This window comes from Falco punctatus, assembly GCF_963210335.1.
Source record: "Falco punctatus genome assembly, chromosome: 1".
In the NCBI taxonomy this organism is placed as follows: Eukaryota; Metazoa; Chordata; class Aves; order Falconiformes; family Falconidae; genus Falco; species Falco punctatus.
The window spans coordinates 57,093,140-57,312,716 of NC_137580.1; the positions used below are offsets into that span (position 1 = coordinate 57,093,140).

A 219,577-nucleotide genomic window follows, 5' to 3' on the forward strand; every position below is an offset into this window, starting at 1 on the left:
ATTTTTACCTATATAAATAGTCAAGTGACGCTCTAAGTTCAATTTCAAATTGCTTTTCTGCCACTGGCAACGGGGGCAGTGATAAGAACACACCCCTGCACCCTGAAACTACTTTGTATCTATGTTCTGCATATGCATCTGCTCACTAAGTGAAGTTTTCAATTGGTTTGATTTTTGAGGAAATAAGAGTGCGTGCATGTGTGTGTGCCTCTGTGTGTGAACAACCAGAAAACAAACCCCAGTCTATAAGGAGGCCCATTTTATTGTTTGTGATACAGTTGACTTGAAGGACAGTTCACATTTCCTTTTTCTGAACAAAGTTCTGACATGAGGCCCCAGAATACTCAAATCTAAGTGATCTGAAGTTCCCCGTTAGCTGTTGTAATTAAAACTGACATTAAGCACAGAAATTGTGTAATACAATATAAAGACTAGCATAAGAATACTAATCTTCAATAAACCACTAAATTGATTTTACAGGAAACATTCAATAAAGTATTTATACTAAGCTATTTTTAATATTATGAAATGGAGACAAGGAAAAGCAACACAACATATTAATAGAAGAGATGTTAACGGATCTCAGTCAGACGAACTATATCAGCACTTCAGCATAGACTAAAATCTACTATTACTTTCAGTGTCTGAAATTAGTTTTGTGATATAATAACACAAAAGGTGACATCTCTTCCCTCCTCTCCATTTTTCTTGACAAACAGTATACCTATATAATCTATGCATATTGAGTTTTGTTACACACAGACTAACATTCTAGGAATAATAGCTACCTAAAACCCAGCTGCTGAGGTATATTAAATATTGAGTTGTTTCAGTCGTTGTAGACCATAAGCCATGCAACCATCACAACAGCAACTCCGAACATTGGCAGCATAATGAGGTTCTTGTATTTTTGCCATGATGATTGTTCAACTTCTACTTCATCCTTTCTTTTTTTATTCTTTCTTCGCCCTTTTAATCTGTTTTCAAAAGCTTCCAGTTCAGCCTAGATGAAGAAAACCAGACGCATTTGACATTTATGTCAGAATTAAAAACCAAGAAAACTTGCAGATTTTAAATAACATTCCCCAAACCCATTTTATAAAAATAACTGGCAGCCAGCGGAAGTTATGCATCTCTTGCAGATGAGGTGGTAGCACTATATCCCATGGTTACAAAGCACTGCTTCCAACTATTAAACCATTGTTTAGTTTCCTATAAAAAACATTGCCAGTAACACAACCAACATTAGATTTTTAACTCAGCCTGAATACGTTAAGCCAAAATGAGATTTTTATTTCCATTATGTTAAAAATACATTATTTTTCCTATTAAAGAAAAGCACTTGTATTTAAACTATTACAATAATGTATATAAGAGCATACACTGAAATCTTCAAAGACCTCTTCCCCCGTAATAAGGATGTGCTCTCTGCTAAAAATAAACAAAACCATAATCTATCGTCTTTCCCCCAATTCTTTATATTTTGCACACTCAGCTAAATTTTAGATTAATAGCTATAATCGTAGATATGCACAAAAAATTTCCATTTGTTAAGTGTTGTAACTTAATACTTAGTCACTCATACATAGACCACAGTAGGTATATAGCATCCTTCAAAAGGAAGCACACGCCCTTAATCCCAAATATGAAGAAAAGCGACTGGAAAAATAAGAATGCCAAGCTCCCATCCAGAACACCAGTTTCAGGGCGATGCCTGGAATGAACAGCAGGATCCTCTGATCCCTGTTCCTCATCCCCCTCCACATCCTTTTAAAAGGTTATCAAGGTACAGACAAAACTTATTTTAGGGTACAAAGCTGAAATAAAACTAATTCGGCAGCTTGGAACAAAGAGTGTGAGACTGGGATGAGGTTCCAACAAGAGGCCATCTAATTGACTGGAAAATCAGAAAAGATGCTTTAAAGAAGACTTGAGATAGACTAAAACCAAAGTCCAACGATTATCTGGATTTTTGGGTAGAGATGTCAGCTACCAGAGACAGCATGGGACAAGGAGCTAGGGAGCAGAAAGACTAGGTGAAATGAAAGAGAGTGGAGAGATGGGAGCAGCAGAGCACAGCAAGCTGGGACTGCCTCTGCAACAGGCACAAGATTGAGCTGAAGCAGCGAAAATGTGGAGAGCGAACAGAGATGAAGCCTGGCCATGAGAGGAAATAAATCTACATGACTACTACTGCAGTGCTGCCAGGAAGAGAGGGACTAAGACAATAAGGTAGGTGCATTAAAGAAACAATAATAAGACTGTTTTGGGAAATGGGCAGAGTAGTCCAGTAAATATAATTTTCCTTTGGAACTGAAAATTGCCTGATGTCTGGTTTTCCTCCACTGACAGCAAACATTTGTCAGTTTCACAAAGTGGATCTCACTTCCCTTCTTGTGCCACATACCACTGTTCACGGGAGAAAGGGACCCGTTTTGATGTCTATTCCTTTGTACTTAATAAAGGCAGAAATTGTTGGCACTTCTCTGACAATATGGGAGAAACGTTCAGATAAAGTTCCACAGCCAGCTATTTGAAACAAGATTACTTTCAACTACCTAATCCTCCTTTAGAAAAGCAAAGTATTTTAATGAAACGTTTTTTCAAAATCCAGAATCTGGAGGCAAGTACAGAGTTCCCTTCAAGGTTTTATAGATAACATGGCAGTATTTCCTTTTACACAGACACTAAAGAAAATTTAGGGTTATTATATACTTGTGATCTCTAAGTTTTGAAAGCAGAGTGCTTCATGAATTGCAGTAATCTGAATTAAAATACAGGGCTCCAACAATTATGTAACAGGTACTGAATTGCTTTCCTAGTGATCTTTATAAAACCCCAGCTAAAAATAAATACATCATAAAAAAACCAAAACACAGAATGAAAAAAGGTTCGTGGGCACAGAATGAGAAAGAAGCCATCACTATCCTTGAAAAGCTACCTACGGATTTTATGTAACTGTCATCATTCCCAAAGTGTCACCTCAATGATTTCTGAACAATAAAGTATGGTTGTGCCCAGTTTTCAAACTACCTTAATTTTTCAAGCTAAACAAGCTCAAGCTTTCCAATTAGAGTAAGAACTTATTTGTGTATACACAAATTAAAAGTAAACCAAAATGCATTTATTTAAACTGCATACTCAAAATAATTTGATGCCAGATGATGATGAGTTAACTGTTTCTCAGGTACTGAATTTTGCTCCTTCATGTGTTATTCTCTATACTTTCCCTGCAGCAAAAGTAGCAGCAGCTCCATGGGAAAATGTAGCTAAATGAACACAAGTAGCAGGGGCTATATAGACACAAAGTGTGTATCCTGAAATTGCAGGTCTTGTATTTTACAGGGGAGTGGCAGGCACGCTTGACTTTTGTAACTTCTAAAGAGCTGTTAAAAAAAAAAATTCTAAGAAAAAAAAGGAAATGAAATCTTTCATACAACTCTCAAACTACAACTCAAATTTGAGACCTCAATGTTCAGTATTTAAACTCTTGATTATTACCAATTCGCTCAAAAATGTAACCAAATCTTTTACACCAGAGTGGGACAGAAAGAGAGCTTGGTCTGAATCGTTAAATAATCAAAGCACTGATCTTTTTTCCACCTCTGGCAATTGGGAAAACCCTGGGCTCACAGGGTGCCTCTGAGTTAGAAGCAGAGAGGAAGTTTGGCTGCTAGGACCATGACAAGAAGCCTAACCAAGCCATTTCCTTTCCACTAAGAAACAAATAATCCCATCTGCAAATGATATTAGCAGAAGCTGCTACCAGATATAGCAAATACCAAAATACAAATGCACAGACTTGCCAGAGAACTAATTTGTATATTCATATTTAATGAAGTATTAATCAAAACAGGTCTCATGAAGCTGAACAGATGAACTGTCTATATAAAAAGCACTAATGATATCAGGAAGGCGGTCCAAGATGCAAACTTTTGTCAGAAGGGAGTATACTCAACAAATATATACTCTTAATGTGACCTGACACCCTACGATAGTGATGTCCTCCAAACTGCATCACCAGATGGCAGATTATGAGATCAAACCAGAAGGGAATCAATTTTAGATAAAAGGCTGCAGTAGCTGAGGTTAGTGCTTGCGTGCAAAATCTAAAGCCTGTTTATTAGTTACTGTTGTCCTACTGTTTGCTACTGTGCTATGTAAGTGCCCACTCTTAATTAACCTTTTGGTAGGCTTGGTTATGTATAGATGAAGTTTTCTATCCCTGAACAGAAGCTGCATCCATCACAAAACACGTACACAGAAGCAGTTGCCATATATTGCACCAGGGTACTGGCTGGACTGTGAGACTTCAGCGAATGTAGAAGTAGAAAGCAACGGTGGCATGACTGCAGAGAGAAATCACTGCTGAAGTATCAAGCTAAAATTAATGTCGCACACTGTGCTGGTGGAGTGAATCCGCTAGAGTTTCAGAACAACCTCATTACCAAGACTTTACAAACGGGACTATTAAGTTAAGTGATTTTGAGGCAGCAACCATTAGTAACTGGGATGCCTTCTGGAATGCATGAACACACTACTGGTGCAATACAAACACCAGCAACTTTGAATTTCTAGTGCTAGAATTGTAAGCGTGTTCTTTACAGGTGTAAATATCCATTAGTGCACTTCAATACTTAGCTTGTAGTTATCAGTTACAGATTACCTCCACCTAACAAAATGGTTCAGACATCTCTATGCAAGCAACACTTCCTGACCTATGTCCCAGAACTAGCATTTCCAAGGTCAACTTAGAGAACAATAATTAGATGAGCCGTCTATGAGTTGTACGAGGGAATATGTGATCAGTACTGTACACAGCTGAGGCACGAACGTAACAATACACAATGAAGATGTTCACAAAACAGTGCCTGGTCCCCTGCACACCAGGTACATAACTGCATGCTTCTCCTGCACAATGAGCTGACAGCACTCCCCTTTGAAAAACAAAAGCAGGCCTTGCTAGGGCATTGATTCACAGATGTAGTGCTTTACAAAAAGTCTCTAGGCAATTAATCAAAGCATGCATAACAGAAGTTGTGACCCATAGAGAAATTGTCTATCCTATTGAGACTGGGAAAATGGTAAAAGAGGATTGGGTCTGTGGAGTAAGCCTCCCATGTCTCCCAAGCAGAGCCAGTGCTCTTCAGATAAAAACAGCGTGACATGCAGGTGAAGACACAAGCACAACCCAATACATAACTGTTGTGATAATGGAGTAAAAGGAGAGTTGGAAAGCACATGATAGACTCAGAATATGATTTGGCGTCCAACGCTCAGGCACAGGCATATACGTACTTGAACTGGTTGGAAGGAGTGCATTAAGGCTGTAGCCCCCAGATGAAAAACCTGCCCTAGCCATTACCACCAACCAAGCTTACAGTTATTGCCTGAAATACGATTAGTATTAGTGTCTCCAGGCAGCTGGCACAGAAGCTTCTTGGATTACAATGCCGAAAACATACGCTCACCAACAAGAGCAATTACAGGAAATACATGTTCTTCCAAGCTTGGCCCAATATTTAAATCTCTAAGGAGGCCATTCAGCAATTATGTGGGGTTTACACATTACAAAGTGTTCAATTAAAATAAGAGTACTCAGCATTTAAAAAATAAGCTACACTAATCTTACATTACTATGATTGTGTATAAACTGATTAATTATTGTTTTGCATAAAATTATGAAAATTGTTTAGGAAAATGTGGGCTTTTAACCATCGTAAATCATTCACAGCATACATCTTAGAGCAAGGTAACAGCAGACAGGAATGACTGTGCATTAGTTCCATGTAAATTAAATGATCTACTAACAAGAACAAGGTGGGGAGGAAGCAGGTGAGGAAGAAAGGCTGATACCTGTTGTCTTCGTTTCTCTTCTTCAATAGCAGCTTTGGCTTCTGCCTCTTTTATCTGTACAGACATACAAAGTGATAAGTAACTGTTGTGAACAGCAGCTAAACCTGTTTTCTTATAGAGTCATAATTACTCCTATAGAACAGTTCTCAGCAAAAGTGAACAAAGCCTCCATCAAGTGAGCTCTTAATTTTATTGAGATGACAAAATATCCTCAGAAATAGCTGCAATGGAATGTATAATGAATGCTACAAGGTTATAAATTGAACTTCTGACTTCAACTTGACAAGCTCAACCAGCAAATATAAAACCTAAAAAGAATAGTTTGTTCACAAACCACCAGGAAAATTCCTAAAGACAGTTATTCTAAGTTTCCGACAACTTTATCCTCAAACTCAGTACACTTTACACATAAAGGTAATGCCTGTATGTAATTTACACACGTTTCATTCTGAGCACTTTAAATATTCCCTGACTACTACAGCAAAAGGAAACCTCTACATTTGTACAGAATACAGCATACATTGGATAATGCATAACCAAACTGCTTTAAAGCTCTTGCTGTAATGCAAACAAAATGTAATTAAAAAAGCTCCACCATCAGAAAGTCATATGAAAAGAAGTCACACAAGTTACAATTAATAATTCTATATAAATGTTTTGTAGTGTTCAAGAAAGCAAATTAAATGCTAGAAATTATCAAGAAAAGAATGGCAGAGAAAGGAATGCCAGTATGTGAACACATGACACTTGAATCTTTGCTCCTACATTCAGTTTTGGTCCTGCAGTAACAAGAGAATGTAAAGCCTGAACATGTACAAAAGACAACAGGATGGAGTGGCTTCCATCTAAAGAGATGCATTATTAGGATTCATTAGGTGACTACCAGGGCACAAAATCCTAAAGACTGTGAAGATATCAAATAGGGACAAAACATCAATAATTTTTTCATAATATAAAAACAAAGGCAAAAATGAAATTACCAGGAGGCTGGTTAATAACAGCAGGAATACTGTGTGGGAGCATTTGGCTAAATCTAGAAATTCAGTACTACAGGACATTTATAGATGCCAAAAGTTTATGTTGACTGAAAAACAATTAGGCATGCTAACAGGAGATAAATCCAAAGACCATTAAACACCAAGACACTAGCTCAATCTCTAAAATTCCCATAGCCAGAGATCACTACGTTAATAGCAGTAACAGGAAGAGCAGAGCACACTGGGGAAGTATGTGTGTCTGCTTTCTTGTATACATCTCTTGGACCATTAGCATTGCAGCCACTGAATCATCAGACCTTAGAAAAGTTCAATGTAAAAATCTCTAACTTTAAATGAAAAACAGTCTTGGTAGTACTAACTGGATGATTTGCATACTAACAGTGACAATCACTGAACATGGTTTGCGCAGGTGGAACATGTTCCAAACAATTTGCTGTTCAAGAGCTTTTGATGACTAAGGATAAAGCACAGTAGCCCACGCTAGTAGCTCAAACAGTAGCTCAAACAGGGTGCACCGAGGACAGGGTGAGTAGAACAGTCCTATTTGCAGGTTTTCATATCAATTTTTAAAATTGCTAAACCATGTATCAGATAAAAGCATTACTGAGAATTTCATTAATTAATTAATTCTCAATGACACAATGGCAGAGTCTCTCTTTAGAAAAGTGTGTAAGACCTTTTCAGCCACGCACATCTGATATTGGAAGTCTGGTGTGGAAAAACACACACAACCAGCCTCCTGGTATTTCACTGCCATCTAACGGCTGAACTTCAGTTCTGAAAGAAAAAGTGACCCACAAATGTGGAAAAAAGCAGAAGAGATTCTTTTTACACTGGTGTAGTCATATTTGTATAAGATACATACATATAATATACATAGGTAGAGGGAAGCTTAACCATCACAGTATGGGAAAAATTTCTAGAACTATTTCTTTAATAACATGTACAGTAAAAGATTCATTCAGTTCCTCAGAAGTGCATACTCATCAGGTGCTCAACATCAAGAGTTTTATTAAGAGTTAACACACTGTTTTTGGAAATTGATGGTTTTGCAACTGTGCAAACTAAATTGTCCTTGTAAATGTCTGCAGTTTTTAATAGGCTTCTTCCAGTCTTGACACATTAAACAGTAATTGAAATTACTGTCAATGGCTAAAAGAAGACAGATTTCAATTAGATATTAGGAATAAATTCTTTACTGTGAGGGTGGTGAGACACTGGAACCGGTTGCCCAGAGCAGCTGTGGATGCCCCATCCCTGGCAGTGTTCAAGGCCAGGCTGGATGGGGCTTTGAGCAGCCTGGCCTAGTGGAAAGTGTCCCTGCCCATGGCAGGGGGGTTGGAACTACATGCTCTTTAAGGTCCCTTCCGACCCAAACCATTCTGCAATTCTCTAATAAAGTGCATATAATAGGAGATCATTCTAGTATGTCATTGACAAGTCAACACAGGATACAAAAAGGTGCCTGATAAGAATTTAAACAGAACTTTGTAACTTCATATAAAAAACCCCAAACAAATCCATGCTCTTCTGTGAGGAAGAAGGTACACATAGCTAGGTTATGCCATACAGTACATCTGTGGCATTGCTTATAGTAGAAACTTGTAGTCATTTACTCGTTACGTTAGGCCACTCCTTCCCGTGGATTACAAAGTCAGTGGTGAGAAACAGGAACTAGTATCTGCTGACACCGCACTGCTCCACACTGAGACATGCTGTTGTGTCCCAGTTCATGCAGTCTCTCGCCAATTCACCTTGCTTTACTGCACTCCATGCGCTATGAACTTATCTTCACACTCTTACTGGAACTGTTTGTTACAGTTGGGATTTTCTAAAGGCATATCCCAAGAGTCTTAGCATTTGACCACCTGCTTGCAAAGTTGCAGGATTTGGTCTATGTGGTACTTGAGAGCTTGCCAACCAATCCTGAAAAACTGAGCAGAAGCTGACAGTCGGCTTTACCTACTGATTTTTTGGTTTGTACATTTACCACATCTAATACTTAACTAAAAAAACCTAAGCAAGTTATACACCAATTCTTTTTGTTTATGTTTTAGTAAAAGGCTTATAAGAGTGCGGTTGATATTCTGTCTCGGGGGGACAGCATGCAGCAATTTCTTTACTTCATAAAACAGCAGAACTAGAGAGAATTCACATTTAGAGCAGGCTAAAAAGTATACTGTAACTGCTGCAAACTCTCCATTCTTCTGGTACAGGCAACTGTATGTGTATCTAACAGTGTGACAGAATTACACTCCTTGTGCTGGACAGGTTGAGCATTCAATGGCTACCAGACTTTCACTGGAAAAGCAGATGTAAATGCCCCGTGAAGTGACCTTGCCCAAATCCTACAGCACTAATCATCAGCATCACTGATCACTTGTTTTCAGTGGAAGAAGAAAGAAACAGTTCTAACAAAAAAAAGAGAGTAACAGAATATTGTTTTAACATAGCATTTCACCACGTTAATTAATACTGTCTACAAACACTGTAATTCTCCCCACTAAGCCAAATGCAAGTCTGAAAAAGTAGCTGCTATTAAACAGTACACCTGTTTATGTTGTTGCATTTTTCCCTGGTATTGCCTTGAAAAATAATTCCGTGTTCATTTTTTCCTACTTTTCTTGAAGCACTGAGAAGAAATTATAGCTACAACGGATACATTACCTCTGATGCTTTCCGTTTCATTTCCTTGCATAACGCATCACATTCCAGTGAAACTTGGCCATCTTGTATCTTGCTGCACTGTATTTCCTGTTAAGTATAATTTGAGTCTTTTATAATCCCTTCCCTATATTAGTTATGTCTATTTCTTTATAAAAGTAATTATAAAAGATTCTTATTTAGTAAAACATTGGTTACCCAGAAAGCAAAGCTAACAATTAAATGTTATTTGAACCTGTAATTACGTATTAACTTGTCCTTTTCTCTTTTTCTTCTTTCTGATAAGCTAAGCTGAAAGCAAGAATAAACCAAGTAGCCCAGTTGAAATTCCCCTCTCTTCTCTTTTTTCACTTTCTGCCTAAGAAAAAGTAAGATAACCTTCGAGCTACCATTCAGAGTCTCAGTAATTTCATGTACATTCTCTTAAGTGGCTGAGATGACAGGGCAAGGTCTGGTCATGGGGGGGAAAAAATTCTCACACTTCTTCCCCTCCTCCCCTTAATATTGAAGAGAAATAAATAAATACAAAAATGTGGTTATTTGTAAGCAGACTTCAGTTTGAAGCACTTGTTTTGTACATGTCATCCTTTCTCCTGCTGAACACCCCACCTGCAAGACATTTCTTGGAGAAGCTGAGAACTCTGGGGAACTGCAGCCTGATTGGAAGGCTCAGAAGTTAACTGGGTCCAGAAAAATACTTTACGCACCTTTAATTAAGCCAAATAATGATTTTTTTCATTAAGTCATTATTACTTGCCAAGCCTTAACATCAATTGCTGTTCTTCCTCTCATAATACTTCGGTTGTAACAAGCTTCTTATGTTACTTTGTCCTTTATCTTTGTTAGAAGGTAAGGATGCTGATGCCTGTACTTGCTTTTAGGTTTGCAGAGAACTGTAATCAATTATTCCAGTTAGGGATTCACAACATCTGTGCTTGTTCCAACTTATGCAATTATAAACTTTCCCAATATCATCAGAAAAACTGATTTTTCTTCTCAAATCACCCCAGCTCATCTGATTATTCTCCCAATGGAGCTACAAAAATTGGAAGTGTGCTGGAAGATAAAGCTATTGGTAAGTCAAGCAGCTAACATATTTTAGAACTAACAGGATTTTATATTCTCCAGTGGGTCTTCTGATACTGCAGCCCAGATCTTCAACTGATGTGAACTGTTATAGCTCTGCTAGAGTAACTGGACCTATTCTAATCCACAACAGAGATAATCCGTCCATAGAAGCCTAGGAACGCGCAAAGAACAAAATTGTAACTTAGAAATTTACCTTTTTCAGTCTTTTACAGAGACATCGGAGTTTAACCTTCTGGCTGCAGTTCAGAGGACAGCTACCTGAATGGCAAATCTCTTTACACCGGTGACCACAGGGCAACTATAAAGAACAAAACACATAAACAAAACTCCTACATGAATGAAAGATTGTAAAATTACAAAGAATATATGAACTGGTTTTATTTCAGACATAGCAGCCTAACAGAAAACTCATTTCAGCCTACCAATTTTTCCACTTTTTGAAATAGTTGATTATTTTTTTTGCAAAGATTTGCTTGTTATTTACCATATTTAGTTTCCTGCAGAATGATTTATCTTTTATTGACATAGCTTGATTAAGAACCAATTTCTCCTTTTAAATATTTCAAGAACAGTCATCCACACAGTAATTAATACAGCAATTACCCTAGCTATCTGTATGTTGCGGGAATATAAGTAAATAAGGTAAAAAAAACCTGAAAGATCAGAGTCAGCCAAAAAAAAAAAAAAAAAGGCAAAAATCAGAAGCAAAAATATCACAAAAGAAAATTTTGCAAGAATCTCCTGAACTATGCAAAAGTCAAATAAAGGTCACCACTATTCTTATAACCTCCAAAACAATTTCACAAAAACCTAAATGTCTGCATTTGGCAGATTATCCCATTTCTGCCATCTGAGAAAGAAAGACTTGAATTGAGATACTAATTTAAATACGCTGACTGATAGGAATGTATCTGTGCTCCCAGCATTATATTAGATAAAAAAATTACAAGAAACCAACATTTTTTCGCTTACTGCTAAGAACTTGGCTGAAAATATCCTTTACTCATACACATGCCCATAAGATATCTCCACAATAACAATTTTTTTTTCAATTACATAACCCAAACAATATACACAAATACATACCCAAAGGTGGAATCTCAACTACGACATCTAATCAATTTATTTATAGAGGTAGCTTTAAATTCCCAAACTATTTAAAGTAGCACTGGATAGTGTTCTTTATTAAAAGCCAAATTTCACTCTTTGCTCTCATCAAGGGATTAACACAGCCTGGAAAATGCTCTAAGATATACAATTTTAAGATACGTTAAAAATTTAAAATCTATACATACTACATCACCCACAAGAGTGAGAATATTATATAAGATAATTATAAAGCTCAGGTGTATACAATTCTTGTTGATTAGCAGATTGGGATTCTCAGAAGTCCATTGGAACTGGCTCAATGTCTGTGAGCTAGTATCATGAAACATGGTCACCATTTCAGCACATTTGACACTAGAAGGACTAGAAGAAACCTCTAGAGTCACGACGTTTAGTCCTGAAGTCCAGTCCACCTAAAGGCAGGCACCTCCTATGATTCCTCTAGGATGGGACAACGCCTTACCACAAAAATAGTCCCCCATTCTACCATTTCACTAAGGAGATTGTTGCAGAAGCTCATTGCAAAGTGCATGAGCTTTTCTTTTTACATTCCATCCATTTGTCCTAGCCAGTCTAACCCCCTTAGTTCTTATCCTCATATTGAAATATTTCTCTACTGTCCTTTCATAAAAGGCTGTTTATTCCCATAGTATACCCTTCATCGAATTTCAACCAGCTTAAATCAATGACTCTTGATTACAGTACTCAGAACTGCATGCAATGCTCCAAATGACATCTCAGCAGGAAGGACTTCATACAATGCCTTAATTGCACTTTATTCTTAATAGAATATCTTCCCCAATACATCTTCAGTTCTTATTTGCATTTCTCTCCAGCTAATCATGTGTGACAATAAGAATTCCTGCTGTTTCCTGGGAGCTTATTATTAGCCATGACATGCATGCTCTTACTTTTTTTTTTGTATCTAATAACATGCCTCAAATACACGTGTTCTGCAGATGCACTTCCTCAATTGTTATGTGCTGACAACACTCCACACATCTTCATCAGAAAATTCCAATGTTTTTTAGTGCCAAGGTCACTAGTGAAAACAATGCAAGGTCAGGAGTCAATCCAGTCCTTGGGAAAACCTCCTTGTTAACATCTCTTGCTCCAACTTTTCATTTAGTTTTGTTGTCAGTTTGGTTTTTTTTTTTTTTTTTTTTTTTTTTTTTTTTTTTTTTTTGGGGGGGGTGTCAGGTAGCTTTTTAAAAAACAATAAAATACAAGCAGTTGTTTCCTTTAGCCTGCTTTTATCCTTGTATTGACACTCTTCTGTATCTGAAATAGATATTCACTAAGTGCCATTGACTCCTTTGTTCTGCCAAAGCCTTATACAGCAGATCTAATCTATTCACTTTATCGGGGGGGGGGGGGGGGGGGGGGGGAGAGCAATATAGGTTTGTTCAGACACAACTGATCATCAGTAAATCTCACATTTTGCCTCATTTTGAAAAGGTGAGGGGAGAAACTTGTCTTTAAGCCTTGTATGCTGAGATCAGACTACCAGCCAGAACACAAGAGTTCTAATGGCTGAGTCTGCTCACTAGCGGCCATAATCTTTGCAAAACCAATTTGCTACTGCACAACCTCTATGCAGTAAGAGGGCTTTTCTCCTGGCTCTCTGCCCAAAAGCATCACACACAATAATGCAATTTAGTCTCATCAGCAAATTATCTCATGCTGGCCAGAAGAATCCACTGCTAGAACTACTACTTCCAGCTTAGTCTTCCATACTAATTGGGCACATTTACATTAAGTGTCAAAGCCCAGTCTTGTAACTGACATATCAGAGCTGCAAATTCAAGACAGGAGCCCTCATCTCAACCTCCAGGTGCTACTGCAATAAAATTCTTACATTACTTATCATTAGAGCAAAATTTGCAAAGCACAGAATCAGGTTTAATCCAATACTGAAACCCAAAACTACACATTTAGTTCTCTGCATAGAGCTACACAGTTCACATCCTCAGGGATGCGGACAAGAATGAAGCTGGCAGTGTAACTTTCTTTTTACTCCTTCCAGTGCAAAAACAACATAAAAAAAATAAATCAAGAAAAGCAGTGAAATGGAAAACAACATTTCCCCATCATCTCAGAAAGCAAAAGCAATCCTACTGCTGTTTTGCTGGATAAATAATGCAGCGGGAAAGGATTATTATTTCTTTTTGCTTGTTTTTAAGTGTCCATGCTGAGCCACTTGGCGCTAAAACAGAAAGCATGTGCCCCTTTAGATCTTTTTTACCATACAAGATCTCTTGTCAAAAGCTCATGGACTAAAGCCTGTTCATTTTGGGCTTTATGTTTGGCATGGCAAGGCCTTTAAAAGAAAGGGATTTAACCCACAGCTCTGAAAACAAAATAAAATCCTACAAGTATTTTCCCCTAGGCAATGTATCTAAATCTTCACATGATATCTGATGATGATAAAACCCATCAACGTTCATGGAGGCTTAACTGGTCTCCACTGGAAGTTAAGAAATACAACCTGTTAATACACACCTGATAATAAAGAAAACAGCACTTTTGAGCAGCCACTCCAAAAGCTAAGTACAAAAGATAAGTTTATCATTTCCAAACAAAGGGGCAAACACTTCAGTTTAAAGGATGGCCCGGCTTCCAGAGATCTCATTAAAACCTCCACTGCTTAAGTCAGACATTGAGAAAAATCCTCTCACTATGGACCAAAGACGTACATTTGCTTTTAAAATTAAATTTTTGCAACCCACATACATTTTCAAGGTGTGTTTACAGAATTAAATTTTATTTCCAGAATGCTTAATTAATTTCATTTATTAAAAAAATATACACATACTCTTACAATTTATGACATTGTCTTTACTGCACTATGTTAAAATAGGTTTGTCACAACGGAGTCCCATATTTCACAGCAAGAGAGTAGCAGAGTGCACAGTAAAAGTACAAAGCATGGTTATTTTGTCAAATAATACTAATTACACAGAATAAAGTATTAAACCCAGATCCACAAATATGATATGAATACATATGCGGTGAAAACTGATAGACTGTTAAAATGTCTATGTAAGTAAGAATTGTCCCAAAACATCTGCAAACGCGATCATAAGAATTTAATCACCCCTGATTAAAAAAAAGTTAAATTTCCTTCAACAGGATATTTTGTTATTGCTACCCAACAAGAGAGAGCTTTTTAATTGAAGCATCTAATCTAACAGCTGTGTCAATAGCAAAGACTTTGCTTCTCCCTAAAGCAGAAAGGAAATTTGAGCTGTATTAAATAATACCAGAAGTAATTTTTGTAGTTTTATACTGCCATAGCAAAACCAAAGGCATGAAACCTTTCAAGACTTTCCAGTTCGTGTTGATTTTTTCAAGGCACCAGACAATGTAATTGATTTTCATATTCCCCAGATGTACCATGCTACCTGTAATTCAAATACAGTAGCATACTGTCTACCACAATTTCCATTAACCAAAAAGCAAAACATCTCAAAATACTGTATTCTATTGAACCTAAGCTGCACTATGCTAGGCTTGGTGGAGGAACAGTGCACACTGATTTTTAGCCAAAAGCATCTTTACTGAGTTCTGCTAATGACCCAAGGTCAGCTTCTGACATAAAATAAGAAAATTCTCGTAAAACACTAATTTGAAATTTACTTGACGTTGCCAGGACTACACACAAAACACTTCCAATTTAGTTTTGGGCAGACATATTTGATTTGTAAACTTTAAATGTTCTAAATTCGGCAGTCTTATCCACCTTCTCTTTTGGCCAAGTTTTTTTGAAGTTATTGTCATGAGGACACCTCAATGGGTTTGATCTGTATTTGCTGAGGAGGGGTGGGGGTAGTGGCAGTGGCAGGGTGATGTCTGTTAAGGCAGCTCCTTCAAATTGTGTTTATCAGCGATTCCTTTAAAAGAGAACTATCAGTACAATTTGTATTGTGATACAGCTAGCCAATTTTCGCAAAGTTGCAGACAAATATTGTAGTCTTATGGAACAGAAAAAAATATCCCTAGCATTGCTCAATATTTAGAGAAACATGAACAATTTTTTTTAGAAAACAAAACAACAAAACCCAAACCCCATACAGTACATACGATGTTACCAGAACAGGATCTGAGGAAGGGAAGATGAACTGTAACACAAAAACAGGCACTACCTGAACCAGGACTGTACTAACAGCTGTATGTTTCATGAAAGCCAGTAAGAGCTAGAGCTAGAATCACCGGAATGGAAAACCATGCTATTCTTACATCATCGCCCACACTAAAAAGATTCTCTGGATAGCAGAAGCTGTATAAAAACTTATTTTTCAAGGCAGCTATAGGAACAAAAATTTTAGAGTTAAATAGAAGCTTTATACAACTAAAGTGGACTCCATCATCCTCAGCTTGCTTTCACATCCCACTGAATTAAGTTTAAAAACCCATCATCTGTGAAACAGGACAATTTTGAACTGCAAACTGGAATTCAGGACCACTACTAGCTAGATTTTAAATCCCAGACTGAGTCTTGGGAATCTGTCCAGAAAAATCACAACAGTTAATCAAAGATTAGATGAAGGGAAGGGAAGAGAGAAATCTTTGAAGAGAATCTGAAGTACAGGAACACATAGTTCATGTTAAAAGATTATAAGCACTCTTGAAAATAAAGAGGAGGAAGTCTTGTAGCAAATACAACCAAAGTAACACAGAGGGAAATGAAAGGACAAAATTAAGAGGTAAATGGACAATGAAATAATATCCAAAAGTGTTCCCCCGCCAGGAAGAGTGCTTTCAGACATCCAGATGAGAAAATTGTGAAAGGCACATTCATTTACAGAAAAAAAGATATCAGAAAGGCATCTACAAGGGCAAAAACCAGAAGATACAATTAGGCACAGCACAGAGCACAACTTTCCTGTTGGGGTTAACATAGTCTTGTCTGAAAAACAGAGGAACAGAGACTGTTGGGAAACAAGCAGGAATCCTATGAATTTTTGCATTTACTCAAAATAAAAATAAGTTTTGTAACAATGTCAAGGATTCAATTTTGATACTTCTGACACTGGAAAAATGAAACAAAAGAAAAATTCTGAACCTATGTCAATTAGGTTGAGGCAGAATTCAGAACTACAAGAGACGAGGTAAGACAACAGGAATCTAGAGGACATCGTAGGTAAACCAGCCTAAGTGAACAGAGTGGAATCAGGGAAGGAGAATTGATTGAATCAAATTATTTACGAGTGCCAGCTAAATACTAGGTAAGACAAAAACTCAACTACACAGGGAAAGGCCAAACCAGAACAACTACATAGTAAGTGATTATGAGATAAAATACTTTCTTCAGTACAAGTACTTATTGCAGGGAAGGAGAATTTCTCAGAAATTCTGGCAAGTTTAGCAGTGGAAACACTTTCCAAAATATTACTGACTGTTCCTGTTTTTCCACTTCATAGATTTTCTAACCCTACAGTGTAGTGAAGAAAGGACTGTTACTCTCACAGCAGCTAATGACAACTAAAGAACAAATATACAATAATAAGTAATGCATGGATTTCCAAAAGTACACAAGCAGCACCTAACAGCAGCACTGGGAGGGACCAAGGAAGAAGTCACTCTGCCCACCCCTCATGCCAGTTGTGGATAATACTGCTACAAGACAAATCCTGAAATGTGTCTAAACATCTCTGAGGAAAATTTGCATCTTTTCTTATGAAAAAAGCTCCAACCGGTTCTTCCCCTGCTCCACATGCTTCACTACTCAGAAGTGGTATTTAACGTGAATCTTCCTTACTGATGCCTACATACAATGGCTCATAGTCTAAGCATCATGCAGTGATATTATTATTCTCTTCTTTACAGCAACGCTTTACATATACCCAGATACAGTAGAAAGATTAACTTGCTTGTCTTCTATTTCACACTATTTAACATGTATTTTATTAACACAGCAGGGCATTATTAACTCATCTCACTTAAGTATAACATACTTCCCCACCCCAAATTGTTGCACAGACAGGGATTACTAGACCTGCACTTAGATGAGAACAATCACAACCACAATTCTCAGTATTTTTCCTAATCAAACAGTATCCCATTATTTTGGAGATATAAATTCAAGACCAGATTTTAACCACGTTAGAGGACATACTCTTCCACATTCAACCCCATCTGCATGCTTAAACATTTAAGCCATTAATGCCTTGAAGACAAATCTCTGATCCTTCAATATAACCTCCTAATTTGACAGCAAGACATTAATAACTGTCCTCAGAGTACAGTTCACTAGCACTTCGCATCTGTCATTTAGCATATTCAAGTAGACTAAGCTGTAGCTTGCTTGGCCTATGATACTGTATCAAAAACCTTGCAAAGAAGTAAAACCTGCAAAACTCCACACATCCATCCAATCAAGTATTTCTTTGTTAATATGGCTTACCTCTTTTGGACACTGATTTTTGCAGGAAATAAGAAGCTCCTTTTCTTTTACATCAGCACATGTCAGTTTTCTGTAAAAGAAAAGATGTATTTGTGATAAATTCCAAATTAAAACCAGCAAAAGTCAATAGAAGTAGGGTATATTTTAAATATATCTCACTGTAAAGAAAAGTGGGCTCATTGGTCCACATCCTGTGGGACTAATATACATGACACTTATGGATAACACAAATTTAGACAATTTGAGGTGCTTTAAAGAAAATGTGCAAAGAACACACATGGGTGTAATTAATTTAATGTTTTCAGAGCAATATGCAAAGGATAATGCTTAAATCCACAAGTCCCACCTTACATTTAGTAAAGCCTAGCTCGCCCTCTATTCACACACACACAGATGACTATACAGAAGTATAAATGGTTACTAAGAAGTTTTCCAATTCAAACAGCTAGAGTTTGAATGACATTAATTGTAAAGACCTTTTACACTAACGACATTAATTCTGATTCTTGTTATAAAAAGCTTCTTTACATACTGCAGAAGAAGCACATATAGATCAAACATTATGTAGATTACTGTATTTGCATAATTTAAAATATTAACGTATTATAAATCCAGTTCTGCTCATGAGATTCCATGCATTTATGATTTTAGCAGTAATATCGAACAAAACCAATGAAAAAACTTAACCAGAAAACCTCCATTATATTAAAAATTATAACCTTCAAGAGACACTTTATAACTTGCCATAAGAATAGCTCCCATCCCGACATTTCAAATGGTTTCCAGTTAGTAACATTCAAATGAAAAGTTGGGTTCAGGTCTGACACTTACAAGCATTCAATATACAGTATTGATAGTTTGCAGTGACACTTTATTTTAAGCATCTGGAGACATGATGGGCAATCCCCAGGATGACAGGGCAAAACACATCGGTGAGGGCAGCCAGAGGGACGGGGCTTGGTACACTCCTCTTCACACTGCAAACATTCTGGACCTGCCTAACAAAATAAAAACAAAATATTAAAGAAAGTGCCAAACAATTGTTTGTTAGATACCATTAACAAGCTTTTATAGAGAAGAAAGAGTTGTGGTGGTTTTGCTAAGGAAGTCCAGCTGTTCAGTAAGATATCCCTCAAGCAAAAATAATTATATATGCTTTTAAAAGAAAAGCAGAAATGCCAGTCTTTGTCAGTCAAAGAGACAGAGTTCTTTTTGCTTCCTGGGCATAAAAGGACCTTTTAATATTAGTGTTTTGGAAAACTGCCATTAAGCCAGTTAATTCTCTATGGAAAACTGTTAGAAAAAGAAGTGATTTCATATTCAGAACTAATTTTTCCTACCCACCATGTTATCATAAAACTTTAGTCATGGCATACTACTCTGTAATACAGGGACAAGGAGGTTTGTTTGCTTCTTTTTAAGAAGCAAACTTTAAGTCATTCCATTTCCATACATGTACAATATTTTGTATAAACTTCCAAAAAGTATTAGCTTAGGTATATGCTGGGAGCTGCTAAGGCATTGCTTCTGCTCCACATACTACACAAAGTCTACAACAACTGTAGTGTCATTCTCATTGCAGGTGACACAACTGACATCAGTACAACATGATGGACATCAGCACAGTAAATTAAACTCCATTTCTACTCATATTCTTACCATAACTCATCCAGAATCCCAGTCTGCAAATACGCACAGACAGATTGACATGGTTTATCAACTAAACCTACACAGCACAGTATTTTAAGGCTTGCTATCACATTCAAATGCTCAGTTTCACAGAAGTCAGTCAGAGTAAAGCCAATTATCCAATAACGAAGCTACACAATGCCTTCCCAAAAGAACTAATTCCATCCCAGCATTTCACCTTATGCTACTCAAAATAAGGACATAAGAATTTCAGGGTTTAATACAGTTTCCCCTGATATTCTTCCAATCCCCTTTTCTTCTGCTTCTACAATTGAACAATTTTTGCTGAAGTTTGAAAAGGAACCTTTGTACAATGATTGTTTATAAAACCTAACCTCAAGAATTCACATCTAAAAGACAAGAGCAACTGAAAGCATTTAGAAAACTGTGATATAAAATTTAACAGCAGGTAAAAGCAAACAGCTGACCTTTCTACAACATTTTCTAGCACAACATGCAGAATAAACTTAAATTCCAGACAGAAAATCGCTACTCAGACAAAATCAAGAAATTTAATCAGGACTTTTCTGACTACACCTGCAATTTTGTCTATCAAAACAACAGAACAAAAGCTCTAAAGGTCAAAGCCAACTTGAGTTCATAAAAATTCAAACAAAATTGGAAAATGAAATTTACCCATACTTCACATGTACATAGACTCCTGTTTTCTGAAAATGTGTTGCCTCATTCAAAATGGAGCTAGGAATAATCCTTACACACTCACATTTTAATTGGTTTAACTGAAGCAGTAGGCAGACAGCCTCTGATAGTCATAAATGGAGATGTCAAAACTGTCACTGTTGGTATTTACTGATGTCACTATTACTGCAGGTTATACTGTTCCACAAGTTGCTCTAAGAGCTCATACTCGTCAGACAACAGTTTCACAAACACCAATAGAACAATATAGTAACTGCAATATAGACAGTTCTTAGATGACAACACCACTTCTAGGACTGGAATCCACAGGGATACGATCCTATTTAAGTTAAAATGTAACATTTATGTTTTGTACCCAACTGAATGCTGGCTCAGTTTTCTAAATGCCCAGAGAGACCATATTGCAATTTTTTCTAAAGTAATGCTTTCAAAGCTTAAAATGCTGTTTTCCTCCAAATCATGACTTTCAAACCACAAGCTACATGCTTTTGACTGCTCAAAACTAGAACAAATTTCAGCTTTGTACTTACTCGTATTTTTGTTTCATATTATCTTCAGCAACTAAAACCTCCAGCTTCTTAACCACATAAATTGAGTTTCTAGTTGACACTGATAAACAGGAATGTATCAACTCAGTGCTTTAAGAAGTCTTCACCTATTCTGAAACATTTCCAGTGCGCTCTCCGACAGATTTCTTACCCTCCTCAACACATTTACAGCTCTCCTCTGGAAAGTTTCCCCAGTAGATTGCAAGTGCATTTGTAGACAGGGATTATCAGCAGTTCACTTGATCTCGACAGTTACAAAGACTGACTTTAACGACTTGTCAAGAAATAAGGTTTTGATGAAAAAGTAACGTATGTCATCCTAAACCAAAAAGGTATAGCATTTGCAAAATACATATTATCATCTCAGTTTTTTAGTCTAAAGAAGTATAGATTAGCTACATGTCACAGCATCAATGGGAACAGAACACGTGCAAGTCTCCCACTGGAACCTGGAATAGATCCTGTGCCTTTCTGTTGCCAATTCTTTATTTTCCAGTTAAAATCGAAGACAATGTATAAAATACACAAATACAAAAGCTAGGAAATAAACCTACCTTCTTTCCATCTGCACTACTGTTCAATTTAGTAACGTGATGACATTCTTTCATACAGGTGTGATTTTGACAATCAAGAAGCCGCCCACAAAACCTTTTACATGAGTAGGGATTTGCAGAGTGACAGGGTAATGGAGTAACCTAGAAGTTAAAAATTAATAAATACAAATATGCAGATAATGTATATATACACACATTGCACATGTGTACCGTGATATCTTATCTATCTATATACACCCACTATACATATATACACACACAAAGAGGAACTGCATCATTACAGAGAATGTTTGGTTCTCGAGTATCTTTGTTAAAAGAAGAAAAGCAGTGCAATGTCTATTTGACTTTTTTGTTTAATAGACTTTAGGTTCCCATCCCAATATAACCACACATTTGTTTCGCACTGATTATACCAGGTAAAAAAGCCCACTTTTTTAATTAAACAACCTAACTTATGCAAAAGGTGGGGTTTTTTTAAACAGACTATTACATTCTCAAATACTTTAGTGTGATTTATTCCTTCTTTCTGAATTACATTCGTGCCTTGCATTAAAGGTTTCTAAACTGCTTTACAGTTACTGCAGAAGACTGTTATAGTTTGATTTCACAGGCTTAACTGTGTTACGGTCACCATAAACCCAAAACATTTTACAGTTCTGTAGACAGAAAACAACCTGCCAGTCAGAAATTCTATAAACCAAATACTGACTATATCAAATATAACTCCCAGGATTGGGAAGGGGAAGAAAAAATGGCTCTATTGACAGGACTAAGATTTTAATGTCTTATGATATATTTGTGCTTTCTAATTTGAGGTTAACATTCCAGTTAACAGAGCTTTGTAGTACTATTCAGAGCACCTATTTAGAAGCCTTTAATCTTCATTGGTACTGAAACAGTATAAACTTCTAACTTGGTTAACTAGGTTACTTTCCTAAAGTTGAATAGTACAAATCTCTCAACATCACAAGTATTAGAGGAAACTCACTGTTCCCATCTTCCAACCATTATATAATTATTCACATGAAAAAGAATCAGTTTTGTGATGCTGTCAAAAAAATTGTGGTTTTTTTTTTAATTTCATGATCACTTCACAGATGAAACCAGAAACTATTTGTGATGTTATTACACAAGAGGCTAATATGACATAACTGACTTTGACTAGAGTAAGGGTGTGATTATGTGTTACAGCTTAAGTTGACTGAACAGCTTTGCACTATGCCTTTTCCTTTTCTCCCAACTCTACAGTCCTAACCGTACACTCCTACCACTTAATTTGAACAAGTCTCACCACACATCTGTCTTTAGAGCAAGACAACTCAACTAATCAAAATGGACAAAAAGGAATTAGTAGAAAAAAAGTTCCTTGTCTTTTGCTAGGTTTGCAAGTGTATTGACTATAAAACCAGGTGAGCGCTGGAACTGAAACGAGGGAAGAGGGGGCAGTCCCTCACAGGGCAGTGAGGGACGTTCTCCCTTCAGCACTGTCCATGTTGATTTCCCTCAATCTTAAAGCAAAAATATACAATGTAGCATTTGAATCCACTGACCTATAGAAATGCTTTCTGGGCTTCACCTCAAAAAAAATCTGTACTCCACATCAAGTCATTACAAAATCCAATTCATTCACAAGACTTCTGAACTCCTCATCCTGACCCACCGAGACTCTGTGAACCAAAGCAGTCTGCATGGCCGGCTGAATATCAGGCATGGAATACACAGGAGAAAACCCTGAAGCCATCATGTCCAACTACTCTTACATCCCTATGTTAGAGCTGACGCTCATTACGCTGGCTAAAGCACTAATACAACCATCGTAAGTAGTCTGAATGCCTGGCTCATACCACACCCTGCAAACACACTACAACTCAGCCTCTGATGGCTTATGCTTCTGGTGACCAAAGGAACAAAAGCCAGCAATAGGCCTACAAAAATGAGGGTCTGAAGAATAGTTCTATACCCAGTGAACACACCACCAGTTACCGAAGGTTTTATCATTCTTAATATCCTACCCCTTCTCATCCTCCTCCTTCCTCACAGTCGCAACTTCCTTTCAGTAGCAATGTAAGTAGTAAAGGAATGCTGGAAGATAGAAGAATGAAAAAAACAGGTGTACCAAGCATTACAATCTACCTCTGCCCACTCCTCTACCTTTCCTTGCTCCCCCACTGCCACTTAATTTTTTATGACTACCGGTTCTTCGGTGGCTCAGGCAGTGACAAGCAGATCAGGGCAGTAACAGCATGTTAGCGCTATGGCTGCACAGTTCAATAATGCTGATGAGACTTCTTTTAACCAGGAGTTAGTCTTCCGTCATATAGGGACACAAGCTCTAGCTCCAGCTAAAGTGAATTAACAGAAGCACATAGGCAGAAGTGGAGCATCCATTGCAGTAGCATCCCTCAAGCACACTGGATGAGATGCAATGTTGAATAAAGCAAAGGGCACTGAAGGAAGCACACAAGCCAGCAAGACAACAGTGGCAGTTTTCAGATGGCTGACTGCGGAGAGCATCCCAGCCCTCTGGCTGCATCCAGCATAGCTCCAGTTTGCCCCTCTCACTGACTTACTAGAGTCCAATAAAATTGTCTTCTGGAATCAATTGATATCATAGCCAAAATAAAAGAATTTCAATTAATTTAAACCTACATTACATTTTCAAATTTTGTTTCCATTTCTTGACAAGTCAGTATGCTTGGATTTATTACTAATATCCATAAAGACAAAGCAGAGAAAAGGGTTACTTTCTATAGTTGGAACGCATTTCTGAAATGGCTAAATGGAGGTCTCTACTCTTGCTACAAATATGAATATCAAAGCCACCACAAACCCCAGGAAGTTGACGAGCTGAAGAATAAAGAATGCAGATGAGAACCAGAAGTATTTTATGAAAGCTGATTGGAAAAAAGAAAACAAGGAGGCATCATTTTCAGACCACAGGTCTTCTACAGGATAAGGAAAGGAAGGCAAGGCAAAAAGGACAAGACAACTTTCAGAAGCTTTCCAGCACGTCTCCTAAATGCATAAAAGCAACTAACAGATAAATCAATTGGGATATGAAAATAGAAAGCAAGTACAATAGGGCAGCAAAATTTTGGAAACATTTATAAGATATTCAGCCATAAAAGATGAATCCCATTAAGTTTTACATAAGTTTTAACCTAGAGACAGAGTAATAGCCTCCCTCCTATAAATGAACCACAGCTTAAAAAAAACCCTAGAATAATGAAACATAACTTTAAATTCCTACCAGGAAAAAAAAAAAGAAAAGCAGCATTCTATCTGCCCGAGAACAGCATGACTGAAATTACAGGATATTCAAAATACTCATCAAGGAAACAAAACCAGAATGTTTCCCTTCCCCTAAAACTTTTAATGAAATGAAGCAACTACAAGAGAAATAAATGCAGCAGATTAATTAATACCATATCCAGTTAGGATTTCTTTCTTCTCATTGATCTTGTATGGGCTTTAATGTTTTCCCACAAACACAGATTTTGAATACAAATATTAGCTCTTATAATTTGATTTAAAAGAGCATATGTATGCTACTGCTATGAAATGCCAATGCTTATAGCAGTTCAAAGGAAAAGTAAAACATCAAGTTTTCATTTTGGGGTGGCAGCAGCTGTTGATGATAGGTGATTTTTCTTACTTACAACTTGAAACAAAATTGACAGCTACTTTTAAGCACCTACAAATCAAAGAAGTTATTAAAAAGGCAGCTGCACACTGTAGCTAAAATAAATCTTATTTTAAACATCATGTTGAATCATACTTCCATTGAACACAGACTTTATATAATTATACCACCTGAAAAGTAGTTTTAAGTCTGTTGGTTCAAGTGATTGATTGCGTGTTCAAAATACCCAAAGACATGTAAGAGCTCGAATTAAATCAATCCCTTAAAACTACTTTTTAAACTAAATGCCAAAGTGAAATTAAAAAAGAAAGCAAGACACACAAAACCCAACAAACCAACCAACTCCAATACCTACACAAATGAAAATTACTGTCCAAGCAAAAATGTAAAGACAGTACAATTATTTATCATATAACTTCTAAACTGTTTGCTTTCATTCACTCTTCTCATTGTCTGCAGGCATCCCAGTAAAATATAAGACAACTTTATAACTCATTTAATTCCTAGTTTGTTTCTTTTATACCTCCTCCATTATAGTTCTGCTATACCTTCTATACCTCCTCCATAACAGTCCAACGTAAGTAGTAATATAGTACAGCGATGAGCCCCCTCTTCACAGCAAAACTTTGCTTGAGAAAATTGCTACTTTCATCACTTGTGAAAAGTTCGTATTTCCTAGTGAAAATCCCCTCACGGGCTGGAACCTACTACAGGAGGGAAGTGTTCGTAAACACGTACAAATGTTTTCTCTTGTTAACAAAAGTAGTTTGAGGTGAGAAAGAACCAATATGGCTATAAAACACTGAATAGACATGACATTTTTTTCTTCTTTTTAGAGATATCAGGAATAACAAAAAAATGTACAATGCATATAAATACACTGTAAACACCCTCTCTCACACACACATTTAACAAATCATTCTTTTCCTTGACTGCTATCAAAAATCTCGAAGATTAGGGCACTTCATTCCACTCCAGAAACCACTAAACTTCAGCAGGAAGGAAGCACTGCACTCTGCTGGCTGAGAGAAGGAACGTTTAATCTAGAATATCATATAACATCAATAAATCTTAATAATTAAATTTAGGTATAGACTCCATGGGATTGTGCCCTATTTTCTACACTAACCCATAAAGAAAACATGGCCCAAAACCATTGACTGATTCTGCTAAGACTAGTGTGCAAAGGAGAATGTTTTTTTTTTCCCAATTATTCTGAAATTAGTAGCTATAAATATGTAGTAATTGGAACCATTTTCTCTAATAAGAGCAGCCATCCTGTCCTCTGTTATGGGGAGGGATATATACTTCACAACCATGTACATCTGAACAGTACCAAACCCAGTAACATCATCTAGAGCAAGTTATATATTTTGGTCAATTGACCACAGCTTATATTTTGTTTATACATAAATTCATGGAAGCTGTACTGCAGATACATAAATGTGAACAACATTTTTAGATGTTGCCACCACATAATCAAGCTACCATTACAACACATACCAAAAGATTATTAAAGAAGGTCAAAGAATAAAAAAAGAGGGGATGCGTCTTTAAATATTTAAAGTGTTTTCTAGAATTTTTTACTTGCTTAAAATGAAACTAGGTTTGTTATAGTATTGTTAGCTGCATTTTGATAGTGAACTTGTGTCACTTACTAGTAGACAAAGCTGTAATAGCAACAGTGGTTTTTTAAATAGTAGTTTAGCAATCATCTCTTAAAAATCAAGAAAAATGAATTGATCTTAAATTTCATAACTTTTAGAAATTACTGTGAACAATGATAGTTATTTAGCTTCAAGTGTCAATTAGATTTTCTTCTCATGACAGCCAAAACTGACAATGACTTCATCCAAAACTGGAGAAGGCTACACATCAAAAAGACAAGATAACAACTAACATTGAAGAAGTTTCTACTATATTGTCTAATTCCATCCATGCACGCTTAGATCCATGTCACGTAAGAACTTTCCTGCAGGACTCTATACTCCTTATCCTTTTAAAAAAGACACAGCAGTTTCCAGAACTGAGAAAAGTTATGTGACGGAGTGAATAATAACTGTAGAATGACAGGGAAAAAAATCCCAGAACTATATAATGAAAAAAGACCACCCACTCCAAAAAAATTTAAACACTATTTAAACAACTTCAAGAATACACAAATAGCTTCATACATCTTGAGTTTAAATTTCTGTCCAAGAATTCTAAAAAGTCAAGTAGTTTTATATATTCTCCAAAAAGGAACTAAAATACTTTCTTATATGTAAGCCCTTATAAAATACTTCATTGATTTTAAAATATAAACCCCCCATATAACATTTTTCTTTAATATTTTTATTTAGACTGACAAAGTGAGATATCCTTTATATTTCACTTTAAAAGGCAGTTTCCGTGACTCACCTCATGCTGCCCAAGACACTCCCTGTTAAAGAGAGAAAAATCAGAGATTCAGAAAACATGTATTTCTTTAATACAGGACTTAAATCAGTGACTGCCTTTTACACAAAAATAATACATTCTATTTTTAAAAAGTGCAAACTAAGAGAAAATCATATATCTATGCAGATCAATACTTTCTTTATCAACAGTTGTTTGGATTGCTGTATTTTATGACTGCAGTTCCAACGTGTTTCATGTGCAGATTACTTACAGTTGATTATGCAATTAATAATTTTTGTTTTTAAAAATTACCTGAAATGCTTTCAGATATCTTCTCCTTTGGCTCTACTAATATATCACTTCATATTTTTCAGTTATTTCAGAAAACTATCTAGTCTAACATTTACAATTCAGTCCCTTGCCTACCATTCCTAGGAAATAAAAAATGCACCCTGCTAAGAATTTTGAAGGTATTAATTGGTGACTCATTCAAACACTGATCTCCTAAAAATTAAATCAATCTTTATTTTTAAAAGTATGGTTTTATTTTCACCTCTGATTTCACACCTGTCATCTCCTTCCAAAGTATTATTTTGATTTCTCTACTGAAACCGTATAAAGGAGAGTAATGAAAACTAATACTCTAGCTAAAATACCTGTAAACCAGTTCCTAAGAATTTCTAGAAAAGTATTTAAGAAAAAAAAAAGCATCTCTGATAACTTCCCTAACACAGAGCAACCACCAATAGCTAAAGATGGTCTTTAGGACAGCAAGATATTAAAAAGAGCAATCAGTCTTTCACCTGGTATAATACAGAGCAGATAGAGCACAGGAGCCTGCTCTTTGCTCTACACAGCTCAATTCTCTTGTATCCAAGACAAACTTCCAGCTAATTTGGCTTCTAGGATCTCTGCATTCCATTGTAGCATGCTTCTGTACCACTGCAAGGGGAAACTGCTCAACCAGCCCAACTGTAGCTACTAAATCGGTGGATAAGAGACTCCCCATAGCAACCCTGCATTCACGTTGAGATGTAATGGTGTCAGACTAACTACTAGATGCATGAAAAACTAGCAGGACCACTGGGCTCAAAGGGTAGTGGCTAGTTGTTTGTATCCTACTTGGACACCAGGTACAGGTGGAATTCTTCAGCCTGGGACCTATCTTGTTTAATTATTTTTTTTCCCCAATAACTTGGAAGTGACAAAATGCACCAATTTTGCAGATAATGCTCAAGGATGATACAGTTAATACATCTGAGGGCAAGGGGTGCCATTCAGAAGGATCTAGACAGACTGGACGGATGGGCTGAGAGGAAATTCGTGAAATGCAGAGACAAAGAAAAGTCCTGCATCTGGGACTGACTAAACCTCCACAACGCTACAGCCTGGAGACACACTAACAGTCTGTCAGAATTAAGGGGAAGTTACCAAGAAGTTGAAGCCAGGCTCCTTACCGAGGCTCTTAGCAGGAATGCAAGAGAGAACAATGACACTCTTAAACAAGAAAGACCCCCCACAGTGGAGGAAAAAATTTCAACACCAACACCATCCCCCATCCGCTCCCCCCCCCCCAAAAAAAAAAAAAAAAAGAGCAGTAAGAGTGTAAGTGTAATCGAGCACTGAAAGAGGTTGTCCAGAGAGGCTGCAGAATCAACATACTAGGGGGTTTTCAAGGTCCAGCTGGACAAAGCTCACGGGTCCATACTGGGACCAGCACTATTTAACATCTTTGTTGGTAACATGCATAGCGGGGTTGAGTGCACCCTCAGCAAGTTTGCCAATGACACCAAGCTGAGTGGTGCAGTTAACACTGGAGGGAATGGATGCCATCCGGAAGGACCTTGACAGGTTTGAGAGATGGGCCTGTGGAAACCTCATGAAGTTCAACAAGACCAAGTGGAAGGTCCTGCACATGGGCCAGGGCAATCCCAAGCACAAATACAGGCTGGGCAGAGAATGAACTGAGAGCAGCGCTGAGGAGAAAGCCTTGGGGGTGCTGGTGGATGAAAAGCTCAACGTGGCCTGGCAACAGGTGCTTGCAACCCATAAAGCCAACCATATCCCAGGCTGCATCAAAAGAAGTGTGACTAGGAGGAGGTCAAGGGAAGTGATTCTCCCTCTTTGCTGCACTCTGGTGAGAACCAACCTGGAGTACTTTGTTCAGTTCTAGGGCACCCACCATAACGACACGGACCTGCTACAGACCAGAGGAGAGCCATGAAAATGACCAGACAGCTGGAGCACCTCTCCTATGAAGACAGGCTGAGTCAGTTGGGGTTGTTCAGCCTGGAGAAGAGAAGGCTCCAGGGAGACCTTACAGGCTTTTTGATATTTAAAGAGGGCTTATAAGAAAGATCCGGACAGACTTTAGTAGGGCCTGTAGTGATAGGACAAGGGGCAATGACTTTAAACTAAGAGGACAGATTTGCATTAGATATTAGGAAGAAATTCTTTACTATGCAGGTGGTGAGACACTGGAACAGGTTGCCCAGAGCAGCTGTGGATGCCCCATCCCTGGCAGTGTTCAAGGCCAGGCTGGATGGGGCTTTGAGCAGCCTGGTCTAGTGGAAGGTGTCCTTGCCCATGGCAGGGGGGTTGGAACTACATGATCTTTAAGGTCCCTTCTGACCCAAACCATTCTACAATTCTATGAAATTGATCCAAAAATCAGTGTTGATCTGCTTTTAGCAGGAGGCTGGACTAGATGACCCCACCCCAAGGTACCTTCTAGCCTCAATGTTTCTGTGAAATTAATAGAGTAAATTTTTCAGAATCTCCCTTTTAACTCTACAGAAACAGACACTGAATACATTCCATTCCAAATCTCTCACCGTGCATGTTCTGAGATACCAAATTATTAGAAAAAGTGTCAAAAAGTATTGCAAAACCTTAGTGGTGAAGGATGGAATCCCCAGTAACATCCATCCATCCAGAACAGGATTATTTACACCACTCTCCATTATTGTATTTGTTCAAAAGTCTCTGCTCTAGCAATGATTCTAAAAGCCCTGCTAATGATCTAAGAAGGTATCATATATTTGCTTTGTAGCAAGACATTACTTTATACCTATGATTTTGTTTATTATTATTATTTTGTTGATTCAGGAAATTTCTCTCATTGCTTTCAGTAAAAAAAAAAAAGTAAAAAAGTTACAGTTGCAATGATCAATCAAGAACGTTAGGATATTCCAGAATTAATGGGATGTGATGCTAGTAGAACCACAATTGCTCCAAGAACTATGAAGTGTAACAATGCTTCCTCTAGTTAAAAATTAAATATTAATATTAAAATAAAATAGCATTAATATTGAATATTAAATTAACAACTTTTCCATATGGTTTCCTTCTCACTTTGCACACTTACATCCTCTGGGGAGGAGTCTTCAGACTAAAACAGGTGATTTTTAGGTTGGAATTCAGAGGAACTAGGAGATGTGCCTTACATAATGCATGATGTTACACAATGACCTCTGCTGAATATCTATATGAGACAGTTTCTACAGGCATCTACCCAAATACTGAAAACAGACTGTTCATAACTACACATTTTTCACCTTTTGGGAGTCCGACTTTGAACTTTGAGCCCAAGTATCAGAAATACTGAGCAGTCACAGTTTTGAACAAAAAGTACAACCTATCATAGCTTGACAAATTAAATTCTAAACATATCTATGTAGGCAGTTAAACAGGTATTTTTGACCATCTTCCTCCGTCTACTTCTCACTTCATAAAATGAGGACACAATATTCCCTTGTTAAGGAGAGATGTTTAAAAAACACATAGGCAGTAATGCCTGTGAAGTATGCAGCGTTTAAAATGGTAAGACACTACAACACAAAAACAGACCAAACCCCCCAGTATTTCCTTTTTCAGATAAATGTTTCATTCCGAGTCCTTATTCCACAATGTAAACAGAAGTTCTAGCAAATTGAAGAAGAATGGTGAAAAACGTTCACTACCATATCTTCCCTTATTATCCTCAGCATTATCACAGAAAGAGTTGATATGGCTCTACTCAGAGCAGAACCTTCTGGACAAGTTAAAAATAGAAAGGAGACAAGCAGATGGGATAAAGTGCATCCACCTGCCATTCATTAGCACACAATAACTGAACAACTGAGAAACAAAACAGCAATTCATTATGCAGAAAATTATGATCCCATAAACCAAACAAGATAGAAACTGGGTGGAAAAGCTGTATGTCACTGAAGACTATCAGATTACAGTGGCTGTCTGCAATTTTCATGTTTTTTCTCTTAAGGCAGCACTGCACACAACATTTATTAGAAACAACCAATGTTTACTAACGCTATCAGTCCTTTCATACAGTGAGCACACACTACAGAAATGCCTATTACACAAGCACCACTGCTCCTAGTTTCGCAAGAAAAGTGTTCACACAGGCTCTCTTCATCTGAAGAGGAAAATATGGTTATTTTCATGTCCACGTCTACAACAATACAAAAAGAAAAAATTTCTTTTCATGCCAAAATTTTCTTTTATAAGTTTCATTTTTTAATACTTACACTGGTATAGGAACCTCACAGGGAGGGCATGGTAGTGCTGTTTGAATAAAAGCTGGCTCAAGTGGCTGTTCCCAGGGTCCTGCAGACTGGTGCTGAGAGCAAAAGACAACATGGGCTGAATACAGAACACAAATGGAACCATCTGCTTGACAATAAACAAACATATCACCTAAACCTATCTCCACTCTAACAAATCCACTTTCTAGTAACTAACGTTTTACTAATGGAAATCTCAACACCTCCTACACACAAAAAAAATTACAGTTTCATGCTTAGCCTGGTTAGGGGTAAGAAAATTCAATTACTAAACAAGTTCAATTATCATCAAGCAGTGCATGCATCTGTCATGTTTCAAGATGCCAAACAATTTCTCACTTCTAACTTGTGCAAATTTTAATGGTTTAGTAAATATCAGTTACAATTTTTTTTGCTATGTTTAAGGTAATTGCTTACATCTGAAATTAAACATTTGTAATACAACTAACAAAAATCTTACAATTTCTTGAGTAAGTATAACGGCTGAAAACTGCACATTTAATTATATATACTACAAAATTAATTAGATTGCAACAAAAACTAGAACTACTTAGGTTTTGGTTATGCAGTACATACACCTCTGTGCTTGATTATTTATTTACTCTGAACCCCAAGAGCCTCCAAAATAAAATCAAGGTCAAAAACCTGTTGCTCATTCTTCAAAACACAACACACCATTTTCCACTATTTACTTACTAAGCCAGCTTGCTTCACAAGTGCTTCATCGTGGCAGGAAACAGGGCACAAATGACCACATGTTAATGTTTTCTGGCAGGACTGACGACACGGAGGACACCGACCAAAGTGGCAATAGTGTTTCTCCTGGGTAGAGTGGTGACAGGTAGGTGGTCGACTGAAGTAAAATTCAAGAATGAATCAATATGACAGCAAGAAATACAATGTTATAGTCACTGAACAATTATGCTCAATACACAAAGAATGGAGATGAACAAGTGTTTTTTTTGTTGTTTTTTTTTAGAATGAGTTTACTTCTCACTTTCAGCAGTGGTTAATATTACAGTAAAATTATACAGGAGTTCTAAATTAAATTAAAATCAAAGTTGGGTCGCATACTCCAACAGCTATTTCAATCCTAATTCTACTCTGCGCTAAGTAATCTTACTACACCCCAGTAGAAAATATTCTTTCTCCTTTTGCTAGTCAAGTTTTCTAGGTCAACTGCCTCATGGACATATTTTAAAATGTACCAGAGATGACTTGAAGAAATGAGTGGGACTGCAGAATTAGAAATGCTTAGTGGGATAGAACCTTCCCCTTGACAGCAGCAAGTTGCTCATGAAACCACAGCACTAGAGGTGTCTGACAGGAAGATTATTGCTAACTGCCATCTGTATAGTCAAGAATATAGAAGACTGACAAGTAATATCTGTTATCATATTAAAGGAATAATTTTTGCCTTTTAAGGTTGTATTTTACTACTTTCTTTAAGGACACTTATAACTCCACTGAAGAACTGGAAACACACACACCTTCTATACTGACCTGCACAGCTGTTTGCACTTCGGAGGTTTGATAGTGCGTTCTCTGCCACAGGGCACTTTAATGACAGTTTTTCCACAATTGCATTTCACATCTACAGTCTCTGGACATGGATTACAACTACCTAAAAATACATATAATAGCAACATGATAATGTGAATAAGCTACTAATTATAAAAAATGGTAACAAATATAACTGAATATGCACATGGCATAATTGTCCTATTTTGTTTGATCTAAATAACATATGGCTGTTATTTTTTTATTTCTGCTTAGTTTCAAATCCCTCCTGAGTAAGAGAATTTCACCATTCTTAAGGAATAGTAATAACAATCTTGATTATTCTACAGTTGTTAAATGGTATCAAGTTAGAAACAATCCCTCTCATTTTCAAAAGAAGTCAGCATTATTAAAGCCCAGACATTTAGATCACACAACACTTAAATACTTGCTACTTATATTTCAGTCTTACGTACATATGAAGAACATGTCATCTTTCATCTATATTCAAAAGATAAAAAGACACATTGAAAAACTGGTATGATAGTTTTCCAGATTTTGTACAATATTGAAGAAATATTCAGCCTATGTACAATGCTTTTTCCAAGAGATCCTCAAGCTACTTATGCTACTAACCTGATATATTTCAAAAAGATTTGTAAAATATCTGTGTTTTAATTTATGAAGATACAGTGTGGGAGAGCTATAAAGTGCCAACTGCTAAGTTTTATCATTGAGTAATTAAGAGTGAGAATATAAATTTTCTGAAAAGAGCAAATTTAGACATGGGATTCTGACTTACTAATGTTGCATTGTGAAACTTTCAAGAAAGCAGTACTTCAAAGGTATTATCAACAGAAAAACTTTTTAAACAATTCTGATTTGTTAGCAGGATCTGAGAAGAAACACTTCAAGAAGCAGATCTCTCAATGACAAAAGGCTGCTGAAGTAAAAAGGATAGAAGTATACAATCTTTATATGAAAAATTAAATTTCAATGTGTAATCAGCACACACAAACAACTACTTTTACAAAACAAACTAAAGGTCTAAAGCTATGCTGCCCAACATATTGTTCTCAAATCAAGTGTTATAATGTACTACAGCAGGAAACAAAACACTTCTGATCCCTGGCAGCACGCATGCTTGAGAAAAAAAGATATATAAAAATCAAACCACAGACAGAATAGATTAAGTCACCTTTTTTCAAGGACCCCTGCTAAAGGCCAAGTGCTTATTATCAGCAACATCTAATAATTCTGAGATCAGGTACCTTTTTTAAAGGACCTGATCTGGCAAGCTATTTTCTAGGAAGCATACTATTTCCCCTAAAATCGGTGGTCACTGAGATCTGACAGCTCATTGCAAAATTGACCTGACCTGGTATTACACAAATAAAGACAAAATAATTAATCCTAACTTTCAGCAGCTGTTAAAATATTGGTGTAAAGGAAAAACACAGTAATATAAATATTTTGAAATAAAAATCATTGCGTTTATCAAGAATATTTTCAAACATTCTGATGAGATATTACAAATTGTACTAGATTGTAATTTGTTAAAGCACACAGTTATTTTCTTTTCTAAATTTATCATCTGATACCACAGTTATTAGCTTCACTAGATGCAACTTTTGGCAAGAGCTAGCACTTAAATATTGACAATTGTACTGTTTCAATAAATTACACACTTTAAAGTGTATATATTCGATATTTACATTTTCAAAGTTCATTCTTGTTTTCTTATAGGCACCGCTTTATTGTTTTTATACTGCTGTTAGTTATCAGAAATCACTGGCAATTTTAGCCAGGAGCCAATATTAGCTCCTTCATTTTCTAACCAAAATTTTATGCTACGATTTAGTTATCAACCAGACTGCTGCAGACAAACTATGTTACCAGTTTTCCTCTGACAGTACAAAAAAAAAATATTTATGTATTTCCAGGATTTGTCAGATGTGAGGATGGAAGAATAAAGGAAGAGAAAGAAGAGAAGTGGCACAGTTAACAGAGAAAACCCAAACCACTAGTTTGTGGTGACAGATTTAATAGGTAAACTGGGACAACCACCACATTTACCTGTCCTATCTTCTTAGGAATCACTGCCTCAAAAGCAAGATCGGCTGAACAAGTTGTGAATTATTTCCTGAGCTGTTGCGATTTAAAGTCCGGAACACTAAGGGAAATTACATAGGCTACTCAGTTGCTGTTTCAGCAGGGCAGCAGCTTCTGCGGGGAAAATTGCTGAGAGAAAGCCACTTTTTCAGTCATTCCAGTTAAATCCCCTACCAAGTGTATGTCAAAGCAAATGGCCAGGATAAAAGCTGCCAGGTAATTTTGGTTAAAAAGATGCTGAAAACAGCCAAAGTCACAGGATGCAGAAGTAAACTTTTTTTTTAGCCTTCATATATTCAGTAACAAGTTCTTATATTCTCTTTTACCGGTATCTTTACTGTAAAAAATACACATTATCAACTTGTTCGGGTTTTGTTTTTTATTTTAAGACCACTTGTATCACATGTTGTATTCCAGGATTTTTTAAAAAATCCAGACTCAATCAGTACAGTCATTTCTACATGTAGCTGGACTTTGTTATGGATATTCAATGAACAGAATTACTTGGGAAAAAAAGTCAAGGCATAGATTTTGAATTAAGCAGCTGGAAAGGAGACAGAGCATTTTCAGAGGAACACTGCTAAGCAAAATTACCAGGTAAAAACTCAGGTTTCATTATGCAAGTCCTTAAGCTCTAACCACCACTAAAAATCCTTCAAACACACTGCCCCCACAAAAAGCCCACATGCAACAAGGGAGAGAATCCATTAAGCACTACAGAGTCATACAAGCATGAAGTTTGGCAAAAACAAACAATATTACATCACTACAGGGATCCTTCACCAATTCTTACCTCTATGGCAGCCTGAAGGACATTTGTGATTTCTGCAGCCTAGAGTCCGCCCACAGACTTGATCACAAGGTGGACAGTTTCCAGAACAGCACTATTAAAAAAAAAAAACCTCTATAGCTGAAAACTTAAGACATTCCTGGTATAAATTTGCCCTCTCCCACTACCTCTTTTTTTCATGCAATTTAGCAAAATTTCCTCAAATTCATGCCAAATATAGAAAGGAGGCCATCTGTAAAGTTGTTTTAAAAACTTCACATTATAAAACAACAAGAAAGTACACATTTGAAAACACCACTTCAACACACCAAAAAGGCAGAGGGCTTCCGAGGAACATTTTAAAGGTTCAAATTCTTATAATATTTTAGTCCAAAGTAATTTCAGAAGATTACACATAGGATAGCTAACAGTTTGCCCCATTACTCTGCGATTTCCTCCACTTTTATACTGTATCATCCCTGGCACAAGAATGTTGCTACCTTTTTTTATATTTTTTAAACACCTTTTACCTTTGTAGTAAAGGTCAGATAACTTTAGAATCAGTTATCTGCTTTCTGTTCTTATATAAAGTAGTAATGTGGAAGAAGCAGAACACATCACAACACTACCACATTGGTGGATGCCAGGTCACAAGGGAACCCCATCCTTTCTCTTAAGTTGAGAGGTACCCTCCTTCCAAACTGCATAAGGAAGGATGACAATCAGAAAGAGAAACCTGGAATTTTTTAGCATAAATTAAAAACGTCAAGATTGCATTTACTTGTTTTGTCACCTGTTCACACAAATTAAATTCACTGCAGTAATAACAATAATACTCAAAAATACCTAAGAATAAAACTGCATTTTTTTCATGTCTCTGTGGTAAGAAGTCCAACTTTCATATGTCTTAATTCACATATGGCAGGCAACTTTCAGGCCTTCTTGAATCACTAAACTGAAAAGACAGGCCTGAGCTATCAGTCATTCCTTTGACTTCAAATGAGAACCGAAAGAAAATTCAAATTCTCAATTGTCAGACCATTGCTGCTCGCAGTGATGCATATCAGAAGGTGGCTGGAGTGTTGCACTGTCAAAAATAAGGGTATGTCCCTTACAAAGTTATGAGAGATTCCCAGCTCTTCCTACAAAGTAGAGAAAGAAATCAATTTAACTACTTCAGAATGCATAAAGCATCAGTAACTACCCAAGTATCTGAAAGCAAAACTGCCTTCTGGAACTGGAAAGTTGTCAAAATCCTCTCCCAGTTTTTAAGGCCACTGAGTTTTTCTTGGCGACATGCTGTTCAGAGAATTCTGGTACCTTGCAAACTAATTTGCATGACACTGAAGAAAACCCCTTGTTCCATACAATAACATGAGGTTGAACAACTCATTGATGTGATATATATAACATTTTTTTGAATTTAGATATCTGAACAATACATTTGAGGAGAATCATCTCTGGACGCTTACCTTTCTCCTACATTGGTGCTTTTGGCAATCACGAATTTTAGTACACTTTGTTTCACATAGATATGGCTTATGACATGGCATGCGTTTAGTGTGCTTTCCACAGCGACACTGTTTTTCAACTTCCTGGGCAGCAAGATAGGGAAAAAACCAAGGTATTTTTAATACAAGAAAAAAATAAAAGAAAATGTTCTGCTACTAGCTGTAAAGAAAAATTCATGGCAGAGTAGCATTACAATGCTCTATCACAACAGGAACGTATCACATGCTCTGAGCAGTAACTACTTGGGGATCTTGTGTCAGTGTTGCAAACACTGCTCTACACGGCATCTCACTGTAACCTTGGTCTCACCAAGAGGGGAGCCACTTCCAGAGAACCACTCAAGTGTGTAGTGCAAGATGTCAAGCATAAACACAAAACAAATTCATACAAAAAAAGTACATTCCTTGCATAGTAAACTAGATTTACCCATTGTGTATATAGATAACTCAAGAAGTAGGTGAGCAGGTTCATCTGATCTTCATCCCAGCTGTCATGTGCTACCTACTTTCACCACAGACTTTGTAGCCAAAGCTGGTTCAGGAAGAGACAATTCGAGAGCAGACAGCAGCCGCTTTATAGGCCAGACCACAGAAGCACAATAGATATTTAGAGCAGAGCAAAACAGTATTTTCTTACTAACAAGGAAATAATGTTATGTTACAGCATCTTCCATTTCACTAATGAATAAACAGCTAGAAGAGCTGGGGAAAAACTTAAGTATCTTTTAGGGTATAATTAATTAAAAAAAAATAACCCAAAACAGTAAAACCCTCATCAATGTCTCAATTCAGAAAAATAATGCTCAACTATTAATTCAGAATTTTGCTGAGGTGGGAGAGGAGTAGAGGAAAAAACACCGCTTCGTTTTTAATAAACAGAAAGTAACAGATTTTGTGATAGGTATGACTTCATTTTCCTTAGGAGACTTGCACTGTTCCAGGCATACAGTGTTTAAAACCCTAACAAAATGTGAACCTGCTACAGTAATACTAACCTGCCTACATATTTCACAGGGACCTCGGTGACAGCGCTGTGAACATTTATGGATGCCACATTCCAGAACTTTGTCACAACTATCACCACAGGTGGGCACATCTTCTGTACAAGGCAACGTGAACTCTAGATGAAGAGAGAGTACAAGCAAACATTTAAGAAAAAAGCCAAAATATTTAGAAAAGAAAAGCACCATGTATTACAAGTTCAAGTGCCGATTCTCTCTTGTTCTTTTTAAAAGCTTCTCTAGAATTACTCAATTATTCACGTCACCAATTAACCCCCTGGTACTAATTAAATGTTTGAAACAATTAAGCCATAAAGTTAGTATAAGCTGTCACAGTTCACTGCTTGTAAGAACTTTTCCTGGACTCCGCCCTGCAGAATTAACCTAAACTACTGACCGTCAAAGACTGGATGACTTTTTTTTTTTCTTCCCACGTTATCATATTTAACAACAACAACAAAAAAAGTCAGCTTACTGGATTTTTCACACGGACAAGACCTTTTCCCAGAACGAGGACAGTCTCCACAGGGACCAGCATGACAAACTTTTTCACATGTGTGATTACCACAAGGCAAACACTTCCCACACACCTGGAAAACTCAGAGAAACCAAGTGAATGCAATGTGACAGAACTACATACCAAGACAAAGCAACCCAAGGGGAACAACTAGGAGAGAGAGACATCTGGATGGCATTTAACTTTTTCTGAATTTGTTAACAAATCTTATATTCGCTGGGTTCACCAAATAAAACTGATCACTCCTGCAGTAATCTGGAAGGATTGGAAGACCACTGTATACTGAGGAGTTAGTGGTTCATGTAACAGTAACATGAGTAGTTTCAGGCTTGTGATGTGCTGCAAATACAGCTCAGCCTTCAGGCCTGTGTTGTGCTGCAGATGTCCCTTGGTCACAGGATAAATTTACGGTTGCAGAAGAAATTGCAGGCAGCAGCCTCTTATGACCAGTGATTACAACACCTGCATGTCCTTGCCTTTATCTAAAAGTGCAGTAATAAGTTCTCACTTCAACATACTTTCTGTTTGACAGTAAAATGATGAACAGTTTCTTTCCTGCCACAACATCCTACAATAGCTTCAATGACCGAAATGGGGTAACCATTTCTACAGGTGGGGTCTGCACTGCATGCTGCACATAGATCAGAGGCTCATTCAGTACTGCACAGCTTAGGGTTCCTAGCATCTAAAAGGACACGCTATTATTTATATTATACTCCCTTTCTCTATAGTGTTAGTTGAAATAAATCACATTTTAATTGACACTTTACAAAGACTGGGTGCCTTTCTTACTGGGATTGTAATGATCAAGTATGTCCTGGTGCAACTCCCCCTACCACTGAATTTTTGTAACTATTTTTACTTCTTACAGTCTGTCAATCCATAGCCTTGGTCCTAAGAATGAGCTGCAAATATATTTCAAAGAATGAATCATAAAGCCTTCATTCTGTCACAGTCACTAGAAGTAAATAAGCATGAAACTATCTATTAAGCTGTGTTTTCATGGTTATTTTTGAAGACAGCAGCTGAAACTGCAACAAGTACAAGAAAACAGGTCAAATTCACTGCTAGCTTAATGCTAGCACAATTCCAGAACAGTGACATTTTAACTGTCAGAAATGAACTAGGCCACCAAGTAGATCCATTCTCAAACACTGCTGCTTACATTTTTGATTGCACTTTCAAAACCTATAAAATACCTGATCACACTGCCACTGAGGACTTGCACAAAGTCTTTCTGCTGTCTGTCTTCCACAGATGCACCGTTGTTTACTGACTCGTGGACAAGGCTGACAATCTCCTGAATGTAATTGCAAAGTGACATTGAGAGTAGGAATTGCAAAAAGAACGATATATGTTAACAATAACAATGAAAACAACTACTTCTTCTCTGAATTTCAGAAGGCAGGTCTACCTGCATGACAGGAATTCTCACAAGTGTGTTGTCCACACAGCAATGTTCGTCCACATGGCAGGCGACATGACCACTCCTTGGCACTGCACCTTCGGGGCACCGGTTTAGCTTTCTTACAGTGACAGGTTATTGTGACCATCTTTGGGCAAGGTGGACAGGGTCCTAAGGACAGGAAAAAAGAATACCTCACTAATGGCCATTCTGCAAGTGCAGCCTTGACTACATCTCCTTTACTCTGAGAACTTTTATTTAAAGTTAGCAGCTTTTAAGTAAAACTGTGCAACATCTATATAAATAGAGGTCACACAACCAAGAGATGCAGTGGATTTACCTGGATGACAAAGCAGCAAACATTTATGACCACAAGATGGTTTGAATTCCCTCTCACATATCTGACCACAGGAGTGAGGTACCAGCCATGGGTCCAGTGTTGGATTCTCCACTTTTCCACAGTAACAGTAATACCTACTAGGAGTTTCAGACCGTTTGTATTCAAACCTACATTTTGGACTATAACAAGGGAAAAAGGGAGTGACAAGAAAAGCAATTTTTTAATAATTTTTTTAAAAGAAAAGCAGTTTTTATCATTTCAGTTTCCCAAGACTGTTACCAGGCTACCAACTAACATTTTTACAACCACTGTAACCAATAACAACATAATTAAATTTGTAATATACAATAAAGGTCTTGCTATATGTCAGATTTTACAATATATTCATTAGTATGTATAAGGAATTGTGCCATCACTGCAATCTTTTTTTCTCTAAGAATATACACCCAAAAAAATCAGTATAGCAAACATACAGAACAATTTTTATGTCAAGTAATACCAAAGGAATGCATGCAACAGTTAACCTAATTAAACTGAACCAATTAAAATAAGATTAAATACCAGGTTTTTACCAGTAGCAGTTTAAAAACTATGTAAAACAAGACTTACCAATGTTATTAAAACTATGCATAATAATTACAATTTTAGCTGAAAGATTTTAGATTCTATCAGTTCAGCATCTTAGATACTATGAGATGCACACGTTTATTATCCTTGACAGTGGCAGATATTAAAAAAATACATTATTCCTAAAGGTAGATAGGTACCAAAGTTCTGGAACTTCTTGGTCCCACAAACCTTAAAGGCTTTCAGATGCAAGTCATGGATGAGGGAGGCAACATGAGGAATGAGAAACAAAGCAATTCCTATTTCTGGCTACACTGGGAAAAGGCAACAGTCAAGGAGCTCCTTCTCAGAGAAGAAGAGAGGCTCTGAAAGACCTACGTACTCGTTTTTATCAAATAAAATGTCAATTTCCCCCTATATAATACATTACAGGCCATAAACCATTCCTCTGTAGTGACTGCACAGTTTTATCATGTGCTTAAATGTTAAATGAAATACCATTCACCCTTAAAGTTTTTTCATTATAAGCATTATGCTTAAAGACAAAACTAGTTTGTAATAGAATAGGCATTATCAACTCGAGACACTGCCTGTCAACAATTATTTGCTCTATATATATTTAAAAAAAATAATAAAATCTTATTTCCTAAGCAAACATGGTCTCTGAGATCCCACATTAATAGAGCTTTTGAATCCACCTCGCACTTTCAACCAAATTTGACAGAGAACTGTCTCATAGATATTACTACAAGTTTCCACACAAAAGTAGGTGGGCAAATAAACCATAGAACAAACATGCACTGAGAAACCTTGACCGAACTTTCAGACACAAACCTACTGAAAAAGCAAGCTTCATAATTCATGCAGCTACAATATCACTTTCTTCTTTATACAACCTCATGCAAATCCGCAAGAGTGGCTTTAATGCTTGAGCTATAGAGACTTAAAAAGAGAAATACTAAATCCCTAAACCTTGCTATTTCAGGACTTTCTTTTCATTTATTTCGCAGTGCCAATTTTAAATGACAAATATTTTAACGCCTTTTTAATTAAAGAAAATTAAAGAAATATATATTAAAAGCTGAGACACACAATAGGTAAGTTACCTTCTCAAAGGTTAAAACAAATTTGATGCAGCACATTTTTAATATCACTGTGAAATATTCCTGAATCATGTTAATGAAAACTTAAAAATAATTCAAAAAAGCAATAGAAAAGTCAGTCTTCTAAACTTTTTTTTTTTTTGGTGTGCACATCGTTTACATGTATCATTTCTTTCTAAACTCGAGTTCATGTATGTCTCACAATAAAAGTATCTTTGTAAATGTACCATGAAGAGCTCACCATGGCCAGGGATAATCTTTCTTCCCAAAATCATCATCTGTCAAAGGAGAAGACACAAGGAAAAGGCTGTCCTTGGCCCACTTCTGGATGCACACTAGGTGAAATATACAAAAGCATCCACGACAGCTCCAGACCTAAAAGCAGACATAAGTGCCAATTGCTTTATATTAGGTTTCTGTTTCCATTGATAAACATCTGTAATACCTAAAGAAACACGTTTTCTATTTTTCAATTTTAAAAAGGGTTTCCAAAGATAGAACCTATTGTTAGATTAATATAGGTAGTTCTACTGTTACAGACTGATCCCATAATCTTTTTTCCTGCTCCTGTGGGAAGTTTTTGCCAAGGCTTATGGAGCCCAAAATACTCATATAATCATAGAAATGTTGATTTAAACAGACTGTTGGAGTTCATGTAGCACAAGCTTGTGCCCAAAGTAGGACTATTGCCAACTTAGCTTAGTTCAGTCACAGCTTTGCCTAGGAAAGTTGGAAAATCCTGAAGGACGGGGACTCCACAACCATCCTGGGCAACCTACTCCAAGTGTCATACTACCTTCCTAGTACCAGTTTGCACCTTGCAAGCCCCAGTTTGTGCCATTGCCCCCCTATTACACAACCTGTCATCACAAAGATTACTTTGGCTTTAGCTATCTTCACAACTCCAATTAGACAAGAGGCTGCAATCTTACTCCTTAGCCTCCTCTCTGCCAGACTAAACAAGCCCAGCTCTCCCTGCACCTCTCTCCCTGTCCCATGCTCCAGGTCTCTAGCCATCTTGGCAGTAGAAGTACTAAAAAGATGTTTCCCCCATTTCAAACTTCAGGATTTACACACAACGCTAGTAAGAAAAATACTTGATTGTAAGTGTGGCTTTTGACCTAGTGTCTTTTGTTCAAAGAGCAAGAGAGATATAGAACAGAATTAAAAGCAAATGTATTTAAGAGAGCTGGTTTTGCCAGTATCCTGTCTCCAGCACTAAACCTTTATATTCTTGTCCCCAAGTACTTCTGTTTGTCCATTCTGGGGTGAAATCACAATCCTTTGCTTAGAATATCAGCCTACTGCTGAAAAGCAATTTAAGTAACAGAAATGCAGTTCTATAACTTTGCTACTTTTCATATATTGATGTCTTAAATTGTTGGCTTAGAATGACTACAGCAATTTGGTAAGAGAAAAGCAGCAGAAAATTTAAGTTTTAATTTATTTATTTTTTAATAACTTATGACATTGTTATAAAATTATACTGTGAAAACAAGGAGAATTTTGCCATTAACTTATAGAGGACAAAGTCATTGACGTAAGTTTCTAAAAGTACAGTAACTAACTTCCCAAAACTAAAGCTAAACAGGAGACATTAAGTAAACAAACGGTTGTCTGAAACTTTACAGATTCAATATAACTAACAAACCACTGAGTTATAAAAGATGACTTCCAAGTTGCCAAATAATCTCACTTCTTCTGAGGTGAGATTAACTCTATCAAGAGATAAAGCGCTTTAAAATTAATCCAAGCACATATGTTAAGGCCTGAAAAAAACAGATTAAATGTTAAGAATTCACATAAAACATTACATTTCTTTCTAAAAGAAAGTTAATAATTACAGTTTCATTGGATACTTGTAGTCCAGATACACTCAGCATCAGAAGCTGACGATTTTCTGCACTTTTTTTTTTCTTTTAGTGTTAAGCATACAGTTGCAAACACGTATTTGATTCAAGTAACCATCACAGAAACAGGGCTGGGTCTGTCAATGTCAAAGGGAAGTTGATAGATAACAATAAAAGCAAAGAAGATTTGTCCTGAAATCTCTCCCACAAAAAATGTACCTATATAAAATAAGACAATCTTCGAAGACATGCCACCCTTCTCTTTCACTTGATCAGCATTTGGAGCTGCTAAGTTTATTTTAGCTTCCCTGCTATAAATCTGACAATAGTACTTCCTAACTTCCAAGTATTTCTTGCTTTGGTGTTCGTGTTTGCCACAACATAGCTTATTGCATACACCATTGCAAGCACTGGCCTTCAAGCACTTCATTTTTTCATCTGCTAGACTCTAAAACTTAAAAATAGCTAATTTACATTATGATAACAAACATATGTAAAAAATAATATTCTGATTACAAGGTATGTATATATAAGCACTTATTTCTTCAAGTGTTTGAAAAAATCCAAAGATGCCAAATGTTGCATTTAGTACACATCATTTTAAAACTATCAGTCCCAAGAATTACCTTAGTAGTATAACTAAACACAAGTTATTCAGATAGTTATATTTGCTTTATTCTAAAAAACTACTATGAAATACTTACAGCTTGGTTCCTTTTAACTGAAGCAATGCAGATCAGACATGTCATAGCCCCTGACTGAAAAGCTTCATTCATGTACTGTCTTGTACGTTCCAGTTCACTTGCATCTCCATCTTTAATGTATAAAGATTTTTAAAGCAATCAGTAATGTTTGATATGCTATTCTGTACATGTTGAGACTGCTGTAAAAGTTTGGGGTTTTTTTCCTCTGAAGAGAAGCCAGTCATATATTATTACAAAACCACATTATTAAAAGTACTTAAGGCTGTTTCAAAAATACACCACTGACTCTCTATAAAACGGCAAGAAGTATTGCCAGCACACATTCCTGGGAACAAATATTTTTAATACAAGTCAAAATAAAGTGCTTTACCCTCCAAGTATGGAAAAATTCTATCACACAGCCAATATTACAGCATTGTTTATGCTTTCATAGAGAAATAGAAGTCAATAAACAAAAAAAAAAATTACCAGTTTGACTGGTGTAAATGGTAAACGTTTTGGCCAAAATCTTTCCTTGTTTTACTTCAGCATCTTCATCATCATCTTCAGATGAGGAGCTAAACTGGTCTTCAACTAGCTTTTTTGCTGCAGCCTGATTAGCCTTCTTAATTTCTTCAAATTTCTTCTGTGAAGATAATTCTATTAAGATAACAGATTAACAATGATTAATACCATAATAGCTAATCATAGCACCACGTTCAGTTCTACGTATTTCAGCTGTTCTTTTCTTGCTTGCTGATTTCATGTTTTTAAGGCCAGTACCATTGCTACTTTTTCAACACCACGCAAGAAAACATAAAATTGTATTATTCATAAACTTCAGAGCAGGATTATTATCTGTCAATTACTGCTGACAAATCGAACCAAACATACTAGAATATATGCGTCTATAATGCTACTTTAAAAGAAGGATGCTTTAAATCCCCACACACGCATCGTACACAAACACAACTTTCATAGTATAAGGAAGGAAAAAACCCAACAAAACAGGCAATTCTTGACAAGGTCAATTGTTATAATTTGCTAATGTCCCACAGCTACCTCTCCTAACATTTGGTATTTTTTAAGTTATTACTTTTATCGATCTCCGTCCACCCAACAAATCCTTATTGCAATAGTGGCAAGCTTAAAAGTGACAGACTATTTTAATATAAACCTTGTTTTTTTCTAAAGCTGATGCACACTAAATAAAGGAAGATTCTCACATGGGGAAAAAAAACTGTATAGCTTAACAGAGTTCTTAATAAACCAAAGTGCCTCTAACATAATATACCATGCCAATATAAAGGTCTTCAGCGCATCACAGGTCTTAAGTACCTGCTAGTTTTCCATATGAGACTATTGCACCCAATATATTTGCTGGGGTTCCGTCAAGCTGAGTTTTAGGGCTTTCCTTAAATAACCATGCTGCCACTTAAAAGAGCTCAGTATTTGGCGCTTCTCTACCTGCGAAGTATTTAGTAAATATCAACTTACACTCACAGCAACTCGGTGCATTGGAAAGCCCTTACCTTTCCCAGACCGGGGCATTGTGGCACGCTGGCCAGAACATAACAGCAGTTATGAGCTCCTAGCAGGCAGCGCTCCCCTGAACATTTCCAACCGTACTGAAAAACAGCTGCTTCGTCCATTACTTCATGCTTTACTCTTAGAGCAAATCCAGTGCCTCGAAGGGCACAGATTGTGCACCCTGGGGAGGACACAGCCCCTGAGCCCCCAGCAACTTCCCCGAGGACTCCGCGGTTCCTCCAGAAGGTACCAGCCGGCACATGGCGGCACGCCGGCCGGCCACCGCCGGGCTGCGCGGTGAGGAGGGGGCGGCCTCCCCCCGCCCGCCTGCCTTCCCCACGCCGCCGGGGTCAGCCCCGACCCGGGCACCTGTAGAGGCTCCCCACGCCGCGGCTGGGCTCCGGGCCACAGCCGGCTCCTCAGCCCGGGGCCTCGCAGCCCCCGGCCGGGCAGGGGTAGCGCGGAGGACTGGAGACTCACCGCTGTCTCCCTCGCCGCTGGTCTCGCCGGCCGCAACACAGGCAACGCCGCGGGCCCGCGGGGCCGGGGGCCGGGCAGCCGCCCCAGCGCGAGCGGCGAGCCCATCCCCGGGCCTGGCGCGGCCGCGGCCCCGGCCGCCCTGGCGCCAGGGCGCCTCCATTTCTCCCCGCCAGTGAGCAAAGGACGGCGGAGGAAGGCCAACCCCTCCTCACCCCACCGGCGGCGGCCGCCCCGAGGCGAGCTCTCCCGCCCGGCCCGGCCCGGCCCGGCCCCTCCGTCCGGAAGCGGCGGTGGAGGCGGCGGGGACACCTGCGAGCTCCCCCGGCAGCGCGACTACAGCTCCCAGCACCCCCCGCGCGGCCGGGGCGGAAGTGGCGGCTGGGGGACTCCAGCACCCAGCGTGCATCGGGGCGCACGCGGCCGCAGGGGCTCGCCGTGCCTTGAGGACGGGTGGGCCTGCAGGAGGCAGAAAGGCGTTTGCCTAATATCGAGGCTGTGGTCGTTAATATTTGATGTTTTAATTTCTTTTTGCCTGCCGTTCTGCCTGTCACGAAGTCATTTAGGCTGGAAAAGACCTTTGAGATCATCGGATCCAACAGCCAACGGAGCGGTGCCCAGCCCCTCACTTGGCGTGTCCCTCAGTGCCTCACCTGCATGTCTCAGGAGTACCCCCCAGGGTCAAGATATTTTTTCTGATACCCCATCTAAACCTCCCATGATACAGCTTGAGGCCAGTTCCTCTTGTCCTGTCACTTGTTACATGGGAGAAGAGGCCAACCCCCACCTTGCTACAACTCCCCCTCAGGGAGCTGAGGAGAGCCATGGGGACACCTCTCGGCCTCCTTTTCTCCTGAGCAAACCTCACAGCCGTTCCTCCAGCGCCAGGCTCTTGCACACGTTTTCTTCACAGCTGCTCCTCGCAATGGGATAGTTAAAAACTGGCCACAAAACGTCTTTCAAAACTTTACTGAAGTACATCCAAAAGCTTCTATGCTGCATGGAAATATATATTGAGGAGCCAGTGTGCCTCCTGAAAAGTACTGACAAATAAGTGCAAGCTGAAATAGTTTAAATTTCATTGACATTTCCTTATAGCAGTTATGGTTTGTTTTGTGTCAGGAAGAAACTCTGCATTTAGTGTTTGGGGTTATTTTTCAGCAAATACATGCTTATAAAAGATAAATAATACAAGATTTCCAATCAATAAGAGTCTGAAAATATTAAGTAAACTGCTGGAGATCAATTCTGTTTTTCTGTTTTATTTTTAAGTGTTTTAAATCAAATAGTATTTATTTCCAAGAAAGGCAGCTAGTGACTACAGCTTGTGTCATAGACTGAAGGATCAATAAAAGAAAAAATGTGAACAGTATATCTCAGCCTTTATTAATTCAAATTCATTATACTATCACACATTTCTCTAATACAAAGTCCTAAACTCTTCAGCAAAGGAGAAAAGTGCTTACTAAGTGCCTAGTGGAACTTAACACAGCCCTACAGGGTGCTGCTGCCTTGCAGATTGCAAATTATATTCAAGTCCTGAATTGAAAGAATGCTGATTGCAAATTCCAACATTTACAATATAGTTCCATGCCAGAATAACGCTTGTTCCTATGTGCACAGATAGTCTGTAATGAAATGATGGCATACTCCTTCCCCTCACCAGCAAATTACACTGTTTGGCATTCAAAGCACAGGATCAGTAGTGAATGAACAGCCACTTCATATTTATATTTATCCTTGTTGTTCCATATATATCCTAAGCATTACTTTAAGGGAATTGTATTTCATTAATTTGATTAAAGCTAATTAATTACATCAATTACTATTTAATCCTTGCACCGAAATCAGGAGTTATTTATAGATCCCTGGCATTCTGTAAACCTATCAACATTACAAAAAATAAAACAACCAGAAATGAATGCACTTTACAAAAGATGCAATTTATAATATCTCCATCTATTAAAGAGAAGAATTAAAGTATAGCGATATTATCAAGTGAGAGTAGCATTTACATATGTAATATTTTAACAGTGGCAGTCCAGTTGCCCAGAATAATTGAATTGTTCTAAATACAGAATTATCCATTCTCTCCTTGCAATCCTTTTCTTCACTCCTTGTCATCAATTTTTTCCAATGTTAAGTAGCTGTGATCAAAGTCTACTGAAAATACCCTGCTGAGACCACAACTAATAAAACAATTTTTGCCAGTGGAAGAAGACATAAATTAGGGAAAAATACAAGAAATAATGCTTCTCAAAGCAGTTGAAAACATCTGACGTAAGAAACAGTTGATTCTACTATCTTAGTAGTAGTTGTGAACAGAAGAAAGAAATACCAATTAAAAAAAGAACCTATTTAGTTGCTGTATTCTTTCCCTAACAGCAGCTACAGAAGACAGTCTGGAGAGAGTTTTGCCTCTTTCTGTCATGTCTGCTTCTTGCACTCTGCCAGCATCCACAACTGTTACATTAGAGACATAAAAATTTCTAAGCACAGATCTTAAAAAACTTGATAATCCATGTTTAGCAGTCATATGATTATATGGAGCAGAACAGTCTTCAATATTATTTCCAGTTTGCTTGTGGAAAGAACAGCTAGATTTTGAGCCATCCACATTTGTCATACCAATGCTTGCAAAAAAGTTGTATATTCTCCCCTCTCCCAGCCTTTGCATCTAATATCCTGAAAAAAGGACCATTTAAAACTGCCCACTTACATTTCAAGAAATCAGCCAAGGTGAATCCAATGAAGTAGTAATATTTTCCAAATGTTACAGTTTTCAGTACTCACATTTGCATTGTAGGTATACCTAATTCTTTATATAATCTCTCATACTTAATTAATCTTATCTTAATCAATACATATTAAAATGTGTTTGTTTATACACAAATTTAATATCATGGATCTTGTCCATATTGACTTCGAAAGTACAATATTTAAAAAACCTTTCCTTATTTCCGTAAGTAGACACCAATACATTGTTTTAATTGTCAGCAAAACTTTCAGTGTTTGCTGGTGTATGACTGTATATAGATTGAATGCATTTGCTGTAGAGCAGTGTTACATAACGAGTACATAACGCATTGGCAGATAATACCACCTGTTTGTGCGAGACCAAGGTGTTATCTTCCATCCTCACTCTTGATTCTTCTTTGTCTTCCTGAAACCTGCCAGTGCTGCTTGTAGGAAATTAGTGACGTCAACTCAACAAGTAATTTTTCATAATTAGTAGTCAGGTCCTACAAAAATTAGAAATTAATGCATTCGGTTCCATGCAGGATTTGACCCTGAGTCTTATTGGCAACCTCCATTGTTTTATTCCACTTTTGATGATCCAGGTTTATCTGTGGATGGATCTGCTTCTTCTAAGTCTGAAAACTCTTGCTCTATAACTGGCTTTAATATTTTCTCTATTTGTGTAAGTCTTTTTTTCAGTTTCTGTTGTGCAGCTTCATACTCAGCCAACAACCTGGCAAACTTTGTTTGTAATCTGCCCATCGCTCCTTCCATGTGGGTGATCTTCTCTTCCAGATCTTTAGGATCAGTTCCTAAATTTGCAACATCAATGTCCAGCAACCCATCTTTCATTAGGATTTGCTTGCCTTTTTCTTCCAGCATTGCCTTTGCATCTGGATACTCTGTTAAAGCCTCCATGAGATCATCTTTAGACAGGCAAAACAAGTCTGAGTATCCAATACTTCTAATGTTGGCTGTTCTTCGATTGCCGGCTTTGCTACCTTTGATATTAAGAATACTGATTTCTCCAAAATAGCTGCCATCACTTAGGACCACAAATTGGGTAATTCCATCATCAGCGACTACTGCCAGCTTACCTTCTTTGATAATGTACATCTCTCGTCCAATATCTCCTTTTCTGCAAATATAATCTCCAGGACTGTATACTTGCGGCTGGAGTTTCAAAACCAGTTCAACCAACAGACCAGCTTCACAGTCTGCAAAAATCCGAACTTTTTTTAGGGTTTCCAGGTGAACATTGATTGCAATCTCTGCTCTTAGTTTATCTGGCAGATATTTCAAGACTTCCCTTTCATCCACAGCCTTTTTGTTTGTCCACAGGTAGTCAAACCACTTTATAACTCTTTTTTCCATGTCTTTACTCACATTCCGAAAGTGCATATACTGCTTGATAGCATCAATCCTTGCTTGAAACTCTGCCCTGGCAGCATTCATGTTGGAGATCATAGAGCCCACGTTACCAACAATGGTAGCAAAAATCAACACTCCAACCAAGAAGTCAACAACCACAAAGAAATACTCAGAATCTCTTACAGGAGGGGGTGTTTCACCGATAGTGGTCAGTGTCAGTGTGGACCAGTAGAGACTGTAGACGTACTTTCTAGTCAGACGGGCAAATTCAGGATCAGAAGTGTTGGGGTAGACCCATGTGTCAGCCCCAAATCCAATGGCTTTTGAGATCGAGTAGTACACACAGGCGTTCCAGTGAATAATAATTACGATGTACATGACAAGGTTAGAGATCCTGAAGATATTTGGGTAGTTTGTCCTCGTTTCTGTTCGCTGGAAGAATTCAAACATCCGAGCTACTCTGAGTAGTCTGTTTATTCTTAGTTCTGGGTAATTCAGTCCTAGCTTAAAGTATAAGAGATCAGTTGGTATGATTGACAGAAGATCTAACTTGAATTGCAAAGATGACTTGTATTTCTCTTGAAGCTTTTGCTCTTCTTTCACCAGGAGACCTTGTTCCAGGTAACCTAAAATCAAATTGTAAATAACGAAAAATGTTACAACATCATCTGTGTCATGTTTAATGTCAATCCAAATCTCCTTTGAAAAATATTTTGGGTGCAAATTCCAGATGGTACATAACTTCTCTTACTTTTTAATAAGCAATGTCTTATTTCCAAATATTCAACTTAGTGCTATATAGTTCAGCTTGAGCTAAACTATACAGATTTGAAAATCAAACATTTCTAGCTCTGATTCTTTCCCTCCACTTTTCCACTGTGGTGAACATCTGAAAAAAAAAAAACCCACTAAAACTCCACAGACTGTAGGAAGGGTGGTTAATGAGGGGAGGAATTTGAACATGGGTGTTTCAGTTCCCTGTTGAGTGTATCTACTCAGTAGCTCTGGATGTAGGATAAGATTTTAAAAGAAGCAGTTTCAGCTGAAGTTAGTTAGATGTCTTGCCTGCTTGATGGTCTTGAAAATCAAGGGAATATTTGCATCTCCTTTAATACAAAATCCAGATTTAGGTGCTAATGTTGCAGAACCCCTGGTCTTCGCTTGGCCACATTGCATGTTTATTTTGTCTTACTGAGTCATCTGCAGGCAGAACAGCCTGTGTCTAGGTTACCTCATGCCTAGCTTACCTCAGGCTTTACGTATTCTTTGAGTAATACATCATTTTCTCCTATTTTTACAGGTCACAGACTACAGTCTTTCAGAATCTCAATGTCTTTTTCACTATTGTACCTCATCATGGGTATCCAGATAATAACAACATTAATATTCAGAATATTTTAAACCACCTGAGGGAAATATATGAAGGAGAAGAATTAATCATTGAGTATACTTACCTGTTCTTGTTCGTACAAACATGTCAGCAACATAGATGGCATCAGAAACGTAATCAATAATAAACCATACTGCTATGTAGTAGTGCTGAAGCTCATCAAAACAGGCTCTGAATAGGAAAAGACAAAAGTAAATTACCATGAAATTAAAATTAAATACTTGCATGAAATCAGTGATGAATGAAATATATTTTTTTTTATCTATTTAGGGATATTATGATTTGCCAGAAGTTTTATACAGTCATTAAAGGAGTATATCACCTAGCAATAATCATGGTCCAGTTGTACATGACAGGCATTGTGATGCAAAACAACCAGTTGTAATACATATTTCCCGCTGGATCAATAACGAAAGTATCTTTCTTCTTCCTAAGTGATAGGCAGGGGAAAAAATGAGATTTAATGAGAGACTTAAAATACACATAACAATTGTTGAAGAATGAAGCATTCCAGATATTGTTAGTGTAAAATAAATGGTCTTTATAAGCTTCCTTGCTTGAATGCATGGAGAACATGAAGATGCTTACTTGTTGTGAGTCAGGACGCAAACTTTAGAATCTAAATTTTGCTGAGCAACAGCTTGGCAGTCCCACTTCAGTTTATAGTGGCCCATGTAATTTCAACCTTTTAAAATTAGTTTCCTACCCAGTGAACTGTCTTGTCTGATAAATGATTTGATCATATTTTAAAAAATAAAAATATTATGTGGTGACTAATGTTTCAGTAAGTGAGATAAATCAAGCCTTTCTCACTGAGAAAAGTCTAGCGCTAAGAAAGATGAAACATTGTCATGTTATACATAAAGAAACCAAAGAATGTGAAATTATACCACACAAGTTTGTACTGCACTATTTTAAGTTACTTTTCCTTGTCTAGAAAATTATGGATTTACCAAGCAAAAGGTAAAGCAAGAACTTTTAGATCATAGAAGAGTTTACTTGGTTGTAGGTGTCCTTATGTGTGGGAGAGACTGCTTTATGCTGGCACATCTTTTGCTGCAGGTTGTTATGCAAAAAAAATTGGATAATCAGAAACCAAAGGAGATTTTTCTTGATTAATTTTTTGAGATCAGTTCCATGCATGCGTATTTCTGTTGTCCACATATGTAGTTAAATCAAAACTACTCTAGTCAAGGGAGAGCAGCAGTGATCTGTACACTCATTCACTAGAGTATAAGCACCTTGTTTACAGGATGTCCATGAATGGATTCAGTTTTACATCAAAAGCAGTTTTATTAGACTAATATAGCAGGATGTAAATGAAAAATACTTACTCTTCTTTATTTTCATTCTTCTTGGACTTATCTTTTTTTTTGTTTTTCTCTTTTTTTTCCTTGTTCTTTTGTGTTTCTCCATCCTTTTTTTTTTCTGACTTGCTAAGAAATAGGTTTAAATTTTCAGTTGTTACAGACTAAGTTAAAACATATTTGGAAAAAAATTGAATATCTTAGAAATAGTAGTATTACTACTCTTTGTCTTACCTCTTCTTTTCTTTTTTCTTTTTTTTCTCCTCTCTAAGGAAAAGAAAAATATGATAGACCCATGGGATGCATGTAACACTTGCTTCCACATTTAGTTATTAGGATCATCTGAATTCAGTAAGGATAACGTACTTAGGTGTTTGGCCTTCAAAAACTCTTTTGCTTATTGTATTCACATAGAACTACTTTTATTTTAAACTAATAGATATAATACCAGTAACTTTAATATCGAGTTTTAAACTAATAGATATAATACCAGTAACTTTAGTATCGAGAATGATCATCGTAATTGATGTACATGAAGTTAAATGTATGTGCCGTCTCTTTGGGGATTACTTGAATGACAAAACTGTTTATAAAGAAGTGGTTAGATAGATATCATTCTTCATTGCTGCTTAAACAAGCAATATTGCAGTACTCTCATTTTCTGAAATGGCAAAGATACTTACTCATCTTTATTACTATTGTTGTTAATATTGTAGCATGCAAATGCACCGGGTAGGTACTGTTGCCTGGGGAACAGCAAAACAACACAGTTATATGATATCTGCTGATATAGAAAAAGCCATTTAATCTCAGTTTTCACAGACTGTTTCTCACCATTATAGTCACGGGCTAAGTTATCTAAGGAAATTGAAAAAGCACAGATTTTAATACCCTAAATATTTACAATAATAAATATATTACAATCTTTAAAATGTAATTTATTTATACAGGGTGAAGAAAATCAGATGATGACAAGCATCTGTGCTTGGTTAATTCTATGCAAATGATCAAAGAAAAAAAACCCCAAAGACACAAAATAGTAAATTTGACATACCTGTTTTCCCCTTTGTCTGTTGGTCCAGGGTCCTCACTGGTGTCTTGCACTACCACGCTGGGAACAATTGTATGGGAGTGATGGGTCTCAATCACTCCTACCTTCATGGTTGTTTGTCTTACCTTGGGTAATGGAGGAAGACTGATTTAAAAAATAATCGAGTCATTTCACAACTAGCAGAAGTAACAAGCAATTTTTATTTTTTTCCTAAAGATAAATCTTTTATAACCTTGCTTCCCCCAAACCCACTAACAGTATTTTCAGTTTCCTGTCTCCCATGACATTCCCACCAGACAAGAAAGGGCACTGTGGGTGCTTCAGTGTGCTGAATGACCAGGCAGCTGCTGCTAAGAGAATGTTCAACACATTTTTCTGTTAGAGGAAGCATTAATTTAGATCTTTCTCCGAAGCCTAACCACCTACTCTGAAAATATTTAGACAATTGTGTTTGAAACGTCCACCACTGTTACAATAGATTTTGAACCAAAGACTCAAACCATATTGTATCAAGATGGATAAACAGATCCATGCACAGGTGACATCCTGAAAACCAGGCTAGGAAGCATCCACTGGTTGTATGACCAAAGCAATCTTAGTGTGTCTGACACCTGAGAATTATGTGCGGGAGAGAAAAGAGTAGGTTCTCTAGCAAGAAAGCTAAGATTAATGTAGTAAAGTCTCCTTACTCATACAGCAGGTAGTATATAAACACCTAAATAGAAACATTAGTGACTGATCATGTCTGGTTTGTTCATCTCATTGTTAAAAAACTGAAAATGTTGTAGAGTACATAACTAATACAGTCCATTCTAGTGCACAATCTTTCCAACACTGGAGTAATTAACTTCTGCTCTCCTTTTTTGCCACTGTTATTAGTTTTTTCAGTTATATCGTGACATCAGTGAGACTGCCAACTCTCTGGCCATGAATTGTGTTTACAAGTGTGATCTGCTCTTGACAGGGCCATTTAGATAGAATTATAAAATGGATGTTATCCACTGCACTAACAATATCCCTGCACACATGAAAGCAGAGCATAGAGATGTCTGAGCCACAAACTGCCAAACGAGTGGCTGTACCACTGATAAGTGAAGTCAAATGCCATGGAATGAATCAGTCTTAAAGAAAGTACTTCCATTCTGTAGTCAAGCACACTGCAAACAAGAAGCAGGATGATACAGCTACCACATTACTGCCAGACTTACCTGACTTTCCTTATTAATCAATGAAAATAAAACTATTCCTATAAAGGAAATAGGAGAGGAAACACATGTTTCTAGCAGTCATCAGGCATGAATGACACATGATGCAAAAAATAATACAGCAGTATACAACATTCTACAAACCAGAAAAATAAAGATTGGAGATTAAGATGTGTTCTTCCATGAATAGTCCTTAATGTAGTCCAACATTGCTGGTCAGTCTTTAAATGCTTAAGAGCAAGGATCAACTCTGAGATGTCACATAAAAAGATTCTAAGATATAGTAAACATTAGGTTAGGTTCATCAGGGGCCTAAAAACAGTAACAGGGTTTCCACTGACATACTCCAAGCATAAATTGTGTTTGAAAGTGTGGAAACTGAAAGTAAGCCAGGTTGAATTAAGCTGCTTTATGTCTGCTTATAGTTTCTCTGAAAGCCCTGCTAATGCTAGCACACAAAATTCCATCCTGATTAAACCTATATCCTCCACAGAGCCACGCTGGAGTCCACAGAGCTCACAAATAATGACACAAAATAAAGCTGTGTCCAGCCACTTCCAATCACTCAGCACCAGACAAATGTGAATGCGTTCATCTCACGGGAAGTCATTCCTCCAGCAGAGTCATCTCTAAATCAGTTGGTTCAAATTAGGAGTCCCAGTACCAGTATTTCTACTTAGGCACCAATTTTTTCATATTTATATTTGCTCTTTGAGTCTTAATTAGTTTCAAGAGGAAAAAACCCACCATCTTTGACTTTGTGCTATCCAGACATACTGATTTGCGGATGTACTAGCAGTTAAAGAAGATGAGAAGTGTGGTAAAACAGGACATGTCCAAAAATCCACACCCACCCAGAGTATGCAGCCTGAGGTTGGGGATCCTTGTATCCTTTACATTCCCCTGCTCTTCAGGTAATTTTTTTGCATTTTTGCAAATAAACAGATTCCTCTGGCTCTGCGTACTCTCTGTTGTAACTGGAAGCACTGTGGGGTGCTTTGTGTTTTGCTGAAGGAGCCATGGCAGCCGTGCATAGGACTTGATGGGAAAGAGAAGCTGCAATTTGGGGTAGGACTGGAGATTTCATCTTACTGAGTCACTGGAAGCATGAAGTGGCATAGAAATTGGAAGCGTTTACTGCCCTGTAGTCCCAAAATCCTAAATCTGAATGTCAGGCTCAGGTGACTGCTGCACCAGGTTGTTTTCCTTGTCAATCAGTCAGGATACGTAGCACAAGAATATCTTCAGATTCCATTAGTGTCAAAGCAAATTGTGGGGAGTTTTGACATTCTTGAGTCTAAGACACAGAAATGCTGATGCAGCATGTGACACACTAACTGCTCCAGGCTTGAGGACTGTGGTTACCTCATTACAGCATTTGTGTGACAAAACCTCGACACTGGGAGCAGCAGAAAAAGTCCCATTAAACTCAGTGGGTCCAGAACTCACCTTATTGCATTTATTATGGAGGTTTTTCAAACAGTATTTCGGACAGGTTTTCCTAAATTTTATCACTACCATTTCCTATTCTGTAGTCACATACATTTTTCTTAAACTGATACGTTGTCACAAATTCTTACGCTACTTTTATTTTAATCGTCCAATGCTCATTTTTACACTATCATATGTGGATAGTGAGTTTGAAAGGTAATATAGATAAATGCTTGCTTTAGAGGTAGTTTAGATTTTTACCACATTTTTTTACTGTATCATCACAAATAGTTTACTGTTATTATCTCAGATTTTTATATGTGACTACTATGATAAACAACTGAGTTTTCAAACATTATGATCTAAAACCTAGTCATATTAATTACTATACATTAAAATCTTTAGGGATGCAAGAAAATGAAGGCATTATTATCCTTTCACGGAATTGTAGTGAGTGGAAAACCAGCTTCCCTCTCTTCTCTTTCATTTTACCTATTTCACACTTTCTTACTGACCCACCGTATTCACTTCTCTAGTCATTATTTTCAGGGAGAAAACGCTTTGAATAAGAATATCCCAGAACAGAATTTAGCATCATATAAATATCTACTTTTTTGCTTTACAAAAAACAGCAAAAAACCTTCATTGACATTAAATTCTGCCGTGTGCTCCAGCAAATCTCTTTTCTAACATGCAAATTAGTCCTTAGCAGTTCTGCAGTAAGCAGTTTCATCAGTGTGCATGCTTACCTTGGGAATGTAATCTGCTGCTTCTAATAGCGATTTCAGTCCTTTAAATCAGCCACGCTTCCTTACTACATAAGCAAAGCCATCATGAAAAGCTACATTTAATCAACATTTCATAAACAAATCCCTTACTGATCTATTTCTCAAACAGCCAGTCTCAGGTGCCGTTCTCTGAATTATTCCCAAGGAAGGACATAGACATTAGAGGAGGATTTCCCTGACCTAGTGATGGATTTTGAGATTTAGAGAGAGACGAAAGTGACAATGGCAGTCACTATTATCCCTCACCTGAACAGCAGCTTACTAGACCCTTTAACATGCAAAAGAAGTGACAAATATTGGAGCGTACTCTGTCCTGAAACTAAAAAAAATTTATAAAAAAAAAATTATTGTAAATTACTATATATTCAGATTGTCTGCTGGCCCAATTTCTTTACATTGCAGATGCTTTTTACTACTAGATTAGATAAAACACTATAAATAGAATTTTCCTGTTTATTTTAGTGTATTTATCCTATTGCTGAGTAATAGGAAATACCATTTTATACTGAAAGTTCTTAACTAATCTAACATAACTTTTACATTGCACAACTTTTACATTATTTACATAATTTTGATGCTTTAAAAACTGTGACTATATATTTAGTGGAAAATGCCGTGATGATGAAGTTCTAAGATACTGAACTAATCTTCAAGTTTGATACGGATTATGACTTTGCAAAATGGTTTGTAAAGTAACTGCAGTCCTCCTTAATTAGAAATATGCAAGGGTTCATCTGTCATGGCCACACAATCAAGAAAGCCCCTGAGAGGATCCTAGTGTACTTTGAAAGAGAAGATGTTTGAAAGAGAAGATGTTGAGGTATTTGCATAGCTCAGCTTTCTCATTTCACTGCTGGATACCATAAGAATGAGGAAAATTAAGTTCTCGGGAGCTTGAGTGATTGATTCTTTAATATGGCATGTTTTACATAGCCCATTTTTTTTTTTTTTTTTTTGGGGGGGGGAAGCGCATTGCTGAGCATGAAATCCAGTAAAGTTTCCAAGCATCAAAAAGAGCGAATGTACAGATTTGAAATTGTATGTTTGTCACAACTGAGACATAGTTAAAGATACTTAATTACTTTTAAACTTTGCTTCACAACAAGCCGAACCCAGGAAAGCAGTCCAGCCCCCCAAGACCCCAGGATTAAGACACATTTCTTGAGTGGCCATTCGTAAGTGGATTGACACATTGTAGGTTTAATCACAAACCCACAGTGATGCTCAGTATCACAGGTCAGCCTCCTGACCAGAGAAACAGATTTGACACATCTGCTGCTACGGTTTTCCAACCCTGAAGACAGTCAGTCCATTTTCTAGGAAAAAGAATATGTTTTTGAAATTTAACAGAACATGTATTAAATAAAATGTTAAAGGTCAATGAGGAAATGCATAACATTATGCTCTGTGGATACAAATCCACAGTAAGGTATGCAACATAACAAATGGCCAAAGAAGTGAATAATCTTCTAAGTTCTAGCTTATGTTTCACTGTTTCCTTTGAAGGGCTGAAAAACAACTCCCATTTTTAAATGATAGATATAAAAGGAATCTTGGAAGGTCACTGCATCCAGCTCCTATTGAATCAGGATCAGTTTTACCTCTGTCATTCTCATGGTTTTTTGCCTGGTTTGCAGTCTGAAAGATCTCAGTGTTCAACGCGGAGCAGTGATTTTGTGAATACGTGGTAGCATGGAGTGTCTAATTGTGAACTCCTGCATTTGGGGCACACCTTTGTCCAAAAGTTTTAGATGACCAACCAAGGCAGGCAAGTCTAAGTTCTATCTCTCAAGCCAGAGAACCTTTTTTAATTTGGTAGAGAACAGTCAGTTTTCTTTTACTAGAAGCAATACCGTAAAGCAACTCTTATTTTTTCTTATCTGTTTTACTGTGGAGTTTTTCAAAGTAGTTCTCAAACAGAGGAAGATGAGTCCTACTGGGCCAGACCAGTTCCTTGTCTGACAATGGCCAGGACCTCACATACCTACAAAGAAGTTTGCAGAACAATTTCTGGGTGAGCTCAATACAGTGTTCTCAGTTCTGCTCTCCTTTAAAAGTTAATTAGATAGCTATCATTGACTTCGCTGACAATTACATTAGTTTAGCATCAGTATTTTTTCACAGATATTTTTCCTGTTATTCCATATTCCAGTGGAGTAACCTTGACTGATGGGAGAATGACCGCACTAATGGATTATTGTTTTAGTAGGCCAACTTTAATCTATTTTTGTATCTTGCTTTATCATCATCTGTAATTCTTCTCAATCCTATTAAAGCTACCTCGAGTTTCAGACACCCGCAACCAAAACACTAGATACATTGTCCATATGCATTTATTTATAAATAAGCAGGCTTTAATGGCACAGCATTGCCTTTCAGCTTATTGAGTTGTAGCTGTGTACACAGATGCGTCTTTGGATTGGGACCATGGTTTTGATGAGCTTATTTTCTGCGAATATTGTGCTGTCTTTTCTAGTGCTGATGCGATTTCAGCCATGAATGTCACGTCGCAAGTGCTGTAGCTGAGATGGCTCCAGGGCTTCTGGCTTATTTAATACTCTTTTGTGTAGACCAGTGTCTCAGGGAAATCAGTGTCATGAAGCACAATCGGCCCCAGCGAGGTCTGATGACTGGAAACCCATCGGTGCACACAGTATCCCCACCAGCAGGTGGTACCGTATTTTTACTTTTACGTTAAATGGGTGCTTGATGGAGAGGGAAGTAGAAGCAATTCATGTGCGTTGGTGTGTTAGATTCCCATATGCAGATGGAACTGGAAAGCACTGGACAGACTGCAAGCCTTCTGTGGACATGAGCACTATCAAGCACATGGTACAGCACCCCACAGCATGCTAAAAGACTATGCCGAAGCCTTTTACCAGCATCTTCCAGGTCCAGACTAATTTTTGCATGACTGCTCTGAGCAGAGATCAGCACTTCTGAAATATCTGTGGGCACAAGTGCTGTGTCTGGCTGTGCCAGCAGTTATGTGTGTACCCTCAGCTGAACCTGCAGTGAGGCTATCCTTGGGCCACCCAGGCTGGGGTGGCTTGAGATGTTTCTTCACCTAACCTGTAACCTGCAAGGAACAGAGGGACTGGCCCACTAGAAGCCTCTCTGAAAAACTAGAACTTCATTCAATAATATCACCAGGATAAAGAATGTGTGGTGACCCTGCAGGAATGCCAGTAGCTCTGAACAGTCAGTCAGGATTTCTGTTTAGCGCATTTTATTTCAAACTGAAATAACATAGGAAATCTGGGATGGTTGCACAAAATAATGATGTTAAATGTTTACACATACAAAGGTGACTCAGCTGAGGTTAATTCTACTTAAAAGAAAATCATCCATGTATGTAAGCGTGGTAGAAAATGCACTGTAGTCAAAATAGGTTTGATATATCTAGCCTTGCCTGTCTTTCATTCATTGTTGTAAAGTAGGAGTTAAGGTGGCACTATCTGGGTGTTTTTAAGGCAACATGTATAGGATTAATCTCTTCACAGCAAGTACAGCAACCTAATCATATTGAACTGCAATCTAGAGGCACCATTTTTTGTCTTCGTTGAAATTAACCCCTTTACATGTTGCTTCTACAGGTCTACACTAAATCCCCAGCATCTGGAACAGGTGGAGTTCCCATGGTCAGAGCTCCACTGTCAAATCCAGCTCAGCAATGTTTGTGTGGCTGCTTGCCAGGACAGGTAAAAAACCTGCCTGTAGCTGCAGTATTGAACGGAGCTCGTGTTAGGACCCTGTCAGGCAGCAGAAACTACAGGCAGAGTAATGCAGAACAGGGAAGCAATGAGGGCAGGACTTCAAAATGCCGTAGGCAGGTTCACTAAATAATCATTTAAAAAAAAAAAAAAAGAAAGAAGATAGATCTTACTTCATGTGCTTCATGTCTGCACTTGGACTAGCTTCACAGTGAACAGTTTTTCATACTGTGCTGAAACCCATTGTCATCGTCTTCGGTATTTATGATAATATAATTGAAGACTGCATAATAACACTGTCCTGGTTTTGGCTTGGACAGAGTTAATTTTCTCCTCAGTAGCTAGTACAGTGCTGTGTTTTGGATTTGTTACGAAAATGTTGACAACACAGTGATGTTTTAGTTGTTGCTAAGTAGGGCTTACTTGACATCAAGGACTTTTCAAGTTTCCCACACTCTGCCAGTGAGCAGGTGCACAGGAAGCCGGGAGGGAGCAGAGCCAGGACAGCTGACCCGAACCAGCCAAAGGGGTATTCCATACCATAGAACATCGTGCTCAGTATATAAAGCTGGGGGAAGAAGAAGGAAGGGGGACACACTCAGAGTGACGGCGTTTGTCTTCTCAAGTAACAGTTACACATGATGGAGCCCTGCCTTCCTGGAGATGGCAGAACACCTGCCTGTTCGTGGGAAATGGTGAATGAATTCCTTGTTTTGCTTTACTTATTAAACTGTCTTTATCTCAACCCCCGAGTTTTCTCACTTCTACTGCTCCAATTCTCTCCCCCATTCCACTGAGGGGGAGTGAGCAAGCAGCTGTATGGTGCTTAGTTTAACCACAACAAACAGATGTATGGAACTCAATGTATATGTGTATGAAGAAAAATTGCTCAACAAAATTAAAGAATTTATGACAAAGCCAAGAAGTCACACAAACTTTGTTTAATTAAGTCATTAATGGCCAACACAGAGGCAAGATGGGATTTATTAAGGCGTAAAAATGCAGTTTCTAATGACTATTTTATTTATAAATGTAAAAGTATAAAGATGGCTAGATGTTCAGTGCTTTCATTTTTATTGAAAACCAACAATTAAAGTCAGAGTTTGCTTAACAGTCAATTTCAGCAAATCTTTCATTCGTTGCATAAGTAACAGAATTTTAACATAACTTCTCTCTTGCGTTTTCCATACATTTAATGGAAAATCTTAGTTCAGTAACCCAGAAAGGTACAGCAGAGTTTTGTAACATCCTTACTTCTCTTGTGGAGAAATGGGAACTGCCACAAAATTGCTTTGACTTAGTACATGCAATTGTTACTTCATACACAAAAAGGCTGATCTGTGCTTAGCCATAGCTGGCACTGAAATAACTGGACCTGTGCTGATTTGCATTAGCTGATGATCCAGGCATTGATCTACATCAGTCATAGGTGCCATTTTTTCCTCTTTATGTCAGATGGTAAGATTGTATATCAAGACTATATTTTTTCCCATTTGACCTTTACATGTCATCCAAAATAATTAAAAATCTATCAATGTTGATAAATTACTTTTATGTTGTTTCTTTCTTCTTGGCATTGTCTCAAAGTTCTTTGAAGTGAGTTGAGTATGCAAAGTACTAATCATCAATACAACACCCTGTATGCACACATGAAGTGTAGCCACTCCCTTCTGTAACTATATTATAAATTGCACGTTCTTTACATCTGTCCATTCACTTGGATTGTTAGCTACAAGTTTTTTGTGACTTCATATTTTTTCTCAGAAAGAGTTTAATGGTGTTTTCGCAGCTTATGGCAGATTTTAAAACATGAAGCATGAGCTATATAAAGATTTTCAACCAAGAAACAAAGAAATGTATAGTTGCAAAAGACCCTTAAGAACATCCAGTCCACCACTAAACCATGTCCCTAAGCGCCACATCTACACATCTTGTAAACACCTCCAGGAATGGCGACCCAACCACATCCCTGGGCAGCCTGTTCCAGTGCTTGATAACCCTTTCAGTGAAGAATTTTTTTTCCTAATATCCAATCTAAGCCTCCCTTTGTGCAATTTGAGGCCATTTCCTCTCATCCCTTTGCTCATTAACTGGGAAAAGAGATGACACCCACCTCACTACATCCTCCTTTCAACTATTTGTAGAGTGTGATAAGGTCTCCCCTGAGCCTCATCCAGGCTAAACACCCCCAGTTCCCTCAGCTGCTCCTCATAAGACTTGTGATCCAGACCCTTCACCAGCTTTGTTGCCCTTCTCTGGACACACTACAGCACCTCAATGTCCTTCTTGTCATAAGGGACCCAAAACTGAACCCGGTATTCAGTGTGCAGCCTCACAAGTGCTGAGCACAGGGGGACGATCACTGGCCTTGTCCTGCTGGCCACACCATTTCTGATACAAGCCGGGGTGCTATTGGCCTTCCTGGCCACCTGGACATATCATATTCAGTTGGCTGTTGACAATCTGTATCTCAGATTAAATATTTTATTCATCAGTTGAAAAGTTTTTGATGTCCATAGTCTGCTAAAGGAGCTGGCCTACACAGAGGCAGATCTGCAGAAGTGTTGACTGCGCTGTTTCCCAGTATTCTGCTTTTGGGCACCGCACCGCAGTGTAGCACTGACCAGCGGGGCAGCAAGAGCTGTGCCAGGGGAAGAGGTGGTCTTTGGCAGCTCACTCGCTCCCATCCTCTCTGCTGCTTCAGCAAGCCCTTGCAGATGTTACCACCTCCCTTCATCTCTGCAGTTCTGCCGAGTTGCTTGCAAAATTGACATTTCATGTGCTTCAGTCAAATTGCAGGAAGCTGGAAAAAAATGACACATTTTGACAGAAACGCAGGTGTGAACACACAGAGCTGACAGATCTGAGGGGGCACAGAACCAAAATAGGAGTTGAGAGCAGACCGCAGACATGCATCAGTCCATATACGTGGTTTTATCCTCTGGGCATGCTTATGTTGTGCAAGAAGATGGAAGTTTGCTCCCAAATTTTCAGATTGTGCTTTAAGACTTTAATTGTCCAGTGTTAAATACTATTTAAAATCATTGCACTTCTGTAGCAGTAACCTGTGTTTTAGAAACGTTAAAACAGAGAAGTCAAACACTTTCTATAAAGCAGACTGCACTCAGTTCAGGCTACCTTCCATTTAAGTTCTTGTAACATAGACATTGTAATTATTGTAATTAAATTGTAATAATTGTAATTAAATGCACAAAAACAAATGCAATGCTCCTTTTCTCCTAACATAGCTTACATTAAAAAACAAATACAGAAATAAAAAATGAGACTAAGACATTGAAACTCTCAGTTTAACCCCAGGACTGCAGAGTCCAGGATGCCTAAGGCAGGGAAAACCGAGTTACCTTGCTGACACGGTCACCGTATTTCTCCAGTCTGCACAACAGCTAAAACTTTTCAAAACCAAAGATGAGTAATGTAGGTGCCATGCTGCAAAGCACGGTTACAGCTCTGCTCGCCTCAGCCAGCACGTCCCTGCAGTGCTCTGTGGAGCTGTGTTAAATTTCAGCTCGGTTTGGCTCCAGTCTGGGAAGTTCTGGTGCATGCTAAAGGCCTTCAGCCTGCCCCAGAAAGTTTGCTGGGCAGCCCTAGCTTAGCATGTGATGGTTTATTGAGCCATACATTTTACAGATGTGTTTCACTTAACCACGTTAAAAACAAGCGCTTAGCCTTCTACCTTGGAACTATGGATGGGGTAATAAAGGGAAGTGTTTCTTACAACACCCTGGAGCCTGTTCAACCACAGGGAGTCACCGCCAGACGCTGCCCTAGTTCTGCGGAGCTGGGATGCTCAGCTGGTGCAGGCCGCCCATCGCCCGCTGGCGTGGCCGCTCGCCATCGGAACGGCTCGGCTCTCCTCCCCGGTGCGAAGGGGGGAAATGCAGTCCATAGAGGCTTCCAGCAGGCACAAGTACGGCCGGGTCCCCGGGACCTTGCCCTTCGGTGCTCAGGTGGGCTCGTGGGAGTTCCCGGGTGAGGACCGGGACTTTACACCGAGTAACAGAAACTGGAACCCGCTGGGGGTCACTGCTGGAGCCCGGCCTGTCCGCTCCGCGCCCGCAGCCGCGGCGGGGGCGCCACCTCCGCCCGCCTCCCGGTGCCAGGCCGGGGGCCGCGGGCGGCACAGCGGGCGCGCAGGGTGCGCCGGGCCGCGCCCGCCCGGGAGGAGCCGCCCCCGCCGCCGCCGGGCCGCTGCGGAGCCCGCGGAGCCATGGGGCACCCGCAGGCGCTGCCCGCCAGCCCGTCCTGCCGCACCGGTCGGTCTGTGCGGGCGCGGGGGGAGGGGGGGGGGCGGGCAGAGCGCGGGGGGTGCGCGGCGCTTGGGACGCGGCGCTGCGCGGGGCGTGCGCGGCCGTGGGCGCAGGTGAGAGCGCGGTACATGCGCGGAGGGGGGGCGGGGCGCGCTCCAGCCCCCTCGCTGCCCCTGCGCCCGCCGCACGGGAGCGGCTGTCGCGACTCCTGCTTGCGTCCGCCGCGCTGCGCAGCGCTGTCACGCCGCCGTGTCACGCAGCGATGTTGCGAGGAGCGCAGCGGTGTCACGCCGCGGTGTGCCGAGGAGCGCCGCGGTGTCACGCCGCGGTGTGCCGGGGAGGCTCCTGCGCCGCCTCTCCCGTGGCCGGCTCGTGTCTGAGCCCTCTTTTCAGCGCCCGTTGTGCATTTCTGTGGATGGCGGTGCGCCGGGGACAAACCCTTGCTGCTTCTCGGCACGTCTACGTTCGGACCTCGGTGAAAGCCGGCTTGGTGTTCCCCGGGTTCCTGCCAGGTGTGAGCTGGCTCAGGAGTGCCGTGAAAATGGCCACATTACCAGGCTAATCAAAGCAAATAGTTTTCCCGATGACTTGGGACCAGTATCTTCAGTGGCAGAGTAAAAGCCAAGCTGGCTGTCACTAAGGGACCAAAGGGGACATTAGCCCTAGGCTCCCGCAGGACTGCAGAATGACAGCAAGTTAAACTTGCTACAAGGAGCGTGTAGTACCAGGCTGGCGGATCTGCCCAACTTGGAGAACATTTAGGTGTTGGAGGGAACGTTTTCAGATGTAGCTGAACTGTAGAAACTTCAGAAGTTGCAACAGTGGCTGCCTGAACGCAGACGGGTTCCCTGTTGCCATTGGCCTTGAGTCAGAGCTGGGAGAATTTATTTCTGCGAGGAGGGGTTCTGCTGACGGGTTCGTGTTGGTGTTTGGAAATGGGAGGAGAAACTAGCTTAGCTGTGGAAACTGGGTGCTGGGCGAGCCAGGCAGCCTCAGAGCTTCCTCAGTCCTTCCAGGTGATCTTCACACCCTTCACAGTAGGCAATAAAGTAACAGTAATTCCTGGATCACCTCCTCTTCCCAGCTCTCAGGTGGTTCTTTGAACAGTGGAATGATGTACCACTTTGCAGGCGAGTGGAACAAATGACATGCCTTTTAAAACGAGGGAAAGCTTCTCAGCACAATAAACAGAGATCACAACCATTCAGGATGACTCTTCTCAGCTGGCAGATGGAACAGGCAAAAGATCCAACATGTCTTTGTAAGTGTGAGCAAAGGTGGTACTTCAGAAAGGAGAGAAGCATCCTGTGGCAGTCACCGAGAGACTTACTGCAGATGGCATGATTAAATTTTCATAATTTGATGTCATCAAGTCTGCTGGGGAATGGAAAACTTAAGGATCAGTAGAAAAAGTAGTGTCCTATGAAAGGGAATAAGCTTGCCATTCATCTCCAGCTAAATGGAAGGACACCATTCACAAAAAAAGGAGCGAAGAATGTTACTTTTTTCACTGAAGGAACCCAACATACTGATAGAAAGCTGCCTTTACCATTGCAGGTAGCTAAAAGACCGTATTTATCAGGAGTTTTTATCTTCATGCTTTCTTTTAGGTAAAGGCAAAAAGTATTGCTGATTTTCACATAAAGCCTGTAGTAGCTGAGTGGTGGTGGTACAACCACGACCAGTCTGGTTTAGCATCATTAAAAGGTAGAGACGGCTAAGGGATTACATCCACTGGCAAGCTCGCTGCTTTTTTTACCTTGTCCTGGTATGTGTTAGCTAAGAGAAACATTTATGCTTAAATGACTTCTCTGTAATTTTTGTTTGTGTTTTGATCTTTAATAATTATGTCAAAACTTTATGCAAAATTCTTCTACTTCTAAGACTGTGCTAATATATTAGGATTTTAAAATACTTTCAGAATGAGATGCAAATTCAATTTCTTTTACATTATGAAATTGCAGCTTCTTGTAATTATAAATGGCACAATACTATCTATCCTACGTACTACACAAAAGTAATTTCATGTAGATATAAGTTCTTTAAGATTTTAATCTTCAGCTACAGGGTATGGGCATACTTATCTTGTGTGGCCATTTTTACGAAGTCTTGATTAGCAATACAAAACAACTCCTCTTGAAGAAACTCTCTTGGCAAACAAGGAAATGTGACTGCACAGCCTGAAAAACAAATAGTAACTTCCTGTAGTATGTTTGTTGTACGGTATTCCACAGGAAAGCTGGGAGCAGGTATGCATTCTAGTTCCTTACTTGTAAAGGGTGGTGTCTACTTGTAAAGGGTGTTAGTATTGATATTGTCAGGTGCAAATGAAGATATGCTGTCAAATTTCATACTGGTTTTATACTTTTGATATTTTCAGTATTCCTTCCTAAACAGTATTAGGTGAATTATCCGAGTCTGCTTGTAGTTAATTGTGCAGTGAACTACTTTTGACCGAACATTAGTATTTGCAGAGCTGAAGTATGCACAGACACAGAAGCACATCCTTTTCTACCAAGTCTCCAAGTGTTTTTTTTCAGTTGAAAAAAAAGTGAGTGTATCACTGATGGTACCACTCAGCAGGATGACTCTTTTATGTGTTACTTTAATTTTTTAATTAAAGGGGAAACATGCAAAGCAAAATTGTTTGTGGCATCTAATGCTTTGTATGAATCACAGTGGACCTAGCTTTTGTACTTCTGCGTCAGCTGTTTTGTATTTCAACATGTCTTCACAATAAGACCTCTTATTTCCAAAAAGGTTGTCCTTAAAAGCTATTCCAGCCTAGACTGTCTGATCCATGCTGTTTGCATGATGCAGGCTACCATGAGAAACTGTGAAACGTCAGCCTAGACCACTGTAAGCCCTGTTGCATCATTGCTGCCTGTCCCCTCCTTCCCCACGCAAAACAGCGACTCCGTTTGTTCTCAGAAATGCAATACCTTCCTTTAAAAAAGCATGTCTAGGCTGATGACAGTGAAGTTGCCCCCACGGGCTGCCATAGTAAGGATGCTGCTAAGGGTGGGCTGGCTGAGAGTGTGAAGCTTCAGTCCCAGCTGAGGATCACACGCTCTGCAGCTGCATGGCAGGCATGGCCAGGGGGACTGGCCCTTGCAGGCTGTGGTCTTCCTCCAGCTAGGGGGCTTTGAGGTGAGCTGGAAATTGCTGTGAGGTGTAATGAGGCCTCCACCCCAAAATTTTATGAATGGTCAAAGAAGATCTGGCTCACTCAGTAGTCACTGTACATGCTAATAAAACATATTAGTGCCCTCATGTAGCAAGAGTTTGCTCCCTTTATAGAGTTTCCGTCTCTTTTTTTTTATTTGTTGTTTCCAAATCTCAGGTACAAATGTAGAAGCACAAGCCTGGAATCACAGCAGGCTTGCTCTAGCAGGAAAGGCTGAAATCATGGGTTTGGCTATATGTTTGTGTTTTGGGGATGTGGTCTGCACAACACAAAAGAACCCTTTCATCTTGAGGTTTCAGGTTAGCTTCCAAGTTTTTAAGTTGAATTTTACATTGAAGATAATATTTGATGCATTCCTTGGTATTGCCCCAATTGCTTGACTGAGCCAATGTAGTGCAAAATATATATATATATATAAAATAATGGACGCATCAGTGAATTACAGGAGTGGGTAATGACCTGGGGCAGCAGTGTGTATATTAGGTAGGTTTTGTGAGTTATTTGCATGGTCAGAAATGACAAGTGCTCTGGGAAGACATGGAAAGGAGTGAGCAGAGTGAGGACGGGGCTCCTCCAGAGCTGTGCCTGGCTCATGAATCACTCATCCTCCTTTTTCTCCTCCCAGGTGCTGTGCTGTCTTTTGCTTGCCATGACTCCTGCCAAGCGTGGTGCCAGATCATCAACGTGTCTGAATCACGCTCTTCTCTCCTCTCCTCTATGGATGGGACTCTCAATGAAACGAACCAGAGCATTTCCATGCCATCTGGAAGCAAGTATCGCCTCTACATTGGCTTGGTTTTGGCAATAGGTTCCAGTATCTTTATTGGTTCTAGTTTCATATTGAAGAAGAAAGGACTTTTGAAACTAGCAGACAAAGGAGTCTGCCGAGCTGGTAAGCAGTGGTGCCTGCCTTGCTCCTGCTGGGGCCACAAATGCCTCTTATAACTTTGCAAAATCAAGGTTCGAGTCACAGATCACATCTTTAAAGCCATCATAGTTGAAAACTGTTGTGCTTCAACAGGGATCAGAAGTCTTGTCTTGGCTAGGGATGGAGATACAGTATTATTTCTTTGCGTGTGATTACAGGGACTGGGATTTCAGAATTCCTAGGGCTATGGGTGCAGTGGTGAGTTTTAAGTCTAGTGAGCTGGTGATATTTCCTCCCTGACAACAGTTAGTTACCAAATAAAATGCTCCATCTTACCCTTCAAAATAGCTTTATCTCTCTTTTTTCCATCCTTTTCCCCCCTCGGAAAGTCTTAAGATGGCAACTAGGTTTAGGATTTGTTTTGTGTTTTTTTTGTAAAGGAAGTGCAATGAGCTGTAGAAAGGATACTTCATACAAAAGTTTCTACAGTCAGTACAACTATTCTTTCATCAAAGTCAACAGAAGAATAGCTAGAAAAAGACGCGTTGACTCATCTCACAATTCCCTTTGCATGGATTTAAATATACAGCATTAGCAGTTTTTCTTTTGTTTGTTGTGTTTATTGCAATATATGGTTCCAGAGAATTTGGGTATTTGAAAAAATGTGTTACTGAATATTCAAAATGCTTACATTTTATGTCAAAAAAATTAATCTATGCAGTGGCATTTTTCTTTCTAATTTCAAGCAGATTCAAACTGCAGCTGACTGTGTTTGAATATATGGGATATGACCTGGGAAGGCACTTTGCAGTATTTCTTAAGCTCACCAGCAAGCTTTATGGAGATTTTGCTTTTGCTTGGAACTTTCCCTCCATGTATATTTAGTCAAATATAATTTTTCAGAAGTTCAAGTCACTCACAGCAGAGCAATCAATAAAAATGTCTCTCAAAATCAAACAAAATATACTTCATGTCACGTCCAGGTAACATGCTCTTTCAGTACTTTGTAGGACTAGATGCAAATGGGAAGCTGTACTTTTGTTTATTGTAGTAAGGTGATCTCTCTTCTAAGAGGAGATTGTTTTTTCCACTTTCAGGACAAGGTGGATATTCTTATTTGAAGGAATGGCTTTGGTGGGCTGGATTGCTGTCAAGTAAGTTACCTCTTTCCTTTCAACCTATATGTAAAATGCCACATAAAGCAGATTGTTTTAAATAGATTTATTCCTTGATTTTTCACTCCCTTCACTTAAAGAAATGTCTTTGCAATCACCTTTATGACAGATGCCATTCTGATATCCCATCTCTCAAATACTGTGCTGTTTAGAGCTCTTTGCAGAGTAACAACCTTTTATTTAATATCAAGTCAAAAGCAATGGCATTGAATCTATCCAGCTTCTAGGGGTACTTAGGGGGAAAGTATTTAACTTTCTTCAGCCTTTATTATGTCTAAAGGAGGTTATGCAGGTAATTTTGAAGGAAAATTTGCATATATACTGTAGAAAAAAGATTTTTGTTTAGATTTGCTGCCATACAAAATATTTCTAATAGTATGCCTTTTATTCCACCACCCCTTATTCAACCTGTTCCAAATGTTCTTTATTCTGCAGTGGGATTGGGGGAAGCTGCAAACTTTGCTGCCTATGCCTTTGCACCTGCAACCTTAGTTACCCCCTTGGGTGCCCTGAGTGTTCTCATAAGGTTAGTACAAAACGGAAGCAAACCTTGACAAATGAAGCATTCACTGCCTGAGGGAAAAATCTGTCTTTGGCTGAAAGCAGATAATTTTAATAAGTAAACTGAAAAGCAATATATGGACAAGAAATGCTTTTTGTTCCTTGGTGGAAAGATTCCTTGCTTTTTTAGAACTGAGTTTTCTGGGTAGAGGAAATGAGACCACTATATGCTTTCCCAACAGCCTTCCACCTATATTATAAAGTATTTATTAGCATATACCAGATACACTGCTGATGCACAGCAGTAGAAGGCTATAATTTATCTCTTCCTAGAGAACTGAAGCTTTTTTAAAAAGTCTGATCCTGTTCTTCAGTTGTGACAAAACTTCACAAGAGAGTGTTCTCCCACTAAAATGTTTTAAAAAACATTCCTGTTTTGTAGGAGCATAGTTTCATGTTAAGGCACACATAATAAGCATTTGGGGTTTGCTTAGTCTTTTCCAAGTCCTTCTGGAAAGAAGGCAAAGAAAATTTTAGCTTTTTTAATACGCACAGTTAAAATTTGTGGGTCTTCTGAAATATGAATGCCCTTTACTCGCTCATTATTTCCTGTGTGTGAAGAAACAAATGATTTCCAAGTACTTAAGCACAGACATTAATATGGCTATCACAGAAGCAGAAAAGACTTGGATTATGCTTACAACAAGCTTTCTGGGAAGTCATTTTTTTACAAAATGGAATTGCTGTATTTTAAACGTAAAACTCTTTGATTTTTAACTATATGAAACACTATGTTTAAAACCATCCTGGGCTGTGTATTTTTTTAAAAAAGATGCTTGCAGTAATCTAACTGCTAAAAATGCTGCTGTTCTATTATAGCAAAACCAGTGTAATTCGGTCACGGACAGCTGTGCTAGGATCAGCCTGTAGGTAAATGCAGACTGACTGGATGCCCTGCTGCTGTTTTGCAAAACAGCCTGAGTTTGAACACCCTCTCCTTTGATATGGATAAGCAATCCCTCCGATTTTCATAAAACAGAGATCATGAGAGCTTCATGTCAGTAAGCTCGTTACCCTTGTGCAAACAAATAGCTGTAATTTGATCAGTGGGTTGAAAAACTATTTGTGAGCATGTCCACACACCATTAAGCCTGTGTCTGTGCCTAAGCTGTGCTCTAGCTCGCTAATCATGTGCCCTGTGAGGTCATCTCATTTGGGCAGTGTTAGGATTTTTAGGCTAAATCTGGAACCCCTTGGAGAGCCTGAGATCAGTCCTGTTCGAACACAGAGATGTGCCTTCTCTGTGGTTTTGGGGGAGTCCTGGCAAACCAGGCAGAAACTGTGCCTGGGTGGGAGAGCCCAGCAGGGGATGAGGAAGTTTCCAAAAGTTGTGTGTGTGTTGGTTCTAATAGCAAACGAAGTGCTTTAAACCATTTCTAGAAGAGAATAACAGCTGGTCAGTCTGGTCAATCTACAGGTGTGTGAGAATGCATGCCCCTGACCCAGGGCATCAGTAACGAGAAGTTCCTTGAGCAGTTCAGACCCTGAACAACCTGAAGGAGAAAGATCACGGTTGTTAACCCCCCTAAAACCTAACCTGACCTGACCTTCTTGGTCCTGATCAACCTTCTTGCAAAACTCCTTTGAAATTGTATTGTTTCAGGCTGATTTCCCATATATCCAAATTCAAAAGAGGTTTTGAATTACTGTCATGTTACACAGACAGATTTTGAATGTCTCGTGTAGCTGGTGGAGCTGAACCTCTTATTTGTATTTTGCTGAACAGTGCTATATTGTCATCCTATTTTTTAAATGAGAAGCTGAATATTCACGGAAAGCTGGGCTGTGTGCTGAGCATTTTGGGGTCAACGGTCATGGTTATTCATGCCCCCAAGGAGGAGGAAGTCACCTCACTAGATGAGATGGAAAGAAAGCTGCAAGATCCAGGTCTGTATGCAAATGTCATGAATGTGTGCTACCGTTCATAGCGAAGTGTTCAGGACACTGAATAACTTACAGCATGTACTTGGACGTAGTCCAGTGGTTTATCTCATGTGCATTACTCTTCTTCCCTTTCCTCTTTCTTACAGTGTTTGTTACGTTTGCTGTTCTCCTAACAGTTGTTGCCCTCATGCTGATTTTTATCGTGGCTCCAAGGAGAGGTCAGACAAATATACTGATCTATATTTTAATTTGCTCACTCATTGGTGCCTTCTCTGTCTCATCTGTGAAAGGCCTGGGCATTGCCATTAAAGAAATGCTGGAGCAGAAGCCAGTTTATCGACATCCACTGGTTTTTGTTTTGGTGGGCATCTTAGCACTCTCAGTCAGTACTCAGATCAACTATCTCAACAAAGCATTGGATGTGTTCAATACATCTCTAGTGACACCTATTTATTACGTGTGTTTCACCACAACGGTTGTGACATGCTCTATCATCCTGTTCAAGGAGTGGAGTAGCATGGACCTGGGTGATATCACTGGAACCCTGAGTGGATTCTGCAGTATCATCATTGGCATTTTTCTGCTGCACGCTTTCAAAAATACTAACATCACCTGGAGTCAGTTGATGTCCACTGTTGCCAAAGGACCATCATTACCACACCATGAATACGAAACCTGTCACACCTTACTGGAAAGCATGGAAGACCCAGCTTTGGCACATGAGGAGGACAACGTTTTATTCAGTCAGTGAAACTCAGGCGGTGTTCATCATTGAAGTATCATGAATTGCAGACTCAGTGCACCTGTGTCTGCCAGAATGCTCTTCTTTTCTGCAGTTCTCTGGAAAACTGTAAGGCCCATTAAGTGTGGGCCACTCCTCTGTGTGCCAGTTGTTGGTAGTAATGAATGAAAATGTTCAATAATTAATATGACAGAAATCTGATAGTGATTGGATGTTAGGCAGTGAAAAACTTCGTCCTTTTCTTAAGCACCATTTCCTATTGGAGAAGTTTAGCAGAAAAGAATGGCCTTTGTGAGCAATGTTTACAAAGTGCAATTTTCCCATCATGATGAAAGATAATCCTTGCTGAAGTGATAAGTACTCTGCTGTTATCTTACTGAGGCCTTAATATTTCCGGCTAGCTTTCTATTTTTATAATTTACTGCCAAGCAAACTTGTAGATGCTCTACATGAAGGGTATTCATTGGAGATACAATATGAAGAAAACAGTGTTTAACCCTTTTAGCTTTTAATATAAAATTTATGCAAGATTTTTTCACTTTTGATCGCCTACCAATGAACCTTGAATAGACATCACAAAAAAATATTATTAAATATGGTTCTTGGTAACCAGTCTCCTTCGGAATCCATTTTTTGACAGCAAAGCCTTAGCTCTTCTACCCAAGGAATCAGGAACAGATTGCAAATTCATAAATGTACATGTACCTTTTTATTTCAAAGCTATGACCAATTAAATTTTAAGAAAAAGCACATTCATTAAAGGCCTGCAAACAGTTGCTATTGGCTTAAAAAATTACACAAGATGAAAGAATAAAGTATTCAAAGGCAGAAGAAAACCAGAATGTGCAATTAAGAATATCCACTCTGTTTGATACTACTTTGAGGTTTAAGAAGGGACTTCACTTTTTTCCATACTTCTTCCTAATATTTCCATCTATTCATCAAAATTAAGCTTTTCAAAATTTTTTATCATTTTCGGGAAAGGTATCATTGTTTCTTAATAGCAGAACAGTCCTGTTATCTTATATTCTGTTATTAAGGCAAAATCCATTTTCCAATCCATCTGCTATTTCTAAAAATACTAGGTAAAGGAAGGGCGGTAAACAAGGGGTAAGAAACATCAAAACATCTTTTGTTTTAGTTTGGCCTTTTCATCTTTTCTAAAAATGAGTATTCACCACTATTAGATGTTTTAGCTATTAACCCACTGTGGGCCTTGAAGATTAGTATCTGTACCACAGTATGCTCCTCAGTTGTGGTCACTGATCTTTATCTCAAAAGCAGTTTGCACAGTCCATGGTTTACTCATTACAATCCCCTTTTTTACAAACCTCATTTTTACAATGAAGAGCATATCTGAAAAATGTGATACTGGAAAGCGTGTCCAGTTCTTCTGCTCACAGTACTATGTAAAATACTGCAGGTAGAGAAGGCCAGATGTCATTAGGCGATGGGTATTCAGGTTATCAACTGTGATTACCTAATTTGAGAAATAAATCCAACAACAGGAGGTGGCAGAAGTGTTACCGAGTACATTCACCAAAAATGTACTTTTCTTGAAAATATGACAATGTATACAGCTTTGGAATATTTTTTAACTTCCCAGGTGATAAAACGTGCCACAATTCTTTGCTGTTAAAATGCATGTGTTAAAAAAGCTTCAGAGAAGAACATTTATAAACAGTTTCATTATTTCCTAGTTAATGTAGGTAATACTTTGGCTTTATCGGCCACATTCAAGGTACAAAATCTTTATAGATAAAAACAGGTAAAACAAATAATAAAAAGACCAAAGATGGAGTTTTCTTTACAGTTTGCCTTTTAACAAAAAATTGCATTGCTTTTCACTGTGAATTACTCATACAATTTAAAGAATAACTGGAGAAAGTATTGATTGACCCTAAAAAGAGAAAAAGAAATAATTTTGTATAGCTCGTGGCCCTTCTGTTTGCTTATACAATCATCACTGTGGGGTGACCAAATGGGTTATTTGTACAAAAAAGCAACCAGTCCAATTCTTGAATGGATGTGTGTTGGTGTTTTTTTAAGATACTTTCTTTGAGAAGGGTATCTTTTTATAGCAACTCCTGGCAGTCAGTTAACATATACCAGGAAAAATTCTGTATTTCCTACTGGACTCATGTATCTGCTTTTATACATAAATAACATCTTCTAGGAAAATAATGTTATTTTCCTACAATGTCAGAAAACCAAGTTAATGCTTATTTTCATGGTGTACAAGAAGTCTATCATTTTAAGAAGTAAATTATTGATTATGTTTTGTATAAAAAAACTTGTGCTATAAGAGACATTTTTAAAAATGTTTATATTTAGTTATTAATTTGGAATAACTTTAATTTTTAGTGAAATTATGCTAATATTGCTCTTGTAATAAATTATTCCTGGATTATGTACTAAATGGTCTGGTTTTTAAAGAAAGGATAAAAAGGAGTGTAATTCATATTTCTGGTAAGTATTTAAACACTATCTATCTGATGGATCCAAAGAGAATAATCCCGATTTTAGCAGCTGGTCCTAGGTACACGTAAGTGGATCCTAGATGAGGAAGGTCTGACTAATGTCCCTGCAGTTCATGTGCATCTGACCTGATCACGGCCTCCTTTTAGTAGCTTTGACTTTTACTAGTTTTTCTGATAGGAAAGCAAATTTCCTACTCCCCTAGAAAAAACAAGTGTGAAAGTACTATATATTCACCTTGAGCTAAAAGGTCTGAAATGTTATGATGGAACTGGAGAGAAGAGTATGGGGAGATCTGGATGTTTTAACTTCTTCTACAGAATTACCCAGTTTTTCTAGATTTGTTCTGTACAAAGCATCGGCCAGGAAAATTTAATGCTGATGCTTAGTGGTCAAAAGACAGGGATTTTGAGGGACAAAAATAAGGGGTAAGTGAAAATGCCTTTCCATCTAAACTAGGGAAGAGAAGCCAAAGCTGATGTGTTAGGGATCTCTTTCTCATGGCCAGTCTTGATGGAGAGTATTTCAGTGAGTTGTCAGGTTTTCCAGGCAGTGAAATTAACAAAAGACCAAAGGAGAAATGTGAAATAATCCAAGGAACTGATGAGGCTGGCGGAATACAGGCACAACACGGGCATATTGACCCTGTAGAGTCAATGTTGTGGAAGCAGGGTAAGAAAAACATTTGCAGACCCACTAATGGCTGAGACAAACTAGTCACAAGTAACCTACTCTCATTATAATGTAATTATAATAGTAAAAGTAACTCCCCTTGAAGCAGAAACTTTGAAAAGGTACACACACACACACACACACACAACCTCTGGAGCATGCGTACTGTATATAATATTTTTAAATGAGTTATAGCCAATCATGTTGTATAGCAATTTGCTGTTTGTTCAACTGTATATAAATGTCCTAAAACCAGGAGAAGGAGCGTTAAGTTTGGATTTACCACCTAGCACCCATCTGTCCAGACATGAAATAAACATCTCAGCTGTGGGTTCATCAGCTTTTGCACACCAGGTGATGAACCCTGATTTGGGGACAACAAAATGAATAATATTATCTAAAGTAATTTGAAGTGTTTTGGAAAGTAGGGCACATGGTTAAGAACTAGAACATAGAAAACCTCAGAGCCAATGCATTGCTAACCAAATTATGGCTTTTACATGCTGATACAAAACAAATCTTGGCAACTAGTCATTACTACCATACCTCAGGACAAATTAACGAGCAATTAAATTCATTACATAGCTACACTGACTAAATGTAGGTAGGTCAAGAAGGCTTGGATAGGTTAAATAATCTGCAAGGAGACTGGAAGGAAATACACAGGTATTAGTCTCTATAGAAACCTGTTCTACCATCTTCCTTTACCTGCCTTCCCAGCCACACCTAGAACAGCCACGCTATAAAGAATTTCCATCCCAGAGTACAGATTCAAAACTTCAGCCTCTTTACTCATCACGATGGCGTCCTGGAGCTACATGGGGAATTACATACTTCTAGCAAATGCCATTCACTTGCTGTTTAAATTCCAGCAAAACAGAATTGGCACTGTATTAGAAAATACTACCTGAAAGAAGGTTGTAGCGAGGTGGGTGTCGGTGTCTTTTCCCAGGTGACAAGCGATAGGATGAGAGGAAACAGCCTCAAGTGGTGCCAGGGAGGTTTAGGCTGGATATTAGGAAAAATTTCTTCACCAAAAGGATTGTCAAGCATTGGAGCAGGCTGCCCAGGGAAGCAGCTGGGTCATCATCCCTGGGCGGGGGGTATTTAAAAATACTTAGGGACACGGTTTAGTGGTGGACTTGTCAGCTGACAGTTGGACTTGGTGATCTTAAAGGTCTTTTCCAACTTAAATGATCCCTTGATTCTTTTAGCAGAGTGGGTTTCCTGTAGCTCACTTCTTCCCGACAGGTTTTAAAGTGGTTCACAACGGGATGGGCATGCTGAGTGGGAGCCAGGCTGGTGCTGTGTGCGTGGCGCTGGTGATGTGCACTTGTGCGTCTGCAGGGTCACCCTGTTCACAGGGCAGGGGGGAAGCTGGGCTGAAAACCAAATGGTACTGCAGGTACGTGTCACCACACCTGCACACATGAGTAGCTGATTGCATTACTCATCAGAAGTACTTTTAACGAGGGAAGCCACTTCACTTTCTGAAGATACATTCCAGTTTGTCAGCAGTGTGGCTATTTTATAGAACGTAGATACAGCCTAAGCAGCACAGCTGGTGCGCAGAAGCTGGGAATTCTGCCTTTTTTCCTCCCATCCATAGTACTGACCTGCTACAAGTTTTCTGCTGTTTGATCAGGGAACACCAGCTGAGTTCTTCATCAGGAAACACCAGCGCTCAGAGAGCCTTTGACCAGACGTGCCCTGTGTGTGGGTGTTATGTCGCTTCCTAAGCTTTATGGCTCTTCCAGGTCTCTCTTTCATCACACAGAAGTTTTAAAAAAACAGCTAACAGCCATCTGTCTGGCCACATGTGCTCCGTTATGGTCAGTGACATGGGTGGCATGCACTGTTCACCCATACAAACACTTCCATTTTTGCCTGTTTCAGTACAGTCAAGAGTCTGATTGGAGCTTAGAGGCACCACGAGGACTAAGGTGGCCTATAGTTTTCATGTATGGGTGTAGCTGCTCAGGTAAGTACACACACTGTAGATACCTGGCCTTTGTCCTGTAGACCTTTCTTGTTGCTGATTAAGCACTAGTTTCACTGACTGAAGTATGTTGTAGCGCTTTTTCACTTATTTGCTGTCAGCCTGATGATAGCAACTGTTAAATTTATCTGCGTCAGAGTGTTAGTAACAGCCTACTCGTAATTTTCCCAAAGCAGCCTACAGAAAGACCATATTGAGAAGCTGAAGCCTGGTAGGCAGGCGTTCCTGGCTCTGCGTATTAGACCAACACGTTTCAAGGATGGCTGCATGTTCACCATGGGACAACTCAGTGAAACAGGCATGAGCAGGATACTTTGGTTACATAAACCTAATGGAGCTGGTTTTTACTGTATGGTACCATCGTGTATTACATATTAACTTGCAGAAATAAATGTGGCAAAACCAGTTTTGCAAAAGCTTTTAAAAAAGATGCCTCATACGTTATTCAAAGCCCCCACGTACTTTTATATTGCAGAGACAGTTTGAATTTCACATTTGTAGCACATCATCTGCTGAAAAGCCTTGTAATTCTGTGGGCTGGGCATAAATTGTGGTGAGCTCGATGTGTGTATTGTGTTATATAGATCTGTATTTAATCATAGGTCTGATAAGGAACTGAATGTTCATAAATAAGTCAATTATAGAAGTAAACAGTGACATCAGTTGATAGCAATTCTGCTAGCAGATCATATGAAACAACAGGGATATCCTGCTTCACTTGAAGCAGAAATACCTTAGAAGTGTGTTTGAAGGTATTCCCAAATGTTCAAAAAATAGGACTAACAACTTCCTTTCCCAAGGGATGATAGCTATCAAAATACTATTGCAGTAAAGATGAATGATTAATGCCAGGACTGGATTTGACCAAGAGATGCCATCATATTCTGGAAGTTCAAAACTTGGGATGTTTTGTATATTCCATTTTATTGCTACAGTAATTTTTTATATTTGGAAATAAAAAAATTAAATTGTGTGTAACTCAATGGTTCTTTAGCTAATGTGTTTTACATATTTTGTCTACAAAGTGCTATAAAACTAAATATTGTGATGTATTTACCTATATATAATTCACAATGCAATCACATATGTAATGACTACTTTATATTAAAAAATCAAGAACTTCATCCACCTTTTCTTCTCTATAACGTATTTGTATTGACCACCATTAAGATTTAAAAGTTAAAGTGAATAATAAGGTAAGAAGTAGGGTTATAGACATTGTCCATGTCAGGTATCACAGGATCAATCTGAGCTAAACTAATGCAAAATGCTTCATTTTACTGTCGGGTTCCAGCTTTAACTTGCCCGTTAACTTGCAAAGGGAGGACTAAGGCAAGCACGGGCATTTGAGTAGGCAGCAGCAGGTGAGAAATGGGAGACAATACTGGAAAACTGTGGGAGACATTTAGAAAAAATAATCCTTACTCTTTGTTTATACAGAATTGGTAGAGAAGACGCCTTGACCTGCGATGCAGGTTTAAAATGCTTCAGGGATGCTCAGTCTTTCCAGCTGCTCTGACGTGACCTGGGAGCTGCTAAATGCTAACTGCTGCCTTTGCTCCCTTTGCCTGCCTTTATCCACAGCAGTAGGTACAGGCACACACGTGGTCACTTAGCTTGCTGCCCCTTCTGGAACTCTGCTCCATTTCTTCAGTGTCGGATGCTTTGCACTGCAAAAGGGCTTGCCTTTAAACATGATCTAGCTAGATCTTAATCAGAGGTTCTTCCATCATGTTTTCTGCTGACAATCAGTATTCCCCAGTGCATAAGTCCTATTAAGTACCAAATAAATAATACTGTTACAGGGATTAGTGTTAGCTCTGAGCAAAATAATAAATAAAAAGGCCTATAAGGTGAGTAAGCTTTGTTACTTCTTTCCAGACAGGATATTTTTTGCTCTAATCATGAAAACAAAGCCTTGACAGTCCTGAACCAATCTCCCAAGTTATCTTTCTCAAATGAGTAAAAATTAGCCGAGCCCGAACAGCTGCTTCTATATGGAGGGTGCTGGTACTGCAAGTTAAGTATAGAGACTGCTGTAAAAGGCTGAGGTTTTCTGTACCAGCTACATTATTGACATGCTTAATGCTAACCTTTCAGTAAATATGTTGGTGTAAATTCTCTTGTTATCCCATCTCTGTTATATCTGTGAGAGTCTCTATTAACTCTGCAAAAGCAGGACGTCCTTCAGGTTTCTGAAAAGAAAAGCAGAGGATAAATTTATGTTAGCAGATAGGTAAATTATAGTACCTGACTTCAGAAGATGGTTATAAGTACATATGAGCTACCACTTAAAAATTACATTTTATTTTATTAATACAGAAGAAAAGATCAAGTTTATAATTTGAGGGAAAAAAATAATCTCTTCTTCATGACACCAGCAGCATGAACACAGCCGTTTTTCCAAGAGTTCTGGAAATTTCTTTATTTTAATTCTGGACCAGAATTCCTATAGGATTTCTCCCCTGCAACAGGTCACTGGAAAGCCCTACTTCTCAGGAAATCACGATACTCTGGAATGTTTCCTGGGTTGCTGAAAAAGGATCTTCCCTGCTGTATCATTTGATGTAGTACAGCTCAGTAAGGAGCCAACTTCTAGCTGATGGCAGACAGAAGACAAAACTTCTTCCCCATCTGCTGGCTGGCATCCTGATGGATGTTTGCAGTAAGCAAGCAAGCTAGATGCAGTTGAGATTTCAGTCTCTTAAGCTTTTTTTACTCAGGATCTAAAAATTTCATATGGGGTTAAAAGATTGGCAAGAAAGGAGAAGCAGGATAAAGGAGACAATGGAAGCATCAAGGTTTCCCAGCTACCCGCAGTGTAGGCCTGGCTACTTACATGAAAGCATTGCATGCAAGCTTCTTCTGAAACTACCTTTTATTTAAAATTAAAGATTTGTTTCCTGTAGACACCAGAGAAGGAGGGACCTGAAGGGGTTAGTCAGATGGAGAAGTTGATGAAAACAATGTTTTGCTATCAATACAGAAAGAAATAGGTGCTGGAGCATCAAGTGCTAAATCAGAGCGGCAAGTGTGAAAGGGGTGCAGCCTAGGAGCTGCAGTGATGTACAGAGGTAACTGATGTACACTTGAAGAATGGGGTTTAAAATCCATGTCTAGTGGGCATATCCACTTTGTATGTGCATGTGTTAAGGTTATCATTCAGAGCAGAGCTAGAGAAAGCCACGCATGACAGAGGTGTCAAAAAGGTATTTGATACAGTAGAGAAGCGAGACAATAGTGGCATATTCAAAATCAGGGATGCTCTAGACCTTGTCCAATACAGATGATGTGCTTTATAATTATTAGATGCAACAGTTGAAAGAAACAGAGGTGTAAACCTAGGCATGATTTGTGAAAAGCATAGTGAGAGATACTGAGGATGCCACAGGTGTGAAATAAGGATTTAATGCCTCAGTTTTTTAAGATTGCTTTTAGATCCACAAATTAATAATTTAGATCTACAAATTAATAATAAAGTAATATCACAGGAAAAAAGAGGCAACAAACCTCATGCCAGCAGCTGTACATGACTTTGTACACAGTATGTGATGCCAAATGTGGTCGATAAAGTCGGTTACCCTGAGAAATCTCACGGACAACTTCAGAATTTGACTTACTTTCAAAAGGCATTTTGCCTTCTGTGAAAACTTCCCACATCAGTACACCTAGAAGTGAACCAAAATATTTAGGACAAAACAAAAACCCCAAACCCACAAGCTGTTTAACAACATTAGAGGAACAAAAACCACTCTTGTTTTTTTGCGTACTGAAAAATGCATGAAAACATGGGCAACCTGAGCTGAACGAAGAGAGCCAACCGCAAACATTTTCAGCTAATATAATTCTGCTCTCTTTTAAGTCAGCTAAAGTAGTGGTCCATGAAACTGAGATGAATGTGTATTTGGCTAATGGGAGCTTACCAAGAACTCACATTTCAAGTCAAAATCTAATTTTTAGGCACGGAGTCTTTCTACTGAAAACCACACTTGTCCAATGTAGGCAAGATTTGAAAGATGGGAAAGACTAAAGTTTAAGGTAGGTAGCGTGAGTAAAAAGTTACACTTTCTTAAATCACATCTGTCATTTTGGGAAAGCGTGGTATGTTACACATTCACCTAATCAGCTTACCAAATGACCAGACATCTGATTTGCTGCTATATTTTTTGAAATGAAAGACTTCAGGAGGTGACCATTTGACTGGAAATTTGGCACCTGAAGAGCTGATATATTCATCATCGATGACATACCTAAATAAGAACAGGAAACAGCATGTATTTGAATGATACTTAAAGGGCAAGCAGTTCCAGTGACATTTCCACAGATGGTTTATAATGCCATAAAAATACAGTGTTAGTCTAGAAACACGAAAACAGTATAACTAATTTAGTATAAAATACACACAGATACCCACTTAAAGAGATTTCTCTTCAAATTAATGATTTGAACTGTTCACAGGAAGTGTGTCGGAATAAAATATTTTACTACCATCCAAGGCTGACAAGATGGTTGTTATTGTTGTCTTCTGGGTATATACTGATAGGGCACACTCCTTCACTATGGGCAGGAAAACCAGCAGCAATAAATAAATATTGTCTCTTTTTAAAAGAGTGTACCTTTTCAGCCACCTGTTGTACCTGAACGCTACTGGTAGGGGGGCTACATTCCATAACTGCCCAACTTCACAGATGTAATATCCAGCACATTGTTAGAGAAGCAACACAGAAAGAAACGGTCATCACATACAAGGCAATAGCTCTTGCAGGTGCACTGGAAAAGTCATTTTCTTTGCCCAAGCTTGTCAGAGCTGACCTCCCAGATGAGATGAAATTGTGTGCCCAATGCAGGCAGTTATAGGACAACATTTTAAAAGGCTACTAGGCTGACCGCCACGTACATACAAGCTGTGTACACATTTTCCTAGTATTACTGTTCCTGAGCAATGACAGCTGTGCACTACGCAACATCTGTCCTCACAGAAGGCATAATGCATTAGCATCTTTTAAAGGACGTCACATTAAGAGAAATTGTGTCTCCCTTTCTTATTTTGGTGCAGGCACAGTAAGATGAGAGGTTATTGGATAAGAACCATCTGAAATAACAGTACAAAATAACCAAGAGAGGCAGGTGAGTGAGTTCTGAGTAACTAGATTGCGTTCCCGTCACCGCTCCATAGCCTCCCTGGGAAAGTGAGTGCCTGTCCTAGAGCCAAGCCACCGGCCTCCACTTTTTGGCAACAGTGAGCCATTCAGGTCCATCATTCTCAAACCAGACCCTGACAGCCTCTTGGTCTCTTACTGTGTTTTCTGGTGCATTTGGATGCATCCAGACCCCTGATACTGACCTTACTCTTCTAGGGAGCAGTGCAACCAGTGGGCACTTCCAGAGCATAGGACAGCCTTTTGAAAAACAAGTATTTAGTTATGAACTGCTAGGGTGTTGTAATCCTTAGGTTAGAAGCAGGAGGCAAAACCAAAGGCAAAGGTAAGCAGCACGGCTGTGCTGATCTAAGGACTCACAGCCGCAAGGTGAATGTTACCACCACCTCCTGCTCAGAGCCATGCAGGTCATCTGCCTCCAACGCCAGCCAATTCAGTTTACTCATCCAGGAGAAAAAACAGCCAGTAAAACACAGCAGTGGAGAGCTTTGTGCTGGGCTTGCAAGTGGAGGGAAGGAAGGAAGGAAGGATTGAGACAGCCCTGCTGGGGATGTTATAGCTGAGCATACCGAACCAGGAGGCAGACCCTTTGGGGGAAGCCTGCAAGGGCAGAGAGTTCTCTGCCCTGTGCTTGTCAGAGTTCATCGTGTCCTCTTTCCCCATTCTGGCTGGTCCTCTCATGAAGCAGAAAAACCACTTCCCTGCTAGAGCGGCTGCACACCACGCTTCCTGCCCACCCACCATGGCACGCTCCCCGCCTCACCGCCTCAGCCCCTGCCACCTCGAAAGGTCAGCACCCACAGCCACATCTGTCCCCAGGCACCTTCCAACCACCCCACTGCTCAGAAAAGTTGGGGAACTTGTTTCTTCAACCTTCTGGCAGCCCTGGGCACCCTGGGTATTTCTTGGTCCACAGACACTTCTGAAAGTTTACGTGACGCTTTGTTTACCTGTCTTCCACTCACCAATAGCAAGAAGAGGGCATGGCATCCATTTCATGGTACAACAATTAAACAATGTTAGTTTTCATCAGAATTCAAAAAGTGACCTCAGTGGGATTCCCCAAACCAGCAAAGCAAGCAAGGAGGTTAGCTCGAGGTCGTGCTGCAGCTGGCAGAGTAGGTACTCACAAAACCGGCATCGGTGGCCTCGTACCTTGCCATGCCAAAGTCGGATACTTTAACGATGTGCTCTGCATTGACTAAACAGTTTCTTGCAGCCTGGAGAAAATGAAACATATCTGAAGTCTGTGCTAAAACTTTTAAGAAAAATGCAACAGCTGGTTATTTTTGTTTCAGCTCATACTGTTTATATTCTAAAAGGAGATGAGTGTCTTGCTCAAAAATGTAAGCGAATTTCTGGCTCTGAGTCAGTGAACATATTTCACTATTGTGTAGTCACACATACATAGCATGTATCAGCCTAAATGCTTGTAGTATGAGTTGCAATATTTTTACATATTCCTGCATGATGAAAGAAATTTTAGGCTGCAGAGTCTAGTTATCCAGGCAGATATTTTCCTAAACACTAGCATTAGGACACTCAATGTGAATTTCCAAAAATGTTTGGTGACTTTTGCATTACAGCAATCAGGAACTTCTTGGAAATTTTCAAGAGGGTACATTTCTTCGGCAGCTAGGGGGGAGATCAGGAAGATTTCCTCTCTGCATCCAAATATGAGCATTGAAAAAAAAGCGGAGAGTAAGGAAACGAGCCTCTCTCCTATGGTACCTTGTCTATGAGGGGTAGGGCAGAAAAGCCACTCATATATCCCAGAATCAAGATAAGGCAATAGGGACAGAAGAATGTAGATAGAAAAAAAATGTTAAAAAAAAAATTCCTCATTGTTGTTGACCTTTTGTATTGCTGTGGCTTTGGCTGTGTTGTCATCACTGCGTAATGCTCTTGTACTGGGATGTCCTAACCCCAGCCGGCTGCATGCTACTATCTCAGTTCAAGTGGTGCTTCCAGCTGGAAAAACTTCTCTCAAGTAGTTTTTCCAGCTGTCCATGAACAAAAGAACAGATTAAAGTTTTGTTTTACAGCCGGGAAAACATTGTTGGCTTATTAGATCCTGCAGGGCTGAAGTCTTACAGGACACATTAGCATCCCATAAAATGCAGTGACATATTCTATACTGCCAATATTTGTCAAGAACCTCAGAAAACCTACTATACTTACTAAATCACGGTGAATAAAGCCATTTCTTTCCAGGTATTCCATCCCTTCGCATACATCCTGGCACACGCTCAGCAGCATGTCTCTGCCAAGTTTCCCTCGCCGTTGCCGAAGGTAATTGAGCAGGCAGCCATTCTCCATGAATTCAGTAACAACGTAGAGAGGCCTGTGACGTGTGCACACCCCATAAAGCTGGACCAGCTTTGGGTGGGAGAGTTTCCTGTTTAAAACAGCATTTGAGACAGGCCAGCAGTTGCCTGCAGCAGGTAACTAGACCTTTGAGTCTCACGATGGCTTTGAAAAATACTTTCAGTATTTGATGAACAGTATTCAGTTCAACTGGCCACAGAGCTGCCCCACTATCGAACACATTTCTACCTACAGTTTCCTCCAAAAAGTTCACTCTTTGAATTTTTAACTGTTCATCAGTTATGTAAATGCAGTGGATGTGAAGCTTGATCTGGATGATGTGAAACGGAAAGGTCTAGTTATGCCTGGCTTTCAGGCAGGGGGCACGACCCTGCAAGGGTTCTTCTGTCCTGCTCTGGCCTGGGTACTTCCCTAATTTGCAAAATTAGCAGAAATGGTAATATAGTTTCTCAAAAGCTTTAGTTAGGTATGAGCCTTGCCAGTGCTCCTAGAGGCACTGAATTATGCATGAGGAGAATGGTTGTAGGAGCACATTTATTTATCAGCACATTTACTCCCCATTGAGCTCCACAGCACAAAGCAGCGCGTGCTCTCAAGGAAGTCTGGCAATGGGCACAGCGAGCATCTGTGTCAGTCTGATTCAGACCTTTACATCAGCCTTTCTGTCCTGCACATCCACCTATTCCTATCAAACTGCTTTGTCTGTTTGTTTTAAATGGAATCAGGTTGTGTTTATTTCTTTGTCATCTCAATGTCAATGCCAGATTTAATAGCTTTTGTACTTACATCATCACTTTGGCCTCTTCGATGAAATCATCTTCAGACATTGCATCTTCATTGATTGTTTTGATGGCAACCTTGATGGTTGCTTTCCATTTACCAAGCTGAACTACTCCAAACTGCCCACGCCCGAGTTCTTTCATGAACGTCAGTTCAGATGGATTTAATTCCCACTCCTCTATAAAAGCAACCCAATATGTTACAATAGTCAGATCAGCTTTCCTGAACCATGCTTCAGGAAACATGCCTTGCTATTTGCAGTTAATGCATGCAACAAAGCATCACAATTGTTCATCAGCTGTAGCAAGAGTTTTAAATATTTGAAAATTTCCACATGCTCCTGTACGTTTAGATGTGAATGTTGTTTTACAGCTTGTAAAACGTTATTAGTGTTTAAATTGCTTAATGTAGGAATATCTGAAGCTTGAAGATAAGGCAACTGTTTAACTTTGATTACATATGAGAACTTTTTTGGCATTATCACATATTATGATTTTGACTCTGAACCAGTTCTGGATAGATAGTATACTGCAGAAATAATTACTGGCTGCCTCTATTGTGGTAACTACAACAGTCCTACCCTTCAGAAATATTAAGCCTTGAGATTCATGGGAACATGAAAGATACTAAGTTTTGGAGGTTCCTATTATCAGCCAGATGGTATGAAATTCCTGATCTACATACAAAAACTGACATTTATTTCTTGTTTTCTATAATACTATATAAGATTTCATTCTTATTTCTAAAACTTGCAGAACTGACAAAGAAAGTCTTCATTCATTTCATTTCATTCATAACATTCATTTCAATTTCCTAAGCATTTAAATAAATCAAATAGCCACTGACAAGCTACTAAATGTATATTTGAGTCCTAGGCCTGCTTAGAAAAGTCCAGATAGCTCTGAAATGCACTGGTGGTTGTAACAGAAGCACAAGAGCTGCTGAACGGAAAGACTTGAGTCAGGTGTCTCATTTGGTACTGACACCTTACAAGGAAATGAGTGTCTGTTTTTGGTGAATGTGTGGCTGCTTATGTGTTTCTTATTAACAGGAAATTTCACAGATAGAATTCATTAGCTGGGTGAATATGACCTAAATTCTTGCCTAGGTAGATACCTAAATCTCCACCAAAAGAAGATAAAAAATTTACCATAACTCAATCCTGCTGTTGCTGGTGAAGAACATTCAGCTGACCCAACTGGATGTCGGAGACGAGTGATAAGACCTGTAGGGGACAAAGGAACAATTTTCTGTTGACCAATTACTCCATTTTAAAGTATGCTGTATCGTACCTCTTCTCAAACAAAAATATTTGGAATCTGATGTACAATTCTTATTTCTTCAGGTTACTTTTGCCTACAGCTTGTTGGGATAAAACACTACACTGAGAAGAAATGGATGGAGGAAGACTATTCGCTATAGCCCTGACTACAAAAGTATCTATACTTTCATACAAACAAAAGTGATACTCTTGCTTATTTGTATTATGTTAGTGGTCTTAAATGAGTGAGTACTACAATACTATATCAGCCACCTAAGTGGTCTCTGCCAGCATGATTTCTTAGGATTGTTTCACATTGCAAGAAACATTTTTGTGTCTGTCATACATTTTCTTTGAATTAAAGAGCCAACAGTACCAATGGGTACAGCCCTCACCAAGGACTCCCTGCATCCATTCATTATTCCCACTGTTACTTTCAGATCCTTTTCTGCTTCATGTGTTTCCTACAATCCTCCTCCCTCCAGCAAAAGGCTCTGTCTATTCCCATATCTTCCCTCCTCCCTAGTGCAAGGAGTCTTTGTGTGTTTTCGCACCTTCACTCATTCAGGGTAAAAACATTTTGTATTGTATTAAAATGATGGGCAGAACCAAGGCAAAGGGTATTTTTTAATGCTAAAAGTTATGAAAGGCTGCCATCAGTCAACAATTAGAGGTAGCTAATGCTGGTAGGCTGCAAACCAGTGTTAGAGAGTCCTTGTGCTCCCTAATTCTGATTTTGATTGTTTTGGGGATGAGCTAAATTGTCAAAATCGGTAGAATGCTGCCTGCTAATGCACAGCGTAGCTCCTGCTTTCATTAAATTGCATGCATGCAAGATAAGGAAAGAATGACAATCAAAATTCATACAAGTCCATTCAGTTAAATATGAACCAAGAGAATACAGAACAGGTAAATACATCGGGCTTCTAGCTTTGTAAAAATCATTTAATACGTATAGATGAGTATGGTAGTTTCACTTCCCCCATGGTATATGCACACTACAGCTATGATTTTGGCAGAAAGGATAATGGCATATTTAAAGTCATTAGCAACAGAAAAAAGTGTGTCTCTTTTTATAAGGAAAGAATTACAGGAAGAGTGATTTCCAGTCATTCAAAGTCCTGAGGAGCATCAGCTCATCAGCTGTAAAACCTTATCAGCTTGCATGCATTACCTGCAGCATTGTGTTGATGATACTCGATGAGTTCAGGAACAGATGAAAAGAGATATTTTTCTGCTACATAATATTGTCCCAAGTGGTTTTTCTTAATGTGATAATGTCGAATATCTCCATTATGACTTCTGAAATCAACAAAGGATTATAATTTTCAGTGAAAATACTTTATACTTTAAATCTGATTAAATTTCACTTGGAAAGAAAACTTGGGGTACAATTCCAAACTGTGTGTGGCTGCGATACTGGGGGGGGGGGGGGGGGGGTAGAAAAAAAAAAGACTCCTCAAATGGATCTCTCTCACAGCTTTGGGAGATACTGCACAAAGTTTTTTATTGCACAAGTCTTTACCCCTGTATTGTTGCATCTGTAAGAAATAGCTGTAGAGTTTAACAGATGTTCCTCCTAATTAGCACTTATTTGAATCTAAGCTTTTAAAATTAAAATGCTCTTCATTACCTGAGTACCCCCAAAAAAGTTAAAACCATATTCATACAGAGTGTGAATATTAAAGTTTATGTTCTGCTTCTCCAAAAGCTCATTGGAGCTTTTCTAACACATTGGCTTTTCTGTATTTTTCCACATTATCTGTCTTTCTTTCTGTATAATTTGCTGCCCATCTACCCTGTGAGACTCAAAGTGAAGAAGTTAAGCTTGCATGTCAGGCTGGAGGTGGCTGCTGGGGGTTGGTACCCTACAGCAGCCGTGAGCCTGTGCCCAGCGGAGGGTGGTGGGGAGGGCTTGCCGCGTATTTCCAAGGAGAGAAGGGAGGGAGGGAGGCAGAGGGTGATGGTAGCAGCAGTACCTTCACCTGGCTCCTTTCCCCTCTGGCTTGCTCTAAGAGGGAGAGAAGAAAAGCAGATACTGCTGATGCAGGAGGATGGAGGGGGGCTGATGGAGGGGGGCGTAAGGCAGCTTGAGATGGGGTAGCTCAGTGCTGTAGGTGATTGCTGTTGATGTGGGGGAAAAGCAAGTCCTATGGCAGTGCTCCGGCAAAAGAAGTAGGACTGTACAGCGAGGAGGTGAGGTGATTTCAGAAGAAAAACAGAAGTTTGCGGACAGCAGAGTCTGGGATGAATTTACAGTGCACAGAGCCTGCGGAGAAGGGACACAGCTGGGTGTGGCAGCCGAAGGCTACAGCAGCATGGTGTGGGAGCCATGGCACTTCATATAGAAAGAGAGGCAAGAAGATGTGAATGTATGGTCTGATTGCCTGCATTACATGGGTGGAACGTACAACTTTCACAGCAGACTATTGGAAGATTTCAATTTGTGCAGTTAATCTTGTCTTGGCAGGACATTTGCGCTGTGACTCCCAGACGCCTGCCCACCATCACCTTTCCTGCGCACAAGGTGTAACTCTGCACGAACTGCACCCCAGTGGTTCCCTGCTCTTGCTCACTGCATGTCCAACTCACCCACCTATTCTGAGGAGTCTGGGGGAAGCTATTCCATCACCTCTTGATTCAAACCCTTACCATTCAGAGCAACTCACCCTTTAGCCTGCGAATACATGGACAGCGTAAGAAGTCCCTGTTGGCTGGAATCTCTGACAACAAATGCACCTTCTTTGCACTGAAAAGATATCCAAGTAGAGTTATCTTCTGCTTTTGAGTCTAAATAATCCTCCCTTGAGACAGGACTTGCAGCTGATTACCAAATTCTGTGGAATACCTAGGACTATTTGGGAGGATGAAGGAGTGGAGAATGGGAGTTGATAGCCAGGTACATAGCAGAGCAAAATTAACGAAGGAAAAGAAAATACTAAGTGCCAGGCATTTTTTGGAGTTAAATAAGTTAGGTGAATTATATTCTTCAGCGTGAAGTAGTGAAAATATTTTGATTTATTAAAAAATGAAATGGTACAAATCATTAGGAAAAAGTACTGCAAAACAGCTCTGTCTGAGGTGTTCTTCTCTGGTCTGTTGTGTCCAAGCCCTGTGTAGGTCCTTGAGCAAAGACCTAATAAGTTTAACTGAGTTAGATGCTTTGGTAACTGACAGGGGATAGAAAGCAATATGGATTGTTTGCTCTATACGTAAGGAAGACACAGAGGTTTTGTTAAGCTCTGCTACCCTTGCTAATTCACTTACTACATGAGTTTCAGACTTCAAGATTCCATACAAGAGACCAGCACAGTAAACCACACGTAATTCAATTTATCTAATACGGAAAATCTACATAGATTTGCTGGGGCTACAACTTAAAACTCTGTGAAGTGTGGATAGTCGGCACTGTATGCTTACCCCAGAAAACATTTTTATTTTAAAGTGCTTTCTCTCTTCCTGCATACCAAACAGATTTGGATTTTGACTGTGGTAATGCTTTTGATGCCTCTACTGATAGATCTTTCTAGATACCCTTAGCTCTATGTGTAAGCTGAGTTACCTTCTGGCGCAAGAGAAGTTCTGCCTGGCTTCTGTTCACGTTTTTGCAGTACCACCTGCAACAAGGAGATAACCTATCCTTTAATTTCAGCCAGTAAAAACCAATGCTTGCTCTGTTTCACAGAAGTAATCCATCTTAACAGTTGTATATTACCAGTCCAAAAACCTGAATAAAACTATTGTTGTATATAAGCATATCTTAATTTGGAATTAATTTATTAGACCATTGCAAGTATGACATTCACTGTGATTAAATATGACCTCAGACAAAAGAAAGCCCAGGAAACAATTACACCAAACTGCAATTAAATTTATAGTCCCAGACGCTGTTTCAAGCCTATCTTCTCTAGAATTTTGCAGAATTTTGCTCTTCTCTCCGGTAAATCAAGTTGAAGTAATTAGAATTAGCTTCTAGTAATTAATTACCTGTTCACAGCAGGGAGAGATCAGAATATAGAAACATTATGTAGTAAGCCTACAGAAATAGGAAGCATCTGGATTCTGGCATGATTTATGCAAATGAATGTTGTTGAAGTGCTCAGTGTTTGTAACTTCACGTTACACTCTGAGCTAATAGTTCCAAATCAAAATGGTTAATTCATTCTAAGAGCAATGTTTTGTAATAAAAAAAGAGAGCTTTTGATAAATATCTGTTCATGTCTAATAAAGATTGAAGGATCAAGCACTAAAACGTATTTCTGCAATGCATTTTTAGAAAAGAAAGCATAATTAAAATTTTCAGTGTACTTACTCGTAGTTTTCTAAATCACTTTTCTTGTTCTCAGTAACATAGTTGCTGGGAATTAGACCTTCATTCCTGAAACAACATGTTGGGGATAAAGTTATAGTATGATGTAAAATATTAATAGCATTGATACACCTCTCCCTTTTGTTGAATTTTAAAGGTTCCTTATGCTACAGGCTGTAACATCAGATACTGAATCCCAACATGGGAACTGAATAGAAATCTGAGTCCTTTCATCCCAGGCACAATCTTTCTGCCCCACAACTGTGGATGGCTACTGAAATGAAAAAGTTAGCTGGGATACTATTTATACAGTGCTGAAACCAGCACGTTAATGAAAATTTTCAAGTCAAATAAAAAGAAAATTTTTAAAAAAAATTGTATTTCTTATGAATCAGAGGCCACCCTCTTAATTTCTGGCCTACAGAAGGCTTTTATATGAAGAAGAATAAAGTGCTTGCATGTATATACAAAATAATAATCAGTGTACTCTCACCACAAATATGAATTGAGAAAAAGCATTTTAAAGTATTTAAAGGAGAAATCTGAATGAAAAGGAGACAGTTATTGTATAAAAAAACCATTCCCAACATCAGAGTACAGGATACACTGAAGAAAATGCAAAGGAGAAAGGGGAACGACATGAAACAAACATAAACATGGAGAGGATCCTAACTGAAGTTATCTAGCTCTCTAAAATGTCCAGGAATTTTGGATCAGGGATTTTCAGGCACATGTCTTCACAATCTCTATGGTCTTTATGAAGCATTTACACATATACAATGCATTGTAAAGCACCTGAAATATGGAAAGCTGGATTTGCGCATGGCTCAGAGCCTGGTGATTCACATGGTCCTCAAACACCTTGATGTTGCTCAGGAAATTATTGAATCTAGGACTTGACTCTGAATTCCCAACAGATTATAGATTCCCCACCCATTTCTGCGGTGCCAGACACTGCTGAAAGTCTGCCGGGCCAATCCATGTGCCTTGTACAAAAACATGCACATTTCAAACCTGACCCTAGATTGTCACACCTGTCTCATTCTAGCTGCCTGCTTTCACAGGGGTTGTTTTAGGGGTTTTTTGTTTCTTTATAGGGAAATTGAAAGATATGCCCCTGCTCTTACCCATGTTGGTCTCTTGCCTTCCACCAGTGGGGATCATACTGTTCAAGGATAATGTATTCTTCTGACTTCTTGAGTGGTAAATCCAAGGGTCCTCTAGCAAAAAAGTCATAGAGTGCAGTAACTCTGGGTTTTTCTGTGTAGTCTTCCAAGGCCTCAGCAGGTAGAGAAGGTAACGGCTTGTCTTTTAACTGCAATTGCCTCTCACTCTAGTGGGGGAAAAAAAGTGTCTTTCATAGTTAGTCTTTTCTCCCTACTATGGCTTGCTTAATTCCTCTGCTGTTATACCATTTCGGTAACTGAGGAGCTCATCATGGTCATTGCTTCCCCTTGTAAAGCACTATCACCTCATCACTTGTAAAACAGTGAGACTTATACTTGAGTAGTTTTGTGTAGAAGTCAAAATGACAATGGAAAACACAGTGTATAATAAAAAAGCCACCTACTTAACTGGGGTGACTTCTACATGGTATGAATACTGGGACGACTCCTCAGCTGGTGTAAAAGCAGAGCAGCATTGAAATTAGTGGAGTACAATGTCTGAAAACTCGGTCATTTGTCTGGAGAATTAACATGGAAGGTGCTGCAGATTTTCTTAGCAAATTGGCAGGAACATAATAATTTTCTTCTGCATCAGGTTAGGTTCTACCTTTGCATTTAGTTATACTTTGAAAACTCAGATGAATTTAGCTTAGATCTAGTAAAAGTGAGGTGGACGTTGCACATGCCAGCTGGACAAGGTGAGCTTGCAGCTGCCCAACAGGGCAGTCCCAACCCTTCCCATCTCCATCATACAAACCCAAAACTGGGAGAAGGAACCACCTCATCCACAACAGCGAGTTTGGGAAACCTTGGTGTGACCTGGTATGAATATTTGGATACCTGCACTCTATCATTTTGATGCAACAAAGAACCTTACACACTCAAGAGTTAGTTACTCCTCTGCTTGTTCTGGTACTGAGCCGCTGTGTGGCACACCACCTCAATTCTCTCTTTTCACCTGCTAAAATGTTACTTACCCTGCACTTCCAAGTAGATGCATAGGAAACATCTGGTTGTGAGGCTGAGTACTGGTTCACCAGGCCAGTATCATGGTCCAGGTTCATTTTTGTTCTGGTTGCTCTGATTTTGAAAAACGTGAAGTATTTGTGTGAATACATATCTATAAATACTCACATTAAAACATTTGTGTATATATATATGCCTGCCTTCATTGGGGATATGCAGGGTGGAGTGTCTGAAACTTCTGTATAATTAGCAGTTCTACTGAAAAGGGAATTTGATAAGTCCTTTACGTGTCAATATTTTCATCATCCTAATCGCTGAAAAGCTTAAGCATTTCACATACCTTTTTTGCACTGTGCAGCAGCAGCAGCAGCAGAAAACAGACTGGATGGTGTGATCTGTGGACAAGAACATTTTCCATATTTGCACTGTTCCAGTTTGTTTGTTCACAAAACTTACAGAATTCAGGACTACCATATGTGCTTAGCTCCATTATTAGCCCCGTCTTGCTGTGAGATAACTAGCAAATCATCAAGGCTGAATTTGCAGCCACCAGACAGCAGAGCTTTCCTGCAACCCTAACTATTTGTTGCCACTGTCTCCCTTACAATGCCTTAGCAATTATGAGGCCATGTGATGAGTTAATCGGCTCACTAAATCAGCAAAAATTAAAAAAAAAAAAAAAAAAAAAGAGACCTTTGCAGCCAGATCAGTGCCGATCTGACTGATCACACCACCCCGTACAAGCTCTAACCAGTGCAATGAAGGGGATGAGAACATCATCAGGGACAGGAGGTAGAGAACGGTCCCCTTCAGTACTGAAATAATTTTAGATCATTCCAGCCAAATACAAACCCATACTTGCATGACAAGCTGCTTCTTATTGTGAGGTTTATTAAAGGAGACACACTACGTTCAGTTCTTTGAAATAGTATTGATTTTCCTGTTTCTGTTGCAGCCGTTAATATAACATATGCATTAACCCAGGCTTAAAGTACTAACAAGATGCACTTTACACTTATGTGCCAAGTGGTTAATAATTCTGAGAAGAATTCATTGGATGCGTCATCACACACAGCGTACATTTAGAAAGAAATCAATCCAATATATCTTGTGTGAGTAGCAGAATATATTAAATATCTCAGAAGGCATTAAGAAGATTTGAACAACGTAAGGAAATTGTTGACATCCGCTCTGGTTCACTTCTACCCAGGCTGAGACCTATTTTGTCCAGTCTGTGTTCCCACGGCAGCTTGAGCCAAGCTGTGGCAGCTATGGTCCCAGCCCCTTTCCCTCTGCACTGTTGCTCATCTCATCTCCAACCAATCAAGATGGGATCCTAAATCAGCAGGGAATCACTCTCAGCTGGGTCGGCTCCCTGGGCCGTCTCACCATCATGCATCACCAGTGGGCGGTGGGAGGGCAGCAGCACCAGGGGGACGGGTGTAGTCTCTTGGGAAGCATGAGAGCCAGGCATGCAGTGGCCGGGCTTCCCTCATAATCAGCTGCACTGACAGAAAACAAACTTTATACCCCACTCCAATGTCTGCCACATGGAAAAGAGGCCTCAAAAAGTTATTTGAAATGGGCTTCCTGAGGTCTCGGTATTCTGCTACTTTGTATTTCACATATTTATTTGTACTGTCCCACCAGACCCTTCCACTTTATTTGTTTTCCCCCTCATGGCGTTTTTGACTTGTTGGTCCTAACGTCCCAATCCAGCCTGGAATAAATATGATGTCCTTTCTGGTGTCCTGTGGGACTTTTTGCCAATGCCTGTGACCAGCGTTTCAGCCAAGTGTGCTGAGAGTATGCATCCTAGCACTCAAAACATTAAGCAACCTTACTAGACAATGAAAATTAATTATTTTCTCTACAAAGGTACACAGTTTAGCAAATCTTGCACTAATAAGAGAAGGCAGAATGTCAGATGTCAGACCGGTAAGACCAAAACTAGCTCTTAGTTGGAAGAGGAAGAGGCCTGTCTCGTAAGTCTTTTAGACTATTTATCTTGAAAGTCATGGGGCAATTTCCCTTAGACTGTTGCATCCTGTGAATAACCTATCGTGTGGGAAGCTGGTGAGCCTACAGTAATCAGAAGACACTATCAACTGTTTGATAAAAGTTTCCACTGACGGCTATGCAAAACGCAGCAAATGCAAATACCCAAGCCAGCTGACACCAACAACTTTCTTTAAAGAAACCAGGCTAAAAAGATATGGGCAACGCAATTTATTTGCTGCATAATTTTCCAGTGTACAGTGAGCTGTCCCTCAGCTGTTTAAAAATGTGTTTCATAAGCAGTGAACACCACAGGTGAAGAAAAAAAAGTTTAATTAATGTTTATGAAGCATTTAGTGATGTGCAAAAATGAATATGACATTTGAAAGCTTGTCTGTTTCTTCTGATTAAACTATCTAGTCTAATTATATATATTATTTCTCATTAGATATTCACTCTCCTTATAGAATGCTTACCAGAAATATTTAGAAGCAGCACTGCAGAGTTTGCGTAACGCTAGAATGATCTTCTAATAAGATTTTAAAGATTTGGCTGTTATCATGAAAGCAAGGGGTTCAAATCAATGTTATGGACATGTAATTCTGTCTTGCTTTTTTCTTTATGAGCCCAGGCATTTGAATTAATTTATAGCATAAGCTCAGGCATCCTTTTTGCCTTCAGTGAACTTCAGACTTGCTCTGTTAATGGATGCTTTTTGTGTTTGACACACCACCACCACCACCGCCTTTTACTGTGTTAAAAGCAATTAGCAATAAATGAGTGTATGTGATGCTTTTAAAAATATCCCAATATTATATTGAATATGTTAATACAATATTAAATATTTAGTCTCTTGTCCTGTCCATAAAACCACAGAAAAGTATAGGTTAAAACTGTAACTATGATGCTTTCTGGGACACGTGCTTCATTTGGTGAGCTATTTTTCCAAGGGCAGAGTGTCTAACCTGTTAAGATCACAAAATATGACCAAGCTCCGCAGGCAGCAAGTTAAGGCTCAGATTAGACTGAGGCCATGGGTCAGATCAGTCCACGCTGAACTGAACTGCTGGCTCCAGAGGAGCAGCACAAACTTTGCACAGTTCTGCAAAGTTTGTGTCTCCTCATTGTCCTGGTTGGAGTATTTTAAGTGTCAAGCCACGGCCTATCCATCAAACAGATATTTAACATCCTAAAGAAGAGCATTTCCAGCTCTTTGAAAACCAACTTGTCTTCACACATCTGTTTACATCAGCAACCTCACCACTTCTGAAATCCTTTTGTCCATGCGTGACTCCTAGAGAGCACTTGCTGAATGAACTCAGTAGGAATTAATACAAACGTAAACGAATACAGTGCAAATGGTTAATCTCTGTTCAGAAATCTGCCAAGTCTGCCAGGAAACATTATCAAGGAACATAGAGAAAGCCCTTCCATTCTGCAGAGCTAAGTCCTGCTTTGGTTGAATTGACTTAAGCCAGGAAGTTCTGATCTAATGGACTGGAATTTCGGCATCTCAAGCAAAGACTTAAGTACTGATCTATGCTTTTTACATCCTCCCTAGTCAGTGGTAAACTTCTTGCACAGCACTTTTTCTCCCCTTGATTAAAATCACATTTCTTGAGCCCATAACTCACTACAGAAAAGTCCAAAGCTGCTCTGCAATGCTGTTTTAGAAAGACTTGGCCAACACTGCAAATGGCGAAAGCTTCGATACACTGAATTAATAATTTGATTAAACCAGCTCACATCTTGACCTCCTGCTGGCAGTCAAGGAAGATGTTTACGCGGAGGGCAGCCCCCAGGTGCCACAGCAATGTGGTGCCACAGGAAGCCCGTGCTTCCTGCCCAAAGCTTCTTGCAGCTACACACACCCTCCTCCGGCTCGGGCTCTTCCTTCCTTTCTTTTTTTCTTTGATTCAACAGCCATCAGACAAACTAAGAAATAATAATTTTTAAATCCCTGCATTTTAATAAAAAAAAAAGTGCTATGTTTTAAAATGCAAATAAATTGGAAAAAATTCTTAGAATTTACTCATCTCTTAGAATATTTCTTGATTTTCCTTTCTGCTATGCCCTAACTCAAATAACTGAAATCAATAGAACTATTCTGATTTCCTTCAATTTTGGACCAAGGACCTTTTTTTAAGCAAAACACTGGATTTGTCAAAGGGTGTTAGTGCCACATATGTATTATCACACCTTGGCCTCCTGGTCCCTAACTCGAGTAACCACATTTAAGAGTTCATAAATTAAAAATTATTCAGTGATTGTATCAGTGAGAGCTGTGCTTCAGCAAGGAGATCACATTTTGGATTCCATATTTTGAAGAGAACAGAGACACTAATTACATTTACCATATTATGAATGATTGACCTCTTGGACAGGACACAGGGAAGAAATATAGGCTAACAGAAAAAAATATTCCATCATTTTTAACAGTAAATTATTTTTGAAGGCTGTTAAAATAAAGTACTTAAGGGACTATCATTATTTTCAGTTCCCACTTTTCTGTTTCCTACCTAACCAAAAATTTTCCCCAAAATTCCAGAAAAAGTGGTCAAATCTTCCTTCTTTTAAATTCGCAGGAAGGAAGGTTTTCCCAGCACCCACAGCCCCACTAGACCTTTCAGCCCACATCTCCCTGAGTTCTACCAAAAGATAAGCTACCAAAACACATTCAGCTTTGATCCTCAGGGAAGTCCTCATGAAGAAATTTAGGTCGGTAGCTTAAAATACAGGTTTAAATCAAACAAGATGAGTATTTGAGCTGCTGAATCTAGAATTTGTGACATCTTCCTTCTTCAACCGTGTGGAGAATTTAATTTCTCCGATTTCTGATGAAAGCCTGCAACCTCAGACAAAGTTCAGCCAATTCTATGAATGATTTTACACAGGAACAAAAAATGTAGCCCATTTCACTGCTCGTGTCTTTTTCTTTCTGGAAATGACTACACCAGGAGGAAGACACTTGATTCTAAACCAGCGTTATATTATCTCACTGGCAACACATTAACAAATACGAATCCCAACACTAGCACAGAGCTGCGATAGCCTGTTGGGTTATGATGGCCAAAATCAGACCTTTCAGCATGCACAGTTTTGAAACAAGGTATCATAGCAAGAGAAGCATGTGGATGAAGTGGAAATACTAGGAAACTGGTGTTGAAGCTAGCCTGACAAATACTCAGCTTAAAAATTTGTAGCTGACATCTTGATAACCAACTTAAAGGCCTCAAAACAAACGTATCTGTGCACAAGGAAGCAGACCGAATGCTAGAGGAAGAAGAAAGAGATCGGTCAGCTGTCAGGAACAGCTGTTTGCTTGAGAAGCTGATAGTCCCAGGAAAACAGAGAAGGCAATAGTGAAAACACAGGTCCTTTGAGATGGTCTATTGCTGCCAATAACTGGCCTGACAGAGTCCCCACAACACCCAGCAGCATGCTTTGGGTTGGTAACATTATCTGTGTAAGTGGCCAATTCACACACCTTTACGTAGGCAATCTTACTCCTACCTTCAGTTGTAATTCACTCTAATTTGCAGCCTTGGGGAAGTGGTATCAAAGACAAAAGCAACAAGCTAAAAGAGATTAATTTTTATAATTTGCATTTTATAATTTTATTATTTTATAGGTTTCTTGGCTTGAGTTTCTCTTTCTAATTCACTGTTTCTCAAAGCGCTACTGATTTTGAAAGCACTGTAGTCCATGTCTAAGGCTTGCACCCTTCTAACGTGTTTTGCCAGAAGTTCTTGCTCCTGCAGTGGGGCAGCAGGTCGACCGTGTCCAACACTAAAAATCCCGCTTCACCCATAAAACCCAGATCTTTATTGTAACACATGGCATGCCTCCCGATCTGTCAGTTTTGAACACTACTAGAAAAAAAAAATAAAATCAATAATCTAGTAGAGTGCCACAGTACAGTTTGCTTCTAAAAACACCGTAAAAGACACGCTTTCAGCTTTTCCTATGTGCAGGCTAAGGCTTTCCTGTGAGTTGATTCTGCTCTGGAGGGAAGACAGCTCTAGTTCTACCAAACTGTATTCACGTCTATGCTGCACATGCTTTTAAGAACGAGGGAATATATCCCTATCTGCATGTAGAAATAGTCGCTTTGCTCAATCCATCATACAGTGGATTCATGCTCATGCAGTAATTTTCCAAGCCAAGCAGTCTGAACAAAGATCACCTGAGCAGTGCAAGAGAACGCTGGCTGGTCTTTTTATGGCAATATTTAAATAGCTCATTTGCCAAGTACACTGCTACTGCACAAAACAAAATTGCAAGATCAAAATACGCAGCCCAGTTTACTTACAGGTAGAAAGAATCATGTCTGGTTGTCCACTTGTATTCAAATGAAAATGCAAACCTCTCTTCATCAATTGCGCCAGTAAAACAGCCCTAACTGAGCTCTTTGCTCTGATACAAAATATGGTAAACCACAAATATTGCTTGACCCCGCCTACTTACCTTAAAAAAAAAAAGCTCCAAACAGACTACTAATCTCACTACTGTTTAAAAAAAAAAAAAAAAAAAAAAAGTGAAACAGGTGTCTGCTTTCTAGTATCAAACACATTTTACAATAAAAAAAATAAAATCAAGCTACTCTGTAGGGCTAAGTATTTCTTTAAAAAAAAGGAAAAAATACATCAGATGTAAATCACAGTGTTTGGTACTGTTCAAATGATTTTTTGAGCCCAACATCTGAAAAACATTTGGTTATAACAAGAAGGGGAGGAAGGACTGAAATCCCTTAAGGATGAGTGAGCTCATCCAGGAGAATGGACAGTGCAGCATTTCAGCGTGCCTTTGAAGACATCAGGAGAGTCAGCAAGACAGCTGCCTCCAGAGGTGTTCTGGTCCTTTCCAAAATTAACCATCTAAGACTACATTCAACTAAAAAAATACATTCCTCTAGAAACTAGGTGCCTCAGTTCCTGACATCCTAAGTAAGTATCAAACCTAATGGCAGGTACACAGAAATTATCCTCAGGTACCGGGAAGAGGCAGGTGATGGGGTTGGATTCAAAGCATGCACCCCACTGAGGAAAATACTGCCAAAGCCCACACAGTTAGGGCATGTTTTATCGTGCAGATTAACAATAAATACATATTGTAAAGGAACAGGCTTAAGGTTCATTGGAAACTATTAGTCTCATGATTTTCCTATGCTTCATTTGTGTTTTAAGTGAAACATTACTTACTTATTACTGTGGAATTCCTCACGTTTTTTATTGAAAGTGTTGGCAATGCCATACTTTGCAGAGTCTCCATTGAGGAACTGGGGTGCAAAGGAGCAGTTAGAGAAGAAAAGACAAGCTTGTCTCACCTTAGATCTTCCACATTCCTTTTCCTACTACAGGCAGAACGACCTAGTTTTTCCCCTTTAACAATGCATGGTATTGTTAAACTGGTATAGTGCTTCTTCTAAGAAACAAGAAGCTTCCTCCTTCTGAACAGAAAGGTTTAGGCAAAGCAGTGTGGGGATCTAAGCATCTCCAAAATTGATTACAGAAATACTCAAATGCAACAATGATGGAATGTATTCAGCTAACTACAGTTACCTCTAATCATCTGATTGGAAGTAAACTTCACCATACTCCTCTCTGCCTACTTGGGAAAAAAAAAAATTAAAAGCTTTTTGTGCAATCCATTTTCTATTACACATGGCACAAGAGCACAAGTAACAAAGAAAAAAAATACGCAATAGAGTTACTCACGAGGTGGCTCAGCAAAACTGAGGTGCAAATACTCCTCATATCCACCAGTACAACGTTACATTGATTGAAATAGGCTTCAGCAAGGCTGTGGAGACGTTAGCCTCTAGCAGAGGGGACAGGGCACGTAATTTCTAAAGAGAGTTCAAGCATTTCAGCACTGAACATTTCATCATGGTCGAATTAATTTAAATATACATTCATACTAAACTTAGTAGAGAGTGTGTATACACACAGATATATACGTGTACATACACAGAGATTACACCAGCACCACATTCACAGGAACAATTAGTTTAGCTTATGATGCACTGACAGTAAATTATTGACAACACATTAGTTCCAAACAATAGTTAACATTCAGTTTATTTACATATGCATGTAGTATGACATTTCTGTTAAGAACAGAAAGGTTAGATCACTGTACACACAGATGGAAAGAGTAGCCCTCCTTGCACACACTTGAGAGTTTATTTTCTTTCATTTACAACTCCATGTATTGAGTTGTATATGTAAGTGAAGGCAGAATAAACTTGTGCTTGAAAATTTCAAGGGGAAAACACATTTTTATATAAATAAATGCATGGAACTTATATATTTACAATACATACAGCACATAAATTATTTTATAATTAACCCAAAACAAGGCACTATGGTACACCAATAGCCAGTTGTACTGAATCTTGAACATACTTTTCACAGCTAAAGTCAAGACTAACCATGGGAGGTCTCTGGTTGACCAACCAGCCTAGAATGGCTTGGGGCACATCACAGCTCAGCTCTGAAGCAAAGCTTTAAGTGTTACACTAAACTGAAGACTGTGCTGTTAGCTACCTCCTATGTGCAAACTGAGAGGCACATTTTGCGTTCTTGATGTTGATGTGTGATGGAACACCCATTGACCAAGAAAAATAATGTTTCTGGAGAATCCCTGGAAATACTTCAATATCAGTAAATAGCCATTTATAGATTCCTTCAATTTTTAAGCATGCAAATCACTACTAATACTACTGCCTGTGTAAAGAGAAACTCAGAATCATGGACTGTATGTACATGAACCTGATCCACTAAATGCAAATTAGGGTCCTGGGCTTTGGCCGCATTCTCTCCCTTGCTCCCTGAAGAGCTCAACTTGCCAGCTATGCAATACTGACTTTTCAGAGAAAATATAGAGACTTCTAGTGTTGCTGAAGATACCGCGCTCATTTCCCAACATCACATAAAACTTTCCTTGTGCTGGAGTGGATCAGATGTTACATGTTCCCCACGCTGTTTAGTGGCATCTAGCAGCTTACAGGATCAAGGTTTTAAAAAGAAATGGTGAAGCCACATCTCTGGAAAGTGGCTTCTTTCCTGTACTTGTGCTACTGTTGTCTTATTTCAGAAAGCATCTTCACCCTCTGCAATGTCAATGATTGCGTGAAGCAAGTCTTCAAAAGTCGGGCGGCCCTCTGGTTTCTAAAAATAAAAAGCATGTGCAGCTGTGATCAGGAAGCAATAGACTTGTGTTGATTTTGATAAATTATTTGTCTTGGTATAATTCTGTGGCAATGAATTTACCACTTCATTACATGTGACACGCAAAAATATTTCCTTGTCTGGATTTTGGATGTATCACTTAAGCTCAGAAAGTGGCACCCCTTTTTTTTTTTTTTTTTTTTTAATGCTTTGAAAAGGGAGTAAATAGGTGTTGCTGGGCTACACTCTTCATATCATTCATTACTTTGTGTAGTTTTCTACACTTTCTCATTTTATTTCCCCATCCCCACCTCCCCCAGTGAATTGCTCCAATCCTTCTTTATGCAAGTTGTTCATGCTCCTAAGAATTTTAACTGTCATTCTCCAAAGCCTTTTACTTCAATGTTGTTCTTTGGACTCCAAAGCAAGGCTACATCATAGACTTAGGCAACTTCATCTACTCTATTTTCCACAGAGTTCCTTATGTGTCTTAACATCCTGTTTGTTTTGTTTAATTATGGCAACACACTGAGGTAGTCTCTTCAGTGACCCTGCTGACACAACTTAGCATCCTCTGAAGGTCTGGGTAATTTGCACCTTTCTTCCATTTATCAGCCTCTTTAGATTTGTATCACCTGCTGAATTTTGAAGCCTCGATATTCACCTGCCTGTACAAGTCACTGACAGATTTATTAAACAAGGACTGAGGTACCTACAGTTAATCATATTTTATGACAAAGACTGACAGTATCTTGACATGTGTCCCATTTGTGATTTGCAAAGATTCTTTCTCTTCCACGTGATGACTGTTTAGATTTTATTGTTATTAACCCCTGATAAAAATCAATATTTTTAACCAATTCACTGATATTCATATAAGTCCTAAAAAGACATATTAATATTCAAAGAACATTAACAAATAACTTACCATTATCTTATATTCCATTTTAATGACCATTTCAAGCAGGCTACCAAGTACAAACAAAATGTAATTATCTGTAGTTTCCCAGCTCCCATGAATAGCTTTTTTGAACTACAGACACTTGTCATTCTGTGGTCCTCCAGGGCACTGTTGCTTTTCATGTATTTTTTGCTGCATAAACCAACTGGTTTGTAAGTTTTACATCTCCACCTGTTGGTTTGATGACTAATTGTTTTCCGTTCCAGCACCCTCTCCTCCAAGACAAGTGTCAGACAGTACGTCAACTTTATTACTGGAAAAGAGCAGTTTTTCCACAGCAACCCCTGTGGCAAAGGGTAACTTGAAATAAATTCTAGGTTTCCTCGGCTGCTCTCTCAAAACTAGAGGCATGTCATTAAATGCACCTATCCTCTTAGAGGCTCTTTGCTTTAACAGTACAAAACCTGGTTTATACTGAATGATAAAGTATTGAATTTGGGTTTGCTGCCCCTTCAACCTCTTAAAATTGTACAGTCAGTATCTTTTTTGGTTAGAAGGATTATAGTACAGTGTATTTTTATCTTTATTCATAAACCTTGGGATTTGTGCTTAGATTCAACTGTGAGTTAACCTGTATTTCCTACATCATTTATAACCAGGTAATGAAGTATTTCTTTAAAAATGTTTTTGGTCATTCTGGCATGTTTCTGTAATGATTAATAAACTGAGGCACTATAAAATCAGTTTCTCCCCCTCTGGGCCGTTGTGACTGAATTTTTTTTTGCTAGTGCTATTTGTACACAGATATAATTGCAACCAGCACAGAGTTAGCAATTATTTCCTTTTGTTACTAAATGCCTTTGCATACTTAATGTGACAGTCCATTTATTTCATAGGAATTTACTCAGTGGTTTTTCTTATCACAGTTCTAGTTCAGTCGCAAACCAGGGGGAGATCTTTGTCTTAGCAATAAACACGTGAATAGCTGAGAGCACTGGATACAATCAGGTGCTGCAATAGAGATTAGCTGCTGTTGCTAGACTGACTTTTTTTTTCCAATTCAAAGACAAACAAAAAATAAAAAAGTATATACCTCCTGCCAGCACATCATCATCATTTCATACACCTGCTTACAGGCTAGTTTGGGCCGATACAAACGATGTCCTTGGCTAACCATCGTCACCACTTCATAGTTGGAGCTTTTTTCAAAGGGCATTTTTCCTTCCGTAAATACTTCCCACATTAAAACACCTGGGGAAAAAAAAAAAAGGAAATAAACATTAAGAAAATAAGCAAATAACTTATTTTAAAAATATGTTTATTTTGAGCTTTGAGCTCAGGATTTCCCATCCATATTCTAGAAAGAGTTCGCATCTGTCATTGCTGAAAACATCTTATTCTAGTAACATGACTTATTAAAAAACAGTTCTAAAGGTCTCTTTGGAACTTCATGCACGCATAAAACCACGGCAAATGTTTTCTCTGAGCTTCTTCTCAGATGCCTGAATCCTTCCCAATCACTGGAGCTTAACTGCTATGGATAAAATGTAAAAACAGTGCTTTCTTTCAATGATGAATGTCTTACCGAATGACCAGACATCTGACTTGCTGCTGAATCGGCTATAATTAAAAACTTCGGGGGGGCACCATTTCACAGGAAATTTAGCCCCTGAGGAGCTTGTGTATTGATCGTCAAGGACATACCTTTTAAAAAAGACAAAGCAACAACAAAAAAATTATATCCTTCGGTCAGCCTCCAGCCTGCAAACTGTAATTTAGATTTGCATTTGAATGTTAGGAGCTCGTATTGCCACCTAGTGGCCATCTCTGTTAGCATCACACAACACAAATGGCTTCTCTGGGGCAGTGCGAAGGTTTCAGTCAAGATCCAGTTCATTTTTCTTACGATGTTGAAGCCTTCTCTTGTGATTATTAGCTATACAACACAGTTCTAGGCCACCTGCAAGTTAAATGCCTGTATTACGACAGAAAGTGATGCAAATGCATAAATTGCTTGCTCTCTTTCTCACCAGACTGTCTGAATTCACATGTCACAGGACACGCAACCTCAGTAGCACAGAAAGGTGGCAAAGCTAAGAAGAGCATGGTGAAGCCATGGCGCTTTAACACCTTCCTTGTAAGCACTGTTCCCCACCCCCTGCAGCATCTGTGGTGCTAACAAGCACAGGAAATTAACCCCTCTCCAGGTCTCAGCACCTGCCAGCACTGTGGCCAGTGAGATGCAGTCCTGAACCATCCACCCCAACAAGACCCCAACCTCACTGAACAGCCTCTTTCTATCATTTATTTACCAAAACACAAGTTCATAACTATTACCGCTGCAGCACGACCTCTGCTGAGACACAAGCTCTAATATGCCTCCTGCATCACTACAAGACAGATGCTACAGAAAGTGGCTAACGGAAGACCAGTCAGACCACAGTCAGTTCAAAGCCAGGCCTCTCTCTCATCTTATGCATTAGACACACTTACAAAACCTAGGTTTGATTTTCCGGAACTGAGTAAGGAAATGGACCCATGGCCACAGAAAAAACAAGCTTTAAAGGTACTGGGAAAAAAATTACCTAAGGATGTTCCCTAGAGAGGTCAAAAAAGGTATCAGTTTTGCCTGTAATTTTGCTGGGTGTGTGTTGCCTTATGGCTAACTACAAGGGTCAGCTGAATCTTCCCAAATCCCCACAAATGTGTCTGCACCCTCAGCCATACCTTGTCATTCCAAAGTCGGACACTTTGACCACTCCCGAGTCACTCACCAAGCAGTTCCTGGCAGCCTGCAAAAGACATGGTTAGAGTTACATGAAAAACTTGCAGTCTTTCACAGACAAATTACAACTGTCTAATGAGGACTTTGTCCTCATTGCTTAGCAAATTCACCGATTTACCAAGTTCAGTGGTGTATTCTCATTATATACGGTACCTGTGCATTTGCTCTTGATAGTACTGTCTTGACAACTGAACCATTTTGTTAAAAAGTCACCAGAAAAAATTATCAGAGGGATTAATGAGTGGTGAAAGTGCCGCCAAACCAGAACAGAGATATGCTAGTATATCAGTGCAAATAGCAGTTAACTCTTTATAAAAATTTCAGAGATTTTATTCCATTTTCTGGGGAGAGAAAAACCTCTCATTTTCTGTACAGAGCCATTTTAGAGACCTGATTAGACCCTAAAAAGCCAACTTCAACGACTTATATTTTCTGCAAGAACAAAAGCAGTTATTTACAAGCAGGCCGTTTCAAAAAGGAATAGTAAGTTCAAAAATAAAAATTTCAGAGGCGTGTACTGCCTAATGGGATGTTACCAGGTCTCTGTGGATGAAGCTGTTCCTCTCCAGGTACTCCATTCCCTCACACACATCTTGGCACATAGTGAGCAGGACGTCTTTACTCAAAGCTCCTCGTTTTTGTCTCAGGTAATTGAGAAGGCAGCCATGCTCCATGAACTCTGTCACGATGTAAATAGGTCTCTGTTGTGTGCACACACCATACAGCTGAACTAATTTAGGATGGGTTAGCTTCCTGAAAAGATTGAGATCATGTCATTATTACTTCCTCTACCCTCCACCTGTCCCAAATGTTTTATTTACAACCAATATACTGCACCAGAGGCCTAGAACTAGAAATACAAGTACCACACACACAACTCACATCATTACTTTAGCTTCTTCAATGAAATCCTCTTCGTACATTGCACCTTCCCGAATTGCCTTGATGGCCACTTTATACTGTGCCCTCCACTTCCCAAGGCGTACTACGCCAAACAGACCGCTCCCCAGTTCTCTCATGAATGTCAGTTCTGAGGGATTAATTTCCCATTTCTCTATAAAACAAAACAAATGAGAGCCCATGACTCCTGTATTAAGGAACCTGCTGAACTGGTGATAAGGGACAAGGAAAAGGAAACTGGATTACTAGCAAATTAGGGAATTTAGGGAGAAAACAGCTTAGGATTAACTTGAAAACTGAACACTTTTATACCTCACAAAACAAACAAACTTTTAGGTAGACAAGACCTTTAAGCAGCATCTGACCAACACCAGAAGGCAAACCACAAACTTTTCTGAGGCCAGTAAATACATGCTGATATTATCAGTTGATTTCAACAAGCTGCTGTCACAGAACATTGTGCCAATGCATAGAAGCTGCTCATATCACTTCATGTGCTGTGCTTAAAACAGGTTATTCCAAATTTATATATACATTAAAAAAAAAAAAAAGTAACCCCTCCACAAAGATCAAAGGGCCAAGGTTGAGTCACAAGTCTGGAGGCTTATGAAGGAGCTAAAGGCACAGCTCTTTAATTGGAAAGAGCTCAAGGTGTCCATAAAAGTATGGAGGAAGATGCTAAAGCACCAGTGACATGTTCTGCCTCTCCTCACTGCTGCTCTTGGCACCAAACACCTACCGCCAGCTGTGAGGCCCTTTGCATACCAATCCTTTGTGCAAGGGTCTTGAACCTTGGACCCACGTTAAGTTAGTACAGCAAATCACAGTACAAAATGAGGTCTTCAAAGTTTTTTAGAAACTATGGTAACATACATACAATCATTAAGAAAGATACGTGTAGAGGAATATAAAATGCAATTTACCATAGCTGAAGCCTGCCGTTGTTGGTGCTGTCGTCTTCTTTGGGGTCACTGGGTAACGGAGCCTAGTAACAAGACCTGAGGTTCAAGATAATTCAAGAGACACAGTTTATATCTGAAATAGCACCAGGCAGCAAATCAGCCACTTGTTTGCTGCAAACTTCAACACCAATTAACAATAAACATTGTATACAGCTTTGATCCTATTTTCTGGTATTGCATTTTGTTGACTATTCAAAGCGGCTATGAGAAGTACACAGGAGCACTCACTGCATTTAACTTGTTGCATCTTCTTTACTAATGAGAGATGGATATAGATATGTGCATACATGTCTGTGCTTTAGTTATGCTGGCACCAATAAAGGCTGAGGACCCCTTTCATAAATCAGATCAGAAAGATTATCTAAAACTCACAACATGAATTTTGATTATTTCTACTTCACCCATATAAACCCCAACAGTTTGACGCAGAGATTTTACATATACAGAATTAATGCTGCATGCTAGCTGAATATTGTCCTAAATATCTTGTTGGAACTTGATACGACAAAAGGAATAATGCAATTAGAAACAAGTAGTAAAATGAGTTTAAAACCAGGGTTATGTTTTTGCAGCATATTTTCCAGAAAGGCATTTTCCAGAATATCACCAGGAAATGCTGGGTCATCAGAGTTTAATATAAACATCTGGAAACTATAGCTCATGAGGGAAATTTATGCACAGATTCGACTTGAAAAAAACCCAAAACTATATTAGTGTCTGTGACTTGAACCTGACTCCTAAACTTTCCCCATCCCTTACACACAGAGTGGGCAGACACCAGCATCAGCTATAGATCTGAAGTGTCTAACCTTTACAGAGACTCATCTTTAAGTGTTTCCTGAACAACACATTACTGTTCTCCTCATCTGTTTCCTGTATGGGAAGATTAGATCATTTTAAGCAGTGGTGACCAGCAGGTACAACGTTAGCGCCTGGGGAGTATTCTGGAGACATACCATCCCCACCCATCTGCTGTGGCTTGCAGGCAGCTGATAGAGAGGCTATGTATAGCTAAATGAATGATTTTTCCTGACTCAACACAGATATTCTTCCGTTACTCTGGGGACAGTAACATATTTATGCCTTTATATTTATGTATATTTACATAAAGCCTTTCAAATTGTTGCCTATATTGAAAAAATCTGAAAACGCAGTTGTCTCATGACTTCCCTGAAAAAGAAGGATCTATAAAAACCTAAAAACTTTCATTAAAACCCTACAACACCTCACATTCCTTTTCAAATCAACCCCAGGTGGCAGAAGAAGAAATCAAATTTATCTACCTGCTGCATTATGTTTATGATACTCAATTATTTCTGGAATGGAGTTAAAGAGATGTTTTTCTGCAAGATAGTACTGTTTTGGTGATGTCACTGTTTCTTTTATATGGTAGTGTCTTATTCCTGATGAACCTTCTCTGGAAAAATAATAATAATAACAACAATTAGTAATCATACACTGTCATTTGTTGTGAATTTTTTTAAGAGGAGCACATTGACTAGGAAAAGGAAACCAGTGTCACAGGCTTCAGGAACAGCTTGAATATCAAAGATCCCAGAGCACTGGTGACTTGCCTTGAACTCAGTTCCCAGACCAAGTTGAAGATCAACCTGTAAAAGGTTAATTTTCAGCCCAGTGAGCTCACATGCCCATACAAACACTTTGGCTGGCAGGAGAGAAGAGACCAAACAGGGTGGGAGAGCAAGACCTCCTTCTTTGGGCAGAGGTTCAGGTCTACACTGGATTAAACCAAACATGACCTAACCATGGAGCCAAGAAGCTCATTTTAGTCATCCATCTTTTCTATCACAGCAGCCCCTGTTTCTTTACTGAGGTCTCTTCTGGGCTTTCCCCCACGCCCATGGATTTGGATACAGACACAAATGCATCCAGGCAAGACAAGGTATGCAGAGCAGCCACAGAAACTCACCCTCCAAATTTTGTATAAAGGGAAACTGTATACAGGCCAGGCTGACTGGAGTCTCTCACCACAAAACCACCTTCTTTATCCTAAAATGCAAGCACATTGACAGTTTTTGTACAAGCTGGTTTAAGCTGCATGTCTTTTCTACTCGTCGTGTTATATACACATGCCAAAACAAGCCTCTGCTTTAACAAAACAAGCTACTTTACATGAATTCCACAGTTAATACTGTTAATAAGGCTGCTCTGCTCACCTCGTTTCTGAGGAGCTGCTCTGCCTTGCTTCTGTTCAGGTTTCTGCTGTACCACCTGCAACACAACATCACTAACTGAAACTTCTCCAAGGTGCATGATTTACCTAAAATGCTTGAAGCGAAGTATTACAAAGCCATAGACTCCATAATGTTATGATAAGTGAAGGTCAAGAACTGAAAGTTTGTTAACATGCAAAAACCAGTCTCTTATATTGTGCAGTTATCCCATAAAAATGCCCTGAAACAAACCCAGTGAGACCTCACAGAAGCCAATAAAGCTCAGGTAACTGAACTATCTTTTATCCTTTTTTTGCAAAACCACTTCTCAAACACGGGCAGGTTGATGGCAGCAATTGCTCTGAAGGGCAACCTGAGTGCAGGCTGACAGCCCCAGGGAAGCAGCTGCCCACATGCTGGTCAAGCCACCAGCAGAGCTAGCTGCTAGACTGCTATTTCATTCAATAACTCCACAGTTGTGGTTTTCCAGGGAGGACCCACCTATCAAAGAGGAGATCAAAAGTTAATTAATGTCACGGTTGCACATCCGTGAGCTCTGTGTTGCACAGGCAGGTTAAAGTAGCCACAGAAGCTCCGACTTTTCAGCCAGTTGCAGCAAATAATATAAAAAGGAAAATCATGCAGCTCACAAATGGTGTGGTGCAATTGTTTTGAGCTATGCTGTCATGGCAGCAACCGAGCAGGGAAGTGGCACAGCAGCCTCTAATCAAGTTCTGCTGTTCAGGAGATAGTGGTTCCTTGCAGTTGGTGGGCGACCTGAAGTAATGCTCCCTGGACTGCGTGGTGACTCAGAATTACAGCGCCAAGGTGGTAAGGCACAAAGTGGCTGGGCCAGATAAGGCAGCCCAGTTCCTTCCTTCCCTTTCGCAGCCCCACAGCACAGCACAGCCCAGAGCAGGGCAGGGCTTCTAGCAAGAACCTCTCAGATGAGAAAACAACAAAGAACAAGCAATTCCCTCTAGTGAAGCTCAGGGCAAAATCCCAGATGAAATTCTACCTTCTGTCAAAACACAGCAGTAGGAGACATACGTAGCTGAGCTTAAGAGTTTTGGAACTATTAATGTGGTTTTGTAAACTGGTTTTATTATTTCCCTACAGCTCCTTTTCATATAAAAGTAATGAAATATTTCTTAATTTCTCCGGCACAACAGTTTATGCTGTAGTGAAATTTAAATATCAGTAACAACAGGCTTGGAGACTACAATGTTAATTTTTATCCTAATGTTCATAAACAGTACCCCATAATTAACAACAACTGGTAAAAGCACTGTTCTTAAAAAAAAAAAAAAAGCAGCTATACTTTTGTACCTGATAAGTTATGTGCACACACTGAGACTTAAAATGCACCAAGTGATATATTTTCTTGAAAATTAAAGCTGCCTTCTAAGATCTCCGATCTGTTACGTTTACAGAATCACAGAATGGTCAGGTTGGAAGGGACCTCGAGATCATCTAGTCCAAGCCCCTGCTAAAGCAGGTTCACCTACAGCAGGTTGCACAGAATCCCATCCAGGCAGGTGTTGAATGTCGCCAGAGAAGGAGACTCCACACCCTCTCTGGGCAGCCTGTGGCAGTGCTCCGTCACCAACAAGATAAAGAAGTTCTTCCCCATTTTCAGGTGGAACTTCTTGTGTTGCAGTTTGTGCCCGTTGCCCCTTGTCCTGTCGCTGGGCACCACTGAAAAGAGCCTGACCCTGTCCTCCTGACACTCGCCCTGGAGATATTTGTATACATCAATAAGATCCCCTCTCAGTCTTCTCTTCTCCAAACTACACAGGCCCAGCCCTCTCAGCCCTTCCTCATCAGGGAGATGCTCCAGTCCCCTCATCACCTTCATAACCCTCCGCTGGCCCCTCTCCAGCAGTTCCCTGTCTCTCTTGAGCTGGGGAGCTCAGAGCTGGACACAGCACTCCACGTGCAGCCTCACCAGGGCAGCGCAGAGGGGGAGGATCATCTGGCCACGCTCCTAATGCACTCCAGGATTACTCTTGAATGATTTCCACTGTTTTCTACTCTACTACCTTACAGCCACACACTTTGGCTAGACATGTCACTTTAAAAGAAATTTACCCATTATAAGTGTGCTAAATGTTTTGCTGTGTGGTGTTCTGGTTTGGTTTTTTTAAATATTAAAGTTTCCCTTTGTCTATCAGAGAGTTGAGAGGGTGGGGTTTTTTTGCTTTAACAGTGATAGCCTAAAAACTACATGCCTGATGGCCATCTCACTGACTTGACTCTACACTATAAATCACAGCAAAATCAATGAGGAGGAACAAATATTTGCCCATTTCAAATATTTAAGTTTCATCTCCGAGGTAATTGCTATCACATGTAAATAATTGCTTTCAAAACTTTAAAAATACATTGTCATTCTTAAGAGTACAGGTTTAATTTTATGATCTTCCAGATTTTAATTAAAATATTCACTTACTCATATTGATCAAGGTTGTTGGACTTCTTTCCTGTTACATAGTTGCTTGGAATATATCCTTGTTTTCTAAAAAAATATGTAGAACACAATCTGAGTGAAAAAATGTAAAATTACATGCCTGGATGACAGGGTTTCATTCAGCTAATTACCAGAGGTCTCTCACCATAATTTATCTGTTACTGACCCACCTAATGTAATGCTGATTATACAGAAACTGATTTTCCACATCAGCATTTTCACAGTTTAACTTTTAGAGTGCCTAAAGAAGCGACACAGGCAGCAGGAAAAAAGAAAACCAGCAGAAGGGTGTCCAAGAAAACCAGAAGGTGCAAAGAAGAGTAACACACTGCTGCTCTGTCACTTCTGCACTCAGAGGTCCCAGTCAGTCACTGGAAATAAATTTGGAGCCTGCCACAGACTAATAATTCATAATTACCCCTAATATATTGCAACAGGGACCCGATAAATATTGAAGTACAGAAACTTTCACCTTTAAAACCGCAGGGAAAGATTTAAATCCAGGGAGTGTAAAGTTGCAGTCATTAAGGCATCTCATTGCAACTCACTCTCAACTCATTCAGAGATCGCCCCTAATGATCCAGCTATTAAATAAGATGATGATTATTCAAGTCTGGAAGTCAGAGCCTGCTGAGCTGAGTGTTAACCATATTGCTCCCTAATGAGCCGTTCCCCAGGGAAGCGGCAGTACTGTACCAGTCTAGTGAGGTTTTACAGGCTGTCTGATGCCCTAATTGGGAAACCATAAAGCCTGACAGGAAACATAATTGGAAAAGCTTCCAGTTCTGCAACTGTCTTTGCACTCAGGCCCCACAGTCTATTAAGAACCACACTTTTTTAAGTTGGTTTCTATGTAGGAATAAAGATATGGATGAGATCTCGGGGCTGGGGCCCAAAGTGAGGTCTAGTACAAGTTTTTGTTGACACTCGTCAATATAAACTGCTAAAACATAGAAACAGCCTTATGAACTTTGTAACGAAAAATAGGGAACTTGTGTTTACCCATATTTGTCTCTTGCCTTCCACCAGTGAATGTCGTTCTTCTCAATCACCGTATATTCTTCACCTTTCTCTAATCTTAAATCATGATGTTCTGTAGGCTCAAAGTCATACATTGCTACCACTATCTCCTCCTCTTCATTGCCATTTTCTTCAACTGGAGGAACAGGTGGTGGAGGCCTTCGCTGAAAACGATCCAACATTATTATCTTCCCACTCTGCTCCATAATTACACCCACTCATCATCCCACCAGTGCAAACCAGCCAAGCATCCCAGAGGCAAAAGCTGGGCTAGTTTCAGGTTGTCCTGAGACTGAGCTGCGGCGGCCCAGGGAAGCAGCAGGATCACCTGGGTGCTTGTCCATGGGGCTGGCTCGTACTGCAGCCCCTCAGCTGCCACTAAAGGGCAACGCCAGCTGGTGTTGCTTTTGGACCACCTCCCCCACCAGCACCACCAATACAGCAGCTAATAGGTACAACTAAATTTCAGTGGGATTTTTTCCATCCTGAGATAGAGCGTGATGCCTGTTGATGCACACAGAAATAAACCTTTGCTCCAGGATACGGAAAGAATCTCAGGAAATTTAAACACCACCTCAAGAAGCAGCAATTATCCATTCAGTATTTTAAAGACTCTACCTACCATACTCTTCTCTGGCATTGGAGAAGGCAATCTCATTACACCTACAAATAAAGCACAGGAAAGGATCTGTGTCTATTTGGCTACAAATCTAAAAACTAAATAAAAGGTTTAAATTTCACATAAGATTTTAACATCTTAACTAGCCTTCAGGATAGCTTACTAAGTCAGAAAGCAAAGACAGCTCTTATTAAGCATTAGGAGAACGTTGATTAAATATTCTTTCAAAAACATCCTAAATCAACCAACAAGCTATTTTCACCACAGATTTGGCAATGTCTGTGCCACATCAGAGCATGCCACACAGAGATCCCTGAACCAGTCCTCAGATGCAGAAATATATGAGAAATATAAAAGGGATAGAGTTAAAAAAAGGTATACGAAAAGGAAGGAGTGTTCTTGTCACCATGATAATTTAAAGGTCTGTTCCTATTAACATCTGCTTTTCTAAAACAGTAATACTCCCCCTGACCCTTGCTTCACTAAATCAGGCATAAAAGTTGTATGCATTTTTTATTATTTCTCTCAGATTGAAAAATATTTTTCTCCTGTGCTGTTTTTCCCCCTCGCACTTAAAAGGTTGAGCTATATATCAAATTTTACATCTTGCCGGATATGGCTGGCCACAAGCCACTGTTTATTCTTCAAGTTTTTTTAATGCAACCAAGTCCACGGGTCCCCTCCACTGCCATTTAAGGTGCTGACACAGGACATGAGCTGGGCACCACTGATTTCACTGGGAGGTAAGCAATGACTCAATTTCTTTTCCGGCTACGAAATTTTCCTAAAATCAATGACTGTATCCTTATGTAGGACAATCATGCAGTGAGGGGTCACACTGGCACACCTTTGTATGCTACAGCAGATTGCTGAACAAACAGAACCTGCAGTCTGGCTGCTGGAAGATGCACATGCCTACAGAAGTCAGGATTCATCCAGGCTCAGCGTACGGACCTTTACAAACCTCTGTGAAAATTCAGACCTGCGTCTGTAAAAATACATTAAGCCTTCCTGCATACTTTTACATTGGTATAATAAAACTGAATGCAACACAGCTATTATTTTTTTACACAGGTATGTAGAAGTTAGTAATTAAAACTGAAGAGCTAACAGGTATTTCTAGCTGAATCTTTTTCACCATCAGGTTTTATCCTCAGCCTGAGGTAAACACTTGGTCAAATAAGTTTCAGATGGCAAAAACAAACCAAGTGAAATTCAGCAACCTCAATGATTCTTTTCAGCTTTTCCTAAATGTTTTTTTGCAAGGACATTTACTGGCTTTTATATTTTTAACAAAATATTTGGAAATGAAACAAACATTTTGATTTACTTTAGGCACAGTATAAATGATTCACTCTGCTCTATAAATTTGCCCAATACCTAGGGCATTCAGGTCTGATGGCAGGATCATGTAAAACAAGCAGAAAAATACGCCAAAACAACTTCAAATGAAAGACGTATGTACTTACTGTTTTCAAAAAGGTTGTATTTTTCACAGCCAGGTGCTAATTTTTCTGTCTGTCTGCAGCACTGATAAATTCCCTCTGTCCAGAATTTAGGATGATATTTCACCATTATATTGCTGTTGGTTTTTATTCCTACAAGAAGAATATATTCACTACATATTGAATATACACAAGCATATACTGAAAGATACAAAAGAAGATACCTGCAAGAGGGCCATTTTAAACAAACATTACAGTATCTTTGACATGAGGCATAATCTTCACTTGCCCTTACTTTGGCATTGCTTCTCTCAAGGACTTTCTTGCACATTTACAGGGAGGTGATGCAATGATAGTAGAGGATGTTTTTAGGCTCACACATGACTTTATTCCAGAAGAGAGTGCTATACTCCCTGCCCAAACCAGCCACCCCACCCGGCGCTTGATGCATACACCAACCGAGACCCAGGTACCCACCTGCACCCCTGACTGTGCAAATCAGTCACACAGCTGTGATGGCCCTGGGGGATCTATCTGCCCCTTTTATTATTACTGCTGCAAGTGACTCAATCTCCTCAACAAATAGCATTCTGCAGAGAAAGATAGCTGACATCTATGGCTATTCCATGGCACAGTGCCTGTGTTTGGTCCGAAAGGCTCCTCACTCCCATCCCGTGGGCTTGCTGAGTTTCAGAGGTTATTCCTTGCCTTGTGGTCCCCACCTCAGAAATTATTTCTTATTACTTTACAGAGCATATGCAACTAATGTGAGGATTTGATGGTGGCAGAAAGCATTAAAAGGCTTTTTTTTTTTTTTTTTTTTTTGGCAGGGGACGGGGGACAGGGAGAAAAGAAAACAAAAAAACCCCAGCAACCACAAACTCTTTACTCATCATGACAGCATTAATCAGACTGCATCTCAGTGGAGATGCCTCCTGTTGTTTTACATCCGTTTAAGGCCCCCAATGTTGCCTAGCTACACTCAAACAAAACTTTTCAGTGATGCCATTAACTAGCTTGGATAAGCTTTTTAATGATTTACACGTGCAAAAGCATACAGTCAGATTCTAATTGCAGCTGGACTTCCCAAATCAAATCAAATCATTCTGAGTGTTTGATAGTCTCAGTACCTGTTATCACATTGTGTATGCAAACGATGAGCTAGCCCAATAAAAAAATAAAAATCAGTGGATATATGCAACAGAAACATTTTATTTTTCTAGCTTGCTGTGGCTTGACATCGGTGAGCAGCTAAGCACCCACACAGCCACTTGCCTACTCCCCGCACCCAGCGGGATCGGGGAGAGAACAGAAAGACCAAAAGGAAAAAATCTGTGGCTTGAGATAAAGACCATTTAACAACCAAAAGTAAGAAAAAGTCAGAAGTTATGTAAAGGCAATGGCTCACCATCTCCCACACACAGACCAGTGTCCAGCCAGTCTCTGAGCAACGACCAATGTGAAAACCGAAAAACGCAACCCCCATCTTCCCCTACCCCAGCTTCTATTGCTGAGCACAACATTATATGGCCTGGAATATCCCTCTGGTCAGTCCAGATCTGGTGTCCTGGCTGTGTCACCTCCCAGCCTCTTGCCCACCCCAAGCCTACTCGCTGCAGCAGCAGAGGGAGAAAAAGGCAAAGCCTCCACACTGTGCAAGCACTGCTCAACAGCAGCTAAAACACTGTTTTGGCCACAAATCCAAAACCAAGTGCCAAGTTAACTCCAACCCAGCCAGACAGCTCAAGCGAAGGTATCTACGTATGTCAGATTTTAAGTATGAGCAGTTTCCATTACCTTCTTTCAGATTCCTCACCCACTGATCCCGGCTTTGTGCGCTTGGTGCAAAAATATAAAGAGTATTAGCATCATATACAACCTGGAGGAGGGAAAAGAAATAATCAAAATACATTCACCTGGTAGTATTCATTTATTTATTCCCCAGGAAACAGAACAAGACAAATGACTGTTGCATTAGTGTACTCGGGCACAAAATGTAGAAACTGGGAAAAGGTTATTAGCGTTTACTCTTTGTATATGATGCTTTAATGAGAATAAAGAAGAATTTTATAACAGTATATTATCTCGAGAGCATTCCTTAAAATTTTTGCTTCATTTGCTCATTCTTCACTGTATTTTCTAAAAACAGTTCGATCTAATTGCTAACATTATTCCATAATCAGACATCCTCTGTTCCTGGCCATTTCAGAACTCCTTGTGATTCTGTACTGCTGTGGGGTGATTCTTGCCTTCCTTTTCTTCAGCACTCGCATTGGCACAAAACAAGTATTGCCCTGGGAGAAAGCGGTCAGTCCCCTCTCCAGCAGTGGAATTCACCCTCACTCCAGCCATTCCCTCTATTGTAAGCAGGCACAGGATCCGACTCCCCGTATTTTTCTTTTTCCCCTTTAAGCACTTGGTTTTCTGTGTTTATTTCCATTCAGCTCACAATGGAATAAAATGCAAGTTTTATCTCGATTTTCTTATTCCTATATAATTTAATGGTAATTCATTTTAATGTGAAAGAATGAAGACAGGGGAAAATGGGCTGCCAGCTAACCCATTCCGGGGGAAGAACAGGGGACAAAGCACTTTCCAGTCAAAACCCAAGCAGAGAGGGTGGGGTAAACAAAAAGACCAAGTGTATGAGGCACAACTTCCCAAGAAGGGACTGCAGGGAAGCAGAGCTTGCTGGGGATGGGTTTTAATCACTGATCCTCAACCACCTCCCACACAGCCCCAGAGAGCCGAAGAAGGGGCTGAGTATTTAGAAGCAAAAGTAATTTCAAGCAAGTTACATCCAGATGGCTTGGCACCCTCAAAAAGAACACTGTAATTTATATATTTTATATAAAAGGAACATACCTGAAATGGATATTTATTTTGACAGGGAATAATACCATCACTTTTTACAACTTCTACACATTTAATCCTTGAAATATCCACAGATCCTTTTCTGTACTTCTTCTAGAAGAGAAAAGAAAAACCATGTAAAATATAACTGATTTATCTAATTTTTTTTCCCAGAGAGACTTCTTGCTTTCTTTTCCACTTATGATACTGATGCTGCTTTAGCTGCAGAAGTAATTTGAAAAATGAGAGAGAAATGGTATGAAGATCTACACTGGTGAAAGTGCACAGAGTACAGTAAAATTGCTTAGTAAGGAGTATCACTTCTTTCTGTATAAAGTTTCCAATCAGTTGTAATTGTAGGTGTAATCTATTCCTCTCTACAAAAAATAACTTGAGTACAGATGAAGGAAGGTTTCCCCCTTGCTGATTTTAAAATCTTGATTAAAACTCATCAGGAAAATGTGTGCCAACACATCATCCCATCTGCTGCCTCGCTCTGTTGCTGAAGTGCTCTCACCGTTTTGTGGCTGCTGCCATGTTTCACCAAGTTTCCAGAGAAACTGGGATGTGCACAGGCAACACATGTTCCTACTGAGGCAAGAAGCAGAAAATGGGGGTAAAACCCACCCCTGGGCCAAGCTAGGATCTGTGCTGAAGGAACTTCTTTGACCAAGGCTAGCAGAATGCCAGAAGAAACACGGTCAAGAAGCAGCACAGACATCTGGGAAGAACTGGCTTTTCTAAATTAATAATTATGAAGATTTTAAAGGCGGCAAGGACTTCCCATGGTGCACAGCAGATGCTGCCCAAAGTAACAACGCATGGAAATACAGCGTAGATCAACACTCCAGAGAGGAAGCTCCTTAGAAGAACCGCCGGTAACAGGAGGTAGCATGTACTGGGCTTTAGTCTACATGTAAAAGCAACAGGTAATCACAGTGAAGCCTGCACACAAGCAGACCTTTTTAAGGTGGCTGTTTCTGAAGGAGTTGGTCAAAACCATCTTCCCTTCCCTGAAGCAGAAAAAACAAAAGCCCAGCACAAAAATTTACGACGTGCCCTACTACGTGACAAGGGGAATCACCTGAACAATACACTTCTGAGAGTAGAACGATCACGAATCTACACAAACTGCATGGGGCCACCTCTCACTTTTGAGAGAACTGAGTCTCTAATAGGACGAGAAGTTTCTACTGGAATGAGAAGCAGCTCATTGCTGGTCCTGAATTAATGCACATCAAAAATTCTGACTTGCCAAGCACAACTGACAGCCAGTCCAGAGCACAGCTTATGAAAGATGGACACTGTTCACACAACGTGGAAATAATTAGTAATTACTGAATTATCTGAGATATTCCAAATCCTTACTTAGCTGCCCTCCTCTCCTGAGGATGGAAATTTCAGCCCAAATAGCAGAAGTCTGGCACAATCATAAGCAACCAAAAACAGTCTTCTAAACAGAAGCAAATAGCAACTTCAAATACAGCTGTCATAATTCCACCACCCTGGCAACACAATAGTTACTACCCAGGGAAAACACCAAAGTTTCACTGGCATTTAAAATACATTTAGCGCTCTATCTCTTATGTACATTGTTATGAGGAAAACAGGCAGAGAAAACATGCATGGTCATGGTCAGCACCAGGAAGAATGACAGGAACTAAGCACAGATAAAGCTGTAACTGTTACTTAACACCAGAAAACCCAACCGTCCCCCCAAAAAGAAGCCTCAATAAAGGGCTTTTTAAAACTGGGGGGAAAAAATAAAAAAAAAAAATTAGGCATTTTTATGAACCATTAAAAAAAAGCCAAATCATAAACACAGCACGAGCTATAATACAAAACTATATCACATTATGCTGAGAAATAATTTGCAACAAGCATGCAACCTTGGATTTTTTGATCAAAAAGTGTTTTTAAGTCTTCTGCTTATTTTATGGTATCCCCCTTCCTTGAACACCAACTGCCTAAACTAAAACATACATGCAAGCAAATGCCAATTGGTACAGCAGCAAGTATTACATCTCCCTCTCCTTGTCACCATGTGGCAGGCCTGGTAGCTTCAGGACTGCCAGATTAGCCAAGGCAGAACAGGGGGACCTAAATGAGATGCACTTTTCCATGAAGAAGCACAGAATTCAACGCTTCATGTAACTGTGTTGGAGATACCGCTCCAGATCGTTCTACCTGCACAACAACATACAACAAAGAAACACTTGCCACTTCTGTAGCTTATCCATCTAGCTTTCTGCATCCAGTGGGGTACTCTTGTACTGTTGGGATCCTATCTGCTGGTTAACGGAGGCTGTGGGACAGACAGATTGTATGCATTGGGTGTTTTTTTTTAATCTGGAATGACAGTGATTCCTTAGAGGAACATGCTTTATAACTTTCTCTCCTCCAGGACTCAAGTGATTTTCATGCCAATTCTGGCATCCAGTGAGTGCTCACCCAAAAGGAGAATACACCTGTCAGGAGGACAAAGAACAGGAACCCAACAAGATAATAAACAAAAATTTGGGGGGAAAAATAAAACAAACCTCCTGATACACAGCACATGATTCTGATAATTTCATTTCCTAAGTTGTCCCCTTGTACACTTCCATCATTTAAGGTGGCTCAGTTTGCTTCACCATGAGATGCTAAATTAAGCCAACTTACATGTGACCTGCCTTACAACTCAATGCAGCAAATTACACCTAACATCAGAGAAGATTCTTCTATTTTTACATACTTCACAGATTTTAAAAAACTGAAACCCCAACAACTTACAGATATGAAATTAAATACGAGCGTACTGCTCCAGACATGTTTCAGATTGCATCAGAAGTGACAGTTATTAATGGCCAGCAGCCTTCAAATTGCCAAGCGTGCAGCTGTGTTTCACCTCAGCATTTCTCACTATTAAACCATGGGGCACAGGAACAGGAAGGAATGACTCAAGAGAAATGCTAAAAAGACCATGGCAATTCCTCTCTTCTCCTTACTGAAATGGTTTCGCTCTATAATAGGACATCTTGCACACCACCATTGCGTTGCATTTATTCTAGAAGCCAAATGGCTTGCTCTAGACCCAGGCATAGGGCAAATGGGAAATGCAGAATCAAGACAGCTGAAGCCCTGAAGCAGTTGGGAAGCAGAGGTGCAGGCATGAGCCAGCCATGAGAAATCCACCCTGATCAACTCTTTCTAACGGACAAGAGGCAAAATTAGTACAATGACTAATTATGCAATGTCAAGCCATAGGAGGCAGAGGAATTTTTTCACTGTTGTTTCTGGAGGTGGAAGATGGCTAACATAGCAGAAAAAAACAGGTTAGAGTCACTGTAGAAACAGCTGAATTTCACCAGCACATTCATGCATGCTGTCTGAACTGGACAAAAATATTCTCAGAGGATTTAGGGGGAAAAAATAAAGTATCACAGGCCAATGAACCCAGGGGACCTATCAAAGCCAGCCCACTCCTTTTCTGAAGATAGACATACGCCTCTAGAGGGAGGCCTATAGAAGGAAACATGGTTAGAACAATAATAAAGGTATATAAATACTATAACCCAATAAGGACAACAAATAGATAAAAATATGTGCTTCAAAGTCACACTAAAGGGTTTTTTTTAAAAAAAAAAACGTATCTACTTGCTGAAAACAACAAAAGGGAAGTGATTACACAGAAACTACTATAGAAGGCTTCTCAAAATGCAAAATGCCATGTGCTTCATATTTGCCTATGCTTCAAAAACTTAATTTACAGTTTTAGAAACCCTGCTCCCTGCACACAATGAGGATAGCCAGTCCAAGCAATAATTCTTGTTACCATGCAATGCAAAAAGAATAAGCTATTCCTATTATTTAACATATAGGGCACTAATAATCAAGAAGTTATAATAGTAGACCTACATTGTCAGATATGGAACAAATGTAGGATTACACGATTCCTTTTAAAAAGTAATCTTAGGACACAGGAGGACAAGAAATATCTAAGTGTTAGGTAGGTATACAATCAAACAGCTCATGCTCTGTACACTTGGAATTACTCCTCAGCTGAATATAGTAGCTTTACAGCTTAAGAAGCCCACATTCCAACTACCAGATAAAAATGTTTCTTCAGTGTATTACCTCTTTGCTGACAAAGATACCGTGCTGCTTACCCTCAGAAAAGTGGGGTTGGGTGTTAAACAATACACAGGACATTCCATTTGGAAAAAAACTCAATGAAAGCGTGCAGAAGCCAGTCCAGCTGTCAAGAAATAGCCAGGTTTTCTCACCCATGCTGTCTCTCTCTTTGTTGTTCATACCATTTCTTTATCCCATGCTTATCCCCATGGAGGAAATCCTGAACTCATCGGCATGTGACCCATGGAACTTGCATTCTCACAAGTACAGAAGGTCTCAGCATTATGGACATCTCCTTTTACGTTACAAAATCTCAGAAAAGCCTGGCTAACCCTACAGCCCCTGCAGACATAGATAGGATACACTCCAGAGCCAAATGTGGGGGTGTTTTAATTTTTTGGTTGGTTGGGTGGGGAGCTTTTTTTTTTAGGGCATGGGGGGTTTTGTTTGTTTGTTTTTGTTTGTTTTTGTTTTGGGGGTTCTTTGTGGGTTTTCTTCCCAATAGTATTGACATTTAGTGATAAGAAGCACGGGATACTGCAAAATAGGAAACCAAGAATCCTTTACCATGGCCTGGCTGCTTAGCAGATGTCAACCACCAACACTGGAGACACTGAAAAGCACAAAAATAAATTCTCCATAGTAGCACTGATGCTACCTCCTAACCATGACTACAATGCGTTATCTGTAATTTACTCTTCTCCTGCAATGGAGAAGCAGTCAAATGCACACAATTACAGTTCTGACACACTGCTGCAATCACAGAAGGCAGCAATATAAATAAGTGTAAAGGACAGAAAATAAAAATCAGCCAGGCCTCCATCCATATCAGGCCCTAAACCACCTACAATCTTTCAGCTTTCACAGTAACTAGCACACAGCTCCAGGTTCTTTCAGACAGATCTTCTCTTCCTAGTTTTCTGTGAAGTCCTCACGTTGCTCTGAGCCTGGCCAACCCAGCCAGCTGCAGCATTTCTGCCCTGTTTTCTCCCCTCTCAGGGCCATCACTCTGTGGGGTGAGTGACACCCTGCATTCAGCTACCCCTCTAACAGCCTCCATGCTGTCTGAACACTAGACTCTGACAGCTTGAGCCAAGAAGGGAGGACAGCCCAAGTCCACGGGCACCACACATGAGTGACCAAAGCCCCAGGACAGGCCCTGAGAGGTCACCTAGCCAGGGCACCAGCTGCTCTACCTACTCTTTCAAGGTTCAGATGATGGAGTCTACAACTACAGACCTGAGGGATTTTTTTGTCTATCAAGATTCCTGTCCATCAACAGACCATCTCTCCACTTTAAACACTTGCTGCTCCACCAACCCTTCATCACAGTCCAGGCTTCTGGGATCCCTCCTGCTGTTCCTGCCCTGAATCTAACAGGCAGGTCCACATCTTCCTTTAAACTTACTGCCTCGAACAGGACTGCAGCTGATGCCTTATCATCAGATTGTAGGGATTCAGTCCTGTTTTTTCATCCCAGTGTAACATTTGCGTTTTTCACAGTAACGAGGTATCATTGATGCATATTGTGCTTATGATTCACTATCCTGTCACCAGGGTCCTGCTGGGGACAGCCTGACACTTAACTACTTCCATTTTGTATTTGAACATTTCAGCATTCCTGTCCAAACTCTTACCTTTTGCACTTGTCCCCACTGTGCCACATTCTACAAAATAAAAAAAAAAAACCAAAACCAGAAAGTAACTCACCACACACCTAATCCAAAATTGAACACTTTGATTTCTAGACTTGCTTTCTGAAATGCTTGCAGCTCCTTCAAGTTTTATGTCACCTGAGAACTCAACAAGCTTCTATTTCAGCAACAGCGTCACTAGTGAAAATACTGAAATACAGGACAGAACACCCCATTCAAGACAGTTTGTCAACCTGAAAACAAACCACCGATGCCTACCGAACACTGTACCCGTTTCCCATGTGTTCTGCAATCAGATTTGCAAGAGGTTTATATAGGTCATTGCTAATGCTGACATTTGAAAGTGTCTCATACAGCAGTGTCAAAAACCCCTTACTGGAATGAAAACACATAGAGTATCTGCTACTTCTCTGCTGACCACAAGACTTGTTATCCCGTGGCAGAAAGAATATAGATAAGTCTGAGATTTATTTTTTTTTTCCACTTTTGGTTCTTGTTAAATCTTGCCGTTTTGGCATCATCCAGGTACTTTCAACAAGTCTGTTTTTTCTAGCACTTTTCTGGAAATTGTCTCCGTGGCTTACAGTTTCTCAGCTTCTCCTCTGCACTCTTAGAACTAAGCCTTCTCCAGCCTTCCAGAGTCTCATTTCTCTTCCAGCTCTTCCTTCTTAACACCTTTAAGGCTCATCCACTCCTGCCTAGTCATAAGGTAAATATTCTCATCCATGCCTTGTCAGTGTCTCAGCAACTACAACCTTCACTTTTTAACTTCAGCTATGTCTAACTTGTTCAATCTCACAATCATCAAAATTCTTCTAGAAACACAAGTACTACAGATCCTCATTTTGTATCAGACTTTTGGTAGATGTTACAGAGAACAGGGAATCATTACTGCAACATAGCCAACTTCTTTTACAACTTAAGTTTCTTTATTACTTGCTCTTTTCAAGTGAGCATCCCCATACATCTGTTACGCTGCCTCTATTCCCATGAATAGCTTTATTTCTCCAATCTGAACAGCTTGCAGTTGTGCCTGCTTAAAGTATCCCCAGCTGTGCCTACTGGTATCTATTTTCTCTTGGGTTTTCAGCCAGTATTTAGGGTCTTCTGGATCATCAATAATACGATAGTTCTTCTTACGAGCAAAAAATTTTTACAAAGTTATTTTCCTGAATCTTGGCACGGGGATGGGGGCAGGCTGGGGACCACAAACAAACAGACCAGGAAGGATGGAGCTTCATGGTTCCTAATGCAAACACCTAATGCTTTCCAGTACAAGTTCTATCCAGACCCTCTCTGTGCAATTTTTCTTCTCAGATTCTCTCACCTGCTCTCCTCCTGGCTTGTTTTTGTTCCTCCTACAAGGTTCTGGGGCTTTTGCAGTAGAACAGGCTCTGCTCTTTCAATCATGTTGACAGCTCAAAATGCTGACCAGCTTTACGTGCAGCTGTATTTTGCCCAATTAATTCCTACTGTCTGATCTGCCTAAAAGTTAACTGATTCCTTACTGTATTTGCTCTGAGCAGTGGCTAGCTACAGCCGCAGATCAATCCTCCTCTTTCCCGGGCTACCATACTGCAGAGGTGTGGGCAACTAAGTTGCAATAAAACTTTTCCTGATTACTGTAATGTCTCATTAATGCTTTGCACTGTGTCTCTACTCGCTCGTTGGCACATCTTACGCTTTGATAAGCAGCTCCTCGGAAGCAGAGTTTTTGCTGTGTTCACTACTGTTGGGGGGGACTAGCTGCTATCGCAAAATAATTATATTGATATAACACAGCTCGTATAATTTTTAAATCTGTGTATTTACTAGAAACAAGACTCCGCTTCCTATATTGCTCCTTTTCATCAGAGATGGATCTCTCACAATTCCATTACTCTAGCTGAGCAAAGAGAACTGTATATAGGAATAACAATGCAGATACTGTTATATCAACAAAGATGTCTGTTAAGTTTGCTTGACAAACTATAAACTGAAGAGTATCCTTTGGTCATTCGTCTACAGATCACCAAGTCATTTACTAATTCTCTGTCTTGATTTCCATGTAATCAAGTGCAAAGAAAAGAAGTTAAAATTAATTCTTTTCCTAATGCTGCTAATCTGTAGAAGCAATAGTTCCAGTCATTATAGAGGTATTACACAATTAGAAAAGGTGTCTACTCATATTCTGAGTTTGCATTTATATAGAGATCTTGTGAAGAAGTTCAAAAAGCCCTCTATTCCATCATGTATTTTTACTCTGTAGTTTTTTTAAAGATACAAACACAATATTCTCTATCTAGATGGATGTGACAGGCATTATTTTAGGTGGGATAACTTATAAGAACATTGTTGTACTTGCTCAGCAATATCATTTATGCTGAAAATCACTGTTACAAGTTAATCATTACATCTTTAATTTTATATATATAAATATATTTATATTAAAATATATATAAAAGCATGTGTGTGTGTGTTTTAATCCACGTATCCTGACTGCACTTCAAAAATTTTGATTAATTCTTTTTCTGACAGCACTGTGAAAAAACTCTGTTTAATTCCATTAAAAATTGCTAAACAATAAGAGCTGAACGGATCTAAAGCCACAATCTCTCTGATACACAGTTGTGAAGTTATGTCCCCAGTAAGCACAACTATGGACTTCACGCAATTCACATGGAAGTGTATATCCACTTCTGTTTCCTAGTGGGAAAACAGCAGTCAACTCCCAGTCCTCTTCCTGGTCTAGCTGGAATAAAGTTATTGTGCAGACTTGCAAGTATTTTAAGAAAGCTCCGTCATTACTACCTATGACTCGGAACACAGAAAAAAAAAAAAAAAAAAAAGCTCTGCCAATCTACTCATCTCAGAAGCTATTTATCTTACATCAAAAACCAAGACTCATCAGTGATAAGAAGCATTTTAATACCAAGTTGTGCTTTTTTCATTTATATAAAGAATTAAATCACCTACGCAATGACTAAGGAAACCATATAAATTAGGGTATTAAAGGTCAAAATAATGAAGGATAAGCACTATATAAGGAATGAACAACAGTAGAATTGATACATGTTAATCTTCTGTTAAAAGAAGAAAAATAACTGGCACAGTCATTTGGAACTCTGTAATGTTGTTATGCTCCAAAGGAAGTATTTGCACAAGATCAGTGTTGCAATGAAGCTACACAACTTTAACCTGAAACCTGCAGCTTTAAAGTTATTTTTCCTTCCTTAAAATATCATGATGGTAATTTCAGTAGCTTCTGTCTCCTCTCTATTCAAATTACAAGAGCCAAATAAAACTCTTGCAGAAGAATATTTTTTTTTTTTAGGAAGAGGCTCAAAATTAGCAACTCCCAAGAATGTTGAAGTTTTTATTCTGTTTTTTTTTTCACTCACATCCTGGCTGGTTTTTGTTAGTTGTAACAGTTTCCTTTACGCAGGACAGTTTTCACACAAGTCTGATCCTGATGGCAAATACCACTGCTGCCAGTGAAGACAAGAGCACACTGCACCTCCCAAGAGGAGCTCATCAGAAAACCTCTCTCTACTTGACTGCACAGAAACATCCTTCTGAAGACTCCTAAATGTTTTCCCACCGGGGCTATTATTTGCCTTCTCTGTAGAACCAAATGGTTTCTGCATAATAATAAATAGTTAAGTGTTGAGCCTACCTGAACACCCTCTGTGTAGCTCCTCCACAGCTAATGGAGGAGCTGCGTTAGCTGCTCAGACTGCTGCGTTGCAGCACAGACTCTCCCCGTTTTGTCCTCCCCTAACACCGCAGACCCCCACCCACCCAAACACATGCAGGGTAACCATGAGGACCAGGACTTACCCTATATACCTTCTGAAAATGCAGAATCCAATATAAACCATTTACTACTGAAAACTCTAACCCATACAGTGAACAAACAATAAAGATGCTAAAGCTTAAAGCAATTTCACATTCATAAGCTCATACTCAGCTTCATACTGAAGGTCAGCGCAAGTTGCCGTGGGCTGGAAAGGTTAATGCAAGCACGCCGTGCCATGCGTGGGAAGACAGTAACCAAACCACACATCAGCACACTTTCAAACTAAAAGAGGGTCACTTCCAAAGTAAAGAGTAAAAGAGTGTCACTGCTAAGAAAGCTAAGAGAGAGAGAAATACACAGTGAAAGGGAACACCCCACAACTCCAATAGCTGTAAGGATATTAACAGTCTGCATATTGGTAACAAGTAATAAAATTATGAGCGGATCTGTGCCAGCTTCGTGGAAGCACTGCACTCATGTGAAACATCAATGTGAAATTTTTCAAACCAACAAAATAGCAGGACAGCCTGCTTGCACAAACCAGCTCCTTTCAGCTACTCCCATGATGAGAAATACTTTAACACCTACATTTATTATCTTGCCTTCATCTCAAAGAACTTCCCTTGCCAAAAATGCCATTTAGGGCAAAACCCTCTAGTCTGTTGCACTTTTAGTTCAAGTGAGATGCTCTGTTAGCATGAAACTAACTAAAATTTGTGTGAAGTACATGCTACCTGCTATCATGGCTATTCTGTAATGCTGCAGTAAGCCTGCTCCAGTCAGGGCCATCAGACTGCCCTAGTGTCTTCTCCCAGTTCAGAGACGTCTTCCAACCATTCACTGAGAAAGAATTCACAGCAGTAAAACTTATTGCCACACAGGGAGAAAGAGGATAAACCGAGAGTACTTGGTGAACTACCCTGATGGATGCAGTAGCTTGAACACTATTCCTCGTGTGGTCTGTCCTGTTGTCTAACCCAAGAGGAACGATAACCTACCCTGCAAAGGAGTGTATGGGGCACCAGCCACCAGGCATACTGGTAGAGCCGTAAAGTGAGTATTCCTTTCCACTACAACTGTTCAGCTGATATTTCCTGATACATTTCAAATTTCAGTGATAAAGCAGACTCCTAGGTAAACCCTAAGGCTTCATTTTCCAAAGAGTCAGCTGCAAGTGCAAATGCATCGCACCTTTGAAAACAAACTCCAGAGCACATACAGTTGAATATACAAGATATAAAGCCACTTTCGACAGAAAATGGCCAAACCTATCTAGGGCCATTCATTTGTGAAGTTATTTCCACAAATGTCTCCTTTGATTTCAAACCTGCACACCCTTCAAGATGAAATCAGCAACTCATAAAAAGTCACACTAAAATTTTAACTAAATTATCACTGGTCAAAAATACAAAAAAAACATTCCAAATGAGGTAGTTCGTGGTTTGGTGTGGTATGTTTTGGGGATTTTTTTTTGTTGTTGTTTTTAATGAATGCATTCAATATTTGCTTTTTAGACAAGCATGTTTATTTCAAAATTGCTTTACTTTGCTTATTAATTTCCTACAGGCTGTATTTTTTCTGTTTACTTAGAAGAAATAGTTCAGGAAAATCAACAGCAGCATACCTGAAATAGTATGCTGAGCTTTCAAGCCACACAAAACTGGAAAGAGATTTCCTAACAAAATACTTCACACTAGTGCTTCCACACTAGAACACTACACGCCTTTACTATACAACCAGGTTACCTGGAGGAGTTACGCTACAACCAATGACTCCAGTTGACAGCAGTAAGCATAGAGCAGCAGTCCTCAAGCCCAAGGGCCAGTTAGTGCAAAAATGCCTACTACCTCCCACCTCCAAACCACCATAGTTACTACTGTCTACATAAATCTGTTTAAAGCTAGCTCAGTAAGTCTACAAGGTGTATTTGAGAACATTGTACATATCTTAAGTCTTTCTGACTATAGCATATAGTACATCTCCATACTTTGAATAGGGAGATATTTTACTTCTTCCTTATTTTTGTACATTCATCATCAGACCTCCATGCTTGGAGGCCGATTCAGTTATTTCTTGCTATAATGAATTTCTGTCTTCATTACAAACTGAATCCATTACATTCTGATCTCATTAGCCACTTCTGCAACATTAAGGAAAAAAAGACAGAAAACTCTCTTTCCAACAATGACAGCTGATAAATAGTTAAAGGTGTCACAAAAGTTACAACATTAGCTCTGCCTTTTATATGACTGTAACTATCATTAGCCCAATACTGCACAGTGGTGTAATAATGGCATTTCCCCAACATTTACGCTTACTAATTCACAGAATTTATGCCAAAAAAAGGCCAAAACCAGAACCCTACATTAACCCAGCTTAAACAGAATATTCCTACTTTCTAACATTAAAAATTCATCTCCATGACGCTTAGAGCAAGTCAGTTCCTGATGTATCTTTGTTTCCAAGCTTTTTAATGTCCACCTTTTTAACCAACCTTAAGGTGATATCTCCCTTTTTTTTTTCTTTTTTACCTAGACAGCATAATGCCCAGAAGTTAAGCCATAAAAACCAAAGTCCTATGGCTTCTTACACAGAATAAGTTTCCATGACATTACTCATGATTTTAGAGCTTTGCACCTAAGCCAGGACTCTCCTTCCTCAAGTTTCTGTACTTTGAAACCAGCCCTGATATCCAGCCTCTTTACTGACTCTGTAGTTATGCTTCATAGATAGTTCACACACTTTCTCTATGACTGACAGTTCACCAATATTTCTAAGTACAGAAGCCACCTTTCTCCTTCTCATGGCAGCTCTGCAGCTTCAGCTTCACTGTAGGCACTTTGTACTATGACAGGGTGCCTAAGCTGCTTGAAAGCATGTATGAAAAAGTTTAAATAGGTTATGAGCAAGCTTAAACAAGATTCTACCCTGTTGCTAGTAGTCATGCTTATGAAATAATTGTTTATTGCTCCAAGTAGGTATTTGGCACTTTGTCAAGACATAAGAAAGAAAAAAGTAGAGAAGAGCACTTCTATAACGTGCAGTTTCTGGCCAAAGAGCAAGTGATCCTTCACCACCAGCTGCACAGAACAGCATCAAATAAATCTCTCAGCAGCATTTACAAGAACAACATTTGGTATGGTTGACTGCTTTCTGTTGTCATAAATGTTCTACTTCTGTCACCAGACATGCCGATATCTAATTCTGTCTCCTTATTTACAATCCCAACTTGCCCATGCATCAAGTGTTGACTAATCTGGTTAATGAGATTTAATTTAAGCTTGTTTTTAAAAAAAGAAGTGGTATGATTATTCACATGACCACAAACCCTGGGTTCTTCTTGAACTCTCTACTGAATTCCCGTAGAAGTTAAAATGGAAAAAAAAAAAACACCAAGAAAAGACTTCAGCTTGGACGACGACCACACCGGGAATCATATACTTGTGTAGAGGAGCAGAACTCAGACACCCTTGGCAGGCTGCTGCCACTGCAGTTACGTGATTAAAATGAGGGTGTGGGATCCTCTTGGCTTAGGATTTCCATGCTTATCTTACCAATCTGCACTTTGAATATTGCGAAGCCTGAAATGAGATCAGTGGTACCTATCCTTTCATCTGTTTTATCTTTAAATTCAGCCATCATGCACAGTAGTCACATTTATTTCAGTAATAAACCTCCAAATATTCCGAAGGGCCAGAATTATTTCAATCTCTAACAATATTTTTATATAAACTACTTCTGTCAGAATATACAACTGCCTTACTGCAAATACAAATTTATAGCCATCATCACTGGCTTAAAAAAACCAACCCAAACAATAATCAAACAACTGATAAACCCCCCAAACTTTTTCCATTTCAGTTGCTCAGTGAAACAAAGGAATAACTACCATATCACTGATCTTAGTCACACAGTATTTTTTTTCTTTTTCAGATAGAGACCGAGTATTGCTGACAAAAATACTGTGTGACCCTCGAAGATCAGAGCTCATTATTTTCAGACAATGCTGTTAATAAAATAAAATGCTGATTAATGCTAAGAGAATCTAAAGTGGGAGGAACAGTGAAAATGAAAAGGGTTTGAGGTTGGAAAGCTATACGTTATGGCTGAGCCAGTCTAACAACCTGTTGAAGTCAACAGTCAGAGCATCCTGTCCTCCTCCGCCACCTGGCACTGCTTCTGGTGCTTGTTAGATCCTGCACCAAGCTAACACAACTTGCTAACCCAGCAGAACACCAATCCAGAAAAAAACAACAACAAAATAAAAACCAACAAATGGAATCAAATATCTTTCTGCCGATTAGCAAGTTTTTTTCACAACAGTATGGATTCCAGCACAAGCCTGGACCAATTCAAATGGATGGGGGAAGCCTGCAAGGCCAGGACAGCGATGAGATGAACCTGCCTGTTGCAGCAGCACACTGCTGGACTAGCATAGGCGTAATGTATATTTTCACCCCAACTGTCCTTATCTGAGGCTGGAGCATTTTAAGAAGTTACTGCCTCCCCAGCTGCGGGCACTACGGGCAGCCCTGCTCCATCTCACTGCAAATAAAACAGAGTTTAAACCCCCTCTCAGACAGATGCACCAGTCAGTCTCCTGGAAGGGTTTTTTGGCTGGAGGAGATTAACCTAGAGGGGAAGGGGAAAGCTAGAAGGGGAAAGCTGGAAGCAGTAACTTCTTAGAGGGTGACAATTAGACCTGCAAAACCTGTTAGATACATTTCTATTTGACCTGAATGAAAGCTGGCACAGGATAAGCATGCAAGACATGTTTCAGAGTGCTTCTTAGGCTCCACCTATTTATTTGGGGGGAGGGGGGCAAGGCAGCAGGATTTAAAATAGAAAATTAAAAAGGCATTCTAAAATTCCGTATTTTAAATCCAGAGTCAACAAAAATACACAAATTCATATTCTGAGGTGGACTGAGAGCTGGTTGAACAGCCAGATGCAGAGGGTGGTTGTCAGTAGCACAAAGTCTAGTTGGAGGCCAGTAACTAGTGCTGTACCCCAGGGGTCAATACTGGGTCCAGTCCTGTTCAACATCTCCAACCTGGATGAAGGGGCAGCAAGTTATCAGCAAGTTTGCTGATAACACAAAACTGGGAGGAGTGGCTGATAGGCCAGAGGGTCGTGCTACCATCCAGAGGGACCTCAACAGGCTGCAGATATGGGCTGACAGGGACATCGTGAAACTTCTTCCAGGAGAAGTGCAGAGTCCTGTGGCTCAGAAGGAACAATCCCCTGCATCAATATATGCTGGGGGCCACCCAGCTGAAGGCAGCTGGGCAGAAAAGGGACTGGGTTTCCTGGTGGACACTGGGTTGCAAACCAATGTTTTGCAAAGAAGGCAAATGGCATCCCGGGCAGTATTAGATGAAGTATTGCCAGCAGGCTGAGTGGTGCTCCTTCCCTCCTACTCTGCATAGGTGAGGCCACATCTGGAGTACTATGTCGAGTTCTGGGCTCCCCAGTAGGCAAGAGACCTGGACATAATGGAGAAAGTCCAGCAAAGGGCCACAAGGATGATGAAGGGACTGAAGCTTCTCTCCTATGAGGAAAGGCCAAGAGAGCTGGGACTATTTAGACTGGAGAAACTACGGTGGGGATCTTATATCTATTTTAAACACACACACATAGACATATATATCATAGGTGTATAAATGCCTGAAGGAAGGGTGCAAAGAGGACAGACCCAAGCCCTTTCCAGTGGTGCCAAATTTATTTTTTTTACCTTTACTGTGAGAGTGACTGGCACAGGTTACCCAGTAAGGCTGCAGAGTCTCCATCCTTGGAGATACCCAAAAACCCTGTGGAGACAGTCCCGGGCAACTGCTTGAGCACAGGGCTTGGACCAGATGGCCTCCAGAGGTGCATTCCAACCTCAGCCTGTTTGTGATCCCTTGACCACATCCAAACTATATACAGAGAACAGCAGCTACAACAGACTGCTGCAGTCTTAGAGCATGGTAAACGAGCTCAATTCTGCTGCAAGCTCAAGGTATGACAGAGAAACATGCTTAGCAAAAGCCTCAGCTCTCCTGTTCTTTCATCAGAGGTAAGACAGCTGACACAAGGGGTTGCAGAGTTGTCTCTATTAAGTTTTATTTGTTGAATGGCTTCCCAGGGTGTAGAGCATGCTCTGCTAGCTACTGCAGCCATTTTAATCACCTTCAGCATTGTGACAAATCTGGAAAGCAGCCTCAGTTAAGTTGAAAAATCTCACTCCCAGCACTAAAGGTATAACAGGGCACTCCAGCGTCAGGTGATCTTGAAGAAAGGGAGTCTGGAGCTCATTAGAAAAAATGCTGGTCAGAGGATTTGCCTAGTTCACACTATTGACTTCAGGTGTAAGTGAATTTACACAGAAAGCGGTAACGGAGGTGAGCTGCTCACGCTGCTGAAGATGAACTGCTTCCTGCTTCATCTCAGTCACTAGGTAACATGATCCACTCTAATGGATCTCATCTCTAGTGAACTTGTTCTGCAATGCACTGCTTCTATTAAATCCTCTTTCTCCTGTTTAAATTCAGTGAATTCCTCGGTGTGAAAGTAATGGCCTTCACAGTAAACAAGCAGCTACAACCTGCCTTTTCCCCCACTTTGTAATAGCAGTGATCTTTCATCTCTCTGGAGAGAGAAAGAAATTAGCTGTGACGACCAGCTATAAAAGCTGTTCTAACTTATTTCCTGGCATTCTGGCTATGTACTACTGCTCTGGTTAAGAACCAGTTAACTTTGACAGAGGCATAGAAAACTTATCTGCCTTATAAATAAGACAAGTAAGATGTTCATTGCCACCCATGGCCATTCCCCCCACCCACTCCTGACATTATGATGTACGGGAGGAAAAAAGCCAATAGTATACAAAAACAAAAAAGGAACAAAGGCACTCTGTAGTATAAATCTGTGTCTCCTACCTCTGCTCGACCTTCGTAATATGTTAGCATAGATTTTGTAAGTACAAAAAGCCTCTCTTTGTAGTTTAAGGGAGAAGTCCTCTTCTTCTGCTGTGATCTTTTAATCAAAATCTCTTGTAGTATAGTAGTCGTATTCATTTCAGCCACTTGTCAGTTCTGTTTCTAGCCATTGAATATCAGTTCCTGTGAAGACGAGAGGAATAAATCGTTACAGTATCTTTGGAGGATCACAGAGCTGGAGATTTCTGTAGTAAAAAAGCTTCTTCTACTTAAAAACAAAACTATGGGAATACACAGAAAGCTGGAGCTTTCCCCAATCACCTGGAAGTTTACAAGAGTTAATTATTAGACAGGAAAGTTCAGGCTTTGCTCAGCTGAGGGCTGCACTGGCACGTTCCCAGGAAGCCGAAAGCAGTACCCGACTGGGGTGAAACAAGCGGCACTGCAGCCCACATCACAGAGAATACGGGTGAGAAGTCCGAGACGTGCTCCAGGCAAACAGCAGTGTACAACTACTCTTCACCACAAAGTCCTAATGTGTATCACAGGTTTAATTGCTAAGGTCTGTGCATATATAAATGCCACATGCAAAAAAGTTCAGTATACAAAACTGAACGTGGATCAGTAAAAGACATTTTGAAAATTCACTCCTATTACTGAAAATTTTCAGACACAAAGGGTCTTTTAGAAGATGTCAATTTGAGACCAAAGAAGTAAAGCTTACTTTTCATGAAGTGCTAAGTATCTGCCTTCCACCTTCTGTTTAGAAAAGACTTTATGCTGACCATCAACAATCTAATTTACTTCTGACAGGTTTGGATGCTCAGTAACACCCAGCTGCTTTAAAGTTTTACACCATGACTGATACCTGTAGGACAGACTTCGGAGTACGTAAAAACGAACACACCCACAGTTACTTTGCAAACCTGACTCCAGCGTCCTGCCAGCAACCCTGTCAGGCAATCTCTCTGTTCTCTGCAATGCTGCCAGCCTGAACACAGCTGATCTCCTCCCTCAGCTGCTCGGGTGCCACTGCCTTGTGTGGGTGCAGCGTTCCTCCCGCTGGGCTGGGACGCGGGCTGGGGAAGGGATCCAATGGGGGGTTTCACCACACAGCACAGACGGCTGCCCGCACAGTCTTAACACACGAGGTGGCAGAAATGAAAGGTGTGGGAGAGGTTGTGCAGAAGCTGTTCCAGAATCCTTTCCCCTCGCCCCTTAGCTTTCCCTTTCTAGCTTTCTGCCCGAAACCAGGGCATGCTGCAGGCACAGACCTGGACCACAGCTCAGGCTAGAGCAACACGGCTGCAGGCCAAAGCCATGGCTTGAAGAAGGAACAGCAGCACCTGCTGAAGCACCACAACTGCAAGTATCTTCTCAAGTGTCTGTTGTGGAGGGGGCAGGGGGATAACCCAAGCTGAAGCTCTGGATAATCACTGCAGAGCTCTGTACCAGGAGGAAACTTGTCTCCAACATAGTAAAAAAAAAAAATATCAAAAAACCACACAAAGCTTTTGTCATTTCTCACAGGGCTAAATTTATGCACCTATTTACTACTTAGAGTATTTCAAAATTCACCAGGGAAACGTATGTACATTTTTGTCTGCAGGCAACGTAACTTCAGCATGAACAAAATAGCGTTTTTCACAGCACTGTGCAGAGAAGGTTGAAGAGCCACAGGCCTCCTCAAAACATTAGTTTTATTTAAACTTTACTTTTGTAAGGTAAAGAAATTGACTTCAGTGCCGCTCCTTTTGCTTCTGCCTAAACATGTCATTATTTGTTGTGACAGCAGATGAAATGACACCCTTTGCATTCCAGTCTAGTCCCAATACCACGTTCCACTCCTTGTTTTGGCCAATGAAGCTCCCATAGCCCACACTCCTACCACTTCACGCAGCTGGATGTAGTTGTTCACTAGTTTAAAATACCCCTTTCTCTTCAAGGTGTATCTCTGCATACGCTAGAAAAAAATTAGTCTGCGGTTTACATGGAACTACAAAATAAGACCAGGTTAGGATGCATAAGTAAAAGACTATAATAGGATTGGAAGTGGTGATTATTACGAATAATCTCTTTTTGTTGTTTCTCCACCTCTGATGCATGTAGACGCATATATTTTGTTGGTCATCTGTCACATTGCGTTCCTGGGAAGAAGACAGATCTTTTTAATTAGTAATTGTATTGGGTGCATCCTTTAATGACTAAAGCTGGCCAATTCTGTTTTATAGCTCTTCTAAAACTAAATTGGCAACCTTAAAAGATAATTTCAGAAGGAAGGATACTACCATGAACTGAAAATACAAACATTCTTCAAAGCATTACAAGCCAGTGTTAGCATTCAGCCCAGCTTAACGCACACAAAACTGTAAGGGTTCCCATCACAAGTTCTCCCACGCAAAACAACCCTTCTGTTCTCTGTAGTACAAATCCTTTGTTGGCACTTAAGGGAAACAGAATTATTATCTGTCTTGGAAACTGTGATCTCAGAGATCCTCGGAGCGCTACACTAGAGAACACAAGGAGGATTCAACATGAACTATGATTTCAAATCTCAGTACTGATAATGCTAAAATGTTTTGTTTCACTACCAGCCTTCTTTAGACTCATAAAGATTATACAAGAAACAAAACAAAAATCCTTTTGATAAAAACAGCATTAAAAAATAAAAACATCAGTAATGTAATTGGTCAACACCTGCAGCTGGTTGCTACACTGAATTCCCTCTGCTATGGAGATCTCTGCAGATTAGAACCAGTTTCCCAAGTCATAAGATCAGCCTTTGAATCTGCATTTGGTCACAGAAACCTGTTCTGTTGCCGGTTTTTTCCAAGCCAATGGCTCTAGCCACATTTCTGTTTCCATAAATAAGGCTCTGGACAACGGAACCCTCACCCATTATTCTGAAAGTTCCTTTCCAAAATCGCAATACTTTATTGAGAAGCACCTGTAACAGCCACCCATACCTTTTATCAAACCCATACATCGCTACTTTTTCTTCAGTACAGTTTTAGAAAGTTTGTGCCCTTCTCACCCCCAAATAATTCACTGTTCCCAGGCCATCCCTCAGGACATGAAGCTGTTTGTGTAACATGTTATCTCGTTACAAACAGCTGTGGGAGTTTGGACTGACACCTCTCTAAACTTCTCACAGTATCACTCCTGCCAAGGACTTGCCCTGTTCCCTGCCAGCTTTAGTTACGTGACAACAAATATGATCTAATTTCAGAGATGCCGATTACTCAGAATTATGACTGAAATCAGAAAGAGTTACAGATTCTCAGCTTTTTTTTTTTTTTTTTTTTAACAGCATGAAAATATTCTCAACCTTAAGTATGGAAAAGTCTGCATCAACTTGCACTATGCATCTTCACATTATACAAATATTCACCTGTATGTCCCTGAAGTCAGCACACACCTTCCTCAAAACAAATGAAAACAACTGTTAAGATAAACCTGCCAAGTCAATATTAATCAAGATGTACAAAGTAAGTTTTTACTTGTAGACAGAGCTTCTTATGAAGCTCTTATGAAGACAGAGCTTCTTACCTTTCCCGGTTTTCACTGGGGAAAACTGAGGCACTAAGTGATGAGGTAACCCCAGTAGTTGCAACACTACCCACATACCTCCTGGTTCCCACTCCCAGCTCCTGGATTGTGTGTGTTGAAATCATTAGTCACCACAAGTCAGTTGGTAAGAACGTGTAACATTAAAATGGTTGAATAAACAAATGAAAGCCCCAGTAGATGTTCTAGTGAGTAAAGAAGAGAAAGCGCATCCCAGTCTGACCAAGGCTTCTGATTCAAATGCATTAATTAATTGTCACTTTTTACAGCACAAAGCTTTGTATCACACATAGTCACAGAGTGGTTCATAAGAAAAAAGGCATTCTGAAACACACACATATCACACACTCATAAGATGAACACCAGCCAAAAACATTTGTCTGTCGCTGAAAACAAAAATAAAAATCAAGCTTGAACTCTGTTTTCTGAGTTTCAACCCTTCCTCAGTGATGGTTATCATTTACCTAGGAATTTGGGTTCTTCAGTGCAAAGCCTTAATGCTAAGCTGATGAGCTACCATTCAAGACAGAGAATCCCTCTAAGAAATCAGCATCCTCAGCTTTCTGACTTGAGTTTCATGCATCCAGCACAACTGCTCTTTTTCAGAATTCGGGCCCATCAATCCAGACTGGTCGCAATTCCAGGTCTGCATATTTAACACTGGAAACTTATCACCTAGTGCAGCACATTAAAACTATACAAATTCACTCATTCAATTTAAAAAAATAAAGGAAAATGTCAATTTTAAGTTCACAGGTGGTACTCAATTCTGACTCAAATCTGTAACTCATCCAGAATATTTTTTCTCTTTTTTTTTAATTATTTCAGATCAGTTTGCTGATCAAGTTCATAGCGTGTCCCTGCCGTGGGTAAGTGAACAGGCAGCATGCTGCAGCTCTGGGTAGAGAGGGGAAACAGTGCAAAAGGAAGAAAAGGAGAACTCCTTACCCTGGTTTTTTTCTGCTGAAGCTGCTGTCGCTTTATCATGAAACTACAAACCAAGTACATGTGAATAGTTAGTTACATGAGAAGCCAGCACAGGCTTATTTGAATAATTACTACTCAATATAAGCAAGGATTGCAAAATCTGTTCTTCTGCTTCATATGGCAGAAAAGTCTTTGTCCCACGCCTAAGGTTGCAAATTCAAACTCCAAAAAATAAAAGCCAACCGAATAAAAGACAACTGTTATTAATCCCTGTTCAAATGGTAAATTTCACATAAATACAAATACAGAAAAATATCATTACGGTATTTTTTCCCTCAATTCCCATTTTAAAATTATGACAGATTATGCTAAAGTATATGTGAAATATACCATATGCCAGAAAAAGGAGAAGTAAAAAATACTTGGATTTGCTTTTTTCTCCCCCCACACACTTTTTTTTTTTTCTTTTCTTTTTTAAAATAGCAGACTCGGACACCATTTCTATCATATGTAAGGTTTTGGTTTGGGTTTGGTTTGGTTTGTTGTTTTTTTTAACTGACAGAAATGCCATTTTGGGGGGCTACTTTCAAATAAATTTAAAAATTAAACACAAAGGTTTGCAAAATCCTTGTCTCCCTCTGAAAGTCTGCCAAAAAATCACTGGCTGATCTTGCATGTAATCGGACCGTGTGAAAATAAAAATCATAATTGCCTGCACTAAATTTAGGTTAAAAAGTAAACAGGCTAAGGGGTAACTCAGTGACAACTCTTTGACTGGAGAGCCTGAGAGAACATGTGACGTTGCAAAATACCCTTTGTTCAACAGAAAGCTACTCACGTACACATGCAGGAGTATTTCATTGCAACCAGCACAAGTTTTCCGAAATTCCTCTGAAAACAGGCATGCTATGTTTTACAAAATACAAGCATTTGTTTCCTTCTAGCATTGTGACTTTGGTAGCTGGGGTAAGTGAAGAAAATCAACACCGAGAAAGTGACAGTCCCTCTTAGATAGGGTCAGCTGGCCCTGAGGTGCTTCATCACACCAAAGCAGACCATCAACTCAACCACCACACAAGAGAGGCAGAGCCAAAGGGCACAGAACAGGTTGGGGAAAATGGTAAGAGCAGCAAAAGGGTTTCTTCCCCCTTACAATGATGAGTTCAGATTTAGGAGAATGACACATGCATGTCTCCAAATAATTTGTAAACTCGGTTCTTCTCTTCATTGTGACCTCCTGTAAGCAGTACGCTCCAATGACTGTTATCCTTTCACAGCTTTATAGTGCAGCTTCATCAATTCCCTCACAAATAAATTATTTAGGAAAGGAACCTCTCCTTGATGCAATAAAATTACATTATTACCATGCATGATGTAGAAGGTATGTAGACATGGATATGTCAATATTTTTTATTATTATTTAAATTGCTTACTGCTAACTTTGAGTTAGCAACACTGTGGGGTACCATACAAAGGATGGCCTATCAATTTTCACTTACCTCAACAAATTTTTATATTTTTATTCATTCCTCTAGAGCTAAGTATTTGTAGCTTTTCTTATTTCTTCCACACAAAAGCTCTGCAATACCTATAAACTTGCACTGACTATTTTGCCCTTCGGTTGATTTGGCTCAAAAACCTCTTAGCTTTTGTAATGTACTTTGCTGGAAGAAAATAAAGCTGAAACCTAGTTTGGGACACAAGAAGACAAGGCACACACACACACCAAAAAAAAAAAAAAAAAAAAAAGACTGAAACATCAGTTAAAGTAGCAAAATCCAAAAGTTTTCTACTGATCTTCTGCACACTCAGCCATCCTTTCTAGAGAGAAAAAGCTTTTCAACGTGTCTTAAGAAACAGTATTGTCTCGAGAAACTGTATTGGCGATAAAGAAGATAACTCAGCTCTTGCTTTGTGTGCTATCCCCAACTTCCCACGTTTGTTTTGTTAGTCAAAAGGTATTATGAGTTCATCTCACAATTTCATTGAAGACTAAAAAGTCATCTTCATTTCTATACTAAAGAGACACAAAACCCACTGCCCAAGAGTTGCAAATCTTTCTGAACATGAACTTGTTCCCCTACTGTATTTATTGCCTGCAAAGTGACATTGGTACAGCTGTAACATCTCCAAGCCTGTGTTTTTGCTGCTTGTTCAACGCTTGTGAAAAGTCTTCGTTGTTCTTCACCATCATCTCTATAGATTAACGTTTAACCCCTACCTTCATCCACCCACTTTTTCTCACACAGAGTAATAACGTGACATGGAAAGCTGATGATTTATGTTTTGGGTGGAAGAGGTCTTTATATGTATAAATAGACAGTAGTTGTAATTCGTCATATTAATGGGAAAGTTAATTAAAAATGTATACAAAACCACACACAGAAAACTTTTAACAGTAAGAGGATCTCAAATAATCTACCAGACTAGTTTTTTTAGACTAAAGAATATTAGATTGGTCTGTAACCACATCTATAATATGGCTCTGCATCACCCTCTGCTCAACCCACATACAGCAATTAATGGCTGATATTATTTCCATAATAATGCTGCTAGCATTAACTGCTATTGTTAACTTCCACTCCAGCACCCCAGACTTACCACATTATTTTTGCTGTAGACTATGAAAAGCTTTCAAGGCAGCCTACCACAATCAAACAGTGCTTCCCACAGAAGAAACCCAATCTCAAATCCACAAGCAGAAGTAATCCTTTCTGAGGACCTGTGGGTTCGGGCTCAGCAGAAGCCATAGGCAGTCTGCCAAATGAAATACCCTGGCAGCAGGGTCTACTGCATTCACACAGCTTCCAGGCACGAGCTTTCTGTGTTTGGTGGCCTTAGCACACAGGCACACCAAACTCTTAAAAGAAGATGAACTTAGCCCTAGCTGGGCCTTCTGACAAAACCTCCTGCAACAGCCAGCAAAATCACGTGTGAGAAAATACACTATATTTAATTATCATACATTTGATTCAATTAAAGGAAGATTAAAATCAAAGAAGGCAATTTAAAAAAAAAAAAGCAACTTCACTTTCTTCTTAAAGATGTCTTTTTGGGGGTAGATTTCTGATTTTTGAATGAGGGCAGCAGTGCTATCTCAGTGATGAATTTAAACAGCTGACTGAGGATGCTGTTGCTAACTATACACGCTGCCTGGTACAGCACTTGTCATTTCCACGATGCCTAATCCATGCTGTTCAGACAAGGACCAAATCCAAGCCTAACTGATATTTTCATGCACTGACATTTGATATTAACCCTTAGAAGGGAGACAGAAGATTTTTCCCAGGTCTGAACTTTGTTGCTCAGGTATATTTTTATTCCTAACTACCACATAAAGTGCAGTTAAAAGTGCAAAACTTAATTGTCTGCTGTCATACAGCAGCTCTTACCCTGCTGTAGTGCCATCACCAGGACTTCAGGACGCTGTGAGGAATTTGACTGCAGCTGACCAGATGAGGCAGAGCATAAAGGGATTTGCTTGTGCAGCATAAAGGTCTGCTGACGGATATTAGTTTGGTTTACTTGCACAAACACAACTGGCCTTCAGCTGACAGAGAAGAGGTAGAAGATAAAGCACTACAGAAAGGGAAGGTCAGGGTCTGAACTGGGAGGAGGTATGTGGTATACTGGTTCTCCTTATGTGTGTTATGCGCCTTCAAAAGGAAACGGTACTCGTTGTTCTAGCCAGTATTTTCAATGTAAAGTTAGAGAGGAAAATGGAAGAGCTACCCCCTAACCAGGTACTGCTCTGGAGGAGCAGAGGCTCACACAGAACAGTCTCTGCTTCACTTCTACATAGACCAAGGCTACTCCACTAGTCCCCCACCAGCGATTTGGTAAAGTGGAGCTGTTGTCTTAGGCTTTATTCCTAAAATCCCCTGCCGATAAGAAGGGAGGAGAAACAGTAACACCCACTTACTAAAGAAACAGGCAAAGATGAGATTGGCAAAGGAAATGGGCGATGTTTTGCAAAATCTTTTCCTACTTCTCCAGGAAGCCAGAGATTTAGAGGGCTGGAAAAATAAATGTTTTGTGAAATGAGGGACTGAACTCAATTCTGCTTCGGAATCCTAAAGCTCACCATCAAGTACAAGGTCAATTGCTATTGTACACAAGACTGCAAGACTAAGAAAAGCAAATCAAATCTATGGGGAAAAAAAATTAAAAAAGAAAGGAGGTCAACAGTGCCTGAGGTTTTTAATTACCCCAGAGGAGTCAGTTTAATTTACTTTCTTCACAATATGAATTTGTTTTTCCAAATGTTATACAATCTCAGGTGAGCACGTGATGTATTATACCAAAAATAATTTCAGCATTCAAGATGCTCTTTTGACATGGTCTAACTAAAATACTGTAATACCTATGAATTATGACTTGCTTTATACACAGGGAATGACTAATACTTCCTCAGTAACTTCTCTTTCCAAACACTCCAAGATGAACTTTTTCCCCTAAACAACTACATGTTCTCCAACTACTGAAGTTAGAGAACTACTTGTTCTCCAGCTACTGAAGTTAACTCTTTCTGATCTGCCAGCATACATGCCAAGTAACTGATACCAATACAATGGCCCTAACTTTGCACTCATCTGAACACGATCACAGCCTTGTTTTGTACCATTGGGCTGAGATACCTCCTGAAGTGAAGAATGGTAGAAATAAGCCACCTATTAAGACATCTAGCACCACCTCTCCTCTGGTCCCAAGGCCATTCATTCTGGAGCTAGAACCAACAATAGTATTTCAACACACAAAAGCAACAGCCAGCCTTCTAGATGATTACTTGTGATCATCTTAAAAGCTGCCAAGAAAACCCAATCAGTGGCTGAAGGAAAGCTTTTCTGGCTTGAACATACTTTGCCAGCAGTAAGCAAACCCGAAATACTGCTAAGGAGGCTGGCTGTTCTCTGCACCAAAGGACTGCCATGGCAAAGTGCCACTGGTACATCTATATGGCATAGACACCCTGGCTTGGCCCCTGATGGCAGGAAAGCAGGACCAGCACTGCCCTACACTTGTACTAAACGCTAACCTGGAACTACTCATTTGGATGAGGATTCTGCTGCACCTGCCTGTCATCCTAGCCAGCTTATTGCTAGCTTCTCTCACCTGAACTCCATGGAAAAAAACGCAGACAAGCTCAAGGATGAACATCTTAAGTCACTCGTCGCTGGGTTGACAAAGAATTTTCAAAGAATGACATGAACTGGATTGGTTTTAAGTTTGATAAAGGCTTTATGAATTAAAAATACACCTTCCACGTCTTACAAGAGGTATATAGAAGTGGTCTGTAGGTACATCTCACGCTAAGTAGAAAGCAGGCATCAATTATGACTTCATCTCAACAACTCTCTGTCCCAGGCTACCCTTAAACAACCTGCTATCCTTGCATATGTAGAAGCACAGTGGGTCACACAGCACCTATAATTTCCTCAATGCCTGCAGGAAGTTCAGTGATATGGATACACAGGTTTTGAAACCCACCTTCAAGAGCCAGCCTTGAGTTACAAAAGCTCAGACTATGTAGTCCATCAGAGCCCTGTTGGACCAGGTATAATGACCTCACGGTACTCAAAAAGGCAGCAGTTCACCCTCACAATCTGCCAGTCAGCAGTACAATTAGTAAGATGAGTTTATTTGGAGAAGTTCCTCAAAACTCAACTGAATCAAAACAGCATTTGCTTTTAAGACACCCTGCAACCATCAACTATATATTCACTGTTTATTGCTAGGGAAGCAAGCTATTTACCTAGCAACCTCTTACCTGCTTTTTGCACTTATGTTTTATTCACAAGAAATACAGGAACTTTTTGCTTCTTCAGATAAACTATCTCAAATTGATAGCAGGCTATAGCTCCTTAGCTGTTTGCCTTCTAAGATTATTTCTCTTATTTCAATCATCAGGTTTTCTTTAGTCAGATGGAACTGTGTCATCAGAATTCAGGTATAAATCCTTTTACCCCTTCTGCAGCACTCCAAGATATTCTTCATTTGCAGCTATATATAAACGGCATAATTTCCCAAAATGGGTAAACACTTGTAGCACCTGCAACATCAAAGCCAGCTGGGTGCTTTAGTATCTACAGATGACAGCTGTGCATGCATCCCTGAGCCTCAAGGGGATGGCTTGTGGGAAAACCAGTTCAGAGACTCTTCTCTAATAAGTTAGCTACCCTCCAGCTAAGGACCACATGATCTTAAAATAAGCATACGGCTGGGAAGAGCTGCAAGGAAGTCCTGAGGTCAGGGCAAATTTGCAAAAAAAAAGTAGTCAGCTTTCAGGAATTTGGGGGGACTCTCAGGTACACGGCTTGCAGAAGATACCTCTAGATAAGCACTAGGTTAGGTTATAGAGAAGTGATGGCTGCTGTGTTGTTCTTCTTTCGTAACAACAACTTAGCAGAACTAGATGAGATGGCCCTGAACCAGCCCCAGGGACAAGCTGTTACTTTTTCGTGGGTTGCTGAAGACTACGCTCTACTCTCCATATTACTACAATCACAATCATCTTTGTATCTTTTATCAAACATCCATCCTTCTAGGTCATTCATATAGAGTAGATGTGAGCCAAGTTTATGCCTACTCCATAGGAACAGCTGTTAACAGCCCACTGTAGGCACAGAACCAACTGTTCTCTGCCTAAAAAGATAATAAGCTTAATAAAAAACTTACCCTCTTTCTAGTTAGACTTTCGGTTGCTTTTCAGGTGGTCTATGAAGAACATCTTAGCAGCAAGCTGTAATACTGAAGTTTCACTGACTAGTTAGATTATCTGAGCAAGAGTTGAACAGGTTTGCGAGCAAGAGATTAGGCATGGCTCCTGCATGCCCTGTATCCTCCACCAGGTGCAATTCCAACATCTGTACATCAGTATCACACTTTTAACAAAATTAGGCATGCAAAAGACATAGCTCACGTAACCATATGCCATGTGGTAAGATGATAGCAATATATGCTAAAAATTTACATAACAAGCTTTTTTTCCCCCAGTATAAACTGTTTAATTCAAATTAAATATACCAGAAGCTACACTCTGTTTAAACATATTCATTAATAGAGCCTTTAATAAGAAAAATATAAATAGAGACAGAAACAAGCACCCACTAGACTATGTGGAAGCTACACAGTAAGAAATACTTCAATAATAAACCAGGGAATTTCAGCTGAAGACAAAGCTGTGAAGTTGACTCAGATGATGACCTACTGGCCACAACTCATGTGTTGACTAGTGGGTATATTTCCCCTCAAAGTATTTATTATGAGGTAGTATTATAAGGACATTTGATAACTTGCTTTTTTGCACCTACTAGCCCCAAATCTCTCTCATACAGACAGTGCTGATAAATCTAAAGTTATGCATCAGAACTGCCTTCTGTGCAAGAGGAAAAACCCAAGGCAGCAAGTGGGGGACAGAAAACACTGCAAGTTTCTGTTTATCAGGTTTCCCCTGTATTGTTTTCACCAGGATACATTGCCTCCACTATGAAACAAGTACAAGAAATTGAACCCAAAACGAATGACCGTTACACATTAAGCCCAGGATCTCATACTGCTGCTCCTACATCTGACAGTTCAGGGCTACACACACCAAAGCAGTGGCGCTGGCAAGCTCAGCATTCTTATCTTCTGATTCCAGACTCTATTACCCTGTTATGTTGGATAGGTTACAAGCAAAATTTCACATTAATGAAAATCAAAGTTCCCTCCCCATCTTACCACACCCTCACTTCACTGAGATGGGACAACACAACTCCTGGTGAGAGAATTACCACTTGATTGCACGCAAAATCATAGAAGTAATGCTACCAGACCACATTTCACATTCTCGTGCTTCGTGCATGTCCAGCTGACATTCTACTTGAAGGATTGTACTACAGTAGTTTTAATTTTCTTTAATCAGCTAACAAAGCCTTTCAGTTTCTGTGTTGCTCTGTGCTTGAACCACATGTATATTATTATAGGGATTAAAAATTAAAACCCAAAAACCTCTTCAAGTAGAATCCACGTTGCTGGGTACTTTCTGGAGAGATACTTGGATGAGCAAGACCTATTTTCCTGAAGTTATTGAAGCAGATCCCACAGAGTTCTACCCTAAAATCATTTGTCGAGTTCTGTTAAATCATTAAACTTCTACTTGCATTTCAGTTGCTTACTAATAAATTCTCCACATACAGGACTGAAAATCCAGGCTGTGACCTTGAAGAATTTCTTCTTCACATACAGTGCGGCCTAAGCAACACCAAAGGACTGTAGTTTCACTCATGTCAAAACACAATTCAGGGGAAAAAAATTCCCACTGAACCTGAAAATAAACACAACTGAGGCAGTGCCGAGGTCTTGCATTTTCCCCTTCCTCTCACTCCTGCAAGGTAATGAGCATTTTTAGCTAAGCTGCTCGTCTGCTCTCCTTGATGTCAGTTCTCAGCTGATGGGGTGTTGTTCCAAACGTTGCAAGCCAAACAGGGAGTAACAGCACTTGTCAGGTGTCACAAGACATTTATCACGTTAAGGAACAGCATTCAGCTTACGCTCTCTAAGATACCATGCAATACAGTCATTAATGCTCGGTAGTACCTTACTCCACTCTGGTTACTTGTGGTGAGGCATAGGGATATTACAGAAGGGGCATCACCAGAAGCTGGGCTGCCACAATCCAGTCTCATTGAGGTCAAAATGACAAGCACTAAAGATAAGACACTGCAAATGTAAGATAAGATAGTCCCTTACGGCTAGGTCTCAGGTTTTCACAGGGAATGCCTGCTTCACACTGACTTTCAGAGTTAGTTTCAGTTTAAGAGATCCAGAAAACTAACTTAACAAAATCAAGGGAATTTTGCTGCTTCCCCATGACTTCATGTTTCTAATCAGACAGCTGTAATCCCCTTCATGGTCTGAGAGAGTGTCTCGGTGGGAAAAGAGAGCTGGTGCGATGGTGGAAGAGCCGCTTGCAGCCCCCTGACAGAACCACAGCCCTCCAGCCAACCCCTCACTGCCCCCACACCCCACAGCCTTTCACTGTGTCCTTCTCCCAGGCTGCCCCGCCGTAAAACAGACCCTCGCAGTTCATCTGACAAACTGCAGCTGTAAATATGCCTCCTCCCACCAACTGAACCTGGTCCACTCAAGCACCACGAAGGATGAACGAGAAGTCCCCTCAGCCACAAGCCTGGTGCCAGCCTTCAGCGCTGAGGACAAGTTGGTCCTTCACAGCCTACCAAGATAAAACTGAAACAGCCCAACCAGCCACAGTCTGAATGAAACAGTGGCCTGATGGGAAAAGAAAACCACATGTGGCTACATAACTAAACATATCTTAAACAAATTATGCACAAGCAAGCTGAATTGAAGTTGCACCAGCAGTTTTGAACCCCCTACTCAACACCTCAGCACTAGATTTCTTCATGCTAAAAAAAATAATGTTATTTTAAGCATCTTTTCTGGACACAGTTTAGGTAGCAATTTCACTTCCTAAAGTATATTTAAGATTACCCATTTAGAGGACCTCCCACGGGACAGAAAAAACAGTCCATTCAGCTCAACTCTACACATTAAGAGCACATCCCTTGAACTGGGTCACCCAACCCAAGGTGGGGCAGGCCCCCTCTCTCCTCCTTCCACTGTGGCAATGGGGAATGGCTGCAGTTTGCAGCTTCAGCTGGGAAGAGATGCTTCTAATTGCGGGGGGGGGGGGGAGGGCAGGGAAACCACACAATTATTCTTTCTGCCAGGATACAGAGCTTGAGCCCATGATACAGGGCATCCTGTAATTCACAGGACAAGCAGCAACCCTGCATACATTAAGAATTTGATGTATTGTGGTTATCCCACCTACCCTGTAGGCTAGCAGAGGGAACCTGACAAGAAGACTTGTGGATAGGGCTGCCTCGGACAGAATTACAACGGATACTATGTTCAGCTGAAACTAAAGGGTAGTTATCATCTGGGTCTGATGGCCAGTTATGTGGCTATTCTTCGGAGATGAGGAAAAAAAAAAACGGGGAGGACCTTTTTTTGTTTAACAGGCATAAATTGTCAGGAATTGGTCCCAGTCTAACATGACAGGGGACAGACAGCATGCTCTCTAGCAGAGCAGGGTCCCAGTGTCCTGCCCAGACCCTGGTTCAGAAGGAAGAACCCCAACTCCCATATCACCCAAAGCCAGTTTCTTCTGCCCCACATTCAAGTGGGAACAAGGTCTAGATCTAAAGCATTCTTACAATTTAATCAGATCGCAGCTTGTAATAAGCACAGGGCTGAACAAAACCCCTCCTGACAGGAAACTCAGCTGTGACCTACTTGAGCATACATGAAGTTATACCCTACATGTGGCAAAGTGGTACCCATTCATACATCCGCTGATAAGAGAGAAACATGAATGGGGAAAAGCAGGAGTGCCAAGAAAGCATTCGCCCAGGTCCCAGACACCTCAGCACACTGAAATACCTTTTTTTTTCTTTTTCCTGCATTTGTTTAATGTCACATAGGATTTTTACCTTACGAGCTGAAACGGGGCAGCCCGGTTTGCAGCCTGCTGCTTTACCTTGGAAGAGGGGCTGCAGCTACAATTGTGGCCAAACACTTCTCCTTCCTGTCACCACGAGCTGAGTCCTGTGGCTGCCCTCAGCAGATGGGAAACAGCTCTCGTACATACATCAGCTGACAGACAGCCTCAGGCTCCCCCAGAGCGACTCATCTTTCTGCAGCAGGCTCCTGAACACCATCTCTCCTGCCCACAGTACCAAGCCTGGACCACACCAAGCTAGGCACGAGCTTTAGTGAACTGCCCAGAATACAGGACCGTCATTCAACTAAGACGCATCTTTTCAGCAATGTCATTTTCCTCCTATATGTTTGTGTATTGTCAAAACCAAAGACTTCTCCTAGGTGATGTCATTCTTCCTAAGACAGGTAAACCCTGCCTGTGATGGACTGACCTACTCCCAGGAGGCTTCTGCTACTCTTCCAGAGAGTTCATGATCCCCTTTGAACACACCAGCCACTTCATGGTGCTTGCAAGGAATGGGCCTCTCCTTACCCCATCCTACCTCTGTGTCTACAAATTGTAAAAACCTGCTCCCCCACCTGCAAAGCATCTCCTATGATGAGACTCGTCTCCCTACACGTAAAGGGAAGTCTATCTTTTTTTCAAGGCTTTTTTTCCTCACATGGTATTTTCCCTGACTCTGAATCACAGCCCGTGCAGCTGAGCCGGGACAGGGGATGACTGAGAACTGCCGGAGCTGTAATGGCCACGGGGCAGTGGTCGATCACAAGGCTCTGCTCCCCACTTCCTCTTCTGCCACAACGGACATAACGTGTCCACCCAAACACTGGCTTCCCTCACCTACACACTGTTTCCTTTCCTAATGCTTTCTCCTTCAGAAAACACACTTAGAAAACCAGGCCAGAATCAGGAGAGCAGAATGCTCCTCTGCCTGAGGGCCAGCAGAGCAAACTGGGGATTTGCCTTTAGAAGTAACACCCTCTGTTAACACAAATACGTTTCTTGACACCTGACTGACCATTTGTTAAAAGGCAGGTGCAATTTCACTGGTTTCTGGAGAGTTGTGCCCCAGTAACCTCTCTAATGACTAGTGCTAGCACGAGGCCCTGGCCAGGAGAATTAGGGTAAATTGCGCCGATGTCTGCAGTGAGGTGGTCTGTCATGCCACAATCGGTGTAATGAGAGTTCTTCCCTTGAGTTTCACACAAGGGAGGAAGCTATGGGTATCAGCAGGTCATTTAATGAACATCATCACTCTAACTTCCACAGTGCGACAACTGACTGACCACTGCTGTCACTTTTTAGGCAAGGTGTTGGTATATCTGTACAAACAGATGCATTTACCTAAAAATAAAAATATCTGTAGCACAAATCTAAAAATACCTGACAGATGTCCTTCAAAAGTAAGTTCCTTGAAATATAACAACCCCACCACCTCAGGCCTTCTTCTCCATACTTCACTCTGTTCAAGTATTATACCGAGTTCCATGTCTTTTGATTTTTATACTGGTATTTTCTTCCCCTATTTCTGCAGGAGAGCCATTGCAGATGGCTACAACTGATTCTTTGGCACACACAAACTTGCCTTTTTTTAAACCACAGTTCCAAGTTCAACAGTGAAAAAGTAATAGGTTACTGACAAAAGTCAAAACCAGCAAAACTAGAAAAACATCTTAGAGGCCAATGGTTAGCAGGGGCTAAAGACACTTTTTCCGTGATCTTTGCATTGACAGCCGGAAGCACACGCTTCTATTGTCCAAGAAACAGAAAATGTTTTGCATATTTGAGATACAGATATTTGTATGAAACTTACACCATTCTGCAGCTTATCTTGTGTACCCAGTTTATAAGCTAACACAACACAGAGGGAATTAAATCTAAAACAGGTTGCACCTACATTTGGTGGAGGGGAAGACTATTCTTGATGCTTCCAAGCAATTCTGTAGAAGCAACCACTTCCCAGTTATTTTAATTACAGGATACCAGACTATCACGGAATTTCTGTATACAATGTTGTTTCAGGGCAAGATGAAATAATACGGAGCTGATACTGCTTTATCAGCTCTAATTCATTTTTCTCCCTTTTTAGCCATTGTAGGCAGTCAGCCAGGTTACTGGATACACTGCGATGCCAAATCCACAATACTGAGCCCAGAGCTAAGAATTAAAATGTAACTTAACTTAGCACTTAATTGTACATGCCTCACAATCAATGGTTTTAAAAGATGTAAAAGATTTTAAGAATTCTACGTCATCATTAAAAAAAAAAAAAAAAAAGATGGTACTCCTATAAATTTTGAGGGGCTAATAAAAATCAGGTCTGGCAGCTGAGAACTAGAGTGACTTCAAACAGAGGTCTAACTGGCAGTATGTTTTCAGTCTGCGAACTCCAAATCTTTGGTTTTGATTTTCACACTCGTGAGATTATCGCATTAAAAAAAAGGAGTGCGTAACCAGGTGCCAAATATAACCACACTGCTCTGTTTTCAGTGGTTTCAGCAGGCAATCTCACATAGAAATCATTTTGTTCAAAATATTCATAATTAATGTAGAAATGTAGCAGAATGTGTAAAGAACCCTTTCACTGAGGACTAAATGCAGACACAAATGTGATTATTTCCCCATAAGATATAGTTTCTCAATAAATAAAACACAAAATAAAACCTAAAGAAATACGAAGACTGTCAGAGTCTGAGAGCAAACGGGCTCCTCCCTGCTCTAGCCCCCTTACAAACCATAGCCACCAAAAGGCTACAAGCAGCATCCTGCCCAGGAGCTGCCTCCCCACCTACCGGAGCCGCACATGTGAAGTGGGACCCAGGCACCTAAAGTGCCAACTCTGCACAGGTGGTGCGATGCAAGCAGCACAGCCGGTGTGCTGGAAGGAAAGAGAGGCACCTCCAAAATCACTCTGGGTGCTCCCTCAAGTGTAAGTGCGAGCCTCTTGGTATGGGCGCCATTCTGATGGCCCAAAATACCCTAAACATTTATACAGCAGCTCTAAGTAACAGCCTGTCTTCCAGTTGCTGGGGGCTGATGAGAAATTAAACAATGCTGCTTCACCCTGCAGCCACGCTCTATCAACAGTAAGACAGTCGGATAAAGCATTAGCAACATTTACTCTAAAATGAAAACAAATGCTCCAGAAGCAAGTACTCGCAAGGCACCTTTCTGTCTGCATTTCTGCTACAGTCAGGTTTTCCATCTATAAAAGCTACAGCCTCATTTAATTGACTCATAAAACAATACTGTTTCAGATCAGCGTTTGTCACAGTAAGGTACGCATCTGTCATTCCAAGCAGAGGGCTCATGGTCATGACTACACTAAAAAGCTCCGTTTACAGTTCAAGTAATTACCAGTCCTAACTTAGAGGGATGCAGAAAGGAAGCCTGTGGAAAAGCACCATGCAAATCCAGCCACCCAATGCATGAGCCACAGGCAGGCTGGACCCCAGCACTGGCCACCGAGAAAGGATAACCACGCTGCGGGACGGAAAGCAGGGGGAATTATTGCAGTGGCCGAAGTCACACACCAGGCTAACTGTGCCAGAGCTGGAACTGTGTTAGTAAAGCCCAGCAGTTACATGGATATAAGGAAAGCCTCAGAGAAGTCAAGCAAATGAGGAAATACCCAGCAACTGTTACGTTTAAAATGGATTTGGCAGCCTGGGCTACGACCCCTCATATTGCACAAATTGCAAATAATTTCAGCAGAGGTTTAAAACGCGGCTTTTGTCACAGCTCCCGCTTACAGCCCCGTGCGACGCGTGGCCGTCGAGGCCGGGCCACCCCCGCTCCCGCGGCACCGCTCGCCTCCCGCCGCCAAGCGCGCTCCGAGCCGCCGCCGGGCCGCGCTGCCCGGGCACAACGGCCGCCGCCCGGCGCTGCTGCGGGGCCCGGGCTGGGCTGCCCGCTCGGGGCGGCCCCGGCTGGTGGCGCGCCCAGCCCGGCCCCCGCGGTGGCCTTGCGGGGACGGCCCCGCCGCTCGGCGGCCCCGGCTCTGCCTTACCTGGGCGTCCCAGCGTCCCGGCCGCCGCCGCAGAAGGAGCCCTGGCGCCGGCGGCGCGGAGGCAGGCGGAAGGAGGGAGGGAGGCACCGCACTGCCCCGCTCCGGCCCGGGAAGGCGGCGGCACCTCCTCCGCCTCCCGCCGCCCCGCCGAGCGCGGCTGCCCGCGGAGCAGCGGCGGAGGAAGCGGCGGGGGCGGCCCCTGCGCCGGAGCCCGCTCCACGCCAGCGCCGGGCTGGGCGCCCCCTTGGCTCGGGAGGGTGCGGGACGGCGAGCGGCTGAGGTAGGGAGGTGGCCCGCATCAAACAGACCCGGCCGGAGCTGCCCGGAAACGTGCCGGTGGAGTGAAAGAAAAAGGCAAATTACACAGCGCGGAGCAGGGAGCCGGCTCGCCCCAAAACTGCGGTGCACCCGTGTGCTTGGTACCGGCTGCTTGAAAATGCGCGTACCCGGCGCTTTCTCATTGCACAGCGCGGTGCAGAGCGAGCACCCGCAGCACTGCGGGCTGGGCTGCGGGAGGCGGTGGGCACGGTGCTCCCCTCCCCCGCGCCGGCTGTGCGCCCTGCGGCTGCCCCTCTAACCCCCGGCACGGCTCTGCTCCCGCCCGGATGGCCTCCGGGGTTGCAGAACCTGCCGTCGGGCTTAACCACGAGTCACGGTCGCGTCCAGCCACCCCAAAGCCCAAACGCTCATCTGCAGCCACAATAACTGAAGGTGGGGGGTTTGCACCCATCGGGAGTCTGTGTTGAACAGACTTCAAGGTCTGCAGTAAGACGTCACGCGCGCTCTCTTCTTTACCACCTTCCCTTAGCCCAACTTTACCTATAGAAACTGTCGGTCTGCAAAACTTCATTGAGAGCAAAAGAGCTCGTGAAGTTCAGCTGAAATACATCTCATGTTTCTAAGCATCAGTCTAGAGGAAAGCAAGCAGGGTCTACGCTGCTCGCGAGTTGGTTTCTTGTGACCCGTGCCGAGTAGCTGGATCAACACAGACATCTTTCTGTTCAGCTCGGAGGAAGTGACTTACAAAGTCTTTGTTTTCACTTGGGGGGATTTCCTCCAACTTACGCTTTAGGCACTGTGGCCACATCTCCTGTGCCCATTGCGCTACTGCTGCGCCCAGGGAGTCACAGGGCTGTGTCCCCAGTGCATGGGGCATCTCTGGTATAAACATGTGGGCAGTTTCCGTGCAGCCACTTCATGGTGACCAGTCCCACCAGCCTGCTCTCACCACCCTCCCTCCACCCTGTCCCCACACGCTTGTAGTAGCACACACTCAGGTGTCCATGCAGACCTCCTTACCCACTACCACTGATGCGGTCAGTTTTGCAAAGGAGGCGACTTTTGCTTCATTTTTCAAGCAACAGCAGCTACAGCTTTCCTCACCCCATCTGCTGCTGCTGTGGCAGGAAGAAGGGACAACAAAACTGAACAGTCGCTTAAGGAGGGACTTGGAATAGCTTTACTCCATAAGGTGATATTTCTGAGCTCCAGAAAGAAGTGTCATGTAGCAGAGAGCAGTTTTGCTACAAAGTGACTTGGCCAGCAGCAGCTACATTACTCCTGAGCCTTCACCCCCGAGCAGCAGGAGCAGCAAAGGGATAGTAGAGCACACCTCCATGGCCAGATGCATGTGGCTGTTGATGTGCTGAAGGTGTCCATACAACTACTGATCTAGAATTAACCCCTTCAGTGTCGATCAGTCAACTAACAGCATTTGTGGTGAAGGTGTGGATCACAGGGTTTTTTTCAAGCTTTACGAAGCTTGCCAGTTCTCAGTCCCCAAAATGTTCTCTCTTCCTGTCCTACTGCAATGGCAGGTAAAGACATCATCGGGACAGTGGGATCAAAGCAACTATACAATGACACTGCTTTTGAGGACAGGGATGCCTCTGAGGGGCTGAAGAGGGTTGGTCACTGCCTGAAAGCTGGGCTCTAACTGTGCTTGCCTTGACTTACAACTGCTCTAGGCTGGGTGGCAGCTGTGAGAGCAAGGAAAAGAGCTCTGTAAAGGCCAGGTGGCGAAGGATGAGGATGTGCTTAGCAGCCTCTGGAAAATTCTCTTTTACATGTACACTGAGCATGTGCATTGAGAAAAGGCTCAAATACTCTGAAAAGCTTGGGGAAAGCTTTGGGGAAAACTTTGGGAAAGCTTTCCAAAAGCCTGTGGAAAAAGCATTGCCCATTGTTCTGTGTGGCTTCTCATGGCTTGGTGAGCTGGCCAGCACTGTACATTTGGATTTCTGCTGCACAGTTTGGGTTGCTCATGGCTGGAATGCCTTCACTCTTGAACAGAACAAGTCGTGTGATTTCAATTTGAGAGACATGCCTGCACAGTGCCAGGGTTTTCAGAATTACGTGGGGAAGGAGTTTTCATTTTGCAAGAAGGGTTTTGTTTTCTTTCTGTACTTCATAAATATCTAAAAGTGCCCATCACCAGGGCTTCTAGTATGTCCTGATGTAATATTAAGCTTCTTTTATACATCTGTATAAATTTTACATCCAGGAGAGGGCTGAGCTTTCCATTCAGGGGAATGTTTTGGCTTCAGGATTAAAAAAAAAAAAACAACTCTGCAGGAAAAGCAGCAAGTTGGAACCAGAAATTATTTAATTTCCCTAAAATTTCACATGCAGAAATGTTATGCAAACATGTGAAATGCAAAAATGAGAGGATGTTTCAGGGCTTTGATTCTGTTTCCAGAAAAGCTTGGTGTTACTTGATGTTTCCATCTTTTCTCTCCCTCCTCTTAGAAATTCAGAACCCCTGTGGATTGGGGTAACATAGCATCAATCCCACATCTGGGCTGCAGGAGCACTTGTTAACTGAGCCCCTTCCCTGGTGAATCCCTGGGGACTCAGTAAACTGAAATTCTATAGTGATCTTGCTCCATCTTGGATTAAAGGCACTCAACTCCCAGAACGGTTGATTTTGCTCTACTGCAAAGGAAGCAACAGCAGTGAAGAATTCTTGTGGCAAACCACCCCTCTCTAGGAGGAAGTCTCCACATCAGGAAAGAGAGGCTGATAAAATTTCAGGCCCACGTGTAGCATAAAGTACCAAAGAGAGAAAAAAAAAATACACAAGTTGGATGGCAGCTGTTCACCTATTCATGCTTCATCATCTCACGATCCATATCTGTTCTTATTTGGAGTCAATGTTGTTCTTTTGGGCAAGGTCTTGAGTCCAAAAAGCCCCTTCTCTGCAATCTTTCTGGTCAGGGAGAAGCATCTCTACCAGTCCCTCGGTCACAGAGAGGCTCTTCCTCTTTCTCCTTTTCATGCCTGTCAAACCCTTTTCAACCCTGTCCAGTCCTACTTCATTTCTCAGAGGCTTCTGCAAATTCAGTCACAGAGCATTTCCTCTGTTTATTTCTCTTCCCTCACTTGCTATGGGCAGAGATGGCAAGCGACAGGTTTTTTCAGTCTCAGGAGGGAGCCCTGTGAATGAGAGAAAAATTGCAGTCATTCTTCATTGTCTAGTTCCCGTATCATCGAACGTGCTGCTTTTCCTTCCTCCAGAGCTGTTCCCCACTTTTGAGAGATGTGCAGGGGTATAATTCCATTGCACCACTGAAAATAACTCTAAACAGTGGGGTGTAATACAGACCTACCATAAAATATTCTTTCTTTCAGTGCGTGTTGTTGTTTTGAAAGGGGATGGAGGGACCAGCAAAATAACTGAAAACCACAGGGACAGTATTTGAGTATTTGTTAGGAGAAGAGAAACCAAGAAGCAGGGGGAGCCATGGGCTCTCTGGCAGACCAGCTTGCAAGGTAGGCTATGATTTGCTGACAGATGCTTTCAGCATTTTTTGGGAAGATTTTAACTGGGGGCTGGGCAGCAGAATTCAGTCAGGTACCTCTTTGTGCTGTGGTTTTTTGATTCTGCCACACTTGGTGACACTGAGCACACCATTCACATTCATGGTAATGGGTAAGATCAATATCGTAATTCTCTACCAAAGTTCTGCCAAACTTCATCCAGGTCCATGTTTTGTCTCCTGCTTCCCTGTGAGCCAGCTGCTAAATCATCGGTTTTAAGGCAGTGCTATAGTATGCCTTTTAAACTAGTGATAAAGTTTTAAATCAAAGTTTAAACAAAAATATCTGTGTTTTGACATCCAGGCAGCAAAGTTGCTTGAATTTTTAGCTATCCTCAGAGAGCTGACAGGTCCAAATGTCAGCATGACTCCAGAAGCTCACATGACCAGAAGGCTTAATGTCACAATAGAAAAATGGCTGGTTATGATGACTGTCAAAGAGTACAGCAACAAATCACATCATATGCAAACAATTAAAGATTATCTGGGCCATCCCAGTATCAGAGAGCAAAGAGCAACAGAGGATAGGTAGGTAAACACGTGGTCCAGGCTTGATGAGAGCAGTATTTGAAGGAACACCAAAAGAAGTTTGTATAGAGGCATCATAACCAACACAAATATTATGTAAGGCAACTTATGGCAAAGCTTTTTAAAGGTGCCAGGTAGTAATGAACATGTCAGAACAATTCACCTGTTGCTTAATAGTGAGAAATGCATCTTGCACATGTAAATATTGTGCCCAGTGTGATCGAAGGACTACCATTTAAACCTACCATTTATGCCTACCATTAGATGGGAGGAAAGGACTTTTAAGATTTTGAGGGAAAAAAAAAGAAGAGAGATCGAACACATCCATTATGCACCTGAAATTATTGCTACCTTCTGATTTGTAGTCACATGGACTAGCTGGGCAAAATAAATACTAAAAGATCACCGGGAAGGGGGATAATAAATACGTGAATAGACCTTGACAGAGCAGCTAACTTTCACAGCTAGTAATAATGAAGTTTACTAGTTTACAGCTAAATCAGATAGATTTTAAGGAGTTACATTAATCTTACTAAAGTTCACACATTTAATACGAATGTCTGTACATGAAATTATCATCTAGACTCCTTCCAAAGAGAGAATTCAGCATTTTCAGAGCCCAGTTCATCTAATCTGTTTATTGTAGGATGAAACTAGTTGCCCATGGGCAGGTTTCTCCTCTCAGCTAATCATTAAAGGCATGACAACTAGATCAGGTATTTAGTGCATCATTGTTGTTAACTTTTGAAGCTAGAGAAGATTAATTTCTTCTTAACATGCCTTCCAGTTTAAGCATACCCTTAGAGTTCCTTATCGCGGCACATTGTGGTAGTACCTTCTACAGCTTTGTGGTGGGAAACCAACAGCAAAGCTCACCCAGAATTTCCATGCTGGCTCAGGCTGTCTCCCCAGTATTGACTAGCACTTGGCACCTAAAACCAAGATGTAGGTAGGTCCTAGGATGAGGAGTTGTAGCTTTAGGTAAAGTCTCATGAGTCTCTCACAGTGAGACAATTCCTTAAATTCAGAAGCATAAGCTTTAATTTCCTTGCAGGATATTTGTAGTTTAGTTTTGGCTGTTAAAACTCTGGATATTCTTGTTATCCATGTAACTACCTTCCTTTTTAATCTTGCTGAACTTGCTGATGCCCCAGCACTGTGTTCCACAGTTTGTGCATTTTACAAACACTATTTCCATTCCAGCCTTTTAAGTTGTTTTGTTTCTATTTGATCCTATCTGTGAAACAGAGATAAAGATTTTGCTCTTCTTTTCCTACCTAGCTAAGTTAGTGGTCTATAAAAATACCAAGAGTGGGTTAATCCAGCCACAATGTGTATTGAGGGAATGATAAACTGATTTAAAGAATCAGTCACCAATATTCGAGTGAGCAGATGTTATCTTTATGCGGCAGTGCTGCGTGCATGGGGGATCTCTCCACCAAAGTCATACACACTGAGGGGATTTTTCAGTCCCCTCTTTATACAAGCAACTCATACCTATTCACTAACATTCCAGGAAATCGTTTACATATTCATTACAATTCCGGGAAGTTATTTACATCTCTCGCTAAACTAGTGACCATGATTTAAGTCCTTGTCTTTGGCACGTTGTATCAACAACAGGAACATAGGACCAGGTAGCCTTTTTAAAGGTGACAGATCCAAGGACTTAGCAATTAGTACATCCATCATGTTAGCAATAAGGGTCCTTGGACGTTTCCCAACTTTTAGATAAACATAAGTACATCATCCTTTAGATAAGTGGCACATCATTCATCCTTCAAAACCCACAGAGTTTCTGCTACATCAGGTGACAGAGCACATGTTCCGCACCAGCCCACGCTTATGGGAAGTGTTTCAGGACATGAGGTGGAGGACTCTCCTTGGGGTCCAGGAGTCATGGGGGATCCCCAAGAGGACAGCAGGACAGGGCCTCTCTGCCAGGCTCCATCCCACCACCCCAGCTAGGAAGCAGCATGGGCTGGGGGGCAGCCAGGTTCAACCAGGGCCCAGATCATCAGGCAAGGTAATGAGGATAAGACAGATCCAAGGTGAAGCTGGGAAGTCACAGGTCTAGCAATTGCCAGGCAGCTCTGTGATGATGGGGCAGGCCCAAGGTCAAGCCAGTGTGTCGTGATTTAACCCCAGCTGACAACTAAGCCCCACACAGCCACTCACTAACTCCCCCACAGTGGGATGGGGAAGAGAATAGAAGAGTAAAAGTGAGAAAACTCATGGGTTGAGATAAAGGCAGTTTAGTAGGTAAAGTAAAAGCCACACATGCAATCAAAGCAAAACAAAGCATTCATTCACCACTTCCCATCAGCAGGCAGGTGTTCAGCCATCCCCAGGAAAGCAGGGCTCCATCACGCAAAACAGTTACTTGGGAAGACAAACTCCATCACTCCAAATGTCCCCTTCCCTTCCTTCTTCTTCCCCAGCTTTATATGCTGCTCAGCATATAAATACTCATGACATCATATGGTACAGAATATCCCTTTGTTCAACTGGGGTCAGATGTCCCAGCTGTGTCCCCTCCCAACTTCTTGTGCCTCCCCAGCCTGCTTGCTGGTGGAGTGGTGTGAAGAGCAGAAGAAGCTTTGGCTTTATGCAAGCACTGTGCAGCAATAACTAAAACATCCCTGTGGTATCAGCACTGTTTCCAGCACAAATCCAAAACACAGCCCCATACCAGCTACTATGAAGAAAATTAACTCTACTCGAGCCAAAATCAGCACACAGCATTAGCCCACGAGTCAGGTGTGATGGCCAGGCAGGGCTGGCCTCTGGAAAGCTGGAGACCAGCACTGCTGTGGCCCTGGGGACTGAGAGCCCTGGGGGGGTGAAATGAAGTCCTGGGCCATGGGTAGGGTGGTGGGAGGCCCTGGGAGGGCAGGCAGGGCCATTACAGCCTGGTAGTGCCTGACAGAGGAGGAAAATAGGCTATGTCCTTCTCCCCTTTCTCCCAGGAAATCCGTATATGCTAAAGTTTCACAGTCAGAAATACCAAAATGAAGATAATTTCTGTAATTTTACTTCAGAATCTTTGTGTGTGCACATCCTGATGCAATATTTCATTACACAATCACATTGTTTTGTCTGCTTCCCTCTACTCATCTGCTTCCTCATTCTCAAAGGATGAGGTTTATGAAGTTACTAATTCTTCAGTCTTTAGATATCTCACAGGCACCCCTATGCTTTCTCTTTCTGTGCATTTTTTTGAAGATTACTCTGAGGAAATATTTGATATATTCATAGGATATTCTGTGGCATCTCTCACTAAAATGAGTGGAATGTATCATCTCCAGCCTTTAAGAGAAATGATGTAAAGAGGGTATTATAAAGGTCAGAGAAATCTTGCTTGGGATGGAAAGGGTGAACAGGAATCTGCTGTTCACTGTCTCTTCTGATTCAAGAGCTAGACATTCTCCAGTGAGAAGCCAGTAAGAGCTAGTCTGAAATCAAACAAAAGGACATGGTTCACCATGCAGCAGCCAGAAGATATGTAGAACTCTTCGCTTTTCAAATGATGTTATAGATGAAGCAGATCATATGGGTTTCAAGAGAGACACTTGGAAGAGGGATTTATTGAGAATCACTAGACAGACACAACACAACAGATCCAGGAAGCCTTCTGTAAATATTCTTGAGGAATATTTACGTGAAGGTGTCGTAAAGGCTTGCCCTGTTCTTGCTTTTCCCTGTTTATCCATCTGTGATCACTATAGAAGGCAGGATGCTGGGCTGGATGGATCCTACTTTTCACAGCTACAAATAAATCTATTTTTACAACAGACCTGTGAGTTATTGCAGCAATATTTATTGCCTGTCCACAAACCATTGCAGTAACTCAACAAGATCATCCCAGCCCTTTCCCCACCATCAACTAATCTGCACCTTGCACAGCCCATGACCTATTTCTCAGTCTTCCACAAAGAGCAATCAACCTTCTGTTTTCATCCAAAGCCCTTACTACTGCCATAGGTTGAAATTCATGAAAAGTAGGGAGTGAGACAGAAGCAGCTGCATTTTCCACTGAGGTCTCTACTCAGCTGTGACATTTAAGAGGCACTGCATGTCTTTGAGGGAATAGATGTTTCCTTTACAGAGAGGGATGTATTTGCCAGTGCCAACTACGAAACACATGACTGCTGTATTTCAATGAGTCCATGCATACGTTTCCAATATAGCTGTGCTTCAGCATCTATGATTCCCAGTCTGGTCCAGAAATGAAAACTGGAAACACAAGAGGCATGGTAATTATTTATTGGCAAGTCCCATCTCCATGATCATTAAAAAGGCCTGCAAGGACATGTGTCACCTGGCCTACTTTTTGAGGGGACAGCTGATTTCAATACAGGGCTAGATTACAGCTACAATTATTTAATCCCATCATGTTCTGAGGAGCCAGTGGTTATCAAGTGATCTGGGCATGTCAGCACCAAACATGCCAGACATCTACATAATGGATATTTAGGAAATCTCCTGCCTAGATATGAGGATGAGAAAACTGTTTCTGTTGCTGAATGTAACTTTTACCTACTTTTACCTACTTTACTCATTAAGCAATTCAAACAATTGAACAACCCCTATCCCTCTGCTTCCTCTTTGCAGACAGCGTATTTCCTCTACCACCATAACAACAGGCAACTTTCTGGCCACAGTGGCTAGACCACGAAGTTGTTCCATGCCCTTTTTTTTTAAAGAAAGGGACATCCTTACCTGGAAAAAAAACCCAAAACCTTCTCTTCTGAATTCATTATCAACAGGTTATAGTAAGGAGAAAAGCTGTTTTCAGCTTCAGGTCTGGCTGTCCGTCTTCCACTGATTCAAAGAACAGGTTCTCCAGCACGTCGTGGTGGGGGACAGCAGTGATGATGTCTGGACTGGGCTGCAGGAGAGCCCTGTGAGCTTTCTTCTTTGGGCTGCATGAAAGCCCTCTGAGCTTGCTTTTCTGAGAATAGACCACATACTTACAATACAGAAGTACCTATTGTCATCAGAGTTTTTCTACATTGCAAAATGCAAGCAAGCAAATTCATAGAAAGATTGCTGGCTGGAGGAAGTCCTAAAAGACAGGCTTCACTCAGCTGCCCTCTGAGAACAGCAAGCCCCACTGGGAGACCACAAAAGGATAGGCTGAAGAAGAGAAAACACTATAAGTCTGACCAGCCCTTATTAATGGGGTAATAAGATGGTAACTGGGGTGTCATCAGACATGCACCCTTTCATTGCTACAGTCAGATCAGGCTGAACATAGGTCTCTCCCAGGCCACGGAAGGACAGGCTTCCCTGTCACTATTGTTTCTTTCCTCTGGAGTCCTTCTGAATCCTTGCAGGTTAGGGTCTCTCTGTTTTATGGCCCATGAGAGATAACTCAGAGAAAAAGACAATGTAAATATTGGCTGTGTTCTGGGACAAATTTTAAGGGATCTGAGAAACAAAGAGCATTTCTGTAGCACTAATGTGCATCCATAGGAGAACAGTAAATAAAAATGTGGGCTATTAGCCCAGTTTAAGGGATACTTACCCATTTGCTAGTTAAACATTCTCCATTTTCACAGTCTATAGCCAAACATAAATAGGATTAGCCAAATAGCAGAATAGCAAAAGATGCAAACAGAAAAAGAAGAAATCCTGTCTCCTTCAGCCATCCTTAGAGAGCCTCCAATGGCCTTACTCTTAGCAGCTTTTACCTCCTTCCTGCTTCCCAGCCCACTGTTGACGACTCAATGCCAGCCACAGGGTTGTATTTCACTGCAGTAAATGTGAGGCATTTAAATCCTGGCTGTACCACAGTTTTGAAGAGACATGCGCTGTGTGAAGAAGCAAAAGCATCGTAGCAACAGGCTGAGACATCGGTGCATGGTGCTATAAACTGTGTGTTATGTCTGATAAAATGTGTCTGCTTTTACAGACAAATGCCACCCCAAGGAAAGATGCTCCTAAATACAGATCATCCAGCCTGCTTGAAAAGATGCCATTAAGGTGTTGACTGCAAACATGCTGGCAAGATCTCTCTTAGGTTTTTCTTGAGGGCAAGGGCCTGAACCCATAGACCTTACAGGATACTGTAGTCACTACAGGAGAGTACAGTCAAAATATCAAGGGGTTTTGAAACCGCAGTGAAACACATAGAATCTGGGATTTGAGCCAGTGCTTCGGATATTGTAGCATTTTTGGTTAGAAAAATTGCCCAGCATAACATGGGACATCTGTACGTGCTGTGGTTATAATCTAGATCTCTACAGCAGCAATTAATCATATGCATCACTTGTCCCTTCTATGATCACTGTCTCCTCTGAGGAGTTCCCTCTAAAAACTTTTCTTTCTGGACTAGGCAGCCAGCTTCTCCGAGTGGGAGGTTCTGGCTGCCTCTGCTGGGACACTGGGAATGGGGAGGGCCAAGACCTACCATGACGATCCAGCTGGGAATAACCTTCCTGTGGATTTCAGATGATTTTACCATGATGAATTTTTTTCTTTGAATGTTAACTGTTGCCTGTTGGTGCCAGATTTTCCTTTGGCATGCAGACTTATGCCACCTGAGATTTTGCGGTTTTCATATCCACAGTCTAGGCAGGAGTGATAAAGCAATGAATGCTAACTCCATGTAGGAAAAAGAAACTGGGAAGATACATTACCAAACGTTCAGGTGATTGATATGTTAGGAGTAAAATTCACAAGACCCTGCAAGGAAGAATCAAAAGGTAAAATAAATGTGTATCAGCCTGAATTAGCCTTCAAAAACCTATGCTTACCCCACTCTAAAGGTACTGGACCCATAAATTTGCAAAAGACTTTGCTAAACTTCTTTAATAAGTGGTAGGCCTGCTTGACCATAGCATTTGGTAAAATCATATAACCACACACATTTGCCAAATCTGTCTTTCCTCTTTCCCTCTGCTCCTGTATAATGCTGCAGTGCAATTTGCCATAGCTCCCTGGTCCCTACCTTCAGTACAGTGCAACCTGATTTGAGTGGTCACTTGATGTACTAATGTAATAAAATGGCAGAAGATAACATGTATGTATATAACATGGAAGAGAATACAGACTCTTCGTTTATTTGCACATTTTACCCCACGTAAAGAATCAGCACAGTAGTGCTGGGGAGCACATTGAAGTTCCTTGGTAGTACCCATACAAATAATAGCTGCCTGAAAAGGCAGGGATATGGACTAGGGTGTTGGGTTGCTCAGCTCCGGTGGTTTTCGGCTTGTGATCCCTGGCCCTCTAGATAGTCCACAGAGGACCCACAGGAGGTAACCAAGCAGGGCCAAACTTCATTCAGTAGGATCCTCTCTGCAAGGATCTTTAGATTTGAAAACCACTGCCCTGCCAGCTTAAGAGCGGTGTGGAGGCAGCATGGGCTGTCTGCAGCATGCAGCTACTGGGAGCCCTGAGCAAAAATTGTGGCTAGGTGACACGGCGGGGCAGCCTCAGACACTGTGACGGCATGGCGTGTGGTTTAGAAGCTGCTTGTGCGGCTGCTAAGGAAACAGAGTAAGCCTAAGTAAGCTGAAGAGGCAATCATTAGGATCCAAAACCAAATTTAGCCTTCAGATACAGGTGGCAGAGCAAAATTTAATCCATGGGTATGGGTCCTACAGTGAACAGGTTCCGAGCTCAACAAAACTGGAATGTCACATCTGATTTTAGTGGAGTTACACCAAATTTATAGCAAAAACACTGAAATGAGATTTTTGGTAAGGATGTGGTTTGTTTAGTTAGAACATGCTATGGAGCAGTAGGTGGTCAGTGTGTAATTTTAGCTTGTACGTAAAGTCTCACATAAGACTCTGTGTAGGCTTAAAAAACAAAGCAAAAAAATGTAAACATAACTTTTCTCCCTCAGGAGTAAAGAATATTCTTCTATTTATCTTCAGTTTGTACCACTGTGTTACATAACCATGTTACACTGATTTCATTAGACGGCGTAGCTAAACCACTTTGATTAGAAGGCTATCATGCCAAAACCCTAATCCTTAAGAGAAGTTCAGATCCTGATTGTGGTGACATTGTTGTAGATACATTCCTAGTGAGATTTTCCTGAATATACACGCAGATCAGACTATGGCTTTGCTTATGGAGCTTTAGTGTATTTGGGATCCCCTAACACAACTACAAAGTAGAGAATAAAATATATCATGCATCTGGTTGACTTTGTAAGTCCACTTCAACAAATGCAATCAGTAGTATGACAGCAGCCTTCAGTCCAAGCATTTTGCCACATGACCTTAATTTATGCCCTTGTCAGGCTGGCACCCCAGTAACAACAGTTCAGAGTAAATCCACTGTGATGATGATACCTGAATCTATTCTACAGTGAACTTGACATCCTGCACTCACTCTAAACCCCATTTGTCCCATCTTCATTGACAGCCATTAATGTTACGTATTTTCAAGAGTTGCAGCAAATAGTATTTGTTTTGTTATTAAAGAATTAGTAACTTCATGTTAAAAGGCTTTATTTAACTTGTGTTCACTTTTCAAGTAATATTTACCAGTTAAATAAAGTAGGGACAGAAAATACAACTTTTTTTTTTTTTTTTTTTTTTTTGGTCTAATGCAACCCCCCATGAATTCCATCACTGTGAGCAAAGCTGAGTGGAGGTGAATGTTGCATCCTTTGCAATGTCATGTCCACAGCTACAGTCTTGCTGAAAACAATCCTACATCTTCACTGTTCCTAAAAGCTCTTAAAATTGAGGTGTAGGGGCAATTAGGGAGCCTGAAGTGATATAAGGAGGGCATTTCTACTTCATGCTTCATTCCTGCTTTCTTGCAACATCTTTTAATCCAAGACCAAGCCTTATCTTGTTCTGTTTGAAATCCAGCTTTCTAACAGTTTTTTAGATCCAACATGGCCTGCAAATATGGTGCTTAATAGAAGCATATGTACACGTACAGACAGATACACACACGCACGCACACACACAAAATTTGTTATACATTATTGAAAAACAAGTTAAAACAATGCGATTTGGTTCATCAGTTTGAACTGCAGAAATACAACAATATGAACAGCAGACAATAATCCTACTCCTGACAAATTAGTACCTGCTATGCTCCATTGGATTCTATCATTAATCCAGTATTTTCAGAGAACTGTTTAGCTATCACTGCTTAGATATTTAACTCTTCAGAAAAATCAGTTGTGATGAGCACTAAAAGCAGTTTTAAAAAATAATAATAGAATTCTCTGGAGCAGCCCTAATGTTTTTCTCAAAATTTTCTTGCCAAAATGTTTATGAGAAAGGAAGACGACTGTAAGTCCCTCGCCTTCATGTGTTTCTTTGTTCTAATACACAGGCATGTCACTAGTAAGAGATGCCTGTGCCATGACTATGAGTGGGCTGACCCATTACTATCTAGCCTCACATTTGGCTTGTAAACAATAGTAGGAACTGAGCCCATAGAAAATATCTCACTCTCGCCAGCCTGCCACATTGTTTGAGCTGGGAAATCGAGACAAACTGCTACATTCTTGGTTAAAAATAAGAGGCCTTTGAATTTTCTTTTTACTCTGAACTTTCCACCAAGGGTTGACTTTTGTCATTTTGGCACATCTTTTAAGGTCTAAATATAGCTTAGCTTTTATGTAGGGCTTCTTTCTGTACTTAAATAAATGTGCAGCAATGGAACAGGCTCAGACCTGTTATAAAGGAAGTGCAAAATGTGTCTTGTTGCACCAGACACCAGCATCCTACCATGGGGGCTTGGTTGTGATGGGGAAAGATAGTGTTACCGCAGTGGCTCAGTCCAAGGTGGCTTCATTCTCTTGGAGGAAGCCTAATCTTGTTTCATATTTAGGTCTAGAGCACCACTGACTGCAGCCACACCTGGGCTGAATGTGTCCCATCTAATCTTTTGATTTTGCATCCTCCACAAATCCCTCACAATGAGTGACTCAGCCTTTCCACCAAGCAACAAAGACATTTAGAAGGTCACAGCTCACTGGCACACTCCAAAAATTGTTTCAAGCTGAGATGATAAAATCAGTTAAATTGTGTGTGTACAGAGTACAATACTGCAAGGGGCCAGGGACATTTACAGAGAAGGATTCATACATAAGGTAACTTCTAATAAAATGTACATGTTGTGTTGCCCTTGTTATTGTCAAGCCCTCAATAAAAGGATTTTCTGTGGTGGTAACTACATGTTCAGATATTATTTCTTTATTTTAATTTTGGTAGAGAAATATCATTTAAAAGGATTATAAAAAGTTGATATTCTACCTGGCAACAAGATAGAACAGTTCTATTGCTGCATTACTTACCATGTTATAACACCTCAGCATAGCATTTTGATTGAAGTCAAATACATAAATATACAATTATATATTTAAAAAGATATGTAAAAAGGTACATGTCAGTGGACAGTTGCAACATGCTATGTGTACTAGCACACTAATAGTTACCACACACATTAACAAAAACCAAAACTGAATCTGTAAGTTTGCAACTTCCCTGAGCTACAAAAGGACCAGAGGAGCCTTGATGCTGCAAGCTTTTAATTCCAACTGATTTAATAAGGAGTAAATTGAGATAAGTTTTTAGTTATAGTATATCTATTCTTCATCTGTATGCACTAATGTATTTACACAGCAGTGAATTAAATTTGATTTACAAAATGCAGCTAAATCTTTCCTTCTGTTAAGCTTGTAGTGGCTGCCTTGCCTGAATTTAAATAAGAGGTTCCATTATACATCCCTCTTTTCTCATGGTTCAGGTTTTCCCCTGCAACCTGAAGAACTGATGGGACCAATCTTGTGTTTAAAGTTAAGCATGTGCACCAATGTATTGCTTGTTAATGTATTGCTTGTATTGGGAATGTTCAGACTGTATAGAGCTACAACTTGAATGTGGAGGAAGCTGGAAAACATGGGACTCAGAACTCAAATCCTTCCCACCTCCATTATCACAGCAACCCCACAAGCACGGACCACAGACAAGGGTAGCTGACTCTAGATGGAAAACAGCTGTTTGCCTCCAGTCCCCTCAGTAATGAACAACTCTAGATTATCTGGTGGTGATGAGTCTATTATCAGTTTAGATTCAGTGGTAGCTAGTTTATACTCATTTGTTCCCAGGGTAGTGCCCTTTGACTTGCATAGGTCTTCCTTCCCAGTGTTTACCATTGCTACCCTCTGAAACCGCATCTGGTTGAGCTAAACAAGACACTTTCTGGCCTATACCGAAGATATCAGTATTTCCTTGGCCAATTTAAGGTCTTCTTTCCTGAACTTCTCCCAGTATGTATTAATCTTTCTTCACTGTGACAGAGTTGTTCAGAGTACTCTCCATAAACATCCTGGCTTATATGGTTGCATAAGCATTTCCCTTTAACGTGCTTGAAAAACAGCACCTATAGTTATTTAGTTATATAGTTATTTAGTTATTTAGACGTAAATAACTATTATATAATTATTATATAGTTATTTAGATGTGGTTTATATAGTTATTTATTATATATTTATATATAATATATATTATATAGTTATTATATCGTTATTTAGATGTGTTTTCATTTTTCAGGATGGTGCGGCAATAGTGGTCTTTAGATATCCTGTGATGGACAATTGACTAAAGCAGCCAGGCCTGTCCCTTTATCTTTTGTCAGCAGCCGGTAGACCTGTATTTAGTAAAGAAATTCTTCCTAGTCTTTAAGTCCCTTGCCTTTGCAGCATTAGACTTCTGTTAACTGAGCCCTTGCTTTATGGCAGTTCAGTCTACTGCGTGTGCCAGATATCTTCTTTCTGTCACCAATATATTTCATGAATTGTTTCTATTCTTTGGAGATAATCATTAACAGAAATGATAAATGCAGTCAATCCCTAATCCACAGTTACACAAATCATCTCACTATAGCCTGAGCAGTCTCCTGTAAGTATAGCCATTGCTGCTGCCCTTCAGCTGATTTCTTCTCTCTGATTTTCCTGCATCATCACACCGATTTCCACGTAACACCATGTCAGTCACTTTACTGAAATGTATATGGATTTGCTTTATTGCAATTTCATTCTCTAAAAACATCATGTATTTTAGGAAAGAAAAATACCAAGTTAATCTGACACAATCTATCTTTTGTAACTATTTCTCCCGTTTTTATGTACTTTTGTATCTCTATTTCTTTCACAAAATGTTGAGCCCTTGTAGGCAATTGAGATCATCCTAACACACTTTTGTGGATCACTTTTCTCCTTAAAGATCGCTCCTTCATTTTTCATTTTTTTAATGACATGGTATTGCCATCTGGTTTAGTAAATGCATCAAAACTCTTTCCACTGGCTTTATTATCTCAGGTGCTGGGCCTCCCTGAGAGCTGAGCTCTCTGCCCTTTAGTTTTACCTTGCATATGACAATTTCTCTTTCCACACCCATTCTCATGAGCATCATTGGTTTTGCCCCTGTGTACTGTAGCACTATCATTACTGACGCTGAGCCAAATATTCAAGTTGTTTGGGGCAGGACTTAATTTATCTTTAATTGCAACCACATCTATGTTTTATAAGGTATCCCCTTCATTTTTATTGTTTATATGGCAAAGGTACCTTTTATTATTTGATTGAATTTCTTTTGCAGCCTTTACCTAAACTCGACTTTTGACATTTTCACCTTTCTATATGCCTTCTGTCTGGCAAGACATTTTTTTTTTCTTTTTCTGTTCCTTGTAGACTCGCTCTTTATACATAATATTAAGAGTTTATCAGTTAGTTGTGAGTAGAGTTTTTTCCTATAATTTTTCCCTTTGGGATATGTGCTTAAGGTAATTTCTGGAGCACTGGCTTAAAGGAACTCCATTTGTCTTCCACAGTTACCTGACTGAACCATTCCGGCTTAATATGTGCTCGTACTTCAAATCAGCTGAGTAGCACTAATATTTTTAAATTCATATTTCAGCTACTTATATTCAGCAGAGCTTGGCTTTCCATTGAGTGGTACTATTAGGTTTACTAGTAAAAAATGAAGCATTTGGTAAACAAAAGTCCAATGATTGCTCTAACCAAAGATCTTAAAATCTAAAGGGGATAATTAAAGAAACAGAGTAAATATAAAGCAGGGGCATGGATAATGAAACAGACCATTTTATCAGTTTCTTTTTTTTTAACATTTTAATGTTTAATAGTCTTTAAAATGTCTGTAAACTAGAAGCACTGGAAAATAAATGAGATTATTTGTACTGTATAATTTGGAAGATGAGTTGCAGTCAATAAGTCATCACTAAAAAAAAATAATAATCCAGTTATTCAGTCTGCTTGCTGAATGCTGTGATAATATTAGAAGGGAAGAAAATAACTCCATAGGAAAATAATAAAAAAAAATTGTCTTGAAGTTTTTACCACCAAATTGTTCATCCAGATCCACCTAAAAACTGCATCAAGCCTACTGACTTATAGTGAGTGACCTGCCATTTCAAGACCAGAGTATTTTCCTGTGACTTTGCTGAGAGCTAACATGAGAGGGCCGTTTGTCAGCAACCCTGCAACCCCTTCTAGGGAGTCCTCCCTCCTTGCACAGCCTGCTTCATAATCTGTTGTGGTTTCTATATAATATTTTCCCAATTTGCCTGTCATTCACAACCCTATAATATTCTTGCAGTGGGCAATCTAATGACGGTTCTTCTTACGGACTTGTGCAAGAAGGTATGCATTTAATCATGCACTGAGAAACATGCTCTGGAAAACAAATTAATTTGAATTTTCTTTTGATTTCCCTGAAAAGCTTTTGCTCATCCTTGCTGACAGGCTTCTCCCTGGAGCTAGGTAGTTTAACTGAGCAGCAGGAGACCATAGAATGAAGGGCACTAGGAAAAGCAGCAATGTAATCATGTGGAAAACATAGGCATGATTCATGTCAAAATAGGATATGGTATGGCAAGTGTAATTGTTGTACCTTGTGTGAATGTAAAATAATTTGTGACCACTGTGACCTGTATCACAATTGTAATGAATTGGCGAATGTGCTTCTCCTTTAAAACAATGTAACCACTTCTTAGAAAACTCCGCCTGGAGCAGAGGCAAGCGCTACTTAGGAAAGCGCGCCAAAGAGACGAAGACCCTGAGACTCTCAAAAGCATGCCAAAGAAGACCCAATAGGAGGAGAAGTGTACCCTAGTAACACAGATGACCCAGTGGAGGAAGAGCAGGACGATTATCCGGTGAGAAGAGATTGGTCAAGATGCTGGTATAAAAGATGCTGTTTTCAGAACTCTGTGCGTGTGGTGGAGCTAAGGGAGCTCTCCGCGCACCCAGCGCTGTTTTGCTTATTGTTTCTCAGCCTAAATTGATTGAACCCAAATAAAATTGATTTCATTTATAACAATCAGGAATGTTTTGCTCAGTCCTATGCATTATTTGTTGTTTTATCACTGTTGGGTAAAATCAGCTTTCATTTGATGCATTAAAAAAAATTACCATACAAGAATCCAGAAGTAAAAAATCATGACACCGTGATAAATAAGACTGATGTTGAAGACGATCGGTAAGTGTTGAGGCTGGTACATCATAAGATTTACTTTATGGCATCCTCCAAATACAAGCAATTTGTTCCACAGTGGAATGAGTGGGGTTCTTCTTCAAGTGTTCCCAAGATCTGGGCAGTGAATTGTCAGCGCAGAGACTAAAGTGCACATACCTGCACTATCTCCCCACAGGACAGGAACAGCAAGAGCTGTCCCAGCAGAAACTCTCTGCGCACACCGGTACCATCTCTGGGACACCTCCTCAGGAGTGCGCCCTGAGCCACCACAGCGGTGACTGAGGCCTGATGACCTCAAGTCCCCTGGAAGAGGCTGGCGAGAGCGCTGGTGCCCAACCTCCCCTAGGAAGGTTCGGCTTAAGGGCCCCATTCCGACCCAGGCGCAACGCCGTGTCACTAGATGGCGACAGGTACTTTCTGTACGGTGCGAAACAGCCACATGTTTTCTCCAAACAGAACAGAAAAGGGGAGGGAAAAACCAGCAAAAGTTGAAGCTGCATTATGCTGTAGTATTTAACAATACAGCCACACGCCATTACGCAAATAACGTATTCTCGTTTTCTCTCCAGGCTCGAGTATGGAGGTAATATCTTAGGCTTTAGGGGTAATTCTTTTGTTTGCATACAACATTTCTATTGCTACAACCACCTTTAAAACTAGTCACACATCTTCTTTTCTTGATTGTAAATCTTTATTATTTTTGTCAGTGTTAGCATATTTTCTTCAGACAGAAGCACTTCCTTGTTACATACAAGTCATTAATGAATCAACAGAACATAAACCTAATTTAAGTGCAAAGTTTGGTCTATGCTATCTGTATACCTTCTCTCCCCCTTTCAGTTACAAATCTTCATGAAAATCTAACCAAAAAGGTATTTAAAACATACTAGCTTTTCCAGTGTGCATGCATTTTCAAACTTACATGTTTGAAAATTGTTCAATTATTTTGCATTCTGAAGAACATCTGCTGCTTTTTCCTGTTAAAAAGGTGCATAGGGAAAACTTGTTTTAAAACTTATTGAGCGCAATGAAATCTTTTCCCTTCCAGCACTGGCTTGTTAATAAAGGCATGTCAAGAGAGCTCTCAGTAAATTTAGAAGCTTTCTTTGACTATTAGAACAGAAAATTGCTTCATAGGGGTGGAGACATGTAAGGTTTCACTAAACATTACCCAAGTGAATGAAATCACCGGTTTGCAAATGAACACAAATCATGAATCTTCTTGACAACAGAAAATCCTTTCTCAGTGTTCTGAGTCACTTCGATCTCACCACAGCATTTTATGTATGTTGAGCTCAGCAGTTTTCTACAAAGCAATTAATTTATTTCCAAGTGATCGATGAACATGAAATACTGGTAGCTAACTGCATGACATAACTGATTTTGCATTTGTTAATGAACTGTACATGTAGATATGTAAAAAATGCAAGAAGCAAAAGATCTTAAATCTGTGGCATGTACTCAGATACCATGATGATGAACCTACTGTGAATATTCAAATATTATGTGGGGTGTCTGCAGTGGTCTGGGCACAGAAGGTGGTTGTCAGTAGCACAAAGTCTAGTTGGAGGCCAGTAACTAGTGCTGTACCCGAGGGGTCAATACTGGGTCCGGTCCTGTTCAACATCTTCATCAATAACCTGGATGAAGGGGCAGAGGGCACCCTCAGCAAGTTTGCAAAATTGAGAGGAGTGGCTGATAGGCCACAAGGTCGTCCCGCCATCCAGAGGGACCTCAACAGGCTGCAGATATGGGCTGACAGGGACATTGTGAACTTCAGCCAGGAGAAGTGCGAAGTCCTGCACCTGGGAAGGAACATACACCAGTGTATGCTGGAAAGCAGCTGGGCAGAAAGGACCTGGGGTTCTGGTGGACACCAATCATAGAATCACAGAATTGTAGAATGGTTGGGGTTGGAAGCAGCCTTAAACATCACCTAGTTCCAACCCCCCTGCCATGGGCAGGGACACTTTCCACTAGGCCAGGCTGCTCAAAGCCCCATTCAGCCTGGCCTTGAACACTGCCAGGGATGGGGCATCCACAGCTGCTCTGGCCAACCTGTTTCAGTGTCTCACCACCCTCACAGTAAAGAATTTCTTCCTAATAACTAATCTAAGTTTACCATCTCTTAGTTTAAAATCATTACCCTTTGTCCTATTGCTACAGATGCTACTAAAAAGTCTGTCCCTGTCTTTCTTCTTCACGTTTCCCAAGCTGAACATGAGCCATCAATATACCCTTGCTGCAAAGAAAGCTAATGGTACCCTGGTCTGCATTAGAGAAAGTATTGCCAGCAGGTCAAAGGAGGTGATCCTTCCCATCTACTCAGCATCGGTGAGGTCACACCTGAAGTACTGTGTCCAGGTTTGGGCTCCTCGGAACAAGACATACATGGAGCTGCTAGAGAGAGTCCAGAAAAGGGCCACAAAGATGATGAAGGGACTGGAGCATTTCTTCTATGAGGAAAGGCTGTGAGAGCTGGGACTGTTTAGCCTAGAGCAGAGAAGGTACAGGGGGGTCTTATACATAAACACCCAAAGGGAGGGTGCAAAGAGGACAGAGCCAGGCTCTTTTCAGTGGTGCCCAGTGACAGGACCAAAGGCAGTGGGCACAAACTGCAACACAGGAGGCTCTGTCTGAACATCAGGAAACAATTCTTTTTTTTACTGTGAGGGTGACCAAGCAGTGTTGCCCAGAAAGGTTGTGGGGTCTCCATCCTTGGAGATATTCAAAAGCCATTTGCAGGTAGTCCTGGGCTCTCAGTGGCCCTGCTTGAGCAGGGGGCTTGGATCACGTGGCTTCCAGAGCTGCCTTCCGACCTCAGCCAGTCTGTGATACAAAAGATTTATTACAATACTCAGTTGTGATGATAATCTTTGAAAAGACTCATCAGTAAATTAATTATACTAATTATAAAGATTGAAGCACATACTTATTCATACATTTTCTAGCTATGTGGTATGCCATGAACACCAGACTCATTAGGAATCTGTTTGTGCAGTATCCTAGAATTGCACTTGCTCCAGCTTTGAAGCATAAAATACATCTTTAAAGATGGTTGTGGTGAAAATGTTAACATCTTTTTTTTTTCTGTGCAGAAGAAGAAAAGGCATCTAAATTTGTGCCAAAGAGCTACATTGTATACCTGATTATACCAAAGACAGATGTACTTTCAATGGCAGAACTTAGCTGGAATCTTGCCTGCCCTTCAGGTAGGCTTGTAACTTCATAAGAAGATGAGTGTACTGAATGTGGGTCTTTCTCTCACCCATGATGGTGTCAGTAGTAAACACCTTTTTCAAATTATTTATAAAGACTTTTAAGTGTATTTACACATGGATGCCTTTATAGAGCTCACTGCTGTTCAGTTTCTAGAGAACAGTTACTTAAGATGTGTGCAGAGACATGTATTTTTGAATTTCCAAATAACCTATATCTATTATAAAGGGCTGTGTTTTCTCACCAGCGATGAGGCTGGATATACATAGAGGTCTCTTTAATAAATAATTGAAGTTACAGTGTTGGTTCTTTCAGTAGAACCAGCTGAACAGTTTTGAAATTAATTCTGAAAGGGACATATTATAAAAGGGACATTATTCCACTGTGTATGCAATGTTTGCACATACTATACATTGTAATGACAAATGATACTTTCTATTTTGTCAAAGGTTTAAGTAAACACTGCCTAACACAAACACCTGTGGGCCTGCTGAAGACCTCCTTGGAGAAGTCTGGCAGGCAAGAACCTTCTACAGGAGACTAAACAAGGCTACTCGAAAACCAGTCTAGTTTCCCAGGCATGAAGTTAAAATGTTGACTTTCCCAACACACATCTGCCCATCTTCATGTATTCTTCCCCCTGAGGGATCTTTTGTTCTCCCAGATGACAACTGAAATACAAGTTTTAAAGTCAGATTCTGAGTTCAGCCAGATGTAAACCCAACAATGCAGTGAATTACAGCTGTGAGAAACTAACCACGGAGTTGTCCATGTTAGAGCTCAAAGGCCACCAAAACAAGACTCCTGGTGGCCGTTTTCTCAGGAACCACTTGTCAGAGGGATGTATGCTGAATTGAGTGATACGGAAGCTTCGTTCAGGCTCCTTTTCCTTTGGAGGGATTGCCCCTTATTTCCTTTCATCACATGAGTTAAGAACCTGCCCAAAGTCAGAGAAGTACCCATGCAGGTACTGATACCTGGCAAATACTGCTGCGGAAATGCTGCTTTCCCTTTCTCTCTCCATGTGTGTGGAAAAGACAGCATGGGCATGAACTGCAGCTACTCAGAAAAAATCTGTAACATGTCTAATTTCACTTGCAGAGGAATTTCTCTTGCTCTTGCGACACAGTCGAGATTTCATTTTTGTGGCATTACTATCATTCAATGCTATTTGTGTATAATCATCCAGGGACCTCTGCTCAGGTGTGGTCTGTCACACCTGACTGGTGCAGGCTTGGATTCTGATGACCGAGAAACTCATGAAAGGCCATTATTGACATGATATTTAATGGGAGGCTTCTAGTCCAAGCCTTGATGCTCCTCAGAAACATGAGAAGGGCACTTGCAGCACAAGAGTGAATGAGAAAGCAGGATCATGGTCCTTGCTATTCAAGCACAGCCTGTGGTGACTACTAACCAGTGACTGACTCCTTTAGTTCATGTCAATTACCTTCATTCTTCGAAAAAATAGCAGATGATTCAGCAGTTCTCAAACTTTTCTCACTTTACTCCCCCTCCTCCCCTTCCACACATCTATGGGGCGTGTACCTTGTATGGAGAAATAACTGCTGGAGCTGCTGGCAGGAAAGCAATGGTGTCAGCGAGGGACAGTAAGTTGGGGTAGGGAATGTAGGGAACAGACAGACCATAAAAGAGGCTCGTGAAAGAGAGAGAGGGAAGAGGAAGGAGAGAGGCAGGATGCAGGCAGCACACAGACCCCTCGGGGGCTCTCAGAGCTGCCCCGTTACCTCACACAGGCCCCTAAACATGACATAATCACCGTGAACAGCTGCAGTTTGACTCAGCATCTCCCAGGAGCCTGGGGCTTTTTCTGGTCCTGGTCCTTCTCTGTGCTGTCTGCCTGTGTCTCCTGGCAGAGCCCTTCATCCTAGCCCCACTTCACACTCTCTCCTGCTCCCAGCATCAGCCACCAGTCCCATCCTGATCCCAGCAGCTGCAGGACAGAAAAGACCAAACTCGTATTGCAATTATAAAAGCATGATTAAAACAAGTGACTGAAGGTTTATCTTGCCACTGACATTTAGACGAAGGATAATTAAAGAATAAGGAAGCTATATTCTGTGGTCCTGCTATAAATATTCTAAGCTGGAATAAACTTCCCTGCATAGGTTAAGATCACTATTATACCTACCAGTCACTAAATTGTCAGCAGTGTCATTGAAAGTGTCAGTGTCACAGAAGATCCTCATTGTCAAAAACCTTCTTATTGTTTTGCTTGCCTTTTGGAGGACTGTAAGTTCTGTTAATAAAGTAACTGTGCTCACAGAATATACCAGGAATCCCTTAAGGCACCTGACTTTGTACCAAATGTAGTGCCTTAAGGCACTTGACTTGGTACAGACTTAAGAGATAATGAGCTGGATTTACAAACTGGTTTACAGACCAGTCTCCAAGGGTTGACATTGATGGTTATTAATGTGGTATCAGTGAGCAGGGTCCCAATAGTCTCAGCTCATGGGCCAAAATGGTTTAATAGTTTTATAGTTAACAACAGTTATACAAAATCTGTTGTAAAGTTTGCTGCTGATGATGAAAAGTTTGTTCTGCTAGCAGATAATGAAGACATTACCTTAAGAGTAATTAAAACTGCTTTATTAAAAGATACCAGCCCAGAAGTATTTTAATACAGTTAAACACCTAAGGTGATATTGGTTTGGAGGAAACAATGACATAAATTGTATTTATGGATCAAAGGCCTGGATTCCGGCAAGGACCCAAGAGTAACAGTGGATAACCATCCCAACATAAACTCTGAAATAATGCTGCACGTGAAAAGCTAATGTAATCTTTGAATGTGTAAGGGGAGAGTATTGCATAAGGCAAGGAAGCAACCGCATCCTTGTCCCTATACACAAGAATGCTGTAGACTTGTGTCTGGCAGCCTCAACACCCCAGCAGTCCATGCACCATACCCAACACAACCCAAACGCATTCGCATGGCAGTTACTGCCCCCCAAGCTTTGCACCTTCTCAGCACACCCCACAGTCTGACCACCCCGGTCTTGTTTCCCTTCTTCCCTCCCTGAGCCTGGTAAACACTCCTCCTCTCTGCAGCGTCTTTCCCTGCAGACTCCAGTCCTCCTCCAGCCCACCTGCTGGTGTTCTTCCCCTCCCCAGCAAATGCAGGCTCTGAAGTGAAGCTGTTGAGTAGATGGAGCTTGGAAAGAGGACAGTAATGGTGAAGGGATGGCAGTAAGGGCACTGTCGCAGTGGCATGGGGAAGCAGGGGCCAAAGCATTCCTATGATGCCAGCAAATTTAAGTTTGAAGACACAAACCCCCAAGCCCAACTAATTCCTTAAACCTAAAGGCGCTAAGTGTCTTCTTGTAGATGGCAATTTCATGTCACTTTTTGTATTTATAAATATTTACACAACCTGAAAGGGTCAAGTGATATTCAGGGAACAATTCATGTGCCTGTCACACACTGAGGGCCCAAGACCATGGCAAGGGCCTTGGACCAGAGGCACACCTCACACGCCTTTAGAGGATTCGAGCGCTTGAGGAAGGTGTCCCGGGGCTTCCCATACAACTCTGGGACCTGTGGCCCTCAAGAGACGGGACGGGCCGGCACTGAAGGGGAAGCCAGGCCTGCCCAGGCCGCCCTCTCCGGAGCGGGGCTGCCGAGGGAACCCCCCAGGCCCAGCCTCCCCTGACGGGACCGCGAGCAGCAGAGCACCCGCGCCCCGCGCCCGCCCCAACCCCGGCAACATCATCCCGCCCCAACCGGGGAGGAGCGAGCGGCGACGCTTCCGGGTGACGCACAGGACGTCGGGCGGGGGAGCGGGCCCGGGGAGGCGGTAAGATGGCGGCGGCGGCCGGATGTGCGTCTTCCGCCCCTTCCCTCCCCAGCCGCTGGCGCTGCTGAGGCGGTGGCGGCGGGACTAGCAGCGCCCGCGGCCCGCCCCGCTCTGCCCCGCCCCAGCCCTCCCCCGGCGTGGGCCGCCCGGCCATGTAGACGGGGCGGCGCGGCCGCTCTTCCCCGCGCAGCCGCCCCTCTGCCGGCCGGCGCCATGGAGGACGTCGGCTCGGGCGTGAACGCGGACGCGGAGGTGCGGAAGCTGCAGGAGCTGGTGAAGAAGCTGGAGAAGCAAAACGAGCAGCTCCGCAGCCGCCACAGCGCCTTGCCCGCCGCCCCCGCCAGCCCCAAGCGCCTGCTGGGCAGCGGGCCCTCCCCGTCGCCCCCCGCTGCCTCCTCGCCCGACGGCCGCTGCCTCAGCCCCAGGGCCGCCGCCCGGCGGCCGCCCCCCGACGAGCCCGGCGGCGGCGCGGCCGGCGAGGAGGGCAGCGGCCTCCTGGACGACGCGGCGCTGCTCAGGCCGGAGGACCTGGAGCTGTTGGCCGGCTGCGACGAGGACGAGACCGGCTGGTGAGGAAGCGGCCGGGGTGGGGAAGGGGTGGGGGAGCCCCTCGCCGCCGGTCCCCGCCGCCGGCAGACGGGGGAAGGCACCGTCCTCCCCTTGCCGCGCCGTCCCCGGGAGGCAGGGACCGTTTCCAGACGCGCCTGGTGCCGGAGGTGGCTCGGGGCTTTGTGCGGGGCGGCAGCCTCGCCCGTGGGCAGTGTGGAGGGGTTCGCCCCCCGAGAGGCGCCGCAGCCTGCCGGGGAGGGCTGCTTTGGTTCCGCACATCGCTTCGCGCCTCCCTGGCGGCCTGCAGCTCCGTGCTTTTGTTCGGCCGCCGTGAGAGTATTGCATCGGGTCACTTGGCCACCAAAGCAGGCTCGCGTTCTGCCAGGGAATCAGTTGTCAGTGTTTTCGCAAGTTCGGGTGGTGTGGAGGCATTGGGAAACTTGTGGGAAATTTCTGGGGTAGCGCAGTATTAGCCCGCAAGTACTATTATACTTCTTAATATATTTTAAGTTCTTGATTTCTTTCAGCTGTGAAGACAGGGAATGTAACATACTCTTTCATCTCACAAATGTGTTGTCTTTAGGTGTTTTCAGTTACTGCTAACTGTGTAGGACCACGGTTTACCCTAAGTGTTCCTCTCTTTTTAAGTGGACTACTTACCCTGCTGCTCCAGCAGAAACACCTGTGGATGGCTGTTCACCTTGCTCTTATTATATTTGGATGAGCTCCTACTGAGATTCAGTTTGCCTTCTCTAAACATGATGCTGTCTTTTTGATGCTTCCTATGGCTGTTAAATGCAGGAGGAATAGTGGGGAGGAGCACAGTGTCAACAGATAAATGCAAGGGAAGCGTGTACAGGGAGGAAAAGTAACAAAAGCAGTCTGGCTTGGGACAGAACTGGTTATAGGTTCACCTACAAAGGTCTTTGGGAGTGAACATACAGGCAAATTAAAAAGCCAAAACAAACAAATGCCTTTAAGAATTAGAAACACCTTTTAAAAACCTGGAATGATTCCATGGATGACCAATGTTTTAGTTGCTCAGGGAGGAGACAGCACATGCACTTTCTTGGAGAAGTCATTTGACTGACATCCAGCCTGATCCACTGGAGAAGTATGAGAGCATAAGTTTATTCTCATCCAACATGAGTTTACTAAATTAACACAAGGCATCATCTTCCAGATGATGAGTATGCGCAAGGCAGCTACTCTAATTTCTCAGCTTATGTCTTGTAATCTATTGGTGTATAGCACTTGAGGGAAGTAGAATAGACTAAATTTGCACAGTAAGCTTGGAGTGGGATGGCAAATTTGTGGATGTCATGGATTCTAGTGACAATAGATGTTATCATTTTATATATTAATCCTAAGTCATGGACAACATAATGCATCTCTTCAATGAAAGTTAATGTCACAACAGCATACTGTGACAGTGAGGGTGTAAATACTGTGGTTTTATATATGCAGTTCTGGATGCTCATGGGGCAGGTGGCATAGTTTGCTGACTGCTGCTCTTGCCGTTGTGAGGTGTTTGGCACATTGCTTATGTCGTTATTGTGGCTTCAGTCATGTTTCTATGCAAGTTCCGGTCCTTAAAAGACATCATAACTTAAATGCAGTCTATTGTGTGCCTGTATTCCCTTCCTAATATTTTAGGAACTATGAGACTAATTTTCAATCTCACATATGGGACAATGATTGGTATACAAAAGTGTAGACCTAGAAAAGAGCAGTTGTTAAAATTTACTTATTCTCATGCATATCAAGAAATACATATGTAATTAAAAAGCTGTCTTTTCGTGGTATAGTATACATGTAATGATAAATATGATTTGACTAGATTGATTATTTTTTTTCCAAATTACCCTATTAAAATGGAAATCAAGCTCCTGGAATTTCTTAACACAGTTTAATGCAACTGTTGAGGCACTAGATATCTAAACCCTTTTTTCTTCTTATGAAGACTTTGATTTTTCTTATGATGACTTTGTATTTGTGCATTTGATGAATGGAGGCTATTGCTCTAAATGAGGTTGGAAATTTTCAGAGGCCTAGTGGAGCAGTCAAAAAGAAACAAGCCTGTGAAAAGAAGAGGGATGATGTGAGTTAAGTGGATTTCTCTTAAACTGTTTCATAAAGATCCTGCTCTTGAGGCTTCAGTAATGCAGGGTCACTCAAAAAAGGGTGAATGTACTCAAAATTTAAACCTCATGTGGACTCTTTCAGGTTCAAACGGATTTGGATCGCTACTGCTTAATGCAGAACCCTGTTTAAACTATAGGATTATATCACTGTAGAAATCAAAGATGACTTACCAGCTGAGGAAACCTAATACAGAAACAAACGAAATGTAAATCATAGTTTGTGCATAAAAAAATTGATTCATCTTGCCTGTTTTGATTGTCTGCGTGGAGAAGCTTAGAATTGTCTTTACTTTTGATTTCAGAAGGACCTTGCTGTGGGAGATAATAGATGATGCAGGGTGCTGGTTATCTCTGTTCTCTCTGCTTTCTGTAATACAGGCATTTTCTCAGTCCATGTATTCATATACCTCATTATGAAATTGTCTGCAGCCTTGTAATAGCAGAAGAAATAGTTTTCTTCACTGCTAAAATTATATTGCTTTACACTTAATGCTCACACGAGACTAGTGCCTGTGAAGTTTAGCTATGAATTTTAGATCAGTTGATACTGTGACTGAAATCGATATGGAAATGTGATGGTTTTTTCTAAATCTACATTTTGGAGGAGTTCAGCTCATTTTTAGGTTTTAATTCTTAAAATGCTTTTAGATAAGTTTACACAAGGCAGAAGTGTAAAGTGAAAAATGAAAGGAGAAGGTAGTACTAGCCTAAATCACGAACAAGTGAAAAAAACTTTGATACTGCTGCTTTAGCAGCAGCATTAGCTATTAAAACAGCATTGCAGTATTAATGAACTTTGGGACTCCATGTTTTTCTTCGCTGTGGTTAGTTAAATCCAGGTAAGTTTTCAGTTTTGAACAGTTTAGCACATGAGACAATCTTCAAATCACATGGTAAATTACTAAAAATATTTCAGTGAATTTAGATGGAGTTCTTGGCCATATGCTTCTGAATCCTGTTTAATGTGCTGCAGCTTGCTTCCTAATAGGGTACTGAAGGTTGCAAGCAGGCACATACGCACATGGACACAGTGCTGAGCTGTACCTAGTTCACAGAGACTTTGCTTTAGACCTGCTAATTACTTCCTCAAGAAGTTACCATTGACTTTGGTAATCTGTTCTGTGGGTGTTTCTATTTAGCTGGTTTTGAACCAGTTTGGATCAAATTGACAATTGAAAAAATGTAAATCTGAACAGGTCTTTTAAAGTTAATTAAAAAGACGAAAGGGTAGGAGAGGGGACCAGAGTGGAGAAATCTTCAGAGTTGGGATATGGTGTACCACTCCTTGCCTGACTTGCTTGGTTAGGTTGGGTGTGGATGTGTTGCACGTTTGAGACAACTTGGTAACAGTACGCAAGGTGACTTGCTATGCTTCTTTTTAAGTGAGCTGTCTTGAGTTTATTGCAGAATAAATGTGCACACGTGGCTAATTACTGTAGATTAGTTAATGTGTTGTGAATCTGCTGTAACTTGCTTTGTGGTAACTTGTTACATGGTCACTTATCTAAGCTTTCTGAGAAGCTTTCTTTTGAATGTGAGCGAAACAGTGCTTTTATTCTTCAAAATGTATGTGCAGTACATGCATAAAATAGTATAGAACTTGCTGCATATCTATTTTGTAAGTGTAATTGCTCAGCAAGCTTCAGAACAGTTGTGTCATCTTTAAATGACAGTACTAGAAAAGCTACCCTAGCGCTTACGAATGTTTTCTCCTTGATGCAGCTGAAATAGCTAACAGCTGACTGACTTAATTTACAAACAGAAGGCAGTTAACTTGTGTGTTTAAATTGAAATTATTGGTGGGTTGTATATAGTCTTAATAGTTCAAAGTAACATTTTCATTGTTTTTGAGGAAGTCAGATTGGTTGTGTATCCTGTTAAAGCAGAAGGCACGTACTTTTACTATTAAACGCACTCTCACTCAGCAGCTATTTCTATTAAATTGGCACCTATTTGTAGTAGTTTAGGCTTCTGTTCTGGCCATCCATTCTGGTTAGATGGCTAAGTGGCTGTTCTGAAATATAGAGGATGAAAATTTGATTGTCATCTGTAATGGTTGTCTTTCATCTCATGTTGCCTGATGTCCCTTGAGCACCACCGTTGTTTTGGAACCCTAAAGTTTGCCATAGTGAGCTAGTGAAGTATAGGGTGAGTGTTCTAGGATAGAGCCATACCTGAATGAAATCCCACTGCTGTAATTACATTGTAGTATTTCCTGTTCAACAGCTGAAATTTCATTGTATTAATGTGGTTTAGGTTTCTTGGAAACTGGACAGCTTCTGATCAATTTCTGCCCTGTGACCTAAGTAAAAGAGAAATTGATGCTTTTCATTTTGTGGTGGATTAAATGTCAATCAGATTTAAAGTTGTTGGGTTTTAACCAATTTCAGATAACGTCTCCTCAAACTAGGAAGATAATGTGAAAAGAAGCATGTGGGAGAACTACGGATTGCAGAAGTTACTAGTTTTTCAAGTGAAACTACTTATGTCAAATAATATTCCATTTGACTTTGTCTTTGAGATACCCATGTTTGTTGTGAAACGTATTTGAGGACTGGAGGAAGAGTCCTGTGGAAGAACTTTTTTCCATTTTTAGCTTCTTGTGTGATACTTATGACTTTTAAACATGGTTGATACTTGGATGTCCTGAAAGCTTTGATATGAAATTCCTTTATTGCCTTAATGGTATTCCTGAAATTTACTTCATAATCATGTCTGTTTTGACATGATTCACATTTCTAATTCTTGTAGATCTTGGTAGAGCTCTCAAGCCTAGGCATTAAGCAGAATTTTATTTTGGAACACGTATAGTAGGGCACAAAATTTCTCAACTGTTCTCTGTTCTATTTAAGTATTAACAATACAACGTTAGAGTATAAATGCTCTAACAAATTAATTCTGAAAAGCTTCTTGGTGCACAGTTATACAGGGTTAGTGTTAATAGATATAGGGAAGCTACATGATGTTGTTACAGTAGTCTTTAAAGCTTTTGAAGGCCCTGTTTCCCATGCTACATCCCTTTCAGAAGCAATATGTTCTTTTGAGATGAGGAAGCGAATAATGACTATAATTTCCAGCAACTAGCCAGGGCACGGTTAACTACCTTGAATTGCTGGTGACAGAAAGGTAGTTGTTTGTTCCCAATTGCATTTTGCAGCCTTTGTGAATCCCCTCAATTCTACTTGAAAATCACATCATGTAGTTCAGATGTGCTGCTGAAGGTTTAATGAGATTGCCAAAGCATTTTTGTTGTATTCCTATCTTATTTTTGGGTGACCTGGAGTTTGCTGTAACTTGTGCATCTCGGAACCAGGAAGCACTTTGTTAAATCTGTAATTACAGGCTGAGCACGTGTCTGTCAGTTACAACTGCAGGATAGGAACTTTGCAGGGGTGGGAGAGGAGGCAAGAGGAAATCTGTGGGCCAGACATGTGCAGCAATGTCACTTGTGTTTTGGGATTATTTTTTCTTTACAACCAGAGATTCTTAAATCTTGACCTGTAGCTGTGTACTCAAAATCCATCTTAAATTTTAACTTGAACTGCTCCAAATAGGATTTCCTCAAAGTTTTAGATCGCTCTAAAAGAGTTTAAATTGACACTTGTGTTCTAAATTGTCTGTTTTCAAGACTGCCCAGTATTATTGTATCCTGATTTATTTAATTTTAGTAACTTTTTGTTGTGGAATTTCCCTTCTGTATTTTAGGGGAATTTCTTACTGATAGTGATCTGTTGTTACATTCCGCCCCCCTGCAATCTGCTCTTCAGCTCTTCACTTTGCTTTCTTGATCCTGCTTTTGCCTGCATAATGTTTTGTCCATTCTCTTACTTCATTGCTGCTATTGTACTTGCTATTTTCCACTTAATGTACCTAAATTAAACAAGCTCTAACTCGGGTTCCTTCCACTTGCTGCCATCTTTCTAATTCAGATCTGTGACTTCATGTTCATCTGCATGTTTTCCCCTTATTGTACCGTGCAGTGGAAGGATTTTGATACAAAAAGACTCTTCCTGATTAGAATCTTGGCTTCTGGTTTCATGCTAGTGGCAACTAGCCTCTTGTATTTTAATGTACTGGGAGGTGTTCCTCAGGTGAGGTAATCCCTACGTAGATACTCTTTCTACCTCAGTGTTTTTCTGACTGGGCTGTGTCCCAGTGCAATGTGCTATAGCTTGCCCCGTTTGGCTGATGTTCCAGGGTAACACCATGCCTGTAGTGACAGTAGTCGAAAGCTCTCCCTTTCTGTGCTGGCTCTTCCTGGAACTAGTCAGTAGAGCCCCTGGCTGCTTTCAACTCCAGATTGGCGCTGCTGTGGCATAGTTGATTTGTGACAGCTGAAGGAAGGGGAGTATTACTGTGTGCAGTGCAATCCCGGTGTCTGGGCTTCTTAATGCTGTTTCAAAATAGATCAGAGCTCCTGAGCTTCTTTTTATATACCATTTTCTTTTATTTGACCTTGTGTCACTGAATTAGTCTTTTCTCTCTTGTGGAGAAATTGAAGTGTAGATTTCTAGTTATGTTAACATTTGTAGTAGGGGTGGTAACTGTAAGCTGTTAGCTTCCGTAATAGTTTTCAACTTCCTCTTTTGAGAAGGTGATTTATTATGTATGATCTTTAATCTTGAAGTTGCTGTGCTGCCAGTCAGTGCTGTTGCATTGCTGTGGAATGCATTAACAGGTACAAATGGGAAAGAGTCTTCAGCTAAGGAGGGCCTGTATCTTTTGAGTTAATAGTTTGACAAAGATCACTTACCTATGTGAATTTGTTTGCACGTTTTTCATAGGCTCCTTTCTGTTCTTTTTGTTCCCTTCTAGCTGTTGGGAAGAGAGGAAGTAGTAGTGGAAACATCACTTTGATTCTTAGCCTTGCCCTTGGTCTTATTTTTGTTTTAATCCAAATTAAGCAAAGCAACTAAAAGTCAATTTCAAAATTTGAGATTGGCTGTTCTGTCAGATGTGAAATTAGAATCACTGCTTTAAAATAATGAGAATTCATAATTGCATGATGTGCAAGAAACTGTCCTGAAAAAGCCATTGTGTTACTGCATAATGTACATGTGTTTGTCATGAAGTAGTGCAGTTGTATGAAATATGTATATTCTGGAGTTCTGTCTTTTCTTGAAATGTAAGGTGTGAAACAACAGCTGTTAAATGAGAAACAGTTAACTGGAAAGAGGTGGGAGAATCTGCAGTATGTTTGGTTAGAAGGGGAGATGGAGAAGCGGGAACAGTGTGAGTCTGGATTGCTTCAGCAAATAAACTACTTGTGAAACAAATGCAATAATTGGAAATTGCAGAAAAAAGTGTTGGAGCTTAAAATATCAGGTAGCATTTTTAATTGGTCTTCTAGGTTGGGTGAAGATACCCTTTTTGTGTGTCTGTCAAAGAGGACATGCACTTTAATTTCTTGTTTGTTATACTGAGTATCACTGTAAACACTTCAAATGCGCTTGGAACTTCTCAAACACAGCAAAGCATGCCAGCTATCCGGAGAGCATACTTCCTAGGAGTGAGTCTAGCCTGTAGAGCACAAAAGTTGCCTTTGTTGCCTTTGACATTTTTGTAGTGTGTAAACATACCTTAGGACAGAAAAGAGGACAGGCACGTGAATGCTAAGATGACAGTAAATTTGAAGTGTTGGAGAGCTAGTAAATGTTACACATTACTTTTAACTATATGGAGATAATCACAGAAAGTACAGCAGTTTGTGTAATTTACTGTAAAAATTGAGTGATCCTTGTGCTTTCTAAGGATCTTTAGGGCTATAAATATGTGATGGGCTCTTAGCTTTTCTTGTGGGCAGAGTGCCTGTGAAGATTGTAAGGGTTTCTACAAAATCATTTTTAACAACCAGCATGGTACTGGCCAGATCGTAAGCCACATGCACTGTAGTAGGTGGCAGTGGCTATTTGCATTGTCACATTTGAAAACCTGGCAGCTAATGAAAATCCTTTCTCCTGCATTTGCAAACGTAGCTTTCTAATTTCAGTGTTTGAAGGAAGAGTGTTTCAGGCATGCTCGAAACAAAGTGGTGTTTTGGGTGCGATATTTGCAGTGGTTTATAAGCCTACTTCTTGAGAAGCTTTTGTAAGAAGTGACCTTGAAGGGTAGTAATTAAAAAAAAAATCTTTTAAAGCTGTTTATAAAACAAACTGAGTTCAAGTTCTGGAATTACAGAGGAAGGATCAGCTAATAATCTTGTAAAGAGAGAAGCTGTGGGAAATAACTGGTGTTGCTAATGTCATTGGCATAAAGGAAACAAGAATTTTTCCTGTCTGTTTTGTGTGGAAGCGTGACTGATCAGGCTGTCAAATGTTCCTAAGTTACAGTGTGTGGTATACAACCATATTCACATGGAGTACGAAGTCTGTCATAATTCCTAGAAGAAACACTCGTTTAACTGTTTCTACATATGTGTAAGCTCTAATTAGAGCTGTAAGATCTTGTAGTTCACTGTTGTCTTTTGTTGAACCACATTTCCAAGTTTGGTTCTAACCCAAAGATAAAGCTTAAATATCCCTATTTTGAGAGTGTGATTGTTCATGACTTCAATCTGTTTGTTGAGGGAGGAGAAATTTTCAGCTAAATTTCTAGAGCCTTTAAACTGGAATACTTCTTCCTTCAGTCGTGGAATGCTGATGTTAAAATAAATGAATGGAGATGCTGACAGGCAAAGGCCTCAGCATGTCCTGCAGAACAATATGATCTCATTGTTTCCCTCTGTGCATTATCTCTTGTTCCTTGTTTTTAACGCTTGAGATCCTTTAGGACAGAGATAGTCTCTTTGTTCAGTGTTCAGAGAAAAACTAAAGGATCAGGTGCTAGGAAACAAATTATAAATAAATATAAAATGTTTCTTGTTCAAGGCTGCTGAGATGGTAGTTGTGTTCTATGTACGTTAGTATCTGGATTTGTACACTTAAGTGTCATAGTGAAATTGTCCATATAGTTAATGTGTTTGAAAAGTGAAGGCTTTTTTTTTTTTTTTTTTCCCTGGCATCACTTCTTGCCAGTAGTTCTCGGATAGCCATATGCTATCAGTATTATACTGTATCCAAAATAGTTAAAGGTAAAACTTGTGCTTTCCTTATGTTTTGGGATTGTACTGTAGATACACCGTAAAAATATGAATGGCGTAGTGTGTGGTATTTTGTTACATGCCTGATCTTATGCTCATTTTGTCTGTCTGCATAGACTTTCATTTTCTTTTCCCCCTTTTCAGGTTATATATGTCCCCAAAGAAGAAACTCACTCCGGTGCAAAAATGTGTCAGTCCATTAGTTTGGTGCAGGCAGGTGTTGGATTACCCAAGTCCTGATGTTGAATGTGCGAAGAAGTCACTGATCCACAGGCTGGAACAGACAATGTCAGGTGAGTTCCTGCATACTAATGCCACTAAGTTGTACATATTTATTCTGAAACAGAATCAGAATTAGTTTATAGTTGTGAGATAAGAGGGTGAGATGCAGCAGTTAATTCTTTCTTAGGTTTACATTATGGTTTGCAAGCAGTAATTCATTCTACTCACTTTCTGGACTGTATGAATAAAATGAAAGGAAGCATTAGACCATCAGTCATGATTTCAGAGTTTATACTACCTACATAGCTACAATTTGGTCAGAAGTTCTCAGAAAGAAACAGTGCCCTTAATTTGAAGGTTTTCGTGTCTGTCTTTTGAAGTAGAAGCCTGTGTTAAACTATTGTAATGAGGTGCTTGTCAGCATGCTAACACAGGACTTAAGTTTTCTGCTAGATGAGCTATTTCATCTAAGGAAATAGAGGCTGAAGTTCTTGAATACTTTGGGGAGGTAATATTGATTCCTTCCCATCCCCAGTAACTTAAGATCTTATTGCAGCCAGATTAAAAAAAAGTTTGTGATTCTTCCTTGATACAAATTAGTCTTACATTCAAAACTGGAGAAGAACTGAGTATTTTGCCCTGTGAGGATGAAATTCAGCCCACATTCTTCACCCTTTTATTCCCAGTCTTTTTGATGTCAAACCAGCAGCTAAATGCTGAAGGGCAGATTAGAAATCTCTGGCTGGCTGGTTTCTTGCTTTATTTAATTTCTTTCTTAGAGCCTTTTTAAAAATGTTATGCTGAGATATAACTTTATTTTGTGCTATTAATATCTGTTCTCTCCCTGTATTTCCATCTTTTTGCAGTTTTGCACTGTGTGTGATCTGTTTTTTTAAAACTTATCTTCAGGAATTAGCAGAATGGCTGGATTTGAGCTAAGAATATGCGAACGTGCAGTTCCAGGAGTGTTCTGAACTACCAGCTCCTTTACATGGTTATACATAAACTTTGTGCTGAGTTTGACTGTAACTTTTTCTCCTCTTCTTGGATTTTTTTTCTGGAGCAATTCAGTCTTTCTTCTGGTTTGTACTAAAAGCATTCTTAATAAAATTTGAAAACGTTGCTGGTAGATCACATGAAGAGTCCATTTCTTATTCTTAGAAAAATTGTGGGCATAATGATGGAAATGCCTTGAGTATGAGTCACCTTTCATTTTCACCAATTTCTTGTGCTTTGTGTATGCTGTCTTGACAAATGTCTCTGATTATCTTTCTGAACAGTTAATATGACGCGTAGCTTGCTACAGGCAAAAGACTGAAATTCTAAACAGTGAAAAGTACCTAGATCACAAGGATTTATGAATGATGATGCAAGTTTGGTAATCTGAATACTACTCTGTATTTAGCACTGGATAGCAGTTAGCTTAAGCATGAACAATTCTCTTCATTTTAACTTTTCAAAACTGAGTGGTTTTGAATCTTCCAGAAGTACCACAAACTCTGTTACCTTTTAGCATATCTTTAAAAATTCAGTTGTAGTTGAAATAGAATGGCAGGAAGCTTCCCTATGAAATGGACAAACTTGAAAGTTTGGTTATTCAAATGATGTGTCTAGGCAACTCTACCTGTTCGGGGGTTTTTTTGAGAATCTGCCTCTGGCAGTGATAACTTGCAAGAATACCAAAATTCATCTATAGTAATAATAGGAAAAAATAGTGGTACAAGAGATGGGCACTAATACTGCTGGTTGGAGCAGATTGCATGGAAGAATGAATTTGTAACAAAAAGAAAATTGTGCTTTAGAACAACCAGCCTATTTACAGCTATAGGGTAGCAGGAAGCTCCTCTGGCTAAGGCAAGTCGTGCCACTTGTAACCTTCTGTCTGTTTCCTACCCTGCAACTTCTAGAATATCTTGAGGTTTGTATTTTACATAGTAAAATACATAGTGCTTGTACCTCATGGATGCATCACATAACCTATTACTAGTTACTGGTTCAGTTTGTCAATTTCAGTTCCAGTCTCAGTGAAAGGCTTTTTATACTACTGTTACTTTCTCTCTTGAATCCTTGTTGATGTTTCTTTTGCCTTGACTATTTTCTCTTTGTCAGTTCCTGTTGTAATGTCTTTCTAATGTAACATCTTTCTGCTGTTTCTCAGTCTCAAATACATGCTTGTATTCTGCCTTTTCCTCTTCCTTCTTAAAAAGTAACCTTTTCCATTGCGTGATAATGAAGGACTGAAGAATAGCTTTCAGTTCTGTGTGACTGTGGGTGGTTACTGAGAATGCAGGATGCACAGTGCCTTGGCCCTAGTTAGTTCACGTTTACAATTGCTGAGCAGGTTCGGTTCAGTGTTAGAAGCATAGTCAGACTAGAGGGAACTTCAGGTATATTCTGGTGCAAAGACCTCTCTTAGCTTCAAGTCCCTGGTGAAAAGTGCAAGAGCGCATGGAAACCACGGCTTCTTCCATGTGGTGGTCTAAAATCATATGGGGTAGAGCACATCAAGAAAGCAGCTGCAGGAACAGAGAAGTACTAGGCAGAAGAATTTCTCAAAGCGATGCTTTCTTAAGATGTAGTTGCATAGAATTAGAAAAGAGTAACTTTGGTTGTAGTGCTGTTCTTGCTGAGGCAGCATTTTTATAGCTGGTAGGAGAACTGTGTGGCTGTATGTGTTAAAAACTCAAATTTTCCATGCTGAGTGAGCTTGACTTTTCAGTCAAGCATTGAGCTTGTTCAAAACCAACTGTTATTTAGTTAACTTTGGTCTCAGTGATAGACTTTGTTAATGGTTATTTTTAATTACTACAGGGACTATTAGAATAAATTTGTCAATTAACCGTAACAAAAAATATCAGCTCTCTAGCTGGAAAAACTGCACTGGGTTCATACAGTAGATCTTCTAAACTACCTAAGCATGAGTGTTTTGCACTCAAATTTTCCTATTCTCTAGAGCAAAAGAGAGATTCAAGACCAATTTAACAAAATGTTGACTAAAATAAATTAGATGGTATATACTGTTTCTGAATGCTATAAAAGAAAATTTAAAATAAAAACGTTGAGCGTTAACCCTCCCCTCTGATGTTTTGAAAGCTACTGTGTAATCTTGTGTAAGCCAATGTTTCATCGAATATAGCATGATTTTAACGTTAAAGTGAGTTAAGTCTTACTAATGTTGTCTGACACTCCTAATAAAAACCCTGTCTCTAGTTGTAAAAATACTAATATCTTCCTAAGTTGCAGAAATCTCTGTTGGAAAAACTTTAGAAATTCTAGGCCAGAAAAATCTTTTGAATCCAGCTTTTTTTCTTGGGGAAATACACAGTGCTAAGGAATGCAGAAGTTCACGTTAGCTAGCATGAAAACTGCTGTACCATACAAAGTGTCATTATGTTCCAAAGCATACTTTTTATATGTAACAGAAGCATGCTTTCTTTCATCTAAAGAATCGTATGTGATCATATGTTTTGTATCATTATGGATACGTACAAAAAGCCTGTTTTTAATGTTATACAGTAGTGCAATTGTTTTCTAATTTGGGGTTAATATTTTAAAATAATTGTAATAAGTATGAAACAGCAAACTCATGCAGACTTATATTTTAAGGGTTTTTACTGTCATTTTCAGCTGGAGATGAAAAGTAATTTATTTTTTTTTTGGCATGAAAACAAAGATTTGGTTGTAATAGATGCTTTGGGGTTCCTGTGTGAAAGCTAGAACAACTTACTGTCAAAGGAGTTTCTCAAAGTCAACTAGAATACAACCAGCTTGTAATTACTGGTTTTGTTAGCTGAGCTTTGTAATAAAATGGAGTTTTCCCTTCAGTCACTCAAACTAGAATACAAGAATACAAAGTAAACAAGAATACTTGCTGGAATTCATTGAATTCACTACTTGCTGAAATCAGTGCATGTCACTTAAGACTTGCAGTGAAAGGTGGAATATAAACTTTCCATCCTCTATCTATGACTGTCTTTTCACTCTAATGAAAACACTAGTAACATTAATCAGTTTCGACTCCAGAAGGGATCTTCACATGAGGTCCTTTACATAAAGAATCTGCTGCAAAGTCAACTTTCCATTTCTGCTGCTTCTGCCTTTGTGCTGCATTGTGCCGTCCATATAGATGGTAAAGTTTTTTTGGGCCTTACTAAAAACTAGTTCATTGATACAGTTAGTTAAAATACTGAATACTGTAGATGTTTTTAACCTAAATCCACTTTAGTAGGCTAGATAATCGTGCAGCCCCGCCATTGCTTGTACTGAACAACTGAGGAGGTAGTGACAAAGAGTGGAGTGGGAGGAGGAGCTGAAGCAGGCTTTGCTCCTGAAAGCAGCGTTTCATGCAACTGTAGTCTCTTTTGGCTTCTTGTTGGTGCTTTTTTTTTTTTTTTAACACTTACACATTACAACAAACAAACAAAACAACCTGCAACAACCTAACCCCCCCCCCAACTTACACCAATTAAAAGCATTTTTAATAAACACATTATTTTAGTTCCTTCCCTGTTTTTTGTGCACTACTACTGGTAGCCTAATTACTACTACACTAATTGAAGCCCTTTTCAGTACTAAATGTCACACAATATTCTTTGAATAGCTACATCTCTGCTTTTTTTTCTTTAGAACAGCTTGAGTGTATGGCCGTACGTTTGCCTGGCCTGTTCTTGTCAGTTTATAATATATATGCATACTCTCAATACTGTTGTGCCTTAGTTTAGTTTCTAGCAGCTAGGTGGGCTGCAACTTAATCTGATCTAGGTTTACACATCATAAGGTTGGGATCTCTAGCTTTCAGTTTAATGTCTTGCAATCCTAATTTGTTCTTTGTTAAAATACAGTTCTGTTTGGCATAAAATATTTTCAGTAATGAAGGAACTAATTTTACCAAAAGTGACCAAATTTCCTTTGGTTCCCACTTCCCCCACTGAAGTTTCATTTTCTATTATATTAAAATAAAGTGTAAATTTCTGAACAGAATAGTCATGTAAATAACTGTACAAATCATACACTGGCAACTAGGGGAATTGCAATATCATACTGAAACTGTTTGCCATGTAATCTGAAAATTTAGCATAGAAATATTTACAATAAATAGCAAAGGAAAATACCCCGTTTTAGCTCTTGTATTGTATGTGGGTTTGAAGCCCATGGACCTAGAAATCCCAAAGCATTAGAGCAGGATGTATACAGAAGGGAATAATCTTACAGTCAGTTTGCTTTATATTGTGCCCTGTAGGTTCACAGTACCCAGAAGTACAAACACGAAGCATTTGCCATGTTTAATGGTTTTCATTTTAGCATATGCTTTGGGGAATTTTGTAGGTGGTAGTGCCCAGTTCTGTGGTGCCTGTCTTGGAGTTACTGTTGAAGTATTGTGTGACCTAGACAGGTCTGTGAATTCTGGAGAACTAGACTTAATAGCGTGCTCTTGTTTGTACATAATTGTGCATAGGGCGTATGTTAGCATAGCTTTGCTACTAGTGTCTTTTGAGTTGCTTCATTCCTCCTTCCCAACGCCTACACTGAACATCTTGAAGAGATCAGTTATAGTGATCTTGGATCTGATTTTTACAAGGAAAACATCTGTCGCTATCTTGTCTTGCCTTCTCCCACTCCTTCCACAGTATAGTTGTATCTAGGAGATGAATAAATCAGTTGACAAACATCTCAGTGACTGAAATGTTCTGCTTGAATTGTACAGAAATCACACTGAAGATATCATATAGTATTGTATTCATTTTTCATTTGCTCCTTCAGTATAATTTGTCGCTTTTCTTCTCTTTTGTACAGCTCTCAAGAGACAGAGTTTGTATAGCAGCCCTTTCAGCGCGGTCAGTTATGCGAGCTCCTATAGTCCAAATACTAGTAGCCCCTACAGCAGTGGTTTCAACTCTCCCTCCTCAACACCAGTGAAATCTGCTTTAGTGAAACAGCTCATGCCTGCTGGTACCTCAGGTAAGTGTGTGTGTGTGTCTGGTTTCTTCTTCATCCTCTTCCTTTCACAAAGACTCTGAAAGAGATGACAATAACATTGAACTAGAGTAAGACAGACGCCAAAACCTTGTCATTCTTTTGTAGAATGTTTGCGTCGTGCAGTATTTAAGCTTTTTAGGAAGCACTTTTTACAGACTTTTTGGCATAAGGTAGATTTAAAATGTTTGTTCTGGATGTTCATGTCCCTAAAATCACTGATGCATATTAGTGGTCAGACCAAAGTACATAGTGTTAGTTCTGTGGGGTAATCCCAACATAAGTAAGTGGCTTCTAGAATTGGCCTGTAATTGACTGGGATGCAAACTGCATGGTAGGTGTTTAAAGGTTATGTGTTACAGGTAGTTGTAAAGTCTTTGCAACTCCCCTGTTGCTTATTAGCTGGAACACTGGGTATGCAGTGTGTCACTCAGTACCTCTGAGATGTGAACAATATAATCTAAGGAAGAAGCATGTATTTTAATTAAAGGTATTCCATGAGGCTTTGCAGTCATCAGTGTAAACGCTAACTCCTGGCAATGTTTTCTGCCGTTATTCTGCAGCATAAGACACTTTTGTTGCATCAGAGAAATGATGCCTTGAACATACCTCTACTCTGAAATCAGTGTTGGCTTAGTGTATATAAACTTCAACTCAAGTTAGCTTGCAGGGAAGATGAAAAAACATTGCACTGACAATCCAACTATCTGTAGTTCTCAGTAGACTTGTAAAGAGAAGCCTGCACTGCAGTATATTCACCAGAGCCATTACTTATGCTTTGTTTTAATCTATGTAGCTCTGCTGTGTATTGTGTGCTACAGTGCTGTATCTGCCTGCCACACAGAAACGTGAAATGTAACTGGCAATGGCATGTCACCCAGAAGGCAGCAAATGGGAAGAGTTTTTCTCGTATGTTATAGTTTGGCAAAGGTGTTTACATAGAACAGGTAGTATTTTCAGATAAACTTTATTTTAAGCATTCCAAACTGAAGCAATATGGATTGGATCAGCAAGTCCTTCTTGTCAAGATAGATATAGTCAAACATACCTTACAAGGTTGTGTGCAGAGGCAAGAACAGAAGCACAAATGGTACAGTTGCTCTGTCTGTAAGAGCTGTGCAAAATTCATAGCAATTGAAACCTGGTACTGGCCAAGCTCTGCTTGTGTAAATTATATTTTCAGCCTAGGTTCGCAATCAAATGCTTAAAAGTCTGCCAGACTCAATGTCTCTATCATAACGTGTTTTCGGATCAGTGGTCTTTCTACTGGGAAAGGAAATACAGCTTGCCTTTTTCTTTTCTTTTGTTAACATACCCTATTTTTTTTCTTTCTGTAGGTTATCTTAAAAGTTCAGCAGATAGAAATCCTCCACTAAGTCCACAGTCCTCTCTGGACAGTGAATTAAGTGCATCAGAGATGGATGAAGACTCTATTGGGTCTAATTACAAGCTAAATGATGTTACAGACGTGCAAATTTTAGCACGGATGCAGGAAGAAAGTAAGTATTTTCCATCCTGAAAATGGAGCAGTTGATCTTTTTATTATTGAATAACTAGAGTAACATTTGCTTAGCAGGAATGGAAAAGGGGTGTATATTTTACTATGGATATGCAAATGTAGTTCTGAGAAGGCTGGCTGAGGACTTCTGCCTCCAGGATAAGGAAAGGAAGGTGCTGTGCAGAAGTGTTCTTTAGGAACAGTGGACAAAAGATGCCAGAGAGAATATGAATTTGTAGCATATAGTGTATGCTAAAAGGATGCTTGTTAAGACTGGACTACTGCCTGCCACTAGTCTTCTCAGGAGATAACGTACCTTCCCGATGTAATCCAGTCTTGTTGACATTAGTGCTTAAACCATGATTTAAATCACCAAAATTTTAAAGTTAACATGGCAAATAATAGTTAAGCACCTGTTATCTCTCTTTTGTTATATGTTTAATTGAAGTTTTGTCTTTTTGTCCCTCTGAGACTGCAGAAAGTGGTGGTAATTTCAATTGTCTAACTAGGTGGCCTCCAGACTTTGTGTACACCTCTGAAAAAAAAAAATCCAAATGGCCAACATATACATATTTTTAATATATTACATACACATACTGCTCTGCTAATATATTACGTACACAAATGTACACAAAAATAAAAATTAACGGATGAGCTAAAGATGAAATAAATGCTATTTTAGAAACATTAGTAGTGTAAAATTTTTTCCCTGTTCCCCAGTGGATTGTTTTGCATGCATCCCACTTCAAAGACCACTGGTCTAACAACTCTAGTTTCTCCAGGGGTAGCTTATCACACAGCTTTCTCATTACATTTACTAACAAATTGCAAGAGACATTTCATTGTGGCTGCTGTAATTGGTATAGGATGTTACATGATATCAAAATTAAGGTGTAGCCTGTGTTGCTAGTATCCAGCCTGCGAGAGGAGATGAACAAGTACACAACACACCTAAACTGATGATTGCTGTAGTAGGAGAAAGAATGAACTCACCTACTTCTTTCAAGACATTGACCCGGTAGATAACTTTTTTTTTTTTTTTATTAATCTGGAATTAATGTAATGCCTCAACTGAAAGGAATTAAGGTGAGCCAAATTTGAGTGTGAGCACTAGGTTGATATCTGTATGCACTGTCTCTAGTTTGAACCATTTCTGTGCTGGAAGCAAGTAAACAATGTTACTGTTTCCAGGCCTCCGGCAAGAGTATGCAGCAACTGCTTCTCGGCGTAGTTCTGGTTCTTCTTGCAATTCTACAAGGCGAGGCACATTCAGCGATCAGGAGCTTGATGCACAGAGTTTAGAAGATGAAGAAGATGGCACACATCATACAGTGCACCCTGCTGTTAACAGGTTCTCACCATCACCTCGCAGTTCTCCATGGCCTTCACCAAAACAATCTCCAAGGAATTCACCTCGTTCCCGATCACCTGCTCGAAGCATAGAATACAGTAGAGTGTCACCCCAACCTATGATTAGCCGTTTACAGCAACCTCGTCTTTCACTTCAAGGCCATCCTACAGATTTGCAGACTAGTAATGTCAAAAGTGAAGGTAAAAATCTCTGTCTCAAATTCATTACACAAGTAGTTGTATAGTTTCTGTAAAGGATTTTGGTCAGTCTGCAGTGCTAAAACTATATGCCTGTGTAACATCATGGTTTAATCTCTGAGTTGTTGAAGAAAAAGCAGAGCAAGCAAAGCTTAAGTTCTGCTGGGGAGCCTTTACAGTCAGATGAGTCAATAGGCTTATGTTTATTTTAGATGTTATCCAGTCACTCAGGGTGTCATTGACTTTCATGGTGACCAAGTTCTATCTTTGGCAGGCAAATGCGCTAAAATAAAGCAGAGCCCAAGGGAAACTATCATTCACCAATAGGGTTAGGCCTTGCAGATGACAGAATAAAATGCAGGGAAAGTAGCTGTGGTCAGATAAGAGTAACGTGGCAATTTATGAGTGCTTGTAGCCTGTGAGGTAGCTGAATGCTTTCTTCTGGCAGTGCAGGACTCCGAACCTTTTGAGTATGACCACAGCCTGAAAAATATTAGTCCTTCAGCCATGCATTTTTTGGATGTTTTAGATACCTCAAAGCTGTTGTATAATTAAAAATACAGCTTGCGGTAAACTTGACACAATTACACTATATTAGCATAGAGCAAAATGATGTAATCCTGTTACGATTTTGCTTCTTGAATGTACTTTTTCCTGGTACCAGTCTGGCAGAAACTCCTTTCACTGGGCTGAAAATTCACAAGCATATTCCCATTTTAAAATGTAGTTGTTACCTGGCAAATAAAATCTTAACTTTGGAAAGAGTTTACATCTAGAGATTAAGAATTCAACTTACTTATTTTCATCTTTCAGGTAAGCTGGATGCAGAATGTCTGCAGTAGAGATGATGTAGAAACGCATTTTTAAACAGTTTATTTTCTGGGTTGGGGTTGTTGGTATTTTTTTTCCCCTACTAATATAGCAAAGAGGTCTATGCCACAGAATTTTATTGACTAAGAAGTTTTATAATTTTAATCAGGAAAATCAGTGTGCTAGGCTGCAGCTTTTGGGGAAGATAATCCTGCAAATTTAATTAGCTATTCAAGAATACCTTTGGAAGAGTTAGCTTAGTAGTCGTTTGGGGAAATCTTAGCTATACAGGAAGAGGTACCACACAAAATCTAGTAAATTATATTGTGACATAGTTGAGAATTCCTCTCCCATTCTTTTCTGGGATTTCACGAAAGCCTTAATGCATGCTAGATGAGCTACAATAAAAATACTCCATGAGAGGCAAGCTACCAAAAGCTGGTATCGCACATACCAGTGGGATCAAAACAGAGTGTATGATCATGTGCTTCTGAAACACTTCCAAGGACTTCTCTTGCAGTGGTTTTTGTGCAGTTGACTGTTGCTTGGATATTCAAGAGTTGATACAGCAGCAGCCAAAAAGAGTTGCTTGGGATTTTCCTTTTTTCTCGTCATTGATTAGAGGGAAACTTGGTTGACAGGGTTCAACAATGTGCCAACTGCAGTGCAAAGCAACGGAAACTACAGAGCGCAGAAAGTACACTTGTAGCAATAGTCAGCCTGTGAAGGCTCTTACTTTTGTTTTCATCTTCAGTGCTTGTGCATGGTTAGCATACTTTTTTCCTGCATCCCTCTACAGAATTAGCTTGGCCGCTCATCCTGACAAGGCATCTACAGTCTTCTATCCCAAGTATGTTGTCATCACAGCTCTGCATGGGCTGGAGATACACAGAATGTCATTAGACTTGAGAAATACTTAATGACATTTTTTTGTATTTTGTGAGCAGTAGTACAAATTCTAGAAAACGCTTGAAGAACCAGTATTAGCTGAGTAGATAGTCAAGTTGTATGTGAAAGATGAAGCATAACTGGACACTTCAGTAATGCTGAATGCTGTGCATGAAGAGTTTCTTTGCAAGGGGGTGGCTGTTGTTGTATAATGTGCCAATATGGGACTGGGTAGTCACAAAAATTCACTCAATTACTACGTGTTTTTAATCTTTAGGCAAACATTCTGTATTATAAATAACTTGCTAGGTAAAGACTATGTAAACTGCAAAACCACAAATGAGGTTTGCAGATTCGGTTACTGTAACAGTAGAACAAAAACCTGAGAATCATAATCCAGGTATGTTTCAATTTCAAAATACCTTATGCTTGACTTTTTTCACCACAGGTGAAAAATGTACTTTCTTGCTTTTTTTAATAAATAGTTTGTATGTGATAGATCTGAGAATAATATAGAACTTTAATTCAAGATAATGGAAGAACTGTAATGTAACAAGATATGCTTTTAAATGGCAGTGCAGTTTGATATGGCTAACATTTTATGTCACTTAGATTTGGGGTTCAACTATGGGTTCATAACCAGAACTTTGTCCAACATTGGGCTACATTTTGTGGTATCTTTGTATTATTTTGTACAGAAAAACTAAGGCGTAGTCTTCCAAACCTGTCCAGGACATCTAGCATCCAAGCTGAGTCTGTGAAAAACAGCAGAAGTGACTCAAACTTCCAAGTGCCAAATGGAGGAATACCTCGCATTCAACCTCAAGCCTCAGCCAGTAAGTACCTTTAGTGACACTTCAGTGTATATTTCAGAATTAAGTGATGGTACTCAGCTGTCCTCCAATTTCACAGCCAAGAGAAAGATCACGTGCCACGCTGGAGATGCTAATCTTGATAATTTTATTTTTTTTTTAATCATACCTGCTTTTTGGTCCACAAAATCTGGTACTGATTATACTTAAAGTATGATCTGTTATTAAGGTATCATTCATAGTTTCCCAAAAGTACATGCAGAAGTACTGTAAAGAGTATAAATACAGTAGTTAGACATTTCAGAAACCATTTCTTTTCTGTGATTTACAGAACGTATAATGCTCTATACTGTTGCATTTTCTTTTCAGACTACAAAAATTTACTAGGTTATGAAAATAGGTACCTAGATGATGTTCACTACTTTAAGTATTGAAACCTGATCTAAAAACATTCATGCAAGTTTAACCTTTGTTTGCATTTCTTTTCTTCTTTTGTTTTGTCACCTGGAAATTACATACTCAGTTGCAGATTTTCTTTGCTTTTTTAAAGTGTCAGTTACTTAAAGTTTGGATGAACCTATGTCCCATGAAACAGACCGTTGCTGGGCTAATGGCTTCTGGTTTGTCCAAAAGTAAACTGCTGATATGAGAACGCTGGTAATCTCACAACTCTCTTGAAAATGGTGACCTTAAAGAAGCCAAAGCCAATGAAACTTAAATATTCACTGCCTCTTTATATGTCAATATTGCCAGTTCCTGTTGTTTAAATGTTTCCTGACCATTTTATTTTAAAACAAGTTTCAGAATTTAATAACCTTATGTGACATTTTCAAGGGAAGAACACATTATGAATATCATTACGTGTAGAGCTTTGAACTATAAAATTTCTGTGATAAAAGTTCATCAGTAATCTAAATATTTGATGGGAAATGTAAGATAATATTTGTGAATGAAACTAAGGTACCCACTGAACAGTAAAGGCATACTGGCATACCTAGTTGGCCTTCTTAACTGGTCTTCTCAAAACTGTGTTAACGCAAGCAAATACAGTTAAATACAGAATAAGGAATACAGACCACGCCAAAGACTACAAGATTTCTGTCTTTCTAGTAACTCAGACCAGATGTAAGGGTTGTATACAGGGAGTCCCAGGTGTGTGGTGCTGTAGCCAAAGAAGTTAGCATGACCTTTCACCTTGTCCCCTTCTTCCAGTGTTCACACTCAGAAGGTGGGATTTACAACTGAAAGGGCATGTGTGTAGTTCAAATGCAGGACTGTTACCTGTTAGGCAGACTATAAAGGGCTCAGAGCAGTTGGACAGCAGCTCTCCAACTGTATTGGTTTTGTGTTTTAATGACTGGAAAGAAAATGAAGGAAAAAATATTTTTAGTAAATATTTGTACAGATTTTATTTGGCTTTTTAGAACTGAGTGAACTAGGAAGGGAAGAGCACAGAGGGCAGCTTAGTTAGCTATTTCCAGTATTAAAAGTACATTCACAGTGAAACTTTAGGGAAAGATCAGACAGCAGAAGTCTAAATATTCAATGTTTAGTGAGTTTCTTCATTGAAGGAGCCAAAGTATGATGACTTACATTTATACATTTGTAGATTTTTCAGCTTGTGGAGGCATTGAGAATCACAGCGATTTTAGGTAAATTTGCTTGCCGTTTGTGGGAATCTTTCCCCAAATGTGAACCACTCTAAGATGAACTTACATTTAAATGTGAGCCCAGATTTCTAGCTTTTACAGTTTCCCTGCTCTTACAGATGTTTGTCAGAGTCTTGCTATTGACAATCGTAAAACGGTTTGTGTATGAAGTCAATGAGTAAGTATCTTTGCTTAGTCTGGATTTAAAAATTCTCTGCAAAACTGTACATTGTATAAAAATTTCCAGAATTGTGTCCTCCTTATTGTATACTTTTTGTTTTATTGGTTTTATATTTTGCCACCTTGCACAAAGCACTGTTAAATTGCAGCAAATTTTTTGTTTTCCCTTGGCAATGACTTCTGGGTCTTGGGATTTGAAGCTTCCTCATATACCTGCTAGTTTTGCATGAGCTTACCTTTGCAAGGATGCTGGCTTGCCACCCCGAGGTCACTACTTTTCTCCTTGTCAAAGATCTGCTGTTCATAATTTACTTGCACATTTGCTGTGGCTGCAATGCTGAACTTGCTATGATTGCTGGCATTCAAAAATGAGTTAGGAATCCAGTAAGTTTCTGAAGAGACTATTCCTGTTATGGTTACATAGGCAAATTGTACATGCTTGCTTAAAGAATAGATGGAAGACACTTACAATATGTTTAGATGTACAACTGTAAAACATGAAAACATTTGGCATTTTAAGTTTTAGCTGTAATGTGGTAAAAAATCCAAATTCTTTTTGAAAAGAGATTGAGTGAATCAAATAGCAGTTGTAACAGTTAGAATCTTCATTTACATCTGATACTCCATGCTGTTATGCAGAAAGTTGGGGTTTTATATATAATTTTTTTATATGAAAGCCAGTAAATATTTCACCTTAAAACACTGGAAGATACAGTAATACTTGCATTCTCCAAGGAATAGGTATCTTTAGACTTTAAAGTGTTAGAATGATGGGAAGTCTCTGTATTTGGGTCCTAGACCACATAGTGCAAAGTTGTAGAACTTCTAGGCTGGCTTCCACATAGGAGCTATGTGCTTTCTATTGAATTGTGCGATACTTTTCTACTTATGTGGCACTATTAGCACATGGTTCTTTAAGCAGAGTTAAATATAATACTTCTTCTAAGAGCTAAGCTGTAGATTGTTGAAATTATCAGTAAAGTAACTAGCCTGCTTGCCAAGATCCAGCTGCTTGGCATGTTCAGAGTAAAAGAAGAAAGAAAGTGTATGTTTTGAGGAAACCAAATATTCCAGTTCACTTGATCAGAAGTAAATGTAACTACCTGTATTCAGCGTGCACCATTTGTGACAGGTAATGTAATAGCATATGGAGCACTTCAAGAGCAGCAAATAGTGTGGATAAGCATGCACTCCAGGCTTATCTCAAACCACATGTTTCCTCAGCATTGCTCAAATTGCACTGCCTGAAGTTCTTTTCAGTGATTCACTGCACAGAATTGTTTAGCTATTGAGTCTCTGTTTCCTGGAGTCTCCATTGAGAAGGAAGGAATTTGAGATACATATATTTTAAAGCCTTTCCATATCATCCCACATCTCTGACTTGCAAGTAGTGTAAATAATGATGGGGGAAGAAACTTAGTGCTATGTGCGGTAGTATATTTAAATCTAACTGAATGCATTAGGACAAACTAAACTCAAGATCATAAATATGAAGGAAGAAGCTGTTCTTCTTTTTGTGTGGTATAACAAAAATACTGATTCAGTAAAAAATGGTATAATGGAATACTTGTGGATAGAAACACTCTGGCCAGTGGTCTGCCTCACTAAATTCCTGGGAATTGTGCTCATTTTTAAACATTTGACTGTACTTAATTAGCTCTTCGTGGGTATGCCTTAAAAAAAGTTTATAGCAAGACCATGTGCCAGAAGTTGAATAAAAATTGAATCTTGCCACATGATTTTTGCATTAGATTCTAGTTGTAGAAGGAATAGGGGTTTTTTTCTTAATAGCCATAGGCAGCATTTTACCATGTTTATAAACACTTTAATTCCTTTTTGCTGTTTGTTGAAAATGACAGCTTTTGGTTAAGACTAAAATGAATAGACCACCTAGTCATATTTTCAGAATGAAGGTAAACCACATGATGTTTTATAGTTTGTATTTTATAATTCACAAAATATTGTGAATTTTGCACTGATGGAAGGATAGGAAAGGTGATGGCAATTATTATATGCTACCAAATTTGGAAGAGGATTGACTAATATTATTAGGATTCCAATTGTTCTTCCCCTACCTTCTTTATAGCGATATTCACCAATTAGTGATAAATTACTGAGCTTCCTTACTCGGTCAGAATCTTTAGGCACAGCTGTTCCCCCATCTTTCTTCCTTCTCGCTATGGAAATAAGCCTTACTAGTGCAATCATTTTTATGCTGGTATAAAACTACATATACTGAGGTGAGCGGAGATTTTTATTCATACATTATCATTTTAAGAAGCCTTTGTGTAGGCAAAGCTTTATTTCATTGACTATTTTTGTCCTTCACTCCTTAAATACACTATGGTGAAAATATGCTGAGTCGATGCGTTCCTTCTGGCAATAGGTAGTTCTCTCCTTGCCAAGATTCTGCAGCTCTTGGAACATTGGCTTCTCTCTTGATAACTGGTAGGTTGTGAAGTCATTTCAAGGCAGTATCAGCCCTTGAACATTGCTAGAAAAAAGGCAGGACATAGGAGCAATAAAAACAATTTCTGTCATGCTGTCTACATGCTGGCAGCTGATAATTCTTCGTGTTATGTCTTTGTTTTGAGCCATCTTGCATACCCTTTTGAGGAGAAAAAAACCCCAGACATCTCTCAAAATCTCTTATGTTTCCATAACTGAAAAGTAGAATTTATTTGATGATCACATTTAAACAAAGATTTATGCTTTTATGTAGTGTTAGAATATTTTTTTAAAAAACTCCCTTAAAATGAAAAGTTTCTTGCTGGGTTAAATATGACGATTGAATTTTCATCTTTGTTTCTAATCTTGCACTCATATTGCTGTAGCATGTTTGCTAGGTGGCTTCTTCTCCCTTTGGTGTAGTATTTTTTTTTTTTTGCCTTTCTGGGCTTTTTTGCCCTGCAGTTTACTCTTACAAAGTCTGCACACTTTGCACTGCAAAATTTCTGACATGCTCCTCTCTAACTCTTTGCCATTAAGAGCAAGCACCATTTAAAAAAACCCCACCACTTCCAGAGGCCTAACAGCTTTTTGAGTGTTTTGCTCACTCTGTTCCTTGATGCTTCACAAGTGGATGCAATTCTGAAATTCCCAGTAAATTTAGTTTTCTTAGCTTTTTAGACATATATAATACTTCTTGTCTTTCAACAGCTCTGCAAAGGCAGAAAAATTTGCCTCGTGCTGCCTTCAAAACCAAACAGTTTCTTCAAACTCCATCTACAAAAGGAGGTAATTAACTTACAACCCCTTATCAAGCTCCAGCAAATCTCAGATAATCGTTCACCTGCATTAAATCTCACATATTCTAGATCAGTAAAATTGCATGTGAAGATTAACCAAGTGGTCCTTGCTATATGAAAGTTAACTTTTTGGTCTAAACATTAAAAATCCAACCCTGCATTATAGAGGAGAAAAAATATTAAATTGGATTTTGAGATGAAAGCTAAGGATTGGTGACTTCTAGTGTTAACCAGGAAATCTGGATTAGACAGTAGAATCCTGAATCCATATTCATTAGGGCACCATTGGATAGGAAATTTTAAAATTGTAAAATATGGTTTTTAAAATGAAAGTTGTAAACCTTGTTCTTTTTTTGATTGTGCAAAAATATGCAGGCAAGTGAAAATATCATCCATCCTTAGAGATGGAATTAGGAATTAGAAGCTTAGGAATTAGTGACTATTGTATATAATATTCCAGTTTGCTCATAGCTGAAGTTGGCTTCTTTTTTACAAGAAAATTAAATATATTGATGCTCTAATCCAATTTGTTTGAACTGATTTTTAATTAATTCTGGCAGCCTTGTATGTGACACTGCCTCAGTTTCAGTACTCAGATAAAACAACTTCATGATTTCAGTTTTAAGCTTAGTTGGTCCTGGTTTCTATTGTGATCAAGAAAATCTCATTTTAAAGAGATTTCACTTGAGACCAAATCATAAGCTCCCTATATGCTAGAATTCTTTAAGGGATTGTAAGAGGCCTTCATGCAGATACTGAGAGTAGCTGACAAAATGCGTGGATTTCTCTGTGGTTTAACAACACTAACTTTTTGAGTCAACTTCACTCCATACAGAAAGTTTTAGCAAAGAACAGTGGCTTTGAAATAGATTCACAGGGCTTCACAGGAGGTCTCTAACAGTCTTCACAGTAATTCATACCAAAATAGAGAAAAGTTCTTTCAATGTTCTGCTTTGGCATAAGACCACTATCTCGATGCCTCTGCAAAGCTTTCCGTGTTGGTCATGCCTTCATCTGGATGTTTGGAACACTTACTAAGTTGACGGCCTGGTCTGGAGATGTGGAAATGTACAGAAAATTAGCTTCTCTTTGAGTTTATTTGTAAAATTTTATTAAACCTTGGAGAATGAGGAACCGAGCATGTTGCACTGCCAGTTACGCATTCCAGTTGATAGTTGTTGTCATTCCTCACTGCAAATGAGGACCCAAAATGTCCTTTTGTTACTTGCTATTTTATAGTCCTTGATATGTTGGTTTTCTTGCTTCTGAACTGAGATTCTGGTGAGTATGGAAGCATTATGCAGTAATGAAGCAAGACTTGTTTCAAAAGAATAAACAATGATGAGCAACAACCGGGTTTAGTTTCTTAAAATCCTGATCATTACATAGCTTGACACCTTTCAGGCACAGATGTTGGCTTTCTTACCATTTGGTGTAATGTGGTTCAAAATACATTCAAATAACTAACTCTTTACCTCACTGTAACAGATCTGTTAAGGCTTATACAGCAATCCAGTATCAGTCAGACCATAGAATCATAGGTTTGGGTCATGTCATCCAACCTCCCTGCAATGAGCTTCATCTAGCAACATCTGAGCAACATCTTCAACTAAATCAGGTTGCCTAGAGTCCTGTCCAACCTGACCTTGAATGTTTCCAGGGATGGGGCATCTACCACCTCTCTGGGCGACTTGTTCCAGTGTCTCACCACCCTCATCATAAAACATTTCTTCCTTATATCTAGTCTGAATTGACTTTTTTTAGTTTAAAACCATTACCCCTTGTCCTGTCACTAGAAGGCCCTGCTAAAAAGCTTGTCCCCATCTCTCTTTTAGCCCCCTTTAAGTACTGAAAGTCCACAGTAGGTCTCCCTGGAGCCTTCTCTTCTCCAGGCTCAACAACCCGACCTCTCTCAGCCTTTCCTCACAGGGGAGGTGTTCCATCCCTCTGATCATTTTTGTGGCCCCCTCCTCTGGACTTGCTCCAACAGGTCCACGTCTTTTCTGTGCTGAGATGATAGAACAGTTTATTGATTCACATTGTTTTACCTCATCTGTTCTTTTATATCAGTCTGAATCATTTCATCACAACGGTTATAATTTAACAACTGCATTAGAATTGATTCTGGGTTCAAGTTGGAGTGCAGCAGCTGGCCTTGGGGTGCAAACCAGATAAGGCTGAAGCTTCACAGCATCCTACTTTGCCAGGTGGGGATCTCTTGCTCCCTGCCTACAATCCAGGACAGAATCCAGAGAAGGTGGGAAATCTAAATGTCAAGACTGCACAGTGCCGTTTATTTTTATTGTTGCCAGATGTTTTAATTGTAGTTGGTTCTGATTGTTTATTTTTTAAGGAGATGCAGTTGCGTGAAGTTGTTAAGCAGTACCCTTACACATTTACATGTTTTTATTAAACGTGGACCAGCTTCGTACCACAAATGGGTATACAGTTATCAAATAGTCTTCAACTAAGGCAGTACCTCGGTCTTTGTGATTCTGTCTTACAGATAGACCAAACTGAGTTCTATTAAATATCCAAAACTGCTCTAAGACAAAATTCTTTATATGTAGAGGAAAATTATTAGGCAGTTTGCCAGAGATTGCATCATGTGGACTGCTTTGGAGATCCCAGAACACTGGAAGACAATTCATTCCTTTATGTACAAGAATGAATGCAGCTCTCAGCAACGTCTGCAATGCTGTGCTGACAGGAAACGGTCTATGAATTGACAACTCGAGTTGGAAGCATGGTAAAATATGGTCAACAGAAAACCGGAGAGAATGGAGAGGAGTAATTTACTGGATGCTTGCTTTCACTGGGAATGTGACAAGCTTTCTTCAGTTACAGCTTTTCATTGCTTCTATTCTGTGCCTAAAAACCTTTTCCCCATGGTGCTTATAAGAGGCCCAAAGCTGTAGTCAGTTTTTATACACTGGCGTTGCTCTGTTGGTCAGTTGCTAACGTGACACGGTATTTGTGTTCTAAGTAAGTGTTTTAATGAGAAGTTTAGTGAGAAAAGCTCCCTATGTTTACACTGTACAATCACGTGGAAATTCTGCATTGAATTGCCACAAAGTTACGGGCAATGTCACACTTCAAAACTATCTAATACATAATCTCTTACTCCTAAGAGCACTTCCCTGTTCTTGACCACTCATTTTGCTGTAATGCTTTCCTTAATCCATGCTCTGGCTTGATGCCAAGGTTTTTATTTTAAGGGGTTTTAGTTATTCTGCTACTTCCCAACTGTCATGTATTGCTGACATCTCTGCCCCTTTCTTTTGTCAGCTTTTCCCATGAGTGGCTTCATGCTGTGTTTGATACCACTGTCAGTGGGAAGACCCTCTTGGATAATCCAGAAAGGAATCAAATCCAACTCACATCTGTAACGAGGCACATATTAATCTTCCTACACATCCCCTATAAGAAATGGCTTCAGAATACAACCTGAAAACTACCATTTCCTCTGTACCCCATTTAGGATGCCGCATTCCTGTATTACTTGTCTCTCCTCTCACACATGTTCATAGTAGATCTACCTTGTAAAGTGATAATGAAAGCTATGTGAAGGACCATCTACTTTGCATACAGCATCTGTCAGAGGATGTAACTTTGGTCTCTGTGTAAAAAAAAGTTTATTTAGCGGAGGAAAGAATAGTTGATGCAATTTCACAAAATGGAAATGTGATTTTGTTTTATTTTCCTGATTGATTTGAATGGCATGTGTTGACTGTTACTGACCCACCCTAATCAGTATGAAAAGCTGATGAAATTCCATTTAAGATGATGGATTAGGTTTAAGTATTCTGTTTAGTAATACATTATGCATAATTTTAAAATATTTCTCATACTTATAAAGAATTGTGTTTATCCAAGAACTGTTGAATATTCTGGCTTACTAACCTATCCCAGATAAAGGCCTTACATACTAACCCAGATAGAAAGTATTTGAATACAGATATTTATACTGATAATTTAGATAATGTTTGTAAGAAGAGGAAGGCTATAAATTGTTACAGTTGTCTGGTTTAAGTTTCATAGCAGCACCTTAATCTCTTTGGTATTAGGGGTTGCATGACCCTATCTTCCACCCCACCCCACCCCCCATCAGCCAATAAATCTGGGACATGACCATATCTTTAGGTGAATTCTGATTCAATGGATTTGGTTAAAAAGAAGAGCATAAAAGAAACATTAAGATGCTCTGCACTCAGAATTTCATTATTGAAGACTAATCACTTTGAATCTGTTTACAGACTGTATCACACTAGAATACTGTATTCTTCAGCATGCTCTTTTAGGGATGGGAATTAGGTTCACAGGTTTCCAAAGCAATGCAATTTCTTCTTAACAAATAGGTCCTCCTCTCTTTATTTTGACTTGACTGATAGAACAGTTAGAGCCTTACTAGTATTACTTATAAATCCAGAGAAATAAATATTTGTAGCAACAAAATGAGGCATTAGAGTTATGATACCAAAAACACATGACAAAGAGGACATCTGAATTCCTGTTTCTCATTGCTGCTTGATTGGCTGTATTCCATTATATATTCCATATTGTTTGAATATTCATATAAAGTAATTTCCTGTTTTTAATTTCAGTAGCTTAAACTTGAAAATAACTTCAGTGTTTTGTTTTCCAGTACCTTCTTCAAGTAAATTCCGCTCACCTGCAGCACCGTCTCCCCTAGCTCTCCGACAACCAGTGAAAGCATTTAGTAATCATGGACCCGGTTCAGTTGCTTCTCCAGAAGCCACACAGCTGACACACAGTAGTTCTTCACCAGGGCCTCTTGCAGCCCCGAGTTCAGGCTTGCCAAGCCCTGCCAGCAGTATTAACAGTACTACTCTTACCAGACCGGCAGGGACAGCAGGGATGAGGAGTGGTTTGCCCAGACCCAGTGCCCCTTCTGCAGGGGGCATCCCAGTGCCTCGTAGCAAACTTGCACAGCCTGTTCGCAGGTAAGTACGTGACAGGCAGTCTTAGTTTGAAGTTTTCATAATTAATTTTGTACACCGTGTGTTTGTGGTGCTCCTTCCTGTCATTCTTACGATGATCTCAAGGTCTTTAGAATGGAAATGGAGACCTCAGTGTGAAGTATTTGCCTATGTTTCCAAAATAGTTTTGAAGGAACACAAAGAGAGAAAGGTTCTTGATTTAGAGAGTGAAGGTGAAGGAGCGAAAGTGAAATTAATAACAAAGGATACTTAGCTAAGTAAATAAAGTGTCTTAGTCTGGGCTGAGAAGGCAATCAGAAATTATCTGCATGTGGTAAAAAGTTACCAAAATATAGCTGGCAAGTGAAAATTCATTTGTACCACTGAATGACACATTCTGAAGTCAGAACTGTTTTCTTCTTGTAACCGCTAGGTCAAGCAGCGGTACCATGGTGAGAACAGTTTCACTCCTTGGGCAGCTAGAAACTTTAGGAAGGAAGACACATGAGGATGGAGGTGGCATCCATAGTATTTGCTAAACTTAACATAAAAATCAATGTAGTTAACCCACAGGACAAAAGAGAATTTTCAGCTTTTACCCAGCTGTAGAAGTTGCTTAATGTCAGACTGTTTTGGAAGACAACCACAAGAGAGACTGAGTATTAACTGGAAAGGCTACGTAGACAGTTTGTCTTCAGGAGAAGCAGAAGGGAGTGATGTATAATTTAGAATATGTGCTCTTAATGCCATGCTAATGTGGATTTTCACTGAGGGTGTCAGGTGGAAGCCAGCTGACATAAGGAAGTGGTCATCCATGAGAAGTATTAAGAATGTCCTTAAACAGGAAGGATAAACAGTTGGGCTCCAGTACCGTAAAAAAGATAATCCAGCTGTAAATAGCAAAGTGGAAGAGTTCTGTTCTGCAGTGAGTGCTGGGCAGGGGAAGGACAAATGACGGTCACAGTATTGACTGTTTCGCAGTCTGACACTACACTGTCACTAGTACAAAACTTTGTGTAATAAAAAGCAGTTGTTTTTGACAGGAAGTTCTTAATAGTAGCGAAGTGTGGTTGTCCAAAGCACAACTTGTCTTATAGAAAAGTGTTTCACTTATTAAACTTATACAGCACTTATTTTTAAAGTTTATGTAAATAATGCACTATCTGTACACAATGCAGTAATGATCTGTGAATGTAAAGATTTTGATGTAAGCAAAATGTAATACTCTGAACAAGGATTTCCCTGTTTAAACATCACTAAAAAAATGTCCTGTTTTTAGGTGACAGCAAATTAAGTTTGTATTGCCACAGAGTGTAATAGCAAAAAGTTTTCTGTTTATGCAAATGCTTTTCTGACATGGTAGTTACCTTAAGTAAACTGTATTGCAGAGAAGTAAATGAGTGAAGTATATTTCAATTATTTATAAAATACTTAAATTCTTACATGTTGTAGATGGAGACTTCAGCAGTTATGTATGAAACTGAAAAATACCTCATTTTATTTTAGATCATTACCCACTCCTAAAACCTATGGCAACGTGAAAGACGAGAGTTGGAAAGATGGCTGCTACTGAACTGCAAAGCTTAATGCAAAATTCCAGTGCTCATGGATGCTTCCTTACCAGGTTAAAAGACAGCTTGATTATACAAACTGTTCAGATGTGACTTTTGGGATTTGTAAAAATTCCAGACCTCTCTGTCTCTTAATTAGCACAAACTGGCAGAGATTATAAAGCAGCACTTTAATGACATCTAACATCAGATGTTTGGTGGTCATACAATCACTTTGACATTAGATTGCTATCAGTTATGGGGGTTTTTTCTTGCTTGCTAGAAATGTGTCAATATGAGCATTTATGACAGTGGCCAATGTCTGGGCAAAAACCTAACGAATGCCAAAGAAATGCCCATCTTGAAAAACAGCAAGGATAACAGTCAACTGACATTGTCCAAAACTTCATTTTCAGCCTGGTTTAATTCAGCAGAAAGATTGGTGAATGTGTACCATTGACACAAGACTATGTTAATCAGAGCTAAAGTTCTGATTGCAGACTGCTACAGTGCTAGTGAAACATATTTTAACAATTGTATGAGATTCTTATTGGGGAAAGTGGTACGTACGTCCTTCAGAAAGAATCGGGAGGATTGGGCAGAACAGTGAGTAGTAGCCATGGCTTTTATTACCGTTAAAGGTTTGAATGTAGCAGACACACACAAATGCAGTAGTATAGATTGCATCTTTCCTATGTTGATTTATCAGCTTTACATGCTCTTACGTGTTTGATTGCCAAAAGGGCTTAGTATCAGTTGTACAATCTTTCTAACCTTAAAGTTCCTGGCTCAGGAAAGATGGCCTTTGCTATTGTAGCCACATTTTTATCACATGGCTCACTATTTGGGGAGAACTTTTTCTATAGCAGGTTTCCTTACAAAGGAAAGAGCAAGTCGTAATGTTAATTTGTTCTAATACCATACCACTATGCTTGCAGCCTGGAGCAACTGTAAATGCTGATAATTAAGGAGAAGGAAACAAAACTATGCACTTGTAACATACAAATTTTAAGGTAATGAGTCGACTCTTGATGCCAAATGATATTCATTTAGGTGATGTTCCATGGTATGAGGGAGTTTTCTGTATCCTATTTTTTTACTTTCATCCATTTCTTAAATTGGTTTATTTTAAATTGTAAATATTTTTACAGAGGGTATTTCCCATGTAAGCGTGTTTAAATATGTACTTTGCTTTACATATGTGTATCTTACATCACTGGTAACAGAGTATGAAACCTGCTATGTCTGTTTACAAGCTATTAAAGTCCTCTGGTGGCTCTGACTTTTAACACATTTTGCTCAGAACAACTCATTCATGTATTTAGCATTTGAACCATTGTTTTCTGGTTTGGAAGACGTGCAGACATTTGTAACTGAAGTTATATTGGGTGGGACTAGTTAAATGAAAGAGATTTTGTTTGAAGCTTTTCCAGTATTTTGGGTGTACAGTTGATGAAGTAAGAGAATGTGAATGGTATATCCTTTGTGCAATGACTGACAAACACTACAAGTAGGATTGGATGGTAGGTAGCCTTCAACCCCATTAGTATCTGAGTTTGGAACTGCTGGTGTATTTTGACTCCCACCAATACGAGGATAACTCACCCTGAAATTCTAGCACTTGAATTTTAGGCCAGCATTAATATAGTCCTGGATTGAAAGCCATGCAGTACTACTTGACTTGGAAGAAGCAGAGACTAATTTGCAGCTCTAATTACTCAAGCAAACTTTGGGTTGATGAATGACTTCATACTCCAGACCAAGATCTGCGCTGAGACTTTGAAGTCAGGATATCAGATACCCTGTCATAATTCAGTAAGATTTCAGCAGGGGTAAAGAAACGACTTTGCACTGGTAGCCCAGCACATGCCACCAATCCAGCCTCGTGTCATTCACTGGCATGATGACGGATGTCAGTTAGTATCTATGTCGCTATTAAGCAGAAGTGAGGACTAGATCGAATGCGTGTATTCTTACTAAAGCCCAAATTTTAACATTTCAGCATTTTACACAGCAATGCTGCAGTCTCCATGGGAAAAGGTGAATTTAATTGGTGGATTTTATCAAACACTTGGTTGATTTATATCGTGAAAGTCAGTTTAAATTACTATATTGGGGGGTTACCATGGCTGCTGCATCAAAATGTTGTGTACGTTTCCTTAAGTTAAGTAATTCATCACGTGGGTAAGTTCAGCTTAATTTTTATAAGGATTCTTTTCTCTGCTGTTCTCCCCTGAAATACAGCAAATGACTTCCTGAAAAGACAGACTGTCTGTTTACTAGAAAGCCTTTGTGCATTACCAGTTTATTGATATCAGGAAATCCTGGGGCTCTGTGTTTAGAGATTTACTGCAGAAGTGTGGAAATATGGATTTGATAAACTAGTGCCTATGATTTACTTAACTTATGTTTGATATAGTAGTAAGGGTTTTATGAATGTCGATTACTTTTTGTGCCAACAGCTTGGAATTGTTGTATGTGTGTAGGCAGAAGGACTTGTTCTGCTTCCAAAGTTATTTAATTTTTTTTGTGTTTGAATGTTTTTGTAAAGTGTTAAAAATGTAAAAAAAAAATATAAAGTATTCTTACCACAAAATACTTTCTGGATCATTATTTTTATAAGAAATAATCTTTAAAAGTACTTAGAAATTTAGAGGGTCTTGGTTTAGGGCTTTTTTGGTTGGTTGGGTTGTTTTTCAAGAACTGTATTTGCTTTTCCAGAAGTTGCCAGCATCAGCTTCTGGCCCTGTAATTCATGAACCAAGTACAACACTGTATTTGGGTGAAATCTGTGACTTCATTGACAGACTGACATAGACTTGGGGTTTTGCCTCTGCTCTGGGGGAACAATGCATCATTCAGAGTTATGTGAAAAACTGTATTCTGAATTTTCATCCAGAGCGATCTGTAAGTACACAAGCTGCCTTTCTTTATTTACAGGATTTGTACTCACTTCAAACCACCTTTCATTTTGAAAATTCTAGAATTTATGGGGAATATTGAGCAATGTAAAAGTGTACCTAGTAAGCCTTCTTTGAATCGTTAAGTACACGTTTTATCTAGCTCATACAAGAACGCCTCTATCTTTTTGGCTCACATACAAGCAAGAAGTTTGTTTTGAACTTGGTATATTTCTGTAATTGCATTTTGCTACAAAGCAACATATCCAATAGTAACGTGAATGCCATCTTTTTCTTATTTTGGTATTAACAAAGGTAAGCTGGGCTTACTTCTATTTGGTGGCCGCTTAATGTTAAATCTGTTTAACAAAATATAACCTGTGAGGCTTGCTATTAATTGTTTATCCCAGTATAGTCCTGTTTTGTAATTAAGCCAGTAGATAAAGATGTTTCCCCATAGTTACCTGACCTACTTAAGCAGAGCCAGCCTCACACCTACTGCTTTTAAGATGTGATCTGCTATCCCTCCCTTCATCACTTCCTTCATCGCTTCTTAGTTCTGCAGTCAAGTACCATTTGCTCCACGCGCCTTCAGGAAAATAGAGCAGTGATGAAATCTCAGGC

At 40.0% G+C, this 219,577-nt stretch overlaps 6 protein-coding genes across 19 annotated transcripts; 2 read left to right on the forward strand and 4 right to left on the reverse strand.

The window, feature by feature from the left end:
- Positions 1-246: 246 nt before the first annotated feature.
- On the reverse strand, positions 247-47,866 carry NFXL1 (nuclear transcription factor, X-box binding like 1). 2 transcript variants are annotated; one of them, XM_080403967.1, is made up of 22 exons: positions 47,527-47,866; positions 46,006-46,176; positions 45,538-45,647; positions 43,225-43,358; positions 41,314-41,492; positions 40,983-41,144; positions 40,768-40,868; positions 39,527-39,641; positions 39,046-39,170; positions 38,012-38,134; positions 36,564-36,654; positions 33,662-33,782; positions 32,855-33,011; positions 32,123-32,214; positions 27,615-27,636; positions 21,572-21,712; positions 18,952-19,118; positions 18,121-18,190; positions 10,801-10,905; positions 9,522-9,608; positions 5,857-5,910; positions 247-1,003 (listed from the first exon to the last, which is right to left on the reverse strand). In XM_080403967.1, the coding sequence occupies exons 1-22, from the start codon at positions 47,684-47,686 to the stop codon at positions 830-832; spliced, it is 2,661 nt and encodes an 886-aa protein (XP_080260093.1). In that variant the 5' UTR covers positions 47,687-47,866; the 3' UTR covers positions 247-829. The 2 variants fall into 2 exon arrangements, with proteins under 2 accessions (XP_080260093.1, XP_080260094.1); XM_080403968.1 differs by lacking the exon at positions 47,527-47,866 and adding an exon at positions 47,049-47,480.
- Positions 47,867-47,944: 78 nt separating this feature from the next.
- CNGA1 (cyclic nucleotide gated channel subunit alpha 1) lies at positions 47,945-59,211 on the reverse strand. Its single transcript, XM_080404736.1, has 8 exons — positions 58,767-59,211; positions 55,364-55,506; positions 55,014-55,076; positions 54,565-54,597; positions 54,358-54,459; positions 53,346-53,453; positions 53,088-53,194; positions 47,945-52,259 (listed from the first exon to the last, which is right to left on the reverse strand). Exons 2-8 carry the CDS (start codon positions 55,489-55,491, stop codon positions 50,842-50,844), a joined length of 1,959 nt encoding a protein of 652 aa, XP_080260862.1. The 5' UTR covers positions 55,492-55,506; positions 58,767-59,211; the 3' UTR covers positions 47,945-50,841.
- Positions 59,212-59,224: 13 nt separating this feature from the next.
- Positions 59,225-79,634, forward strand: NIPAL1 (NIPA like domain containing 1). Of its 5 annotated transcripts, none has more exons than XM_080404327.1 (6): positions 59,225-66,446; positions 70,599-70,865; positions 71,939-71,995; positions 72,452-72,542; positions 74,304-74,464; positions 74,608-79,634. In XM_080404327.1, exons 2-6 carry the CDS (start codon positions 70,691-70,693, stop codon positions 75,210-75,212), a joined length of 1,089 nt encoding a protein of 362 aa, XP_080260453.1. In that variant the 5' UTR covers positions 59,225-66,446; positions 70,599-70,690; the 3' UTR covers positions 75,213-79,634. The 5 variants fall into 5 exon arrangements, with proteins under 5 accessions (XP_080260453.1, XP_080260455.1, XP_080260452.1 ...); XM_080404329.1 differs by having other exon boundaries at positions 66,433-66,899; XM_080404326.1 differs by lacking the exon at positions 59,225-66,446 and adding an exon at positions 66,631-66,792.
- Positions 76,525-104,254, reverse strand: TXK (TXK tyrosine kinase). 6 transcript variants are annotated; one of them, XM_080404164.1, is made up of 16 exons: positions 102,632-104,254; positions 96,662-96,716; positions 96,333-96,435; positions 95,317-95,522; positions 94,193-94,258; positions 93,443-93,497; positions 92,550-92,629; positions 91,055-91,182; positions 89,770-89,844; positions 88,626-88,797; positions 87,693-87,909; positions 86,667-86,731; positions 84,484-84,602; positions 83,863-84,020; positions 82,446-82,547; positions 76,532-82,124 (listed from the first exon to the last, which is right to left on the reverse strand). In XM_080404164.1, exons 1-15 carry the CDS (start codon positions 102,693-102,695, stop codon positions 82,479-82,481), a joined length of 1,632 nt encoding a protein of 543 aa, XP_080260290.1. In that variant the 5' UTR covers positions 102,696-104,254; the 3' UTR covers positions 76,532-82,124; positions 82,446-82,478. The 6 variants fall into 6 exon arrangements, 5 of the variants coding, with proteins under 5 accessions (XP_080260291.1, XP_080260292.1, XP_080260289.1 ...); XM_080404165.1 differs by lacking the exon at positions 102,632-104,254 and having other exon boundaries at positions 76,525-82,124; positions 87,693-87,855; positions 96,662-102,622; XR_013930726.1 differs by lacking the exon at positions 102,632-104,254 and having other exon boundaries at positions 76,526-82,124; positions 83,973-84,020; positions 96,662-102,622.
- A 127-nt stretch (positions 104,255-104,381) lies between these two features.
- TEC (tec protein tyrosine kinase) lies at positions 104,382-157,249 on the reverse strand. Of its 2 annotated transcripts, none has more exons than XM_080404100.1 (18): positions 157,097-157,249; positions 138,087-138,269; positions 121,633-121,734; positions 120,565-120,646; positions 118,792-118,920; positions 117,326-117,366; positions 116,686-116,867; positions 115,666-115,731; positions 113,217-113,271; positions 112,970-113,049; positions 112,323-112,456; positions 111,001-111,075; positions 110,060-110,231; positions 109,714-109,930; positions 109,120-109,184; positions 107,978-108,096; positions 107,486-107,643; positions 104,382-105,491 (listed from the first exon to the last, which is right to left on the reverse strand). In XM_080404100.1, exons 2-18 carry the CDS (start codon positions 138,222-138,224, stop codon positions 105,414-105,416), a joined length of 1,893 nt encoding a protein of 630 aa, XP_080260226.1. In that variant the 5' UTR covers positions 138,225-138,269; positions 157,097-157,249; the 3' UTR covers positions 104,382-105,413. The 2 variants fall into 2 exon arrangements, with proteins under 2 accessions (XP_080260226.1, XP_080260227.1); XM_080404101.1 differs by lacking the exon at positions 157,097-157,249 and adding an exon at positions 145,973-149,227.
- Positions 157,250-179,153: 21,904 nt separating this feature from the next.
- On the forward strand, positions 179,154-217,342 carry SLAIN2 (SLAIN motif family member 2). 3 transcript variants are annotated; one of them, XM_080404120.1, is made up of 9 exons: positions 179,156-183,533; positions 192,880-193,028; positions 198,751-198,915; positions 200,268-200,429; positions 201,620-201,979; positions 204,373-204,510; positions 209,475-209,552; positions 214,209-214,527; positions 216,010-217,342. In XM_080404120.1, the coding sequence occupies exons 1-9, from the start codon at positions 183,178-183,180 to the stop codon at positions 216,074-216,076; spliced, it is 1,794 nt and encodes a 597-aa protein (XP_080260246.1). In that variant the 5' UTR covers positions 179,156-183,177; the 3' UTR covers positions 216,077-217,342. The 3 variants fall into 3 exon arrangements, with proteins under 3 accessions (XP_080260248.1, XP_080260246.1, XP_080260247.1); XM_080404121.1 differs by lacking the exon at positions 209,475-209,552 and having other exon boundaries at positions 179,158-183,533; XM_080404122.1 differs by lacking the exons at positions 209,475-209,552; positions 214,209-214,527; positions 216,010-217,342 and adding an exon at positions 206,255-206,558 and having other exon boundaries at positions 179,154-183,533.
- The last annotated feature ends 2,235 nt before the right edge of the window (positions 217,343-219,577 follow it).

Coding starts and splice junctions, on each gene's coding strand:
- TEC (XM_080404100.1), bottom strand. CDS start 138,224: ATGAATACGACTACTATACTACAAGAGATTTTGATTAAAAGATCACAG. Junction 113,050..113,216: donor AGCAGCTCCTCAGAAACGAG/GTGAGCAGAGCA, acceptor CTTGCATTTTAG/GATAAAGAAGGTGGTTTTGT. Junction 112,457..112,969: donor CTTTATACAAAATTTGGAGG/GTGAGTTTCTGT, acceptor TTATTTTTCCAG/AGAAGGTTCATCAGGAATAA.
- TXK (XM_080404163.1), bottom strand. CDS start 96,795: ATGGTAGTCCTGAATTCTGTAAGTTTTGTGAACAAACAAACTGGAACA. Junction 92,630..93,442: donor AACTTCTCTTGCGCCAGAAG/GTAACTCAGCTT, acceptor ATATCTTTTCAG/TGCAAAGAAGGTGCATTTGT. Junction 86,732..87,692: donor GCTTTATTCACCGTGATTTA/GTAAGTATAGTA, acceptor CATTTTCTCCAG/GCTGCAAGAAACTGTTTAGT.
- NIPAL1 (XM_080404325.1), top strand. CDS start 70,511: ATGGAAAGGAGTGAGCAGAGTGAGGACGGGGCTCCTCCAGAGCTGTGC. Junction 72,543..74,303: donor GCCCTGAGTGTTCTCATAAG/GTTAGTACAAAA, acceptor TTTGCTGAACAG/TGCTATATTGTCATCCTATT. Junction 74,465..74,607: donor AAGAAAGCTGCAAGATCCAG/GTCTGTATGCAA, acceptor TCTTTCTTACAG/TGTTTGTTACGTTTGCTGTT.
- SLAIN2 (XM_080404120.1), top strand. CDS start 183,178: ATGGAGGACGTCGGCTCGGGCGTGAACGCGGACGCGGAGGTGCGGAAG. Junction 183,534..192,879: donor GACGAGGACGAGACCGGCTG/GTGAGGAAGCGG, acceptor CCCCCTTTTCAG/GTTATATATGTCCCCAAAGA. Junction 201,980..204,372: donor TAGTAATGTCAAAAGTGAAG/GTAAAAATCTCT, acceptor TATTTTGTACAG/AAAAACTAAGGCGTAGTCTT.
- CNGA1 (XM_080404736.1), bottom strand. CDS start 55,491: ATGAAGGTAGGAGTGATTGAGACCCATCACTCCCATACAATTGTTCCC. Junction 53,454..54,357: donor AAGAATGAAAATAAAGAAGA/GTAAGTATTTTT, acceptor CCTATCACTTAG/GAAGAAGAAAGATACTTTCG. Junction 53,195..53,345: donor TGGACCATGATTATTGCTAG/GTGATATACTCC, acceptor TTTCCTATTCAG/AGCCTGTTTTGATGAGCTTC.
- NFXL1 (XM_080403967.1), bottom strand. CDS start 47,686: ATGGAGGCGCCCTGGCGCCAGGGCGGCCGGGGCCGCGGCCGCGCCAGG. Junction 36,655..38,011: donor AGCACCAATGTAGGAGAAAG/GTAAGCGTCCAG, acceptor TTTTTTTAATAG/TGCTGTTCTGGAAACTGTCC. Junction 1,004..5,856: donor AAGAGAAACGAAGACAACAG/GTATCAGCCTTT, acceptor TTCTTCATCTAG/GCTGAACTGGAAGCTTTTGA.